The sequence below is a fragment of the Monodelphis domestica genome, chromosome 6, assembly GCF_027887165.1.
Source record: "Monodelphis domestica isolate mMonDom1 chromosome 6, mMonDom1.pri, whole genome shotgun sequence".
In the NCBI taxonomy this organism is placed as follows: domain Eukaryota; kingdom Metazoa; phylum Chordata; class Mammalia; order Didelphimorphia; family Didelphidae; genus Monodelphis; species Monodelphis domestica.
The window spans coordinates 266,804,453-267,048,245 of NC_077232.1; the positions used below are offsets into that span (position 1 = coordinate 266,804,453).

The window sequence follows — 243,793 nt, forward strand, 5'->3', positions numbered from 1 at the left end:
TCCTCCAAAGTCTGTTTTACAACTTAAGGACTTCTGGTCAAGATGGTGGCTTAGAGGCAGTGAAAGTTCAGATCTCTGAAAACCCTTCCTTACCAATCAGAAACTGAATGCTCCCAGGACACCGAAATGCAAACTGAACAACAGGATAGACCCAGGGAACCCTCCTCCTAGACCTGGACCAAAAGGTACGGCCCCCCAAAAGCCAGAACCCTAGATCACTTGGATCTAAGGGGTAGGCAAAAGAAAGGTCCCAGGACCCATCTCCCCCAACCCAGAGTGCTGAGCCCACATCAGCAGCAGGAACCTCAGGACCAGCAAAAGGGCCTCAGGGCCGGCTATTCTGAAGGATGCACCTTGAAAGCAACCTGAGCCAGTCTCCGGGGTGCTCAACACAGACAGCAGGGAAACATAGAGAGAAGGGAGAAGTCTGTAGCCCCCTAGCTGGGTCCTTCCATCTGAGTCTCAAGGGAGGTCCCAGCTTTAGGGCACCAGCTGAACACAATCCCATCAGGAGCCCTCAGAGATTCTGAAAGGACAGAAACCTCAGGGCTGGCAAAGAGGTTACTCCGAAGGGCTTACCTTGAAAGTAACCTGGGCCAGTCTCTGGGCATTCAACACAGATTGTGGAGGAGGAGGTTTTTTGGTTCGGGGATCATTCAGCCCACACCAGCTGAACTTAATCCCATCAGGAGCCCACAGAACCCAGGGAGGCCAGGACCCCTCCCCCCTTAGAGAGCAGGGTCTTTGGAAAGAACAGAAACTTCAGGGCCAGCAAGGGGGTTGTGCCAAAGGGCATTCCTTGAAAGTAACCTGGGCTAGTCTCAGGGCACTCAACACAGACTGTAGAGGAGGAGTTTTTTTTTGTTTTTTTTTTTTGCTTCAGGGCTCATTCAGCCCAAACCAACTGAACTTAATCCCATCAGGAGCCCTCAGAGCCCAGGGAGGCCATGATCCCTCCACCCTTTGAGAGCAGGGTCTTCTGAAAGAACAGAAACCTAGAGGCGGACTCAAGATAGCAGCCTAGAAGGAGCATAGACCTGGCAGCCTGGCCAGAGCTTTGGAAATGCTCCATATTTGCTCCAGCCATCCAGGAAGTTTAGAACTCAGAGCAAACCCAGCCTAACCAAGCTGAACTTAATCCCATCAAAAGTCTCCAGAACTCAGGGAAGCCCAGGCTCTGGACCCATCCTCATTGACTGCTGGACTTTAAGCCAATCAAAAGCCTCCAGAGGACAGGGAAGCTCAAACCCCCAACAACCCTCCCCCAGAGACTACACCAAGAGATCTTATGTTAAAGCTCCAAGACGGGAGACTGATAGAAGTCCCCCAAAAAAACAAAGAAAATGAGAGGAACAAGAGCACAGACAAATAAGGGGAGTAAAGAAGGGGTGAATATGAGCAAACAACAGAAAAAGAAGAAAGAAACTACAATAGATACCTACTACTCAGCAAATGGAACAGAGGAAGAGAGATCAGCAAATGATAAACCAGAAATCCCAGTGAATTGCATACAGGCTGTGGAAGAACTCAAAACACAACTAAGAGAGGCTGAAGACAATTGGGAAAAAAAACTTAAAAATTAAGATAAGTCATCCAGAAACAGAGGCACTTGAACTAAAACGAGAAAATAGTGTATTGAAAGCCAAAATCAACCAGCTGGAAAATGAGGCAAAAGAGATGAAAGACGAGGTAAAGAGGATGAAAGACAATCTTCAAAAAAAAATCAGACCAGAAGGAAGAAGATGACCAAAAAGCCAGAGATGAAATCCAATCTATAAGAACCAGAATACAACAACTAGAATTAAGTGACCTCATAAGGCAGCAGGACACTATAAAACAAAACAAAAAGAATGAAAAAATTGAAGAAAATGTGAAGCATCTCATTCACAAAACAGATGATTTAGAAAATCATTCAAGAAGAGACAATTTAAGAATAATTGGACTACCAGAAGACCACGACAAAAGAAAGAGCCTGGACATAATACTAGAGGAAATTATCCAGGAAAACTGTCCCGAGATCCTAGAACAAGAGGGGAAAGTGGAGATTGAAAGAATCCACAGATCACCCCCTGTATTTTATCCCCAACTGACAACACCCAAGAATGTTATAGCCAAATTCAAAAACAATCAGATGAAAGAAAAGATATTACAAGCTGCCAAGAAGAAGCCATTCAGATACCATGGAAACACAGTGAGGTTAACACAGGATCTGGCTGCATCCACACTAAAAGACCGAAAGGCATGGAATACGATATTCCGGAAACAAAGGAACTAGGTCTACAACCAAGAATAAAATACCCATCGAAACTGACTATATTCTTACAGGGGAAAGTATGGTCATTCAACACAACAGAAGAGTTCCAAGCATTCATAAATAAAAGACCAGACCTGAACAGAAAATTTGATGTCCAAGCACAGAACTCAAGAGAATCATCAAAAGGTAATTAAAAAAGAGAGGAAAAAACAAACAAAACAACAACAAAAAAATTTTAAGAGACTCAATAAGTTAAAATGATATGTATCCCTATAAGAAAAGAAGTCATTGGTAACCCCTAAAAACTGTTTCTATCACCTGAGCAGCTAGAAGAATTACACTCAGAGGGAACAGTGACAAACTGTATAGGATGAAAGGACAAGACATAAATAGGTATATAGATATATGCATGCATAAATACATATACATGTGTATGTGTGTATATATATATATGTGTATGTATATATATATATATATATATATATATATATATATATATATATATATATATACCTGACTAAAGCTAAAAAAAAGAAAAGAGGTTATGACTAAAAGAAATGGGAAAAGAAACAAATGGGGGTAAATTTATATGTCACAAAGAAGCTCATGGCTTGAGGAGGGAGAACATTGATACACTGGAAGGGTAAAGAGGTTGGAGATAGGAAATACTCAACTCTTATGTACTTTGAAACTGACCCAAAGAGGGAAGAACAATTCAATCCATTGGGGAAGAGAATAAGTCTGCTCCCTATAGGGGAGTAGAAGGGTAAAAAATGGACTGGTGGGGAGGGAAGAAGTACAAGGGAGGGAGGGGGGGATTTTAAAAAGACTACAGGGGAAACTAAGGGAGGGAATAAGAAGGAGGGGGGTAGAAAGGGAAGTAAAATAAGGGGGGGAACAGGAGGGGACTGACTATAAACAAACATTGGTATAGAAGGAAATAGTGAAAGAAGAAAAGGCAGGACCAGAAGTAGAAATCAAAATGCTGGGAAATACACAGCTAGTAATCATAACTCTGAATGTGAATGGAATGAACTCACCCATAAAATGCAAGCGAATAGCAGAGTGGATTAGAATCCAAAACCCTACCATATGCTGTCTGCAAGAAACACACATGAGGAAGGTAGATACACATAGGGTGAAAGTAAGAGGATGGAGCCAAATCTATTGGGCATCAACTGATAAAAAGAAGGCAGGAGTAGCAATCATGATATCTGACAAAGCCAAAGTAAAAATAAATCTAGTTAAAAGAGATAGGGAAGGTAACTACATCCTGATAAAGGGCAGTATAGACAATGAGGAAATACCTGTACTCAATATGTATGCACCAAATGGCAGAGCATCCAAATTTTTAAAGAAGAAACTAGAGGAGCTCAAGGATGCAATAGATAGGAAAATTGTACTAGTGGGAGATCTGAACCTTCCGTATCCGAACTAGATAAATCAAATAAAAAAATAAATAAGAAAGAGGTGAGAGAAGCAAATGAAATCTTAGAAAAATTAGAGTTAGTAGATATATGGAGAAAAATAAATAGGGACAAAAAGGAATACACCTTCTTTTCAGCAGCACATGGTACATTCACAAAAATTGACCATGTATTAGGGCACAGAATCATTGCAAACAAGTGCAAAAGGGCAAAAATAATGAATGCAACCTTCTCAGACCACAATGCAATGAAGATAATAATTAGTAAGGGTATGTGGAGAGATAAATAAAAAATTAATTAGAAATTCAACAATAAGATTCTCCAAAAGCAGCTAGTTAAAGAACAAATCGTAGAAACAATAACTTCATTGAAGAAAATGACAATGGTGAGACATTCTTTCAAAACCTATGGGATGCAGCCAAAGCAGTACTCAGGGGGAAATTTATATCCTTGAGTTCATATATAAACAAATTAAGAAGGGCAGAGGTCAATGAATTGGGCATGCAAATTAAAAAACTAGAAAGTGAACAAATTAAAAATCCTCAGATGAAGACTAAATTAGAAATCATAAAAATCAAAGGAGAAATTAATAAAATTGAAAGTCAAAGAACTGTTTATTTAATAAATAAGACTAGAAGCTGGTAGTTTGAAAAAACAAATAAAATTGATAAAATACTAGTCAGTCTAATTAAAAAAAGGAAAGAAAAAAACCAAATTGACAGTATCCAAGATGAAAAGGGAGACCTCACCTCTAATGAAGAGGAAATCAAGGCAATCATTAAAAACTACTATGCCCAATTATATGGCAAAAAATATGGCAATCTAAGTGATGTGGATGAATATTTACAAAAATATTAATTGCCTAGACTAAAAGAAGAAGAAATAAATTACCTAAACAACCCCATATCAGAAAAAGAAATTGAACAAGCCATCAAAGAACTCCCTAAGAAAAAATCCCCAGGTCCAGAAGGATTCACAACTGAATTCTATCAAACATTCAAAGAACAGCTAACCCCAATACTATACAAACTATTTGACAGAATTAGCCAAGAAGGGGTTCTATCAAATTCTTTTTACTACACAAACATGGTACTGATCCCAAAGCCAGGCAGGTTAAAAATAGAGAAAGAAAATTATAGACCAATCTCCCTAATGAATATAGATGCAAAAATCTTAAATAGGATACTAGCAAAAAGACTCCAGCAAGTCATTACAAGGGTTATCCACTACGATCAGGTAGGATTCATACCAGCAATGCAAGGATGGTTCAATATAAGGAAAACCATCCACATAATTGACCATATTAACAAGCAAGCCGACAAAAAATCCCATGATTATCTCAATAGATGCAGAAAAAGCCTTTGACAAAATACAACACCCATTCCTATTGAAAATACCAGAAAGTATAGGAATAGAAGGGCCTTTCCTAAAAATAATAAACAGTATATACCTAAAACCATCAGCAAACATCATCTGCAATGGGGAAAAACTCGAAGTCTTCCCCATAAATCAGGAGTCAAACAAGAATGCCCATTATCACCTTTATTATTTAATATTGTACTAGAAACACTAACAGTAGCAATTAGAGAAGAAAAAGAAATTGAAGGTATTAAAATTGGCAGTGAGGAGAGCAAGCTGTCACTCTTTGCAGATGATATGATGATTTACTTAAAGAATCCTAGGGAATCAACCAAAAAGCTAAATGAAATAATCAACAATTTTAGCAAAGTTGCAGGATACAAAATAAACCCACATAAGTCATAAGCATTTCTATATATCTCCAACCCAGTTCAGCAGCAAAATTAGAAAGAGAAATTCCATTTAAAGTCACCCTAGACAATATAAAATACTTAGGAATCTATCTGCCGAGACAAACACAGAAACTCTATGAACACAACTACAAAACACTCTCCACACAATTAAAACTAGATCTAAACAATTGAAAAAACATTGCTTGCTCATGGGTGGGAAGAGCTAACATAATAAAAATGACCATCCTACCCAAACTTATCTATCTATTTAGTGCCATACCCATTGAACTACCAAAAAACTATTTTACTGAATTAGAGAAAACCATAACAAAGTTCATTTGGAAGAAAAAAGGATCAAGGATATCCAGGGAAAAAATGAAAAAAAAATATAAAGGAAGGTGGCCTTGCAGTCCCAGATCTCAAACTATATTACAAAGCAGCGGTCATCAACACAATTTGGTACTGGCTAAGAGACAGAAAGGAGGATTAGTGGAGTAGACTTGGGGTAAATGACCTCAGCAAGATAGTCTATGACAAACCCAAACACCCCAGCTTTGGGGACAAAAATCCACTATTTGATAAAAACATCTGGAAAAATTGGAAGACAGTGTGGGAGAGATTAGGTTTGGATCAACACCTCACACCCTACACCAAGTTAAACTCAGAGTGGGTGAATGACTTGAATATAAAGAAGGAAACTATAAGTAAATTAGGTGAACACAGAATAGTATACATGTCAGACCTTTGGGAAGGGAAAGATTTTAAAACCAAGCAAGACTTAGAAAGAGTCACAAAATGCAAAATAAATAATTTTGACTACATCAAATTAAAAAGTTTTTGTACAAACAAAACCAATGTAACTAAAATTAGAAGGGAAGCAACAAATTGGGAAACAATCTTCATAACAAAAACTCTGACAAAGGTCTAATTACTCAAATCTATAAAGAGCTAAACCAGTTGTACAAAAAATCAAGCCATTCTCCAATTGAAAAATGGGCAAGGGACATGAATAGGCAATTTTTACTTAAAGAAATCAAAACTATTAATAAGCACATGAAAAAAGTGTTCTAAATCTCTTATAATCAGAGAGATGCAAATAAAAACAACTCTGAGGTATCACCTCACACCTAGCAGATTGGTCAACATGACAGCAAAGGAAAGCAATGAATGTTAGAGGGGATGTGGCAAAGTAGGGGCATTAATGCATTGCTGGTGGAGTTGTGAATTGTTCCAACCATTCTGGAGGGCAATTTGGAATTATGCCCAAAGGGAGATAAAAGATTGTCTGCCCTTTGATCCAGCCATAACACTGCTGGGTTTGTACCCCAAAGAGATAATAAGGAAAAAGACTTGTACAAGAATATTCATAGCTGCATTCTTTGTGGTGGCCAAAAATTAGAAAATGAGGCGATGCCCTTCAAATGGGGAATGGCTGAACAAATTGTGGTATATGTTGGTGATGGAATACTATTGTGCTCAAAGGAATAATAAAGTGGAGGAATTCCATGGAGACTGGAACAACCTCCAGGAAGTGATGCAGAGTGAGAGGAGCAGAACCAGGAGAACATTGTACACAGAGACTGATACACTGTGGTACAAGAGAACATAATGGACTTCTCAATTAGTGTCACTACAATGTCCCTGAACATTCTGCAGGGATCTACGAGAAAAAAAAAACGACCCTCAAGCAGAGGACAAACTGAGGGAGTAAAAACATTGAGGAAAAGCAACTGCTTGACTACAGAGGTTGAGGGGACATGATCGAGGAGAGATGTTAAATGAGCGCCCTAATGCAAATACCAACAACAAGGAAATGGGTTCAGAGCAAGGACACATGTCCTTGCTGGTCGGCTAGGGAAGGGATGGCGGTGGGAGGGTGGAGGAAAAGAAAATGATCTGTTTCCAATGAATAATGTATGAAAATGACCCTTATAAAATAATGTTTTTTTTTTTTAAAGTCTGTTTTACTTCTGACTACTACGTTCCTTAATCTTTCTTCTTATCCTTTAACTTTTCTCCTAATCTTTTTCTCTCCTTCTGTATTGTGTCAGATGAATTTTTGCACAACTCTGTGTGTACACATATTCTTCCCTATTTAAATGATTTCTGATGAGGTTCAAGTATTACCTACTCCCCATCTAATTCTCCTCCATTGTATAAACTCTTCTTTACATACTCTATTCATGAGATAATTTTCCTTGTTCTTCCAATCTCTTCCACTAACTTTCATTGCATCCTTCTTCCTCCTTCCATTCTTGAGATCATTCCCATTTCACATCACACCTATGTGCTCTCCAAGTAGATTCTGTTAACAGCCTTTGTAATGAGGGTTACATGAACTACTTCATAACATAAATTTAGGAACATAGTTTGATCCTAATTAGTCCCTTGTGATTTCTTACTCATGTTTACCTTAAAAAAAAATTGTTAAAGTTCCCAGGCCTTTTCCCCTCCCCTCCACATACTAGAGAAGACCTCATTTGATCTATATTTATCTATCTGTCTATATATGCTTTGCTTGTTTCTATTTATCAGTTCTTTCTCTGAAGGTGGATATATGCAAATCATTATTCAAACAATATTTCTGTTGCTGTATATGTTATATAGGTTCTACTTGTTTTGCTCTTCAAAATTTCATCTAGGTCTGTTAAAAAAAATTAACCTGCTTGTCATTTCTTATGGCACAGTAGTATTCCATTCTAATCATATGTCACAAATTGTTTTGCCATTCCCCAACTGATGGGCAGTCAAATTTCTAATTCTTCATCACCTCACAAGGTTCTTTCCCTTTTACCTTAGGAAATAAACCTAATAGTGGTATATTTTTTTGCTTCTCTTGAATTTTCTGTGTAACCGTAAACATTTTATCTAGCTCCAGTCTTATTTATCAGAAATGCTTTCACTTAATAGCCATTTTGCCCCCTGTAGGATTATAGCCAATTTCTTGGTTGTAATACTGGTTTCTTTGGTTATTATTGGTTGGGATATTAGTTCTTTTGCTTTGCAAAATATATTCCAAGCCTTCTTTTTCCTCACGGGGTAGTTGCTATATCTTCTGAGATCCTAACTGTGGCTCCTTGGAATTTGAATGATTTCTTTCTGGTTGCTTATAATATTTTCTCCTTAACCTGGGAATTCTCAGTTTTGGCTAACATTACTTGGAATTTTCATTTGGGGATATCTTTCAGGAAATGGTCAATGAATTCTTTCAATTTTTTTTTTTTTTGGCTTCTGCTTCTAAAATATCTGGGTAATATTCTTAGGCTATAGTTTGGTTCATGGCTTTCAGATTGCCCAGTGATTCTTATAGTTTTTTCAGTCATTCAGTTTTTCCACTGCTTTGTTAACCCTGGAGACCAACTGTCCATGGAGTTTTCTTCACAGATACTGGAGTGGGTTTGTCATTTCCTTCTCCATGGATTGAAGGAAACAAAAAGTAACTTGCTCAGGGTGGCAAAGCTGTTTGAAGCTGAATTTTAACTCAATTTTTCCTGATATCTAACTCATTATTCTCTACACTGAGTCACCTAGCTGGTTCTGATTCTTTAATACTCTCTACTCAATCATTTTTATAGGTGAATTCATTTTCCTATTGAGATATAAAGTTTTTTTTTCAGTCTTTTTGTTTTGTTTCTTGATGTCTCTTGGAATCATTAACTTCCACTTAGCAAAGTATAATTTTTAAGAAGCTGTTTTCTTCAGCAAAGGCTTATACCTGTATTTAAAAAAGATAAAAAAAGAGAAGTTTTGTACCCTGAGGGAAGCTTGGACTTTTGGTATGGAGAGGGTGAAAAAGAGGAGAACCCCCTTCTCAAAGCAGGGTTCAGGGGAGACAGCGGATGTAATGGTTTGGCTCAGAGAGAGAAAAGGGGGTTTGAAGATTTCCCCCCTTCTGCCTTGACTCCTTAGCTAAAGCTGCTCTCCCCAATTCGCTCTTGCCCTTCTTGACCCCCCTCCACTATTTGAGACCAAAAGTTCTCCCTTTGATCCATTCACTCACACGCAGCTTGGGGAACAGATAACTTTTAATGTTAACTCAATCAAGTAATACAAAAGGAATAACGCAGGGAAGAATGGAAAAAGGAAAGTGGGGAGAAGGGGTCCCTGTCTCTATCTAAACCCTTTTCCCTGCCTCTTTGAGATTGGGTAATTTCAGGCCTTGGCAGCCTGAGCCCCTTGAGAGAAAGTCAGGTTGACTCACCCCTGGGCAACAGGAGTTGAGGTAAAGTCTGCTCAGGTTTCTTTTCAGAAGGTCCCTTCAATTGGGAAGTGTTGGGGGGAAGGATTTCCATCACCAGCAGGGAAAATGGGTAACCCTTAGGAGAAAGTCTTTATCCACCTTCTCTCTTTGGTGTCTCAAGACCGAGAGACCCTCACTGCTCTCCTCACCAGGGCCTTCTCCTCCTTCCGATTCCACTCCTGGAGCTCCTACCCTATCAAGGTATTCAATTTCACATACTCTTCAGTCTGGCACTTTTTCTTTAATGCCAGCCTGTCACATACCTTTTATTCTTTTTTTTTTTTACTGTGGTCTTTTTTTATTGGCAAAGAATTGGAACTAGATGGGAATCTATTAATTGGGAAATGGTTAAACAAGATATAGTATATAAATACTTAATAATACTAATGTCTGGTAAAAATGGTGAAGGAGATGGTTTCAGAGAAATTGGTAGGACTTGCTATTAACTGATACAGACTAAAGTGAATAGAATAAGAACAATTTATATGACAACAATATGGTAAAGACAAAAAACTTAGCCTTTAAAGCTCTGAACAGTGTAATGATCAACCACTGTTCAAAAGGATTCATGACACACACACACGCATGCACACACGCATGCACACACACATTCTCTGTCTCTGTTTCTGTCTCTCTTCCCTTTCCCAATCCACCCCCATACACAACAGGATATTTATAGCAACATTTTTATAGTAACAAGTAATTCAAAAGCAAAATAGGTACCCATTACTCAGTGATTTGCTAAATAAATGTGTTGCATTATGTTGATTATGAAAATTACTGGGCTTTAAGAAATAAGTTCAACAAATACAAAGAAGCATAAGGAGATATTAACTGATGCAATGTAAACAGAAGCAAGAAATAATATGTATAGTGATGACAACAATTTCATAAAAAGAACAACAATAATAAGTAAATCACAACATTCAATTTTGAAACTATGATGACCAGGTTTAACCCTAAAGAAGAAATGTGAGAATTCTTTTCTCCCTTAGCATTGGAGACATACCTTTTATTCTTAATCAAGTTGTTAATTCGCTTTTTGTAATTTTATTTCACATCTCTCATTTCTTTTCCCAATTTTTCCTCTATTAATTTGAACTTTTTGTCCTTTATAACATCTTTCTCAGAATTCCTTTTTGGGGCTTCTATCCAATCTGCATTTTTCCTTGAGTCTTTGCTTGTAAATGTTTTCAAATCATTTGTATTTTGAGATTCCTTATGACCATATTAATTTTTTTTAACCCTTACCTTGTCTTGGAATTAATGAGGTATCCATTTCAAGGCAGAAAAGCAGTAAAGGATAGGCAATTGGGGTTGAGATTTGTCTAGGTTCTAACAGGTAGGAAGTGTCTGAAGCCAGATTTGATCTTAGGACCTTTTATATCCAAGCTTGGCTATCTACTGAGCCACCTAGATGCTTCCATATTAATTCTTTATAGGCAGGTTTTTGATTGCTCATTTTCCCAATCTACTTCTCTTTAGAAGTTGTAAGTGCTGGCCTCTGCTCACTTCTGGAGGTATCTGACTTGAGTTTCTGCCTTTTATGTGTTACTGCTGCTTGCATAGTGCAGTCTGTGGGCATGTTTTCTTTCATTTCTAAGTGATGTGATGTGGTGAGGGGGTCTGGTCACTGCACTCCTGATATGTGCTGTGCAAATTCCTAACCCTATTTGAGACTGTTGGCTTGTGTTTGAGTTTCAGTTGACTATTGCTGGGCTCAATCACTATTAGTCTTGTAAAGTTCTGTTGGTTCAAAATGAATGAACTGCTAGATCCACCTTGGTTTTGGTCTTGTATAATTGTCATGTAATTTTAGATTTATAATTTTTTTTTCTTGTTTGAGAGTAATTTTAGGATAAGAAACTTGCTACCTCCCCAAATCCAGAAAGTGAACTGTTTGGAGAAGGTACCACAAAGATGCCTGTAGAAACCTCTCACTGCACCAAAAGGTTCAGAATTAACTTTGAGATGTAGTGAAATTGAACTGTGGGGGTTGATCATTTATTTTGTATGTACACTCTTATGCCAAAGGGGATTGCCCGCTAATCAGGATTTTGTCAATGCACCTAGCAATCATTGGTTTAATTCTCTTTTATTTCCCCTCTATCCCCAAATTATTGTGATTTCCCCCTTAGAAAGTGCAACATTGTATGTACTATATACCTTTAGTTATAGATCTTTAGAGGTATAAACTGATTGTTAAATGATCCATTGGGGAGACTAGTCTCCCAAAGTATCACAGGGGGATTGTGAAGATGGAATTGACTCTCCCCTTGCCTATTTTAAAATTTAATCAACCAAAAATGACGACATCGCTACTTAACATTAAGTGGAGGAGGTTCACAAACCACTTAATAAAAGTGGTTTACACCTCCAGAAGCAACTGACTGTCCCCTGGGCAGTTAATCAGATTTAAAGACTAATTAGTCCTGGTAAAGTGTAGGAAGGGAAAGGAAGTGACATAAAAAGGTATTAGATTCTGTCAGGAGGTCTTTGACCTCTTGAAGGATCATGGACTTTGTAACATTGGGTGAGTGAAAAGCTGAATCCTTTCCTGGCTTCTGGAGAGGCCTCCCCTTCTTGGAGGAGGCTGCATGGGTGGAACCCTTGTTTTATTCACCACCAGCCCCTTGGGCTGAGGGTTAACTATCCCTGTTTGGGTTGAACCAGGGACCAGAGCAAATATTTAATGTGTTAGGTTAGATATCTTACTCTACCCTCTTACACATTTCTCCACTTTCACTTTCCTTTTTTTTTTTGTAAATAAAGCTGTCATTTTTGACTTGAGTTGTATTGTTTTTAAATCAGAAACTACATTATCTTATATCCATACCATCCATCCATAAATTTAATACCTACAATCTCCTACCCTGATGTATTTCGCTGCAGGTATAACATCTAGGGATAGAGGTTAGAACTAAGTCCCCACTTCTGTTCTTGGGCTCAGAGCCACACAGCTATTTCTGGAACTTGTTTTTTTCCTCATACAAATGGGGTCCTGGTTCTGACATAACTGTTCTCCTAACAGGAACTGTAATGGGCAATGGAGCTGCCAGTTCCTATGCCAAATGTTTTCTGCCAATGTTCAGTCTTCCTGTCATCCCTGGGCATTGGCTTGTTTCCTGTTGCTGCCCCAGCCTAACACATTGGCACTTCTCTCTCCTGCAGCTCCCACTCCAATATGCACAGAATGATCTTTCTAGGTTGCCCTCAGTTAGAAAAATGATTCACTGTGACTTGTTGCTGACTTTATCAGAATTAAGTCTGGTGTGCTTTCTGGGTCATTAGGAGGTTGGAGAGGCACTACTTGCCTTAGACAGCAAATTTTAAGAACCCATTTCAGTCTCCACACTAGGATGTGACATTGTAGTAGAGCTCTGATGAAGAGAGAATAAAATATGATACATAAAAGGGGCTTCAGATCAAGGACTAAAAAGAAATAAAATAACATAGTTAAGTGTTTTTCTAAACTTTTATTTTATAACAATCCTCTTGTAAAAAGAAAAAGAATTTAAAAATAACATGTAAATTCAAAATTTCTGAAAACTGCAATTATGAGCAAAAGATACATGGCATGCCATCTTTGGAATTCTCTTCCACAAACTTTTTCTTCCATAAAAGATAAACTAAAATTTCCTCACAGTTCTGGTGTCCCTTTGCAGGACAATATATGGCAGCTAAATCATAGGAACAGAAATTCTAGAAGGCAATCTTATCACTAAAGAAAATAAAGTACATTGATTTCTGTTAATTTTTCTTTGCACATCTCCCCCTTGAAATCACTACATAAATACATACTCTGCATACAAAATCATTACTGCTGAACAGATTGCTGACACTTTTTTTGACAATAAAGATTAAATGAAAATATGTATTATTTCAAGAGACCAGTGATTACCCATTCATCAAATGGAAATTAATTCATTTAAAAATAAACCTCTTCATAGGATAATACCAATATTTGATTTATTGCTATGGTAACCAAAGAAGATGTCAAAAAAGCATGATATATAATGACAATAAATAAAGACAAACTTGCTTCAAATATCAAAAACATGATCATGTTCAAAAAATTTTAAAAATAAAGATAAAAAATATTGGTAGTAGGTACTTAATTGAAGGGGACATGCATTAATTTTTTAAAAATTTAAATCAATACGTCTTAATGGCCTGGACAATTGGCAAAGTTAATACTGCCTGTGTTTATCACTTAAAAGCAAACTTTTAAGCAAAATAAATTTCATTTGTTTAGGTCAGCCACCACCAGGCCTCATCATAAAAGGCCTGCAATCTAACAAATGTGGCTTAAATAGCAGTTGTGTGAAGTCTTGCTCCCTCCCATCCCTCCACCCCCATGCTCAAAGAGAAGGGAACTAAAACCAATACTTTTCAGTTCCCTTGTATAGACATTTCTCAGTATGACTAATTAATTACCTGTTGACAGCTCACAATGGGGCAAAATTCCCTGTGGAGACCCAAGAGAAACCACCAGTATTGCAAGAATACATTTTTAGAAAAGTGATAGGCAGTGCCTGTCTTCTAGTTATAAAGAAACTAAAAATGTTGCCAGTGTAAAAAATTCATTGATAAATACAACAAAGAGAAAGTACTCTTACAATGGTTTGTGTGTTTGTGGCGTGGTGACCAAAAAGCCACTGGAAGCTTTCGGAGATCAACTACCAAATGTCCCATTCCCATTCTACTCACCCCACTCCTACAAAACTAATCAAAAACACAACTCGGGGTAGGGAAGGAACTTTCAACTTCCACCTACAATAAAGGGAAGAGCAAAAGGAAGTAACATGTTAGGGAGAATCAGAGGAAAATCACTTGGAGGAAGAAATACTTACACTGGGACAGAGCCTTATACCACAATCTAAATTGTTGTGTAATTCTTTTCCAGATGATTTTATTTCCCAATAAGAAAACTAATGATTAAACAAAAGAAATAGTTATTCTTGCAAGGCTCTAAATATTGCTAATATAAAGTGGAAGAGGCTTTTAATAGTATGATAGATAATAAGGCAAACTTTTCCAAGGAGGTCATGTAGTGTCTGGAATAAGGAACTTTCTGAGAAGAGGAGAAAGGGAGGAAAAGTGAAAACAGAACATCAAGATTTATATTTACTCTCATTAACCTAAGATTTCAACTTATATTTATTAATGCCTAGACTTACAGAAATATTGGATTTATGGAGAGAGGTCCCAAAGTACACAAACTTAAAATAAATAATATACTATTTTAAAATTGTTTGGTCAATAAAGGCTCAATAAATATATCCACTAAGTGGGGGAAATTCTCAGGAAAAAAAAAGACAAACACAAAAACAAAAACGAACTCTTAAGGAAAACCCTTCATTATAAAAATCAGGCCAATTTCATTGGACCCACTTTTCCCCTGACACATAGCCTTATCTGTCAGAGATATAACCTTTCTTCATTCTTTAGGGGGAAAATGATCTGATTTATTTTTTTAAATTAACATTTAATCATAATAATAAATGCATATTGGTGAATAGGAAACCTATATGAAATCACTAAATACCACAGAGCAGTGGCATGAAACTCAAAAAGAAACATCCCTGCTGGTCACTATTTCCCTAGAAAATCACAAATGAACATTATCATTCTCAAGAAAACATTTCCCAATTGTATTTTAATCAGTTTCAAGCTGTCAGTTTGACATCCATGCCCTAGAGGGGGCCTGGAATTATGTTCCTATGTATGAGAAAAACTGATTAAACATTACAAGATTTCAAAGATCAGCAAAATTAACATATTTCCACTCCTAATACCAACCATTGTCCAGGCTGAATATCATGGGGGCAAAAAAAAAAATCTAAACAAACCAATGATTGTAAAAATGTAATCAAATGCTTACTTATTCAGTCCCCATGGCTCCCTACTCTCTTGCTCATTTCGAGTCCTGGGGACACATGTGTGTATATATAAAAATTTCCACCCCAGATTATAATCTTTCCAGTAGAACTGGGTATATATTTTATAAAGTAGATTTTGTTGTTGAACAGGTTTCTTAAGTTAAAGTATCAAACTCATTCACATTTTAAATTATCTCTAGAAGGGCAGAAAAATAAAAAGTTCCTTTTCCAAGTAAAATATTCCTCCTTCTTCTGACAAAAAGAAAAACGAGTAACAAAGATATACCGGCAAAACTAAAGTACCAAAGGAAAAGATTTTTTACTGTGTTTTCTTTTTCTCTTGGAAAACTCTTAAAAATCTATCTCACTGTCAAGAGTCTACTGCTTGCTTCTTATGTGTATGAGAATTTCACATAATTGAAAGGTTTACTTTTATAAACTAGTCTTTTAATTGTCTGCTTAATAAATTTTGCCTTTGGGATTTAAAGCATGCAATGAAAAAAGTGCATCTGATTTTTAAATCATCCTTTAAATTCCTATATACAATGGTAACAGCAAAAGACTTCATGAATATTAATGAAGAGGATTCAGCAGCCACTCTATTTATATACTAAATAAAAAGGTATCCATGAGGAATCATATCATAGGTGCAGTGCATGTTGCAATAAGAACCTGACTCATACAATGCTCACAACTGTGCACATAGAACTATGCAAATTTATCATCCTTCCAAAGAACAACTGAATTTTCAACATAAAAAAACCCTCCCACCCCCCTAAAAGTGCAAGGCCACTGAAAAAAGAATCAAACCAGCTCCTTCACACCCTGTAAAGTAAATGACTTCTAAAAGGAGCTCCCTAAGAGCTCCCACCCCTTGACCCAATGTGCATAGATCAGAACCAGTTAGGAAGAACAAACCTCTAAAGCTCTATTTTTCTCCTTTGCCTCCTGGAGGCAGGGTAGATCCAGATGATCCCACAGGGCCAGCAAGATGTGCCGCTGCTCCTCATGACACGTGAAAAGAGGGAATACACTCGATGGGACAAACGTACTAACCTGACACGAGAATTATTGCTTATTTAGCAATGGATTGAGTTTTGATTTGGTTTTGCCCCAAAATATATAACTTATTCCTGAAGCTGGGATACTCTGACACGCTTTTTTCCCTTCTGGGAATTTTAACTCAAGAAAATAGGAGAAAGAATAGAATTGGGGCATTCTGAAAGGATATGGTCACATATGGAAATTTGCCTTTGGTTGTCTCTAACATTTGCAGCCTATGCAACCAATTATCCAGGATGCTTTTAGTATCTGTTGGTGATTTGGGGGCTCATTAACTTCAACGGAAATCAAGAAGAAAATTAAAAAATTCATGTAGGACATAGGAGATATGGTACGGGGTGAAATCAGAGAAGGCAAAAGAGGGAAATGTTGCTGGGCAATGATTAGCTTCTAAATACATTGTAGTTAAAAAAGTATTTCAGTTTGTTGATGTATGGTAGGAAACAGAAAAATCAATTTTGATACAAGCTATGCTTGTTCAACAATATGAGGACTTTGCCCAAGTCTGTGCATTCTAAGGTTTTAAAAATCAACAGATGTGTATCATTATGGCAAGGAATTGGGTGGGTGGGTAGGTGGGGATGAAACATTAAATTATATTAGTGTAATCAATTCTGATCAACTCAAGTGGCCACATAGCTAAGATATGGAGGAAAATTTGTTACAAAGTAAGAATTCCCCCCCTCTCAATGATTTTGTATCCTATCAGGAAGACAAGAAATAGGAAAGAAGTTGCCCCTGAGCTACTTGAAAGTAATTTTCCTCTAGAAAAAAAAAACTGTCTAATATGAAGGTATCTATATAATAAAATTATCTGTGACCAAAACAATGCTATTAAAAAATAAATTTCATTTTTCCTTGATAGTTTTGATTTTCTGGGCAGGTGTTATCTTTCTCTATAGTAAAATAGCCTTCTATTTGAAAGAATAACCCATAAGCTGCACTGGCAGAAAAAAATGCTGGTTCCCTTTTCACCAAGATGGGAAATGCAGAATAGAGTTACTGTGGACTAGTTACTCTTATAGGTAATGGAGATATCAAGATGTACCTTAAGAAACTCAGTCTCTATTCTTTTCTACAGCCCTTGACTCAGAGTAACTCCCTTTGGTTGTCTCTAAGGAATGGAGAAACCAAAGGAATAATATTTACGAAGTGAACTTGCAGTTCAGGAGATGATGACTAAATGTGTGTGAACTCCTAAAATGCTTGATTTTATCAAAGCCATAATTCATAGGGTAAACACTAATCCCCTAGAATCTTTCACAAGCTATTCCAATGTAAAGCAATTGGAACCAATATCTCCCCTCTGCTCTTCACAATTAAAAAAATAAATTAAATTTAAAAAGAAAGGGACATATGACATCCCAAACACTATACCAAAAACCATTAAAAAAAGAAAACATGGAAAAAATTCTTTGTGTTACAAGTAGCAGAATGGGTTATGGAAGCTTTTGAGATGATATGATTCTATTTTCAAAGCTAGAATTGCTTCTTCTGAGTCTTGTTTTCAAATTGTAATTTTTTTCTTGCTTGTTATAAAGTCAGAGAAATGTTTACAGACCACTGACACACAACCAGCTGAAGGCTACACATTGCACTTCTGTCCTTTGGTTAAGAAAATCACCAACGCTGTGGCTCCTTCTTTAATATACTCCGATGGCCCCGCGCAAAGGATATGGGCACAGTTTTGGGATTTGGAAGTGGGGCCACGTTCCCTCCCATTCTATTATATTTCTGTTTTTGAGTTGAGGAACCCAAAGCAGCTCCGGATCAGTCTCTCTCTGAGGCTTCCAAAGTGCAGCAAGATGGTCCACGACCGGGCACTGGTCAGAGCATTTTCGCCACCTGACGCAGCTGCTGTAAGGCTTGTCTGGTGTAGAGTACCAGCTCCATCAGACTGCTGTTCAAAGCCAGGGTGCACACACTGGTGCTGAGCTCCGTGAAGAACTCTGGAAAGAGGAAAGAAACCAAGTGTGAAGATTAAAATTAACTCTTGCCTGATTATAAATATTATAACCCTTGCCTATTTTTAGATTTTAATTACCAAAAGTGTAAACATCCTACTTAATCATGAAGTGGGAAGTCTGCAACCCATGCGATAGTGGGTGACGAATCAGAATCCACTGACTGCCTCCTGGGCAGTCGTAAAGCAGAACTTCAACTGTGATTGGTAGATATAGAATTAGAGAAAGGCACAGGAAGTGACACAAGATAAAGTGTCTTTAAAAGGGAGTTACAATTTTCTGAGTGCAGTTCTACTTGGAGTGGAGGCTGAGAATCTGTCAACTGTGATTGGTAGATATAGAATTAGAGAAAGGCACAGGAAGTGACACAAGATAAAGTGTCTTTAAAAGGGAGTTACAATTTTCTGAGTGCAGTTCTACTTGGAGTGGAGGCTGAAGAGAATCTATTTCCTGGTGAGTGAAAAGCTGACTCTTAACTGCTAGATTTTCTAAAAAACAAAACAAAACCAAAAAAACCCACTAACCTCAGGAGAGACTTAACTTATCCTCTTTCTGATTTTCTTATTTCACTCTTTATACATTTTGTAAATAAATCTCTTTTGGAAATAAATTAAATTCATGGCAACCACATTCTTAAATAATCTAGTCCAACCCTTTTAAAATTAATCCCTTCCCCCCCTTACACAAGAAAAAGGAGAAATGAAGTCAGGGTTCCATTTGAAATAGTATCCAAGACAATTTTTTAAAAGGAATCTAAAACCATCACCACCAAGTGACTCAAGAATGAACATGGATATTGCTATGGGGCAAGCTTTGCACAGATGCAAGAAGATAACACAGCCCCAGTTACCCTGCTGGCTCCCAAAAGGCTGTCCATTAGCCAACAAATTGGATTCACTTCCAGGGGGTGATAATGAAATATTTTCTAAGTTCCAAGTCAGTCTTTATTCATACTCTTAAAAAATATATATATAAATATAGTATACAAATTCATATACATAATTTACTAAATTTCCTTCTGTCATATATCTATTTATCTGTGTTTGTATATTTTATATTTTATTTATGCATATAAATAAAAACAAATATATAAACACAAATGTATGCATATAAAACTATATAGAATTATACATGAACACATGCATATTGTTATATATAATTATATACGAGACTTAAAAAAAAACAAAAAACCCTTACTGTCTGTCCTAGAATGGATACTATTGGTTCTAAGGCTGAAAAGGAGGCGAGGAAACTGGGGGTTAAATGACTTGACCAGGATTATACAGCAAGGAAATATGTGAGGTCAAATTAAAACCCAGATTCTCTTGGGTCTGGGTCTCAGAGATCCACTGTGCCACCTGGCCGTCCCCCGACTCATACATTACAAGCCCTGAACTTGGATCATCTTATTAAGCAGACATGACAAAAGTCAGTAACTTTTCTTGCTTCCATTCTGTCTATTTATTTAATCATGCCAAATTAGCCTAATAAAGAAAGTAAAAGTGAAGTAGTAGAAGGCTCGTGTTTTTTGCATTTTGCAAAGGGACAGCTATTCTAGTACGTCCTCATTTTGCTGTGTCAGGGCCAAGTCAGAGAAATGAAAATGTCCTTTAAGCAGTTTAAACAGGTCAGAAAGGAAAGAACAAAAGAAATTCAACAGTGATTTAATCTAAGGGGTAGATTTCTATATATCTATAACACCTATACAGCTATCCATATTTTAACATGCCTCTCCTCCTTTCATAAAGCAAAAAATGAATACACATGTACATGTGCAGAGTCTGTCTGCCCCCCCTCCTGTCTCTCTCCCCTTCCCTTTATCCCTCTCTCCCTCTTTTCTCTCTCTGCTTCCCCCTCTCTTCTCTCTTCCCTCCTCTCCTACTCTTCTCTCCTCTTCCCCCTCTCTTCTCTGCCCTCTTCCCTTCCCTCTCCCTCTCACCTGTGTTCTTCCTTGCCAGCATATCAGCCTGTTCCCAAAGATCATATGCATTAAGGATATGGGAAGTGATGGTGACATAGGAAGACGTCATGTTTTGGATGACGATGGGGGTGCTGACAGTTGAGCTGACGCCACCATTCCCTGTACTACTAGCACTGGATCCTGGTTGGACAAATCCAGAGCTTGCAGAAGTCATGGGAGACAGAGGCGATGGTGTGCTTGTATTTCTTATAGAAAAGAGAGAGGATCGTGTTAAACACCTAGGTGATTGGCATATAAAGCCTAAGCAAAACACATCTAGATTTCCTGTGACTTGAATGAATGATGGCCAGGTTAATGAATGGAAACAAATATAGCAAGTACTACTTTTTTAACCTCAGTATTAAAAAGTATAAAGCTGTCCTTGAACTTCTGCAGGGGGAAAAAAACAGAAACAAAGAAAAAAACCTCCTCCTTCCAAAACAACAAAAAAAAGATCATTTTCTTCACTACAGAGAAGTAAGTGTTAAGAGGAAACTGTATGCAATAGTGCACTGCATGCTGACAGACATTTATCTCGTGAGACAATGTTCTAAATGGATAAGGTCTCTGAGAGGTAACACAGTTCACTGGGTAGGAGTCAGAGCAGTTTTCAAGCTTCATTGTTGAAGCCACATCTTGGTTGTATGGCTGTGGACAAGTCACTAAACCTACCCAATGCCATAGGTACCTCTCCAAGACCACAGCACCAAGAAGCTGTAGATTTGCATTAGTGAGTTCATGGATAAAATTACAGGACTGAACCCTGCAATATCTTTGTCACCAGTGTCTTTAGACTCAGGGGCACCTTCTCTTAAGGATAAATATATATAATAAATGTTTGAATTTTTTTGAAAACTCAGTTTCACATATGTAAGGCAAAAAAGGCTACCTCGATAGGTGGCGAACTCCTTTAGACTGTAGGTCTTCCTTGTCAGGTATGGAGTAGATCCTTTCTTTTTTAACCCTTCACCTTCCATTTTGGAATCAATACCATGTACTGATTCCAAGGCAGAAGGGCAATAAGGGCTAGATAATGGAGGTTAAGTGACTTGCTGAGGATCAAAGAGCTAGGAAGTATCTGAATCTACATTTGAACCCAGGTCCTCCTGACTCCATGGCTGGTGCTCTCCATGGTGCTCCTTAGCTGCCACAAGTAATTCTTCAAACATTATTTCTGCTGCTATATATACATGTTCTCTCATTCTGTTTATTTCACTCTTCAGAACTTCATGTAGGTCTTTCCATGTTTTTAAAATTTTAGCTTATTTTTCATTTCTTATACAAAGTAGTATTGCATCACAATCATAAGCCACAACTTGTTTAGGCATTCCCCAACTGAAGGGCATCTTTTCAATTTTCAGTTCTTTGCCACCACTAAGAGAGCTACTATAAATATTTTAGAACACCCCCCCCCTTTCCCCTGATCACCTTGGGAAATAAACCTAATAGTGTTATTGGATCAAAAAGTATACTCAGTTTTATAATAACTCTTGGGGCACAATTCCAGATTGTTCTCCAAAATGGTTGGATCAGCCACAATATCTCAAGAATTGTTTCGATTTGCATTTCTCTAATCAACAATGATTTGGAGCATATAGTTAAATAGTTAAATATAGTTATTTATATATATATATAAAATATAGTTAAATAAAGCTTTGATTTCTTCATTGAACTGTTCACATTGAATCTGTTCACATTGTTTGGATTAATAAATAGCTCAGAGTGTTATAAGTTTGACAAAGTTCTCTAAATATTTTAAGCGAGATCTCTGAGAAATCATTTATAATCTCCATCCCAATTTTACTTCAAATTTTGGCTATTTTTATTTATTTATTCAAATAAATTGTTAGTGTACAAAATATATTTAATATAATTTATTGAAAATTATTATTTTACATCTTACAATGCTTTTGCAATGCTTCTCTAATCCATAATCTGACATGTTCTGTCTTCTTCTAAATTGTATATGATATGCCTCTGTGACTAGACCCTAACCATTTTATCTTAACTTGGTAAATAGTATAAAACATTGATCTATATCTAGTTTCTGTCAAACTGTTTTCTGGTTTTCCAAACAGTTTTTAACAAATAATTAATTCTTGGCCCTAAAATTTGGATCTTTACTTTTATCAAATACAATATTACCATAATCTTTTATAAGTGTTTATTGTAAATTAAAAATACTAAAATTAAATACCAAATTGGACATCAAAGGTGAGATTAGCAAAACTGAAAGAAAATAATTAAAGCTAAAAGCTGGGGTTTTTTGCTTTTGTTTTTTTGTGGGGGAAGCAATTAATCACTGGTAAGTTTTACTTAAAAACAAAACGAAGAAATCATATTACCAGTATCAAAAATGAAAAGGGTGAATTCATAACCAATGAAGACGAAATTAAAACAAGTATTAGGAGTTACTTTACCTAATTACATGCCAATAAAATTTATAATCTGAGTGAAATGGATGAATATTTTAAAAAAGTATAAACTTCCCAGACAAAGAGAAGAAATAAAATGCTTAAACAATCCCATCTTAGAAAAAAACCTGTCTACTAAGCACTTAAAAGAATAATTAATACCAATACAATATGAAGAACATATGGTAATTTAAAAATAGCAAAATTCTTAAAAGGTCAGAAAATGGTCACAAAACAAATGAAATTTTTAAAAAGGAAACTAATTTTAATCTTGAAATATTTATTAATATAGGAATTAAGCTATGTTAACACTGCTGGTGACATATAAATAAACTCAAATAGGGGCAAATTCACTTTCTTGAGCAGAAGTTTCATTTTTTGGGACAAATCATTGTAGAATCAGGAAGTTATTCTTAAAAAGACAGAAGCAGTGCTAGGAGTCAGAATGAGGTTGTCATCACACCTCAGCCCCCAACGAATAGTTATGGGGCAATGAGTAAAGACACTTAACCTTTGAGTTTCAATTTTTTTGCAAAAAAATAAAAAATGAAAGGTTTTAACAATATCATTATGAACACACATATATGGATGGATTAAATATCTAATATAGATATAAAAATTATATTTAGATATAGATTATGACATATAATCAAACATATCTTTATTTAATCTATAGATATCTGAAATATAATTCCTCTGATCTCTTCCAGCTTTAAAAATTCTATGTAATATATTCTTCCTGTTCACCTTATAAGAAAATATCAATTTACTACATACATTCCTACCCCCTCAAAAGCAAATGACTCCAGTTCAAGGGACAGACAAATATGAAAAGAAACTTATATTTTTAATTAAAAAAAATTTTAAAGTAAAGGCTAGATGCTTACATGCATAAAATATGAGAATAATTATAAAGTGTAAAGATCAATTTTAGAGATTTAAATGGTACTTGCAAATTACCTTGAGCCACCTGAAGAAGCTGCCTGAATTAATCTGGATGAACTCTGTAGTAAAGAAGGGAAAGTAAAATTTATGGTTACCAGGTCAGATCACCAAACTCTTAAATTTAGGTACATAAGTATTGGGGAAAACATCAAAATAGGAGGATAAAAATAGCAAGCCACAGTATACCTTAAAATGTTCATTAAGGGTCCGAGAATACTTTATTGCAGTGTCTTTCTTACAACGAAACATTGCCATGTAAAGAATGGATTGACAACGCAAACTACATATAAAAAGAGAATAGAGATGAGCTGAATATTGCCATTTAAAAATAGATCAAGCTTAACAAAGCCACAGAATACAAGCTAAAGATAAATGATCGTTAACAGAACAATAAAAATATTATGTAGAATTCTTTTTGAAAAGAAAATGCTACACAGATTTAGTAAATATTAGGGAAGAAAATTTATATGCATGTTTTCTGTCGGCTAGGGATATCAGAAAAAAGAAAATTTATTGAAGGAAATTGCAAATATTTATTTATTTATTCATTCATTTATTTTAAGAAACCCTTACCTTCCGTCTTGGAGTCAATACTGTGTATTGGCTCCAAGGCAGAAGAGTGGTAAGCGCTAGGCAATGGGGGTCAAATGACTTGCCCAGGGTCACACAACTGGGAAGTGTCTGAAGCCAGATTTGAACCTCGGACCTTCCATCTCTGGGTCTGGCTCTCAATCCACTGAACTACCCAGCTCCCCCCAAATATTTAAATATATGCCAAATGAGAGAAATGCATATTAAAGCCATTACATCATAAATATAAGCAAAGTTGAAACCATTTGGCTATCAGTAGTTTTACTGTGACCATGTATTAAAAAGCATTTTAAAGTTACCCTCCTTTGGGGTTAATTCATAAGCCTAATACTTTTCTTTATAATGCATATATAGAAATACTTCATATATATAATAGATATAATTTCCTTTATAGTTTACAAGGAAAAAAGCTTAAAACTTTAATTTAAAAATAAATTTCTTTGCCACTTCATATGTATATATGCATATGTGTATGTATGTATGTATGTATGTATGTATGTACCAAAAAAATCAGGCTTTTGAATGATGAAAAAACAAATCTTAAAACAACATGGGATGAGAAGACATATTACACATACACAATATAAGAGACATATCACACATATACAATATATATAATTTTCTTTATGGTTTATAAGGAAAAAATGTTAAGCTAATTTAAAATTTCTTTGCCACATCATATATAAAAATCAAATAACAGGCATTCAAATGATGAAGAAAAAAATAAGTCCTAAAAACAATATATGGAATGAAAAATGTACGCACCATAAAACAATGAAAATTTTTTCTTGTGTTGGGGAATCTGGAAAGTATTTTAATGTCAGTATGAATCTGAAATGAAGCAGAAAAATACATCCAGTGAGTTAGGAAAGCACAAACTCAAATCTCATCCTATTAGATTTTCCTGGAGGCAGCATTTAAAGGCAATTTGAGTGAAAGGCAACAAAAATGTAGCTCCATGGAGTCAAGTATCGACTCAGCTTTTAGTACAGTCAAGAACCAGAATTTCTCTACTTGTGACTTCGGCAGGGAGAGAGGGAAGGCAATAAGCATTTATAAAGTAGCTGCCATATGCTGGACATTGTGCTAAGCAACAAATGTTATCTCTAAGATAGGTGCCATTAGGAAGAAATTAAGGCAACCAGAAGTTATATGTTTTGTCAAGAGTGAAACAATTAGTAAGTGTAAATACGGTTCATTCTGCGTTTTTGAGGAAGTATCAATGACATTGTGAGAGATGTCTTGACTTGTATGTGATTGAATTTAAGAGAAGCAGAATTGTAAAAAGTCATCAAGCCACTCTCTCTTCCAAAGTCATCAAAGTCCAGTGTAGAGACTAAAGTCAAGACAAGTAAGTATTATGAGGCTGGGACCTGAATTCAAGTTTTCCCGATTGTAAATACAAAGATCTAGCCCCTGCACCATCTTGATGATGCCTATGAGTCCTCAGAGGTAAGGAGGTCAAATGAACCAGATATACCAAACGTTGTCATTTTGATATTTACATGGAAATATCAGCCTAATGCTTTTCTTACAGGACAACCCCTCTCAATATTTTGGGTTAAATGTTTTTCAAAGGAATCTAGAAGCGACTTTGATGAATAAAAAACTTACTTTAAAGTATTATGAAATTCATACGTTTTCTTGTTAGCATGTAAATAAATATATTTTAAATCATAATAATAGTAGAGCTGCAATACATGGAAGTCCATGGCATTTATTTATTATTTATAGTATATTAATATTAAAAAAGGTCTTTACACTTACTAAATATTAAGGAGCTTAAAAATGGTTGATTAAAATCAATAGCTTAAGCTGTTCAAAAAAATGCAATGAAGAGAATTTCACCTGGACTGAAACTGCCTGAGTTCATTCAGGCCAATGCTGAAGAGTTTGCCTGTACTGAAGAATTTCTGTTGTCAGAACTCTCCATTACCTTTTACATAGTGATGGTATTGAGTATCTATCGTATATGAGATTCTTGAAGTAAAATAACAAAAATAACATGGAAAGTCACTTTCCCATAGAAAGTTCAAGTGTGTTAACATAAGGAGAGGAGAGGAAGGATGTGACAGTCATTATACTTACTTAATGAAATCTACAGTCTCTGAAAACGTGGAGTAAACTGACTTGGGTGTTGGAGTTTCAGACTCTAAAGCAATTCCACATTCAATGTAGGATAAGACAGCATCCAAGTACTTAAATGCTTTCCCAACCTTGTCTGACTGTAGGAGGAAAACATGGGCATTGTTAGGCTGATAAGAGACTCTCCCTCTTAATGCTAGAATCAAGCAAATTATCAAGGTAGATAAAATAACAGAATTTATTGGGGTAAACAGAAGATCTAGAATTATCAAGGGACAGAGTGGGAAATGAATAACCAGACTTCCATGTTACAAGGGAGCAGTTGACAAAACCAGAGTGCAAAGTGGAGATACAAAGAATATACTGGTTACCTCCTAAAAGAAACTTTAAAATGAAAACTCGGGAAAATCATTAGCAAAATCCTGAGTTTCCTAGTCATAGGAAATATAGTGTAAGTTGTCCTAAAAAAAAAAATTCAAGTAGTGAGAAGGCACAGTCAGAGCCACACATAAGTCAGCAGCTGCCTCTATAAAGCAGGAGAGAACTGTGAATACTCTCTTTCAGAAGCAAAAAGATTAAAGCATTATAACCAAGAAAAATGTACCCAGCAAAACTGATTATGATGCTACAGAGGGGAAAATGGAGAACCTTAATGAATTCAAGGACTTCCAAGTATTTCTTATGAAAAAGACAGAGCTGTGCAGACATTCTGAAGCTCAAACACAGGGGTGAAGAAAGGCTCAAAGAAGTAAACATGAATGAATCATGATAAATTCCTACATTCAAATATGTAGAGATGTCCTCTCTGAACTCTATCATCATCAGGGGTCATAAAGGAGTCCAATTAGACAAGGACTAGTTCAGTTATATATTACTGATCTTAAGAAAGGAAAGAGAAAAAGAATATGCTGAGGAGGATGGAAAAGGACATTTGGGGGTGGGGGGATATCTCACATAATCCCAAGTAAACATCTCTACAAACAAGAAGGGGCTTGAGGGAGTAGATGATATTTGAACCTCACATCTGAACTGGTCAAAAGAACACACATAAGTAGAAACATCTTTAACTTATAAGAAAAAAGATAAAGGGAGAGGAGGATTTACAGGAAGGTAAGAGAGATTAGTTCTAAGAAATGAAACCACAAGGATATATAAAAATACTTACATGTCTTATTTAAAATGGTAAGAATGGGAATCTTTCCCATTCCTATGTATAAGGGTGCTCATATATTGGGAAATGATAAATTATGATATATAAATATAATGGAATACTAGTGTACTCTTATCTCAATTCTTATCACTGTAATGACCAACCACAATTCCAGGGGACTGATGCCATGCCACACACTTTAGAGTGAAGAATAAACCTTTTTTTCTTTTGGGCATGTCCAATGTGGAAATTTGTTATGCTCGACTACACATTTATGTAATAGGTTTTATTTTCATTCTCTCCTTCTCAAATGAGGATAATAGGAGTGGGTAGATGATTAAAGTAGATTTTAGATCATTAAAACAAATAAAATATATTTAAATAAAAAAGAAAAAATGAAAGATTTTTTAAATGAAAAAAAAAATCTAAATTGGATCAAAAACAGCTGATCTGGAAAACAAATATGGGAGAAATCCCTCATGTACCTCTGTTTTTCATATTTAAATGTTTCTCTGTTTTCACATTTAAATATTTCAAAGCCATAAGCTTAAAAAAAAGAAACAAGAGCTAAAATCCTACTGCAGAAATCTCCACAATCATAACTTTTTAGAAATTATTGTGGAATTTGGGAACAGGATGGAAACAGAACTTTCATTCCAAAAAGCCACCACAGCCATAAGAATTCCAAAGATTCTTTAATAGATGTATTCATATTAAATTATGATTATGCCAAGAGTTAAAAAAAAAAAGGAATTCCTACAAAGAGGATACTTTGAAGATCTGGTCACATCATGTACACAGTTAATGTTTATGTTTGGTTCTTAATGATTAAGTACCTTAATCATTGAAGTCTCTGAAAATTTTTAGATTGGATGCTTTCAAGGAATCCTAAAAATAATGCCCACATATAGTAGAATCAAAGAGCAAAGTAAAGACAGAAATTACTAACCACTTCTTGAAGGAAAAAAAAAGGAAAGATACTGGAAGAATCCAGAAGCAAGTATATCCAGAAGTTGAGTATAATCTATAGAAAAAATGTACTTTTTTAATAGGAGAGGGCTTTCAAACAATTCTAGTAAAAAGGTAGAATTAAGTAAGATCTGTGAAATGCAAAAACAAGAGTCCAGAGAAAAGTAGAAAGGGAAATATATCTAAGCAATCAGAAGGGGCTATAAGATAATATAGTGGTAACAGAAAATTCCAATGGGGAAGAAACAGGACTCCCTTTAGAACCTTAATATCTTCAATGGGAATTAAATGACAAAAACCTAGGACTTGGTTCCATCCTGTGAGTTTTAAGAGAAGATAAAGGAGAGGAAAAGGACAATTTAGTTTAGAAGGCATTAGTTAAAAAAAAAAATAGTTTAGAAAAGAGTTGGTAACATCACAAAAAGGTGGAACTTCAAAAGTGAGGTATGTGAGAGGAAGACTAGTATGCAAACATGGAAGAAGGTGGGAGCATCAAATAAACCTTAGAGCTATCAGAACTGAAGAAAGGAGGATCAAGCCCTGAAATGCAGACATGTTAACACAACTAACCAGGGAAATATGAAGAAAAATCCAAATAAATTTCTGAATTGGTCATGTCATGTATATAAAAAAATGTCTCATTCTATACTTGGAATCCTTAACCTATCAAGAGGCAGCAGATATCACATTTCATCATTAGTCCTCTGAAATCATGGCTGATCATTTTAACGATCAGAGTTCCTAATACTTTCAAAGTTCTTTGACTTAATAATATTATAGTTATTATGATAAACTGTTCTCTTGATTTTGTTCCTTTCACTTTCTCCAATCTGTTTGTGGAAGTCTTCCAGGTTTTTCTGAAATCATCCCTAAACCACTGTTTTTTACTGAGAAATCACACATCTTTCTTTCGATCTCAGTCTTTTATGTTGGTTTAATATTTTCTATTGTGGGGACAGTTGGGTAGCTCAGTGGATTGAGAACCAAGCCTAGAGACGGGAGGTCCTAGGTTCAAATCTGGCCTCCGATACTTCCCAACTGTGTGACCCTGGGCAAGTCACTTAACCCCATTGCCTAGCCCTTGCTGCTCTTCTGCCTTAGAACCAACACACAGTATTGATTCTAAGACAGAAGGTAAGGGTTTTAAATATATATATAAAGATATAGATATATGTTTTCTGTTGTATCATTATTGGCTTCTATTTGGTCCATTCTGATTTTGAAGGTGTTGCTTAGAAAAGGATTTGTATAGTTTCCATCAAACTATTAAATACTCTTCTCCAATTCTTTATTCCATAGTTTTCATTTCTTTCCAAATCTCTTCTATTGCTCTCATATGAAAAAATTTTCATCTCTTGAATTCTTCTTTCATCTCCTCCCAAGAATTCTAATTGATTTTTTGTTCAAGCTTTGTCTTTCTCTGAAACTTCATTTATAGATGTATTCAAGTTATTCTCTTCTTCAGAGATTGTGTCTTGAGCCTCACTGTCAGCAAAATAGTATTTTTTGGTTGTTTTAAAAAATATAACCCTTCTCTCCTATCTTAGAACTAAGAATGAGTTTCAAGGCAGAAGAGTGGTAAGGGCTAAGCTATTAGAGTTAAGTGACTTACTCAAGGTCACATAACTAGGAAGTGTCTGAGACCAGACAACTCTAGACATGGTGCTCTATGTAATGAGCCACCCAGTTACTCCTGTAATGGTTCTTTCCTCCCATCACCCAATAAAAGTTCTGTGTGTTGCCCAATCTCAACTGCATCATCACTGAAGCAAGGCAATTCCCATACCCCACAGTCATTAATTCACTTTCCTGCTCACCATAACCTTTTCAAAACTTTTCATGCCATCTTCTTCCCTCACTCTCCGAGAGCCTTGCCTCTTGTTTCAATGGAGAAATTGAGGCCATTCACCAAAAACTCCATTCATCCCACAACACTTCTGCTTTCTGCCTCTATCTCCATTTCCTATTGGGACTAAATGCCTCGAGAAATTCATCTACAATCATTGAATCTAGTTTTTCTTTCCCAATTCTCTGTGGTATGGCTTGTGGTCTCATCATTAAACTGAAACCACTCGCACTAAACCTGCCAATGTTATCTCTTCCTTGCCACATCTAATATTCCCCCTCCCCTCAATCCTCATTCTCTTTTCACTTGGTCCTCACCTCCTTCTTGGTTTTTGTGATATGTGACAAGGAAATCACTTTAAAAGACTGATATATATTAATTTAAGGTCGCCAAGGAATTCAGCTATGTAATTCCTAAATGAAAACTCAAGTCAACAGTCAACCTTTTATGGAGTTTAATTACAAACAGGAGGAAGAAAGGTATTTACAGATATCACTCTGTCTTCCTGAATGACCATCTCATCTTAGTCTCCTTTACTACATCTTAATAATAATAATAATAATAATTTCACATCTCCTATGCATGAGTTGCAAATCCAGTCCTAACATTTACTTCAGCATTTCTCTCCTCTATAGAGTGTACCAGAAGACTGTCCTGGGCTTGTTGCTCTAATCACGCTATGTATTTCATCTGGTAATCTCATTCTAGTTCCTCTCAATTCAGTGATTGTCTCTAGGCAGATGATTCTCAAAACTATTTGCCCAGCCTGAAGCACTCTCCTCACTCCTCACCTCCTGTTTCCAAGCTACAACTGACTAATAATTTTGAATTGGAATTTAAAAATAATTTTAAATTTTTTATTTTGATGAACTCAAATAAAAATGAATTAATTATTTAAAGTTAAACAAAAATAAAATTAATTAAAATAAATTTAATTAATTTTAATTTTTAATAATTTAGTCCCTTTAAACTTAAATTCAGCATTTTCAGAACTGAAGTCATCTTTCCCTCAAAGCCTCCACCACTGCCTAAATACATTATTTTTTTTAATTAATTTTTTTTATTTGAGCATTTCCAAACATTATTCACTGGAGACAAAGATCATTTTCTCTCCCCCCCACCAACTCTTCCATAGCTGACGCATGATTCCACTGGGTATCACATGTGTTCTTGATTCGCACCCATTTCCATGTTGTTGGTATTTACATTAGAGTGTTCATTTAGAGTCTCTCCTCAGTCATATCCCCTCCACTCCTGTAGTCAAGCAGTTGCTTTTCATCGGTGTTTTTACTCCCACAGTTTGTCCTCCGCTTGTGGATAGTGTCTTTTAGATCCCTGCAAATTGTTCAGGGACACTGCATTGACACCAATGGAGAAGTCCATCACCTTCGATTGTACCACAGTGTGTTTGTCTCTGTGTACAGTGTTCTCCTGGTTCTGCTCCTCTCACTCTGCATCACTTCCTGGAGGTCGTTCCAGTCTCCATGGAACTTCTCCACTTTATTATTCCTTTTTGCACAATAGTATTCCATCACCAACATATACCACAATTTGTTCAGCCATTCCCCAATTTATGGGCATCCCCTCGTTTTCCAATTTTTGGCCACCACAAAGCTAAATACCTCATTATTGTCCAGGGTACCACCCAGTCATCCAATCTTTGGAATCCTCTCAGTCCACACTGGTTCCCAACTTTCTTAGACTCTTCATTCTCATTCAACTACCCTCCCCTATCTCATCAAGTGGTCAAGGCTTGATATTTCCATGTTTGCCACAACTCTTGGAATTCCTTCCCCCAGGACCAACCACCCTGATGTAATCTCATACCTTAATTATTCCAACAGCCTGATGGTTCTTCTACCTAGCAAGTCTCTCCCCACTCCCGCCCATTCATCCTCTACTTAATTTTCAAACTGCGCTTCCTAAAGCAGAAGTCTGACCAAGTCACGCCCTTATTCAAGAAACTACAATAGTTTCCTATTTGCCTACAGACCCAAATATAAAATCAAATGTTTGATTTTTAAAGTCCTTTGTGATTGGGCTCACTCTTACCATTCTAGTTGCCTTGTTTTTATTTTACTCCCTTCCATGTATGTTACAATACAGTGACATTGGCCTTTTCTACTATTCTTTGCAAAAGATATGCCATCTCAACTCCGTACTGTTACACCGGCTACCTCCATGACTAAGGTATCTGCCCTACTAATCCTGGCCTCCTAAGATTCTACCTTTTAAAAGAAGTCTTTTTCTTGATGCTCCTTAAAGCTAGTGCTTTCCCACTGCCAATTATTTCCAATTTGTCCTGTGCGATTTGTACATAGTTGCTTGGATGTAGTCTTGCTCGTTATTAGATTATGAACTATTTGAAAAGTAGAATTTGGGGAGTCTTTTTCTTGGTGGGGATCTCCAGTGCTTATCACAGTGTTTGGTATAAAATATTGAACTCTTGAAATTCAAGCTTGATCAGAATCATTCCTAGATGAAAACTGCTTCTGGAAATGAAATTTACTTATTTTAGGGTGGGCATGAGCTGTGGGTCATTATGAAAAAATTCCTTGGACATTTTGGAAGTGTCACATAAGTAGTAAACAATAGATATTTAATTAAATTGGACCTATGTTTAGATTGAACACAGGTTGTTCAGATTAGAGTTAGTTTACAGCCAGTCTAGAATCTTAATGATTTCAAAATTGACTTGGATTTGTGTAAGCCTTCAAGACATTTTTGAATAATGGAATTTTGGAGTGGTAGATTTGAGATAGAGAAAATACTTATACATATAAAAGATGTCACCAGGGACATAAAATTTGTCAGTAACGTAGTTCTAAAAATGTGTACTTTCCTCAAATATCCATGTAAACTCAGATGAAATGGAAATTTATTCCACTATAACCTTCACTAGTCCTCAGGCTAAAAAATAATAGAGGCATTGAAACCTCAAGAAAAGGAGTAAAATTGACCAGAAGAAAAGAGCCAAGAAAAAAACTACTCACCATTGACTCTGCCTTTTGCTTCAATCTTTTGGCTTCTTTCATATGAAAATCAGCAGCTTGTCTGAAGATTAGGAGACAAAAAAACCAATGAGTCCACAGAAGTATATCGAATTGAGGTACACTTTCAGAATTAAATTAATAATAAAACTATTGTATATGTATAATATATAATATTGTAAATGATATTATAATATAATAAAATATATAAAATTAAATTACAAAGAATTGACTTTTAAAACCCCAAACAACTTGAATTCTTACTTTTCAAACTTGACTTGATGCTTCATCAGCTTGGAGTTACCATTTGGCAAAGAAGGCACAGGAAACAGATCACCTGGAGATGCCTAGGAAAAGGGTAATCAAGATTAGGAGACAATATTTCAGGTGGAAGAGTTCTAAAATCTATCTTAAGAAGTAAGAAATCAAAAGGCAAAAGTACTAGATGAAGTTGGCCAAATCAAAGCACTGATTTTTCTAATCACTAAAAACTCCCAAGCCTTTGGTTCTTGCTCCTGTAAGCCCAAAAGACATTATGTCTAGGAAAATAATTTATCAGCATAGCTATCATTAAAATTTTCCAGTCAGTTATAAGTATGATCACTTACACAATCTGTATCTTCTCTTCCTTTTATTATATTTTAAACCCTTACCCTTCTGTCTAACAATCAATACTGAATATTGGTTCCAAGGCAGAAAAGCAGTAAGGGCTAGGCAATGGGAGTGAAGTGACTTGGCCAGGGTCATGCGGCTAGGAAGTCCCTAAGGCCAGATTTCAACTACAGTGCTCAGGCTTGGTTCTCTATTGAGCCACCTAGCTGCCCCATTCCCTTTTACTTTTAATCCAATACTAAAAGAAGTTTAAATTTAAGACAAAAATGAAGTATAGAAAAGTATCTTGAATGTATCTCAAAATGAAATGAATAAGAAATCACCCTATGATTGTAAACCACTAAATCATCTGCTAAATCCAATATTGCTGTTTTAAAATATTTTTCCTCCTTTTTAAAAAAAATATGCATTAATAACAATTTTCCACATAATTTCTCCAAAGATAAGATGATCCAATTTTTTGCTCTCAACCCTCCCCCCGTATTGCCTGGTCTCAGAGCTGGCAAACAATTCAATTTGAGCTATACATATATTATCACGCAAAAACATATTTCCATAATGTTCATCTTTATAAGTGAGAAATCTTATGAAACAAAGCCCCCAATAAATAATAGATAATATTCATATAAATAAATAATAAAAAAATAAACGAGTGCTTTCATCTGCATTCCAACTCCAACATTAGGTGGAGAGCATTCTATGTCATAAGTTCCTCAGACATGTCCTAGATTGTCCTGCATTGCAGGGAGGAGCTAAGGCTGTCACAGTTGACCATTCCACAATATTGCTATTACTATGTACAATGTTCTTTTGGTTTTGCTTATTTCATTCTGCTTCAGTTCATGGAGGTCTTTCCTGCTCTTTCCAAAATCATCTTGTTCATCATTCATTACAGTACAATAGTATTCCATCACCATCATCTACCACAACTTGTACAATCATTCACTGCTACCACATAAAGAAGAACTCTAAAATACTTTTGGAGGTCCTTTCCCATTTATCAATGTTGCTCTTTTTTTTAAAAGGAAAAAAAGAATATTTTAATTATCTAAGGAATAAAAGTTCTTTGTAATATCATGCATGGAGGGAAAGGGAGGAATCTTGGGAAAGTATACAAGAATTAAAGGTAAAGATAGAGTAAAAGCCGTTCTGTCCTCCATCTCAAATACATGGTAAATACAATTCAATAATAAAAGGATTAGGAAAGATAAAAAAAATGGCAGAAAAAAGTGTTTTCTGAATACTCATGAAGTAAGAGTTTAAAAAAATTCCCTCATGAGTTGAAAGCAATAGAAAAAATTTTGAAAGATTCTCTGATATGAAAAAGGAAGCAACCCTAAAATTTACCATAATGGTACAGAAAATAATAAATGAAAAAATATAGCCAGAGACAACAGGCTTAAGAAAAAACTGCAGTGAAAATTTTCACAAAAGTAAATTCCATTTAAAAAGGAATTAGAATGCAAAAATTCAAAAGCTGAAAAAATGAAGCAGAACTTAAGAATACGAAAGTTCTTATGAAATAAAAACTAGGCATTAGAAGACTTTCAGGAAAATTCAAAGAAAGGAAAAACAAGCAACCATACAAAAAAAAGTGGACAGCAAAACTATAGATTTTTTCCCCTGTCCTTTTGGGGTAGTACAAAGGTAAAAATAGAACAGGATGGTACAGTTTACAGAAGGCAGAGGGTTTGGATATAGGTCTATGAAAGGGCTTAATCTGGACAACAAAATGAAAAACTAATAGATTTTATTTCAAAAAATTGTTGTAAGGATCAGATGAGATGAAACTGGATGATAAGGTCTTCACCACTAATGTTTTGGGGGTGTTTAGACTATAGGTGATCAACTACAATGAAAGGTAAAAAAACTCCCACTAGAGTTAGGGGTCTTTCACCTTTTTTGGGTGTGTGTTTTGGACCCCTTTGATGAAGCCTTTGGAACCTTTATATAAAATATGTAGGATTACAAAGACAATCCACTATGTTAAAACTTATTAGCATATTACTATATGCTTCTATAGCTGAGATAACTATATTCAGTTGTCATTTCTTTTTTTCAAGATTATGGATAAGAGGTTAAAAATTCCTGCAGTAGAAGTAAGAAAGTAATTGGCCATCTGGGAATGATTAGAAGGGACAAAGGATCAAAGATTCAAAAGGAGAATGATAAAGGATAACCAAAAAACCCAACAAAACCAAAAAGCACAAAAAAGGTTTTCTGATCTGTAGCACAAAATTCTGGCCCTTGCATCAAGCTGCCTCCACTGACAAAATTCCTGGGAAAAGATTCTAGCGCAGCTTTTAAAGTGGGGTCTCTTAACCTAGAGAATATACATTACTGTCAAAGGCATAGCTTGACACCAAAAAGCTGACTACACTAAGTGTATACATACCATTTAAAATGGATAACTTTATTTTGTCATTAAATTGTTTTATTAATATTTCATCAAATTTTAAAGCAATATAATCACTGTGTTGGGGTATTTCTTTAAACAATCTCCTTTGAAAATTCACATCAGTAATGGGCCTATTTCACAAAGATAATTGAAATTTCCTTTTATATAAATAGGATTTCTGAGATTTCATTTATGAATGAGAAGGCAAAGTATATCATATAAAGTAAAATTTGATGAAGCCCAATATTACATAGATGTTTTTAAATAGCACTATGGGGATATATTGAGCCATGCCACTCTATACTTTTTCTTAAATGACATTAAGATCCTATTGGTTTCTACTCACATCCCCATTTTCAAAGAAGAAACTCAGAAGTGTAAAATCACCAAATTAAAAAAAAACATTTCATGACACAGATAACAGTTTAAAAAATAATATGGAAAACAATTTATGAAAAAATTTAAAATATAAAATGACTATCATTAAGGAAAAAATATGCCTCAAAGCACATGATACTCTCATACATTCCACAAAAATAATTCTACCCAAAACAAAAACTCAGTTTCCCAAAATAAAAATGGGCTCTTTATTATTTTTTTCCACGGATAGAAATGGAAATCCTTACATATTTGCTCTTATTAAATGGGTTTGTAATTAAAATATTATCAACTACTCAGTATAGAAAATAAAAAATTTAAAATAAAATAAAACATTTTAAACCTCCAAACAATAAGAACCAAAGAGAAAGAGGTGTACCAAACTGTTCCATTAATGATGAGATTTAAGAAAGAAAAAGCAGTCCACATATTATTAACGTTTGACCTTTTTCTGTTTTATTCTAAATCTTAGTTTTTAACTGTGGAACAAAAGCCTAAAAGATAAATTAGGAACAGTTTAGAACTAAAGAATATCACTTGTGCATTTCAGATGCAATATAGTAGTTCTATTTTCAGAGAAGCTATCAAGAATTCAGATATAAATGTCAAATAATGGAATTTGGTCAAGTAACTCTAAATGCTACTTTTACTTAATATGCACTACATACACATGATGCAGGTAAAGGGAAAAGATCGTATGAATCGATGCATTCGAGGTGAGACAGGCTGTTACTATTGTCAAATGTATATTGTACTAGAAGATGTTAAAAGTCTGGACCAGCTATAGGATATTGTTAAAAGTTTCATATACTTGTTTATTCATGAAACTAATATTAGCATCATCTTCCTCTAAGCATCTTCTTTATTTGGTTTCCTGAGCTTTCTTTGCATTGTTTTTCTTTTGTCTTTTCGACTAATGGTATTAATTGCTGGTGTTCTGCTAAAGTCTTTAATAGTTCCATGATGAAAGGTAGATAATTATGCTTTCTTCTAATATTCTTAATATTGTATCTTTTTAATTTCTGAATTTCTTCTTCAATTAGTATCTGGTGTTTGGCAACTTCTGATTGAATCTGTATCCAGAGGTTCCTCCTCTGCAAACTGTCTTTGTAACTCAGCTATCTTCTGCTCGTATGGCATCTTTCTGTTGGACACAATGGCCATCAGGTTAAATTGTATTTCACCTTCACTGTATTTTTGTATTCTTTTCTCTATAACTGGTCTTACTGCACTAATCCAATCTAATTGATTACATACCTAAATGCTTAAATCATTTGGTCCTTCTCTTAATCCATCTAATTCATATAGCCTTCTATTGACAGGAACATAACAAAATGAAAAGCATCTTCTTTTGCTAATGTTTTTGCATCAAATTCAAACATCTGTTGACTGGCAAAACTGTTGTGAACTTGCCGGATCACTTCTGATTTACTTGCTGCCAAGCCTTTCATTGCAGCATCAAAACGATTGTGAAAATTCTTCATGTTCTGAAAGCATCTCCCCTAGATGGACATCTTGATGGGTACAATTCAATAGTACACTGACTATGGCCTGAGGTGCACAAGCATTATTTATTACCTGTTTTGCAAAAAAAATTGTGTCAAGTCTGGAATCCTGAACAACAGAACCTCCTGGTTCTTCAAGCTGCCACTTGAAAAGAAAAATTAACCCATGAACTGGCCTCACAGGGCTATTGTGAGGCTGCGTTAAGAGACACAGCTTCCAGGAATTAGGAAGAGTTGGTACTGCTGTACTCTGCCCTGGTCAGACCACATCTGGAGTATTGTGTTCAGTTTTCAATTTCTCAAAGTTCTCTGGCTCCAGACTCCATATTTCCTCTCTACTTGTGTTCCTCAACAACTCAAGTAGGTAACAGGTCAGCAATAAAGAGAGCTTCTAGGATGTGAATTCAATAACACCTCTAGGAAGAGGTATATCAGTGCAGAACAGCATTAAGTTCAGAGGCACTCAAAAGTGTCTTCCCTCCTCTGAATCTTTTAATGAGTTCAGTGAAGATCCCAGGATCACTCTCCATGAGGCACCAGTCCCTGGTGCTGCCCGCCATGGCCTCAGCCATTCCTCTCCTCCTCTCCTTTCTCACCACCTCTCAACTCTGGGAGGCTGCTTGCAAGCTGCCACCACCCAACACCAACCCCAAAATGGATAACTTTAAAATGACTCAGAAGTGACAGAAAAAATACAAGGGAATGATATCCTTTCTCAGCACTGAACAAATTGAAAAGAAAAATTAAAAAGGAAAAATATAGAGCTATAAAATTATTCTAAAAGTTAGATATGACTAATTAAAATATGACTAATTTAAAGTGATTTAAAAGTAAATATTCAAGAATAAATTTCTCACAGAATTCCATAGATCCCTTACTACCAAACTGCCCAATAAGGAAACATTTTCTAGACTATAAGGAAACATAAATCAAGGGACTAGGATCATATGATACAGACCTAACTGAAACTTAAGTAATGACATCCTGAAGAATGAGTGGGTGAAAAAACAAATCATGGAAACAATAAATGTAGAGAATAACAATGAAACTGTTACAAATCTATCAACTTGGTGATAAAAGGGCAAAATTTGATATAAATTGTCCTTTTAAAAAAATTAGAAATCACTTAAAATTTCATGTTTCCCTCATCGTTTGCTATTTAAACATTTAAACATTCAAAACACAGAATGAAGAAGTCATTCCAAACAAGACAATTTTAAAAAATTGCAACTACTCTTATTTATCTTAGTATCAATATATTGTTGTTGTTGTTCAGTCGTCTCAGTCATGACTGACTCATCATGACCCCATTTGATAGTTTCTTGGTAAAGATACTAGAATGGTTTGCATTTATTTCTCCACTTAATCAGACACACAAGAAAAACGAGACAAATAGGGTTAAGTGACTACCTCAAGGTGCCACAGCTAGCAAGTGTCTTGAGGCTGGATCTGAACTCAAGTCTTCTTGACTACAGGTCTGACAGTGCTACCCACTTGCCCATGAATTTATAAAACATAGCAATTGTCTAAATATTCATATATTTGGTTAGGAGTAACCAAAAGGAATTTGCTAAGTTCTCAGAACTACAGTTGAAAACAGATTCAAATCAAAGGGTCAAATAGTTTTAGTTTGGCTTTGAAAAATATATTTATTGATATGATTCACTACCAATGAAGATGAAATTAAAGCAATTATTGAATTATTCTACACCATTACATGCCAATAAATCTTACAATCTAAGTGAAATATAAACTTCCCAGAATAATAGAAGAAATAGAATACTAAAAAAAAATCCTTGGAAAAAAGAAATTGAATAAGCTATCAATGAAGTCTCCAAGACAAACATCCCCAGGACCAGATGGATTTATAAGCATAGGCTACAAATCACTTAAAGAACAATTGATCACAATACTATATAAACTATTTGGAAAATAGACAAAAGGAGTCCTTGAAATTCCTTTTATGACACAAATATGGCATGTGGTTGGGAAAAATGGGAAGTCATTAGTATTCAAGCATCAAATGACAGTAATGTGGGAAGACAGGTGAAAAATGTTCATAATAGAAATTTTAGCATAAGAGTGAATCTCCATAAAATGCATTTGTGGTCCAGGTTCTGGAGCCAAAGAACCTAGGGTCAATCTGCAATAAATCATCTAATTTCCTTGGCTGTGAGACATATGAGAAGGGTTTTTAAAAAAGTCTATGGAGAGTCAGATATTAAAAGAAATATATAATAGCTAAAACAATATGGATGATTGCTCCAAATCACTAATAATGAGGGAAAAACAACTGAGGTTTTATTTCACACTAAAGAAAAAGAACACATAGTTTAGGTAGATTAATTAATGCATCACTGGTCGAGTTGTAAATTCATCCATTACACTGGAAAACAATTTGGGACTGCATGAGAAAAGTTCCTCTAAAGTGTCATGGAAGAGGCATGAAGGAAGAGAGAATTTCATGCATAAAGGACCTCAGCTGTCAATCAAAAAAGAACATTCCAAATAGAATATTCCCAGGAAAGACAGTTGGAAAGTCAAGCCAGGCTGAAGGGGGAAGAAGCTCTGAACTGGACCCCTGTTAGCTTCTGTCCTAGGCTGAAGGACCCTTGGGGGTGGGGGTGAGGGGCTTCTAGAGCTAGGCTGAGAAGAAATTAACTTTTGTTGGTGGCTTAGAGTGTGAAGAACTGATTGTATATTTGAGATGAGTTTGAAGGAAGAAGAAAGAAGATTAAATAGTTATACTCCCGTCTCCTTGACAAACTTGTGTCACAGCTGTGACAGGACTGACATTTCCAAAAATCCTCCTAACCCTCCTTATAGATTAGGGGCAACCCTATCCCTCTCACCTCAATTTCCATTCCTGTCCTGTTTTTCCCAATAAACCTCCTTACCTGAGAAAGAAGGAAAAAAGTATCTTCTCTAAACCTCACAGATCACCTTTGCATTACAAAGAAAGGTGGATGACTATAAGGGGGGGAGGGGAAGGGTGGCAAGAGGTTTTGGGTGGAAAATTGGGAGGTGAAGGGTGGAGGGTAGGAAATAGCTTAATCTATTAGCCATCAGTAGTGATCAATAGGCAACCCCAGAGTATCCCCTCTAGTAGCATCTCTCTATTTCTCATAAGTATCTCTATCTCCATTACAACATGGCACCCTGAGGTTTCCCCTAGTATCTCTCTAGTCAAGTCAGAGTATCTCATTTATTACTACTAGAAATATCTCCACAGTATCCTTTTTCTAATACAATGTAGATATCCTTTCATTTGAGAATACTACTATTTCAATATCCCAAAGAGGTAAAAAATGGAGAGGTTTCCACAAATACAAATATCTTTACATTAGTACTTTGGGTAGTTATTAAAGAGCTAGAATGAAAGTAAGGAAAGGTTGAAAGATTTAAATATATTATTGCACAGCAATAAATGATGAATTAGATGAGTTCAGAGGAACCTGTCCAGATTTTTATAAAATTAAACAAGTTTAAAAAAGAACAAGGTCACTATAACAACATAAAGGAAAACAATACTGAATAATTTTAGAACACAGATAAATGCCAACTCTAACTCTGATAACAAAAGACTGAAGAGGTAACATTTCTCTACAGTTTTCGAGCAAAAAATGGTAGACAGAACCATGCAAAATGAAGCATGCATTTGCAGGCATGTATTCATTTGTATTGTTCACAATAATTTCAGGTTATAAAAGAGAAATGTGTAGGTATGAGGGTAGTCATTTAAAAGTGACATCAACACTTTTTTTTAAAGGACATCAACAAAACACCAAACAAGGAAAATATTTACAGATTCAAGATTTTCTTTCTTACTTTCCAAAAGTTATTTCATTTTCAAGGGTATGAGTTGAGTCTTCTAGGACAGTTTTAAAAATAACACTTTGAATTTATTATATACTTAAAAAAAGAAAAGCAAGCAGTACATTATAAATATTTGTATAATCCTGCACAACTCTGATCTACTACTTACTGGGAATGATGATTCTAGTTGATATTTGTTAAGTTTAAAATGTTTAAATTGAGAAAAAAAGTTGAATCTTAGAAGGAATTGATATGGGAAAAATATTTTTGACAGATAATAAAATTAATTCCCCAATAAATGTATCAAAAGATATGAACAAAAAATTCTCAAAGAAGAATTGCAAACTACTAACAACTATTTCAATATAATTTGACAAAAGGGTAATTTGAGGTACATCTCTAATCAAGGTAACATTTTTAGCAGGGGCATGCTACCTTGTCAATAAATGTGTCAGTGACTTGCTTTCAATTCATGCCAAAGACCCTGAGCAAGAGGACAGTTTCCCTTTGGGGGAGTACAGAACAAAGAACAAAACAGGATGGATAGCATCTGGTAATGAGGGATGGCAGCAACCTCCCCCATTCTTCTCCCATGAGACTAAAACAAGATTATTGTTGGAATCCAGGTGCAAAATAAGAGCCTAGACTTTACGATAGCAATCCAGAAATCCTTGAAGGATATCTTGGTTGCATAAAGATATCAGGCCCAAACACCTCCCTTTTTTCCCCTTACACAGTCCCCAAGGTTAGCAAAATTAAGTAAGAATAGACCAGTGAAGGAGAGCTGAATTTCTAAACCTAACCCATAGCTGAATTCTGAACTTAATTCAAAGATGAAGAACCATAACTTTAGTAGTTATAGGAAAAATGAAATCAATTACTTGCAAACAAGATTAGTAAGAAAATGATAGAGGATCAATTTTAATCTTTTCATAACTACATGAAAGAATGTTCAATATCACTAATAAGAGAAAATACAAGAGGGTTAATTTTATACCCAGTGAACTGACATGGATAATACAAAAAGAGACCAATTAGGAAAGAAAAATGGGCATGGTGAAGTATGATTGGTAAAGCTGTGAATTGGAATTTGAAATTGTGAAAAGAAAGTGACTAAAATATTTAAGCCCTTTGACCCAGAAAGTACATTGCTAAGTACCTACTGCATGGAGGTTAGTGATAAAAATAAAGGCCCTATAAACAGTAACACTTTTATAGTAACAAAGAATGGAAAACAAAAATAAATAATGATTGATTAGGGAACAGCTACAAAAATTGTAGTATTGGAATGCAATTGAGTATTACTGTGCCTTAAGAAAGAATGGCACTGATTCAAAGGGAAATAAACAGAATTTGGAAAATAATATGCAGTGACTACAAAATGTAAGCAGACAGAACAGCAACAAAACAGTTAAAACTAAATGTTTCAAAATTATACTGAGCCAACGTAGCACCAAAGAAAAGACAAGAGAAAGTATCTTACAATTGCTTGTCAAAGTGAAAGTCAATGGATGGGGAACAGTGCATATAAGACCTTTTCTGATTAGTCCATTACTTTTATAAAGTTTTGTCATTATATGAGGTGGCTTTCTGGGAAGACAAGGAATTGTCAAATGGGTGATAGAGAAACAAATTATATCAATTTTTAGAAATGAATCTTAAAAAATAAGTAAATCCCAAGAAACCTATTTTTCAAATGGATTTACCAGGCATTTCAATCAACTGAATAGCTTATGAGTGCTATTATTTGTGATATACACCTCTTAGATACTATACAGGAGAGCAAACCTACACTCTTCAACTAAAAAAATTAGACATACAATGTATAAACATGACAGATAACCTGAGTAAATGTAGTGCTAAATAGGTTATTGTTTTACTTAACTCTGAGAAATCTAAGAGTTAAATTCTTTTTTTTCACATTAAAATAGACTGATAATAACAATATACATTCACATACAGTTTTTTAAAAACAAAAATACTTTTTGAAGAAAATATAATATTGTCTAATTTCAGTAGTTCATCATTATATGTACTCACTTTATTACAGGTAGAATTTCCAGAAGACTTTCCTTCCATTTTCTTATGTTTGGAAGAAGAGGAATCTTTATGGCTATCTTTAGTGGTGCTAGTACTTTTGGAGTGCCCCTGAACAGAGGAGTAGCTTTCATTCCTTGGTCTTTTATGTACATTCTTGGCTGCCTTGTGGGAAGGAGATGCAGATGGTGGTGGTGGTGGTAGTTCCTTTTTCAGGAAGTCTGAGGAGGACTTCGACAATCTGGAGAATACCAAATGAAACTGAATCTACTGATAACATTTTTAAAAAGAGACAATAAAAAATTAACTAGATAAGTAGGTTTGTTTTCACATAAATGATTTTTGGAAACTATGACCAAGTGCTTTTGCAAATAGCAAACACATCTTATGTGTCTATGAAGACCCATTTTGTGGTGGATAGTACACATATGACTAACTTATCAGAACAGAATTAACTTGAATATCAATTTATACTTAAATGAAGAAAAATTTATTGCTATCATAATAATTTTGCTCGTTTAGTTAAACAAGATCAAGAGTTAGGAAAAATAAGTGTTATCTATATCATGCTTTCAATGAGTAAATAAAGACAAAAAGGATTCTTGGAGGAATAAAAGGAATTTCTGATGCCTTTGAAAACCCAATCCTATGATTTAGAATTATGGTTTTTAAAAAATGACCCTTTAACCCAGAGATTCAAAATCTAGGTAATATCCTGGCAGGTCCCATGTCCATCAAAATATCTATAGCAAGGCTTTTTGTTATAGCAAAGAACTTGGAACCAACGAGACACCCATTAAATGGGGAATAGCTAAATAAAATGTAGTGAGGGAATATAAGAGAAATATTACTAAACTATTAGAAATGATAAATAAAAAGAAATAAAAGAATATGAGAAGATACATGAACTGATACTGAATGAAATAAGTAGACCCAAGACAATAATGCACAGTTTCTGGAACAAGAGAAAAGAAAAGAAAAATAGCAAAACTCTTATCAAAACCACCAAGAAGTGAAGGGGCTGGAGGTGGAAGGAGAGAACAGAGAGAGGAAGTGGGGGATACTGCCTGGCTAAAGTAAATACTAAAGCAAAAAGTTAAAATACCATTTTATTATTAGAAAAGGCTAGGATGCTAATCGGCAGCAATTATTGAGTTTATTACCGAGAAGTAGCAAAGTTTGTTACACAGTGAACATACCCAGATTTCATCTCCACTATTGTGAGTGCCCTGTGTGACATCAGAAAGTTTGAAAAGTTATTTAAATGCATGTTCTTTTATTTATGAGTAAAGTTCTTAGCATGTGGAGAGTTTTGGATAATTAACAGAAAAGGGTCAAGGAAGTGAAATATAAACATTTTCTTTCAACTTTTACAGTAGTAAAATGGAACAATGCCACTAGAAGTAACCCAATATGGATGTTTTAAATAAGATGAGAGAATAATTGTGAAAGTATGGCAACATCTATGGCTTTCACCACATATAAATAAGTCAACCTTAGATTTAAGTGTTTTTGGCATTTTACCTGGAGAGCATCCAACCTGTACCTCAAAAACAATAAACTCTGATGTTTCTACCAAAGTGGCTCTTCTAACATTTATATTCATAATATTGGGACCCAAAACTTTCTAGTAATCTAGGCTAGAAACCTTGGTGTTATCAATGGCTACGCAAGTCCAATCAAATCCTTCTTTCAAGTCTCCCTAATCTGTCTCCTCCTCCACTATTGGCGTACTAATTCAGGCTCCTATTACTTCGAGCCTTAACCATAACAATCCAGTTACAATTGATTTCTATAATTTGCTTCCCATCAAAAATAACTTGAAACATTGGTGCACTTCCTCAAATCAAAGTACCTTTAAAAACATCTTTACATGTTCAAAACTGTTCAGTTTCCCCATTGGCTAAAAGAAGTCCCAGCTCCTTACACAGTCACTGAATATCCCTTACTAAAATTATCTTTCAAATTTTCCAAAAATCAAGGACTACTAAACTTCATACTAACCTTTAATTTATGCTGCTCAGAAAGAGCTCCAAAATCTTTCTTTCAAGACCTAAATTAAATGCTGCCTTGCCAATGAATCTAGCCCTGACTGTCCTATTCCCCCTGTTTTCTCCTTTATGCATCCTTTCTAGCTTTATTAGTTTCTCCTCTACAGTAATAAAACTCAGAGGCAAGATCTGAATACAGGTCTTTTAACACAAGAGTAGAGGGTCTTGAGATCTGTGAAACTTTAAAAAAATGTTGAGGGGGCAGCTGGGTAGCTCATAGGATTGAGAGCCAAGCCTAGAGATGGGAGGTCCTGGGTTCAAATCTGCTCTCAAGACACTTCCAAGCTGTGTGACCCTGGGCAAGTCACTTGACCCCCATTACATACATACCTTACCACTCTTCTGCCTTGAAACCAATACACAGTATTGACTCCAAGATGGAAGGTAAGGGTTTAAAAAAAGAGAAATAGTTTTAGGCTTCACAGAATGAAGAACATGGCAAATATTCTAGACAATGTGATCACTTTCACTTTTGAGCGTTCCTATCTTTATACTCACCTAGTTTTATTAGAGTCTTTGTGAGCAGAAGATGATGTCCAGAATTTGGCATCTTTCTCCAGTTTGATTTTCTTGCTATCAAGGTCTCTTTCTGCATCTCCCTGTGAAATGAATTAAGAGAAACTTTTACATCACATGATGGAGAGGAAGTGGCTAAATTGGAACACAGGGGTGAAGTGGTGAACTGATACAATCACTCTGGAGGGCAATGTGGAATTTTGCCCTAAAGGGTTATATAAAAATGCATACCCTTTAGTCTATATCCAAGAGATTAAAAAAAAGGGGGTGGTGGCTGACCCATTTGTACAAAAATATTTATAATAGCTCTTTTTTATGGTGGCAAAAGAACTAGGAATTAAAGAGGAGCCCATCACATTGGGGAATACTATTATGCAATAAGAAACAATGAACAGGATGATTTCAGAAAAATGTAGAAAGTCTGACATGAACGGATGTAGAATGAAATAGGCAGAAGCAGAAGAATATTGTACACAGTAACAGCGATACTGAATGATGATCAGCTGTGAAAGACTCAGCTATTCTCAGTAATACAACAATCCAGGACAATTATGAAAGACTTATGAGAAAGACTGATCCCCTTTCAGAGAAAGAAGTGAGGGGAGTATGTATACAAACTGAAGCATATTATTTTTCACTTTATTTTTGTGTTTTTATTTTAGAGTTTTGGCTTTATATAAGTATTCTCTCATAACTTGGAAATATTTTGCATGATCATACATATATAAACCAGACCAAATTGCTTACCATCTCCAGGATGGGGAAGATAAAGGAAGAAGGGAAGCAATTTGGATAATTTTAGAAATTTTATGTTAAAAATTTATGTTATGTTAAAAAGCTGGTGATGTAAGATTGGAGGCTCAGTAGAGATAATGGGTCTAGAAATCATTTGAATAGAGATAATTAAATGCATGGAAAATTAGGTAAACAAGTGAAATATTTTATAAAGGACAAAGGCTTAGTGTACCCCTACAGTTAGAGGGCATGATAAGAGTAATAATCCAGAAAGACTATAAAAATTATAGTCAGACAAACAGAAAAAACAAGACAGGCACACTATGAAAATCCAAGGACAATAGGGTGATGATATCTGTAGTTTTAGCGATGCCAGAAAGAATTAGGATGAAGAAAGTATTTTTAGACATGGAAACTGAGAATAAATTTGACAAATAAGTTTCAATTGGGTAAAGAGAGTAGAAATAAGATGGCAAAAGTCTGATTTCACTGAAGTGAGGAGAGGAAATAAAAGCAGCATTTATAAAAGACTGGCTGAGAAAGGAAAGATACAAAACAACAGCATGAGGAGGATTAGTGAGAATTTTTAAGGATGAAGGAGAATAGAATATATTTGTTAGTCACAGGGAAGGAACCTACAGAAAGAGAATAAAGATTAAAGCAGAAGCATGAATATGGGGATGATATGCTATATAAGTTAGGATGAATGAGATCAAGGATATAAGTAGAGGGGCCGGACATGGTGAGAAATGCTCTCACTTTATCAAAGACTGGAATAAGGGAGCAGAAAGTAAGAGAAGATGATGGTAACTAATTTTGCTGGTGAAAGAGAGGAGCTGAAAAAGGCAACGGGATTGTGAATAAGGGATTTATGGATATAGAGTCATATTGGGGCAGAAGGCAGGGTGGGGGTATCAAGGGGGTGAGAAGAAAAGAGGTTTGTAATATATCCACTAAGAGAAGTGAGAAAGAGAATCAAGCTTTGTGCATCAGGGGTCCAGGGAAGTTTAGCTAACAGAAATTTGCAGCGGACTCATTCAGAATGGTTGCAGATTACTCCAGTTCTGTTCAGCAGTTTTCATTTTAGGAATGGAAAATCCAGATGTTGAGAATAATTCAGGGGTAGAGCATGGAAAGATGTAGTAGAATCGGCAAGAACAAGTGGGAAATATTACTTAAGTATTTATACATCATGCTTACTCACTTCTTTAATGGTAAAATATAGGCAAAGTATTCTAGATAAACACATCTGAAGACCAGCTCAGAGCCATAATCATGATATTGCCATAAATATGTTTACAGCAATACTTTTGGTAATCATACTGGCTTATTCACACCATAAATGCAATGAAAGTTGTTCAGAACTTTAAAGATTTTTTAAAAAGTGTGTTGACAATTTAAAACTAGAAAAAAGAGGGATGGTAGGAACCATCTAAATAAATAGGGTTCAAAATACACACACACAAAAAAAACAATCACCAAAAGGGAATGCTATTAAGAAGCAGTTGTACTGAACTATCTGTTCATTATCAGAAAGGATGATGAAATGATAGTAAAAGAAGCAAAATCAACTAAGTAAAAGAATGAAGGAAAGATTTTGAAAGAAGAAAGAAATGTGAACAGAATGTACAAAATCTTTGGTATCCTGAAATAATTACTACTTTCCATCTCATTCCTCAAAAAGATCTGAGGAATACAAATACATAGATTATTATGGAAAAGAATGCTATCTTATTTTCTTGATATTTAAAAAGCTTTTTGGTAGAAGAAACTATGGCATTAGTCATCTTTGATCTCATAATATTCTAGAATTCAACTAACTCAGGAGATAAATCCAAAGCAGGAGGATACATTCTTATGACAAACCTTTGAGAAATTGTCAATGAGCCTCACTAAGATAAGACCACTATTTCTGGAAGAGTGAATTGAAGAAATATCATTCATGTTAGGAAAAGAACAACTGTAAAATACAGCATTAAATAGTTCTATTATATTTATTAATACCTTGCCTAAAGAGCCTGGGATCAAAAGGGGTGGGATATATAAATGGCTGCTCTAAGAAGAATGAGAACTCAAAGTTATTCACAGATCCCTAAGGTCAGAATTATTTTCACAGCAATACTAAGATTTTATTTGCCTTTTTCTATTCTCCTCTCACAAATGTACACTAGAATTTTCCAGAGAAGACATGGGCTGGGAAGTAAATATTTAGCCACACACATGAAGACTGATTTAATATGTTGACAGCAAAATTATACTTTTGCTTTTCAAATGGACAAAACTGCAGATGTCAGCTGGACTTGCACTTTTGCTGCTATTTGTGCATTTGTCTGTATAGAGGATATAAGTATTAATTATTCATCCAAGATAAAGATTTATGTGAATGCTTGGCAACAAACATCAGTAGTGCTGAAATAATCAATGAGTTAAACAACTTTTTTGAACCTTATGTATCAAAGGCAATGGCAGGTAAAACTGCTGGCCTGAAACCAAAGCAATGGCACCAAACCATACCACAAATCATTGAATTCTTCACCACTGCATACTTGTGGTAAAATAAGTCCTAGATAAAGCAATACAAATGATGAATTATTGTCCATCTCGGCCCTTGACAATACAACTTAATATTCCATGAGATGATGTAAGGGTGATGGAGTCTAGTATTTTCTCAGTTATCTTTGGCATCACCACATAGGCTGGTCTTTTGGGTGTTGGTGTCTTGGATTTTCACCTTTGATCTTCATGAGCTTGGGACCTGCTTAGGCCAGCCCTTTCTCAACATGCTCAAACTCTTTTCATCTGCATTTAAAAAAAATAAAGTCCCAAACATATTTGTTTCTCCTTCCTTCCCCCCATACAAAGAAGATACAACACTGAGCTGTGAGCTGAATATTTGGCTTTTTCATTGGGCACCATTTTGACTGGAAAGAAAGAAGGATAAACAATAGCTATTTGGAATAATGTATAATATGGACATTTTCTCAAAATTGAAGGTAGTGAATTTTTCACATCAAAGAAGATAATTGGTGATTATTGGTTGCCAGTGAAAGACTTAAGAGATTTCAAGGAAGATTAAGAAATTTGGTAAACTTGTATTCCCATCATGCTGAGCTTGACTTAACTTTTCGAATGAGACCAGTGATGCTATTAATGAACTTGTTTCTATTTAATTGAATAATAAAATGTATGAATTTGAAAGATCTGCATGAGTCAATAAATATTTTCCAAATGACTAATGCAAATTGCTACAAAATCATTCCTGAGTAAAAGATCTATTCAAAACACAAAATAGGGGGCAGTTGGGTGGCTCAATGGATTGAGAACTAGGCCTAAACACAGGAGGTCCTAGGTTTGAATCTGGCCTCAGACAGTTCCTGGCTGTGTGACCCTGGGCAAAACACTTAATCCCCGGTGCCTAGCTCTAACCTCTATTTTGCCTTGTAACCAATACACATATTGATTCTTAGATAGAAGGTGAGGTTTTAAAAAAATATAGACCAAAGATATAATAGATTATGGAAAGATCATTAATATGATTTCAGATTACACACTGTAACAAATCTTTAAAAAACAAACACATAACATTTTGGTAAAATATTAGAGAATAATAATAGCCTATTATCAAAAAAAAAGACTTTCAAATACTCCTCTCTCTCCCAATAACAAGGCTGGATTTTCTTCATGAACTTCAACCAAAAGAATATAAAGCAACAGATTGAGTGGAGAAGAAGATATAGGAATTCAGTTATATTCTAAATCTAGCCAAACTTTTTTTAACCTTTTCACGTTTCTTTTTTTTTTTTAATTTTTAATTTTATTTCATCATAGAACATTATTCTTTGGTTACAAGAATCATATTCTTTTCCTCCTCTCTCCCCCCTTCCTGTAACTGACTCACAATTCCATTGGGTATTACTTGTGTCCTCGAACAGAACCTATTTCCATGCTGTCAATGTTTGCACTAGAATGTTCACTTCCTGAGCAATATCCCCTTGACCCATGTAATCAAGCAGGTGCTTTTCCTCAGTGTTTCTACTCCCACTCTGTTTGTGGATAGTGTTTCTCTCCCAGATCCCTGCAGATTGTTCAGGGACATTACACCGCTACTAATGGAGAAGTCCATTACGTTCGATAATACCACAGTGTATCAGTCTCTGTGTACAATGTTCTCCTGGTTCTGCTCCTCTCATTCTGCATCACTTCCTGGAGGTTGTTCCAGTCCCCTTGGAATTCCTCCACTTTATTATTCCTTTGAGCACAATGGTATTCCATCACCAACATATACCACAATTTGTTCAGCCATTCCCCAATTGAAGGGCATCCCCTCATTTTCCAATTTTTTGCCACCACAAAGAGCGCAGCTATGAATATTCTTGAACATGTCTTTTTCCTTATGATCTCTTTGGGGTACAAACTCAACAGTGCTATTCTAGCCAAACATTTTAAAGAAATTTCCAAAAAAAAAAAATTAAAAATAGGGTTATTTTTTTTAAATCGGTTTTTATTTCTAAAATGGTAAATATTGATAGATATAACCCACAAAAGCAAAGGTTCTTTGGATTATTCATAATTTTTAATAAAGAAAAGGAATTTTGAGATAAAAATGTTTTAAGACCTGTTGCCTTAAAGAAGTTTACCCTTTCATTTTCAGAATTCTTGCAAACAGAGGAAAAGAGGAGGAATGCTGCAATGACTGATGATTATTTCTTGAGGTTCACTATATATCTAGGTGACTCTAATTATGCTTTATTCTCTAGTAATCTCATCACCAGTCACGTTGTCACGGATATATATATGTATCATCTGGACCTTCTGCCATCATAAAACTTGTATACCAACATCTCATGTATATGATACGACTGGAAAGAGCAAGCTGACTTATCTGATCTCTGGCTCTATTCAGCACTCCTGTCCAAACATCCCTCTCATCACAGATTCCCCGTATCCACGGGGGATCCGCTCCATGGCTGAAATGGTGTCTGTGAGCAAACGTCTGCTGCCCCCAATGCTGTATTTGATGCTTGTCCTTTATTTTTGAAGAGGATCAATAACATTGTGGGGTGATGGCCTGACATGCCCACGAACTGGATTTTAAGTGAGGAAGAGCTAAAAAAACTTCTGGCCTTACTCTCTCTTGCAGACTCATCCAAGTCCAGTGGTAAGACAAAAGTGAGGATGGAGTGGGTGACCTCAGCCACTTTGCTGTCTGCTCAAACTCAAAACACTCCAGAGTCCACTTCATCTGCCTTCATGGAGCTGGTAAAGCCAACTGTTTTCATGTGATCATTCCAATAGAGGAAGACTTGGCAAGCTTTGGGTAGATGCCTCTCTCCATCACGGATGGGGTGGGAGTTTGTTAAGTCCCCCCAATGGTGTTTCTGGGGTATGGTGGCCAATGGAGGTGCCATACCCTGACTCAACTATGCCCATGAAATGGCAAACAACTGCACTATCACTGTCAAGAAAAACCAAATGGGGTCACAAAGAGCAGGATGCAACTCGAGTGGCTAAATGACAATAAAAGAGGACACGTTTCCATCTGTTGATATGATTGTCCTGATTTGGTTGGTATTCTATGTTATTAATTCGTATGTGTATGAAGTACTTTGTAAACCATAAAGCTATGTAAAATAATGAAATGATCTTTATTATCACCATCTATTTTCTCTTACTCTCTGTAAGCTCCTGGAGGACAGGGATTGCTTGCACTTTTTTGATGTGTTCTATTACTTTGCTAAATGCCTAGCATGGAGTAAAATTTTTAATTAATGTGTTGAAGGAATGGTTTTTACCTCCTAAAGCCAAGTATTTGAACCTCTCATATAACATTCTTCATCGACTACAGATAGGATATTCAGTTTCCTCATCTGTAAAATGAGCTGGAGAAGGAATTGGCAAACAACTCCAGTATCTTTGCCAAGAAAATCCCAAGTGGGGTCACTGAAGAGTCTAAGTAACATGACTGTTTATAGATGCTGTATTCCCATTACCTACCGCCGTAGTTTATGTGGGCTTAATTTCTTAACTTAAACAACTTAATGTCCCTGACAAAACTCATTTCCCAGACAGTTTAAACTAGACATTCTCTAAAGATCCCTCTGGCCAATGTTTCTATGAATACCTCCCAAATCTCACAAACTGTTTGTCCTTGTATCTATGCTACTGTCTAGGACGGTGCTTCACTTGGATAATGAACATCTCACCTTTCTGTACCCAACGAGAATACTAAAGCCTTGAAGTATCTCAAGCAAAAGCTGGAAAATCCATGCATTGCTTGTAAGCCCTCCCAAGAGTAACTGGCATAACATGCAATGATAAAAAGCAAATAACAGGGAAATTCTCAGTATTTCTTGACATAATGTGAAGAGTAAAGCTGAGAGCAAACAATCGAAAGAAATATCAAAAATTATCCAGACAAATGATTGTTGAGTAAATTTTGCCCTTACCTTTCTTTTTGTAATCGATTTATTTGCTTTCTCTGTATTTCTACTCTCTGACTCCTGCTTATTCCCCATGAGTAGTTTGTGTTCCATTTTCTTTGGCTGGGACCCCTTCCCAGATGGCTTGGGGACTTGGGAGAGTAAGGCGAGGTCTATTTTCACCACGAGGCTTTGCAGGAGTGGGGTATCCCTGAGTGACTTTGTTTCTCTGGAAGGCAATAGGACTTTATTCCCAACAAGTTCCTCCTGAACCATCAGAGATGATTTGTAACCTCCACTCCTGCTGTTGTTGCTGCTGCTGCTGCTGTGGGGGACGCCCTGGTTCTGAATCAGAGAGCTGGCAGGGAAATGTTCCAGACTCTGCTCGTCCGTATTGTTCTTGGTGGATTCAGGGTCCAAGAGTGTTTTCGTAGGCACTGAGTGAGAATTTTTGTGCTTCTTTTCACAGGGCACTGAGAGAGACTTGCACTTTTCTTGCCTGTCTCCACAAGACCGAGGCCTCCCTTTCGTTTTGACTTTAGGTTTATCTTTGGAAGATTGGTCTTTTGACCCATGTGGAAGGATTGGCTCACTTTCCACCCTCAAGTCACCCTGAAAATTGTCCTGAATTGATGCTTTCATAGGCTTTTTGGGTTGTTTTGAACCAACTGTCTGCCAGTGTGGGGAACCATCAATGCCTTGCTGAATACCAGACTTTGGGTAGTTTCTCTTGCTAGGATGGGTAGCTTCAGAAGCAGTTCTGGATGGGTGACTAGAATTAGAGGGATGGGGATCACTACTGGAGACAGAATGCTCATGACCACTGGTGCTACTGCTGCCTTTTCCCTTGGCCTCCTGGTGGTGATGCTGGAGTCCTGTTTCACTGAGGCTCTCTGATGATACAGTGGGTTGAGTCACTTTGGTGAGCCAGTTGTCCAGTTGCCATTTATTTGCTATAGGTGGGTCAGGCTAGAAAAGGGAAAAAGAAGAGAGTCAATTCATGACTGTTGACAATCATTTACAAAATGTCAAACTTTCACTTATTTCAGTGTTTACAGAATTTCCAAAGCTCCACTTACTCCTCTATTTCACCCAAGATATCTGTAGATCCTTTTGTCATATCTAATACTAAATGGAATAAAGGGTACTTTCAAATATCATCTGGAAAAATTTGTAATACAAGTAGTTAAAATAACATAAAGAAAAATGTCAAAATAAAAATCCATGGGAAATCATGAAAAGAAATAGAAATGTAAGTACGAAAAGACCAGACTTCAAGTTAAGTGTGCAACTGTGATATCATTAGTATAGGGAACTCTAGGTCAGGAAACTCATTCCATCAAAGCAACAGTACCTTCTCTGAAATCTAAGTCTTAGAGAGTTGCCTACAACTCTGGTAAGTGAAATGACTTGGCAGGGGGCAGACAGCCAATTTGGGTTAGAATCAGGCCTTGAACTCATGGTATCACTAGCACCTAGAGCAGAAATTATCAAAGATCATTTAGTTCCGAACTAATAAATAAGGCTAGAAGCTAGTATTTTGAAAAAGCAAATAGGAAAAGTACTAGTTAATCTAATACAAAAAAAATCAAATAAACAGTATCAAAGATGAAAGGGGAAATTTTACCTCTAATGAAAAGGAAATTAAGGCAATTATTAAGAACTACTTTGCTCAATTATATGGCAATAAATACGGCAAATCTAGGTAAAACGGGTGAATATTTACAAATATATAAATTTCCCAGATTAACAAAAGAGGAAATAGAATTCTTAAATAATCCCATCTCAAATATGTCAATCAGTTCTGTTTAAGAATCAGAAAAGTAAGGGGTAGCTAGGTGTTTCAGTGGATTGAGAGCCAGACCTAGAGACAGGAGATCGAAAGTTCAAATCTGGCCTTAGACAATTCCTAGTTCTGTGACCCTGGGCCACTCCACTGCTTAGCCCTTACCACTCTTCTGCCTTGGAACCAAAACACAAGACCTATTCTAAGACAGAAAGTAAAGGTTTAAAAATAATAAAAGTAAGAAATTTCCAAAACAACTGGGAGGTTAGGAGAAATTGGCAAAGGTGGCATGGGGAGCAACACTTGAGGTGAACCTGAAAGGTAGCAAAAGATGTCAAAAAAAGAGTATTTCTTTCCAATAAGATGTGCCCAATACTGTAAAGGAGACACAGATGTAAGACCTTCCAAAGAGAATAAGGTTTTTGTGATTTTCAAGTAGAGAAAAGAAGTAAGAACAGAGGTCTAACAAGAAGAGTTAACAATAGAATGATTTTCAAAGGGCACAATGAAAGGAATGATTGTATGAATGACAGAAAGTAGCACTGTGGTAGACAGGTGTGGGAGGAGGATGAGCAGTAGTGTGAACTTTAGATCACTCCACCTTACTTAGTCTAAAACAGGAATGTCTACACCCATACTTAAGGATTAAGTATTTAGGAGGATGGCCTATGACAGACATGTGCTAGCAAATGACAAATCAGAAACAACTGACAGACCCCTGGGGCTGTCCTAAGGGTCCACCATTGGTCCATGTGAGATGCAGAAAGTGATGTAAAAACCCACATCACTTTCTCTCTCTGGGCTCTTTCTGAAGAGAGGTGGCTTTGGTGGCAGCTTGTGGAGCTTTTCGGCATCTTGGAGTGGTGGCAGCTATTGTCCGGGGTTAGTGGTGAGTTTTCCTTGATACTATACTGGAAGAAGCTTAGTAGCCTAGTTCAGGTGAGGCATCCTCACTGAGCTCTCTCAAGAGTTTAGGCTGATTCTTTTCTCCTTTAATTTCCAAACACTATCGTCTTAGAAAAGCCTCTAATCTTCAAAGACCTCATGGTGGAGGTCTTTGAAATCCCCCTGGCACAGACCAGGCAGGAGAAATACTATACCCTCTTTCTCTCATATTAATTAAAATCACCATAAATTTCCAAACTGACTTGGGTTTTTTATTTTGGATTTTCTCTGGCGACCAAGTTCATTTAGATTAGGTCAAAACCCTAAAATTATCCTTGCAGTCGCAAGGAAAGGAGCTGTTTGCTAAAGTGGGCTTCAACTATGATTTGAAGAAAAAATGTGCTAGCACACACAGTAAAATGAAGAGCTAAAGCAAAATCAATTCTACTTCAGCAGAACATAATATTAAAAAACTTGTATGACAAGTGAAAGAAACTTTAAGAAAACAGAAAATTTCATTAAAAAATGAGATTGAAATTTCTATAGTTCTCTCAAGACTCTGAAATCACAGGAAAGAACTATTCATCAGTTTAGAAAAGAACAAAGTAAAATAGCAAATATCACATATGATGGAGAAAAATTAAAAGCTTTTCAATAAGATTAGGAGTAAAACAAGGATGTCCATTGTCACTACTACTATTTAATAGTCCTAGAAATATTAGCTATAGGAATAAGACAAGAAACAAAACTGAAGAAAAAATCCTAGGTAAAAAAGAAACAAAATTATTACTTTTTGTCCACAGTACACTCAAAGAATGTTAACTTTTAACAAGAAGAGTTAGAAAGCAAAATTCTATTAAATTAAGCAAAGAAGTCTATAAAATACAAAGGAGTATACTGAACAAGTTCACATGGGCTCTATTTGAATCAAACTATGAAACACTCTGTGGAAATAAAGATGGAACTAAATAATGGGAAAAACACTAATTATTCATAGGTAGATTCAGTTAATATAATAAAAATGAAAACTAACCTAAGCTAATTTACTTATTAAATGGTATGCCAATTCAATTCCCAAAAGAATATTTTATGAAGCTAGAAAAAATAATAACAAAATTCATATGGAGGAAGAAACAGTCAAGAATCCCAAAGGTAATCAGGAAAAAAAGAAGGAAAGAGCAGGAGTAGCAGAAGAGAGAGAATTTCTTCTACATAGCACTTCCAGATTTCAAAGAAAAACAACTAAAACAGTATGTACTAGTTGCCCTGTATAAAATAGGCATAATTTAGCACATGCTAATCAGTTGTCTTTGGGATATGTTATTAATTCCAAATATTACATTTAATTAGCTTGGTATGATGGAGTATAGATTTAAGTTCATTTTATCAAGTCTTTTTTCCTCCATTTATGTTAATGTTTTTATTTGTAAAACTATATAGAGTGGTAGTAGCATTTTTAAAATTGAGAACATAGTTCAAATTCTGATTTGATGTAGAAAAGGGAAGAAAAAAAGATTACCACCCACCACTAATAAAATAGGGAAACTCCTTTTCTTTTCCTTTTGAAAAATTTACTTGGATACCTTCCTACTAGCCTCCTAGCTCGTAGCCCTGAGATCCCAGGAAGAAAGGGTGATTTTAGCAACCTCTGCATCTGTAATCATGGGCAAGTTCCTCATCTATCAGTGCATCCAGGAAGTTCTCTTAACCTCCCCTCAAAAAAAGGGGAGTAGCCCTTATATCATGATTTCAAGGAAGTTTTGATCTGAGAAATTACTGACATGGATAAGTCTACTCATTCCACCTAAAAACAATTAATAAAGGTTATCTGGGGAATTATTTTCCTGGGAAATGACTAGAAACTATCTTAGTTTCTAAATGCACTCAGACTTGTGGGAGATAATAGTTTAGTGATGATGGCATTCAAACAGCAGTTTAAGATCTTCATCTTACAAATGAGAAAATTAAGGCTGAGAGAGTTTAAGGGATTTGACCAGGGCCACTTAGCTAGCATTCCTGAAATTTAAAAAACATTTCTGCAGCATTAAAACAAAGACTGGTGCCTGTGCTAAAGTCTGATTGGGCACTCACTCTTGAAAGGATATTAAGGCTTTTCTTCTTAAAAAACAAACAAACAACAAAAAAATACTTTAAAAAAAATGAAAATTTTTATTCCTAATTAGTGTTAAGAGTTCAATAAACATTATTTTTTGTAATGTGTAGAGTCCTCCCCAAGAACGACAGAATCCAGGACAAATAAGCTAATGCATTCCTATCATGGAAAACTAAGGGGTGCCCCTGCAAGCCCTGCAGCACAGAAGCAGAAGGTTTCCCTGGGATGCCAAGTTTTCTGTACCCCGGGGACACCATACCTCAGCAGGCACGGGTTCTAGAGGCTCATTCTCCTCACTCCCACTGGAACTGCTCTCACTCTCAGAGTCTGAGGAGCTGTCAGAGTCACTGGTGCTCTCTGACTCTGTATTGCTGGAATGTGCCGAAACCACACTGTCTGCAAGGGATTGTGGAACGCTGCAAAGCAAAAGAGAAAAAATGAGATAGCAGCAGAGGAGGTGTCTTCCTTTGCTCTCCCAGCTTGTAACCATTTTAATTTTTTGCATAAGTAACAATGTAGTCTTTTCCCACAAATATACTGGAGCACTTTATTATCAAGAGATAAGAAGAATCATTGCCTCGGAGGTAATTCAGTACAATATCTTCCCTTTATAATAAATGAAACTGAGAACAAGGATGTTTATATCAGTAAATATGAGAAATGGGGACAGCTAAGTGGCTAAGTGGCTAAAGAGGCAGACCTAGAGATGGGAGGTCCTGGCTTCAAAACTTTAAAACAGTTCCTTGTTGTGTGTCTCTGGACAAGTCACTTAACCCTAATTGCCTAGCCCATATCATTCTTCTGTCTTGGGTGTTTTGATTCTAAGACAAGATAAGTGTTGAAAAAAAAAAAACTGACCTAGATACTTCTTAGCTATATGACACTAGGCAAAGACACCTAACCCCAACCACCTAGCCACTCTGCTATGGCACTGATATTTTCTATCAATTCTAAGATGGAAAGCAAGGGTTTTTTTAGGTTGTTTTTTTTTTAATGAGAAATGAAAAATATCAGATTTTCCTTTAAAAAAAATGTCAGGGGAAGGTCACAAACCCAGGTCCTATGTGATTTTTCACATTTGGATTTTAATTTCACAAATGAAATCTTCACTTCTAGGGCAGTCAGCTATAGTTTATCCCTAAAGAATCCATTAGAATATAATCCTAATTGCATATACATTTTTGAAAGCAACTGAAATAATAATTTTAAAACAGGGAAAAGTTATGGTTTTCAAAACATTTGATATTTTTCTCTTCAGACTACTGTATGATATCAAGGAATGTTTGTAAATATAACTGGAAGATGAGTTGAAAAACAAGTCATTTAACAGCCAAACATTGGCTAATTCTTGCACAATGGAAAAAGCAACGGCCGAGTCCAAATTATGTTCACACAGATGTAAGTATAACTATGCTAACAAGTGATTCAGAAATCAGATTATTTCTTAGTGCGGGTGACTCTAAATAGAGGGTGACAAAGTATATAGAATAAAGCCTCTCACCCAGGGGTATATATAAGTAACTAACTAGAACCTTGAAGGCTTCCAAATATTCTTCAAAGAATTTCAAAAGAGAAAAATTGCATTATTTTCCAAACATTTTCTCTGATAGAAAACAATTTATAACAGTCAACGTAAAAAGGTTGTAAAAGTTAATTAAATTAAAAGAAAGTTCTATTTCTCCATTGTCAACAATGCACTGTTGAGCTGATGAAGAGGGCTGCTTTCTGAATATGTTAAAAGAATCGTAATGTAAAATTAAGAACTTTTCTACAGAGACAGAAATTATTGGCATATTTAACTAGGCTGCTTGTGCTAAGCAAATTTGGCACACTAAGTCATGACTCTTATTTGAAGGATATCAACAAACTTCATTTCAATTTCTTTGAGTTTTCATTTCCAAAGGGTCATCTCTAATCCACACTTATTTATAACCAGCTGGTTGTTAAAGGAGAAGAGCACAATGCCTAGCTTCAAAAGAAATGGCAACAAGTCATCCTCACTTGCCTTTCTGAGAGACTATGAAACAGGTTTATCACAGTAAAATATTTAGGAACACTAAACCTGTTTAATTTTTGGTTACTAGACCGGATGATATTTATTTAAAAACCAAACCACATAGGGGGCAGTTGGGTAGCTCAGTGGATTGAGAGCCAGGCCTAGAGATGGAGGTCCTAGGTTCAAATCTGACCTCAGCTACTTGCTAGCTGTGTGACCCTGGGCAAGTCACTTGACTCCCATTGCCTAGCCTTTACCACTCTTCTGCCTTAGAGCCAATACACAGAATTGACTCCAAGACGGAAGGTATGGGTTTAAAAACAAAACAAAACAAAAAAACCACACCAGAAGTTTCTTTTATCTTTTACTATTTAGTGCAGGATTTCTATGAAGAAACATCCCCATGAATGAATTTGCCAATCTAACCCTAACCAATAAACCAGTTATAAGAAATTTAAACTTAACCAACATTTCATCTAAACCACTAAACAGTCGCAAAATTACTAAGTGTCTGAAACAGCTTAATTTCTTCAAAATTATGATTCTTTTCTACCAATGTCTACAGATCTGAGGGAAAATACAGTACCTTGCAGGAGCAGATGAAGGAGGGGGCTTTTCAGAGACCTAAGTATTGCACAGACAGGGAGAGAGGAAATTGAGGGGAGAAACAGAGAATTGGTTAGGGTAATTCAATTTAGAATATAGCAAATTATATGGGCTTAATTAAAGGAATTTGTTTCATTCTGAATGGAAAACTGACTTGCTCATCACCACTGTCGTCACTGTCACTGATCTGAAGGTCATCTTCTAACATCCTAGAAAGCATAGAGAAAGAGAAATGTTAGCACTTTAGAAACAATATCTAATATAGTTTTTGAATTTATTATGGCGTTTATGCAACATTTCCAAACTAAATATCAAAATCAAACACTAGGATGGTTGTAGCAAAGTTAATATTGGAACCAAGTAAGAAATAGAGAAGATTACAAGATGTTAAATGAATAATTTTGATTATTTTAAATTAAAAAGGGTGTGTACAAACAAAACCAATTCAATTGAGATTAGAAGGGAAAGAATTAGGGGAAAATGTTTATAACAAAAATCAACATTAATAATGATAAAATGCAAAAACCATAAGGTGCCAGGTTTCATTATCATATGACTACAGAAGGTGACTCAATATTTGAAGTACTACTTTGGCAATTTTTGATTTATTCTTGGACTCTCGTGTCTAATTTAACAAAGTTTAAAATCATACAAAGACATTTTAGAACACACTGTATAGCAAGCTGAATTCTCCCTACTAACATATTAAACTGTGTTTGATTTTATCATGAGCGACTGTGAAATTTAAGCAAGAGAAAACAGGGCAATAGATAAACAAGCTATTAAGATTGATGAAACATGTAAATGAAATTTATTCTTGAACTATATGAATTAAGACATCTAATTAATTCTAAGGAAAATGTTTAAAAAAATAAAACATCTTACTTTTTAAGAATAACTAAGTATCCGTTTCAAGGCAGAAGTGGGATATGGACTAGGAAAATGGAATTAAGTGATTTGCTCAGGGTCATAGGGCTAGAAAGTATGTGGGGCCAAATCTGAATCCAAGTCCTCCTGACTCTAGATCAAACTCTCTATCCGCTGTGTTACCAAGCTGCCTTGGCAACCTAAAACTTAAGGAAAAAATAACTTAAATTAACAGTAAAAGTGGCAGAAACAAAACCTTAAATTCAGAGTGCCTTTCCAATCACTGTTGTCTTTATGGGAAAAGAGATGAGCAGATGCCCCAACGTTCTTTCAAGACAATTTAGGAAACATGAGGAATTTCAGGCTTAAATTGAGTAAAAAATAATTTTGTTAAATTCCAACTTACATGTTTCAAACCTTTTCCCCTCCCTCAATACAGAGCTTCCAGTAAAAAGTGTACAGATGCATAAAATCTACATATTTTTATTTGCTGTTTTGGTTTCCACACAACTGCTCAATTTTGTTGGAACAAATTATGAACAATAGGCAGTATGGGGGTGGCTTTCTAAACAGAGGTCCAGTCTGAGAATCAGGAAGACTCAAGATTTTAGTACTTATATACTGACATAATAGTTGCTAGTTAATCACTCAGTGCACCAAGCAATTAAGTTGTAGATAAATTATTAGCATGGAAGAAGATAAAAATTTATCAATCAATAAGTAACTTTTTCCTAAGAACTCACAGTATACAACATATCCTGCTTGAGACCAAGTGTGCATAAGTCCCTGGCACATAAACTGCTGGCCCTCCCTTAGTCAGTTAGGGGCTCCCACTAGACTTCATGGGGTTGGACTCGGGGGAGAAACTATAAGATTCAGTCTTCCTCAGTCTGCTTTGCTTGATCTTCATACATACTACTCCCATTAAATGTATTTTCCCAAGGATGCATTTTTATAGTAGAATTAAAAACAACTACAATTTCCCTTAGTGTTCTCATTATATCAAATGTCTTCAAGTATCACTTCCATGAAAACGATTCTCATGTCTCTTTAACCAGTCCCAGAATCCTTTTTTAAGCTCCAACATATCATTTCCTATTGGCCATTGGCCATGTTGAACTAACATCCTATATCACACTCAACATGTCCAAAACAAAAATGATTATCTATTCACCAAATCTACCCTCTTCTTTCAAACTTCATTATTATTACTAAGGAAACAACCATTCTTCAACTCAACCAAGAGTATAACCTTATAAAAAAATTTTATTCAACTCCTCAATCTCATTTAGCCTACACATCCAACCAAGTATGAAATCTTGTTCTTTGTACCTTCACAACATCACTCCTACAAAAATTCAGGAATCCAATACATACCACTTTGGCATTGAAAACCCTCCATAATATAACCTCTTCCAATCTTTCTACTCTTAAGACATTATTTCCAAATATATACTACATGGCATGGTCCGATCTTACTGGCCCAACCCTCACTATGATGGGATGGCTGAGATTCTTCTTCCCCTATGTATCCCAAAGGGTTGCATTGGATCTTTTCCTCAAAGGCAAAGAAACTGTACTTAAGAATTGACTAGCATTGTGGTGGCAAAGAACTGTAAACTGAAGGGATGCCCATCAATGAGGAATGGCTTAACAAATTGTGACACATGACTGTAATGGAATATTACTGTACCATAAAAATAAGGAACAGAATAATTTGGAAAAACATAAAAACACTGACATGACATGATGAAGAACAAAATGAGCAGAAGCAAGAGAATGCCATATACACAATAGAAATATTGTTCGAACAATGATTTGTGTATGTCCACTTCCAGGAAAATAAATGATGAAAACAAATAAAATACACACATACACACACACACACACACCCCACACACACCTTTTTGTTATGTAAGAGAGGAATTGGTAAAAGAGAGAAATCAGATCCAGTGGAGCAAGAAGCAGCTCATATGTGTGTGTGTGTGTGTGTGTGTGTGTGTGTGTGTGTGTGTGTGGGTGTGGGTGTGTGTGGGTGCGGCACAAGAAGAAAAAAAACCAGGATTCCAGTGAGAGAGCAGAAGCTGAGGAACTCAAAAAACTGCTAGCTCACCTCACTCCTCCAGCTGAGAGTCAAAGAGGAAGATCTCTGAGGCTGGGGAGTCCCTCTGGATATCAACTGTTTCCCAGTGAACTCCTGAAATCTCTCACTCAGCTTGAATAATCATAGACTGGGACTTTGAAGGAAGCCATCTACTGAGAAACTCCTCTCCCTCGTCTCCAAAGATTATTCTCCACCTTTCTCCACAAATTTTCCTGAACTCCATTGCTCTAACCATATTAGCTCAGGAGTAGGGATCAAACCAGCAGCTGACCAGAAGAGGGGTCAAGGACAAGAGCCTGGACCCCCAAGATTTTGGGGGAGTGTCAGTCTGCCAATCAATAGGGATTACTGCTACCCACTTTCCTCACCTAATACCTTCATCTCTCCCTTCCCTGAGTGAACCCAAATAAAGTATTTACTACTTAGATCAGATTTGCCTAGTTCCTAACATTAAGGAAGGAGGCTGAAGATTTGGGGAGAACCATACCTCTGCCCAAAAAGGAGGTTTAGTTCAGGATCCTAGGGATCGAAATAACTAGATCCAAGGAACAATATCTCTCCTTTGTGGTGTTTGAAGAGAAGTGGCAGTTGGTGTACTTGAAGGACCAATAGACAGGAAGGTCCATCTTGTCTTTAAACAATAGCTGAGACCAAGAAGGGAAGCTGTGTGCCATTTCACCTAAGCTCTTTCCTCTAGTTTTTAACCTGCACCTCCCAGAAACACTCTCTGAGGAGACATACTCTGTCCCTCAGGGAGTCAAAGCTGGGTTACCTTCTCCAAGGAGAAGAGGGGGAAGATTAACCTCTTCCCCCTCTCCATTCTCTCAACTGTCTCTCTCTCTCTCCCCCTCCATTTCCTCTGTGTGTGTGTGTGTGAGAGAGAGAGAGAGAGAGACCCTCTTACTGGCCATATATTACAGTTAAATGGTACTTTCTCTAATGGGTAGATGGGAGGAAAAGAGGGAAGCAAATTGGCATTTTGATGTAACAAATTAAAAAAAAAAAGGAACTGATTAGTCCAGGGGGATAATTTAGTTCACTTTCCATCTCCCAGCTTCCTGAAAGTTTCTGGATACATTTATGTGACTTTCTGATCTCCTAAATCCATGAGAGTTGGGTCTTATGTGGCTTGATGGATGTAACAAAATTTACCAATCTATAGCATTATACTGTAAACTACTAAATTTATTATAAGATATTTCCAAAAATAGTCTAAATGCTGATTATTTTTATAGCATCAATTGCATTGGAAAGAGTTAATTAAAATATATATTGAAAGAATAGTAATCTACTTATTTAAAAAAGCGCAATTTTAAAGAACATTTCATTACTGTTGTGAAAGGAATTATAGCTTAACTCTTAACTCCTACTCAAATAACCTATCTCTTAAAATTTAAAATGAAGCATAATAATTTTACCTTGGAAGGTAATTTATTTTATTTTTATTAACAGATTTGTCCTTATCACCAAAATATTAGAGAAGCAACAATATGGTTTTTTGGGGGCATTGTTTAGCATACGTTAACAACTCAGTTATCTTATTTTTTTGTTGTATTATTGGTTGGTACACTTTTGATTTCTAAAAACTTATTCCTTAGGCTATTTGAACAAAAAGTTGTGAAGAACTGTCCACAGGGGCACGTTATAGCATGAAATTGTCTGTAAGTCAGAATGCATTAGAATCTGGTTCTGGATGTTCCATTTTTATACATAAGGAGAGTATAAGCAATATTTTTCTTACATAAAATTGAGTTAAAGAAGAACCTGAAGGCCTATAGGGATTATGGCACATTACAAATCATAGAATGTAAATAGGGATAAAAACTCTCTCTGGCACCAATGATTCATAGCCATGAGACCTGTTGCTAACTGATAATATAACCAGCTATTGTCAGATGACTTTAGGAACTTGCAGAAAGGATATCACCCCTCAGAGCATTAGGTGACCTTGGAAGACTCTCCCTTGCTGATCTAAATTGATGGAAAAACTTCCTTATAATAAGATAACCTTGGATCTGGAGCAAAAATGTGCCAAGATGAGTACTAAAAGATTTTTATTTTAATTAATACTGGCAAGTACTGGCAAACCTAGAATGGGTTACCATGAAACTATACTTTCTCATGAATTTAAAATCTAGTATTATTCAATATATTTCTAAAATGTATAAGTCCCAAATTCTTGACATTTGTCAAAACAAATTAATTCCATTTCCATTCAAAAAACAGTTTTCAAAAATCAAGTTAGACTTAAGTTGGCAAACCTATTGTTGTCCTGTGTCTGACACAAGTATATAAATCAAAAATAAATGTATCTTTTTGTGATTCTTCCCTCTCTTATGAGGTCTCAACACCTAAAATACCATATTTAGACTTTAAAAGATAGCAGAATGATAAAATTAAAGTATACATATATTAGTAATGATCAAGACAGAGTAAGATCTTAAGCATTTGAAAACTTAGCTGAGAAATAAAATCCTTTGAGAAGGAATATGAAATGGTGTCAGTTAATCTAATTATAAAGAATTCACCCCAAAGTATAGGCTCAACAAAATCCTGTGTTTTAATGTACTTATATCGGTAGTGATAACATCACAATACAACCGGAATCCCTTCCTCAATGAAAAACTTGGGTCACTTACGATGTTCCTTGCTGAGAATTAGAGCAGGGTTTTGAAGATGAACCATGCTGTTCTGTGGAGAGAGAGGAAAGTATACTGAGTATGAACTGACTCTGCTTTGCAGCTCATCTGATCCATCTATAAAATGGTGAGAAAAATGTATTTCATAGCTCTGTGATGTGCCCATTGGGAAAGGTTGCGGTTACCTATCTTTTCCTTAAACCAAGTTTTAGAAGTATATATACACTCGTGAAGCAAAGGCTAAAAATATGGAAAACCTATTGTAAAACACTGTGCCTGACACATGGTAGAAGATTAAGAAAATATTTACTGATTTGCCTTGGTAAAACTTGTCTATCTCTCATAAAATAAAACCCGGCAAAACGATTCTGTAATTGTAGCAGATGCCAATCATTGTGCTATTGGGAAGATTGAAGGGTGCAATGCATAAATTGGGGAGTTCTGAGATGCAAAAGGGCTAAATGTGACATTTAGGTACAGTACCAAGGAATGGATGACCAAAAGGTTCCCTATGAAAGGCTGTATACAATCCAAAATAGAATAGATCTCCCTTTTGGACTAATCACTAGTGGGGCCAAGTAACTGGGTGGTCATTATACTTCAAGCCTGGGCAATATGGGAAAGAGACACCATCTAAAATAGTCATGGAAATGGAATGTTACTATTGATCATTTTCCTCTTTTATCCTAAAGGCATCCTGAACATATCATGAAACCTTACTATTAAATTTTTATCATCTTAGAAATAATTATGCTCAATTTTCCTTTGTAAGAATGGGCTACAAATTTAGACTTACTGTGGTTCTGTAATACAGATTCAAGGTGCTGAAATTCCTGGAAAACAACAAAAGTTCATATTAATTTAAGCAAGATGCATAAATCTTACAAGTACAAAGTAATAATAATGCTATTGGCTGGCTTCAAAGTGGAAAAAACCGATTTCATTTTTTTTGAAGAACTGATTTTTTAGCTTATATTTTATAATAAAAGATCAATTGCTGATTTGACTGTCTATTAAATTTGAATCACTAACATTATTCACTTTAAAATGAAAATAATTCACAATTTCATGTGGTTTTCCTTGATATTTGAATGCAAATGTTCATGAGTTTTAATGATTAATAAGTTCATAGTAATTTTTTAAATACATATAAGATAAATGCAGATACATAGTAGCTCAAAAATGTGACTTGGGGTACAATTAAATATATTTGTGATACATTTTCTAACCCCACATCATGAGAAGCAACCTCCTGCCTTTGATGCTCCTTATTAAAGAAAATTCAAAGTATGATACATTTTTTATGCTTACCCAAAGAGAATCTCAAGGAAAGTAGTCAAATTAAAATTCAATAAATTTAAAACTAAACTAAAAACCTAAAGAAAATTATATAACATTTACATTAAGGTAATGATTTGCCGATTCTTAAAAGAGTCAAAAAATACAAATTTCCAGATAGAAATTACAACTATATTTCATTAATATCTTATTAGTTGGCCCAAGTTTCATTGGGCAAATTCCCTCTTCATAGATACTCTATTTGGAAAATGTAAATACCAGAATCTAAGAACAAGTACAAAATACTTGAAGTAACACCCAAGAGACTGCTTAGAAGGAAAGGCAGGCAATCTAGCCTCTTAAATCTATTCCAACCAAAACCAAAACAAGAGTAAGTCACTTAAATTAAATTGCAGTAAAAAAAATCTGTGAGGCAATAAGAAAAAGAGTTAAAAAAAGTCAATGTCATTTCACAAACAAGAAAACTCTTCTTAGCTTTTGACTAGAGATAGGATGGAGAGTGCTCTAACCCAACAAAATTCTAATTTTATGGAGGGAACAGAAGGAAAGAATCATTAGTGAGAAAACTCTGATGCTATTTACAATTAATTTATTTTGTTCCATAATTGCATTTGTTCTGTAATGGCTGAAGTCACAGTTGACTCTTTGTTTCTGAACTCTGTTCAGAATTCAGCTAGCCTGCAATGGATTAAGTTTAGATAGCCTACTCTCCTGCCTGAAGGAATTTAACTGGCTTTGAGAATGTGTGTGAATGCAAAGGAATTGAGCCTAATGTCTCTACTCCAGCTATTTATCCTTTAGGGAGGTCTGGTTTACTTTCCAAAAGTACGGGATACTATCCCCTACATCCAAAAGCAAGCTCTTCTTAGAAGGGAAGAATAGTGCTAACCCCTAGTAACAAACTTCCAACCAATAAACTATTCCCTGTGCCTTAGGCTTGTAATCAGTCATGACCCATTCAATCCCATGACATCTGCCCTGTCTTCTTTGTTTTCTATGCCCAAAAACCTATTTAAGGGAAATTGCCCTCTGGCTCACAGTCTTTGGAATAAATGGAGGCAACACACTGACTAATTTAATGACAGGGAGCACGACCCCGATAAAAAATGTTATCTTGTGCAAAGGTCTGACTCAGTTTATCATTTTGTTAAATTTCTCAAAAAAAAAAACACCAGAAAACCTGAGATTAACTGGAGAGGGCGGATCTTAGAAGCCACTGGGTACAATGCTCAGACTATGACAAATATGTTCATTGCTCTTTATCTCAGAGGTCAAAGGAAACCTAAAATATACCAGAATTATAAGCCCAGACACATTCCCAATGGTACACCTCAGGACAGAAAAACAAGGCTAAAATCTATCAGAGTTTTGACCTATGCAGAGCTTGAACCAAGCATAAAGCCTCAATTCAGGAAAATATAATAATAAGAAGAAAGGAACAGACTAGAAGAAACTAACCTGTATAAAGAATTTGTATAGAATTGGAGATATCAAGAACTCCAAATCAGAAAATGAGTCACTTTAGAGGAAAAAAAAAAGGAGATTCAAAAGGTAAAAAATAGGTTTTCCACAAATACTGCAAGAATACCTAGAAGAAACAAAGAGATTTTTTAAAAGGAAAATAAAATCTCTAGAAGGAAAATAAATAACAGAAAAGTAAAATCCTATCAAAGTAATAGACTCCATGAAAATTAATTTAAGGATTTTAAGGCACTACATTTTCATACCTAGTCATTTAGCTTTGAAAGGAGAAAAAATATTTTTGTATAAAGGAAAAGAAAGGAACTAGCAATGGATGCAAGAGGTCTCCTTCATAAATAATGTACCTTGAAGGAGTAAAAAAAATACCTTTAGGATGATAACAACAGGTAAAATCTCTGTATATAGAAAGTTTTTAGATAAGCTATGAGCTGTTGGGGACAAAAAGGAAATGAAAATACACTCTAGTATAAATGAAAATTGGAGATTCCTAACCTGTGGTCCATGGACTTGTTTCTAAAAAATATTTTGTTGAATGCATTTCCAAATATTTGGTTTCCTTTGTAATTCTATTTTAAAAACTTATTCTGAAAATGGGTCCATAGACTTCACTGGACAGCCAAAGTGACCCCTGACATTTAGGCTTTAAACATTTTGGAAAGGGGTTAGAGTGATGGCTATTTTGTATGTGAATAGTTATTTAATGGTTTAAAAGGGGAGACATTTTCATTCTATTGATTAAAAAGCTGATGAAATTTAAGTGCCATAATGAAACAGTCTGAAGAATGGTTGGAGTCAAAGAGGATTATGTTTTGTCAGCTAATTAATCCCTTTTGTTTGAACATTTCCTATCTCTATCCTTCATGCATATAATTCACTGTTAGGATGGTACCGTCTGTTGCATTTAACTACTTAAAATTTTAAAATATGAAAAATCAAATAAATGTTACATGAAGATGAAAAAATCAATTAAGGACTATTTGTTTCTTAGGAGAGATTTTACTGTATAGTACAAGATGAGTTAGTGAGTACTGGAAGTTACTGATTTGAGCTTTTTCACTTGTTTATTTCGAGCTTTATTGAGGGGTTTGGGTTTTATAAGATTATTCACATAGAAAAATTAACAATATGGAAATAAGATTTGTGTAATAATACATATAGAACTCAGATAAAATCTGAGAGGGGGAGGAATAAAAGGGAGACAATTTGGATTATAATTTTGGGAAATTTATTACTTGTAATTGGTAAGTAATTTCAAAAAATAAAGTAACACGTTTAGTTCATTACATTTAAAAAGAAAATTATACATGAGTCTGGCAATTTCATGTACAACATTGTTAGCAACTAGAGCTGATTTGCTTTGGAGGAAATGATACTATGTTTTAAGAGGAGCATGTAATGTCCCAGGGAATGAATATCTGACTGGGCTCCTTTGCATGGAGCCATGTAGATTTGCTTGGGAGTTGTCTGGTTTAGTGGGAACTGTTAGCTAAATTAAAGAGAGCAACACTCCCTCATAAACCTTTTAGAGGTGATTAAAAATAAAGAGTTCCTAATGCTGTCAACTTGAAAGAGGAAGAGAATTTGCCTCATTGGATAAGTTAACAAAAAAGCAGCTTCAAGGGTGCAAATATTCTTTAATGGTCTCATGACATCCAGATGCTTAAAAGTTGCGAATCACTTCAAGCATATGGGTTTCCCTGTAAGACTTGCCCACTTTCCACCACAGATAATGAGTGCATGCATTGATGATCCAAAGATTTAGGTATATAATGATAGTACATGTAAAAGTGATAGTAGCGAGGGAGGAGAAAAGAAAATATGTAAGAGGGAATAATTGGAAGCAAAAATCAAACTTAAACTTCAGAGCATAGAATCTAAAGGAGATTTTTTAAAAAGTGGAAACCATCCCTTCCTGATTAAGAGAAATGCAAATTAAAACAACTCTGAGGTACCACCTCACACCTAGCAGATTAGCCAATATGACAGCAAAGGAAAGTGATAAATGTTGGAGGGGATGTGACAAAATTGGGGCATTAATGCATTGCTGGTGGAGCTGTGAATTGATCCAATCATTCTGGGGGGCAATTTAGAACTATGCACAGAGGGCTTTAAATGAATGCCTGGTCTTTGATCTAGCAATAGCACTGCTCGGTTTGTACCCCCAAAAAAATAATGAGGAAAAAGACTGTGCAAAAAATATTTATAGCCACCACTCTTTGTGGTGGCAAAAAATTGGAAAATGGGTGGGGGTGGAGGGATGTCCATTGATTGGTTACTATTGTGCTGAAAGGAATAATGAACTGAAGGAATTCCATGTGAACTGGAACAAACTCAAGGAATTGATGCAGAGTGAAAGGAGAAGAACTAGGAGAAAATTATACAGAGACTGATACACTGTGGCACAATTGTATGTAATGGACTTCTCTACTATCAGCAATGCAGTGATCCAGGAAAATTCTGAGGGACTCATGAGAAAGAACACTATCCACATCCAGAGAAAGAACTGTGGGAGCAGAAACTAAGAAGAAAACATATGCTTGAACATGTAGTTTGATATGGATATGATTAGGGTTTTGATGTTAAAAGCTCACTCTATTGCAAATATGAATAACAGAAATAGGTTTTGAACAATGATACATGTATCACCCAGTAAAACTGCTTGTAGGCTTTGTGAGGAGGAGGAGGGAGCAGGAGGGGGGAATTATGAATCATGTAATCATGAAAAAATATTCTAAATAAAAATAAACAACTAAAAAGTGAAAATCAAGGGAGGAGGAGTGGTCATCAGTTGGAGAAAGGCTGAAGAAATTATGATATATGGATTTAAGGTAATATTACTGCACTCTTAGAAAGAACAAGGGATGATTTTCAGAGAAACATGAGAAAACATACGAATTTATTTTATAGGGTGAACGGCGCAGAGGTAAGGGAACAATTTAGAAAATCAATTTTGAAAGCCTTGAAAACTCTTGATTAAAGCAATACTTCACCAGGAAACTATGATGAAGCATGTTACTTTATAGTAAAAATGTAATGGATCCAAAGCAGTGGACGCTGCCATACATAGTCACAGAGTGGATTTACTTGCGATGGCTATACTTATCTATTACAATGGGTTTTTGTCTTCTTTTTATGGTTTGCAGGTGATGGGGAGGGAAGGGCTTAGCAATTGTGACCAAAAAGGGATCACTGAAAAACTTTTTCAATGCATAAAAAATACAGAAATTCACTATTAAATGCAATGAGGTCAGCTTTAAAGATATGCTGTGATTGTTAAGAATATATCATATACATTTAAAAAGTAAGCTATGGGGCACTGAGATTCAAAACTTCATAACTTACTTTAATATATTATGGAAAAATACTTGCTTTTACTTGAGTGTTTGATCAGTTCAGAAAATTGTTAAAAAAAAAACAAGTGCTTGTCTGAAAAGATTTGCAATAATTGTTATAATACTCAAAATTATTCTAAACTGTTCCACTGTCACACAGAACTTTAAAAGTCCGAATAACACTGCAGATGATCTAATCCAAAATCCTTAGGAGAAAATGATGACCAAAGATAATAAATGACTTGTCCAGGGTTACAGTTGGACCTAGAATTAAGATTAAATTCCAGGCAAAGAAAGGAAAAATATAGGAGAAAAGCAGGCAGGCAGGCAGGAGCATTTATTAAACATCTACTATGTGCCAATTAAGCATATACTATGTATGTGCCAGGACTCTGTGTTAAGTGCTTCAGAAATATTATTTCATTTAATCCTCACAACTTTGAAAGTTTAGGTGCTAATATCATTCCCATTTTACAACAGAAGAAACTGAGGCAGAGAAGACTTGTGATTTGAATTAATCATTAGTCAATAAATCAAGGTTTCTTATTTTGTTCTGGTGTGGAAGAGGCATGAAGAAAGAGAGGATTTACAAGATAAGACAAGAAAGAAACAAAGCTGGGGACTTGATCTGTCAATCAAGGTGTTCATTCCAAAATGGAATGTTCCCAGGAGAGGCAGTTGGAGCTGGTGAGGGGACTACTCTTCTCTGGCTTTCTGATGAAAAATACTGGCTTTTTCTGATCAAGGCAGATAGAGACCTTTGGGGTTTTGACAAGTTCTGGACTTGAATTACTCAAGCAGAAATTATCTGACTGAAGAAGGAAGAAGATTTAACAGTTGTCCTCCATCTCTCTGGCTGTCTCAGAATCACAGCTGTGACTGGAGTGACATTTCCCAAAACCCTCATAACCCTTCCTTGTAGATTAGGGACAAGCCTCATCCCTCTCACCTCAATTCCCATCCTGTCCTATCTTTCCCAATAAACCTCCTTACCTGAGAAAGAGATCAAGAGTATCTTCTCTAAATCTCACAGTTCACCTTTGAGTTACATAGAAAGGTGGCTGACCAACAGGGGGGAGAGGAAAGGGGGCAAGAAGGCATGGGTGGAAAACTGGAAGGTGAAGGGTGGCATTGAGGGAGGAAGAGGGTAGGGAATATCTTGATTTGTTAGCTATTAGTGATCAATAGGCAGTTCCAGAGTAATCCCCTCTAGCAGTATCTATCTCTCCAGCAGCATCTCTCATCTATCTCCATTATAACTAGGCAGCCTCAGGTGTCCCCTAGCAGCTCTCTAGGTCTGCCAGTATATCCATTTACCACAACCAGAAATAGTTCCACACAGATTGTCTCTTGTAACTAGAAATAATTACACAGACCATCATTTTTATTACACTGGTTAATGTACAATTCAAATACTCTACTAGTATATTTTTACATTTTACCTTTGTTGGGAAAGGGAATTTTGAAGATTCAGCTGTATTGGGTGTATGGATTGCTGTTAAGGGTGGAGGCCATGAATGGGTCATTTCCTACAAAAAAATTAGAAAAGAAAAATATTTATAAACAAAACATTTCCCAGTATTTTATTTAGTTCACTTAAAATTAATGTGCAAGGAAAGCAGTCCTACTGTTAGAAAAAATGTTAACTGACAGGTTATGATCCATTTCCTTTTTTTAAAAAAAAGGTTATCAACCATATATACAAAAGTTGGACATCTTCAGAATAAATGCCTAAAAGTTAGTTAAGTGGAGAAAAAATGAGAATGTTGTTAAAATCACATGTACCTTAAACTCACAAAAGTCTCTAAATCCTATGAAAAAAGATTTATGTTTTAAAATGCCCATATTCAAATAGCTGCACTGATAATCTACTGAACCACAAACCAAAGAATCAAGACATAATACTAACTGAAGCTTACTATATTATCAGGCAGGATACATTCTGTTTTGTTATTGTACTTCCAGGAAATCTTAAAGTTGAAATAGCAAAACTTTCCTGTTTAAACGCAAAAAAAAAAATCGGCTATCATTTTAACTTGCTTAGTTTTAACGTATCTGACATTTCCCTAATATACATTAGCACACAATCTAATTCTTTTGTATTACTTAACAACAAAAAATATTGATTTCAATTATATTCATACTCAGAAAAGATTTCTGTGATAATCCAAGTACATCTTTTCCCTAAATTATATTCTAACTATTTAGTACTTGAACTTAAAATTTAGGTGAGGTTAAAACTTTAACATTAAAATAAATAGGATAAACAATGATAAAAGCTTAGGTTTTTTTAAAGCATTTTGTAAATCTAGTTAGTATGACCCAATTTAGTCATCTGCTTGATTGAGAGCACCACACAGCATGAGAAATGATTTCTTTCAAAATGTTTATCACAGACAGGTGACTCAGTGGATTGAGAGTCAGACCTAGAGACAGGAAGTTCTGGATTCAAACCCTTCCTGGCAGTGTGACTCTGGCAAATTCACTTCACCCCCATTGTCTGATTCTTACTGCTCTTCTGCCTTGGAACCAATGCTTAGCATCAATATGAAGAAGGAAGGTGGTTTTTTGAAGTTACTACAAAGTAGAAACCTAGTTTTCAAAAGTATTTCAGAAGCACTTACTGATTTTTGATGGGATTATTTAAATATTCTATTTCCTCCTGTTAATCAAGGCAGTTTATATTTTTGTAAATATTCATCCATTTTACCTAGATTCTCAGATTCATTGTCATATAACTGGGCAAAACAGTTCCTAATAATTCAAAAGCACCTACTGAGCTAGGTTAGGTGCCCTGCTAGGCTAAGGATTACATATTCAAAGACAAAAAGAAAACAGGCGCTAGCCTCAGAGAATTTAAATTCTATTGGAAGAAAGCTAGTGTACTACAAGTCGATGTGGAGATACAAAGTAACCTGAAGCCTGAGTGTGCCAATAGTTGTGGAAATTGGGAAACGTTTCCTGTGGAAGGCAGCACCTAAGCTGTTCTGAGTGAAGAGAAGACCACTGCAGGCACAGAGGGCTTCTGCTAGGAAGTAAAAAGGTCCTGAACAGCAGAATGCATGAGGGGAAGTTATGTGGGATCAGTCATGGAAGAATGGGCAGAACCACACCGTGGAGGCCTTTAAAAGACAAGTAGAGAGACAGCTAGATGGCTCAGTGGATTGAGAGCCAGGTCTGGGGTTCAAATGTGGCCTCAGATATTTCCCAGCTAGATGACCCTAGAAAAGTCAGGAAATAAAAGGAAAAGGAAAGGGAAAAGGAAAAGGAAAGGGGAGGAAAGGGAAAGAGAAAGGATTGAGAACCAGGTCTGGGGTTCAAATGTGGCCTCAGGTATTTCCTAGCTGGGTGACCCTGGAAAAGTCAGGAAAGGGAAAGGGAAAAGGAGAAAATAAAATTTTAAAGTATTATAATAAAGAAGCAATTTGTGGGCAGCTGGGTGGCTCAGTGAATTGAGAGCCAGGCCTAGACGGCAGGTTCTAGTTTCAAATAAGTTCTCAGACACTTCCTAGTTATGTGGGCACTTTGGGCACATCACTTAATATCCATTATCTAGACCTTGAGGCTCTTCTGCTTTGGAACCCATATACAGTACTGATTACAAGAAGGAAGGTAACTTTTTAAAATTAAAAAAAAAATTTTTTTATTTTAAAGTAGAATTTGAAGTTTATCCTAGAGGGGAAAAGGAAGTGTTAATTGCATTTCTTGTGAAGGGGAAGTGAGCCTTAGGAATATCAATCAATTTAAGCACTGGAGTTAGATATAAAGAAAGGCAAAAGACAAATCTCCCAATCTAATGGGAAAGACAACACAGAAAATAGAGGTAGGGAAGTTATTTCAAAGGGAACAAGGCACACAGATTAAGGAAAACTAAGAAAGGCTTCATGTAGAAAGCAGATCCTTAGTTAAAATTTGAAGGAAGCCAGAGAAGGCAAGAAGGGTCAATTAAAGAAGTCCCAGAGTCCTAGAGATGAAGATTCAAAACTGGGAAACAACACGGAGTCTGGGGATGGGGTGCTTTCAGCAGGAATTGCCAGGAAGCCAGTCAGCTACAGCAATGGTCCAGGGAGGAGGTAATGAGGGTCTGCATCAATGCATTGTATCAAGAAAGAAGGACTAGAGGCAGCTAGGTATCTCAGTGGATTGAGAGTCAGGCCTAGAGATGGGAGGTCCTCATCTGGTCTCAGACACATCCCAACGGTGTAACCCTGGGCAAGTCACTTAACCCCCACTGCCCAGCCCTTACCATTCTTCTGCCTTGGAGCCAATACATAGTATTGACTCCAAGATGGAAGGTAAGGGAGAGAGGGAGGGATGGAAGAAGGGAGGGAGGGAGGGAAGAAAGGAGGGAGGGAGGGAGGGAGGGAGGGAAGAAGAGAGGGAGGGAGGGAGGGAGGAAGGGACGGAGGGAGGGAAGGAGAAAGGGAAGAAGGAAGGAAGGAAGGAAGGAAGGAAGGAAGGAAGGAAGGAAGGAAGGAAGGAAGGAAGGAAGGAAGGAAGGAAGGAAGGAAGGAAGGAAGGAAGGAAGGAAGGAAGAGAAAGAAAGAAAATAAGAAAGCAAGCAGGGAAAAACAGGATCTGCCCGATGATTGTATGGGGGAAGGGTAGGGTGGGGTAAGAGAGTAAGGGAACCAGGAAGATGCATAGATATTCCACCATACTGGAAAGAATGGCATAAAGACTAAAAACAGAGAAACTAAGGTATTATTATAATAGCCCAGGAAAGATCGGATGGCAGCAGCTGTGAGGAGAAAAAAAGGAATGGATAGAAGAGAACTCAAAGGATTTGACAATTGATTAGGTGAGTGGGAAGAGGCTCAAGAAGGTCTCTAAAGAGTAGAACCTGAGTAATTTTAAGAGAAGTGGTACCTAAAACAGAAAGGGAAAAGTTGGGGGGAAAGAGTGAGTCCAGGGAAGAAGATAAGGAGACTGTTTTGGACATCCTGATTTTAAGACCTTTATTGGACAACTAACAGTAATCACTTAGTAGGGAAGAAAAGCAAATCAGGATGTAAATTTATGAATCATTAGAACAGAGATGACTGAATCCATGAAAGTTGAGATCATGAAGAGACTATAGAGGAAAAGGAACCTAACAAAGAGCCCTAAGAAACTCCAAAAAGGTGATCTGGCAAAGTAAGACTTGGAGAGTAATACCAGACAGGAACAGAACAGCGTAATGAAAAGTAAGGGCAGGGAGTCTAATCAAAAGCCACAAAATTGCTGAGAAACATTGGGAATGAGAAAAGGCCATTTGATTAAGAAATCACTGGAAAGTTAGAGTTATGGAAAAGGAGCTGTAGTGGAGTGATGAGTGGGGAGAGTTTTTTTCCAAGAGTTTGGCAATAGTTGTGGGATGATGGGCTGAGGGGGTGGCAATTGATCAAGTGAAGGACTTTTTTAAGGATATGGGAGAAGTGGGTAATAGGGAAAAGCCAGAGGACAAAGAAATTTAAGATTATAAAGGTATTCTAAAGATGATAAATTATTCAACATTTTAAATATCAAAAGAGCTCAGAGGAGAGACAAAGTGTTGGTGTCAAGTTAGAGGTTATCTGTATCAAAGAGAGCTAATACTTCTGAGTCAAGGGACAGGAGAGTAGGGGAAAATGTTTCTGGAATTTGAAGTACAAGAGTAAGTAGGAAACTTCTTACCCTTGGGGTCAATTTTCTTTAGGTAAGTATGGAGAAAAGTACTCTACTGAGTCAAAAAGGTAACGCTGTAGACTTAAGGAGGGATGAAAAATTGGATTGATTTTTGTCTTTTGGGGCAAAAATTCAACTAGAATTCTTGGAAGATATGAAGTAACAGTTAAAAAAAATAAAGTGTTTTAATAAATGAAAAGGTTAGAGGGAAATTTTTTAAAAAGACATGATAAAAAAGAATTAGAAAAGGAAGTAACACTTAGTAAAAAGGAATACAAATCTATACCCAAATAAAAAATGAACTGAAAATTAGAATGAAACCAACAGAAGTCAGTAACTCTATAAATAAACTAAAAATAAAACAACATTAATGACTTTTAAAAGTAGAAGAAATGTAACATCCCATAGCAAAAACAACTGCCCTGGAAAAACAGTGAAGAAAAAAATTAACGAACCATAATATAATATTTATATATAATAGCTGAAAAAATCTTAAAAGGTTTCTTAAATTTCTTAAGAGTATGGGGATACATTTGGAATAGAAAGAAATCACTGGACACTTCCCAGGGGCCTCATAGATCTAGAGCTTCCAAGTCAAAGAAAAAATACTGCCAAGTCAGAAAGAAAGAATTCAAGTACCACATAGTCAGAGTCAGGATCACACATGATTTAGCAGCCACCATTATAAAGGAGCAGAAAACTTGGAATACTATATTTCAGGTGGCAAAGGCCACAGATTTACAGCTTTAAATAACTTTACCCAGCAAAAAATGAATATAATACTACAAGGAAAAACAGACCTTTAATAAAACAGGGGACTTACAAGCATTTCTGAAGTGAAGACTAGAGCTGCAGGGAAACTCTGAAGTCCAAAAAGAGAAGTTAAAAGAAACATAAAACAATAATAATGAGCAGATAAATGACTAAAGAAAGATAAACGGCTTATGTGCTAATAGAGAAGAATGATACATTCCATATCACAATCAGGGATCATAAAGTAAGTCTAATTAGGCAAGGCCTAGGAATGTTTCTGTTATGTTTTGTTGATCTTAAGAGAAGAATGGAAAAAGAAGTGAAGAGGAATAAAATGGTTAGGGAAAATGATCTCATATAATTATGGTTTACAAGAAGACATCTACCCAAACAACAAGGAGGGGGGCAGGGTAATAATAGATACTTGCACTTCACTCTCATCCAAACTGATCAAAGCACTCTCTGTCTATCTGTCTCTCACACACACACTCTCACTCTCATAGACACATGCACAATGTAATTTATAGGGGAAATCACAAAAGGCTCAGTAGAAATGTTTGAGCACAGTTTTGAAGAAACTAGGAATTCATTAAGTATATATGAAGGCAAGAGATGGAACACACACATGTGCACATGCATGTACCCAGCAAACACAATGGGTACAGAAATATATTTAATTCCACAGGGAAACAGGGGATAAAGAGGGAGGGAGAATTAAAGTGAGGGTAGATCAAGGGAGGAATTAGCCCAAAGGAAAACCAACTCTAAAGAAGTAAAAAAATATCTATAGCTCTTTCAAGGTGACAAAGAATGAGAAACCAATTGGGGATTGGATTAAGGATGTAAAGTATATAGCTGTAATGGATTGCCACTCTGTTGTAAGAAACAGTGACAGGAATGGTTTCGGAGAAATATGGGAAGACATTATCTGGTGCCAAATGAAGTCAACGGAAAAAGGAGAGTAATTTGTACAATGAGAACAATATGTTAAAGGCAAACAATTCTGAAAAAAATTATGAAATCTTTTCAGAATTTCAAAAATTCCTTTCCTTGCAGGATCCTGTCATGACTCAGCAGCTGAGGGGAGCAGTGGTGGCAGTTTCCATGCCAGTCGCTCCAAATGCAGAAGTTACGGGAATGGAGAGTTGGAAGAGAGAGGCTAGAGCAAAATTTCTTCTGAGTCAAGAAATGAATAGTTTCCCAAAATTGGGTTTCACCCTTATAGCACCATCCCTAGGAAGATGCACAAGTGTTGCACAGAAGGAATTTGAGAAGCAGAATAAGCACTTGGTAACAGGGCTCTAAAAATTTGGTCCTGGATTCAAATATGGCCTCACACACTTTCTAGCTGTGTGACCCTTGGCAAGTTGGTTAGCCCACATTGCCTAGAACTTAACCATTCTTCTGCCTTGGAACCCATACGCAGAAAAGATTCCAAGATGGAAGGTGAGGGTTTTAAAACAAGCTTTCTGACATGATGAGGCTCAGGAACAGATGGCCATCTCCATCCATGTACATTTCTCTGGGTTTGAGTGAACATCACTAGCACAGTCTGATTATATAAGCTACCTCTTTAGAACAGGAATAGAGGATACAAAGAAAATGTCAGGGATATAAAGACAAAGAATATCAATAGGAATTTATTACTATTTTTTTTAAAGAAGAAAAATACTAATACAGTAGCGAGAAGGTCAGAGGACCAGAATCAGGAGGGAGGATTTGAGGTAGAGTGGAGACTTCACTATATCTGTGTAGTTACATGATCATGGGCAGTCACTTGATAACCCCCTAAACATCAAATTTTCCTTACAAGAGAAGTGAGGACGATACTAGCTCATAGTATTGTTGGGAAGAAAAGACTACAAACAACAAAGTTCTATATAATATGAATTGTTATTGGTAGATGTAGTTTGATTTAAAAAGATGGCAGATTTAGAGCTGGAAGGAAATTTAGAGATCTAGATCATTTTTATTATTTCAAATAGGAGGGAAATAGTTCAAAACTGATAATGATATTAGAAAACAATGGGAAAAAAAGCAGATAGAGCAAAGGAAAAAAAGTTTAAAAAAACTCAAGCCCAGGTAATTGGAGCAAGACCCTCATCTTTCTGAGTTTCAGCTTCCTCATATATGTCATCTCTCTAGTCCTGTGAGTAAGGCTTTTCAGACAAAGAGTAGACCTGTGAAATGGATGATTTATTTTTCTGAGATATCTCTGCCAGGGGACTATTTATCACTTCCATGTGTCCTTTAAAAAAAAACAACCAACTATTTTCTTTCTTTGTTATATTGAAGCTTTCCCCACTATTTTTCAATATTATTATTAGTTTCTAAAGACTTTCCTCCTTGATCCTTCCATGACAAAGAGAGGCTCATCATATAATACATCAAGCCAAATGAATCAACACATTGGTCATATGTGAAAATAAATACTTCATTCTTACTTTACATGAGATATTTATCTCATGTAAAACTAGAGATTTGAAACCCAGACTTCAATCCCCAGAAGTCCTTGGTACTTCCCAGAATTCCCTATAATCTCACCCAGTCTCCACCTGGACGAGATCACAATTTAGTATTTACTGGGCTCTCTGCCTCCCAAGAGTCTCTTCCTCTACTCAGACATTGCAACATGTAGTAAGTAGGCTGTGAATGGACTAATCAGCCCTAGGCACGTGGTTTATTATTTTGTATTTTCTTTATTCTTTGATTTTTAATAATCTTTAATAAACCTCATAAAATATAATACTTTTATTACTAGAAACTAGTATTTAACTTTTACACTTACCCAAGTCTATACCCACACATGTGGGCATACATAAGCTATTTATTAGCACAACGGACTGGAGCTAGAAGACTGGATTCAAAACCCAACTAATACTACCTGGAAGATCAAGGTCATATCACCTGAAGCCAAGAGTGCTGTATTATCAGGCAGAAGAAAATCGGAGTACTCCAAAGAGGACTCTCAAAGGCAGCTGAAAAACCTATAGCCATCTTACTTCAAAAGTGAGCAAGAAAATTAGAAAAGCTTATAGAGAAGATAGTGCTCAAATGGGACTGAAAACTGTTGGCACTTTGGGCACAGACACCAGAGACAATGAAAACCAGCAACAGAATCCCCCAAAATAGAAATTAAGAGCAAAAAAGGCCCCCACCATTCCATTCAAGAATTGTATCCTCCTACATACATTGTACCGTATTGCTTATTTGTTTTGGGATTTGGTTTTGCTTTAAGTTTATAAATCAATCTAAGATATTCTGTTACTTTCAATCAATACACTCGCACTGTGGATCATAGCAAAGAGGAAACAGCTCTCACTTTTGAGTAATGAATCCTTTTGCTATAACTCTGTTTGGCTGGCCCACTTTTTAATGGGATGTGCAGTATGATTTTCTGTTTTTTTTTTCTTTCTAATTAGAATTTTTTAACTTGAGTATATGGGAATCAGTATTTTGAAAGATAAGTTGACAATACCTATTAGCCCTAATAACATTGCATACCCAAAAACATTAGACTATGGAAACCTGCTTGTGGTTAAATATTATGGGACTTTTAACTGATATTTGTGTCTAATTTCAGAAGGAACTGCTAACAAAACACTGCACAGTGCAAAGAAGCACAAGGTCAGGGAGAAGAATAATCCCTGTGGCATTAGTGAGGATCTATGCTATAGCAGTAGGGTTGCAAAGCATGATTGGCAATCTCTGTTTGGCTTTTACTTTGTTTCTTTTTTTTTTATGCATGTATCTCTGTTTGGCTTTCACTTTGGTTCCCTATCTGGGGACTGAAGAAGAAATCAGACGAGGGAATTATATTTCCCATTTACCTCAAGACTTTTGTCCCTTTTTTCTTTTTGTAGTATGTTCTTCTCCCCATTTTTTAAATCTTAGAGTCATGTCCTGACCTAACACAAAGTACCAAATCAGGAAGTAAGGGTGGAAACAAATAAAACAGATGGCAAATAAAGTTTATGGCTACAGGCATATCAAAGACATAAATCCAAAAGAAGAGGGTAATTGTTTGGGCACAAAGACCACAAAAGTCTCTATAAGAAATAATAATATAAAAAAGATTAAAATACTAGTATTTTAAATGAAATTTTAGAGGAAAAAAATTAGAAAGAGGATACATAAGTTCAGAATTGAAGATGCTAAACCTAAAAACAAAAAATAGCTACCCTGAAAATTAGCATTGACCACAAAGAAATCAATGATTCTATGAGCCAACAAGAAATTCTTGGATAAAATAAATTCTGGAAAATTGGCATGACATCTTGTTTTTTGGTGTTGAAACCAGACAGAGCAACAAATGCAAAAGAAGGGGGAACTGAAAATTGAATGCCTTCTATAAAGGAAGGAATTAAGGGGGCAGCTGGGTAGCTCAGTGGATTGAGAAGCAGACCTAGAGCTGAGAGGTCTTAGGTTCAAATCTGGCCTCAGACACTTCCTAACTGTGTGACCCTGAGCAAGTCACTTGATCCCCATTGCCTAGCCCTTACCAGTCTACTACCTTGGATCTAATATGCAGTATTGATTCTAAGGTGGAATGTAAGGGTTTAAATAATAATAATAATAAATAAATAAATAAAGGAAGGCATTAGAAGAATTTAGTGCTCCACCCTCCAGCCTTCCAATCAGAGAAAAGAGGTTGAAGAAGGTAGTGGCAATCAAGGCAGGATGGTGATGGGAATCCTTCTGAAAGAAACTGCAAAAGGAAAACTCCTAGGGACATTATAGCCAAAATCCAGAACTTCCAGGTTATAGAAAAAATACTAAAAATGGAATTGAGTTAAAAACAACCAAGCAAACAGAAACCACAGGAGGGTCAGATGGGAACTGGTAGCTACCACTATTATAGAGGAGAAGAGACTTTAGAATTATGATATTCAAAATGGCAAAAGTCTAAACATCAAGAAAAATATCTGCCAGAATTAAGTATAATCCTAAAGAGGGGGAAAATGATCTTTCATGAAAAAAATTAGTTTCAAGCAATCGTGATGAAAAAGACCAAATTGAAGTAGAAACTTTGAAATACAAACATAGGATTAAAGAAAAACCAAGGATGGTAAATACATTTGAGCAAGTGGAAAGAGCCTGTTGTGGGGGCTGGATTACAATCAGGCCAGCCCTTAGTAGTTTATGTTCAAAACTGAAATGAAATGAGACCATTCAAACAGTTAACAAAAGGAGATATACTTAGAGAGAAGGATAATTAACAAGGATAGGCACTGACACCCAAATTAATTCAGCTGAATAGTAAAGCTCCCTTTCCTAAGTGCTCACTGTTTTCCATCAGCCAGGCATCAGAGAGGTCTGGAGCTTTTTGTGGCTGCTTTGTACTTAAATGATCAGAAAATAATGGTAACAACCTGGGCCTATAGCCCCCCAGGTCAACCAAATCTTGAGGATTGTCTCAATGCCTTTTAACGAAAACCAACCTAAATTGCATTGGGGCATGGGTTAGGATATTGTTCCTACCATATGCTACTCCTTTGTGTTAAGGTACTTAAGGCCTTCTAGAACACTGGTGTCAAATTCAAATAGAAAGGATTTTTGCCCTGCAAGGATAATGACTTAAGCTATTAAAGCTTAAGACTTCACTTCAAACTTTTGGAACATCTTGTAAAAAATTCTGAATATAAACTCTATCAAATCCATACTCTTGAAGACAAAGATACAATCAACCTGTGTAAGGAAAAATAGCCATATTTTATAAGAAAGTAATTTATAATTAGCCACATCACACTGTTTTCAGAAGAAACAAATGAGTAATTGAGCTATAACATGTTGAGTAATTCTATTTGACAGTTAATCAATTTTTTAAGATAATCACATTTCCTAGGGTAATAATATGTTTCCTGAAAGACTTTTCTACTAAGGAAATCTTAATTAGATGGATGTAGTATCTTCTTTATTTTATTTGGCTTTTTATTATTTTGGGGGTTAGGAATATTTTAAAGTCTATTTGGGGGACTTTCAGGCATCTATTTGAACTGTATTATTCTTCAAATGACTTATGAATGAAAAGCTGGCTAGATTATATCAGTGGATATTTCCAAAGAACAAGCACTTTAAAATCCTCATATCTTTGGCTAAATATTATGAGTTACTTTGCTTCTCTAGTACATTTCCTACAGTCATGGACTGGGAAGGGACCTCTGAAGTAAGCTTGGCCAGCAAACAACAGACCAGGAATCTCCCCTCCATTAACCATGACAAATAGTCTGAACCACAGAAAGAAAAACTTTAGTTAAGTTTGTCCTCTTTGAAATATACAATGGATATTTCAGTTAAGTTAAATAGCATACCAATGAGCTTTTCAAAATCTTCCAAATTAATTCTTTCTTTTTAGAAATAATGAATCATTATTGCTTGCCTTCTATGTAGGTGGGAAGGGGCTAGAGAGAGAAAATCTGAAACTAAAGAAAATAAATTTTTCTTTAATTTTAAAAAGAAATGACAAATCAGGAAAAATTTCTTTGAATCAGTTCAGTGCTTGTGTCTTACCTTCAAAGCTCTCTTTTTTCCACCTCTGTGCTACATATATTGTAGAAAGGGGGCATTCTCAATCATGGTGAAAGAGAGAAAAACTGAGAAATTGTAATTGTCTAGGGAATTTTAATTTTAACTTGAATTGTATATAACTGTACAAAAACAGCTTTTAAATACTTTTTTAAAACCATTAACTTCTCTTTTCTTAATACTAGGTATTGGTTCCAAGGCAGAGGACTGATAAGAGCTAGGCAATAGGAGTTAATTGATTTGCCCAAAGTCACACACCTAGAATTCAGACCAGATTTGAACCCAGGTCCTCCTGACTCCAAACCTGGCACTGTTCTATCTACCTGACTCAAACAAGGCTTTAATAAGTAGGATAAAATTTACCTTTTAATTTGAAGGGCATGTATTCAATTCTGAGAAATAACCAGCCTTAGGAGTTGTGAAGCCCTAGATTCAAGTCCTGCCTCTGAAACACTATGTGACCATGAATAGTTTAAAGTCTCAATGTCCCAGGCAACTCTATAAAACTTTAAGTTAAAAAAATATATTGCTGGTATGCAGAGTTAAAATAAGTTGTGACACTTGGAATTTTCTACACAGATGAATCACAGATCTGAACCCAAAACCATCTACTCTGAGGGCAATGTCCATCTCCTCCTTTGCTCCCTTCCTCAAATCCTATCAGTTTTCCTGGAGTCTCAATAGCTAAAAGAGAAGGCAATGGAAATAAGTATGCAGAAATGCCAGAATTCCTTACCTGTGGGTCCTTCCTACCTGACTATGGGAATGTGAATCTGATCTTGGGATCTTATGACATTGATAAACAAAGAGGGATTCTTCATTTGGAAAATTAGGGGGTTGGACTACATGACCTTTCTGGTCCTTTCCAAGTCTAACTTTCTACAAATCTAAAATAACTCACTCATTCATTTTTTGTTTCAAACACTTACTTCCTGTCTTAGTAATAGCTGGGCAAGAGCTAGGTAAAAGGAGTTAAAATGACTTGTCCAGGGTCACAAAACTAGTGTCTAAGAGAAAATTTGATCCTAGAGGTCCTTTTAACTCCAGGTCTGTTGCTCTATAGCCACTATGCAACCTAGCTGCTCTCCAAATAGAAAATAATTTAAATATAGCCGTACAATGATTATCTAAAATCACAATTCATCCATTAAAGTATTAATGAGTCACTGATTTCAAGAGACCATTTAAATTAATATTTTTAAAAATCCATTTAATATTAATATTTTTTAATTGTAGGATTAGGGATACCTAATTTCCAATCCTAAAACATTTTAACTATCTGTGTAAATCCTGTGCAAATCATTCAACTTCCTGTGTCCCCCTTTTTCCTCATCTATAAAACAGGAACAATGCTACAACCTACCTTCTGAGATTGTTACAGCTGATAAAATGAGATAATATTCATGAATCTCTTGTAAAATCTCTTTCAAAACTAAAAATATTCATTTGAGATTGAATCAAGCATACCTTGGTATCTGTCCTGATGTACAAATGTAGCGAGTTTATTTCCTAGGAAGTAGTGTCTATAGTGTTACTCAAAGAAAACCTGGCCTCACTTGGGAGTAGAGTTGAACTCTAGTTACTCCAAATTTGCCACAGGCATTAACGTTCTAGTTCACTACCTCAAGCCAAGAAGCTGTTCTATTTCTAAACAAAACTTGAACTGGTTTTACTTGCTTACTGGAAGCTGAGGAGAATGATTCTAGAAAAAGTTAAGAAGTAATGCTATATCATAGGGCCATTATTGTAAAACTTCAGAACAATAACAATTAAATAAAATGAGATTAAAAGGAAAAACCCACTTAAATAGAAACAAAAATAATATAAAGCATTACCAAATGACTCACCTTCAAAATTTCTTCAACACAGTGTACTTCATTTGGGAAAGCCTGCTAAATGTAAGAAAAGAAAAAAGAAAAAGAAAGAAAAAAGGCATAAGAGCAACAATCACTGTAATATTGAGTCATCAGCAACAATTTTGATTTAGCTTGAAACTCCACACAACCACAATACCTGTTTCTATATCTTCATTTAGATAAAGAAAAATAAGATGCAAAAGGGTTAACACTAGGCATCATCTCTAATTCCCATTCTTTTTTGCTAATCTTTAAATCCAAGCCAAATAGCTTCAACATACACAACCTTAAGGAAGAAAACAGTTGAAATAAAATGTAGCCAGAAAATGTCGCATCAAGTCATGTATTGTAACCTTTCATTAGCATCAGCCAGCAAGCCCTGAACACAGCTCAGAGGAAAAGAACTTGACCCCCTTGTCCTGAGAATCCCATTGTGCTAATGAACCTTCAAGGGCATTCCAGCTGTGATCCAGGGCAGGGCTCTGAAACATTTCTAGTCCCAGATGGAATGCCAAAACTTCATTGTGAATAAATGAAGTTTATTCTCCATTCACTTTTAAGTTCAGGAGGCCAATAATTTGTATTATAATTTAACCCCTTAAGTATTGAAATTCCCTCTCCAGATGTAGCAACATAAAATGTTATTAACTAAATCTGATTAGAGGTTCTGAAGATATTCAAAAGATGTAGGTGAGCATAGCTAGGTGGCTCAGTGGATAGAGAACCAGGCTTGGGGACCAGATCTGACTTCAGATATATCCTAGCTGGGTAACCTTGAGCAAGTCACTTAATCCCAGTTGCCTAGCCCTTAAGGATCTTCTGATTTTTCATCTGCTATGATTCCAAGATAAATGGTAAGAACTTTTAAAAAGTGGGTAGAAAAGCCTTTTATAGAAAACAAATTTTATAAACTTTTTGATCCCCTAACCTGTGCATATTTACTTATTTGTATATTACATGCATGTCCCAATATACAACATTTACACAAAAACAGAAATTTAAAAAGGATGAGATAACACAAAATAGCCTCAGGATTTTTAGTGAGGGTGGGGGGTGGGGAGTGGAGGTGGCAAGGGCAGGCCTGAAAGTCAGAGGTGGAGAGACCTGCCTAAAGGGAGTAGCCCTGGAGGAGGCAAGATGGGAAAGCATGTCCTCAGCAAATCAATCGATTAATCAATCAATCTGTGTTCTTTCCATTTTCTTATATTGCCTAACTGACCAGTTTAGTGTGGCTCATACTTCATTTAATCCAAGGAACTGTCCCCAGGACTCAGCTTTTTAGTCACTATTTGAGGTGGCAGCATCTGATATCATGGGATGCTTTGGAAGGCTTGGGGAGGAGGCTTGGTTGGCTCTTTCATTGGAGAGACTTTTAATGAATGAAAATGCTCTCAACTTTCTTTTTTTCCATCTCAAAAGTTCTCTTATATTTTCTCAAGTTTTTTTTTTCTCCTGACTTTCTTCCAAATTTAATTTTCCTTCTACTTTTGTTTGAAATTACATCTTCCAGGACAGCTAGTTAGTTCAGTGGACAGAGCCTGGGCTGGTGAGAGGAGGTTCTGAGTTCAAATGTGTCCTCAAATACTTCTTATCTGTGTGACCCTAGGCAAGTCATTTAACCCCAAGTGCCTATAGCCCTTACTGATCTTCTGCTTTGGAATCAATACTTAGTATTGATTTTAAGATGGAAGGTAAGGGTTTTAAAAACTAAAAAAAAAAAAAAAGCTCTTCAACTTCTTGTAAGAGACAGACATGATGGACTATTCTTTGGGGATAGCTAGAGACTGTAGGTAGTAGAACAAATTTGATCTCAAAAATTTCCTAGCTGTGTGACTCTGGAGAGTCACTTGGTTTCCACCACCAAGCCCTTCCCCTCTTCTGCCTTAATCCAATACACAGTATTGATTCAAAGACAGAAGATAATAATAATAAATTACATCTTCCTACCTATTCACGCTTTTGTTCTATGAAATATTGCCCTACTTTGGCTCTCCTACCTCCCTTTAGAGTGGCTTATCTGTCTCTAATAAGGCCATGTATCCTCATTCTCTATAGTCACTGACAAAGGTTTAAAATGAGAAGTCTCAATCCCTTCCCTTCCCATCCTCAGCACCTATGCTCTTCACAATCCCAAATCACCTGAATTTTTCATTATCCTACAAAGTCCCCCTCCAAGCTGGCAAAGCCAATCTACAAGTCCAGTGAATCTTTCTCAATCTTAACCTTGGCTAAACCTCAGTTTCTTCAATCATGAAAGGGGACAGACTAGACGATTTTCTGAGGTTCATTCAACCTCCAAATCTATGGTACTTTGGTTCTAAATATTTCAATCACTCCTTGATGCTGCTTTTCATTTTACCTCTTTACTATAACTATTTCTCCGTCTTTTGCTGGCATCCAATTTTGGTATTTCTTAGTGTTTCCTTCTTCAATCTCTTATCTTTTCCAAACTCTTTCCTTTATCTATTTCATTCACTCTTAAGTATTTCTGAAGTAGAAGTAAGCTTAAGAAGAAATCTAGTCAAATTCTCTTACAGAAAAGACAACTAAGGTACAAGAAGGATGAGTGAAAGTTAATCAAGTATCAGAGATGAGGTCTTAAACAGCAGAGCATGTAGCTCCAGGTTTCCTTAGCCCTATTTAACTCCAAACCAAGTGTTCTTGGGTGAGTTGGACACAGTGCTGAGTCTATTCAAGAGACCCCGAGTTCAAATATGGCCTCAAACATGCACTAGGTGTGTGACCCTGGGTAAGTCATTTAACCCTATCTACCTCATTTTCATCATCTGTAAAATTAGCTGGAAAGGACAATGGCAAACTACTCCATTATCTTTGCCAAGAAAATCCCAAATGAGGCCATGAAAAATTGAACCAGACACATATGACTGAACAATAAAAGTTCTTAACCTTTTTTTTCTTTCATTGGACCCACTGAAAGATGGGTGAAGACAGACATCTTCTCCAAATATATATAGATATATAAAAGGAAATAAAAAGGAAACCAATTATACTGAAATCCAATTATTAATTTTTTTTAAAGTTTATGGTCCCCAGATTAAGAACTTCTAACTATATAGTATTTTAATTAGCTGAATATCACTTTCTCTCTAGAATTCTCCACCCCCACTCCCCCAAGAGATTCTCACTGAGGAAGAGGCCACCTGCCTTGTGGCCTTTTCAAATTAGAAGAAATTCAGCCTCTGTGTCACCCCTCCCCTCCTCTGGTTGGTGATTTCTTTCTGCAACTTCCAATTACTCAGAGGGTACTCAGGCCAGCAATGCTCACTCATTTACGCCTCTCCTCATTCATTTCCTAACTCTGGGCTTCTTCTTCCTGTCTGCTACCCTTAATTTTTAACTTCCCTTTTCTGTTTTCTCCCCCCATTAGAATGTAATTTCTTAGAAGACAGGGACCATCTTTGTAACAAGGAGGGGGTTACAAAGGAAGGACAGAGATCAGTGATAGGGGACAATCAGTGTTGTGGAAGAGGGGCCAAATACATCATTGGTGACACCAGCAAATAACTGGTACTGTTCTAGGAGTGAGGCAAAATGGAAAAGGGGAACTCATCCACAGGACAAACTCTCCAAGGTAAAAAAAGAAACTGCCCAGAGGGAAGAGCCTAAAATGGACACTTTGGAACCTTTGATTATATAAGGAATACAGAGAAAAGACAGACTGGAAATTTTGGGGGGTTACAAATCAGAAAAATAGAATCTAAAAGAGACAATAAAAAAGAATGAATAAATGAAGAGTGGTATAAATCCTTTTTAGAAATCAGTACAAAAAAATGAAATTAAAAAAACTGAACAGGAATAATTTAAAGGAGAAGGGATACCATATAAACCCTCACACAGAAGGGAAAAGAATTATAACCAGAAAAAAAGATGGAAGAAAAAAAAACTAAAGGTAAAGGGATTAAAAAAAAAAGAAAAGGATTAGTGATGAGGGAAAAGAGCCAGTGGGAACATGGCCACCTTTAAAAACGATTAAGGTAAAGTTAGAATATGGTACTGTGTTTATAGCAAAAAAGAAAAAAAAATCTAACATGGGGGTGGGGGCATCAACACCAGAGATAAGTAGAGAAAAATATAAACTTAACACTAATAACTTTAAATTTGAATGAATTGAGGGGAGCTAGGTGGCTCAGTGAATTGAGAATGAGAATCAAAGCCTGGAGATGGGAGGTCCTGGGTTCACATATGACCTCATATACTTCCTAGGCTCTATGACCCTGGACAAGTCATTTAACTCCTATTGTTTAGCCCTTATTGGTCTTCTGCCTTGCACTCAATATATAAATATATCAATTTTAATGAGTGAAGGTAAGGTTTGAGAAAAAAAAAAGATTTGTGTAGAAAAGCCTATTATAAAAAACAACAGTAATGTCTAAATTGTTATTCTGAACCTTTTAGTCTATTTTTTAAAAAAAGCTCCTATCCTGTGCTTACTTACTTATTTATAAATTATATGCATGTACTACTATACATATAATAATGTACATTACAGTATTTATACAAAAAGAGAAATTGGATGAGATAAACATAAAATAGCCTCTAGAGTGGGGGTGGGGGGGCAGGGAGTAGCCCTGGGAGAGGCAGGCTGGGAAGACTAATCCTCTGATCATAAATCAGTATTCTTTTCTGACTAGTTACTATGATTCATACTTCATTTAATCCAAGGAACCATAACCCCAGGATTCAGCTTTTTAGTCACTATCTGAGGGGCAGCATCTGATATCAAGAGAAATGGAAGGCTTAGGAAAGCTGGATGGCTTTTTGTTTTGTTTTTTAAGAGATTTTTTAATAAATGAATTCCCTCAGCTTTCTTTTTTTTTTTTACACCTCAGAAGTCTCTTATCTTTACTTACATTCTTTTCTCTCCTACCTTTCTTTCAAATTTGGTTTTCCTTCTATTTGTGTTTAAAATTACATTTTCTGGCACAGCTATGTGGTTCAGTGGATTGTCAGCCTGGAGATCTCAAGTTCAAATCTGGGCTCAGATCCTCCCTAGATGTGTGACCCTAGGCAAGTCACTTAACCCCAAATGCCCAGCCCTTACCAGTCCTCTGCCTTGAGACAGAAGGTAGGGTTAAAAAAAGTTAATAACTTTAACAATTCAGTAAAATGGAAAAAGTGACAGATTTGATAAAGAAACAAACTCCTACAATCTGTTGCTTAAAAGAAAAAAGATTTAAAAAATCAAAGCCAAATACAAAATTAAACTGGAGGGATAGAAAAAATTACTTTGCATCAAGTAAGAGTTGTAGTAGTGTGATTTAAGAAAGAAAAATAAGCATTCAATAATGAAAAAGCATAAACAAGGAAATTATATTATGCTAAAAGGAATCACAGCCAACAAACCAGTATCTATAATAATTATTTTTATCCTCCAAATACCTTAGCATCCAAGTTCATAAAGGAAGCATTTATCCTACAAGAATTCACTGAGAATACCAAAGCCAGGAAATTTTGATTTTCCTCTATTAAAGTTAAAAGAAAAACAAATAAAAGGAAAAATATGGAACTGAATAAAGTGCTGGAGAAACTAGAGTTAAAAGAGACAGCATCTTTTAAATTGGAAAGCCAGGAAAAAAAATTTCTCAGCAATACATGACATTTTTACAAAAGGTATGCTAAGGGAACAAAAATACTGCAAACAAATGTTAAAAGGCAGAAATAGTTAATATATGCTTGACAGACCATAAGGTAGTAAAAAGTAATAGGTTCAGAGACCAAAAACAAAGACACAGACCCACAAAATATATATACTATCAGAAAGGGATTTTAAATAATGCATCTCAAAAAAAAAAAAGAAATAGATCTAGATACAAAAAAGAAAACTATAAAAGAAAAAATAATCCTGGAACTTTGGGTTCACAGGAGTATTACTGTCAAAAATCAAAACAGAAAACAATCTATGAGAATCCTTTTGTGAAACAAGTAAGAGTTCCAATACTAAACCAGGGAAAGATAAAAGTGAAGGAAAGAAGTATAGGCAAATATCATTAATGAATACTGGCTCAAAAATTTTAAACACAATCTAATCAAACAGACTACAGCAATTTATGCAAGAAATCATTCCTGATGACCAACTAGGATTTGTATCAGGGATGAAAGTAAAAATACCATTAACATAATCAATCATATCAAAACCAAAAATCTTTTTGCTAAAACTACTATAAAATACAAGCAAAGAGGGACCTCTTAAAATATCAATAAACCATCTATCTAAAACCAAAAGTAAACATCATATGCAACAGGGACACACAGTAGAACTTTCCCCAGCAAATATAGGAGTGAAGCAAGGATGTTCACTCTTCACATTATAATTTTATGTAATTTTGAAAATGCTATCAACAGCAATAAGACAAGAAAAATATTAAAGGACTAATCATTATTATAATAATTTATAAATTTATAATTATAATATATCATTACAAAAATATAATATTATAAATAAACATCCATTAATATTCATTAGACAGGTCAATAGGAACAGACAAGAGATAATCAGAAGCAAAAGAACATAATAACTTAGTTTTATAAGGTGGACAATAAAAAACTCTTGAGGAAAATTCCTTATTTTTATTTATAAACACTGTTCATCAACACCTTACAATTATATTCTGCAATATATCCTAAATGGAGTACACAACCTTAATATTAAAGATCAAACTACCAAAAAAATTAGAAGGGAAAAATGTCTTAGGCCATACCCAAGAGAAAGGGTTAGGAGACATCTTCTTAGCCAAGCAAAAGTCAGAGGCAATGACAAAAGGTAAAATAAATACCTTTGATAACTTGAAACTAAAAAGTTTCTGCACAGACAAAATTAATGAACCTAGAACAAGAATGGTCAAATAGGGAAGAAAATCTTTGTACCAAATTTCTATGATAAGCAATCTTTATATCATAGTTCATTTTATTTTTTACTTTTAAACCTTTATCTTCCATTTTAGAATCCATTATATGTATTGGTTCTAAGTCAGAAGAGCAGTAAGGGCTTGGCAATGGGGGTAAGTGACTTGCCCAGGGTCACACAGCTAGGAAATGTCTGAGGCCATATTTGAACCCAGGAACTACTGTCTCTAGGCCTGACTCTCAATCTACTGAGCCACCCAGCTGTCCTCATCATATTTCATTTTCAACTATTCAAAGTTACTTATTTTATCTTATCTAACTGTCTCTATCTCTTGCTTGGTTAAGATATATAAATAATTATTTGAAATGTATAAAACGAATAGCCATTTCCCAATAAACACACAGTCAAAGAATATAAACAAATAGTTCTCAAAAGAACTGTAACATATTTACAACCACAGGAAAGAATGCTCCAACACACTAATAATAAGAAAAATACAAAGCAAAACAACTCTGAAATTTCCCTTTACATCTTTCAAAGTGGCAAAAAATGGAAAACAATCAATTCCAAGGGTTGTGGAAAGATAAGCATACATTGATGGTGGAATTGTGAAGTGGTAGAACCACTTGCAAAAGTAATTTGTAATTATGCAGATAGTTATTAAGATACTCATATCCTTTAAACCAGAGGCTCCATTAATATATCATATTATTATTAATATAGTATACTTTTTTTTCACTCAAGGAAGCTACTGATAAGTAAAAAGTTCTCATATACTCCAAATTACTCAGAGCAATATTTTTTGTGGTAATTAAGAAATGGAAACCAAACATGTGTTCCTTATCCAGGGAATGACTAAACAAATTGTGGTGGATGTGTGGAATATTATTGTGGTGTAAGAAATGACATATGTGATGAATCCAGAGAGGCATGGAAAGATCTATATGAACTAATAACAGAGTGAATTAAGTAGATGCAAGAAAACAGCACACATTACAACATAAACTACAGCCATGTAAGTGGAAAGAACTATGTGCTCCTCCCAAATCAAAAGTAAATGCAACTAAATTATAAAGATCAAACAGAACTAGAATGAAGAAATTTGAGAGAATGCTTAGTACTACTTAATGGAGGGGGAAAGTCCACAGGTGTTACATGCACAAAATTTCAGGCTTTTTCATGGTTCTGAACAGATGGGTTGACTTTCCCCCCCTCTTTAGAAAGTACTAAAACTGAATTTAAAAAATTCAGATAAATTTATTTATTGGTGCCTTCCATGAATATGTCATGCATTAATTTTAGTTATTAAATTTAGTTATTTAGCCTTCCAATTTTTTATGATTAATAATTGGGTTAAAGATTCTCAACACTTCATCTTAGTTGGAAAGTCAGTTGAGGTCAAATTGAATGTCACAGAAATGAGTGATTTTGTAAGCTTAGTAAGGAAATGCATTCTTCCTATACTTACTGTCAAAAAAAAAAAGCCCAGTTAATGATTTAGGTCCAATTATAGAAAATCAATAGCTTTCTTCAACAGACTCGACTCCCCCTCACTTTTCCCTACTATACCAGTCCTATTTATTGGGTAAAGAAAAAATGTTGATATTCCATCAAAAGAAGTCCAAATTTTTCTCCTTACATAGTGAATTAACAACACTGTAAAGAGAATTTCACAGGAACCTAAATTTTAAAGAAAACACTACTATAGGATGAGTTTTGTATTACTGTTTGATCTTATTTCTCTCCCCCCCTAAAAAACCTACACAAAAAAGAGTACTAAAAAGGACCAATTGTGAGTGTTCTTGCCCAAGTCCCATGAGCATTTCTTTTTCAGGCCCAACAGGATTTCAAAAGATACAACATATTAAATGTATTCTTCTTTCTTTGTGAGTATGTGTTATCTGTCCAACTTAACTGCCAAGCCCGGAATTCATAAGACACTCACTCTCTAATTCTGTCTTCCCTGTGGTGCCCAGCATATTTTTCTATAGCTAATATAAACTGAGAACAAAATGGGCCCCAAGCAGAAGTCATCAACCATTTTCTGCAGCAGGAAGCTAAAGACCTAAGTATATAGTAAACCATTTAATCCGCACTTTGTTTGAAAAGATAGAAAGATTTTGTTGTGACCTTATTCCAGTGGTAATCCCAGAGCAGTCTGCTCCTTTACTGTTGTCTCCTAACTTTGATTAAAAAAAAAAAAACAACAACCCACAAACTCAAAGTGGTAGGCTAGAAGTACAGAATACTCTGAGGAAATGATTTGGAAGGTAAATGCCCCAGGGATTACTGATGCTATAACAAACACAGATGATAAATGATAAATAAATGACTCCACCCTCTTCATTGTCTTTTAATACTTCTAAGCCTGCATTTTGCCAATATTAAAAATGACATCTAAATAGAAATCCTAAAACTCTTTTGATGAAAGAGAAATTTTTGAGTCCCTTTTTTTGTAGGGTTAATAGTTGCCTATTCTATTAAAGATACAATATACTCCAGAGGTCTATCACTGGGAGACGTTAATGGCTAACATTTTGCTACACTATCTTCAGGAGACTAGTATCTTACCTTCAAAAAGTAAAACATCTTTATGTAGATAGAAAGGTGCCCTGGGGTTGGAATCAATCAAATTTATTAGATTGCTATCTGGAACTAACCAATCACTTACAAACATGCAAAATCATTCAATACCTTTTCCTAAACAGGATTTATTTCCAGATGAATCATTTTCAGTCTAGAAAAATATTTTAAGCTTCTGTTATGATGACATTACCGCCATGCATCATTTAGTAATTTTCCTCTGAAAAGTTCTAAGTTTGTCTGACACTAATTTTATATTGCCTTTCAGAGGCAACATAAATAAAAGTATAAAATATAATATAATAACATATTTAAGAATCTTTAAGAGACAGGGGAAGGTATTATCACCACTTCAAGAGTGGAGTTTTAAAATGTTAAATAAAACCAATCTCTTCCCCTTCTCTCCCCAAAGGAAATTCAAATTGTACGTGAGATACAAATGCACCTGTGTCCCTCCTGCCTATTTTATACACCTGGATGTGACTCCTGGGAAAACCTTGTCAGAGACTGCTACAGTGCTAGTTGGAGATACTACTCTGACAAGGCAGGGATGGAAAAAATGTTTTAATCCTCGGAATGGCAAGGGTGCAAGATTCCTTGAAAAGGAAGCAGTGTTGTATTTTCATAATAAATTACTAGTTAGCATCAGGTAAAAATGACCTTTACCTGACCAATACTGTATTGTATTATCTTAATTAGACAAAATGTTTAAAGATTTTTCAATGCCCAACAAAGAGTCACTTTTCTTAATAAAAAATCTGTTCCACTTTATTTTCTCAGAGCTTAATTAGCTCTGACAGTAAAATCAATTCCATGGGTCTCTTAATTCACTAGAAAACTCCAATGTTTCTGAATCAAGGAAAAAGGCAACTTCCAAAATTCACTCAATTTGTGACACTTCTTACCTAAAAACCAAGAATGACTAAAATAAATTCACATCACACAGATAATTATGACACAGTAACTTCAAAACATTGTATTTTGGGTCTCAAACTGATCAGAAACATCTATGGTTACACTTTCAAAAAATCTTTCTCTCTTTCCCGTGTCCCTAGAATGTCACTCAGTACTTGGCACATATTAACTACTTTAAAAATACTTTTTTTATTGTAATTTTATTATTTTAGCTGCAGAAAGAAAGACAGACAACTTCTCATTGTTTTTTGGAGGAAGGATTTAGTATAATAATTTTTAAGAAATCATACACAACCTTAAACATATCCAACACACACTTCATAAAACAATTCAGATCCCTAAAAATGGCCAATGTTATCAAAATAAATTTTACCCTACATAATCATAAATCATATTGTACAACTTAGTACTATGAATCTCAAATGTTAATGCTAGATGACATCTTGGAGAGTCGAGAATGCAATTTTCAATTAGGACCACATGGAAATCGTCCAGAGACTTTAAATCTGCTCTTTTTAAAGACCTTTAGGAAAAAGAGACTTCAATCTCCATATACAACCTCCTTTGAAGTCAAGAGCCAGAGAAAAACAAAGACCAGGAAAAACCTGCCCATGCTGATAAATAAGGCCCCTACTATTTAACCTTTCCTGTCCTGGTCAAGACCAAGCAATCAAAGTTTTAAGAATCAAAGCCATCTCTCCAACTTGTAGTTTTATTTAAAGTCATATTTGCTAAGTATTATTAAAGCCCATGATTTTAATGAATTTAAAATGTGCTGGCCAAAAAAAAAAATTCATTTCCCACATAGTTAAAAAAAAAAAGAATTCTATCTATAGCCACTCCCCATGCCCAATAAAAACAACCACCTTGAAAATCTCAAGAGGTGAGACTCTTTGTCTTTTAAGTCTCTAATGGCAGCCCAAAAAAGGAGTAGCCACACTACCTGTCAATTATCTATCAAATATATGCAAGGGAGGGAATATGGGAGGAGCAGGTGATACTTTGGCATTAATTCTTACATCTTTAGAAGCTCTTTTGTTCTGTTCCTGGTACAGAAATGATTTGAAATCTCTTCTTCAGATGCCATCTCCAAACAGAAAAGACAAGTGGAGAGAAGAGAGGAAGGGTAGGAAAGGGAGAAGGAAGGAGGGTGGGAGAGGGAAAACATTGGCTCTTTTGAGGTATTTTCCCATTCTACCTTGTTTCATGCTCTTTCACTGCACTAAACTAAATACCAAGTGGCTCTTGAGGCCACAGCTGTGATCACACAGCTGTCCAACGTGGCGCACTTACCTCGGTGAACATGTCTTATTGCCTTCCTACATGGCAAAAGAGATTCCCTGTTTTCATACATTCCCTTGTCAGCCCTAATCAATGTCAGTGGGTGAGTGGCTTTTGTGCTGGCTGCTGGAGTGGAAGCCCTGATAGGAAAGAACTTTTCATCTCTTCTCTTGCACTGAGCCATGAGAAGCAGAAAGTGCTCCCAGGCATGACTGACTCCCTTGGCTCCACTCCTAAAAATGCTCTCTCAAGTACATGGTTGCTTAGCAATATTTGCCTTCCCTCTGTACATGGGAAATTGGCAACATCTGTCCCTTAGGCAGTTTTGACTTCTACAAGTAACATGTGGACAAAGTTTAAAAACATACAAAGCATGTGGCCTTTTGGAAGCGAGATCTACTGCCCCAAATGGCCATAAATGAATGACCTCTGCTATGTGTATGCTTCTTTCACAACAGACCATCAGATTCCCTGAGTAACCCAAAGGGAAACTAAACCAAACAAAAAAAAAATTATTCACATTACCACTGGGAGCTCCTATTAAACCTCACCTGGTTTCTGTTTTTATATATTTATACTTGTGGTGTTGGAAATTTAAATGACATTTTAATAATTTTATGAATTAAGTTTTGAAAATTCCTTATTTTCACAGGGAAGAGGAGCCTTCATTCATAAGGAAATGTGCATGGATATATGTATGATTGCTAACAGACAAGATAAAGGAATGTAAAGCAATTTGCTTGCTGGGTATCAAGTCTATTAATATACACCTCAAAATTGAAGGAGGCCACCTCTAATAAAGAACTACAGAGCAAGAGTTGTATGAAGAACAGTTAAAAAATCTTTGATTCCCCAAAAAAGGATTCTTAAATACAACATTAAAGATCTTTTAAAATAATCAGCAAAACTCAGTAGAGAATATCTTTTACAATAAAGGAAAGTTTAAACAAACAAGAAAGAATTAATCATTTATGGTTGGGTCATGGTAATGTAATAAAAAAAGACAATAATACCTAAATTGGAGACGTAGAACAACAGACTGAATAGGGGACTATGGGTCGGGAAGACCTGTGTTGAAATCACACCAGAGCCAGTGTGCTCTTAGTTTCTTTATCAACAAAATGAAAGCGTTAAACCTGATGGTGTGGAATCTAAATCTACGATCATATATAATTAATTTGTGTATTCAGTATCATAAGAATAAAAAAATTTAAAGACTTTTAAATAGAAGTAGAAAAAATTATTTTTAAAATTGATAGAGGCTGGAAAAGAGGTCTAGATTCTCCAGAGAATTAATGAGAAACACTGGTAAAGAAAAGGGTTTTTTTACAAGATCCCAAAATAAATAACAATGTAGTAATCCTGGGGTGTAGCTAGGTGGCTCTGTGCACAGAAAACCACACCAAGAGACTGGAGGTCCTAGGTTCAAATTTGCCCTCAAGATACTTCTTAGAATTATGACTCTGGGTAAGTCACTTAACCCCCAATGCCATTAACATAACCCCCTTACCATTCTTTTGCATTGAAACCAAAACACAGTATTGATTCTAAAACAGAAGGCAAGGCAAAATAGAATGGAGGCAAATTTTCTCACATAAAAGAGACATGAAAGAGCTTTTATAGTGGAGGGGAAGATTGGGAAGGTGTGGGGGGAACACCTCAACATTACTCTCACCAGAATTGGTTCAAAGAGGACAAATTGGGAGATGTGGTGATCAAAAGCTAAATACATTTAAGGCTGGACAGAAATGGAAGAAGAAAAGGAGAAGGGGGAGGAATAGGATGTCACAGTAATAATCAGTATAAAATTTTTTTAAGTGTCTCTATTAAAAGCCTCATTTCTCAAATACATAGAAAAATGAGTAATATATAAAGAATACAAGCCATTCCCCAAATGATAGTCAAAGGATATAAGCAGGCAGTTCTTAGACAAGGTAATTAAAGCTCTCTATAATAATGTGAAAAAATATTCTATTATCACTATTAATTAGAAAAATACAAATTAAAACAAAGAAATTCAAATTATCAACAACCTTATAAAAGTGCTCCAAATCCCTAATAATAAGAGAAATGCAAAATAACACAACTCTTGAGTTTTGGTCTGCACACATCAAATTGAAAAATATGGTGGCTAGATGGAGCAGCAGACAGTGCTGAACTTGTAATCAGTATAATTTTGGCTTCTCTGTTCCCCAACTCCTGTCTATATAATAGGAAGCTTCAACATACATATTCTCCTTCAAATACCCTAATTGCTCAGGTCCTTAACTTACTCACCTCCCAAGAACTATTCCTCCAACCCATTTTACCCACAAGGATGGTCCCACCCTGGATTCTGCCATCACTCACAAATATTCAACCCCATGTTGAAGAATTATCTGAAAATAATATATTGATTTTTCACCTCTTATTCTTCCTCCTCATCTCTAGACCCCTCAAATTATTTCCCAGGCTATATGCCCATCTCTGGTCACTCTCAAATCTACTCCCTATCTTGACTCTTTGGTGAATCATTTCAATTCTATATTGTCCTTCTTTCTTGAACCCCTACCCCTCTTATCTTATCACCAATTGCAATGAGACAAACCTCAATCCTATCACTGACACCATTCCTCATACCTATATATACCTCATACCATGCCTATTCCTATGCTGCTCAATGAAAATTAAGGAAAAATCATAGGACCATTCTGACTGGATCCACTACAAATTTATGTTACAAAACCTCAACTGGACCCTCGCTGCTGCAAGGCAAGCCTATTTCTACCTCCTGTATCAATAGAATCTTCTGTTACTTCCTCAAAACTCCTGTGGCTCCTCTTCTTCATGCTCTCAGTAGAGAACCTTGCTTCATATTTAGCAGAAAAAAATTAAAGCCATTCTCCATGAACTCCCTCTTCTCTTCTCTTCCCTTCTCTCTTTTTCCTCTTCTTACCACCCAGGTTCCTTCTGCCATTCTCACCTCCATCACTTGTTTCACATGATGAAGTAGCCTTACTCCTTGGCCAATCCCTCCCCTTGTTCATGTGATCCCATTCCATTCTGTCCCCTCCAACAGACTCCTACTTTTTCATTTATTTCCAATCTCTCCCTCTTTACTAGTTGATTTCTTACTGCCTTTATCTTCTCTTATCCTGAAATACTCAAACCTCATTCAATAACTTTGGCCCTGGGACTCAAGACCTTTGATCCAAGAACATGCACTTAAAGAAGGAGCCCAGATCAGTCTTAACTTAATTTCTCACCTGGTAATGGTAGCTTCTTTCCCCACCTTGCCCTGATTTTCTGCTTCCTTTTGTATTTTTTTTCTCCCTATTCAATTGTAAACTTCTTTGAGGGTAAGGACCCTCTTCTGCTTTTTTTTTTTTGGCACCCTCAGCAATTAGTAGAGCCTAGCACATAGTAGGTGTTTAAATAAGTCTTTTTTTCCCCCAGTTCTAATTCTTCTACGCCACCCACATTCTGTCCTATCCCTTTTCCTCTATCTTATTTGACTGACTTTCTGTCTCCAGCACTCAGCACAGTGACTGGCATATACCTTAAAAATGTGATTATAAATTTTATAATTATAAAAATCTCTCTAGGATAATGAAGAGAGTAATAAAGGAGAATGAAGAAACAGTCATCTTGTACTGAAGTTATAACTATACACATTCCTATGTGACATAACCTGTCTCAGCTTTATTTTCCTATTTGTGAAGTACTAGATTAAACGAAATTAATTTAAAATTTGTTCAGGTCTAAAACTGTATATTTATATTAAATTCAATCTATTTCATTGTTTCATGTAATAAAATGTCCTTATTCACTTAGAAAGGCAAGACTGCAAGGACATCTAGATCCTATGAACAACCTATCACAGAAATTATGCTCCAAAGATTAAGCAACTTTATCAATTTCCATGGTCCAGAATATCTAGAAACCGAGAGGGTATTAAAAAAAACAAAACAAACAAACAAACAAAAACAACCAGGAACTGTCTGTCATGGGTTATAATGTCACTCAGCACCCCTTTCCCTGCCTCCACACAGAGGTGCTTCATTAGCAGCCTTAATCACATACCACACAGGCTTACATCAAAACCCACCTCTGTACCCCATTCCTCCTTAAATTTCAAGGACTCTAGAGCCCACATCACCACTGATGGAAGTTCCCTCTAGCCCCAAGAGCCAGCTTGGCCACTGCCTTTAGGAACTAAAGTCTGCAAAGAGCTCAAAGTGAGATGCACCAAGGAAAACAGTCTTTGCCAGTGCCAGCACGAGGGCCAGTGATGGCAGGCTCTTAAATGTGCAGGGCCAGAGAACTAAGGAACAAAGTGAGCAGGACAGATCACCAGGACAGGACATTGTGCTTGGGAAGCCCTGTGTATTACTCCACCAAACCTGAGGGAAGAGTATCTAGCTAAGTCAGTTGGGCAAAGCCTTAGGCTGAAGAAGCATGAATTGTCCAGTGTGGAAAGAGGCTGAGACAATTCAAGATCCAATACCCATGAAACCACAGTAAAAGGGGAGGGAGTCACAAAGTGAAAGAAGACCCTAGAGAAAATGAGAACATGGAACTGTAACATGATGTTCCTGAGTGACTTAAAAGAGAAATGAGAATTATGAGAGAAGAATTTATATTCCGCACAGCATAAATAATGAGTAGAATAGAAAAACATAAATAGAAAAAAATTTTAACTAATAATAAATATAAAATTAAAAATTAAAATAAAAAACCTCACCAAAGAAATAAAAGAAAGAACACTAGATTGGGAATACAAATACAAGTGAAAGACAACTTATTCAATTCAATAAACATTTATTATGAGTCTGCTGTGTGCCAGGCACTGTGCTAAGCATTGGAAGTACAAAAGAGACAAAAGACAATCTCTGCCCTCAGAGGGCATACAATATGATGAGGGGACAACATGCAAACAAACATACACAACAAAGGAAGCAATGTATAGGATAAAGATGAAATAATTAACAGAAGGAAAGAACTAAAATTAAGAGGGGTTGGAGAAGACTTCCTGTAGGAAGGATTTTAGTGGTGACTTAAAGGAAATCAGGAAGATTGGGAGGAGGAGAAAAGGAGAGGAAGAAGAGTGTTCCTGGAATCAGGGACAGTCAGAGAATTCCTCGAGCTGATAATGGAGTTACCTGTTACAGAGAAAGATGTAAGAAGATTGGAAAAATGGGAGGGATTAGGCTACAAAGGGTTTGAATGACTATATTTTATATTTAATCCTGGAAGTAATAGGGAAACTAAAACTTACTGAGAATAGGGGGTGGTATGGTAAGACTTGCATTTAAGAAAAATCCCTTTAGTGGATGAATGGAAGATAAATTGGAATGGGGAGAAATTAAAAGCAAGAAGAATACAATAGCAGGCTGATACAATAATCAAAGCTTATACAGTGATATGGCCCTACACTAGAGAAATGAAGTAAGCAAAAACAAAAACAAAAAAAAACCTTCAAAATCAAAACAACTCTGAGATAAAATCTCACACCTATCAAATGGGCTAAAATAATAAGAGGGCAAAATGACAAACGTTGGAAGGGATATAGAGAAAGGGAGACACTAATAAACTGTTGGAACTGATCCAACTATTTTGGAGAGCAATGTGGAAATATGTCCCAAGAGTTATAAAATTGTATATTCTTTTCAACCTAGCAATACCACTATTAGGTTTATTTCCTAAGGTGTATTTCCTAAGGTGTAAGGGAAAAAGAAAATACCCCCCCCCCCCAAATATTGATAGCAGCTCTCTTTGTGTGGGCAAAGAACTGGAAACTAAAGGGATACCCATCAATTGGGGAATGACTAACCAACTTGTGGCTTATGATTGTGATGGAATACTACTGCAGATTAATGTGAGAAAAACATGGAAAGACCTACATGAAATTATGAAGAGCGAAAGGAGTAGAATCAAGAGGACATTCTATACATCAACAGAAATATTCTTTCAAGAATGATTTGTGTATGTCCACCTCTGGAGAAAGAACTGATAAAAATAAGCAAGACATAGTTTTATATATACACATAACTTCTTGTCAAATGATACCTTCTCTATCTTCTAGTGATGTTGCCATTTGTAAACCTGTGTAAAATTCAGTGGTTCATTAGTATAAAGGCATCTACTCCACTGGTACAAATCTATTTTCTCTTTCTTCTCTGTAGAGTATGTATAAACCTTTAAAGAGTTACCTGTTTAGAATGACTTGTTTAAAGCACTAAAGAAACATTACCGTCTAAATAAAAGATCAACTAAAATGGAGGTTAGTGTGAATTTGTTTATAATGTTAGATTAGTGTCTTAGAAAATATTGATTACATTTTCAGATATATTTATTACATTCAAATGAATAAGATATTAAAGTGCTAAAGCTGGGGAAAAATACAAAAGACAATGAAAACTATAAGCATTTACTATGTAACAAGTCCTGTGCTAAGCCTTAGCAAGAAAGGAGCAAAGAGTCTCTGCTATCAAGAGCTGACATTAACAGGAGAGACAGTAATAGAAAAAGGAAGCTGGAAGGAAGAGGGGCATTTCAAGCTGGATGTGTCATCAGTTATTTCAAAATTCAATGTCCAGAAAGTATTTTTATTTGGAGTTAGGGTACCGTAGAGAAAGTGTGTTGAGTATCTTAGCTCTGCCTTGCAACAACCACCCCAAAAAACTCTCACCTCTCTCCCCCTAACCTGTCTACTCCTACCAACTCTAGCAGCTCTACTTCAAACTATTTTCCTTTTTAGTCAATTTTCCATCCAGACCAGACAATTTTCTTCCTATTTCTTGTCATTTTCTACCTTTTCCTTCCTTTTCCATGCCTTTGCTCACCAAACTCTCCTATGCTGTGGATTATTTTCTTTCCTCCTCATATTCCTCAGTGTTAAGATCCAAATCAATTAAGAGTTCTTCAGGTTATCTCCCCTGGTCTCTGAGAAGTTTATCTTAATCTCTTCTTGGTGTTTGCTCTGCCTCATCTCTGACTAAATTTATAGCTTAAAAGTCAATCTATCATTTGTTTTTTGCATCCCCAGGACCTAAAACTAATTTTATACATCATTCAATATTTTAAATCAGCAAAGCTAGCTGGAGGAGGGCTCAAGGCAGGAAGGTTCATCCTATCCCTTAACCCCCATGTAAGAGAATTTAATGAAGAGTCATAGTTTAAAAAAAAAAAGAGTAACAAAATATTTCTCCCACAAATCGGGGATGTGCTCTCCAACAATTATAGTATGAGAAGAAACACAAAGTGAACACACATGGCCAAAGCCTATATGTTGAGGAACACGTGTGTAGGGAACATAGATAGCCAGGGCACATGAGTGAAGGGGCATAAAAAGGTAAAAGATCTTTGAAAGGGTAACTTACACCTCCAATGCTGTAAGGCTACTGCTGTCTTTTAGTGATAGCATAACATCCTTTTCCTTGCTGATGATATTTTTCTGGTACCTATTGGATGTTGATTTAGTATAATTTCTTTTTTTTTAAATTTTATTTAATTGATTAATTTAGAGTATTTTTCCGGGATTAAAAAATCATGTTCTTTTCCTCCCTTTCCCCCAACTCCCTCCCATAGCCGATGCACAATTCCACTGGGCTTGGTATTTTCACTAGAGTAATCACTTAGGGTTTATAACCCCAAATATATCCCCATAAACACATGTAATCAAGCAGTTGTTTTTCTTAAGTGTTTCTATTCCAACAGTTCTTTCTCTGAATGTGGATAGTATTCTTTCTCATAAGTCCTTCAGAATTGTCTTAAGTCATTGCATTGCTGCTAGTAGAGAAGTCCATTACATTCGTTTGTGTCACAGTGTATCAGGCTCTGTGTACAATGTTCTCCTTTCACTCTGCATCAATTCCTGGAGGTCATTCCAGTTCCCATGGAATTCCTCCACTTTATTATTCCTTTGAGCACAATAGTATTCCATCACCAACATATACCACAATTTGTTCAGCCATTCCCTAATCAAAGGGCATTCCCTCATTTTCCAATTTTTTTTGCCACCACAAAGAGCTCAGCTATGAATATTTTTGTACAAGACTTTTCCCCTATTATCTCTTTGGGGTACACACCCAGCAGTGCTATGGCTGGATCAAAGGATAAGCAGTCTTTTAGCACCCTTTGGGCAGAGTTCCAAATTGCCCTCCAGAATGGTTGGATCAATTCACAACTCCACCAGCAATGAATTAATGTCCCGATTTTGCCACATCCCCTCCAACATTTATTATTTTCCTTTGCTATCATGTTAGCCAATCTGCTAGGTGTGAGGTGGAACCTCAGAGTTGTTTTGATTTTCATTTCTCTGATTATAAGAGATTTAGAACATTTTTTTCATGCGTTAATTGATATTTTTGATTTCTTGATCTGAAAATTGCCTATTTATGTCCCCTGCCCTTTTGTCAATTTGGGAATGGTTTGATTTTTTTGTATAATTGATTTAGCTCTTTATAAATTTGAGTAATTAGACTTTTGTCAGAGGTTTTTGTTCTGAAGATTTTTTCCCAATTTTTTGCTTTCCTTAAAACCAATGTAATCAAAATGATTTATTTTACATTTTTAATTTTTTCTAACTCTTGCTTGGTTCTTAAAGTCTTTCTTTTCCCAAAAATCTGACAAGTATACTGTTCACCTAATTTACTTATAGCTTCCTTCTTTATATTCAAGTCATTCACCCATTCCAAGTTTATTTTGATATAGGGTATTAGATGTTAATCTAAACCTAATCTTTCCCATACTGTTTTCCAATTTCCCCAGCAGTTTTTTGACAAATAGTGGATTAGGAAGATTCATCTTGTCCAGTTCAAATCTGGCCTCAAAACCTCACTAGGTGTGTGACACTGGTCAAGTCACTTAACCTGTTTGCCTCAGTTTCCTCATCTTTAAAATAAACTGGAGAAGGAAATGGAAAACTGCTCCAATATCTTTGCCAAGAAAACCCCATATGGTGTTTCAAATAGTTGGACACAACTGAACAATACAAGATTTTAAAAGCTCTATATTGGGCACTTCTTGGTATATACAATGAGAAAAGCAAACATCCTGCCCTCAAATGAACAGTTTTTGTGAGTAGTCATGGTTATGGAAGCCAGCTTAGTTGCTCAAGTTTTAAAATTATACTATACCTTTTGCTAAGAACAGAGTATAGTTACTTTCTAGTTTTTTGTTGTTGTTCTTGTTTTCCCTCTTAGAATCAATACTAAGTACTGGTTCAAAGGTAGAAGAGTGGTCTGGGATAGGAAATTGGGATTAAGAGGATTAAGAGACTTGTCAAGGATCACACAGCTAGGAAGTATCTGAGAACAGATGTGAACCCAGGACCTCTTACCTGGCTTTTCATGCAATGAATGAGCCCCCAGTTGCAACGTTACCTTCTATTTTACCCATTTTCCCATACATTATATACTTTTTTCTGGAAGATTATGTATGATTCTTTGAACTAGCTTGATCTGAATGATCTTTAGGTAACTTAAATTTATGTGTTCCTTCTGCAGTTTGTATTTCATACCATATTTAAATTGAGACCTGATGGAAAAATCTGAATCTTATAGATGATTTTTTTTCTTTTTGCTGGTACATCAGCCCTTTAAGAGCTAGGGGCTCTTGCTCATACTAGAAGAAGCAGAATTTAAGACTATCTTAAAGGACCAAATTGCATCTGTGGAATTATTGTGCTTTTTTTTTTAACTAAGAAAATAGTAATAATAGGATAAAAATTGTTATTTCAAAATAAAAATCACATTTTCATATCAATTGTACTTGGTCCTTTGAGATAACAAAAGTGGTGTCTTCCAGCTTGACCAATTATTTTTTTTAAGCCATTACTCTCCACCCTGGATTCAATGCTGTGTATTGGTTCCAAGGCAGAAGAGCAATAAGGATTAGGAAATGGGGGTTAAGTGACTTGCCCAGGGTCACACAGCTGGGAAGTGTCTCTGGCCAGATTTGAACCTAAGACTTCCCATCTCTAGTTCACCTAGCCCTTCCCAATTGATCTTTATAATTTAGTTACATTTACTTTTAATTTTTTGGTGTTCTCAGTCTTTCCATTTCCAATGTTCTAGGTACTGTGTCTTTTGTGTTTTTGGCTCTCCATTTGTTTATAGAGACTTCAGTACTATCACACATATCTCTTACAGCAGAGTAAAATTCCATTATATTAAGGTACCAGTTTGTTTAATTATTCCCTATTTGATAGGTATTTACTTTGTTTCCTATTCTTAGCTATCACAAATAGTATATCCACATATATAGGAACTTTTTTGATACTGATGGGTTCCTTGGGATATAAAGCCATTAAGAGTCTCTATGGAAATTTTAATCACTTCATTTGCATAATTCCAAAGTTGAAGACTCTCATTAAATGTGCCTACACAGTTACATGGTAAAGTTTAGAATAATGGAGAATAGAACTCTAACCTATCTTCCAACTCCCAAGAAACCTTAATCCCAGGAAAACAAGGTTAGTCAGGATTTTTAAAATTTAATTGCTCTTTTACAGAGGCAGTAAAGAACTAAGGAAAAGGGAAATTACAAAACCAACTAACACAATTTAGAAAGACAGGAAAAGAGATTTCTCTCTGACTTGGTTTCTAACAAGTTAAGCAGATGAAAACAAATGGCTCCTTCCAGTTTCTTCTTTAGAGATTCTACTCTAAGTCAGCTTTTATCACTAGTACCCCCACTGGCTTTTCAAATAACAACTCAGCCCTACAAAAAGTGAAAATTTATCTCTTCAGGACAGGACCCAGGATGGGTGGTGGGGGGTGGGGCTAGGGGGGGAGGGGGAAGGTTGCTCTTTGTTTCTCACACAATTGTAATTTGTTTAGATCAAAATATTAAATTCTGACCCCACTTTGCCTTTTAAAAATTTACACACGACCACAGCCACTTTTACCAAGAGAGATGAATTAATTAGCTGTGTGTGTGTGTGTGTGTGTGTGTCTGCATAGGAAAGACTCTGGACTAAATAACTACTTCAACCAAATCACACACTCTTATCTAGAACCTGGCATAATCTTGCTATCAAGTTACAAAGATATTCCCCCCTCCCCCCCAGTTTTCCCAATAACTCTACCTCTACAAAAAACAGGGGAGAAGCAAGTCATATTTCCTACCTTCAAATTCTTTCACATAAATATTACCCTAGGTCACTCTCCATCTGGCTAATTCTTCTATTTAATTGCCAAATCAGTAAGAACAAGCACAAAGTTGGTAGACAGATGCTAGGAGAACTATGGATATACTTTAGATGTGGTTATGTTATTTAAAGGAATGCGGGGGTGGGGGTGGGGGGGGGGAGCAGCCAGCTGGCTCAGTGGATTGAAAGCCAAGCCTCAAGATGGGAGGGCCTGGGTTCAGATTTGACCTCAGATATAATTCCTAGCTCTGTGATTCTGGGCAAGTCATTTAACCCACTTTGCCTAGTCCTTATGGTTCTTCTACCTTTGAAAAAAATGAATAGTTTTGATTCTAAGATGGAAAGTAAAGGTTTAAAAATAGAAAAAAAGGAATGCTAATAGTAAACATTAAGCCGAAGGATATCAATTAAAAGGGTTCTATCTCCAGTAGTGAATATATTTGAGCCACTAAAGAATGAGGTATTTTAAACATGGCAGAAAGGAAAAGGAATGCTCTAATATGCAACTGTATTTGTGATCTCATTCATTTTCTAGGATGCTCCTTCCAAAATTACTAATCAGATTATCTTGTGACTTCTCTCATGGCATGAACAATATGGAAATTTGCATTATATAAAAATATGGATATAATCTATATCAGATTATTCACCAACTCAGGAAGAGGAGAGGGAGAAAACTTTAATTCTCAAAGTAAAAAATTGTTTTTCCATATAACTGGAAAAAAAAAGAAAAAACATGGGAAATAAAAAAAATTTAAACTACATTTTAAAAACATTTTTAAATTAAAAAATAAACAAACAGAGGTTATCCTGGGTCTAGCTATCCTGTGTAACTCTCATCCCTGTGTGATTAGGAGTTCACCACAGGGAACCTACCTAACATGCTGTGAAGCCATTCTGGCAGAGGAACGTTATCAGGGATGTTAAAAGTGATGTCTAGCAGTTACTATTTACTCTCCCCATCAACCCATTTTCTTTTCGAAGATACATTTCTTCCCAGTGAAATACTTAACCATTTTCTTCATACAAGTAACTTATTTATTCTATGTAGCAGTTAGCACAACAGCTATTTATCATTCTGTTTACAAAGAAATATGGAGATAAAGTGATGGTACTATCCTGGAATGATTAGCATTAACAATAAAATGTAAATGAAAATATCTGAATGACAAAATACTTTTCAAAAAACTGTTGTGTCTCCAGAGAACCATATCAAATTTTTAACTTTGATGGCTTGTTGAGTTCTACTTTGAATTCAGTAAATTTTAACTTTTTCTTTTCCTTTACAATGAACTGTATAAATAACTCCTATAAATAATGGGGAATATAATGAATACAGAAGGAGCATGGAAAAAGTTATGCTAACTAATTCAAAAAGACACAAGCAGAACCCCCCTCCCTAATATATATAAAGAAACCCCAACAATGTAAATAGGCAGTGCCACCGTAAAACAAATCAGTCTGAATCTTGTGAAATTACAAATATGTAATATGTTTAGTCCTAAATTACATAGAACATATTTAAAAGAGTGATGAGAAAACAGCCCCAAACTCAATGGCTAATTGCAGAGACAAAAATCATATAAAATCAGATTTTTTTCAACATTTGATTGATTTTGCCAAGTTTTTCTCTTAATCCTCTTATCAATGTAATAATTAAAATTCTACAGAGATTGTATCTCAATTTGCCTTTTCATAGAAATGCAGAGTGAGTTAAGTGTGCACTGACCCAGCTTTGGGAAGATTAGACAAAGTAGCTGGCTGATGCCTTCTTTTTTCTCTGGGCTACTTTCTATAGCCATAAAGTAAAGATACAGTCTACAGAGAATTATCATCATAGAGCCAAAAAGAAATTCCTTTTTATAAGGAATAGAGGATAAGATTCAGATAATGTAGAAGATATTAGTAAAAATATATTTTTTAAATATATTAAATATTGTGAAATTATAATGAGCAAGTTTGGGTTGGAAAATGAGAGGAGAAATCGCCTCCTCCTACCCTGATTAGAAATGTAGGAATTGTGGATGTGGATTATGGGATGGCAGACTTTCAAAATATGCTGAACTGTTCCTTTTTCTCTTCTCTCTTTTTTTATCTCTATCTTAAAGGATAACTTTCTGTGAAGAAGGGAAATGTAGGTGAATTAATCATAATTTTCATTCACAAAATTATTATTTCTTTGATTTGTAGGACTCCCTCATTTAGGATTTGTTATTTTTCCATTAGAGTCTTGGTCTTATTTGTGTTCCTTGAATTGATTATTATTTTGCTGTGCTTTGGTCTATAAGGAATATGATTTCTATTTTGCCATTTTTACATTTGTATGTTCTTTTCTATAATACAGTGGGAGGCAGAGATAGACAATCACCAGAACATCCTTGGACCCAGAGAGCCCACAATGAAATGATAGTTCCATAACAAAGTCACTTGGAAACTTACAGGAAGGTTGATACCAGTGCAGTCAATAACATCTGGTTGGGATTTGATGAGATCCCAGCAAGGGATAGATCCAACTCTATATTTAGGGCTATGTAAGGAGGAATCAAGGCAAGAATCTAAATCAAGCTACTAGGAGTAGCTCAAAGCCTAGGAATCTACAACTGCAAAGCCCAGAATTAGCTGCTCAGACCCTGGCCAGCATCACCTAAGCAGGTGATCTTTACACCCCAGAGCACATCCTCCATTCACTTGTCAAAGTAATCGTTAATGGTCAGGTCCAATATTCAAGAGAATATCTATACCCTCTGGGATCAAATTTTAAACCCTCAGTTTGGCATTCAAAGCCCTTCACAATCTAGTACCTTCCTACCTTTCCAGGCTTTTTACATCTAATTATTCCCATCTCCTGTTTATTCTTTGATCCAATAAAACTAGCCTCTTCTCATTGCTTCAGAACAAGAGACTCCTGGCTCTGGGGCTGGCTGTCTCCCACTTCTGGAACACTAAATATCCTTATTTTTTCTCTTGCCTTCCCTGGCTCCCTTCAAGTCCCAGCTAAAATCCTAATCTTCTCCAAGTTTTTCTGAATACAATTCATTCTCTCTGGTGATCATTTTCACTTTATCCTGTATGTAACTTGTTTGTATATAGTTGTTTGCACATTAGACTGTAAGCTTCTTGGAAAAGACTTTTACTTTCTTTGTATACTACAGTAATTAGTTTAGCTCCTGCCACACGGTCAAGTATTAATTCCATACTGACGGTCTACACTGCAAACATAGGAAGTCCAAAGAATACCAGCAACATCCACACATCTAGCCAATCAATGAAAGAGACCACAAAAGATGAGAAAGTGCTAACATCCAAGTTGAGAGATGAGAACAGAACAGACCTTAGGTGCCCTAATGTCTACAAAGAACAAGAAGAGGACTGTGCCCAGTCTTCTTTTTGTTCTGTTGTTATTAACAAAGAAAAAGGAGGGGGAAAATGGAATATACTATGCAAGAAAGGAAGAGGAAACACAAGGAACTTACTCGCTCACAAAAGATGAAATAAGGAGGAAAGAGTGGGTGGAGTGGGAGTGACAAAAATCTTAGTTCCATATGAATCATACAAAAGGATGGTAGAACATACACACAAATGGAAGTAATGAGAGTACATTGTAGAAATACATACTCAGAAGAGAAATAGAAGGAAAGGGAAGATGTTATTTAAAATAAGAGTTAAAATGATGAGAGATTACTAATTAAAAAAAAACAAAACACCCTCCAAATCTGGAGAGTGTAACATGAAGTGGGAATGAAAAGAAATGTTAAAATAGGGCAAGAGAATGTATTCTCTTCTTCAAAATTAATTATTTTGCAACATTCTTAAAAAACAAAAACAAAAAAACACCTTTACCTTCCACTTTACAATCAATATGTGCATTGGTCCAAAGACAGAAGATATTGATATTGAGTTAAGTGACTTACACAAGGTCAAACAGCTAGGAAGTATCTGGGGCAAGTTTGAACCCAGAACACCACAGTGGTCTCTATGTCTGGTTCTCAAGCCATTGAGCTACCTATCTGCCCCCTTTTGCAACATTTTCTTTAATTTTCTTTAGCTGTATAGGTAATCTTGATCCACAATCAACTCAATCTGTGCTTTAATTCCCATGATTTTGTATAACTTAATTTCCAAAGGAAACCAATTTCTAACCCACTGAGACTCAGTTTCTTCATCTGGAAAATTATGAAACTACCATGGATCACCTCTAAGTCATGATGCCATGATCCCAAATGAGTGGTTCCAAGTTCTGTCCCTCTCTTCCTCCTCTTTTATGTCTCAGACCTCATATTTACCACCCTTCTTCATCTCTCAAATTTGAACATATGGAAGTATTCCTAAGTTCAAAACCAATTCTATTATCAATGATTCAGTGCATCTGTGTCCCCTACTCTGACAACAGCCACCATCATAGCATCCCAGATACAACCCCATTGATCCATGTTTTGAACAGTCCCCAAAGCAGTTGGGGAATTCTACTTACCTCGGTGGACTGTGGAGGCATTTTCAACTTAGAAAGTTTGGCTTTGGCAGTCACTTTGAAATCTGGTATTTTCTCATAGGAATGTCCATGGTAGTCGTCAGGCAGTGGTTTCAGTTCAGGTGACTCACTGGGCGCCTGATCCTGACCATCCATGGGCCGAACATATGCCGTAGGCTTCTGCTGCATCGCTGTGGTTTTTGAGGGCAGGGAGGGAGGGGGAAACGATTGAGAAGAAGGCTGGGAGTTGACCATCCCTAAGCCGGTGACTGGAGCCAAACTGTATTGTGGTGTCTCTTCTTCTTTGGGCTCTAGTGCTAGGTGCGAGGGAGATTTAGCTTGGGCACAGCCCTTACTGCTCCCCTTGCTGCTTCCCAGCATCCTGGATCCAGTTGGTTGGTTGGAATGGTGGGATGCCAATGGTGCAACTGAAGAAGACAAAGTAGATGACAAGAGAGAATTATCCATCTCCAGGGCTGAGTCTGAAAGCTCAACACAAGATGTGCCATCAGGCCGGAGGAGCTCATCTTTTTTGTTCTGACTCCTATGATGACGATCCTGACCATTGTAATATTTCCCTTGGTGCTGGTTGCTAGATATGCTGTCACTTCTGGCATGTAAGCTCATGGCTGGTTCCATTCTTGCCTGTGTGGCTTTTGGACAGTGAGTAGGGATATAAATAGAAGGACCAGAAGCAGAATTAGTAACTTGGTGATGGACACTACTGAAGAATGGCGGATGTGTGATACTACCAGTCTTCTCGGGATAGAAAGAACACCTAGATTTTCCTTGAGAGGTTAAAGAGAGGCTACTTTCTTCGGGGATACCAAAGAGATTCTGGTTTTTGGTACTGATCAGCTCCTTGACTTCTTCATAATTACCCAATGTATTTTGAATTCTACTGGACAACTCATCTCCTTTGCTAGTCTGAAAAAAAATTAAATAGAAAAATGTCACAATTAAAAACTCTTTGACCCAGAAATCTTACTGAATAATCATAACAGTAATTTATTGTGATAGCAATTAACTAATAAAAAAAAGGAGGTATCTGTTGACAAGGGGGATGGCTACAATAACTATGGAGCATGAATGTAATGGAAATGTGCAGTTCTGTAAGAAATTATGGATTCAAAGAGTTCAGAGATGCAAGATGAAACTTCACTTACCATGGGAAGTAAGCAGAAGTAAACAATAAACATGACTATCACTACAAAACAACCAACCAGAATACCCTGCATATGGTATAATGATAATGACTGAGCTTGTCCCTGAAGAGATGAGGCAATGTATTTTGCAGAGGTGGGGGACCCTAGACATGGCATATACTGTAAACTTGAACAGTCTATTTCCTAATTTTGACATTTTGAATCCCCTCCCCATTTTTCTTATTCATTATTTCTTACAAGAAGAAGGGGAGTAAAAATTAAAGGGCAATAATAAAAAAGGGGGAAACTATGTTACCTTGCAGGCCAAAGCTATCTGGGAATGCTCATTCCCAGTTCCCCAACCTCTGGAATCTTAGTCATGTGGTATGCGTGTTTTTCTTAATTCTTTAAACTTAATATACATCCCATTAATTTTAGGGTTTTTCCCCCTAATTCACCAATTATGACCACTCTACAAATTGAACTGTACTAAATGACTTTCAGCACTTGGCTTGACAAGCATTTTATACCCTTGTACGTGGAAAGTACCTTGTAGGGCTCTCCAAAGAGAGGTGTATTCACAGGGAAGAACTTTTTCTCTTGGTGAACCTCCTGGTTGCGTCTCTCCTTCTCTCTAATTCGAAGTAAGTTTCTATCTTCATTAAACAAGCTGCTCAGGTGCCACAAAGGAACACAGAAGGGAAATTGCATCAGTGCCTAAGTGTTTAAAACCAGAGTAGTGATACATATCCCAAAAGCCTATGATCTAATACTGTCCTAAAGCTTACGCTTTTTGAAGGCCAAACCAAGTAGACGAATCACTGGATAAAATGCTGTCTCTCAAAGAAAATATATCAGAAAGAAACCCTTGGTTCACTTCTGAGTGAATTTAAAACTTAAAGAGTTTTAATCCAAAACTGAATTATCTTCTGAGGAGTAAATGGGAATGAACCAAATTAAGTGGCTTTTCTCTAGTGTTCTTTTATTAAATTAGGGGTATGGCACAAAGGCTTGAAGAAGACAAAAAGAAATTAATACTTTGTGACCAAATTCTTCTATTCTAAGTTTTACAACACTAAGAGACCATCTAGCTTGACTCATTTGAACAGTTGGGAAAATGTGGTCACAGAGATTAAATGACACAGACAGATGAGTATATTTTCCCAGCCCTATGTGAATTTTTTTCCTCAAAAACAAAAACAACAAAAGCAATTGTATCAAACGTTGGATTAGAATGGGATACAATGTACATTATCCTAGGAGCAATGTAGATGGCACTGTACCTGAAAAAGTCACCTAAGAAAACTGTTTTTCAGACTGTCAAGTTCACCACCATCCTTTTGTTATCCAGGTTTGCAACTCTGACAAGAGGATTCCTCTTCTCCCCTCACTCCAGGGACACAACAGTAGCCAAATCTTGTCATTTCTACCCCAATAACTCACAGAGACTATCCTAGTTCACGTCTTTTTAACCCCTGATCTGGCATATTGTAATAACCTTCTTGTTCTCCTTGTCTCGCATTTCTCCCCATCATTCATCCTGAGACTCCTATTAAAGTGATCTTCCTAAACTAAAAATACATCATTCTGGTCATGTTACTCCTCTAACACAAGAAACTCCAATGGCTACTAAGTAAAATCGTTATTGTCTTTACAGTTTACAATTACAAATTTATATTGTTGGTTTTTCTGAATTTAACCAAAGGGGTATATATATTTTTATAGGCATCTACACTTATTCCAAAAGAAACAAGTTAAAATTGCTTTAAATCCTGCTGAGGTACCTTAACCAGTAATAACATGAAGAAGAAAAACTGTTCTGAGATTTCTAGATGAACAGAACATGAGTAAAGATAAACAATGGAGACTGCTACACAATTGGTAATAATGGTTGATATCCATCTCCATTCTTCATCCTAGTTCAGAGGGGACCCCTAAAGGGGAGCCAGTGGAGTGCCAGCACTTTGGCAGATTGGACCATACTATAAAGGCTTGGGAGCAGTCCCGTTAACAAAATGAGTGTTTTCTGAGGTCCAACCAAGCTAATTATGGAGAAATATATCACTAGTAGTTGGGCTACCTAATAATGAATTTGAGCAGAACATGCAGATGGTAACCCACATTACAAAGAAACATTTTAAATGACACTTAGACCTACAACACATTTATACAGTAACTTAATAGTAGAAAATGGGCAAAGGGAAATGAAGGCTCTCAATTTTTTTTAGACCATCAAGAAATGTCTGTATGACTATTGGCATCCTAAATGGAATAATGTCTAGTAATCAATTAGCACACATTCTGCTAGAACAGCTTAAGCTATTAATCATATAATAATAATAATAATAATATCGAGGTTGATTTTCCAGCTATAAGAGAAACCAGTCCTTAACACAATGCCTGACATCTAACAGGTACTTTGACTAGCTGAATGCAAAATGATGAACCAGAGGAAAGTTGGAACTAAACAGCAAGGTACACGCTGGAAAGACAAAGAGAGGAACTGATGGAATTGGTTTCATTGTACGCCCAGAACTAACAAGAAACATCATTTCATGGGGCATCGAGTCAATGGTAAGTATTTGGAAAAAAGAGCACCATGAAAATTTACAGGTAATGTACCAACATAAGTTGCTAAGAAGAAAAAAAATGAATTTATTTAGTATTCCCTACATACAAGGCTATAGGGACACATATAAAAAGGTGAAACAGTCCCTGTTCTCATGGAACTTACATTCTAATGAGGAAGTCAATATGTGGAAGGTTTCAGCTCAAAGTCAGATATAAAGGTCCTCAGGCTGTAGCACCAAAGCAGATGGTGATGTCCATTCTTTAATGCCTTTACCAAGGAAAAAATGCTGAGCCACTTGGCAGTACTAAGAACTTTGATGGCAAGAACTTTTTGGGGTCTTCAAAAAATGTGGCTGTAGGAGCAGTTTCCAGAATGCATATCCATAAGGGTTGAGATTGATGGCAATGGGCAGTAAGATGGAAGTAATGCTACTGTTTGTCTCCATTAGTGCCTGAGGAGAAATGGTGGTCAAGGTAGTGAGGGTGGTTTGACTTGACTGGCACATGCTTGCCTACTTGGTGTCTTCCCCCGAATGTCTTGCTGCTTCCACAAGGCTAGCTAGCTTGCCTGCCCTAGGTATTGTAGGTGGTGGGAGCTAACCCATCTCCATAGGAGCTTTCTCCCCAGACGATGGCTGTGAGGGCTTCAGAGGATACTGGCATGTCCTGGATTCCCATCTCCCTGTACGAGGTGGTTGATCAGTAGCTGTTGTTGGTGATGATACAGAAAGTGATGCTGCTGCCTCTCCACAATGTTTCCCCCTCAGTGGAAGCAAACCTGGTGGTTTGGGGGGCACTGTCATTCCCAAGGTTCTTTGATTGTGACCATCATGAGTTGAGATGGTGATCAAAATGGTGGCGGTGGTATCATTCTCCCAAGGTGCTCTGCTGTTTCACCCAGGCTGGCTAACTACCTACACATTAGGTAGTTGTTGTTGGAGAAATTCTATAAAGAACTTATTAAAATTCTCAAAACCAAATCAGTATTTCTAATAATTGTTTACTTATAGTGAAAATATATATATAGGAAAGTATGGTCAGTCCAGGACAAAGTAATGAGAAAGGTCAAAGATTACATAAGAAGCCTCACACGTCATGAACATGAATATTTTCTTCCAAAAAAAAAAAATACATTGACAGGCAACATGTTAAGCCAAAACCACAATGTGAATGATGCTTTTTAAGCATTTACTCCATGCCATGTGTGCTGATACACTATATTAAATTTTGGAGATACAAGTGGAAAAGTAAATTAGTCCCATTCTCAAGGAACAAATGGAAGCCACTAATCTTTATACAGGGGGCCCTGTAGACATATACTGACAGTGTTAAAATATAATTTTATCCAAATCTCATTTTATTTTTACTTATTATATTAAAGATTTTCCAATTTCTACCTTTACATATATCATACTTCTAGAGTAGACAAACACAGAAGATGATTTTTTTTAAAAATCCAGTTGACAATGCACATGAAAGGTTTCAGCTGTAAGTCAGAGAGAAAGGTCCCATGGTCCTTATGTCTCCTCTTTAATGTCACTTCTACTGATAAATGGAATTTAGGCATTTTAATAGACAGGAAAAGACATTATTGGAATGAGAGCTATTTCTGAGTCAACTATTAGCATACCATCAACTTATCTGAAGAAAGATCAAAATCAGTTTAAAAAACAATAAGGGAGAAAAATTACTGATTCAATTTGTTGAAAACAAAAATTGAGAAAAAGGCAAGATAAATGATATTGATTATAATAATGTCATCAAGAAGTTAAAATATCCACATCCAGAGAAAGAACTATGGGAGGAGAAACATGGAAGAAAAACATTTGATTGATCACTTTGTTCGATGGGGATATGATTGGGGGGTGTAGACTCTAAGCGATCACCGTGCTGTAAATATTAATAATATGGAAATAGGTCTTGATCAATGATACATGTAAAACCCAGTAGAATTACACATCAGATACAGGAAGGGATGGGGGGAGGGAAAGAACATGAATCATATAACCATGGAAAAATAGCCCTAAATAAATAATTTTTTTGAAGAGAGGGAAGAAAAAAATTACCATAAAAAATAAAACCTGAAAAAAAAGTTTAAACAATGTAAATGAATTGCCATGAGACCCAAACAGTTCAGAAAACACCTAAGTCAGAAAGTATATAACTTCTAGCTAAATAGAGAAATGATTTCCAAAAGTATTATCACCATATTAGAAAATAAACTTGTCAGGAAATGCATTCAAAAAGAATGACAGGCAATTATGAGTAGTATTAATTCATAAAGAAAAGACAAAAATTGGAAAGTAAACCTGGTTTAAAAACAACATGGCAAGATATCAAACAAAGCAAAGTCATCCCATTCAATGGGCATTCAAAGACAAAAACTGGAAGTATTACAAAGAGAAGGATATAATCGTTGCACAAACCATCTAAACAAAATTTAGTGGAACTACCATACTTGAATTCAACTCATAGTCCACGGGTTGCTTGCAAAAGACATAGAAAAAAATGGTACTATAGAAATAACAAAGGCTAAAAGGGACGGAATACAAGATATCAGGAGAGGAATAAATGGTATGAGAAAAATACAATAAAAGGTAACCAATCAAACATCAATACCTATTAACATGATATTCCAATTCCCCCTACTATACAAAATCTTTAGAGGCATCTATATAAGATTGTCACAGTGGATACAGAAAGAACCCAAGTTCAAATCCAGTCTCAAGCACCTCCTAACAGTATAACCCAGGAAAAGACATTTAATCCTGTTTGCTTCAGTTCCTCATTTGTAAAAGGAACTTGTGAAGGAAATGGCATATCACTCCAGTATATTTGCAAAAAATATCCTCCAAATGAGGTATTAAAAACTCAAACTGAAACCAATAAACAACAATACAAGATTCAAAGGCATCCTCGGTGTGGGCATTATTAGGGAATAAGATAACTTTCAAAGTGATGTGAATCATGTGAAGTACATCTGCCCCACGTCACATTAACTAAAGGATACAGAGATCCCACTGGATTTATTGTTTACTAATTTTAAAAAATGATTGAGTAGAATTAGAATATTGCTTAGTCTTTTGTTACATGAAGATATATCCATATACTACAATTGTTCAAGATTCCTTGGAAGATGTAACAATAGAAATAATTGTATTAAATGATCTGATTAATAAATAATGCATTATGAATATCACAGAATAGAGCCACAAATTGGTTGCAATCTTTGATTTAATTGCATAATGATATTCTTAATAGGCTTAGAAAAGAAATCATTCAACTATGAGATATCTGTTGGACAAAATTTTAGATGGCTTTAGGTTTTTTGACCAACTCCAGAGAGGGGAGAAGAGATAGCAGTTTAATTCACTATTTTCCAATGAGAAGATTATAAAAATTCTATGAATTAATGTTATAGCTTCAAATGGGCTATCACTGCAGCAAGATATTTCTTTTACTTCTCTCAAAATGATTCTTTCTCTTCCTAAATTTGTTATATTGTACTAAACCATTAATGTTTCTTGAAACCTTCCAAATGATCTTCTTTCCTCATGCTCTCAGTAGATGTCACAATGTATATTAATAAGGGGGGGAGAAAGGCCATTTGCTAGTAGTTCTCTGTCTTCCTGTCTTCCCATCATTCCCTATCTCTCCTCCTTTACCCTAATATGTTAAAAAAAAATGGTCCTTCTTCCCAAGGCCAGCCCATTCAATCTCCAGCATTTCCCCCCAATCCCTATCATCCCCTCCTCCCTATCTTCAATCTTTCTCCTATCCTATGTCCTCAAAAATTCCTCATTTAACCTCTTAAAACTTTCTTCCATTTCTCAGCCAAACTCCTAGAAAATAGTCTACCTCAATGCTTACTTTTATTTTTATTAGCAATTTAAGTAAGCATTCCCATATACACAGTAAAACTCAAAGAGAATTGTCCACAATACCGTGAATTTCCTATAACTTGTTTCTCCATCATATATGAGAATTTCATCTTGTACCTTTTCAAAGTAGTACTTATTACCTGTTATCAATCAATCAATCAATATTTCATATGTGCCTACTGTGAAGAGGTGCCGTGCTCAGCCCTAAGAGACAAAAGGCAGACCTTGCTCTCAAAGAGCTTACAAGCTAATGAGGGAGATATTATGCAAACAAATATAGACAAAGCAAACTATAAATAGCATAAATAGGAAATAATAAACAGAAGAAGGAACTAGAATTAAAAGGGAAGGTTTTCAGTAAAAGCAGGACTTTAGATAAGACTTAAAGGAAGCCTGAGAAGTCAGAGAAAATGCCCAGAGCCAAGAGTTCGAATGTCTTGTTCAAAGGACAGTCAGAGCAGGACTCCAGAAGACTGGAAAGGTAGCAGAGAGCTTGATTATGCAAATAGACCATTCTGTATTTGATCCTGGAAGGAGTAACACTCTTTTCTGATTGGCTGATTAACAAATAAACAAAAAACAAAACAAAACCTTGATGATTGACTCATTAAAAAAAGTCAATAAAAGAAAATTAGTAATAAATATACACTTGTCAAGCAAAATAAATTCTCATATTGATCACAGCATTAGTTATTGTCTTTTTTTTTTAACCTTTACCTTCTGTCTTAGTAACAACTCTAAGACAGAAGGGCAAGGGCTAGATGTAGAGTTAAATGATTTACCCAGGGTCACATGGGTTGGAAGTGTCTAACGCCAAATTTGAACTCAGGTCTTACCAACTCCAGACATGCCACAGGGCCACAGAGCTGTCCCATTCTTAAGTCTTTCAAAGTGGAATTAAAAAAAAAACAAAAACATGCTAATGTATGTTTTGTTCTACTGGTTCTGCTCACTTCCCTCAGTCAGGTCATACAGGTCTTCCCAGGTGACTCTAAAACCTTTCTTAATTATTTATCCTACAAGAATGAAAATGAAAACAATTGTAAGACTCAACCCCATACCCATCAGACTGGCAAGTATGACACAAAGGAAAAATAACAATGATTGGGGGTGAGGGGTGGGGTTCTTAAAGAAAACAGAAACACAATTAAGACACTGTTTCAAACATTCTGTAAAACAACTTGTAACTACACCCAAAAAGACCTTTCTTTAAAATGTTAGTGTTATTCTTTGAGTTCTACTTACTTTGCAAGAAAACCAGAAGAAATAAAAGAATTATCTGAACCTCTATGGGCTAACAAAACTGAGAACAGAAAAGAAATTGTGTAAATTAATCTAAGAAAATAAAACTAACTGTAAATATACTATCGGGGGGAAAGTTCTTGCTCCTAAAGGATTCACAGAAAAATTCTATCAAACTAGAACTCATATATTGATACTAAAAAAATTATTCTCAAAAACTGAGAAAGTACCCCATCAGACTGACTGCTGAGAAAAAAAAAACAGTCCTATTAGCTAAATCTGGGAAGGATAAAGCAATAAGAAACAAATCAATATTGCTTCTATTGCATCAAAATTTGTCAAAATGACTATATAGTAATATATCTCAAAAATCTTTCATTGTGAGGAAACTGGATTTATATCAGGAATGCAAGGGAAGCATTAGAAAAACAACAAAATTGCAGTAAGATTACCACAATAGACTATGAAAAAGTCACAGTGCAATATTCATTTGTGCTAAGAACCCCAAAAAGGATAGGCATAAAGGAAATTTCTTTTAATGACCCCCTCCACATTGAAAAGGAACAAAGATGGTGGAGTCATAGGAAAACAGTACAGCTGAACTTCCTTCCAAACAGATGTAAAAAGTGCCCTAGATGGAATCCTGGTAGAGAAATCCAGAAAAAGTCACAGAAAGTCATCTGTGAGATAGAGAGGTCTGTTGATGACAGGATAATAACATCCCCAGCAAGCATTCCAGTGCCCAGGGAGAAGCTGTGTCCTAGACAAGAGGGGGTTCCAGACGCATACCATGGAACTCCCATACCTGTATGGGACCACCATGATAGGGAAAACTCCAAAACCAGCAGCTTTATCATCCTTACTCAATCTGGAGAGCCCAGACCCAAAAAGTGTCTTGTTTGTGTACAGGTTGTCTTTTAGCATCCAATCACAGTTATTTTTCATTTTTGTCATCTTTGACAATCCGATGGGGATGAGGTAGGAACAGAGCACCTAGCTCAATGCGCAGAGGAATGACCAAAGTGGAGTTTGGAATTCTGTCTCTGAACCAGCAAAACTCGCCAGCTGGCTGATGAACTAAGTCCAGCAGCAGATTACTCTTGCTCAGACCCAAAGCCAAGTCAGAAATTTGCAAATCTCAGCCCAGGAAGACAGCAGTCAGTTTTGCCCTGGAGTGGACCACTCTGGGACAGATGAAGGCTTGCAAGTCCCCAACCTGACCTGTCCTGGACATCCTGCAATATGATATTTGATATTCCCCCAAAAAGCAGCAACACAGGCTGCCCAGACTTTCTCTAAGAATTGTGCAGAACCCAGCCCTAATATGAAAGTCCAAGTCTGGAAGCAGGCTGGAAGAATGAACAATAATAAATAAAAGGATAAATAAATAAAATAAATAATAATAAATAAATAAATAATGATAATAACAAATATAAAAAATAATAAATAATAAATAAAAGGATAAATAAAAGAATAAAAGGAGTATCCAACCATAGAGAAATTCAATCCATGTCCTGAAGAAGAGAATGAAACATAACATCTACAAGCAAGAGCAGCCAATCGGAAGGTTCAGGACCCGTGAACAGGAACCACGGTGGTTGCCTCACGTGTAGTGCAGATGAGCCCCCATATGTTACGTAGGTAACGTGCTCGGGTCCGACTACACAAAGAGGCAGACACACGGATGCAAATGCAAGGTTCTTTATTGCAGCAACACTCGGGGGAGAATCGGGCGTCCAATTCTCCCCGATTATGTCCATAGCACATGTTTATATAGTAGGCTGAAGGGAGGTGGCTCGTTCTAGGGGGACATGTGTTTATCTATGGGGGGTTAGGTGTGGGGTGGGTTCACCTACTTATCTCTAAGGTAGCATATGCTCAAGGGAGCACATGATTATCTTTGACCAGTAGTAGGGAACACTTATCTTTGGTCACTAGTTAACACTAGTTACAATTCAAGAGGAAAAAACAAAACCAAAACTGAGGCAAAAATTCAACTGAAATTCCTAGAAGAGTATGAAGTAAGAATTAGAAAAGTGAAAATATTTTTATAAATGAAACTTCAGGAAAAAAATTGGAAAGGAAATGAGAGCTATGGAAGCAGGAATGGAAAAGATAATTAACAACTTGACACAAGGGGTATAAACTAACACTCTAAAGCAAAAACAGATTTGGGTGGGGTGAGGGCCATAGCACAACAAAGTGGCTCAGTGGATTAAGAGTCAGTCCTAGAGATGGGAGATGCCAGGTTCAAATGTGACCTCAGATACTTCCTAGCTGGGTGGCAAGTCACTTAACACCCATTTCCTAGCCCTTAGCACTCTTCTACTTTGGAACTAATAAACATGGATTCTAAGCCCAAAGGGAAGTGTTTTTAAAAAAAAAAGCAAATGAAGAACAGGTTTTGCTTTTTGGCTCATGGATTTTCCTTGTTAAGAATATTAAACCAAGAAATTGGAGATTTCTCCTTCTCCCTTCTCTTAAGAAAAGCTATATATAAATACATATGGTGCAAAGTCCCTGCTTTGGACTCCAACAGAGACAGGATTCCAGTCACTATCACTCAAGTATATGTGTCAGGTTGTAATGATGAATGCCTTTTAATGTTCACTAGCAACTAAAACTGCCCTCCTTGACTCCAAATACAACCCATTTAATATCAATTCATCAGTTGATTAGATATCCACTACACAGCTCTGTACAGTCTGTGAGCCTTGTTTTCTTACTCAAGAAGTTGGCTCAATTCACTCCAGAGAGCCTGATTTCTCAAATGTACTTTCCAGGTTATGTAAGGATTAGAGCTGGTAATGAAGCAACACTTAATATCAACTTTCAACAGCATTATTTATTTTGGATAAGCAATCAATTCTCCTGCCTATTTTAGGAGCACTGCACTACTCTGATGGGGGGGGAGGGGAAGCACACTCCAGTTTAGATCAAGCTCTCAGAAGTGGGGCAAATGTATCACATATACAAGGATAAATGAATGAGTCCAACAGCCAGAGAGACTTGGGCTCCAAATGACTTGTTTTTCATTCTAGCATTATGGTCATTAGAAGCTACTTTATATAATTTTATCACATACAATATATAGCATTGATTACATATAAAATATGTACTATATTAACATACTAAATATATGTAAATATATTTTTTTTTTGCTTTTTAGATCTCTCCTTAACTTCTGTTTCTATTTCTGATAGGCTGATGTTTGTTTTATTTGCATATATTTTGTTATACTCTATTGATACTATGGAGAAGCTGGATGGCACAGTGGATAGAGCAGTGGGTGTGGAGTCAGGAAGATGACTCTTCCTGAGTTCAAATTTGGCCTCACACAATTGCCATTCCAATATCTCTGCCAAGAAAGTCCCAAAGGAGGATCAAAAAGAGCCAGACGCAATTGAACAACAACAAAACAAGACACAACTAATCAACAAAAATTGATATATTTCATATAAATCAAAATTCCTATCCAATGAAAAATGACCAGAAAAAATTTTCTACAATAGCTTTATAATAAAACTCACCATAATTTGAACTCAATGTTTTGCATAGTTATTCAATTAAGCTATGTCAACTATTTTATCAAAGTAAGATTTAAACAGAGCTATTAGTGTTCAGTGTAGCTGAAGGCAAAGTAAATATTTAATGCATGTTTGTGGAAAAAAAGGAAAGCATTTTTTTCTAAAAATGCCATGTGAAAAGTCACATGAAGAATTTGTATACTAAAACCTTCTTAGAGAAAAGAAATCCTTGGATTTATAGTATCCAAATCACCCCCTTTAACAAAAGAAAAGTCATAGAAAATCTGAAAAGTAAAATTTTACAATCCAATTTATGTAGAAAGAATAAGCAAATAGGATAGTACCAAAGTAAAATTAAAAATTTCAGTTACTTTCTTGGAAAGACTTACTTCCTCAGATTCAGTTATAAGACTGGTTAAATGCCTGCTACCTGAAGTTGTCTAATTTAAAACTTTTAAGAATTAATAGAATGCCCCAATTTATAAACACTAGACTGATCCTCAAAACAAGGCAAAAATTTCCATTTACCATAGAAGCAGTCACTTTAGAAGCTATTGCTCTTCCTCTGAGAAAGGCAATAAAATTAAATTAGATTTTTACTAAAATAATCCCATGTTGACTGAAAATAGATAAGAAAACTCTTATTTTCACCATTAGGAATTTAAATGTCATAATAGATTGCTATAATCTCCTACTGAGAATATATAGTCCAAATGCTGAAAAATGAAGATAAATTCATAATAAGAATAAAAAAGTTCAAGGAACCACATCAGTTTCTATTAATTTAATAGGGTCCTGGGGAAAAAAAAAGTTCAGAATCCCAGGAATAGAGAAGTGATTTCTGGTAAATAGTACTAGAATATTTTTAAATAGCCACAATTAAGCACGGATTCCACAGTACCTATGATGAGTTAGAGTTTTAAGTTCAAAGGTTCAAACAGCAGATGTTGCTCTTTTTTGTTTCAAATGCATGGATCCCTTACTATCTGAAACACACAAGGGAGTGGGGATAATGGGAAGAGGCTTTACCTAAAAGATGACAGAGTCCCAGAAGCCTACTTCACTTCCTTCTTTCCCTGTCCTTGTCTCCCTCCATCTCCCTCTATCTCCCCCCTCTCCCCCACTACGAGGGGGAGATCCAGGACAAAGCAGTCCCAGGGATCTTACTGGCTTTCACTTCAGTGAGACAACTTCCTAGTCATTTGTGGCAAAAAAAAAAAGTCCCAGCTATCCAAGTGAAGTGAAAATAAGTTTTAGTACCATAATAAGATAACAAGAATAAGTTTGTCAACTTAGCAAAACCGATTCCATTTTGTCCTATGACTAGGTGGATATTCTGATAAGAAGACTGTCAATGAAAAAATATTTTTAAAGAATTTAATAGTGATTTTGACATAAACTACCAATCAGATTATCTAATAAACAACTTTGAGTATCAGTAATTGAAATATAAATGATAACATGGGGTAGCAAGGTAGCACAGTGAAGAGTACCAGGAGTGGAGTTCAAATGTAGCTGTGTGATCCTAGGCAAGTCACTTAACTCTTGCCACTCTTCTGTCTTAGAACTGACAGCAAGATAAATATTAAAGAGTTTTTTAAAAATGATGACTGAGTCTTCAGGCAGTAGTCTATTGTTGTAGTCTCCATGCATCCCTGTACTCCCTTGAGGGCGGTGCTGACTGGGAAACTTGACAGATGATCAATCACCTCCAAAAGACACACAGGGCTCCCTCCAGCTGGGAAGGGAGGGAACCTTATCCCAGTCCTGACTGAAAGAAGCTTACTGAATCTCAAAGAATCCCCTTTGGTGGTTTGTTCTTAAGAGAAGCACACAGTGATGGCATACCTTGCAAATAGAATCTATGCAATAAAGTATAAATCTAATTAGTGACTATCTACTACTTAGCATAAGAATGGCAAATAGCTCTCTAACCTTCTGTCTGTCATATCTGTCTATTTATCTGTCTATCTCTAGCTATCCCTCCATAGAGCTATCTTATTTCCCCATTCATCCACCCACTCACCACCTACCTACATAGATAGATGGTGGTGAACACTTGTATGTTACATTTGGCAGGGAAAGATGGGACACTGTTAAAGGCATCCTGGCCAGTCAATAAGCATTAAGTGCCCTCTCTGGGGAGTGCCAATCCCTATCTTCAAGGAGCTGACAATCTAAAGGGGGTACGGAACACAACTGAGAAGTAAGAAGGGGGAGCAGATGACCAGGAAGCCCAACTACATGAAGATCCCTTAGGAAAGTGTGGGGAAGAGCTCTTTGTTCCTGAGCTCCCATCAGACCAAGGTGGTTCAGTCATTTCAGTCATCACCTGTTTGTGATGCATTTGAGGTTTTCTTGGCAAGGAGAGTGGGGTGGTTGCCATTTCCTAATCCAGCTCATTTTTGCAGATGAGGAAACCGAGGCAAACAGAGTTAAGTGATTTCCCAGATTAGTGTCTGGGGTCTTCTTGACTCCAAGCCTGGATCTTTTTCCACTGCCATCTACTGTCCAGAGGACAGGAAGGATAGAAAGAGGATAAGATGATAAACTAGTTTCCAGCATTTTCCTTTAAATAATATATAAGCCAATGGTCAGGGCTGGAAACAAGTTTCTCACAAAGGAGATTAGCTGAACTCTATTTATCAGCAACAGGAAATTCCTTCTTCTTAGATACATAAGCCACTAAGCAGGGGCTTCTGCCAGTAAGAGAAAGGTGAACAGCTTCTGTTGAGACCTCCTGTCTTCTCTGAAGGGATCTAGAATCCCATTACCAACCTGGTGTCTCAGCAGAAGGGAATTTTTTTTCCCCTCTCTCTCTGGGAACAGACCAGAACTTGAGCTCAAGTTAATATAGTTAAAAATTAAGAGAAGAATTTTAAAGAGAAAGTGTCCCACTAAACCCAGCTCTTCTGGCACTTTAGAGATAATGTGGAAATTCATTACCAACTGCACTGGCACAAATGTGGGTTAGCAAGATAAGATTCTAAACCAACAGCCAGAGGACTTAACGACTTTTCTAAAGGCAAAATTACTCCAATTTAAGTTTTTAAAACATCCTTCGAAGAACTTGAAAATTTTCTTCTACTAAGAAAGACCCTGAAATCAGGGTCTCCCTTTTCCTAGGGAAACAGATTAAGACAGTAAACAAAAAACAATTAATTAGCAGATGATCTCAATCCTATTAGAGGCACTATGCCAAGCAGCCTTCAGAGATAGGGCAGTAAAAACAGGAAGGAGAAATAAAACATCTTTTGCCCTGGGAAAAGTTTTGCTTGTGGTTTTGTTTGTTGTTTTAAATATAGAGTATATGCTGTCAGGATATTGGCTATATTCTGTGTCCTGTAAACCCTGTTAAATTTTTTCCCTGATGTTTAATTAAACAAAGAAAAAAATGGTAAAAAGAGGGCAAACGATTCTGTCAAAAGGTTCAACACCTTCAAAATCTCTGTGCTCCTACTTCTGGCCAAGCTGGCAAGGTGGAAGAGACAAATAGGAGGCAATACATATCCTAATTTGTGGTACTGGAAAAGGAAGGAACTAAATTTGTGATTTAAGCATAATCTGCTTAATACGTATCTCCAAATTCTGTTGTAATGTGATTTGAATTATTTCTGCCTATACTGAAATATCCTCCTAGAATTTGGAGCAATGTAGCTGGTCTAGGGTGGTTAAAAGTAGAGAATGCACTAATTTGCATACAAATACAACCCAGATCCCCTCCCTCTCCCCATTCCCTCTCCAACTCTCCATCTCTCCTCTCCTCCCCACAAGAATAAAAAACAAAGACTGCTTTGCTGTATAGGGCAAAAAAATGAGTTTACTTAGTAGTGAAACTGGGCCTTAAGCAGAACTCAAGCCCAAGTTTTGTCTTCAGTGACTTTAAAAGGGAAAGGGGGAAGGAGTTAGCTGTTGGGCAGTTAGACGTTTCAAGGTCTTATCTGGTGCTTTAAAAACTGCCTAGGGTAGATATAAAAAAAAAAAAAGGGTCAGTTTAAATTAAAAAGGCAGATAATTTGGGGAAAAGGCACCATTTTATTCAAGGAGAGATTTACCTGACTGTGATCTTCTATAAATGACTTACTAGAATTTAATTGCCTAAATTAGAAGCAAAGTCACCTAAAAGAAATGAAAACAGACGCATTTGCTGGTTCTGAAGAAATCAAATTGGAACAATTTTGTTTGGAACAAAAGAAACAGACTGCAATCCCTGAAGTTTCAATTTTGGTCAAAGACACAAAGTTTTCTTATGAATTTGATATGCATGAGAAAATGTGCTATTTTGCAGAAGATTCAATGGAGTAAAAGAAAACTAGTACTGAAGATGGTCTGAGACAACCGTTAGGATAGACCTGTGTAGGACTAAGAAAGTAAGAGCATTGAAAATAAAGTGGAATACTGAATCAAGATGTAAGATGTATAGGGTAATTCTGTGATCTAGAGGAACAGTCAGAAAGGAAAGAGAAGTAAAAGAAATTAAGAATTTACTGACACACTATATAAACTCAGTTAAAAGGCAATGGAAATTATTTAACAGTCTTCTAAAACATAGAAAAAAGTGGAAAATGAAACTTAATTTTGATTTCCCAGCAGCAGCAATAAATAACTGGGAGATAATACAAATTATCTCAAAATATCTAAATCAAAGTCCAAAAGAAAAGATCTTTTTGGAAAATTTGTTAAGGTATTACAGAAAGTAAGGAAATTTTAGCCCTTTTACAACCTCAAATGCAAAAATTAATTAATTAGCCTCTAAGATTCTCTATATTGGGACCAAATTTCACTATAGGCTTTTGGAGGTCCCCTTGTTAAATTTCTACAACCTCCCCTTATCTGAAACTAGTAATTTAGCTCAACAAGGGTAGATAGAGACTGCTCCAAGTTGGCTTTATCGGACACTGGTTCACAAGTGACCACACTACCAGATGCAATAAGAGAGAATGAAAAAAAGGGAGAGAAGAACAAAGGAAAACCCCAAAATATGACTTGAATAAATGTATTTAGAGAATCTTAAACTGAAGATGTGAAAGGTAGGTACAAAGTTAAAAATCTATTGACCAAAAAGGAGACCTACAGAGAATAGTTGCTATTCCAACTCAGAAGAAGCAGTAATGAGAAAGGTTGTATATTTTGAGTAAAAATTTTGCTTCATGATAGAAACCAAAACTTAACATCCAGTTATTAGCAGGAAAAGCCTGATGGAATTCTGTAACCGGCCCAAGACAATTTAGTTAGGGCAGCTGTGTGGCTCAATATAGAGTGCCAGGGCTGGAGACCAGGGTCCTTTGGTTCAGATACTTCTTAGTTATATAGCCCTGGGCAAGTCACTTAACGTGCCTAGCCCCTACCACTCTTCTGTCTTAGAAATCAAAGAAGAAAGATGGACCTCATTTCCCTCCACTTACAAGCGGAAAAAAAAAAAAACGCTTACAGGACAGAAGATATTGGGAGAGAAAGAGAGGAAGAGAGGAAGAGAGAGAGGGGTGGGGAGAGGTCTTCCCATAGAAAGGAAGGGAGGAAGTAAGCAAGGAAGGAAGGGAATTTCACACCAATAAAAAAGATAAGCAGTGACTATGGAAAACTTGAAAGCTAAAAAAAATGTTAAAAATAAAATTTTAAAAATTCAAGGGGGCAGCTGGGTTGAGAACCAGGCCTAGAGATGGGAAGTCCTAGACTCAAATCTGACCTCAGACACTTTCCAGCTATGTGACCCTGGGCAAGTCATTAGTCCCTTACCCTCTTCTGCCTTAGAACCAATACATAGTATTGATTCCAAGATGTAAGGTACAGGTTTAAAAAAAAATTCAAATGATTGAACCTAATAAGGGAATCCCTTTAAATATTTTAGAAATAACTATTAAAATGACTTTAGGTTTTGGTCACTGATTTAAGAAATATGGTTCTGGGCAGCTACAGGGGCAGTGGATAGAGATGCCAGGCCTAGGGTCAGGAAGACATCTTCCCCAGTTCAAATCTGGCCTCGGATACTTAAGCCGTGTGACCTTTGGCAAGTGACTTAATGCTGTCTGCCTCAGTTTCCTAATCTCGAAAATGAGCTAGAGAAGGAAATGGCAGGCCACTGTAGAATCTTTGCCAAGAAAATCCCAAATGGGGTCACAAAGAGCTGGATACAACTGAAACAACTGAATGATAAATGTTTCTACACAAAACCTGTGACTGAAAAAAGGCATAACAATTTGCCTTGGCATGGCAGGGGACACAGTATACTTTCTGCAGATTGCCAAAGAGATGTTAAAAGCCCAGCACTGTGCCACGTTTAGAAAATTCTTAGTAAAAATGGACATAAGTGTCTGCCTTATGTAGATGATATATCACTCTGGGGACATGATATGCAGCAGGTGAAGGAATGACCTTCTGAGGGGACATTAGAGACCCAGGCTGCTGGACCAGAGTTTCTGTCTCAGTTACTGCTGGGCCAGGGTCCAAAATGTTAACTCCTTGCTTCATAGCACCCATTGCAGCACCGGCTCTGCTGGACCATCAGCTCAGAATGCCACCTAGACCTTTCAAAACTCATGAAATCAAAGAAGATGGAGCTCACTTGCCTCCACTTACAAGAGAAAAGAACACACACAGGAGGCCAAGGAACAAAGTCCTTTCCCAGAATTACAGGAGCTCAAGATTGGGACACCATGAATGAGGAAGGCAAGAAGAAAGTGTCTAAAATTCTAAAAAAGACATTTAAAAATGCTTCTACAGCCAATCAAAGACCTTCTCTTGGCCACATAGTTAACCAGGCAGAACCATTTACAGATTTATCTAGGCCCCACAGTCTGTCTAAGCCATCAATCATCTAATACATCATCATCCCAATTCTCCCAGAAGCAGGTCTCCCTGATTCTCCGTATGGGAACATTGGGAAGACAGATAAGCTGATGGGGTCTTGCATGCTCCAGACACTGATTCTATGTCTCTTCTGTCTACTCAACATTTGATTCTCCTTCCTGCACTCCAGCAATATGGCAGCCTAGTGTTCCTCAAACATGGTATTTCCATGCCTTTGCACTGGTTTTCTGCATGCCATGGAATGCTTTCCCTCCTCCCCTCCTGGCACCCCTGACAGCTTCCAATTCTCAGCTCAAATACCCCTTTGGCAGAGGTCATCTCCCCCCTTCAGAATGCCAGCTCTTAGCCTCTTCTTGGGTTTCTGCCTTTCTTTATATGGTGCATGGTACATGGGAAGGGCTTCATCGAGGCTGACTTGATTGATTAATTCCCAGAACAAAGATAATTTGATCAAACAGTGGCCCAAAAGGAGAGGTAGGAACAATATGAAAGGAAGGAAGAACAGCAACAGCAAAAATGAAACTAAATGCTGCAATTATACCAATCAAGTTTGGTCTTGAAGAAGAGATGAAAGGCTACTCCCTGTATCCCTCCTTTCTTTAAAGAGGTAGAAACAGTGGAAGGAGGGGAGCTCTGGGCATGCTATCATCGGATTTCCCCCCTGGGTTTGTTTTGCTAAAGATTTTTTCCTTTTTTTTTTTTAAACCCTTACCTTCCATCTTGGAGTCAATACTGTGTATTGACACAAGGCAGAAGAAGGGCTAGGCAATGGGGGTCAAGTGACTTGCCCAGGGCCACACAGCTAGTAAATGTCTGGGACCAGATTTGAACCTAGGACCTCCCGTCTCTAGGCCTGGCTCTCAATCCACTGAGCCACCCAGCTGCCCCCCAAAGATTTTTTTTCTAACGGATAGCTCTCTGGGAAGGGAGGAGAAAAGAGTCTCTTTGGAAGCGGTGATGTAAAATCAAGTGTGTGGTTGGTTTTTTTTTTTTCTTGAAAGAGAAACACTAGCAACTTTACTTCTCCAAAAAGAAGACTACTTCTGAACGGCTAATTTATCTTTTTACTTTACAGAGAAGCAGAAGCATCCAAGAATAAAATAGAGGTCAATTTCTGAAATCAGGCAAAGGAAAGAGACATTTCTTCAACAAGGGAAAGAGATTGCCCAGAGTGGAATGCATACATAGCAATAAAATCTCAATTGAGGGGCTGTTGGATAGCTCAGTGGATAGCGAGCCAGCCCTAGAGATGTGAGGTCCTGGGTTCAAATATGACCTCAGACACTTCTTAGCTGTGTGACCCTATGCAAGTCACTTAATTCCTCATTGCCTAGCCCTTCCCACTATTCTGCCTTGGAACCAATACATAGCAATCATTCTAAGACAGGAGACAAGGGTTTAAAAAAAAAACTTAATTGAGAGGTAGTTAGACAGCTCAGTGGTGAGAGAGCCAGGCCTAGAGACAGGAAGTCTTGGGTTCAAATCTGGCCTCAGATACTACCTAGCTGTCACTTAACTCCCATTGCCCTTACTGTTCTTCTGTCTTGGAGTTAGTATTGGTTCTAAGACAGAAAATATGGGTTAAAAAGAAGAGAAATATTTCACTTACCATACTAATTTTTGTTTTTGTTTTGTTTTGTTTTACACGTGACAATATACTAATATAACAAACATCTAATGGATGTTCCCTTAATGCATAATAGTAGGCCATTCTTTTCTATTCTCTTAACAGCCTGTTATTAATAAATCTTTTAGTCATTTTGGTAGTTGGAAACACTAAGAATTAAAGAGTGTTAAGTAAAGTTTCAGCAGAAGGGATACTTTAAATAGATACTGAAAATCAGCTTTACACACAAAAATATTTCTTACAAGAGCAAAGTATCCTAGCATAGTATTTAAAACTTATACAATATTTGAGGAAAACAGTAATTTAATGAGGCAAAGCAGAACTGTACTTGCTAAACAGTTATAATATAAACTGCTGAGTATCCCTTCCCTAGATCTGTGAATTGGAATAAAATTCTTTAATTGCTCAGACAAAACTGTTTTCAGAGCCCTTAAGAAGTGCTTTAAGTCTTATATTTCTTTAAAAAAAATATTTACCTCTGCCTTAGAATTGATACTAAAAGTATCTGTTCTAAGACAGAATAAGGGTTAGACAATTAAGGTTGAGTGACTTGCTCAGGGACACGCAGCTATAGTTTTGTGTCTGAGTCCAGATTTGAGCTTCTGTCTAGACACTTAGCTCCCCTTTAGCCTTCTTTCCAAATCAGAGGTATCAAACTTGAGGCTAGGCCCTAGGCAACTTGCAGAACTCCCAAGTGTCACCTGAACAGATTAAAATATAATTGGGAAATGTTTTGCAAAATAAAGAAAAATACAACATGGATAATGTGCATTTGCAGTTCTCTAAACTAGTGTGTGGTCCACAAATAATTTTATCTATTTGAATTTGGTTCCCCTGCTCTAAACGACTCCCTAAATCCCAAATCCTAAAATAGTCCTAGGAAATATGCCCACATACTTGTGTGTATGCACGTGCGCGTGCACACAAACACACACACACAACTTATAGGGGGTCTGATAAGGCCAATTAGGCAAGAAGGTACACCTACCTCGGAGTTACCATGGCCTCCAGAACAGTGCTTCTTGCCAAATTCTGCCAAGCAATTAGAAAGGAGACGATTTCCTAAAAATAGCTCTTCCTCCAGAGCTCTTCAAAGTTCAGACAATGACCCAAATCATAAAACTGACACTGATCTACAAATTTCTCATAGGGAGTCTACTGAATTTAGGAATTTCTGAAAGCAAACGGGCTTTACTTTTTGTTCAGAGGATGACTAATAGAGAGCTTTTAAAACAAACTCACACCCTCTTCAATAGAATTTTCTATTATTACAAAACAGGTTAAGCAGCCCAATAACTTGTTTGTCCCAGCAAATTGAGAACAAGAGCTACTTAACTGTCTTGTTCGAAGGGATGTCCTTGCCCAGCTTGTCCAAGTAAAAACTTTTTGAGAGCTGTGTTTGAAAACTTGCCCTCATACTGTCCCTTCTACTTTCTGCCTCCCTTAGAATCTTCAGCTGGAAAAGAGAGGTCATCCAGTATAAGCCCCCTCCTATTAAAACTGAAGGGAAGTCATTTGCCTAAAGGAAAAGGGGAATAAACTACAAAGAAGGAATTTAAATGGTAGTCTCCTAACCCTAGACCTAGACCAACCTTTTCATTAGGTGATCTGGCCAACAAACAAATCAAGGAGAAATTTTCCAGTGGTTGATTTAGCTTGAGTTTTATTAGTACTATCCATATACTTGGTTGAACTTGCCTATCTGTCCAGGGAATACTCTTCTTTCCATTCACAAGGCTAGCACTCTAGCCAGGTATTCTCTTGGACCTATTAATTTTCCCTCCTGCCTCATCATTTCTCCAATTCATCCTGCAAACAGCTTCCCAAGTGATATTCCTAAAGCCTACTTTTGGATGGGTCACTCCTCTGCTTAAAAAACTCTAGTGTGAAATAAACTCCTATTTCAAGTCCTTAACAACTGTTCCTTCTGTGGAAGAAACAAGGAAGATAAGGACCATCAGGTATACTTTAATAACCCAAACCATTAATTACATGGAGAATCAGAAAGTAAAAATTCAGAAATAAAAATGAGGTACCAAGCTGCAAAACTAGTACCCTGAAATGAGGAAACACAAATGGCCAAAGAAAATGAATAGCCTTTGAAGTTTTAAGATATAGTTTATAACATTTCAGAATAGATTATTATCAAGTATCCACTACAAGGCAAAGGGAGTATATGACACTTTATCCATTGTTATAGCCTCTAACCAAGGATATGGACTTGACTCAACCTTCTAACAACATTTTTCTTTAATAATTCCCCCCCAAATAATATCCTTTACTCCTTCCAGACTTAAGAGATAATGTCTCTAAGCCTTTCTATTTTAAATGTATAATTATGCTTCAACCAAACTGGCCATTTTTACCCCCAAATTACAGGTGATCTCCTCTTATAAAATCTCTTCAAAGACTAATGACTCCATGCCTGAAATCGACTCCCTCTTCTTCCCTATTTCTAAGAATCCTTCACTTCCTTTAGCTTATACTTGGTATTAATTTTTCTGTAGACATTGTTTTCCTCAACAGAAGGCAATATGCTCGAGGGAATATAAGCTCATTGCAGGCAAGGTCATGTTGGCTGGTTTTGGTTTTTCTTTTATACATAATAGATGCTTAATAAATGCTTGCTGAATAAATACTATCAAAATATTCATCACAGCATTTACTATAATACAAGAAAACCCCACAGAAACCTATCAATTGGAGAAATGGTTGAACAAATGGTGGGGTAGACGATGACGGCAAGTTATTGCAGTGTAAGAGATAATGAATAACGGATTCAGGAAAAGACTGATTCTAAATGAAGTGATACAATGACAAGAAGAATGTAAAAGCAGGGACAGGTGTGGTTAAGGAAGAGCTTGAAAGTGGTTTAATTTTCATTAACTAAATTTGGCCCTTGAGAAGCAAACGAGGAAAGAACCTTCCCCCTTCCTTCCTTGGAGATGTGGAATACTAGGTGAAATGTTGCATGACTATATGTCAAAGCTCACAATGTAGTTTTATTTTGCATCACTGTTTCTGTTACAAAACAGAGTTCACTGTGTGGAAACAAATACCTTAATGACTAATGTAAAAATTTTTTTAAATAATTAAAATTTAATATTTAAGATATGGTAGGCCATCATATAGAATCCCAACATTTTCAGAAACAAAAAAATTCAATTGATAGATGGGGCTTATTACTAGCAGGCTAGTCAGCACTGTTTTTATTTTATTTGTACTTTGATAATGATCTGGACTTATTTAAATCAAACTCAAAAATATACTTCACAAAAAGTTATAGAACAATAAATGGATTAAACCATAAATTTTTAAGAAAAAAGGAAATAAAATTTCCTAACTTAATTTGAGACAGACATTAAAACTTTATTCGGCATAGTTTGGTTTATCTCTAGCCTCCAGAGTACTTTTTAAATCATCTCTCTCAGAGGTATAATATCTTTTATGATAAAAAGACCAATAGTCTTTCTATGACACTTAAGTTCTATCTCATTAACTTCTGTGGGATTCTCAAAGTAGTGCTGAATAAAAAGTCCAGAGAAAGCCAAGAGGGGAGAGGAAGTAGATTAAGGCAATCTTTAAAGGAGGACAGGCAGATGAATTATGGTCTGAAGTGGGAAGAATTCAAAATAATGAGAAGGGGAGAAATGAAATTTTAGGTATTTAAAAAAAAAAAGATAAGAAGAGGTTTGGGCCATTAAGTGGCATAGACGATAGAGTACTTGGTCTGAAGTCAAGAAGACTAATCTTTCTGAGTTCAAATTCATCCTCACTTATTAGCTCTATGACCCTGGGCAAGTCGCTTACCCCTGTTAGTCACAGTTTCCTCATTGAGCTAGAAAAGGAAAAGGGAGAATATTCCTGGAATTTAGCCAAGAAAACCCCAAATGGAGACAGGAAGAATTATTATTAAGAATATTATAATTGTTTTTATAAATATGTTTTATTTATTATATTACATATTCTATTAATAATAATAATAAGTTTGTTTGGAAAGCAAGAGAATAGTTCATTTTGTCTGAGGCACACAGTATGTCTCAGACTATTCTCACCAAAATGTCTCATGGCTCTGCCCACAAGGAAATCAGTAGGATGTCCTGGAAAGAGCACTGGTGTGAAAGAAATTCCTGCATTATCTTATACACAAAATAGAGACAAAATTGAGCTGAGAAATGAGTCTTTGAACAGGCTTTTGTTGTTGTTAACATACTATCAAATGCAAATTGACAGCATATTAATTAAAGGAGTAATTAATTAATTACTGACTTCAAATTGTATGGATTACATTGTAAATGAATTAAAGAACTAGCAAAATAAAACTAATGGAGTGGGAAAGGTCAGGAAACATCCCAGAAACAAGGTAGTGAAAATAGCAATAAATTCATGCAGGAAAGGATCTCTTCAAGGAAAGAGAATGTTTTAACCTATGTTACTTCATTGAAGTACCAAAGTCATAATTCAAATGCAAGTCATCTGCCTTGGAATCCAGTAATCTTTCCACTATTTTAAGTCAGGAAATAGTAGAAATTCCATGAATAACACAATCAATGCATTATCTTTTTGGACTCAGTCCAGTCAATCTTCTGATCCAGACCTTGCTTTTTCTTCCTGACAATTTACAAGTTAGGTTTAAGGTAAGGGTTAGTCTCAACACATAACTAGTTACCTCATTGTAATATCTTCTGAAAATAGAAGAAATCTTCTTGCAAACAAATTCTCTCTTTACCACAAAGACAACAATGGTTTAATAAAACTAATACAGAATATGTCCAAAAAGAATTACTGCCATCTTAAAGAAAAAGCAGAATTTAGTCTGAATTTAAAATGAGGAGCAAATAAAAGATGTGGTGAATAATAAAGTGCACACTTAAGAACCACCTAAAAAAAAAATCACATCTTCCTGAGAAGCTTCTATACTTTTAATCCTCTTAAAATGGATTTGCTTTTCTAGGTTAATTTTAATATGCTATTATTAGATTTCGAGAAAATTTCTAGTTATACGTTCATTTCTGTACCAGATGGCAATGAATATCTCTTGCTTTCTCCTATAACAAAATATTTTTTAAATGCCACCCTACTTCTAAAAACAATTATGCCAAAATCTCTGGAAAACAAACACTCCCATCATTCAGTGCATTGCTGCAAAACCTGGCTACCAATCAATCCCAGCTCTACCATTTAATTTTCTAAGAGAAGGCTTGCCGGTAAATCACTCTTCCCTTTTCACAAATTATTCTGTTTCCTCATCTACAAAAGTAGGGAAATGGACTACAAAGTCCTCTACCTCTAAATGCTATGAAACATTTCATCTTTACTTTTTTTTAACTTTTATTTTTAACTTTATATTTTTCTATGAGGACGATGAGGTCCAGAGTCATCATTTATTTACCTAACCTGAACACCTACTAAAATTCTAAGAGTAGGTAAATCTCTAGCCAATTATTTTGTTCACTGAATGCTTAAGATTACTACAACTTTTATTCATCTTCTCTTCAGTCAATTCAAAGGGATACAAAAAGACCCATCTCAATTAGATCTCAAATTTTGATTACACCATCATATAATTTAAAACTTTCACTCCCTTCTAATCAGCTTTAGCCTCAACTACCCTCAACCATTTAGTTCCTTTACTTTGTGAGGGGGAAGGGATGCATGGGCACTGGGGAGAGGTCAGGGAAAGCAGGGTGGTATATACATACTTTTCTTGCTTCCAGGTTTGTGTGTAACATATATTGGGGGCAAAGACATGTCTCCCTTCCTTTGCTCAAAACCCAAACACTTCTTAGCCTGGTATTCAAGATTCTCCATTCTTGGACCCAAATCACATTCTTACTACCCCTCCACAAGAAACTGGCAATCAAATTAAACTGTTTTATTTACCCAAGGCTTTAGAATCAGAAGTGTCTGTTCCAATAACTTGCTAATGAGTGACTTTACCTCTTTAAGCCTGAATTTTTTAAAGGTAAAATAGTGATCGATAATACTCGAATTGCTTTAATAGTGATGGATGATATTGAATTGTTTAAGACACAAGGCTGTAGTAGCATCAACAGAGATGGAGGAAGGAGAAGAAGAAAAAAGGAAATTAATAGATGAGGAATATCCCAGGAGGATGAGGAGGCTAGAAAAGATGAAGCTTCCAGGCAATGTTTCAACAACTGACAGACCTGTGGCTTGAGCAGGATTGTTTCAGTAAGATCAGTGAAGGTCCTTAAAGAATTAGTTCGCACTTTCAAACATCTTTCTGAATCTTAAACAGGCTAGAACCAACTTAAAATCTTGTGGGGGAAAAAATGAGATAAGATAATTAAGAGGTAAGTGATTATCTGAGTAGAATGCTGAAATCAGCAGGTAGATCAATATATGTAGGAAATCTGAGTGGAAAGAATATTAGGGAAAAAACCAGCCAGTTTTTTAAAGAATTCACTTCCAGATATCAAGAGAAATGAGCTTTTTGCAATGGCAAAGCATTGGAAACAAAGTTAGAGCCATCAACTGTGAATTGTTCAACAAGTTGTGGTGCATGGATTTAAGGGAATCTCACTTTGCTCAAAGAAATGAATGAGATGGAAAGCTCTACATGAACTGATGCAAAATAAAAAGTTAGCTAACAACACAATTAATAATCACAACAATTTAAATGGAAAGAACATCCTCAATTTTGACTTTAAATGATCACTATTGCAAATATGAATAACATGGAAATATGTTTTGAACAATGATACACAGTGAAATTGCTTGTCAGCTCCAGGAGGGGGGAGGGAAGGGGGGTGGGAAAGAACATGAATCATGTAACCATGAAAAAATATTCTAAATAAGTAAATTTAGGAGAAAAAAAGAACATCCTCAAAACAAGCAAAAGTAAATGCTGCAAAATGATAAAGACAAGTTCTTTCTCTTCTAAAGTCTCTGGACTAGCTCCATGTCTTATCAAAAGAGCAGAGGTCCTCAGATGAGGCATGTGGCACATATTTTTAGAATTTTTCAATGCATTGATCAGTTTTGCTGACATTTCTCTTCTTTTATCATTTTTTTTCTTTTAAAAATGTCATTATCTGAGATGACTCTTTAGAAGGAGAGAGGGGAGTTGATACAGGGGGATTTGAGACGTAATAAAGAAAGATATCACTAAGAATAATTTTTTTAAAAGATAAATTTTTTTAAAGAAAATGACCATGACTGAGTTGACCTCCTTGGTGAATGTTTAGGTGAATAAGGACCAGAGTTATACAAAATGGGTAGCCACTGGCATTATTTGAAAGGATTCTCAAATAGATCACAGATCAAGAAGTGAGGGAAGTTCCAAGAAAGATCTATTACTTTCCACAATGACCTTCCAAGGTCCCTGTCCACATATATACTTGAATAGCATTTGCTACTTCATTACCCAGGATATTTCTGCTAAACTAAATTTTGCCTCAAATAGAAAGTTCTGGGAGCAAACCAGATATAAATGAAGACTAAAACCTCTGCCTAAATTTCCCTCTATAAAGACTCAAGAGTGACTGAACTCATAACTTATCCTCTAAAATAAAATCACTAAGGACAGAGGGAACCATGAAGACTTGAGGGGCCATTACAAAGCCCTAGGCTCAAAAAGATCTAGTTATTATAACAAGGTATGAAAAAAAAAGAATATAAAAATGTCCTGTAATTCAGTCCAGGGACCTCAGACCTTGTTCTGGGTTGGGCTGACTCTGCAGTCTCCCTAGAGTTTAGATTAAATATTTGAACCAGATTAAATACTACTAAATCAATCAACTATTAACAAAAGGAAATTTAATTAGTCATAGGAGGAGAAGGATATTCATCAAAGCTAAGGCAATGAGCTTTGAACTCATATCAGAAAATGTCTTTTGCAGCTTGAACCTCTACTCCATGGAACCAAATAGGTCTCATGGATGGCCTCAACACCATTTACGGTCAATCAGCCTAACTTACATGAAGGGTATTGTAGGAGTAGTTCTAACTCGGGCACCATCTTAATTCAGGTTCAGTATTGAGATAAAATGAGACACTGAACATTTAAGAAAGGTGGTTTACTCTCTCCTAGCAATCAAGGATATGCAATGTAACAGAGAGAGGATGGAGAATGAGATGCCCTCATCTCCATGGGGCAGATGTATGGTCCAGTGCACCTACAGGATCCAAGAGGGGTAGAGTCCACATGGCTTGAGCTTTTTATTGGCCACAAGCCAGGAAGGTGCATTGTAAAAACTGGAGCCCATCAGGTTTGGGGGAGGGAGGGGTTAGGGAGAATTTCACCAGCAAAGCAAGTAGGAAAACTAAGGCTTAAGATGTTATGTGGGAGGTTTAAGCAGGGAGGAATTCTATCAAGGAAAGGGGAAAATGCTGTAGTACCAGATTTTGCTCCTACTGTAGATTTCCAGAAAAACAATTTAGTGATCCTATTCAAGAGCCATCCTAAATCTAGTTCCTACTTTGTAACATAATGCTTCATTCATCATGACTGAACAAATTTACGAATTCCTCTTAAACCAATAATAAAGAACACTAAAAATACTATTCTGTGCATTCATCTCACTGTTCCTGTATACATCACATCCCTAGCTTTTAAAAACAATGGCATTATAAAATCATTGAGTTTAAAAGTACTACAATACTCATTTTGTAGTTAAAAAGAAAATGTCAGAAATAAATAAAAATTTAGAAAAACAAAAAATGGTATGCTTATGATTCAAATTCAGGTATTTTACTCCAAATCTAGGAAATTTTTAAATGAGACTGCAACCAACTTAAAAATTGGAATAATTATAAATTTGATATTTAATTATTTTCTTTGATATTTTTATTAGAAGGACAAACATCAATATATTTTTAACTTATACATCATATGAAATATAGGGATTCTAGGGAATAATGATTATTTTTCTTTTGATCTGCTGATTTTAATTTTTACAAGTTGAAACCATCAGTAACTATAAAAATACCCAAAGAGAAGAAAGGAATGATTTAATTTTGTTGTTGTTGTTGTCCATTCATTTGCAGTTATGTCCATCCCTTTGTGACCCCATTTGGGGTTTTCCTGGCAAAGATACTAGAAGAATTTCCCACTTTCTTCTCTGCTCATTTTATAGATGGGGGAACTGAGGCAAATAGCATTTAGTGATTTGCCCAGTCACATAGCCAATAAGTGTCTGAGGAGAGATTTGAACTCAGGTTTTCTGACTCCAGTCTAGGGATTCTATTCACTATGCCACCTAGTGCTTACCTAAATTACTTACATAGTAGAAATAGCTGATCCTAGGGGAAAACTAGTTGGCTGGCTCTCTAGATAGAGAGCCAGGGCTAGAGCGAGGGGTTCAAATCAGAACTCAAGACACTTCCTATCTGGGCAAAAGCCACTTAACCCCCATTTTATAGTCCTTACTCCTCTGTCTTTGAACCAATATATAACACTGATTTTTAGATGGAAGGTAAGGATTTTTTAAAAAAGTAAATTGACAAATAACTACTGTTCCTACCACCTACTCTCTGAATGGTGGTAGTATAAGTCTTATGATTCTTATTTTAAAGATAAAGCAAATGAAATTCAACACAAGAAATAAAATGAGAGACGGGAAAATACAGAGTAGAAGAAGTACTGAATTAGGATCCATCCTGGGCATCATACAACCATATTATGTAAAAGTTATTCTCAAAGTGAGGACTTTAAAAATCAACTGATTAGGAAGCATGGATAGGATGGATAGAACATTAGGCCTGGAATCTGGAGGTCCTGGGTTCAAATATGAACTCAAGACACTTCCTAGCTGTGTGACCCTGGAAAAGTTACTTAATTCCAAGTGCCTAGCCCTTGCTGCTCTTCTGTCTTAGAGTAGAACTGATACTAAGACAGAAGGTAAGTGGGGGGGTTTTTGTGATTAAATTCACTATAAACTCTATAAAAATCCCTAAGATTCCCTTTATCCTAAATTTGTATAGTTTTGTATATGTGGTTTAAAAGAACTCCCAAATAAAGCTTTTACCTACCTCTGGACAATTTCTACTTTCCACTTTATAGCCGGTCCAGACCACTTATAAATGTGTATCCTAAATTGTTTTCTTGTCAAGTGAAGAACCCAAAGGTGTAGAAGGATTTTTTAAAATTGTGTATGTAAGTATTTTTTTCTCTTTCCTCTTTTCTTATCTGAAATAAGGCTTACCATACTGCTAAGCTTGTAGTAGACATTTGTACTGATTGGTAAAAGTTATAATACAAAACAGGAAAATATGATTCATTTTACACATCGCCATCCAGAAACATACCCGATGAAAAATATCACACACACACACACACACACCCTCTCTATTCTGTTGGAGGAAATAAAGGAAACAAATCTGCTTGCGAAATGAGAAAACCAACAATGTTATATACAGCAGTCAAATTACCACAAAAATATATAACAAATCAAAATTTAACTATACTGTAGAGACAATTCCAAAATCTTGCCTCTTATTTGAATTTGCAGCTTTGCTTTTGAAAGGACAAATAATTTCCTGTAAACAAAGTTCCAAGAATTGAAAAGCTGTAACACCCACATTCCAGAGATCAGTTCCTTAATTTTATTATGGGGAAATAACAATTGTTTTAATCCAAATATTCGGTTCCCTATAACGTTTTCCTTTGGTTTTATGATTTAACATCTGATAGTAGCACAACTTTGTAACAAAAAAAAATACAATTATAAATTGTCATTTTACGAGAGCTGAAAACATTCCACTATATTACATACACAAATGTAGCCTATCACTTGAATAAAGACCAACTGTGGGAAAGTGGTAAAACTACAGGCAACATCATTAATCTTAACTGGGTTGGGGTTTTTTTTTTTCTGTCACCTTTTGGTAGACATTGTTCTAAGCCCAGGAAAATCTTAAATAAATTAGCCTTGTCTTAAAGAATTCTGGAATATTTGTTCGTTAAATTTAAAAAGGGCAAAGCTTCTTGAGGGCAATATACATCATTCTGAAGCATTAAAAATTCAAGTTAAAATTTAAAACGACTATATTTTCCATATTTTGTTACACAGGGAATCCAGAACCAAATTTTTCCCAAGGAACCTAAAATAGTCTCATATTAATCTCCTACATGGACAGCTCTGTAATTCACAAGTGCAAACTGAGATGGTTAATTACAAGTATTCTCTAGTTAGATTGCCCTCTTAAGATGTTCAGGTCTAACCTGGAAAAACATTTTCCCTCAAGTATATTACTAAGTCATGCCATGGTGTTTCTAATATAATAAAAGAACTCCATTGGGGAAAGAAAAGGCAAAATTCTAAAGATTATGAGAAGGCAGATACTGACCCGATTTCTTGACCAAGATTTTCATCTAGATTAAAAAAGAAGGAAAAAAAAGTATGTGTACTCTAATAAACTGTGAGTCAGTGTTTTGTTAGGGGAAGTTTCTAGGCATGAGTCACAACAATGGTTTCTATATAGTAAAATGAAAGGGAAAAAAAGGCCCTTGGTTAGTATTCTGTTCCTAAGAAAGATATTATCTTCCAGACAGTTTCTCTAATAGGAAAAACTGTACAGAGTCCAATATAATGGTCTTGAATAAACATTGGGAGGTCCTAAAAATATCTATCATAGATTTTTTTTTCTTTTATTGGGGAAAGTTTGTCTGGGCTGAAACAATATTGGGTATTCCTACCAAGGATGTAAGGGTCATTCCGATTGTATAAAAGTAAAAACAGAAAGACAAACATAACCAAGCCAGAAGTAGAAATAGAAATCTAATAACTTAAGGGGAGGGGGGAAATCTACATTAAAAAATTTCCCAGGAGCCAGTTTGGATCTACAAATGCAAGTGAAGGAATATTCAGTATTCTGAATACATTTTAACTATAAAGGCAAAATCAGAAACAAAATACCTAAAATCCTATCCTACCTGTAGGAGATGTCAGTTTTTGTTTCTAAAAAGTAACTAAAGTCTAACACCAAATGACTACTTTGTGAAAGATTTTTAAGGAGTCAGACAGAAAGTTAAACTGGGTTAAGGTAAAATGGAAAACAATCAAACAGAAATTTCCACAGAATACTTTTCTGGAGAAAAAATGATAAATTGCAATTATGGGGGAGGGGCAGGGGGGAGATAGGAAAACAACTCAAAATTTATAAGATTTAAAACCTAATTGTAACTGTCCTATTAGCATAATGATTAAGCATAAACCATAGTCCCTAAAACTGAAGTTCTACACAGTAAAAGCTGAAAGGGTTAAAAACTCTTGATGTTCAGCCTCTACCCCTAAAAAACGAAACTAAAACTAATCTGAATGTTTCAAAGCAATGATCAAATATTTGTTATTATTTTGCCTGAATTTACTGGTGATTATAGGATCACAGAGCAAGAAGGAGGAGCAGGCCCTAATCGGAGCTCAAGCAAACCGGAGGCAGGGGACTTTCAATCACAATGAAAGCAGGTTAAAATAAGTGACAAAATTACAATAAATACAATAGAACATTGCATCTTAAAACTAAGTCAATATAGGGTTCACAAAGACCCTTATATATGGATTTGTGGCACCCATTTCTAGTTTAATTTGACACCACAGGTATAGACAAAGCCTACCATTTTACAGATAAAGAAACTGAGGTTCAGAAGGGTTAAAGGTTTCAAAAGTTTACTAAGGGGGAAGCTATGGGACAAATCTGAATCAGTCTTTGCACTAAAAACCCAGTGGCTTTTTCAGTATACATTCTGCCTTCAATAAAATGAGCTAATCATCTTTGGCCATGTTAAAAATGTTACTAGCTAGGTGGCCCAATAAATAGTCAGGCTGGGAGACCAGAGGTCCTGGGTTCAATTCTGAACTTCTGCTATTGTCACATGTCTCTGTCAATCAAAATGCAGTCTTTTCTCTTCCTTAATACACTTCCCAGCTGTGTGATCCTGGACAAGTCACTTAATCCCCCATTGCCTACCCTTTACTGCTCTTCTGCCTTGGAACCAATTCTTAGTATCAGTTCTAAGACAGTTAACTGAATTGGCTGGAAAGATCATCTATGTAAAACTTTCAGAGTTCATCTCTAATTATTTAATTTTTAGATAGTAAAGTAATTACATATATAGATAGATAGATAGATAAAGATATAGATATAGATATAGATATAGATATAGATATAGATATAGATATAGATAAGAAGGGGAAGCCTCCTAGCTTTCAAAGGATTTTAGGCTCTTTGGGATAGCTAGGTTACCAATTCTAATGCAGGTTTGTATTTTTATTTTTTTTAACAGATGAAGAAATTCAAATCCGAGAGATTGAATAATTAATTCATTCATGCTTTCAGTTCATGAAACATTGATCTACTGAGAGAGACAGAAAGACAGGGAGAGGGAGAGAGAGAGAGAGAGAGAGAGAGAGAGAGAGAGAGAGAGAGAGAGAGAGAGAGAGAGAGACAGAGAGAGAGAGAGAGAGACAGAGACAGAGACAGAGACAGGGAGAGAGAGAGAGAGACAGAAAGACAGAATGATTGGGGTGGGAGGTGGAGTAGGGTGTTTCTGTGTCTCAGGCCAGGCATTTTGCTATTTATCATTGGGCATAAAAAGACAAAAATGAAAGGTCCTATCTTCTAGGAGCTTAAGTTCTTCAGTGAGGGGAAGTCAAGTTAAAAACAAATTTCATACAAGGTGAATAAAAGCAAGGAGAGCTGGAGATTGGAGGGGAAGAGAAACAAGTAAAGGTCTTAGGCTGCCTCCAAGGTTGAGAATGCTCTTTTACTATCCTACTGGAAATCTTTATCAAATTCTATTTTCCAAGACTATTTTCCCAACAATATCCCCTCAAATAGGTCATTCAATTCTTTCCCCTCAAATGACTTTGTAATTGGAATGTTTCTTTTTTTAAAAATTCTTTGTATATCCATCACCTTGCATGTGGAAGGAACTTAAAGAGATGTTTGCTGATTTTAACGTATACTTATTCCCTGTACTAATTGCTCCCTCCACCCTCCCCAAAACAAGCTACTTGAAGATAGGACTTTATTTTTGTCTTTTTATGCCCACTCGATGAGCAGCAAAATGCCTAGCACCCAAAAGCCATTAATCAAATTCTTATTAAATTGACCTGAATTCAGGTTTTGTAATTTATTCTTCCAAGAATTAAAGAAATAAATAAACCCAGCAACTAACATTAAAGTAGTTAAGAAATTTCATGATTATCTTCACTTCATTCCAATTTGAGTTCCATAGAATTCCAGAAATTCCAAATCAAATAAGTTCAAAGCAGAGTATTTCCTTCACCTCAAAAGTAAAGAGTTTTTACCTTTCAACACAAAGTAAATATAAAATAAAACCACCAGCCCACTAACTTCTGGCTGCCAATGGCTACTGAACAGGTAGGTAGGTGTCTCTGATGTCACCTGCATTACCTGTACTTAAGAGTATCCCCATATATTAGCTAATAAAAAATTACTCATAATTAACTGAAAGAAATCCAACCGTTAGGAAGAGATCAAGGTCTTAGTAGTCCTACCTCAAGTTACAATTAGCCACGAAATCTTTCTGCAAAGTGGGGATAAGTATAGACAAGTTGGGAATGATGCTCACCCACGTCTTCAAATTACGTCAAGGGGAAAAAGAAAGTAAATATGCTTGATGTCAAAATGTCACATAAATTATTGTGCCACAGAATCATGCTTGCTTATCACTTCCCCAGCATTCATAAATATTCATTTTGATTATTCTAGATCCCTTGGATGGCCTTATTTTCCTAGATTTCAAAGATAAAACAATGTATAACATAAAACAATGGTCCTGTTTTGGTCTTCAGTCTGTAAACAGCAACCTAATTCTGGGAAGCCATCACCAGAGGAAAACTATTAACCTCTACAAGAGTCACCTCCAGCTTAAAAGCTATAGTAAATCTGGGAATTCATTTTAAATACAAGAGAGAGAAGAAGAATAGAACCTATCCTCACCTGCATAGTCTCCTGATATAATTCTCCTAAATAAAAAAAAATTCTATTTAAGGGAGCAGCACAAAGAAGAAAAGGCTACCCCCCCCCAAAAAAAGGAGCCATCTAGGTAAGACTCCCATCAAAAGAAAAGCTTCTGGCTTTAAAAACTTCACAGGCACACACACAAACAATCTTACCTAAGTGTTTAATACAGTTAATTGGAGGTAAAGGCAAGGTATGCTTTTTCATGGATAGGTTTGACTCTCCAATAAGGAAAGAGGGGAGACAATGGAATAAAGCCTTCACATTTCTCAGTAATACTCACCAACAACTGAAGTGCCCAGTGAATCGATCCCAAGGATGAAATGATGACCAACAAGAGGGAGTTTATTAATCAAACTGCAGCTTGGGTTTAGCACTCTAAAATGGCTTGGGCCCTGACTCTGGGACTCAAAAGTCTTTTATGCACTGGAGTGAACAGGAACTTCTGGGGTTGGGGGAGTGAACAGGAAACTTCTGGAGTTGGGGGAGTGAACAGGAAACTTCTGGGGTTGGGGTCGTTGTTAGTTACTGGCATATGCCAGGGTGTGATAACTTGCCTACAGGGTTTCTATGGGTGAAGGGGACAGGAAAGGGGGAAAATTGGTTCAGGAGCTGGTTCTTCACAACATTCCCTACAGAGCTGACTCAGTCCAAAGCATGCTTATCACACACACACACAAAAACCCCACAAATCTATCATAGGCTAAGACTCCCTCATCTGATTTCTTTTCAACTCAATTTAAAAATGCACCAAAAAAAAGTTTCATTGGTTTCTACCAGAAAAAAACATGGCTATTATATTATTTCTAAAATAAAACATCAAATTTCAAAACCGAGGCCATTTGTAGCTATCATAAAGAAAATAAAAGTTTTTTAAACTGTTGTTATTCAGTTAGACAAGTCTTAAACGCCTCCCCCCCCCAAAAAGGTCTGTTTTCTAAAAGAGAGGCCAGAAAAGTTGACAAAAATTTCTGAAAGTTTCAAATAATGTATATTATGCCTTACTTGACTTAATTTTCAGTCATGCAGCTAGGGAACCAACCATTCAAGTAAATGAAAGGGAAATAAACCACATATGAAATATAAAAAAAAAACACTCATAATGAAAAACCATTTTAAAAAACAAGCTTTCTTTTCATCTTTCCATCTGTGTAAATAAAGCAAAACCACAACAAAATCTTGGAGGGTAGCTAGGTGATTCAGTGGATGAAGAGCCAAGTCTAGAGTCAGGAGGTCCTGGGTTCAAATGTGATGGCAGATACTCCCTAGATGCATGACCCTAGGCAAATCATTTAACCCCAATTGTCCAGCCCTTACTACTCTTCAGTTGATGTCTTGCCGCTGGACACAAGGCCACAACAGCACCTCCTGTAACAACTGGTGTTCCATGCCCCATGTGCCACAAACTTTGCGCCTCAGTCTTTGGACTCCAAAGCCATATGAGGGTACACCGTAGATGAAAATGCACAAAGACAATTGTCACTCTCAGACACCGAGAGACTAACTGCTCTTCTGTCTGGAAGCCAATAATTGGAATTGATTCCAAGACCAAAGGTAATGGTTTAAAATGAACAAACACCTCCATACTTTTAGTTCTGAGATTAAGTAGTGCAATTTAAATAAATATAAAGTAATATAATCTGAGATTTGATCTCTTCCCACATGCTGTAATCTAATCATTCAGCTGAGAGGTATATAACTAAAAATGTCCTCATTCTCCAAAACAGTCCTGAAAATAATCATTTAAGTTCTTTTCTAACAATTAATGCACTCCTACAATAAAATAACTCTCCAACATTTAACTCTGAATAAGATTAATTCTCTCTGCCATTATACCAAAATTCCTTCCATTGAGTACACGCTTAAAAAAGAGCATTACTTTAAAAAAAGCCAGTAGAAGGAGATGCTGTCTGGCAGATTTGTCGTGTGTTTCAATGTGCATGACCTCAATCCAACTATAAGACACTGATTTTGCCCCTTATAGCAATGCCCGGGGGCAGAGTGGCTCTGCCCCGATGTATAGAACTCCTCAGGTCTACAAGAATCCAATCGAATCCAGGCTACCTTTCAGGCTCTAACCACCGGAAAATGAAGTCAAGTTTTCTCATTGTTTCTCATGGTTTATCTGGCAAAATAGAAGGAATCTTCAAGAAGGATTCATGAACCTCTAGGAAACAGCTAGTGGTGCAGTGGATTAAGAGCTAGGTCTAGAGACAGGAGGGTCATCCTTCCTAGCTATGTGACCTTGGCCAAGTCACTTAATTGATACTGTACAGCTCTTCTACTTTAGAACCTTAGAACCCATACACAGTATTGATTCTAAAACAAATTAAGATTAAAAAAGGGGGGGGGGATTGAATGAGACATTGGAAATGATCTTGTCTAACCACTAATTCCTCCATTCTACAAATGAGTAAAGTGGCCATATTGCACCGTCTCACTTCTAAGGATGAAGGAGGCCAACATAATCAAAATGAAAGATGAATGACAAGTAGTGAAAAAATACTGTGTTTTGTACATAGCAAAGTTGCTCTCTGACTCCCCAAATCCCCTGGCTCTTAGAGCACACATCTTTTAAAACTAATACATTGCATTTGTTTGGAATTTTAAAATGATCTCAAATATTGCAGCACATTCCCTTTCTTGGTGCAAGCCCACGTCTTTCCCCCTGTACATTATAAAATATCTCCATTGGCAGAGATGATGTTATGTCTGTCTGCAAGGAAGATGAATTCATCACAGAAGAAATTTATTCACCAAAAGCAACCCTGAAGCCCTCTGGATCTCAATGGCACTGGGATTCCAGATTCAAGAATGCGTCAAGAAACCATCTAGCAGAGCTGGAGATTCTTCCCTAAACACTCTTAAATCACAGAGCAAAGGAATTCCAGCAGTAGTGGAAGAAGGAAAATATAGCTCTCTTCTGTAAGCCTTCACCTCTCAGCCTGTCTTACCACTAGGTAAAAAGTTAAAATCAGTGAGTCAAATTGGTGGACTAGGCCAAATACAAATTTCTAGTGTTTTGTAGTCATGAAAGATTGCAATGGATAAAATCTAGTCATGAAGCCAGGAAGATCTGAGTTCAAATCACACCTCTTAACACATACAGATTTCATAATCCTAAAGAGTTAGGAACTCAGCCCTCAGAGCAACTCTGGAAAACTAAAGGAACTGCAGAGAAGGTGTTAAATCTAAGGTAGAGATTCCTTATCTGGGAAGTACATTTGCCAATTAAATTATAGGACTAATCCCTACCACAGTTTTTATCAGCATATACTACAGTTTGTTTTTTCAATCCAGAAACAGGATTAGAACAGACCACAGCAAAATAGGTAGAAAATATTAAACTTCAATTTGAAAGTGTTTCTCTTTTTAATTTTCAGAAATGAAGATCAGGGATGAAAAGATACCCCAACTTTCTAATACCTCCAAGAAAATGTATACTTTGTTAATTTGAAGTTTCTTTGGAAGTAGTAGCACTTCTGCAAGAGAAAACAGCAGAGAGCAGTTTCTGAATTTCCAGGTAAACAAACTATTTTCCTGTAATCAACCAGACAACAACAAACCAGGTCCAGTGACAACCTTGGTTAATTATTCTCTCCTTCCCAATTCGAAGTCCATCTCCAGTCTGTGCCAGCTCAGGAGTTTCACCCAGAGTCATTTGATACAAAACTATTTATTTTATAAGCAAAATGCCTCTGGCAAGGTACTAAACACCTTTCCAAACACAAAGGTTATTTTACCTTAACCCTACTTAATTCACCTAAAAGTCAGATAATTATACAGGAAGTGAAGTACACAAACTAGTCAGCAGTTTAGAAAACAATAAATTAATCATAGAAATAATTTTGCTCCAAATGATTCCCATTTTCTTCCAAAACAAATTCCAATCTTCAATTTTCATTCGACTATTTCCTTCCTTATTAGATTACATGCATGCTAAGTAAAGAGTAACAGTAAAATATGGAAAGCTACTTGGAGTTTGGTGTTAAAAAATAAATATTACGTGAGAAATGAGAAAGCAAGGGGAAAGCTAACTACTACGTTTCTTTCCCCATCCTTCTAACATCGAGCTTACCATCCTCTAGGCTTTAGGTTTTTTTATTAAAGTTGTTTTTAAAGTTTCTCCCCGTGCTCTCCTTACCTTGACGGGGAAGCCATAATTAAGTTGATAAAGAAAAAAGTCTGCAGTCCATCAACCCTTTCATCTGGCTGCCCCTCCAGCCAAAATTTCCTTCAGCATTTGTTGAGGCTGAGTCAGTGGACGTTGGCTTTCTAGCTCCCTTATGCACGAAATTCACTTAAAAAAAAAAAAAGGCACTTTCCTACCTGTTCCCAGAGACTCCAGTTTCCTAAACTAAGCCTCTAGTTTAGTTTGGGATTACATGAATTCTGATAGACATCCGGGCACTCGCGGGGTTTTCTGCAAGCTTGCCCCACTTTCGTCTGCACAGGGAGTTCTTCTCTAAGCTCCGGAATTTAAAGTATTTAATATCAGGCAGAGCAAAAGCTAAGGAAAATCACTGGCCAGCAATTCAAAGGAAAGAACAAAACTTTGTAAAGGGAGGAAGAAAAGGAATCCTTCCCTGGGCGCTAGAAAGTTGCTGGATTGTGTAGACAAAAAACCCCTTCCAAGAAGGTTCTCTTGGTACAGTCCAACTCCTTAATTGGGCATGTTGGGCTATTAAGGCAAGAAAAAGAGGAGGATTGGATGGAAAAAGAATACCAGCCAGAGTGGCCAGCCTATCAAGGGGAAAGTGGCGAAGCGCAGGGGCCAGAGACCTGCCAGAGATCCGCCTGCAGACTGGTCCTTTGCCAGATTCCTAACAAAGTACAAACCTGCATCCCAGGGACACAGAGTTCCTGCTGCCGCTGACCAGTACTCCCGCGGCAGTCGGAACACGTAGCAAAACAGAGATTGAAAATAAGTAATGAAAGGGAATCTTCAGAGGGCAATGAGAACTTGCATAACAAGAAAAATATGGGAGTCTTGCATATCCTTTCCACTTCTGATTTATTTCATTACTTTCACATTTATTTTGTGCTTTTTCAAAACAACTACCACAGCAACCGGGCAGGTCCCCGAAAGTCCAAGTGCAGAAACAGAAAGGGAGATAACACCACATATCTTTCTTTGTGTTACATTGAAGTGCCACTTTATATTTGTATTTACTAGTAAGTGGACTAAAAGAGTTACTGTTGCAAAATGTTGCAATGCCATAGCAGCCATCATCCCTTCCATAGGGTGGTGTAGTGCTCCTTCCTTTCCAGGCTCACTTCTGCATAATACTGTCTCCCTCCAGATCTGGCTTTAATGCGATTAAACATTTATTCAGCAACAAGCAAGAGAGGCTAGGTCAACTCCAGTAGGTTCTAGTCAGTTTCTGATACATATCAAAGTGGAAACCTGGACAAATTATTCATGCTAAATCCCTCAAATCTGCATTGATTGAAGGAGAAGCAATTAACACACACATTCACAGTTCCTTTAAGCCAAGGAAAAATACAGGTCTGGATGTCCAGGGTCACACAGCTATTCAGTATCAGGGCGGCAAGATCCAATATCTGGGGAGTTTCTCTCTCCACAATATCCCTCAGATATTCTTCATTACCACCCAAGTTCAATCCTTCATCATCTCTCCTCTGAACAATTAAAATCATCTCCTAATTGAGCTCCGTGCCCCCAGACCTTGCCTTCTCCAGTTCATCCTCCACACAGCTGCAAAAATATTCCAAAACCACAGGAGAAGCAGGGCCATGACACTTTCCTAGTCAATTAAGCTGCCGTGTCCAGGATCAAATAGAAATTGTTTCACATTTCAATACCTTCATAGGCTGGCTTGAAACTGATTTACAAACTTGCTTCACATTATTCAACTCATGTGCTATTTTCCAGATAAAATAGCCCTACTCATGAATCTCTCATATAGGACATTCCACATGTGGTAAATGTTGGGGAAACAGATGCTAAGTGCTAGAAAAACAAAGACAAAAACAGTCTGCCCTCAAGGAGCTAAAATTCAAAGGGGAGAGAATGTACATAATAACCTACAAGATACATCCAAAGCAGATGGAAAGCAAATCAAACAGGAAGACACCAGGAGCTGAGGAAACCCAAAAAGGTGAGAATTGAGCTGAGTTTTGAAAGAAGTCAGTAAAATGCTGAAGTCTAGGTAAAAGAAGAAAAAATTCCAGGCATGAGGGACAGCCAAAGCAAAAGGTCAGAGATAAGAGATGGATTGTCCAGCAGGAGGAATACAAGAGTGTGGGATTAGTTTGATAAGAGCATTAAATGACAAAGGAGTTTATATTTCAGTCTGAAGATAGGAGGCTGGAGCCACTACAGGAGTTTGACACAAATGTAAAATCACTTTGGCAGCTAAATGAGAACTGGATTGTAGTGGGGAGACTTAAGGCAGTTATATAAATGGAAAGGAAAATTATCTTTATCGATATATACATATATAACATATATATATGAAACCTTGTGAATGGTAGAAATGTGAAGATTTGGCAATGTATTAGAGAAGTAGAGGGAGTGACGATGAAGAATCGGGATGTGTGGAGTGGAAATTGAGGGGACCCTTGAAATTTCAAAATTCACCCTCTTTACCACTTACTAAAAAACATATGACCTTGGAAATCAATCATTTAAAATATAAGGCTTTTAGCCTTTGATCCAGCCACAGCACTGCTAGGTTTGTACCCCAAAGAGATAATAAGGAAAAAGACATGTACAAGAATATTCTTAGCTGTGCTGTTTGTGGTGGCCAAAAATTGGAAAATGAGGGGATGCCCTTCAATTGGGGAATGGCTGAATAAATTGTGGTATATGTTGGTGATGGAATACTATTTTGCTAAAAGGAATAATAAACTGGATGGCTTCCATGTGAACTGGAACGACCTCCAGGAATTGATGCAGAGTGAAAGGAGCAGAACCAGGAGAACATTATACACAGAGACCAATACATTGTGGTACAATCAAAGGGTACAATCAAACGTAATGGACTTCTCTACTAGCAGCAATGCAATGATCCAGGACATTTCTGAAGGACTTATGAAAAAGAACACTATCCACATTCAGAGGAAGAACTGTGGAAGTAGAAATACTGAAAAAAAACAACTGCTTGATCACATGTGTCAATGGGGATATGATTGGGGTTATAAATCCTAAATGATCACCCTAGTTCAAATATCAATAATATGAAAATAGGTCTTGACCAAAGACACATATAAAACCCAATGGAATTGTGCCTCGGATATGGAAGGGGTTTGAGGGTAGGAGAGGGGAAGAATATGATTTTTTTGTCATCCTGGAAAAATGTTCTAAATTAATCAATTAAATGCAATTTTAAAAAATAATAAATAAAATATAAGGCTTTATTGAGAGAGAGAGGTGGGGGGAAGGGGCACAGTCTCAGCTCACCCACCAGAGACAGAAATGTAATCCCAAAGGGGTTACAAAGAAAATGTGGGGCACAGCCTCAACTTATTGACCCAAGACAAATCCAGCCCCCAAATCACAGAAAAACCCCAGAAGGGATTATAATGTTTTACAATAGTTAAAATAGTTGGAGACAGATAGTTGAATAGTTTTACTTTGAGTTTATAGTGAACACATTCAAGCTTATTAACATCTTTAAGAAATTGGAGAATAGTTTCAAAATGGATATATCCAAACCAAGCAATATTTTCAAGAAATGACTAGGAAGTTGGAGACAGACTACAAAGAGGGGAAGTAGCTCACAACTGGATTATCTAGGAGGGCTACAAAGATATAATAGGAGTCTTCTAGGACAAACGGGTACACAAGATTGGTACTTAAGATTTGGTCCTAGTACCTCAGGATCTTCCTGGGCCTCCTGCCTAGAGCAATTCCTAAACAGGCTCCCTTAAAAGCTGAAAAGCTTTGGTAAGAAGGGGAGGCACACACCAAACTTTAGATATTAACAACTTTTAATAACTTGTGAATAGTGCACTAATTTCTCACTCCACACAAGAATAAAAATCCTGTCTAGGAGACTAAAAGCAAATGATAGTACCCATAAGTTAATTTGGGAATAAAGAAAAATTAAAGGAAGATAAGGGAGGATGAATTGTTTTCCAACAAAATGAATTGCCTATAGAAATCCAATCTGAGATATCTCAAAGGCAGTTGGTAATGCAGAACTACTAAAAAGGAGACAGATTGTCCCCCTTTCCTCCAATGTACTCTCTACCTCACCTCTAGCTCTTAGCTACACTGAAGCTTCATCTTAAGTGACAAACCCTATGCAGAAATCCTTATAGATGGAGCCCTGATGTTAGTTAATACTTTCCTCTGACAACTTTGTTTTAGGAAACCCTCAAGCACCTCAGATCACCCAGATAGAATTAGTGAGTTTGACTAAACAATAAATCTTCAAGTATCCATTGATCATAACTCTAGATAGGATTAGCAGATATCAAATCTTAAAGCACCCTTTTGTCTTCTTGTCTCTTATGGTATGTGGCTAGAATACCTAGCCTCCCTGTAAGCTGTCCTTCCTTTCCTTACTCTCTAAAAGTCCTATAGTTGATGTTTTTTTCTGGAGACAGTGTTCCCAGAATCCCAGAGCTTGGCTCTGAGTGGTGTTCTTAAGAGCACTGTCTCCTCGCCTCCCATTAAAGAACATATTAAAGATGTGTTCTTTTCTAACTACTTTAGTGGTTATGTATTTTTTTTCACACTGACATCTCCCAGAAAAAAAAAAATTTATTCAGATTTACTATGTACATGTTATACATTTATGTTTCTTATCCCTCACTAAAACAGAAGTTCCTTAAATACTGGGGCTAGTTTCATATTTGTCTTCCTCTAGCAATACCCTGACCATAGTAGACACTAAATGTTTATTGAATTGGAGATCATCTACTCAAGCCCTTCCTCTAACAGAGGCCAGAATAAATGACTTCAACAAGGTTGTGGAGAGCTATGATCAGATCTGAGATTTTGATTCCAAATCTAACAAACTCTTAACTCATGTATTTAAAGTGATTTTAGTGATATCTTTTGTTTTTACATTATGTACACCATTTCCCAATATATGTAGTACCTCTGGTATGAAAGTGTGCTGAGTCCTTCTCAGGGCTTCTTTTCTCCTTTGGTGTCCACCTACCACCCAGCTCCCACCTGTGGCTCCAAGAAGCTGTATCAAGTGCAGTAGCCACATCCCAACAAACCACAGTATATGGGCTAAACCAGGTTGAGGGTGTCAAGATTCGAAAATTAACCCCTTGCTAATGGATCTCATTTTCCTGAGTTACCCCAGACTAACAACTAAATATATTTTGCCCAATATAAGTGTGCTGTGAACTTGGCATAACAATCCTTTGCATGCACACACTCAACAAACTCTGTGGCTATCAATTTGTTACTGTCAACCACAAACCAGAACCACAGGTCAAGTCAGACCATCTATATAAGCTTTGAGTAATGAAAAACACTGCTGGAACCACATCCCAGGCAATATGGTTCTTTCATTAATGGACTTTCATTAATGGAAGTAATGAGCTCCTCTCAAAGTCTCCTTTAAAAGAGGATACCTAGGTCGGTCATCATCTCTTCATGTCCTACCTAGCTACATTCTTTTGGATTTCTCCATCATTCCTCCTCCACACCAGGTACCTTCCCTAATTCTCAATCTCTTTTCAGCTTCTCCCAATTAAATTGTAAGTTCCTTCAGGGCAGAAATTGTCTCTCTTTTTTTTCCATTTGGATCCCTAGCTCTTTAATGCAGTGATTGGTAAATAGTAGATTCTTAATAAAAGTTTATTAACTGAAAGAAATTTCAAGTTCCATAAAACTAAAACTTTTTTTTAACCTGATATTGGATTCAGTCATAGGTTTCCTACTCCCACTTCCAAACACAAATGTACGCACACTTACACACACAGACATGCACCTCTTTGGAACCCAGCTTGATAATTATAATTACAACAGGCGCTTTTTATACATGCCAGTTCGTAAACATTTTCTTTATATTCATCATTGTCTTCATTTCTTATAGTATAAAAACACCCAATTACATTCATGTACCACAATTTCTCTAGCCATTTACCAACCATGAATCCCTACCTCATATTCTGTTCATTTCTACTTCAAAAAGTGCTGTTATAAATGTCCCTTTTTGGCACTGATCTTTGTGAGACATATCCAGAAAGGAAGTACCAATTCAAAGCTCCTTAAGGAGAGGAGTGTGTCCATCTTTCTCTACCCATTCTACATGAAATATTCCTACCTTTTATTTTCTTTGCAAATTTGCTGGATGTAACATGAAACCTAAGATTAATTTTGATCTTATTTGTTTATTTATAAATAAATTTATATAAGTAAAGTTATTATTATAGCTTGTTACATCATAATTGGATTATGTTATATATTATATAAGAAGTTAGGTATTGTACTAGAAACAACATTGGATGTGGAGTCAGAAAGACCTAAATCATTATTCTGCCTCACAAAATTTACTAGCTGTATGACTTTGGCCAAGTCATTCAGCATCTCTCAGTTTCCTTATCCAAAAAGGAAGGATGATAACAGCAACTACTTAATGGGATTGTTCTGAAGAAATATGAGATAACATATATAAAGTGTTTTCTGAACCATAAGACATTATTTTAAAAGTTATTAGGATTATTGTTAAAATCAGAATTATAGATTACAGTTAAAATCATAATTACAGATTATAGTTAAGCTCCTCTTATCAATGAAAAGTTAGCATCTTCTTTGTCACTTATAGCCTTTTGAGTTGCTTATAGTAAAAGTGTCATATATGCTGTCCTCAGGCTACAACATTCCTAAATGTGGACCAAATCAGATTAAAATGCAATTGGTATCCCAATTTTGCAATATCCCCTCCCAACATTTCTTTATCATTTTCCTTTACTGTCATACTAGACACTGCTACATGTGAGGTGGTACTTCAAGTTTTGATCTGCATTTCTCTAATCAGGAGGGATTTGGAGCATTTTTTTACATGATTATTGATAGTTTTGATTTCTTCATCTGAAAACTGCTTATTCATGTCCCTTTGACCATTAGTCAATTGGGGAATGATTTGATTTCTTATAATTTTGACTTAGTTCTTTTGTATATTTGATAAATTAGACCTTTGTCAGAGAAATTTGTTCTAAAAAAATGATCCCCAGTTTGTTGCTTCCTTCCTAATTTTGGTTACATTGGTTTTGTTTGTACAAAAACTCTTTAATTTATCAAATTTATTCATTTTACATCTTCTATTATTCGCTATCTCTTGCTTGGTTCTTCCTTTCTCCATAGATCTGACAGGTAGATAATTCCATTTTCTCCTAATTTACTCATAATATCATTATGTTTTAAGTCATATACCCATTTTGAAATTATCTTGTTTGGCATAGGGTGTGAGATATTGACCTAAACCTAATTTTTGCCATACTGTTTCCCAAATTTCCCAGTAATTTTTGTCAAATAGTGGGAACTCAATTATTTTTTATTTAAGACCAGCTTTCTAGCCACCACTATAACACACCACTTTTCATATTATTAGTAATTGTCATTATAACCAATTTAACTGATAATTATATGGTTAACAGACTACAACTGTTCTAATACGTGTTTCCTCATATACTTTGAGTGATATTAGCTGATTATATTGTATATATAAGACAAAGATATTTGACACGAAGATTTTTTCTTAGTTGGTTTCTTTTCTGTTAATCCTGGTTGCAATGACTTTTTTAAAATGTGAAAACCATTTGAATATAACAGGAATAAATTTATCTACTTTTATCTTTTTTAGTCACCTCTGTCCCTTGTTTTATTAAGGATCTGCCCTCTTTGTTATGATTACAGTACCTAACTCAATTCTCTTCTCATTTTTTGGAGTGCAATAATATTTATTCAGATGACATCCATTTTTAGTGTGCTATAAGGCCTACGGAAGCTCAATAATTACTTTGGGAACACTTTTTTGAGCATTCTTGTTTAAAACTAAAATAGCAAGAAAACATAACAAAACCAAAAAATATAAAAAGTATCAGAACCTTTGACACACAGTAAATACACTAACAAAACTGAGAATACAAAATAGAGGAATACATTCAAAACTACAAAATACCCAAACAAACAAAAAAAAAAGGGTAGACCTAATAATAATTACATTAAAGTAAATGAAAAGAACAACCACAAACCAAAAAAAAAAAGAGAAAAAAATGAACTAATAAAAATTTGAAATTATTGGACTGTGATTCCAATGAAGAGATATGAGAAGACAACCCCAACCTAGCCCTTTGTAGAGGTAGGAGGTTCACAGATGTTGGTTATGCATTGCACATTCTAATACATCAATCAGTTGTGCTGATTTTTTGCCTTTTTATTTGTGTGGGAGGCAGGTAGGTGGCTCAATGGATTGAGAGCCAGGCCAGAGCCAGGAAGTCCTGGGTTCAAATCTGACCTCCAACACTTCCTAGCTGTGTGTCCCTGGGCAAGTCACTTAACCCCCATTGCCTAGCCCTTGCCACTCTTCTGTCTTGGGACCAATTAACTAGATTGATTCTAATATGAAAGGTAAAGGTTAAAAAAAATACTGTTTGTTATATAACATGGCTCTCTGGAAGGTGGAGGGAGGATATTAATGATAACAATGCTGTTGTAAATAACATAAGATAGAAATAAAAACTCATTTTTCAAAAATACTAAAGGTAACAGAAGATAAAATCAAATTCTTAAATAGCTCTTCTCAGAAAAGGCAACAGAAGCAGTGGTAAAGCAACCACAAAAGGAAAATTTTTAAAAATCACTAGTACTAAAGTATTCACAGGAGAATTCAATGAAACTTTTAAAGGATAATAATTTTATCACTATACAAATTATTCTCAAAAATTGCAAAAGAATCCAGTAACCTTTTATGAGACAAATGTCCAAAAGAAAAAGAAAAATCATCATCACACATTATCCCACAAAATAATTATCAAAATCACCCCAAAATTATGAATGATTATCAAATTTTAAAATGCTAAGAAAAATTTGGCCAGACAATAAAAATACATAATCAAAATAGATACATGACCAAAGTATAAAGGGAAATAAACAAATTACAAGAACAAGAAACATATTACTGATGATCAAGTTGAATTTATATCAAAGATATAAAGATGGTTCAACACTGAGAAAATAATCAACATAATCAATCATCAATAATAAATACAGAAAAGATCTCTGACAAAGTACAACACTCGTTTATGCCAAAAAGGGAATTTTTAAAAAATATTATCAAAATTACCTAAAACAAGAAACAAACACATCACATCTGGGAAATGCTAGCAATATTAATAGGGCAAAAGTAAAGGTCATTAATATGGGTAAAGAGGAAATATAATTACCATTGTTTGCTGATGATATATAATGGTTAGTTGGAAAATCCAAGGGAATTAGCAAAGATTTTTTTAATAATATATTGGTGCAGGGGTGGTCTAATTCAATAGAAACAGGGGCTACTAATTGTAAAGGTTAAATTTAATGGTTAGACTTTAAAATTTTATTAAATAACATGGTCATTCATAGAGAAATGTGAAAGGGGTTAGAGAAAATACCTATACTAGTCCTCAGACAGGAGGGCCAGTAGGGAGTAATCACAAGACCTCCTCCAAGATGGAAGCTAGTCTCCTAGGAAACCCAACAAAGTAGTCCAGAGTCAAAGTCTAAGTTGAAGTCACAATCCATGCCACAGTCTTCAATGAAGTTCCCTTGAAGACCATCTCCAGGAAGCAATTCTCCAGGAGACTCAATTTCACTAGACTGCCCCAGCCAAAGGATTTCATAGCTTGTATGGTGATTTTTCTGTCCTTGCCCCTTTTCACAGAGGCCAATCACAGTTTCCAAATTGTCCAGCATTGCCCAGGGGCAGTGTCTGTAGGATTGCCTTCTTACCTCTAAAGCTGTTAACTCTCCTCCTAGGATGTTTCTGAGTTGTCACCTTTGGATTCCAACATTTCTGAATGTGTGAACTCTTAAAAGAATTCAAAAGTTTCTGGTTATTTGAGTTAGAAAAAAGGGTGGAGCTCTCCAAGTATCTTACTGGCTTTTCATCTAGCACAAAGTAGGGTGTGAATTCATTAAGTAGTTTGTGAGCTCCTCCACCTAGTTCAAGCACATGTTGATTCAATCAAAAGGTAGACAAAGGAGAGTTAAACCTGTTTTCACAAACTAGTGAGGTACTTAAGTTAGTGTTAATCAAAGTTTTAATTCCAATTAGGCAAAGAGAATAAAGGATTCCCTTTTCAGGAGTGCAAACTCAGAATAGAAAAAGAGAACCAAGAATTTCCTTTCACACAAGCCATACTTAAGGATCCCTTGGTGCCACATAGTGACTAATTATCTATGTTTTATTGTATTTTTATTTATTTTGTTAAAGCAAAGGTGCAGGCTATAAAATAAATCCTCCAGTCAACTGCATGTCTCTATAATAAAATCCAGAAGCTAATAATATAAAGGGAAACCTCATTCCAAATAACTACAAGCTACTTAAAGAGTATCCTGGGAATCAATCTACCAAAGTACACAAAAGGCTTGTATAAATTAAATTACAAAGTACTCCTTTCAAAAAAAAAAAAAGAACTCAAATAGCTAGAGAAATGTTAGTACTCATGGCTGGGGCCAATATAATTAAAAAATAACAATAGTATCAAAGTTAATTTACACTTTTAATGCTATACCACACAAATTATCAAAGGGATGTTTTATAAAACTTGATAAAATAACTAAATTCATTTGGAAAAAGATCTAGGATATCAAAGGAAATCATGAAAAGAGGAAGAAAAAGAGGAAAAAATATATTTCCAGTCTATATTATAAAGCAATATTCATCAAAATCAGTTTGGTATTAGTTAAAAATTAGAAAGGCAGATGTGGACTGAAGCTACAAGACAGTTTATACAGATTACAAGATACAAGGCTATTTCCTTTCCCAAATATGTTCTTATTTGTCAAACAAGCGAGCCTTATCACAAATACAGGTGTGTGTGGTCAGCAATAAGTGTACAACACTCAGTGTACTCAGGGTTATTTATTTTCACATACACTTAATGATTTATTCATTGTTAGCTATTTGTTACTTTGCATTGCCCTGACATTTGTTTATCCTGATGTTCTTTTGTTTCCTGAAACTTTTCTCAGTCATAGGTTAATTGGATTCTAGACTACCACCTGCATAAGTTTCCTGACCTCCTAGAGAGAGACTGGGTCAGTTTCCTAAAAAATGCAGAAATGGATTAATCTGCTTTATCAACTTCAAATCTATTTTATTCTCTAACCTACTTCATTATTCAGACTACTTCAAAATAAAAGGTATTTTATTTATTGTAAGGTGACCTTAATAGTAAAGGTCATACCATAAAAATTTTTTAAAAAGCAGATTATATTTTTCTCACAGCTATGAATAGATTATCCTTTATTATTTTCTTAGAGATGTAGTCTTAACTGAAGAAGGAATACAGACAATTATAAAGGGGAAAGCAGATATTATGATTACAAGACACTGAAAAGCTTCTGCACAAACAAAATTAAAGTGCCTAGGATAACAAATGAAGCAGCTGAATAGGAAAAAGTTTTTGTATCAAATTCCTCTAAAAAGAGTTTAGTATCTAAGATACATAAACCATGAACAGACCCGTATAACTAACAGTCCCCCAAAAGATAAATGGTCAAAGGATATGAGCAAACATCTCTCATAAGAAGAATCACAAACTATTAACAATCATAGGAAAGAACATTCCAAATCACTAAGGATAAGAAGAATGCAAATCAAAATAAGCCTGAGGATTCACCTCATATTCTGCAAACTGGAAAAGATGACATAAGATAATGCTCAATGATGGCAGGGTTTTTTGAAGACAGGTATGCTAATGGGATTTTTGATAGTGTTATGAATCTAGTATAACCATTTTGGAAAACAATTTGGAATTATGCATATAAAGTGACTAAAATGTCCATACCCCATATGATTTGACCCAGAAATTATATTTCTGAGTATATATCCCAAGATATCATTGATAAGAAAGTCTCCTCGACCAAGTTATCACTCTTTGCAGATGACATGATGGTCTACTTAAAGAATCCTAGAGATTCAACCAAAAAGCTAATTGAAATAATCAACAACTTTAGCAAAGTTGCAGGATACAAAATAAACCCACATAAGTCATCAGCTTTTCTATATATCTCCAACACAGCTCAGCAGCAAAAACTAGAAAGAGAAATCCCATTCAAAATCACCTTAGACAAAATAAAATACCTAGGAATCTATCTCCTGAGACAAACACGGGAACTATATGAACACAACTACAAAACACTCTCCACACAACTAAAACTAGACTTGAACAATTGGAAAAACATTAACTGCTCATGGATAGGATGAGCCAATATAATAAAAATGACCATCCTACCCAAACTTATTTATCTATTTAGTGCCATACCCATTGAACTCCCAAAATATTTCTTTACTGATTTAGAAAAAAACATAACAAAATTCATTTGGAATAACAAAAGATCAAGGATATCCAGGGAAATAATGAAAAAAACCACATATGATGGGGGCCTTGCAGTCCCAGACCTTAAACTATATTACAAAGCAGCAGTCATCAAAACAATTTGGTACTGGCTAAGAAACAGAAAGGAAGATCAGTGGAATAGACTGGGGGAAAGCGACCTCAGCAAGACAGTATACAATAAACCCAAAGCTTTTGGGACAAAAATCCACTATTATCCACTATATCCACTAAATCCACTATTATCCACTATAAACACTGCTGGGAAAATTGGAAGATAGTATGGGAGAGATTAGGAATAGATCAACACCTCACACCCTACACCAAGATAAATTCAAAATGGGTGAATGACTTAAACATAAAGAAGGAAACCATAAGTAAATTGGGTAAACACAGAATAGTATACATGTCAGACCTTTGGGAGGGCAAAGACTTTAAAACCAAGCAAGACATAGAAAGAATCACAAAATGTAAAATAAATAATTCTGACTACATCAAATTAAAAAGCTTTTGTACAAACAAAACCAATGTAACTAAAATCAGAAGGGAAACAACAAATTGGGAAAAAATCTTCATAGAAACCTCTGACAAAGGTTTAATTACTCATATTTATAAAGAGCTAAATCAATTGTACAAAAAATCAAGCCATTCTCCAATTGATAAATGGGCAAGGGACATAGATAGGCAGTTCTCAGCCAAAGAAATCAAAACTATTAATAAGCACATGAAGAAGTGTTCTAAATCTCTGATAATCAGAGAGATGCAAATCAAAACAACTCTGAGGTATCACCTCACACCAAGCAGACTGGCTAGCATGATAGCAAAGGAAAGTAATGAATACTGGAGGGGATGTGGCAAAGTAGGGACATTAATTCATTGCTGGTGGAGTTGTGAACTGATCCAACCATTCTGGAGGGCAATTTGGAACTATGCACAAAGGGCGACAAAAGAATATCTACCCTTTGATCCAGCCATAGCACTGCTGGGTCTGTACCCCAACGAGACAATGGACAAAAAGACTTGTACAAAAATATTCATAGCTGCGCTCTTTGTGGTGGCCAAAAACTGGAAAACGAGGGGATGCCCATCAATTGGGGAATGGCTGAGCAAATTATGGTATATGTTTGTGATGGAATACTATTGTGCTAAAAGGAATAATAAAGTGGAGGAATTCCATGGAGACTGAAACAACCTCCAGGAAGTGATGCAGAGCGAGAGGAGCAGAACCAGGAGAACATTGTACACAGAGACTAATACACTGTGGTATAATTGAACGTAATGGACTTCTCCATTAGTAGTGGTGTAATGTCCCCAAACAATCTGCAGGGACCTAGGAGAAAAAACACTATTCATAAGCAAAGGATAAACTATGGGAATAGAAACACCGAGGAAAAGCAACTGCCTGACTACAGCGGTTGAGGGGACATGACAGAGGAGAGACTAAACGAAACTCTAATGCAAATATTAACAACATGGAAATGGGTTCGAATCAAGAACACATGTGACACCCAGTGGAATCACGCGTCGGCTATGGGGGGTGGGGGGAGGAAAAGAAAATGATCTTTGTCTTTAATGAATAATGCTTGGAAATGATCACATAAAATATTATTAAAAAAAAACAACAAAAAAGAAAGTCTTCTCTATATTCACCAAAATATCAACAGGTGAACTTTTTGTGATAGCAAAAAATAAAGTAGATGCCTATCAATTGGGAAATGGCTAAGCAAATTGTGATACAGTAATATAATGTAATGGAATATTATTGTGCTCTAAGAAATTACAAATATCATGAATATAGAGGATAGAAAGATCTACATGAACTATAAAGTGCAGTAAACAGAATCAAGAAAACAATATATACAGTAATAAAAATCAAAATGGAAAGGCCAAACTCACTTGCTCAAAAATATGTGTATACATACACCCAAAAATTAAATGATGCAAAATTATATACAAGTGTGACTCAAAAGATATGAGAAGACACTCTTATCTCAACCCTTTGCAAAAGTGTAAAATTGATAAGGTTGTACATTACACAAATTTTCAGAATCTCAATGTATTCATCAATTATGCTGATTTTTCCTCCTTTTCTTTTTATATCTTTAAGGAAAAAGGGAAGGAAATAAGCCTCTATTAAGCACCTACTATGTGCCAAGCATTATGGTAAGCATTTAAAAATATTATCTCACTTTTTTAAAATGACATATCAAAATTGGACACTAATGCATTTGCTAGTGAAGTTATGAATTGATCCAACCATTCTGGAAGGCAATTTGGAATTATGCCCAAAGAACATGAAAATATCACATTTCCTTTGATCCAATAATACCACTATTAGGTTTGTACCCCAAGGAAATAAAAAAGAAATATTTGCACAAAAATATTATTTATTTATTTATTATAATTTAGCTGCACTTTTTGTGGTGGCAAAAAATTGGAAAATGGGGGGTGTCCCTAGATTGGGAAACAGCTGAACAAATTGTAGTATCTGATGGTGCTATGTACAATCATAAACTAAAACTTGTTCAGCCATTCTCTAATTGATATATATTCCTTCAGTTTGTGGTTCTTTGCCATCACAAAAATTATAACTATTTTTGCATGAATAGGTTATTTTCCTCTATCTTTAATTTGGTTGAGATACAGACCTAGTAGTAGTACTGCTTTTTTTTTTCTTTAATCCACAAGAGAAGCAAATAGCAAAACCACTCCAGTATCTTTGCCAAGAAAACCCTACCAAAAGTGTGATCCACATGGTCATGAAGAGCTCAACAGGACTGAACAACAACAACAATGACTAGATCATATGCTGAAAATGGATGAAACAATAATTTCCCAACAAATTTAACAGTTATTAATTGCTTAAAATGTCCAGGGCTCTATGCTAGGTGTTGGGTATATACAGACAAAAAAGCAGAAAGATTTGTGAAAATTGAGGAAGAGAAGAACTAAACTGGTAAGAGGAAGGACCTCTTGTAGATGGCAATATGTGATCTGTGCATTGAAAAGGAAGTTGGTATCTTGAAAACAAAAAACAAGATTGATATTCAAGGCTCTCTGTGAAATTTAGATTACTCCACCCTACTTAGATCTTACTTTATATGGAGAAGATGAAATTGTAATCTCCTGATTGAACAATGAAGGTACTTAGTTCTTACTTTATAGTGAAGCTAGACCTTTAAGCTAAGTCTATTTTAAGATCTTAATAAAAAAAAGGTGTTAAGTAACTATACCGGGTAAATTAATCACAAAAAGGTTAAGTAACTAACAAAAGATGAACTTACTCAAATGATATAATCTAATGAAAGAAGATGAGAACTAAAGAATGGGCAGTCCTGGAGAGAAGCCTCTGATGTGATTGGTAGATGTGAAAATTGAGAGGAAGGGACACAAGAGTAAAAGGTCTATATATTTCACATCACTTCCTCTCTCCAGGACCTTTGGCAGCGGAGAGGTGGCTGGTGGCAAAGTGCTGGGCTTTTTTGCACCTTGGCGGGGCTACAGCTATTGTCTGGTTTGGTAGAGAATTTCTGGCTGAGTTTTCCCTCCTTTACTTTCCAAACTTTATGCTCTTAGCAACCTCTAATTTCCTTCAGAGACCTAGCAGCAGAGATCTTGAACTACCCCCGGCACAATCCTTCCCTCTAAATTAATTAAAATTACCATAAATTTCCAGACTGACTTGGGTATTTTATTTGGGATTTTTCCCCTGGCAACCAATTAATTTAGATTTTAAGTCACAACCCTAAAATTATCTCCACACCTCTAACATTGGGCTCCATCTTAACTCCTAAAGGTAGCACTTTGGTGAAATGCTCACCTGAGCAGTGATGGGTGGCCAGGGCTTTTCAGGAGTTAGGATAGCCCTTCTTTCCTGGCAACACTCATCAGACACAGACTGAAAAAGCAAGTATTTCCCAAAGAGGAAGAAAATCATTTACAGCCCTCCCTCCCTTCTGTTTCAGGTATCTAAGCTCAAGCTTACAGGTGGAAGGAAGTTCTTGAATTCTATACTACTTACAGATAGTATTTGTTGTGCCAAGTGGTACTAACCTACAGGCAAAGAATGGCCAGTTATGTAACAGAGAACTGGGAAAAGAACAGGCTGGTAACATGCCATGTGAATGTCTGAGAGACTTGGAAGCACAGGGAGACATTTTGCAATTATTTCCAGCTTGCTGACCAGGTGCTGAATATGAGACACTTGATTGGTTGTGGCTACAAAGGCAGAACAGGGGCACATTCAACAAGGATCCAGATGGCTTCAGACTCCTCTCTTGGTTGGCCTCTGTCTTTCACTCACTTCCTATTAGCTGATGGTATCTGCCAAAGTACAATGATGCCCAAGGAGTCTTCTCCCCATGAACACTGGCCTATGTTCTTCGCCCATCCTGGCATTTATTTTTTTGTTTTAAATGGGGGAAGTTAGATGCTATAATCCTGTGAGTTTCTAAAGATCCACTGAGAGTTCAGGAATGGAGCACATTAGTGGATTTTGCAGTCAACCAGTATCAATGTCCTGAGGAAAGGGGAGCTATCTTTAAGACTCAGACCAGACTTTGGGACCTGGTCTACTTTTTTCAAAGATAAGAATTTATCCAGCAAGATGCCACATTTGGGTGGGTGGGGGCTAATGTGAAGCTATGTTAAAGCTAAGTGCACTCTCTGGGGAAGAAGTGAGAAATATGTGAACATCTGTCCTTGCTGTGTCTTTGAAATAAACATTATCATAATAACTATTAATACAACATATATAATTATATAATGTATAATATTATTATAATAAAACATCAATAGTATTCATAGTAATAGCATTTTATACCACTTTAAGGTTTGCAAAACACTTTACAAATTATTTCATTTGATCTTCACAACTACCCTAGTAGGTAGGTACCATTATTATCCCCATTTTATAAATGAGGAAACTGAGGCAACCAGAGGTTAATTGTTAATTGAGTTGCTCACACCAGATGTCACGAAGGCAGAAAGTATTAGAAGTAGGATTTGGACTTAGGTCATCTTGATTCCAGGTTCAGTGTTCTATCAACTGTGCCATATGGCTGCCTGTAAATATACTTTTTTGATACTAAACAGGGTACTATTCATTGTGGGTTATTCATGGAGGAAACACAGAAGGAGCAGGAGCTTAAGCTAAGGTCATCAGAAGGAGAACTCTCTAACCACTGAGTGATATTTCTAGAACCCTGGGAGGAGAGCTCCCTGAGGGGAAAGATTATATAGCTTGCTTCGTGAGTGTGAGGACAGAGAAATGCTTCTCTCTACATAGGGTGAACTGGAGAAGGAACCCAACTTACATAACATGGCCATGTAGAACATTGGAACATCTACCCCCCTTTTGGTGTTCTGGTGGGATATCCCTTTGTCCATATGAAAGCTGAACATCCCTGATCATTTTTCAGACCAAATTACTACTTAATCTAATGAAATGTTAATAGTAAATGGCTCTTGAGAAAATCAAGATTCTAAGTATAAAATGTCAGGGCTAAAAATATAAATTATTTTTATGTACATAACTTGAAAATGCATTTGACAGCATTACTATCACCTGATTGGCAATAAGTTTTAAATACATGACAGTTACTATTGTATTTCTCAAATCTTCCTTACATTGTGAAATTTGAGAAACCATTGTATCAGAAATGCTATTAGAAAGTTAACTTCCCCTTTTCTCTGGAAACAGTTACGAGTTGAACTCAAAAGAATGGGACAAACTATTTGAAAACAAATGACATCGATTTTGTTTTAAATTAGAAAATAATAATAATAATAATAATAATTACTTACTGTTGGGAGAGAACTTTTCAGAGATCCTTGTCTATGAGTCTCTGCAGGACTTCCTACTTGGGCTGGATCTGACCATCCCTACTGACAACGTTGTAACATTTGTTGTGCTGCTGTTTGAGGAACTAAGACCTCTACCAGAAAAAGTGTAAAACTACAATTTTACTTTAAATATGTAGAGTTTCATTTTAGATGATTTGGAAAATAGTGATATAACTAATTATTATGTAGGGAAGTTACATTTTGAACCAATCTAGTAACAATAGATTTTAAGATTCAGAGATTTCAATATGCCTTAGGAGTTAACAAGCAATAAAAATGTTATTTTGGAAACTTATAATTGCTAGGAATTTGGGGGGAGGAGGATGGGAGCATTAAACCACTTATTCACTGTAAGTATGAATTAGTATTCAGTCTCTATATATAAAATTCCAGAATATGATTTCTCTGAATTTATGCACTCATCATCAACCTTTATTGGAACATGAGAGATAATCTAGCTCTATTCTATGAATAGGGAATATCTACTATCACAAGACTGTATTTCCATATTATTCTCACATCAACATCCTACATTCCAATGCTTCTTGGAGCCAGAGGTGAGAGTTGTGTGAAAAATGAGCATGGGGGCAGGGAGGTGGCTCAGTAGACTGAGAGCCAGATCTAGAGATGGCAGGTCCTGGGTTCAAATCTGATCCCAGACATGTCTTAGCTGTGTGACTCAGGGCAAGTTACTCACCCTCCTTGCCTAGACTTTACTGCTCTCCTGCCTTGGAGCTAATACATAGTATTGATTCTAAGATAGAAGGTAATATTTTAAAAAATCAAGCTCTCGTATCAGGAGTGTGAATACCTCAAATTACCTGTTTCTATATTAATCAATTAGGAGAGATTATAATAAGGCTGCACAAAATTCAACAGATTGGAGCAGAAATACAACTGTCTAAGCAAAATGTAAATACCTCATGGTAAATACATGGTTTTACAATCATAATCAAATGGGCAAGAGCCATTGTTTTAGGTCTTCTGCACAATGCTTTATTAATTGTTGCACTAAAGCTTACTCAAACCTAATTCTTAAGAAACTTATGTCCAAGATCAAGAACATACTTATATAGATTTAGATTATAGAAAATAAATCTTTAGATAAGCGATCTCTTGGGAACAGATTCCCCAAGGATCAAAGGGGGAATGTAAAATTCAAATCAAACTCCATTCTCTGATTATCCTCCATTTTGTGGGCTAGGTTTTGCTTTACTATAAAATATGATTACGGGTTATTTAGATTTTATTATAAAATGTGATTATGTGAAAATTAAGAAGTTCGAGCAAATCTGAGAAACTGAACAGTAGTTGCTGGAATATTCGTACCACCTAGAGCAAGATGCTCTAGGATATATATCTTCCAGGTTTTCTGCTCATAATCACAAGATATTAAAAATTCTGACCAATCAGAAAAGTTTGTAAACATGTTTCTTGAGAATGTATGAGTTTATTTGCTCATTACTGACTATAAAAACTACTGTGGTGTAGGCTTTTAAATGGTATCCTGAGGTCCTGAGAAGCATTCGGTCACATTTACTGGCAATCATAGCTTTGCTAATACATTGATAATGCTCAGGAACTTTGTTGCCTCAGCTTATCTTTTTCATAGATTTTAATTGTGACACCTCTCAGTATCTTTGTTCAAAAAACTAGAAGATGCTCAAATTCATATCTTGTTCTGATTCAATTCAGTATTTCCCCTTCGCACCTTATCAGAGCTCATATGGTAATTTGTTTATTACTTCAATCCTATTTCCTCTACTGCATCTATAGCCAATAGTTTTTTTGTTATTTTTCTGGGTTTTCAGGCAGTTCAGTAATTCTTAAATTATTTCTCTGTGATCTATTTTCCAGGTAAGTTGTTTATCCAATAAGAAATTTCATATTATCTTCTTTTTTTTATTCTCTTGTTTTTGCTTGATTGTCTCTTGAAACTTCATAGTCATTATTCTTTACTTGTCTAATTCTAATTTTTAAGGAGTTATTATCCTCAGTAAGCTTATGTATCTCCTCTTCCATTTAGGCAGTTCTACTTTCTAAAGATTTATTTTCTTCAATAACTTTTGATACCTCCTTTTCTGATTGGTCAATTCTACTTTCCAAAGAGTTGTTTTCTTTGACAAATTTTTGGAAATCTTTGTCCATTTTGTTGTTTCCTTTACAAACAGTTGATTCTTTTTTCATGTTTTTCCTGCATTACCTTCATTTCCTCCCCAATTTTTCTTCCAACTCTCTTGTTTAATTTTTTTTAAAACCCTTACCTTCTGTCTTGGAATCAATACTGTGTATTGGTTCCAAAGCAGAAGAGTGGTAAGGGCTAGGCAATGGGGGTTAAGTGACTTGCCCAGGATCACACAGCTGGGAAGTGTCCGAGGCCATATTTGAACCTAGCACATCCCATCTCTCAGTCTGGCTCTCAGTCCATTGAGCTACCCAGATTCCCCTCACTTGTTTGATTTTTAAAGTCCTTTCTGAACTCTTCCATTAGCTCTTTTGGGGTCTGAAACTACTTTATTTATTTATTTTTGATGTAGCTATTTTGTCAACACTGTCCTCTTAAATATTTGTATCTTGAACCTCCCTATCACCACAGTAACTATCTAGAGTCAGATCCTTTTTTTCTTTTTTCATTTTTTTCTGGAGTTATTTTGAGAATTTTTTTACTCTATAGTAAAATTGACCCTGTTTGTGAATTGGAGAGGGTATTGTCTCACATTTCTTGTGCTGAGGTTGAGCATTTCCTTATGTTTTGTATCAGGCCCTCCACTTTAGCTTCTGGCTAACACTAGTAGAGGGTTTCCCTGATGGCATTCGGTGATGGGAAACCTCATTGCTGCCTTGCACTGGTGGAAGACTTCTCTATGGGTTTATAGTGAGGCAGAGGCTGGACAGCTCCCAGGGTGGAGTCTCACTGCTGACTGGTCCCAGGGGTGGAGCCTTCAGAGGCTTACATGAGTTTGGGGCTTCACTGCTGGGGGGGGGGGGGCAGGATCTTCTGGGGTGGGGTCTTTTTTCAGTGCTATTTGGAGGGAAATTTGGGAGGGCAAAGGAGGTTAGCTTCCTTACTTGGCCACCTTGGTGGCCAACAGTTCTTAATCTAGATAAAAAGGAATTTTTCCTGTGTTGAGAATTAGGCGAAAATCTTTTGAGTGATTATAAATCTCACTTGGGAGGCTAGGCAACTGACCAGGGATGGATGCAACGAAGAATGTAATCTAGGGGGCAGCTGGGTGGTTCAGTGGATGGAGAGCCAGGCCTAGGGATGGGAGGTCCTAGGTTCAAATCTGGCCTCTGCCACTTCCTAGCTATGTGACCCTGAGCAAGTCACTTGACCCCTATTGCCTAGCCCTTATCACTCTTCTGCCTTTATTGATTCCAAGACAGAAAGTAAGGGTTTAAAAAAAAATAATGTCATCTATAAATAAAAATATATGATCAAAATGGATACATGACCTAGGTATAAAGGGCAATATTATAAACAAATTACAAGAATAAGGAATGTATCACCTATCGATTTATGGATAGGTAAAGAATTTTAAAATAAACAAGAGATAGAAAGCAATGTAAAATGAAGAATTTTGAAAACATTAAACTGAAAATGTTATGTGCAAATAAAACTAACATATCCAAGATTAGAAGGAAAACAATAAGTTTGGGGGAAAGTTTTATAGATAGTTTCTTAGATAGAGGTCTCCATCTAAAATCATGGAGAATTTTGTCAAGCATATAAGAATATGAGCTATTTTGAACGAAGAAATCAGAGATTTTTATATTTATATGAAAAAATGCTCTAAATCACATTGATTAGTCAAATGTAAATCAAAACAAATGAGATATCATCTCACACCTATCAGTTTGGCTAAAATGATAAAAGGGTAAAAATAATAAATGTTAGAAAGGATGTGAAAAAGTAGGAGCACTAATACATTGTTTGTGGAACTATGATACAAACATTTTGGGGAGCAATCTGGTATATTACTCAAAGAGTTATAGAACTGTGTATACTTTTTAACCCAGTAATACCACAATTAGCTTTATTTCCTAAGGTGATTAAGGAAAAAGGAAAAGAAGCTATGTTCTAAAATATTAACAGCAACTATTTTTGTGGTGCAAAAAACTGGAAATTTAAGGGATTTCCATCAATTGGGGAATGGTTGAAAAATTGTAATGCATGATTGTAATAGAATACTATTACACCATAAGAAATGAGAAGATGTTCATAAAAGAAACAAAACTCTGGAGTTCTATGAAGTGATGTAAAACAAAGTGAGCAGAACCAGAAGAATGTTGTATAAAGTAATAACAGTAATGTATGATGATCAACTGTAAGTGACTTTATTATCAACAAGACAAAAATACAAGATAATTACAAGGGGCTCATGATAAAAAAAAAAGACTATCCATCATCATAGAAAGAACAGATGGAATCTGAATGTAGATTGAAGCCTAACATTCTTCCCTTTTGTCTTCCATGAATTTTTCTCTAGTGTAGGCAATATGTGTCTTATTTCACAAAATGATGAAGAGAAATATATGTCTTATATGATAACATATGTAAAACCTGTATCATATTACCTGCCGTCTTTGGGTGGGAAGGGAGAAAGAAAGGAAAGGGGAAAAAAAGAATGAGAAAGTTTTTTGGACGTAACTAATGTGAGAACTTGTTTCTCTTGGATAAACATATGTATCATAATTTGTTGCATATTTATAGCAAATCATACATATATTTTTGTCATGTATCATATTACATATTAAAATAATTAGTAAACAAAAAATAATATAAGGAAAAACTTTATTATTGTCTACCGGGTATCCCTCTTTTATTTGTATTCTCTAATATCTGCCATGACAAGGAGAAGTACCTTTAGCAAATATATGTCTCTTTCTTTTATAGGTTGCTTGATATTAATAGCTCAAGGTTTAAAAAAAATTATATTGCTACCCTTGTCAAAGAATCTTCTGTGATTTTGTCATATCTATGATACATTGTTGACAGAGGGTTCAACAGCAAGCAAGCATTTTGCCCTGTTGAATAACTGTTATTTGATAACTACCAAAATATAGTCACTATGTGTTCTTTCCTTGTTTCCTGTTCAGTTTGTCTGGTAAAGATGTTACAGTTCATGAGCCTCAGTATGAGATGGGAACAGAAGCCCAGGGCTCAATGATATGCTCACTGATGGAGTTGAAAGGCTTGAATAATTTTTAAAAGATTTTCATATTAAACATAATTATGTGGAAGACTCTTCTCTATCGCTAATAGTAAAAAAATGAAATTTAAAATAAGTGAAATCTCCCCTCATATCCTTTGTAAAGGGGCCATTGTTTCCCTGATATAGTCATCTCTCCCATTCACACATAGGAAGACTTTACCTAAAAGAAAAGCACACCACCACCAGGATCTTCCTGATACTGCTTCTTAGTCATCTAAGGGCGCAAAAAATCCCAGTTGGATGGGCTCTACACCCTTCAAATTTGATGTTTCCTAAAACCCACATGAGTTATATTAGTCTGGAAGACTACTTCCAGATAGGTGATGTGTCACCATATTCTTGTTGCCTACATATATCCCTGCTATTTTGGAAACAAAATAAATACCCTTTGGTTAAATGTCCAATGACTAGGGAGTAATGTTTCCATGCATAATCTTGTCCTGGAATTTGTTGAGAAATTCAGAGAAAAGTTAGTCAAGAAATTTTGAGGAAAAAAGCATGGTAGTTCTGTAAGAATTAAAGATTTATAATCAACATAGACTCAAAGGAATCTACTGGCGTCAAATCAAAAGGAAGAGAAGGAAATGTTGATAGAGAGTAAAAGGTTACAGTTGATATTTCCAGGAACCAGGACAAGGGCACATAGGAAGGAAGCTGTCATGATCTAATATGCTAGTCTTGCTTATAACTGCTGCCATGATACATGTGTATTTCTGAGGTCTTATCAGTTGCTAACAATGAATCATTACTGCAAACTAAATATTAATACATTTATGGAAATCTTATGAATGGTATTCTAAAAAATAAACACTTTGGGAAGCACCATAAGGCCTTAAATTGACAATTTCAGCATGTGATTCTATGTAGTACAGTTAACATTACTAGGAAATCTAAAGGTTAAGTTATTTGAATATTAACCAAAATAAAACTAACCAAAACAATACTATTATTAACTGTTTGCTGACATAATCTTGTTTGAATATCTGAACTATAGTTCTTTGAAAATACTTTAAAATTTAATGGTAAGCAAAATTTTAAAAATAAATTATAATAATAAATATTCATTTATAATGAATAAATATGAACAGCAATGAATAAAGAGTATGAAGAATACTGAAAGCATTTTAAGAAAGATAAATAAAGGAAGTCATCCAATGCCATATTTTTTAAATTGTCACAACATATTGGTTCATAATAATAAAAAATGATGTACTTGTATTTTTTATAGGAAAGCTGAAATTTTTATCATAATCTTATAATTGGAAAATTATTCACTGTTTATCATTATTATTTCACTCTAAATTAAGTCTCTATCCTTTCTCTCCTGCTGAAATTAACTGGCAAATTAGGCCCCAGAACCAAGAAACTCTCAAGTGAAAGAAATTACTGATAAGACTCTCCTACTTTCAGTGATCTATCCTTTGGCTACACAGCTTCTTGGGAAGTGATTTCCTTATGGGAGAATCAAGCAATTCAATACCATTTGAGACTACCAGCTCAGATAAACACAGCTTGGTTGGTTACAGTGGAGATTATAAGAGGCTAAGTCTCAGATAAAAGTAGCTTACAATTTAACCAGAAAGGTAGGTTTTAATGGAATAAATAGACCATGTAGGTGTAGAACAGGGAGAAAGTACTAAGAGGGGACCAGTGGGCAGTAGTTATTACAATGCAAGGCTGAATTTGAAACATCTAAATTTAGATGTTTATAAAAATCCAACAAATCTTAAATCCCATACAGTCCTGTATTTCTGAATGCCTTATTCTACAACCATGATTACAAACATTCATACATTCATAAAAAAAGACAAAGCCAAAAAAAACAACTGGAGTCTAAAATATAATGGTTTCAGTTTAGTTCTAAATCTGTGATCTTATGATGATCCAATGAATATTTATTTTTTAACCCTTACCTTCCTCGTAGAGTCAGTATGGCATGGTCATTGTACCCCCAAATTATAGAAGTATTTCATGCAAACTATAAGCAGGGAGATTCCTTGCTCCCTTCTACCCTTATGACTCCTAACACAAAACATTTGATAACTCCAGTAAGACTCTGAAAGGATTTTCCTCCTTGGATCATACTTTAGATTAGAGATAGACAGAGAGATGCACCTCCAGGCTATGCCTAGATACCATCAGGTTGTATCTAAGACATCTACCATGTTCCCTAAACTATGAAGGTAACACCCTCCCCTGCCCCCCCTCAGATGACCAACCCCACCCCACCCATGGCACAAAGTCACATCTCTACTGATGTAAAGAGTACAAAGACCCCAGAAATCCTGTTATCTGGGAGAGCATCTTTCTGTCCTCCTGGCCAAATTCAACATTATCTTCTAAATGAATAAACTTCTCTTTTTATTTTTAAGATAAGTTGAGGAACATCCTTGCAAAAGGTATCCTTCCTGAACCCCGGGGGTTCACCTCAAGCCCCCCATAACAAGTACAGTGTTTTGGTTCCAAGGCAGAAAAAGAGCAGTAAGATCTAGACAATAAGAGTTAAGTGATTTGCCAGGAGTCACAACAGCTAGGAAGCCTCAGAGGCCAGCTATAAATATCTTTTCACTAGGAAAAGCCTTAACATACCATACTATATATTTAAGATATTATGTTTAAATCATAATAATTATTAAATTATTAATTAACACAATTATATTTATTGTTATTTATTATAATATATGAATATTAAATTGTTAAAAATTAAAAATTTTAAACCAGTGACAGTTTTATACAGTAACATTTTTAGCACCTTCTTTTGCCTTAAGTGACCTTTGCTATTATTTCCAATGTATTCCATATATATTTTGTTGATACTATTGGTTGCAAGGTCTCTGCCATTAAACAGAGCTCTTGGAGGGCAAGAACTGTTTTTGTCTTCTTTATATCCTTGGAGGTTAGTACAATTGCTAGGGACACATCAGGCATGTGGGAAGGGTTTACTTCAGTAAAACTGAAGCTTCATGAGGGCAAAACATTTCCCATAGGTCCCTAGGGTCAAAATTATTTTCAATATATTACTCAAATGTTTTCAAAACATCAGTAGGTATAATGTATATTTTAAAAGGGGGGAAGGAGATACAAGAGTATTGCTCACTATTTTCCTGAAACCAAAAACTTGGAGAACCTCTGCTTTTCAGGAAGAAAGCAACAAATTCTAAATTAAGAATCCCAAAATCTTATTAGGAAATATTTAGTTTCGGTTTTTAAAAAATGTTGAAGATCATCCTCCTTTGTTTAACAAGCAGATTCTATTACACAGGAGAACCTTTTAAATTCAGATGAGAAAAGAGGTAGTGATAATTGTAATTCCAACTTCCTCCAACTAGTCTTTTCATTTGCAAAAGAAGCTATGGTTCAAGGCAAAGCAATACCAAAGGAAAAGGAAAAAAAAAAGAACCACACCTCCAATTAAGAGTGAATTGCACTAGGAACTAAGCAATTAAAAAGTACCCAACTAGAGAAGCTACCCAACAGCTCCAGCTCCCATCTTCCCCCACTTTCCTCCCTCTTTTAAAAATCCAAACAGTCAAAGATCAATCAATAAAATCATTACAATAATGTAAATGAAAAAAAAAATTAAAGCATTAGAATACAGATTATGGAGCATGACTATATAATTTCAGTTCCAAAAAAAAAGTCAAATGAAATACAATTCCCTCCCAGACAAGGTAGAGTGAGGCTAGATGATTGACATAGCATTAACAGTCTTTCTTTTTATTTTTTTAAACATTTACTTTCTTAGTAGCCACTCAACTCAGAAGGGCAAGGGCTGGGAAAATGGGCTTAAATGATCCACTCAGCTAGAAAGTATCTGAAGCCAAATTTGAACCCAGATTCTCCCTATTCTATGCTTGGAGATCTATCCACCAAGTCCCAGCATATGTAGTCTTAAGGATAGCAAGGTCTGTTTTTCTTTACATTACTTTATTATGGAACCATTCTAGAGAAGTGACAATGGTGTAAAAACCATAAATAATTAATAAAAATGGTTTAAATCTTATAGACACTTTATCCACTGAGATCATTGAACAAGCAATTATTAAGCTCCTATATATATACACTAGTGTATTAGATGCTAAGAATATACAAAGTAAAAATGAAACAACTTGTACTTAAAAAGAGTTTAAATTTTAGAACAAAGAGACTATGTGTGTGTATTCGTGTGCATGCATGTGTGCACAAAATTATGGCAAAGTAAGTTGGGGTAAGGGGGATTTGTGAAAAGCCTGTAAACAAGGAAGGACAGGAAAGTTGGAGATAAAGTGCCCTGTTTGAGGAACAGTGAAAGTAGACCAATTTGGTTGGACCAAACTATAGGAAGGGTATCAATAACAACCTTGTTTGATGAAACCCCAGACTGGCCCTAGTCCCTGATAACCTGCTTTCAAGAAACCCTCAGAGAGTCCCAAATAACTTTAAGTACCCATTGATCACCCTAGACAGGATTAGCAGATAAAATCAAATCTTAAGTACCCTTTTGGCTTCTTAGTTTCTCTTATTATATCTAGGCTGCTCCTAGGCACTGGCTACTTCCTCTTTCCCAAGCCTCCTTGTAAAGTCAGTGGTTCTTCTTTGCCTATACTCCCCAATGAGTGTGTGTGTATATATATATATATATATATATATATATATATATATATATATATATATATATATATATATAAAATGCCTCAAGTTTTTTTCTTCTGTGGAAATTCCCATTATTGGTATCTTTCCTGAGACAGTATACCCAGAGCATGGCTCTGTGAGGTGGCCTATGAGCAGTATTTCCCTTGTCCTGATTAAAGATGTGTTCTTTGTAATTACTTTGGTAGTTCTGTGTTTTCTCAAGTTGACATCAGTAAGGTTGGAAAGATAGGTTGGATCAGGCTGTAAAAGTCTATAAATGGCAATCAGAAAACTTTATAGTTGATCCTTGAAGTAGTCAGTAGTAGTCACAGGAGGAAGAAGAGAGTAACATGGTAGGCTTATGCATTTAGAAAATAATTTGGGCAGTTGCTTAGAGGATGGATTGGAGGGAAGAATAATAAGAAAGTTACGGCAATAGTCAAGGAAAATCAAGTGATGAGGGTGTGAACCAAAATAGTAGCATGTGAATACAGGAAACTGGATAGATATAAAGATAATAAAGAGATGTATTAAGTTGTTTTCAGTTGTATCTGACTCTGGGATACCACTTGGGTTTTCTTGACAAAGATACTGGAATGGTTTGCCATTTCCTTCTCCAGCTCATTTTATAGATGAGGAAACTGAGGCAAACAAGATTAAGTGACGTGTCCACAGTCACACAGCAGTAAGTGTCTGAGGTTAGATTTGAACTTGGGCATTCTTGACTCCAGGATGGATGATCTTTCTGTGTAAATTAAAATTTGTAAATTTTGTAGTGTAAATTAAAATTAACTTAATTTATGTAAATTAAATTAAATTGTGTAAATTAAAAACTGCTTTGTTCTATGGGGCAAAGTTAAGAATCCAAGATGAAGATGCTGTTGGGAATCTGCATGACTAGAAAAATAAAGTATCATGACAAAAACAGGGAAGTTTAGAAGAAGAGTAAGTTTTCTGGTGGAAGGGCAAGATAATCAAGTTGAAGAACCATCTTCTGAAGAAAGAGACCTTGGAAATCATCAATCCATCAGCCACTTTTCCCCCTTACAAATGAGGAAAATGAGGTCCAGGGAGGATTAGGGATTTGTCCACAGTCACACAGGCAACAGCAAGGCAGCAGAGTATATAACTTTGATCCTTTGATTCCAGACCCAGCACAATCTTTCCTATCTCTTTTGTGGCATGATACCTTATGTATTATTTCTCCTTCTATACCAGTAATGGAGAACCTCCCTGTGGGCACATTGCCTCCCTCATCCCCACCCCAGAGTTCATTATTAGAAATGCAGAGGGACTCGGGCAGAGCTGTTATCCTCCCCCTTTCTACTATTCCTGATGACATTTTTTTATATCCCCCATCCCTTCACCAAGCAGTCCAGTGGGAGCACTTCCTCCCTCTAACTGTGTGGGGTAAAAGGGGGGGGTTATGCCTGGCATACAGTAGAGGGGCAGGGCATGGCACAATAATCGATATTGAATAATAGAAATTGAGCCTAATCCATCTATCTTCCTCTATACAGCGTTGGTACTGAAATGTTATTTGTTGCTGAAAGTGAAAAGCAGGATGGTATAGTACAAAGAAAACAGGATTTGGAGACAGAAAACCTAGGTTCAATTCCACTTGGTCACTCCCTACCTTGTGAACCATGGGCAAGACATTTAACCTCTCTGGACCTTAGTTCTTTCTCTGTAAAATGAGAGGGCTGGATTAGTCTTTCAGATTAGCAGATAAATGAGGAATCCTAGGACACCAAGCTATTGAAAAAACTATCAATTTATTAATTTTTTTAAAACCTTGCCTTACAGCTTAGAATCAATATTATAGGTTGGTTCCAAGGCAGAAGAATGGTAAGGGCTAGGATATGGGGGTTAAATAACTTGCCCAGAGTCATAGAGCTAGAAAGTTTCTGAGGCCAGATCTGAACACAGGGATATCCCATCTCTAACTTGACTCTCAATCCACTGAGCCACCTAGCTATACCATCACATGGGTTTGTTACTGCTTTTGAATTTTAAAAGGACCCTCTTAACACTGACATTCTCTTTTGCTTTAAAGATCCAAAGAGAAGAAAATTTAAAATACAAGTCAGAAATCAAGGAAGAAAGAGGAAAAGGGAGGGAAAAAATGAGTTTGCTATAAAGCATGTAAAAATCCAGAGCACCAAGGACAATGCTCACTGAGTTAAATTATACCAGTTATTTCAGCTACTCCCCAGCTAGACATACTTTTACTATGCCCTTTCTCTTCCATCTTGTAAGTCAATCCACAAAGTGGTTTTAATCTCATTTTTCAATGAATGGCTCATCAGGAACTTCTGGGTTGGGGAGGACCATATATAGAGGGGAAAACAACCCAATTTGTCTTAGCATGACACTTATCCTAGGTGACTGTGAGCAAATCCTCTTTTTCTAGGGCTATTCTTTCATTTGAAAAAATGACAAGATTAGACAATAACTCTGAAAGTCTCCTCAAATTGCAAATTCTATAGCAACTGTGGTAGTTTTAAACATATCTATTTTCTATTGAGATTTTTTTTTAAATGAGGGAGGAACAAATAAAGAACACTCTACTCCCAATCAGTAAGTCCTCACAATACACTGGTAAAAGAAAGAAATAAGAATGTCAATGATACCCTTCCAGATATAATTTTTCAAAACAAAACTCAAAATATTTATTGCCTCAGTAACTTCCAAATAAATCATAACCCAGTTCTTTGGGAAAGCAGAAACTTCATGCCTCTTGCCTTGTAAATGTAACATAATTAAAACATAAGAGAAGTAACGTTAGTTATATACCCTAGGATCTTAGGATGAAGAGGGGAGGGGACATTTACATTTTTAAAAAATTCTTATTTCTACTTTTGACCTTTTCCTACTGCCCCCTAACCTCACTGACTAAATAAGGTGGTAAGAAGGGAGAGTAAGAGAAACTGATTATAAAAAGCTTAAATATTCAAATAAAATTAAAGCTCTCCAATAAAAAAAATGTAAATGCTATCCACTTCTAGGCCCTTTAAGATAAATACATTCAGAGAATATATATTAGCATTCCCCTAACAGCTTTTTGGTTATTCTCTTCATTTTTTCTTTTCATCACCACCACACCATTAAAACATTAATCCAAGGACAGCAGAGTAAAGGCAGGGACTGGCCTGACTCTCCTAAATTCCCCTCCAAGTAGCAAAATAATGCTTCAAAATAAATTCTGATATTGCAGAACCAAGAAAAAGACTTGGTAAAACTATTGTTTTCAGCCCAAGACAACTTGGAATGTTGGCAGGAAAGGTATGTCTCATGGGGGTATGAAGCAGTTCAGTGCAACAGGTAAAGCAGCAGGCCTTTTGAAGATGACTGAATCAGTGGGCTTTCAGAGGTCACAGTCCACATATAGTAAGAGGGTCAGACAACTGGTCAGAAGGAAATTACAGGTGACCCTTTGAAAACTCTGCTATTGCCTTGCCCATTAAAGCTAGAGTAAGGAAGAGCACTAGTAGGCACCAGATCTTGGTCACAGGCTGTGGTTTTTAAATCTCCATCTTGCTTGGTCTAGCACCCAAAATTGTGCACACCCACACTACCCAGGCATGTGCTAGTCAATGACAAATCAGAAATAGCTAACTGCCCACCTGGGCTGTCCTAAGCCAAGCTTGAGCCACCTTTGGCACTTGTGAGGCACAGGAAGTAAGGTAGGGAACAGCCTCTGGAATTCAATGACTTCCTGTGGACAGAGTGAGGCGGCAGTTCGTGCTAGGAGCTCGAGCAGGGAGGAGGCCCACAGACAGCTTTCCTTCAGATCGGTCACGTGAGTCAAGGACTGATTCCCTTCTCTACCTTGGCCTTCTAGGCCTGAACTTCCTCTGGTTATGCCAGAAGGTTGAGTTAACCTTTTTCCTTTTCCCCTTCTTTCCTTCTCTCCCTCTCCTTCTTTCTTACTCCCATTGTAATTAAACCACAATAAAATTCCATACCGACTTGAGTGTTCATTTAGGAATTTCATATGTGAATTCCTTGGCGACCTTAAATTAATATTATATCAATCTTTAAAAGTGATTTCACTATCACAAGGCCCAGGGTGGAAAAGAGTGCTTATAGTCATTCACAGATCAGTGGACAGGCCAAGAAAGCAATGAGTATACCTTAGACCATACCACTTTGAAAGAACTGAAGATTTATAGACTTCCCAGAGGTAGCTCCAAAAACAATTGCATAAGAAACCTGAAACTTGGGACAGTGCACCCTCTGCCTCTGAAACAGAACCCAACTTTAACATATTGTCAAATGTTAAGAAATAGGTTGGGAAAATGGCCAAACAAAACAACAACAACAACAACAACAAAAACCTGACTTCAGAAAGTTACTATGGTGACATAGAAGCTCAAAACACAAAGTCCAAAGAAGACAACACTATAAAAACAGCCTCAAAGAAAAATCAGGTCCAAAGAGAATTTCTGGAAGGGCTCAAAAAGGATTTTACAAATCAAATAAGTAAAGGAAAAATTTGGGAAAGAAATGGAAGTAATGCAAGAAAATCATGAAAAAAAAGTTGAGGGGTAAAAGGCACAAAAATCCACTAAAGAGATGAATTTCTTAAAAATAAGCAGAACTGAATAAATGGGAAAAGACATACAAAAATTCAATAATGAGAAAAACTTAAAAAGCAGAATGGACCACAAGGAAAAAGATGTATAAAAATTCACTGAAGAAAAGAACTTCTTAAAAAGTAGAACTGGACAAATGAAAAAGAGGTACAAAATCATACTGAAGAAAATAATTCCTAAGAAACAAAGGGCAGGCTAATTTTAATAAATCTAGGGAAGAATTACATAAGATAATGAATAGCAAAATGAGTAGAACCAAAAGAACATCACAAATGGCCACAAATTTTCTTAAAGAATTAAAGGGAATGTTAACTTCAGAGAATGAACTGAAAGGTGGAAACATGAAAGGCATAATTTGTGTGAACACGTCTGTCTCCCAAATGATGCCTACAGTGATGTGAGGAGAGCAGGAAAGGGGCTGGGACCCTTATGCACAAATTCTATTAATAACATTTAAAAAGAGAAAAAATACAGTGGTACCTTGATGCACAAACACCTTATGTCACAAGCAATTTGAGATACGAACAGTTACAATCTGGATTTTTTGCTTTAAGTCATGAGAGGATATTTGAATCATGAGCTTCTGCCACCCTCCACTAGATAGCCTGCCGAACATTCATTTTCACAAGTTACATGAGGCTGTCTGTTTTAAATTCAGTGTTTATATGGCCATGAGAGCATCTGTATTTAATTGTTTTTGCTTTCTTCTTTACTTTTGTCTTTATTATCAGATTTTTTTGGCAAATTCCTTAACTTTTAACCAGGGATCCTGATGACAGAAGAACTGAAGGAATTATAGCAGTAATAGCATACAGGTATTTTATAGGAAATTAGTGGGGAGGAGCCCAAGGTGGATGAGGTAATTAATTACTACAAGCAAGATTAAGGAAATGTTGAGGATTTGGAAAAAAATTAAACAGTTTATTGAAAAGACACCAAGAAAAAGTTGCAACAGGTCATGAGTTGAAGCTGTGTAATGATACTTGTTTCACACATTATTGAAATGTTCTGAAAGGGAGGAAGAAACAAACTTCCATGGAAAGGTTTTTGTTGAAACTACCTCTAAGTGAAATTGAGGAAAGTGTGGCAAAGCAACCAAAATTCAATGAAGAAAATGATGATAATTAAGTAAAATTTAAAAATAGCAATCAAATTTATCAATAAAGTTACACATCACAAATAATATATAAGGTCAATTTTACATTTATATGTAGCATTATGTGTGTAGAGAGTAAGTTATGTTAAGCAATAGCACCACAAAATGAAAACCTTCTCTTCCAGCATCTTTGCCTGACCTTGAAGGTAAATTATATTTCATAAGCAAGTTTATTTCTTTATAATCTTTCTTATTATCTGTAATTATATTTATTAGTTATAAAGTACACTTTCATATTTAAAAGCATATAAAACAAAAAAATTATGTTTTGGGGGGATAGAACAGATTAATTGCACATACATTAACTTAAATGAGGAAGTTTGATTTGACACACAAGGAAATTGAGTTATGAGGTTGGGCATGGAAAGAATTAAACTCGTTTGTCAAGATACCACTGTAATGCCTTAAAAAATTAGAATTGGGTAAGTAGAAGCTAATGACTCCATAAGATATCAAGAAACAGATAATAAAAAGAATGAAAAATAGAAGATAATGTGAAATATCTCATTGGAAAAATAACTGATCAAGAAATTATCAAAGAAAACTGCTCTGATATCATAGAACCAGAGGATAAAATAGAAATCTGAAATAATCCACCAATCGCCTCTTAAAAGATCCCAAAATAAAAACTCCCAAAGAATATTATAGCCAAATTCCAGAACTCTCAGGTCAAGGAGAAAATATTGCAAGCAGCTAGAAAGGTAAAATTAAAATACTGTGGAACCATATCAACATAACATGAGATTTAGCAGCTTCTACATTAATGGACTAAAAGGTTTGGACTATGATATTCTAAAGGGCAAAATAGTTAGGATTATAACCAGGAATTACTTACCCATCAAAACTGAGTATAATCCTTCAGGGGAAAATGGGTATTTAATGAAGTTAAAGTTTTTCAAGCATTCCTGGTAAAAAAGATCAGGACTGAATAGAAAATCAAAGAAATCCCAAGAGATTCAAAAAAGGATAAACTGTTTACATTCCTACATGGGAAGATGATACTTGTAACTCCAAAGAATTTTGTCATTATTAAAGCAGTTAGACATCTATATAAATAGAAGGCAGGGGTGTGAGTTGACTATAACGGGATGATATAAAAAAATGAATAAGGAGCCAGAAAGAGGAATACATTCGAAGAGGAGGGAAGACAGAGGTAGAATGGCATAAATTATCTCATATAATAGGTGTGGAAGAGCTTTTACAGTAGAGAAGATGGGAGTGGAGCTGGTGGGAAACACTTGAACTTTATTCTCATCAGAATTGGCTGAAAGAGGGAATAATAACATACACACTCAGTTGATTATAAAAATCTATATTACCCTATAAGGAAGTAGGAGATGTGAGGATTAATTGAAGGGGAAGGCTGATGAGAAGGGAGGGAAATTTGGGAGAGGCAATGATCAGAAACAAAACATTTTTGAAGAGGGAGAAGGTGAAAGGAGAGAGAAGGGGGGGAAAGTAAGATGGAGTGAAATAGTAACCATAATGCATATTAAAATGACTGTGAGGAACATCAAATTTGCTAATATGACAGAAAAAGAGTTGATAAATGTTGTTAGGGAAATAGGAAAATGGGGATGCTAATGCACTCTTGGTGGAATTATAAACTGAGCCAACCATTCTAAAAAGCAATTTGGAACTTTGTGTTGGGAATTAATTGGGAGGACAAAGGTAAAAGTTTATGGAATATCCCCAGCCACATTCTCCTTCACCTAGGACCCCCTGAATGTAACTATATCCCCAACAGAACTCTTGTGTATGTTTCATGTAACCTATGAACATCCCTGTACAAGATATATCCAATAGATGATGATTATGACAGGTTGCATTGTGTCTCTCAGAGTTCTCTGTTAACCATTACCTGTTGTTATACAAACATTGCCCGTTACCATGTATATGGAGAACTTTGTGTAGAGACACGAGTTTATTATAAAAATCCTCAGTCCCCTCAATAGTCACCATTGACTGCCAGTGCGTCACTGATCATCCTGGTCCCTCTAATTCTTCTCACCTACCCACCTCCAGAAAACCTCAGACTGTTGATATCGGCAGGATACTGGCTGGCCAGTCCCTGTTGCTATCAAGTGGCACCCAATGTGGGGCTTCCTGGAGGCTCATCAGGAAATTGCAGACTAAGCAAAACCTTCCAGGAGATAGGTGCACTGCCCAAAGAAGAAACCCAAGTGAGAAGAATCCTCATGGCCCCGTGGCAGGGGGATCCCTCTCATCCCTCAAAAAATTGGAGGGGTCTTCATCAGGAGTAATAAGTCAAAGTGTGTGTGAGTGTGTGTCTGTATTTGTTTTTGTCTGTGTATGTTGGAAAGAGTGAATGTTATAGAATTAGTTTACAGGTAGGAATGAAACATGGGACAAGCCAGTTTAAAAGAGAAAGAATTGGTGTTACAAGTTTTAAAATCTATGTTACCAGCAGAGACAAGTAGTTTAAAAGGACAAAACCTTTTCTTTACCCCATGAATAAAATTCTTTCTCCTCAGCATAGTATAGAAGTACTTTCCTTGGAGCACAGTATAGAATTGGGAAGAGAAGGGGCTGTTTGCTTTTCTCCTCCCCCTCCCATTGCCCAAACCACTCTCCCTTGCTCCATCCCCTTGTCATAAGAAGCCCATCTTACAACAGACCATATCAAAAAGGCAGAAGGCAGACAAAATTTTCCCTTTCTCAAAATTTAGAAACTGGAGGAATCAAGAGTTTATTCTTCTATAACAAATCCAGCTATGTTATTAAGAAAGTAAACTTAGATATCAAGCTCTCTACAAAACATCAAAGTACAGGGTTACGGGCACTTTCCAAGTGTCTGAGACCATTGGAATGTAAAAGGAAGCAAATTTAAAACTGACATTTGTCAAAATCAACCTCCTTGCAGAAGTTAACCCTTTTTCTTACTAATTAGATCCTGCAATATAAAAGTCCATCTAAGTTCATCTTTCCTGAAGATGCCCCAACCACTCTATCTCCTTAGAGGCCCCAGAAAAAGTGAGCTCCATTAGTGACAAAACTAATAATTCAGAAATAATACCTCTAATGATTGGCAAATAACAGTTTCAGGTTATCCTGGAAAATGTCAATTTTCTTATCTCCTAAAATAAGCTTATTCAATTTGCAACCAAAATCATTGCAGAATTACTCTCGGACTACAGACTCACTCTATTTCCCTAAGAACCTCTCAACTTGTAGTCCCTTCCCATGCATAGAAACAGAAAATTAGAGACCAGACTGGACTAAAAGACCCCATCAAGCTATGCTCTGGAAATATAAACCAGAAATTAATTCAAAATATACCGAACAAGACTTATGTTTTATGTTTGTCTTATAACTATGATGTCTGTGTCATGAGTATATGTTATATGTTTGTGCGCACTGGGAAGTAAAATTTTGAGGAAAATAAAAGAGGTCCTTTGCACTTTACTACCTCTCTCTCTCCTTCATTATCCTGGGTAAACTGAAGGAAACAGATCAGAGATAGTTTGGGAAATTCAAAAACAACATTGTAGAATTTTAGGTCTCTTAAACCTTGACAAAATTTAGTTGGTTAAAAAGAAATCTTACTCTCTGCTTCTATTAAAGCAAGAGTCAAACAAATCTGCCAAACATTTCTGCCTTTCAATCCTTGGTGGCCACAAGAAAAGAAATGTAGAAATGATCTAGACAAGAAAAGTGATAAACTGATCCCACAATTGAATAATATTAAAAGGTCAGTGTTGATGTATACAGTTTTGAAAATCACAAATGACTTTGGAATGTAATCTATGAAAACCAGCTGAATAGCTTTCAGCTAGCTCAGATCTGTGTAGGGAATATAGTGACTACTCAAGCATGAATATGCCTAGGAGAACTGTTCCAACTTAATTCCTATGAAGGTTCAGTAAAGTGTCTGTATGGATGAGAATTTAGTACCTACTTCTAGAAAAAGGGATAATATTAAAAAGATTCACTTTTAACTTAAACATTTTAACTCTATTTATGAAAATAAAGAAATAAGGGGAAAAGAGATAGTTAATGCCTATAAAATTATTCCAATTTTTCTGAAGTTTTCTCAACTTTCAAAAATTCTTCTAAACCAACATTTTATTAAACTTCAAAGTTAGAAAGTGCTGACACATCTAATACAAAATATGGTTTAATTTTAAATGATTATCTTCATTTCTAAAATATTACAAAGGGCCAAAATTGATATCTAATGGGGCAGCTTAAAACTATACTTCAAGACATTAAATCTTATTCAAATAATGCATACTGTGTTGATTATCTGAACATACCTAAAATGTTATTTTAATAAACTGGAGTTGAGATAAAAATATAAAAATTAAAGGTATTAGGAAAGAAGTTTAAAATTTATTAATCTGCAATTGTGATCTACCACAGGTATTAAAAATTTGAACTATTACAAAAATTGAAATCTGTCAGAAGCAAATTTCTCTCTCCGTTGTCACTTTTTTTTTTAACATCATCTCTTAGTGACCTGGAGGTCAAAGACAACTGAATAAATTTAGGTATAGGTAAGTCCTCAGAGAAAGGAAGTTAAAGAACCAAGGAACTAAGACAGGAAAATGATTCCCCTTGGGGGGGCCCAGGCAAATTAAGAAACAATGATTGGTTCCTAAGATGTGACATGTAAGAGTTAGTGGGTGGGGAAATGAGCTCACAAGTGAAGACCAGGATGTCTTTGGGGTTTTCTGGCTGGATCATGAAGAACTGAAGGAACCCTTGTCAGAGCTAACCACAGGCCCATCATGGCAGCCAAGAGATTAGAAAGCTAAGTATCTCTCTACTTCTTTCCTACCTTTCCCTCTCTTTACTAATCCTATTACCTTGATTTAATAAAGTTATTAAGCTACTATCACCCTCATAATTTTAATTATTACAAATCTCCAAACAGTGCGGCACTTGATTAGGATACATTAATTACCTTCAAAGAAAATTTCAGGGTATAAGAAAAAATTTCTTGGTCTAAAGATTAACGTGCATTAAAATACAATTTGTTAGAATGTAAGTATGTATAAAAACACAATATGTATCCTACATGTAAAAATGTGATGTGGAAAGAATCTAGCGACCCACCTCCTAGGTGTTAGAAGTAGCATCTTAAATTGTAATTGTGTAAAACTCAAGAAATCCCTGAATAGGACATCAGAATTCAGTATATACTATATGTATTATTACCACCTACCCAGCTCCTACTTGCAAACTATTACACTCTGAAATCCGTAGCAGCTCAAATTTCCATAGCTAGTTAAAGCCATAAATCTAGCTCTGTGATTACCCAAGAGTGAAAACACTTTTTAAAACAACTGTGAGTTGAATTCACCATTAATCAAACTGATGTTAGTGAAAATTTAACTCCCAGCAAAATCATTAACCCTTTTACTCACTCAATAAGAGATTGAAGAAAAAATAAAATCCTGGCATATTTGAAATGAACAGTCCTTACCTCTGCAGAACAAAAAGCTTATTCAAGTTAAACAATAAAATTGGATCACATTTCCAAATTAAGTCTTTTACACATCATCAAGACCAATCTGGATCCTGAGAGAACAATCTCTTTCCTAATCCGCTGGAAGTAGTTTTGAGAAGCCAAGAACATATTTAAAAAACAAAAAAGGGGAACTGGCCAATATTATAGTTGAAAGAAACAAATCTGATCCAACGAACCCAAACTTATCCAAAACATCAGTCTTTTACAAAAAATTATAACATGGGAGTCGAGATTTCACCTTTGGGTGGAGATTTCTGCATTTATTTACACAGGAAATGAACATTCACCGAAAAGGACTCTTGAGAACAAAGGATTATGGAGAACACAAATGACCATTCCAAAGACCCGAGCTATAGAACCTATGACTTAGGGACAAGCCAAAAGAACAGCTCATGTTAATACTAATCCCATTATTGCTATTGTTGATGTTCAGCTACAATGAAAAATGTAACCTATAATAGGTATAACTATTGATGTAGCAAATATAAAGTTTCAAAATGTATTTCCCCTTCTATTTAACTCTATAACTGATCAGAATTGTTCTTTTGAAACAGCCCGTTTTGCTCACCTTACCCTTACTTTACCAGAAGATGGCACAGCATAATCAACCCACACTTAATTCAAAATGTAAAAGACTTAGCACAAACATTTTACATTAAACACACTGCAGATTTGACTAGAAAGAAAAGATATAAAGCAGACCCCAGCATTACTCTATAACAGAAACAGAACAACAGAATGATTCTTAGCAGCATAGACACTTGAAAATTAGACAACTTTGATTGATAGTAAGGGAGAAGTTAATATTTGCTTAGCATATAAAGAACATATAAGGACATTTCAAATGCTGGATCTTTCTATAAAACAAAATTGGGATGTTAAGAGTAATTCTCTCTAAGCTGTGATAGATGATACTTGTCATGTAAAGGCAGAAGGACTTTTAAAATCTCAACTGAAGCTACTGCAGGCCTGAAAAATCCAGCTATGGCTATACAAAAGCTCAGAGGAAAACAAGATCCTCCTGATTTAAGGTTAAAAGCTACAAGCAATCTCAGCTCCTAAGCTGAAGCCACTGAGACACGCAGATCTCCAGAACTCCAGACCTCCTTTTTTCACCTGCCTATAACAGCCCTAATAAAACTGAAAATCCTAAGTCCCATTCCCAAGCAAATAAAGTTTACCAAACAAGCAGAGCTGTTTAATAACTAAGGGTAGAGTTTAGCTTTCTAGTCTTACGCAATTCACACAAATCATGCACCCACTTACCTTGTCTTTTAAAAATAATTTAAAAGGGGGAATTGTTGGGAATTAATTGGGACCCCAAAAGTTTCTGGAATATCCCCAGCCACATTCTCCTTCATCTAGGACATGTTTTGTATCCCATATCCCTGGAAACCCCTGAAAGTAACTGTATCCCCAACAGAACTCTTGTGTATGTTTCATGTAACCTATGAACATCCCTGATCATCCAATCCCTGTATGAGATGTATTCAATAGATCACGATTATGACAGGTTGCATTGTGTCTCTCAGAGTTCTCTGTTAACCATTACCTGTTACTATACAAATATTGCCTGTTACCATGTATATGGAGAAATTTGGGTAGAAACTTTTGTTATAAAAACAATTTGTTATAAAAATCCTCCTTCCTCTCAATAAAGTTGCCCTTGATTGCCACTGCATCACTGGTCTTCTGGTCCCTCTCATTCTTCTCACCTACCCACCTCCAGAAGACCCCAAACTGTTGATATCAGTGGGATACTGGCTGGCTGGTCTGTGTCGCTATAAACTACACCCAAAGGGGTAAAAAACTATATATATAATTTACCCAGCAAAACCACTATTAGGTCTGTATCCCAAAAAGATGAAAAACAAAAAGGAAAGCAATATAAATGTACAGAAATATTTATTTCAGTTCTTTTTTGTGGTGGCAAATAATTGGAAAGCAAAAGAATGTCCATCAATTGGGGAATGGTTGAATAAGTTGTGGTATGCGATTATGATGAAATACTATTATGCTGTAAGTAATGACAAGCAAGCTGTTCTCAGAAAAACCTGGAAGCACTTAAATGAATTGTTACAAAGTGAAGTGAGTAGAACCAGAAGGACACTGTACATATTAACAGCAATATTGTACCATAAATGACTTAGCTATTTTTAGTAATACCATGATCTAAGGCAATTCTAAAAGACTTAAGATGAAAAATGTCATCCAACTCCAGAGAAAGAACTGATGGAGTCTCAATTTCAATATTCAAGAATACTTTTTTGACTGTTTTTCTTGTTGGAGGGGAAGGTCATCTGGGTTTTCTTTCACAATATGATTAGTATGGAAATATCTTTTGGAAGTCACATAACTAACCAATATCAAAGTGCTGGCCGACTCAGTGACTGGATGGGGAGTAAAGAAAGAGAATTTGAAAAAAATTTTAAAACAAATGTTAAAAAATTCTTCTTTTATGTAATTAGAAAAAAGAAAATATTTGAAATAAAAAATACCGATCCAGGTCACAAGGGACCAGAAGTATGAAAAAGGACCTGAGAGCTGGTTTCCAAGGAACTCAAGAATTCTTTGTGATTCATACATTGTGCAATATTGTTAATTAAAGGCAAACTGTATACTGTTTATTTTGTTAAGAATATCCAATATTCATTGGTTTTCCAAGACTAAAAGCTTATTTTAGCCAACTGTCATATGCCAACAAATGAAATTTTTTTTCATCTTTACTTCTATAAGGAGGCTTCTGATCCCTCTCTAGGGTCATCAGGCTAAGCTAAAGAATATACAGTGAAAGTATATTAAATCTAACAAACAATTCAAAGGTTTGTTCATATTCCTCACGATGGAACAATTGCTTCTGCCTGAACTGGTCTGAGCAGTATTTCAAGGAAACGTGGAGGAGAAGGAGAAGGAAAAAAGACTAGGCAGGGGGACAACAAAAGTCAGTATCTTTTTCCCTTTCCCTGGGACCAGAAAAGCAAGAAGGAAGGCATCACAATCAGAAGTAAAACATCTGCCCCCTGTCTTTGGCAGCTTGAGTTTAAGATCAAGAAAAACTGAACTGTCTCTCTCTAGGGAACTGAGATACAGCCAGAAGGTTTCCTTCACTCCAAACCACTTTCCTTCTTTTGTTTCTGGTTATCATCTAATGGTTCTTTTTGTTACTCTGATTATCCTTAACATAAACATCTTAAGAGAGGCATGTAGAACTCTGAAATTAGAGAGTATGAAAATTACTCTGGTTTCAAAGGCTGTGAATAGCTATGAAGTTTCCTCATCCAAGCTGTCAGTTAATTTTGTATCTTCTTTTTAACTCCCCTAAAAGAGCAAAGTTTACATGTCAATCTGATCCACTGCTTCTGTTCAGAAGCAGCATATCCACAGTTATTTCAGTTAGTCAACCGTAAACATTTAGTAACATCTGTTATGTGTTAGGCACTGTGCTAAATACACTGGTGATACAAAAAGTAGCAAAAGACAGTCCCTACCCTCAAGGCAATCTAATAGGGAAGTCTAATACAGTCTAATAGGTGTAAGGAACTTAATTAGGAGTTTGACTAAAATATATGAGAATTTTAAGATAATACTGTGGTTACCCAAGTCAAAATGACTTTTAGCAGCTTTTAGTTACAAAAAAAAGTAGAGAGAGTGAAAGTAGAGAAATGTAAAAGAGGGTACAGTAAGAAGTCTAGCTTATCACCCTAAATGTTGCTGGTCCCCTTAGCCAGAGGGCTTGGTGTTGAATTTAGAAAGGGTTCAACCCACGAAGCCTCCTCCAAGAAGGGAAGACCTCTCCAAAACTAATTTCTCCAGAAGCCAGGAAAGGAAGGTCAGCTTTTCACTCACCCAGGCTAAGCGCCAAAGGAGAAGATCCAGGAGCAGTCGTACCAGAAGCAGTCTAAGAGCTAGCGTCCCAGGTCCACTCTCCTCCACAACCAAGATTCAGGATGAAGACCTCTTGCACAGGAAGTTCATCATCTTTTATAGTCCTTTTTTACATCACTTCCTGTCCCTTCCTCCACTTTACGAGGGCCAATTGCAGTCTTTTAATTTGCTTAGCACTGCCTAGGGGAGTATTTTTTGTAGGTTCCACCTCTCATCTTATGAGGGTATAAACTCTTATCAAAGGATTCACAAGTTTCTGATTGAGTTGAAAGGCTAGTGCCAAGTAGGGGTGCTCAAGCTTTGGTTGATTAATTCAAAAATAGGCAAAGGATCACTTCACACAGGGAAGACAATATGCAAACAATTATGTATAAACAAGCTATAGAACAACATATAAGATAAATAGGAAATAATTAACAGAGGAAAGACACTAGAATTAAGAGGTTGGGAGAGGTTTCCAACAAAAGAAGAGATTCTAGTTGAGACTTAAAGGAAATAAGGGACCTTGGTTGGCAGAGAAGAAGAGAGAAAACTTTCAAAGTCATAGGGAACATTCAGAGAAAATACCAGAAGCAGAGAAACAGTATCTTGTTTGTGGAAAAGCAAAGATCAAAGAGTACCTTTTGGGGAGAAAGAATGTAACAAGATTGAAAACAGGTTGGAAGGAGCTAGGTTGTAAAGACCTCTGATTATCAAACTGAGTATTTTATATTTGATCCTGAAGGCCAGAGAAGTAGGAGAGTGACAAAGTTGTACCTGTGCATTAGGAAAACCACTTTGTTAGTTAAATGAAGGATGGACTGGTGTGAGAAGACCCTTGAGATCAGGCAAAGCAAGTCCACCAGCAGATTATTGCCATAGTACAGAAATGAGACAACGAGAGGAAAGTGGTGGCAGTGTCAAAGAAAGTATATTCAAGAGATGTTGCAAAGGTAATCTCAATGAGTCTTAGCAACAGATTGGATATGGGGATAAGAGATAGTGAGGGGTCAAGGATGAAACTTATGTTGGAAGCCTGAGAGACTAGGAGAAGGGTATTATTTTCAACAGTAATAAGTAAGAAAGTTGGTGGGGAGGGTTTAGGAGGAAAGATGAGATCTATATTGAATATTTTCAAGATGTTTAATGGATATCAATCTAAATCAAGACATCATAAAGGCAACAGAAGATTGGAGGTCAGCAGAGAGATTAGAGCAGGATCGGTAGATCTGAGAATCATCAGCAGAGATGAAAATTAGATACAAGGGAGTTCATGAGATCACTAAGTGAAGCAATCTTGTGGGAAAAGAGAAGAAAATCTAGCACAGATCCCTATAAGACACAGAGATGTGATTAGAGGGAGTAATCTTAGTGAGGATCCAGAGGAGAAAATCGAGAAAGAGCAGTCAAAAGCACAAGCATAAGGAGAAAGTACTGTCACAAAACCCTAGAGAGAAGAGTATCAGGGAAAGGATGAACAGTGTCAAAAGCTGAAGGAAGGTTGAAGAGAAAATGACTCAGAAAAAAGTCACTGGGGGCATTTAAAAGATCATTAGTACTTTAGAAAGAGAAATTCCATGGAATTATGAGATCGAAAGCCAAACTGTAAGGGGTGAAGAATAAAAAGAAAAGAGAGGAAGTAAAGCCATGGTATTTTCAAGAATTTTGGCCATAAAGGGTAAAAGAAATAAAGGAAGATAGCAGAAATGGGAGGATTAGGTGAGGTTTTTTTCAGGCTGGGGAAAACATGAACATATTTATAAACCATTAAAAAGGACTCTGAAGACAGGGATAGCCTGAAAATAAGTGATACAGTAGGGATGACAGAGGGAACAATCCATTGCAGGAGACAGGATGGAATGAGATGACTTGAGGCACTTGGTCTTGATAAGAAGTAAGACCATCTCATTATGTGAGATCAGGGTGAAGGAGGAAAGAGTGACAGAAGACAAATAAGTGCTGTGAGATGAGAAAGAAAAAAGAGGAAACTCATGGCAAATGGCAATTTTTTTCTGTAAAATATGAGGCAAGTTCTCAACTGAGAGGGTAGAGGGAAGAGAAGCCAGCAGAGGTTTAAGAAGAAATGGGAAGGAAGCATCTAGGTGCTCAATGGATTGAGAGCCAGGCCTGGAGACAGGAGATTCTGGATTCAAATCTGGCCTCAGACACTTCCTAGGGCAAGTCACTGAACCCCAACTGCCTAGTCCTTGCCACTCTTATGCCTTAGTACTAAGTATCTATTCTAAGACAGAAGTTAAGGGTTTTAAAAAAAGATGAAAAAGGGGATAAACTAGAAGCCTTCTCAAAAAGATCAGGAGTGAAACAAGGATGCCCATTATCACCTCTATTATTTAACATTGTACTAGAAACACTAGCTGTAGCAATTAGAGAAGAATAAGAAATTGAAGGTATTAAAATAGGCAATGAGGAGAGCAAGCTATCACTCTTTGCAGATGATATGATGGTTTACTTAAAGAGTCCTAGAGAAACAACCAAAAAGCTAGTCGAAATAATCAACAACTTTAGCAAAGTTGCAGGATACAAAATAAACACACATAAGTCATCAGCATTTCTATATGTCTCCAACACATCTCAGCAGCAAGAATTAGAAAGAGAAATTCCATTTAAAAGTCACCCAAGACAATATAAAACACTTAGGAATCTATCTGCTGAGACAAACACAGGAACTATATGAACACAACTACAAAACATTCTCCACACAATTAAAACAAGATCTAAACAACTGGAAAAACATCGATTGCTCATGGGTAGGACGAGCTAACAGAATAAAAATGACAATCCTACCCAAATTAATTGTGCCGTACCCACTGAACTACCAAAAAACTTTTTTACTGAATTAGAAAAAGCCATAACAAAGTTCATTTGGAAGAACAAAAGATCAAGGATATCCAGGGAAATAATGAAAAAAAAAATGAGAAGGAAGGAGGATTTGTAGTCCCAGATCTCAAACTATATTACAAAGCAGTGGTCACCAAAACAACTTGGTACTGGCTAAGAGACAGAAAGGAGGATCAGTGGAACAGACTTGGGGTAAGTGACCTCAGCAAGACAGTCTATGAGAAGCCCAGAGATCCCAGCTTTTGGGACCAAAATCCACTATTCGATAAAAACTGCTGGGAAAATTGGAAGACAGTATGGAAGAGATTAGGTTTGGATCAATATCTCACACCCTACACCAAGATAAACTAAGAATGGGTGAATGACCTGAATATAAAGAAGGAAACTATAAGCAAATTAGGTGAACACAGAATAGTATACATGTCAGATCTTTGGGAAAGGAAAGACTTTAAAACCAAGCAAGAGCTAGAAAAAAATCACAAAATCTAAAATCAATAATTTTGACTACATCAAATTAAAAAGTTTCTGTACAAACAAAACCAATGCAACCAAAATTAGATGGGTAGCAACCAATTGGGAAACAATCTTCATAACAAAAACCTCTGACAAAGATCTAATTACTCAAATGTATAAAGAGCTAAACCAATTGAACAAAAAATCAAGCCATTCTCCAATTGATAAATAGGCAAGGGACATGAATAGGCAATTTTCAGTTAAAGAAATCAAAATTATTAATAAGCACATGAAAAGGTGTTCTAAATCTCTTATAATCAGAGAAATGCAGATCAAAACAACTGAGGTATCACCTCACACCTAGCAAATTGGCTAACATGACAGCAGGTGAAAGTAATGAATGCTGGAGGGGATGTGGCAAAATCGGGACATTAATGTATTGCTGGTAGAGTTGTGAATTGATCCAACCATTCTGGAGGCCAATTTGGAACTATGCACAAAGGGGCAGTGCCTGCTCTTTGATCCAGCTATAGCACTGCTGGGTTCGTACCCCAAAGACATAATAAGGAAAAATACATGTACAAGAATATTCATAGCTGCACTCTTTGTGGTGGCCAAAAATTGGAAAATGAGGGGATGCCCTTCAATTGGGGAATGGCTGAACAAATTGTGGTATATGTTGGTGATGGAATACTATTGTGCTCAAAGGAATAATAAAGTGGAAGAATTCCATGACCTCCAGGAATTGATGCAGAGTGAACGGAGCAGAACCAGGAAAACATTGTACACAGAGACTATACACTGTGGTGCAATCGAATGTAATGGACTTCTACATTAGTGGCAATGCAGTGATCCAAACAACTTGGAGGAATCTATGAGAAAAACCACTATCCACATTCTGAGGAAAAACTGTGGGAGGAGAAACACAGGAGAAAAAACAACTGCTTCAATACACGGGTCGAGGGGGTTATAGTTGGGGATGTAGACTCTATATGAACATCCTAATGCAAACACCAACAACATGGAAATGGGTTCTGATCAAGGACACTTGTAATACCCAGTGGAATTACTCATCGACTATGGGATGGGTGGGGGCAGGGAAGGGAGGGGAATAATATAATTCTTGTAACCAAGGAATAATGTTCTAAATTGACTAAATAAATTAACTTAAAAAAAAAAGATGAAAAGGTTTGAAAGAGTTGCTATGGAGAATGGGATAATGAATTAATGAAGAAGGTATAAAAGGACTGCCTATTGTGGTGAGAGTTTAGTTGAGGTTGTGTAATGCAAATTTGTAGTGAACCCAATCAGAATGATTGCATAATTTTCTCCACCTGGATTCAGTAGTATGTATACAGGAGCAAGTGATCTAAACCTGATGCTTGGCAGGGCTCCATCATGAAAATGATGAAGAGACTAGGGACTGGAGAAAAGAGAGTGGTATAGAACTGAATTGGTTCCCCAGGAAGAGTGGCTAGTTGCAGAAAAGATGGTCTTGGAGAGAACTGGGGAATCGAAGGATAAGATTAAGTAGGATTAAATAAGGGAAAGCAGAACAGAAGGTGAAGTGGAAAATGAACAGATGATGGTCATACAAGGAGATTTCAAAATTCTTGAACATCTGTGGGTGATGGAAAGATCGAGAGTCTGACCATGGGGTGTGAAGGGGTATGTCATGGGAAGTGATTAGGATGAGGGGTTAGGGAGTTTGAGGGAAAAGTCAATGTGTCTGCTAAGTCTACTAGTATGAGGGGAGCAGGAGTTAGTGGGAGAGAAAATGGGTGAGCCATGTAAGGAACTCAATGAGGATGAACAGGGAGTGACTTGGGAGATCTGTAGACAATAGCTAACAGGATTCTGATTAGGTGGCTGAAATGAATAGCATGGAATTGGAAGTGATGCCCTTTGAGTATCTAGATTTCCAGGCAAATGTTTCCAGTCTTACTCTAAGGAAGGGAGGGAAATATGAAGTGGCTAAAAGAGAAGGCCCTGACCAGAGGCAGTCCCAGTAGGGGGAAATAGGTGTGGTCTGGGAGCATTCCTGTCCAGCCTTTTTCTGATTGGGAGGTTAAGTGAGAAGCATCACCAGCAAGCCAACTTTGCTCTCTGCAGGGACATTTAGTGAGTTACACATGCATATCTACAGAACTCAAAATGTTTTCTAAGGTTCTAAATTCCTCATATAGTAAAAAAAACCATTAGATTTATAGTCAGAAACCCACCCTGCCCCCAGTCTCCAACTCAGTTCTGGCTTGGCTGCATGGCCTTGGGCCTCTGGGAGTAAGAAAAGCTGCCTTTTTCATAGGAAGGTTGTCTAGATAAGTAAAATCATTCCAGGAACATGTGCAAAATGAAGTTTAAATACTTCCTCTCTTCCTACTTTCTCACAGGTATATTTATCTTGAGGACACACATTAAGCTTCCTTGTCTCTTAAAGAGGTTCTCTGTAATAATGCTTGCCAGATTAAATAAGAAATGAGGAAGCTAGTGTCTCCCATACAAACTAGATATAACTACTGAGGAATGTTGACAAATTTTCACTTCTAGGTATTTAATAGATGGCCCCATATTTTGGTTGTATGGGAAAAAATCTTGACACATTATTAGTATAAGAGAAAAGAAATAGGGGGCAGCTGGGTAGCTCAGTGGAATGAGAGCTAGGTCTAGAGACAGGAGGTCCTAGGTTCAAATGTGACCTCAGACACTTCCCAACTGTGTGACCTTGGGCAAGTCACTTGACCCCCATTGCCTAGCCCTTACCACTCTTCTGCTTTGGAGCCAATACACAGTATTGACTCCAAGACAGAAGGTAAGGGTTTAAAAAAAAAAGAGAGAGAAAAGAAATAGAGGCAGAAAAAGAAATCCTATATATAATGTGAAAACAATCATTTGAAGAACCTGGAAAAAAAACCATCTTACAAACTAAATTCCAAGTCTTATGATCCTATGGCAATGAATTGTACTTGTTACTTGGTCATTTAGTGACATCTTATCCAATTCTTCATGACCCTATAAGCATATTGTCCTTGGAGTTTTCCTGGCAAAGATACTGGAGTGGTTTGCCATTTCCTTCTCCAGTGGATTAAGGCAAAAGGGGATTAAGTGACTTGTCTAAGGTCACCCAACTATTGAGTGTCTGAGGCTAGATTTAAATTTAGGACTACCTGATTTCAGACTCAGTGCTCAATCCACTGAACCACCAACTGCCTCATGAATTCTACTGCATGTCTAGAAAGGACACAAAAACTTCTGAGGCAACTCCATCCAACCCTATCACTTTACTGATAAGGAAAAGATAGGCCCACCAGATAGATTACCAGATAGGTAATCTAACCGGTGAGTTGGAATTTAGAATCCAGGGCTTTTATCTCCAAATCACACTTTCCACAAGAGGGCTGTTTTTGGCACTGTAAAGAATGAAGAATCTAAAATTCAACTGGGGTACTGGAATAAATCAGAACCCCCCCATACACATATACCACCTCCCACAAAAAGGAACAAAAGGACAGAGTTTATATAGGTTTCAATTTAGGCAGAGAGTGAATAATAGATATGATATCCCTCTGTTGGATTGTTGCTAGGACTAGTGGAAAGGTTCTTCTGGTTAGTTATCTTCTGTAACCCTGCCCTAATAGATAGGATTGTTCTAGCTTATTTAGCACTAAGGAAGGTTGAAGACACTACAAACTGGGTCAGGGACAAAGCAGAGGAAATGCAGATCAAATATTGTATAACTTTAGTTTTCTCAGCTACCCAGACAACCATCTATGAAATAGGAGAAACCCTCTTAAATTCCCATCCCAGGTGTATGATTGTGGATTTTGAATTTAAATGATTACTCTATTGCAAATATTAACAATATGGAAATAGGTTTTTTTTTTAATTTTGTGCAGCTTTTATTGTCCCCGTCTTTTTTTTTTAATTTGGGATATTTTATTTCATTAATTAATTTAGGATATTTTTCCATGGTTATAAGATTCATGTTCTTTCCCTCCCCTCCCTAAAGCCCCCTCCCATAGCTGATGCACAATTCCACTGGGTTTTACATGTGTAAAGATCAAGAACTATTTCCATATTCTTGATATTTGCACTAGGGTGATCCTTTAATTTTAACAATGATACATGCATACTCTGGGAAGGAGGAGGGGAGGGAAAGAACATGAATCATGTAACCATGGGGAAATATTCTAAATAAATTCATTTTTTTTAAATTTCCAACTCATAATTTAAAGTTCAGAATATTCCCAATGCCTATGGCTGGACCTCTATCTAGACCAATGCTAGGAGATAAATGATCAACAAGAATTTATTATACCATTAAGCTTAATTCCAGTCGCTAGAGCTAAGGAAACAAACAAAAAAATAATCAATCAGTCCCTACTAAAGGAATTAACATTTCAACTGAAACTATTCAACTTGAATCCTTCTTTTAATGGTTAATAACATATTATTTTAGCAGGTGATAAAACTCTTCCCAATACCCTATCCTTTGATCCACAACTGAATTCAATAAACCAATTTTGAATCAAAGAATTTGGAAATGAAGAGATTTCAGCAGCCCTAATCCCCCCTCCCAATAAAAATAATCTCTATTATAATATACCCCATTAGTGGTATCATTTAACCTCTACTTCAAGACCTCAAACCATATCTCTTTGAGAAATAACCCATTCCACACTTAGATAGCTCAAACTTAGGAAGTTTTTCCTGATATGGATATTAAAATGAAATCTTTAATATTTCTACCTTGTTCTACTCCCTGAAGCCAAACAGAATGAGTCCAATACCTCCCCAACAACATCCAAATACTTGAAAACAGTTATTGTCCCCAAACCCCTCTTCTCCAGACTAAATACTTCAAGCTCTTTCAATCCAACTACATACCATAGCTTCTGTCCCTGTCTCATCTTTGTCGCCCTCCTCTGGACAGTTTCCAGCTTATCAAAAATATTCTTCATGAAACTATGATTACCAAAACAGAACAAAATAGCCCAAATGAGTTAGGACAACGGTAAAATACAATGGGATTATCATTTCCCTATTCCTGGACAATCTTCCCCTCTTTAATCAACCCAAGAATGCATAAGCTATTCCATTCTGTTTTTCCTCAGGTACACACCACCACTCAAAATAGCTTTACCTCTTCTATTTGAACCTAAAATTCCCTTCACTAGTTAATCTACTTCCCCTTCCACTTCTTTTTTCCTAAATCTTATTTTTGTTCTCATCATTTAGTATCTCAATCTTGTCTTTTTTTCCAATTCTATCTTTCTAATTCTGACTTCACTTCCCAGTCTTGACAAGTTATTCCAAACTAGCTTTCCTCTTCTTCCCTTGCATCTCACCTCCTTTTCCTATTTTTTCATCCTGGTAATCCTTACCATTTAATTTCTCTGATCCAACATCTATTCCAGAAAGAGAGAAATTTGATAAAGAGCTGAGCAATTTCTAGCTCTTCTTTCAGTTCCCTTTGTAATTAGATCAATATATATTTTGATACCCAATGCTTAATTCAAAGGTGATGTAGATTATCATTTATTATTTTGTTCAGAAAATTTATTATACTGTTAAATCCAATTTTATGTGATTTAGAGATTGTTTGAACCCAGGATGTTGACATGATCTCAGTAACTCTCCAGGAATGTCCAAGATGGCTACAAGAATTGTGGATCCATCCAAAATATTCTTGTTTTGGGACCCTATACTCAGGTCTTATTTTATGTCCACCCTAGTACTCAAGTTCTGGGTTATCCTTGTGTTTTGGCTTCACTCAAATTTTATTATTTGTTTACATCTATTAATATCTATCTCATTCTTCCTTGCTTTCAATTTGCTCTCTCAACAAAATTGCTTAATTGTGTACATGTAAATGTGAATTCAGGTTTCTTTAACTAAATCCTATATAATGTAAACTCTGGACCCCTGACCAGAGGGAACCCCATCTTCTTTGAGATAATTCTCCTCTACCAAATGACCTAATGAATTTCTATTCATTCTTCTAAAACTATTTAAAATTTTGGTTTTTGTTCCTATGAATATATTGAGGAGGATGATAAGAAAAATGCTAGAAAATAAGGACAGGAATGAAGAGACAAAAATTATACAAAAGCAACAGGCTTGTACTTCATGAAAACTTTCACTGAGAAAATAAATGGAAGACACTGAACATTGGTAACACCAAATAAAATAATAAATACTTTATTTAATTTTTTATGAACAAAGAGTAAATAAAATGACTTACTCCCAATGATGTAAGGGCCTTACCCAAATTAGCTATCTGAATAAAGTCAGAACTCCTACTTCTTAAGGCAAAGATTATGGTTAGTACAAGGCTAGAAAAAAAAATACAACAAGAAAAATTATATAGTAATATTAAAACAGCTAACCTAACTTATTTAAGTAAATGAGATGCCAGTAGAATAACAGATTTAGACAACAAATAGGCCATTATGATTTCATACTGAAATTGGACTCGTGTAAATGAACTAGAAGTCTAAAAAGCAGCTTAGATACTAGTAAACTATTTGTCAAGTAATAGAAGACAAAGCAACACTGGTTTAAGATATAAACCCTTTTGGATAATCTCATGGAGAAATATACTGGAAAATTATGAGCTATATTTTCTCATTAAACAAGAGAAGCAGGGGAGAGTCAAATAATTTTTATAAAGCTTGGCAAGAGACTGAACTGAGCCAACTCATCTTAAAGGCATATGCAAAAAAAGAGCATATGTACAAAAATATTTATAGTATCTCTTTATGTAGAAGCAAAAAATTGAAAATTGAGGAGATGCCCACTAATTAGGGAATGGATGAACAAGTTATGGTATAGGAATATAGGTAATAGTATTGTTTTGTTGTAAAAAATGGTAGGTTTCAGAGAAAACTGGAAAGACTTGTATGAAGTGATGAATCAAGTTAGCAGAATCAAGAGAACAATGTATACAATAACAATAATACTATAAAGATACACAATTTTGAAAGATTTAGGAAATTTGATAGTGTAACGATCAACTATAATTCTTTTTTTTTTAATCCCTTACCTTCCGTCTTGGAGTCAATCCTGTGTATTGGCTCCAAGGCAGAAGAGTGGTAAGGGCTAGGCAATGGGGGTTAAGTGACTTGCCCAGGGTCACACAGCTGGGAAGTGTCTGAGGTCACATTTGAACCTAGGACCTCCCATCTCTAGGCCTGACTCTCAATCCACTGAGCCACACAGCTGCCCCCTCTACTATAATTCTAAAGAACTTGATGATGAGACATACAGCCTGCCTCCTGGTATAGAGATGATGGATTCAGAATAGTGAAATATGTTTTTTTGGATACAGATAATTCAGGAATTTATTTTACTTATACATGTTTGAAACAGTTTTGTCTTTTCTTTCTAAAGGGAGGCAGAGAGAGGTGGATGCAGAGAAAGAAGATTTTTGACTGATAACAAAATTAAATTCTTTAAATGGAATGAGGACAGCAAAAAAAGAAGAAACACTAAATGAGTCCACAAAGACCTTCATAAATTTTAAAAAATATTAAGGATATTACAGTCATCCCATTTGGAATCTAATATCATAGGCCCAGATATGCTTATAAAAAGGGCTGAAATGTCATGTCAGAGAAGAAATACAGAAAAAGTAGCTGGATTATTAGATCATACAACACAATTGCATTGGAGGTGATTTTGAGACCTCACCAGTCTCTGCACCTTCAAACTATAGCAACTAACATGCCAGCAACCTCTAACTTGGTTTTCAGAAGGAAGGCCAAGGTAGGGAGACTTTACAGTATAGTATCCAGTACAACACCCTCACACCACCATCTGACACAGAAGAAGGTAAGATTGGGTTAAAAAATGTTTTAGTCTTAAGAATTTTATTTGTGTTTAGTATTTATGATATTGTAGATTTTGTTATAAAAGTGAATATTATCTGAAATAAAACTTATTTTTAATTGAGATAGTAGCCCAAAAGATCACATAATTCTAAGGAATAGGAGAAAAATGTTTTTCATATTACCAATTTTATCTTGTGTAGTGTAATTTATGGGCTATTTCAAGGTTACTGTGTTAGAAAATGTGTTTATTTTCGGAATGTTTTATTATAAAAATTGTATACAGAAAAGTATATTTTCAGCAATTTATTCAAAATGAGTGAGCAAAGGCTCTCTAGTTTTTAATAGAAACAGGTGTTTGGATTTTGTCAAAAGCTTTTTCACATCTACTGATATAATTATGTGGCATATTCTTGTCTTTTAAATGAAAGGGTTCTGGGCTAAAGTTAAGTCATATATCTCTTATATAGCTTATGGGGATAATGAGAGAAGGGTGAAGACTATGATTAGCAGCTGTCTATACATGTTGCCTTCACTGATTCTTCTTTCGTTCTTCCTCATTTCCAATTACACAGTGCACTACATGTCAGTATTAGATCCAGACCACTTGCTTCCCTGACCTGTCTTGGCACCAAGGCATTCTCTGACTCTTTGAAGACTGGTCCTGTGCTATATCACTGCTATCCAATTTTCCTGTCTGCACTTCCCTATGCCTGTTATATGCCTGTTATACTTTTGCCTGTTCTTGGAGGTTTTCTGCGCCTTCCTAGACACAATATTGCCACCTACTTCCTCAGTGGATCTCTAGTCACTTCTTAGAGTCATACTTAATCCCTACCTATCTCTCTTTCCTATTCTCACCAACATAATGATTCTGAAGCCCAACATGTTGTTGTAGAAAAGGCATCCCTATCCCACTAAAGTCCCCTCCTTTCCCTTCTCAACAATACTCCCTCAGCATCTCATTCCAGATCTATCCAGCCTTGCCACCATGTTGTCTGGAACACTTTCTTCTATGATGAACAAACTAATCACACTCAAATTTTCTGAAGTGGTTATTATTTTTTGAAATTCCTTTTTTGGATCATATCTTTTATCATTATCTTTCCTGCTACCTTATGACCCTTAACCCTGTTCTCCATCTTCACCGGGACTTTTAATCCTTTGAGTTCTTTCTTTAATCTCTTGGTTCTTTCTCAAGCTATTCATACACCCTCCTGTATTTTGAACCCTTGGTGAATCAGTTAAAATAAATACTATTCTTTATATGAGTCTCTTGCAGCCTGTCTTTCCAAAGCTTCAACTTTGGATTACCTCATCTACTATTCATATGCTAGAGAGCTAGAGAAAAATCATGAAACTATGCTGAATAGAATACTATTTATCTATGTTACAACATCTCAAATTGGTCCTCTCTGTAGCATCACTTAAATGTTTGTTCCCACTGTGTTTGACTTTACCTCTGACATATATGAAAAGAGAGCTATTCTTGCTTCAAGTATGTGTTTGACAAGACAAACCCCAATTTGTGCATCTTTGATTCCAAGAAAGAAGAGCAGTAAGGGATAAGGAATTGGGCTTAAGTAACTTCCCCAGGATCATACAGCTAGAAAGTTTCTGAGATAGATTCGAACCCAGATCCTCCTGACTCTAGGCTTAGCATTCTATCCACCGTGCTATTTACCTAGCTGCTCTCTAGCTCCTTTTTTAACTCTTCTGGTAATTCTTACTGGACTTGTGTTCCAGCTACATTTTTTTTGAGAGCTTACTTGTGGAGATTTTAAAATCATTCCTTTCTTCTGTGTTTGAGTCTTCCCTATCACCATAATACCTCTCTATGGTTAGGTTCTTTTTTTATTTCCTCATTCTTAATGCCTAATTCTTAACTTTGGGCTTTATGTTAAGGCTGACATCATCATATTTCTGTGGTAGAATGTCTGGACTGAGCTTTTTTTTAAATTTTTTTTAACCCTTACCTTCCATCTTAGAATCAATTCTGCATATTAGTTCCAAGGCAGACGAGTGGTAAGAGCTAGACAATGCCAAGGGTCACATAGCAGGAAGTTTCTGAAGTCAAATTTGAACTCAGGACCTCCTATCTCTTTGCCTAGCTCTTAATTCATTGAGACACTGAGCTGCCCCCTACATTGAGGTTTGTCCTCTTCATCCTTCTGCTTTCACAGCTTCAGCTGAGCCTTGCAAGCTTTTCAGTGGTCCCAAAGATTCAGAGAGGGAGATCTGTTTCCTCCACTTCGTCCAACTTCTCCAAGTTCCTGACCCAGGTTTGAAACGATTTGTTTTTGGCTAGAAAACTACTGCTTGATTCCACTACTACTGGCCCCCTTGAAGTCTCTGAAGGTTCATAGGGACTAACTGCTGGCTTCCTTTTGGTCTAGGACACTGTGCTCTTCTCCAGGGATCAGCATCACACAGCTGCTTTATGCTTCTCAGAATTTGTTCACTCAGCAACCAACACTCAGAACTGCTGCACTAAGCCTTGGATCTGTGACCCAGGACTGAGTAGTAGGCAACAGAGCTGCTGGATGGCTCTCATTCCTGCAGCTAGCATTAGCTCAGGGATTCCTGGGAATCTTTCTGGTGCCTAGTCTTAGCTTTCTCTCAATCCCTGGATTCTGGAATGCTTGGCTGCTGCCACTGCTGTATCATGTTCCTGACCAGACCCCCTTCCCACTATATGCAAATCTGTGTGTATCCCTGATCTACCCTGGGGTGGAAAAATTATTCAATATGGCTCCATCTTGGCTTTTCCAAATCCGAATTTGATCTGGTACATTTTTTAGATCTGATCACATACAAAATCATTATTTTATTTTTATTTTTTTAAACCCTTACCTTCTGTCTTGGAGTCAATACTGTGTATTGGCTCCAAGGCAGAAGAGTGGTAAGGGCTAGGCAATGGGGGTCAAGTGACTTGCCCAGGGTCACACAGCTGGGAAGTGTCTGAGGCCAGATTTGAACCTAGGACCTCCCATCTCTAGACCTGGCTCTCAATCCACTGAGCTACCCAGCTGCCCCCCCATCTTTTTAATAAGATCAAATTCCCCCATTGATTCTCAATGTCATTCTTACCTGTTGCTGCAGCTTTTGTCTTTGTCCTTAGATTCCATAATGATAAGTCAGTGGAATGAGGCAAATTTGTTCATCTGAAAGAAAGAGAGACAAAACTATAATTTCAGAGTACTTGAACAAAGATATGAAATCTATAATTCATAATTCTTCAATCTACAGTCTATATAGAAATATTTCTTGCATAAAGTATATAAAATTGATCCACATTTCTACCATTGTGTGAGTAGATGATCAATAAATATTTGTGAAATAAAAGGGTGATATCGCATAACCATGGGCCCTTAGAAACTCCCATGATATGATTTAGGGAAGCCTTAACAAAAACTACATTTAAAACACTCTACCCCAGAGAGCTTACTCTGGGCATACTAAGAAAAAACACAATAATAAAATGGTCTTTCCTTTAAAGAGCTTCTGACCTACTGAGGGCATAAACCTGTCAGCAGAAAGATAAATTCATGATAATTAAAGTGCACTAATCATCAGGAGAATCCAAAAAGATTTCCTGTAAGATATTAGAGAGCAAACTCAGACTTAAAGGAAGGCAAGGAATCTAAAAAACAAATGTGTTGGGTGTGAGTGAAGGAGCAGCAACAGAGATGGGATGAAAAGGAAAGGAACCTTCATGAAAGTCTGGATTGGGCTAAGGTGGGTAGGTGGGTGGTAGACTATCTAGTCCTGGGAATAGTAAATAAGATGCTTTGACTTCACCAAGGTGAATAATGGGAAGTAAATCTAGAAAGACAGTCAATCCAAACTGTAAAGGGTTTTAAATGTTCTGGGCTGAAACAAAATGAGTCACTTGTAGGTCCACTAACATTTAACAAATGGATATTTACTTAGCTATAGCAAAAAGATACTCAACAATGATAGCTAATGAATTATTGCACCCTCATGAATATATGTATATATAAAAACTATAGTTGAATTCAGCAATTTTATAAAAGATAAAGAGGTAGAGATTAACATATTATAAGTGGTAATAAAAAAGATCCAGGTCTAAAACTAAAATAAACATGCTTCTTTTAAGAATTATTTTGTTTATAGATAGTTTAGCTACTCTCTGTGTTACACAATAAAAACTGTTTTTTTAAAAAACATGTCAAATGTTTGCATTTTTGTAAAAGTAAAATGACACCTCAAAACATTTTTCTTTGGATATATATTTTTTAAGAATGTAATCTCAAGTTAATTTAGCTGAGAATAGCTCCCATGACTGAATGTTATTATGACATACTGTTGACCACCCACTCAAATGGGACATGAGAATAACCCAAAGTACCCATCAGGTACTTTAAAGTTTTATTCTGTTGAATGGTAAGGATCAGTCATGGAATGATAGGGAAAGACTCCTGCCCAAGTCTAGCCCCAAATGCCCAGGTACAGCCTTGATACATAAACATTGTGAGAAACAAAAAAGGTAGATCTCTAATAATGGAAAAGTTTGCATAATAACAAAACAGAGTTTGTCTAGCATCAAAGAGTTTGTTTTCAGGGTTTGTTCAGCATCAAAGAGGGAAACACAATCAGTTTTGTTTGGTAACTGAAGTCTATTCATGAAAGAGCCATGTTAGCTAGGATGTGGATCCTGCAAGTTTTTTTTTTATTACTCAGCACTGACATGGTTGGTTCAAGTTGATCCATGGTTCTGGTCCTCAGTTTTGATTGATAGCAACAGATTGATGGTAACAGAGTTCACCCTGAGTATACACATGCAAAGGGCTGTTGTTATGCCAAGCTCAATAGGTTTGGGCTCTGGGAACAGGATAACTCAGAAAAATGAAAGGTAAATTGGAGGGGGCTTGACAATACAAATTAAGCATTAGAGTGTCTGCAGATCCTCATGACTATTTCATTCTCATGATACCAGAGATGTCAATGGCAGCCGGGACCTTTGAGGCAACAGAGATGGAGAAGAACAGTCATAGAATATCTTAAGAGAAAATTAGCCAACATTACATGAAGGGAAAAGTTAGTGTATTGCTCCTACTACAAATGTCAAGCTGAGAACTTTGGTTTTATCACAGAACAGATAGGAAACCATTGAAAACTCTTGACCACCAAAGAAGTGATATGCTTAGTTATGTGCTTTGGGATTATTTGGGCAACTGTATGAGCATGGATTGGAGGAAAGATTGGAAATGAAGAAACTAAAAACTCTTCACAATAATCCAGTGAAAGATGATTGGTGGAAGAGAACATGAAGGTAAGGATTTGTTGGGGTTTTTTACTTTGAATCTTCCAGCACCTAACATATTGGTAGAAGTTAATAAATGTATGCTGTCTGAACTATGACAATGGCCTTATAAATAGAAGAGACATGAGAAATGTTGAGAAGAAATGACAAGACCCAGAAAACTTTACAAACTGATAATCAGATTGGATCAATCAATAGGCAAGTGACAACAAAATATATTTCATTGGTTTTATATGCTACTGCTACCCAAAGCAATTGTAGAAACCCAGGTTTTTTAGAAGAAAGGTGCAAAGTGCAAGGGGCAACTGGATAGCTCAGTGGATTGGGAACCAGGCCTAGAGATGGGGTGTCCTAGGTTCAAATCTGGCCTCAGACACTTCCTAGCTGTGTGACCCTGAGCAAGTCACTTAACCCCAATTATCTAGCTTTTAGTGCTCTACTCTTCTGCCTTAGAACATTAATTAATGTCAATACATGGAATTAATTCTAAGGTGGAATGTAAGGGAAGAAAGAAAGAAAGAAAGAGAGAGACAGAGACAGAGAGAGAGAAAGAGAGAACAAAGGAAGGGAAAGAGGGAGGGAGGGAGGTGCAAAGAGAGATAAAAGAAAAATTGCTAAGTCATGTATTTCACTTTTAAATGGAGAATGGTGTGGACAATGACAACATATTAAATGTAGTATTGTTGCATTTAAAAAGTGAATCTTTGTAATAGCAAATATGCTGATTTTACTTTTTTTAAAGAAATTCTGTAGATAGTCAATAAACATTTATTTAGTGCCTACTAAGTGTCAGGCACTGTGCTAAGGACTAGAGATTAAAAAAAAAAAGGTAAAAGACAGTTCCTGATCTCAAGGAGCTTGAGATCCAATGAGGGACACAATGAACAAAAAACTAAGTACCATCAAGAAAACAACTTGGGGGGGGGGGCAGCTGGGTGGCTCAGTGGATTGAGAGTCAGGCCCAGAGATGGGAGGTCCTGGGTTCAAATATGATCTCAGACACTTCCTAGCTGTGTGACCCTGGGCAAGTCACTTAACCCCCATTGCCTAGCCCTTCCTGCACTTCTGCTTTGGAAGCAATACATAGTATTGATTCCAGAATGGAAGTAAGGGTTTAAAAAAATAATAACTTGGAAACAACAGAGGGAAGGCATCCTAAAGAAAACAGGAAGCAAGGAAAGCCAAAAGGTAGAGATCTAGAAAGAGAACATTCCAGGCATGAGGTAATCAGTGTCCAGTCTAAAGATGGAGTATCTGATTTAAGGAAAAGCAGAGCAGGCAGTGTCACTGGATTGAATAGTATATGGAGGGATGTAAAGTATAATAAGAGCAGAAGGGTAATAGGGAGAGAGGGAATGGGGAAAGGAAGACAGACTTTGAACACCAGTGGATTTTATATTTGATGCTGGAGGCATTCAAAGCCCTTTATAACCTAGATCTTTCCTACCTTTCCAATCTTCTTAGACCTTTCTCCTTGACACAGTACTCTTCAGTTCAGTAACTCTGGGCTCCCGATGGTTCCACAAACAACTTGTGCCATCTTTTAGGCCCAGGCGTTCTACCAGGTTGTCCCCCAAGCATGGAAAATCTCCCTCTCCTCCACTCAGACTACAGACCACTCTAGCATCCTTTTGGACCATACTAAACTCCCACCTTCTACAGAAAACTTTCCCTAATCCCTCTTAATTCCAGTGCTTTCCCTGAATTATTTCCTATTTATCCTGTCAATAGTGTAAACCTTAAAATTTCTTAAACTTATAAATGTTGGAAATTTCACCATTGGGAAATTTCATACTTGGAAAATTTCTTACTGATAGTGTATTGGAATGTGAACCCCATTGGCATGGGAGGTTCCTTCTCCTCCCTTCTTAAGATTACTTTAGGACAGAAACCTTTTGCTGAACAATGGAAAGGGCTTTGACCTATGCTTAAGCACAGAACAGGAATTTCTTTGAGTCATGATTGATTTTAGTATTGATACAATAGAGATACTTGGAATGACAGAATCAGGTCTTGGAAAATAAAATTTCCACCCCACTCAGTCCTAACAGGATTTAGGAAGGGCTGCAGCATAGATCAAAATTTAATTATTTGAGAATATGACCTCCAACAGACATGTGCAAAGCCACAGACCTCTGGGCGGTCCTGGGTGAAGCTAGAGCCACCATTGGCACAGGGAAAATGATGGACAGTGATTGGTAGATGTGAGAACTGAGGGTAGGGAACTTGGATGGTTTCCTGAAAAGAGAGAGGGGTCTGAGGACTGGAGGGGGTTGGAGAGTTTTGGCTCTGGGTGTTTGGAGAGGTGCTCTGAGAAGCTTGCTCTGAAGGAAGCTGAAGGTGGGGGCCTCTGAGACTGTTTCTCCATTTTGGTCACGTGAGTAATAGGGACTGATCTCCTTTCTTTGCCTCAGCTATCTAAGGGCTTGGGCCTTTTGGCCCAGCCTAAACAGAAGGGGTATTTAAGCCCTATTCCCTTCTCTCCCCTTTCTCTCTCTCTCTCTCTCTCTCTCTCTCTCTCTCTTCTCTCTCTCTCTCTCTCTCTCTCTCTCTCTCTCTCTCTCTCTCTCTCTCTCTCTCTCTCTCTCTCTCTTTAATACCTTTCTTCCTCCTGTTTGTAATTAAACTCTATAAAAGGTTGACGGCTGACTTGAGTTTTCATTTAGGAATTACATAGCTGAATTCCTTGGCAACCTTAAATTAATATATATCAGTCTTTTAAAGTGATTTCCTTGTCACAATAGCTTGTTTTATACATATTTGTTTGTATGTTGGCTCCCTCATTAAGAGGGTAAACTCTTTGAAGGCAAGACCTGTTTGGCTTCTTTTTGTATCCCAAAAGCATGCTTATTATCTCAGTTACTAGCACCTACTAGATGTTTGGTAAATTATTACCTACTGAAAAGGGGAGTAATCTGCATTTTAGGAAATCATTTAGAATTGAATAGAGAACGGACTAGAGAAGGGGAAGACTTGTAACAAGTAAACTAACCAAAAGCTATTGCAAGAGTCAAGAAGTAAGGTAAGGAGTGGGCAACTCTGTGGATTAAGAGCCAGGCCTAGAGATGGGAGGTTCTGGGTTCAAATCTTATCTCAGACACTTCCTAGCTGTGTGACCCTGGGTAAGTCTCTTAACTCCCATTGCCTAGCCCTTACCACTCTTCTGTCTTGGAACCAATACATAATATTGATTCTAAGGTGGAAGGTAAGAATTAAAAAAAAAAAGGTAAGGAATGCCTATACCAGCAGTGTCAGAAGAGAAAAATTCAAGCTATATTAAAATTCAATGGTCAAAAAAACCACATAGTAATGATTTAAAGATAGATAAATTAGTGGGAAAGAGTTAGATAAGAAAAGTTCAGAAACAACAGAACTCCATAACTCAAGGCTCAATAAAAAGGAAAATATGCTACCTAGGGGAAAACTCCTTATATGACAAAATAAAAAGCTGCTAGGAAAACTGGAAAGCAATCTGGAAGAAACTAGACTTAGACCAACACTTTATGCGACACTCCAAAAATACATCCTAAATATCACACTATAAAAAATTAGGAGATAAACAGATCATATACCTCCCAAGATATGGGTAAAAAATATACCCTTTATTTTCCCCCTAATTTACATATTTATATTTTTAATTATATATTCTCCGAGATTGATCATTTTGTGACATTTTGCTATCCATGTTCTTTCCTCTCCCCAAAATGGTAGGTAATATATCAATTATAGATGTTATGAATTTTAAAACTATTCCACCCTAATCAGACTATTCTTTAGAAGATGTGATTTAGCTATTTCCTGATCAGTAACAATGGAGATACTTGGAATGACAGAATTAGGTCTTGGAAACTCTACATCCTTTACCCTACTCAGTTTAACAAGATTTTGAAGGTCTGCATCAAACTCAAGATTTAATTATCTGAGGAGATGGCCTTCAACAAACATGTGCAAAAAAAAAAAAGGACAGACCTCTGGGCTGTCCTAAGTCAAGCTAAGTCCTCATTGGTACAGATGAGATACAAAAAAATGATGTAAAAACATCCATATAAGGCACGGCACTCCCTGGCCCCTCCTTTTTCCCTGGAGAGATGTCTCTGGCTGGCAGCATGTTCCAACATCTTGGAGTGTTGGGTGGCGAGTTTTGCCCTGGAGCTGATTTCAGGTTCGGGCATCTTAGCTGAGCCCCTTTGGAGGTCAGGCTGATTCCTTCCCCCTTTATACTCCAAACCCTTACTCCTTTATCTCCTGATCTCCTGCCCGATACTAATCAGGCAGGGGAAGAGGGAGAGAAAAAATCTACTCCTTCTTCTTCTTAATCTTCTCCACTATCAATTAAATCACCATAAAATTTGGCAGCTGATGAGTATTTTATTATTTGGGATTTCCCTTGGTGAACACATAAATTTAGATTTTTTTTCAGTCTCAACCATAATTTCACTCTTTACAATGTGCTATCATGCAATACATATGCCCATGTCTGTCATGTTGTAAAAGAAGACATATATCACTTGTATAAGAAAAAACCTCAAGAAGAAAATAAAGTGAAGAAACTCTACAAGTTCCCTCTATGGCAATGGATAGCCTTTTTCATCATGAGTCTCTTGGAGTTGTCTTGGATCTTTGCATTGTTAATAATAGGTAAGTCACTCACAGTGGAGCACTGTATATTACTGCTGTTACTGCATAAAATATTCTCCTGATTCTATTCACTTTATATCAGTTCATATAAGTCCCTCTGCTTTTTCTTGTGATGGTCCTGTTCCTAATTTTTTATGCTAAAATAATATTTCATTATAATCATATTCTACAACTTGTTTAGTTATTTCCCAATTGATGGACATCTTCATTTTTCAATTCTCTGTTACCACAAAAAGAGCTGTTATAAATATTTTTGTACAAGTAAGTCAATTATTCCTATATGGGATTTCTTTGAGATAAGTGATATATTCTTAATCAAAGAAGAGATAGAGATAATTACAAAAGACAAAATAGTTGACTGATTACTTTAAAGTGAAAAGCTTCTGCACAGACAAAATCAATATATCTAAGATAAGAATGGAAATATCAAATGGGGGAAAATATTGTATCAAATTTCTCTTATAGGGGTATAGTATCCAAGATATATAATATATACAAATATACAACTGATAGTTATTCCCCAATAGAACAAAAGATATGAATAGTTCTCAAAACAACTGCTAAGTATTTATAACCATATGAAAAAATGGTCCAAATCACTAATAATAGAAATGTAATTCAAAACAACCCTGAGGTTCCATCTCAACCTAAAAACTGGCCAAAATGACCCCAAAATGGCATCAATCAATGATTATGGGGCTATGGAAAGATATACTGTTAGTGAAGCTGTGAAATGGTATAATAATTTTGGAATGCAATGTGGAATTATGCAAATAACATGCCTAACATGTCCATATCCTTTTAGCCAAAGATTCCATTACTAGGCTTACACCCCAGGAAAGCCATTGATAAGAAAAAATCCCCATATACTCCAAAATACTTATGGCAACACTTTCTGTGTTAGCTAAGAACTGGGATCAAAGTAGACATCTATCAACTGGAGAATGGCTAAACACATTGTGGTATGTAATGAAATATTACTGTGCTATAAGAAATGATGTATGATAAATATAGAGATACATGGAAAGATCTATATAAATTGATGCCAAGTGAAGTAAGCAAGGCTAAGAAAACAATATGTACAGTATCTACAATAATGTAAATGAAAAGTACATCACACAGAAAAGTCAAAACCAAACATAACAAAATTTTAAAAATCAAATGGCACTTGAATGATGAGATATGAGAAGCTCTCCTCTGTAAAGACGCACAGGCCAAATGGGTTATAACTTTGCACTTTGAATTTGTTCCATTTATCAATCATTTATGCTGACTCTTCTAAAAAATATTATTTGCCATATGGGATGGCTGTCCAGGAGGAGAGATACATTGGATATTATGGAGATATTAAAAAAAAAAAGAAAAGAAACTTATTTTAAAAAATATAATAGGTAGATTGGGTTATATGAGAATTTTTCAAGAGTAGGGAGACATGGGCATGTTTGGGTCATTGGATAATAATCAACAGAAAAAGAGAGTTTATAGATAAATGAAAGAGTAGGGATGATAGGAGGGATCTGCTAGAAAAGATGAGATGAAATGGAATGCTTTTTGGCAAGGCAAAGGGCCACCTTATTATGTAAAAGAGGGATAGAAGAAAATAGTCACAGGAGGCATCTGAAAGATGAGAACAGGAAGAGAAAGTTCTCAGTAAACGTTCTTGATTTTTTGCAAGTACTATAAAAGGTAATCTTTGATTCAACTCAAACTGGAACTAAGCAACTAGGACTTTGTATCATTTTATTAATCTTTACAAACAATCTACCTGTGTAGGTCAATGCCATCAAGCATCAACTGTTCTCCTTTCCACTCTCTTTTAGGGACTTATATTTTACACAATTCATTCTTCAACTAGTTTCTACTTTCTCATATAATTTGAATTTAAAGAGATTATGGCAACCTTTTCTAATCCCTCACTAATGTTCCAGTAGGAAAAAATACAGTTTAAATCAAGGCAACAAGCATTGATTTATTAAACTCCTATTGTGTGACATACAGTCACTACCCTCAAAGAGCTCACAATCTAGTCAGGGAAGCTATGCACAAACAGGAAAATATATAGAAATTAGAAATAAACACAGTGGGTAGGCATCAAGATTAAAGAAGACTGAGAAAGGCATCTCTCAGAAGGTGGAACTTGGGAAGCCAGGAGGCAGACATGAAGGAGAGCTTTCTAGGCAGGGGGCAGCCAATAATAGCAAAATCAGTGTTTCTGTTTTCCTGAGAAGAGGTAGAAGGAAAAAAGAGGCTATGAAGAAACGGGCTGGGCTATACAGAGATTGAAATATCAAATAAAGGATTTTATATTTTATCTTAGGGCTAAGAGGGAGCTATTGGAGTTTATTGAGTAGGAGGTCCATTGCCATGACCATCTCCATTACCAACATCATCATCACCACAGCTAGTCTTTAAAGTTCACAAAACGCTTTACAAATATTATGTCATTTGAGCTTAACAACAAACCTGGAAAGGAAGATGTTATTATCATTAACATTTAAATATGAGAAAACCAAGGCACAGATCAAGTGATTTATCAAGGAACACACATAGTTTGTAAATGTCTGCGGTCAAATTTGAATTCAGATCTTCCCGACTCCAGGCCTAGAGCTCTATTCACTAAATCAGGAAGCTGCCTAATATCAATTCAGATAGCTTGTAATGAATGAAATTCCCTGGAGGCGGTATTTTTGGTTTTAATATATTAATTTATTCACCTGCTAATCAAGAAAATCTAACTAGTCAATAGAGTTCCTCATAGTCCAAAGAGATGCCACAGAACTTGACCTAGGCAGCCAGGCTGGGTTAAAGAGAGAGAGAGAGAGGGCAGAGGCTCAAGCATAAGCAAATTGAGCAGTTAGGCAGAAAAGCTGGGCTGGAGAGAGAAGAATCAAAGCAAGCAGCTAGGCAAAAAGGAATAACTTCTTGTTGAACAAATCAATATATATCCCTCTGCCTTTTTTAAAATTTAAAAACCTTTACTTTTCATCTTAAAATCAATACTATGCATTGGTTCCAAAATAACAGTAATTGGTAGGCAATTTGAGATTAAGTGACTTACCCAGGGTCACATAGCTAGGAAGTGTCTGGCTTGAACCTAGGACATTCCGTCAATAGGCCTGGCTCTCAATCCACTGAGCCACCTAGATGCCTCCAAGAAATTCCTTCTGATGTCATCACTCAACCCCTCCCAAGGACATCTCTGATTGGAGAAGTCACACAGGAAGTGCAATAAGAGACTAGAACTCTTTCATTATAGGAAGAGAAGTGGCCCAAGGATACCAAAAGACCCAACACAGGGTTGTGCTTGTACAGACCATGTTTCCCAACATGGCGGCCTGGCTGCCCACCTGATTTCAATGACCTAATCAAGTCCTTGTTTACAGATCTTATAAGAAGCCCTACCTGAAACAAAAACCAGCCCAGAGATAATGTTTTTAGCCCTGTGGCACCCAACCTAGTTTCACAGCCTAGGGGAAGAGACTATTTTCCTTAGCTTTAAAATCAATCTTTTCAAGGAGGCCAAATGGAGAACCATTTCTCAAAAAAAATCACAATTCAATATTAATTTTCCATAAACTCTTGTGTGCTGGAGTAAGTCTCAAGTATACAGAAGAGTATCATGGGGGAACTGATTAATACAACTTGGGCTTTCCACACCTCCATATCTAAGCAGATTGGAACCTTTAGGTGGGTCTCAGAACTGACTTCATTACCTGTGGGGCACCCAGAGAAAAGATTCCATTTTTTCCCTGTTTAATATTTTATTTTCTCCCAAATACATGCAAAAATAGTTTTTAACATCTGCTTCTAAAAACTTTGAGTTCCAACTTCTCTCCCTTCCTCCCTCTTCTCTCCCCTCATTGAGAAGGCACGCAATTTCATATAGGTTATACATCTTCAGTCATGCAAAACATATTTCCATGTTAATCATGTTGTGAAAGAAAACAGACACCAAAAACAAGAAAAATAAGGAATGTTTTTAAAGCTGCTTCAATCTGCATTCAGATTCCACCAGTCTGTCATCAGAGTATTTTTCATTATAAGTAGTCCTTCAGAATTATCTTGTATCATTGTATTAATGAGAATAGCTAAGTCATTCATAGTTAATCATTACAGAGATTACTATTACTGTGTACATTGTTCTCTTGGTCCTGCTCATTTTACTTTGCATCAGTCTAAGTCTTTTCAGATTTTTCTGAGAGCATTCTTCTCATCATTTCTTATATACCAAAAACATTCCATTACTATCTTATGTCAATATGGAAATCTAGCGATCCCCAGTTTATCTAGTTTGAGTGTAGAAACCCCAGGTTTTGACCTTGTCACAGGAGAGGTTTCCCCCTGAGGGAAGGTCCCACTTCACTAGTGGCACAGTAGGTCCTGAGTTTGATCCTCGGAAGGAGGGTGTGATATGGGGGGAGGAGGGGAAAGGCTTCTGGAGACAAAAGAGCTACTTGATGGGGTCTACCTCCCCACCTGAAGTGGCTGTCTATTGTCTGCTGAAGTGGGACCTTCCCTCAGGGGGAAACCTCTCCTGTGACAAGGTCAAAACCTGGGATTTCTACCCTCAAACTAAATAAACTGGGGATTTCTAGATTTCCATGTTGACACATATTATATAACATCTTCAGCCAATTCCCCAAATGATGGGCATCCCCTCAATTTCCAATTCTTTGTCTTCACAATATGAGCTGATATAAGTATTTTGGTATGTTTAAGTTCTTTCCTTTTTTTTGTCTCTTTGGAATAGGTATAGTTGAGACCAAGTAGTAGTATTGCTGGGTCAGAGATTAACTGCAATTATAAAGCCCTTGGGTATAGTTCCTAATTGCTCTCCTCAATGATTGAAGCAGTTTACAAGTCTACCAATAATGCATTAGTGTCTCAAATTTTCCATATCCACTCAACATTTGTGAATTTCCTTTTCTATCACATTAGCCATGATAGGGATGAAGAGCTATCTCAGAATTGTTTTCATTTGCATTTTCCTAATCAATGGTAATTTATAGCATTTTTTCATGTGACTTTAGAGCTTTGATTGCTTTTTCTGAGAACTACCTGTTCATATCTTTGACTATTTTATCAATTGGGAAATACCTTGTACTCTTATAAATTTTATTTACTTCCTTACATATTTGAGAAATGAGGCCTTTGTCAGAGAAACTTGCTACAAATTGTTTTAGTTATAATTACTGCATGTTTCCCTCCATCCAATTTTCCTCATTTATCCTACTCTCTCTCCTTTCACCATGTCCATCCTCAAAAAGGTTTTACTTCTGATTACCAACTCCCCCATTTCAGTCAACCCCTTCCACTCCTACTTTCCCACAAGGTAAGAGATTTCCAACTCTGAGTGTGTATGTTATTTCCTCATTCAGTCAATTACAATAAGAATAAGCTGTGGCCCCCACCCTAAAGCTGTACCACCGCTTTGAGTGGAATGTAATTTTCCATCCCCAACTGACTGACTTCTCTATAGACACTAACTTACATAAATAAAACTTAATTTTTATGATTTTTGAATCCTGGATAGCTCGCCAAACTATTTTAATAATTATAATATATTAATTGGGTGAAGGGAAGGATAGTAATACAGAGGGAAACATATAAAAATATTGATTTTATTAACAGGAAAAGGAATGAAGGGTTTGGGAATAGAAGGAAGGAAAAGGTAACTGCTAACACTTATCCCAGATATTAAACCTTCTAATACCTATCCTAAAATCTAAAAACTAAGCTTCTTAAAGTTAAGTCCAACAGGGTAACAGAATCTCACACACAAGAGTCTTTGATGAACCAGGAGTCCCAACTGATGTTCACAGATACTCCCAGCAGGGTAGAGGTCTTTCTCCAGTCAGGCTGTCCAGCAGGCTGACCAGATATACTCTCTCATCCCAGCTGAAATCCTCAAAGACCAGTTGTTGATGGATGATCAGGATCTTTTCAGCCACATCTTACTCCTATTCTTGCTCCTGCTCCTCCAGAGAGAATGGACATTGGAAAAACCCCACCCTCAACTGCTTGGAACCTTGACCCAGTAGATCCAAGAGATTCTAAATCCTGCCAATCATTTGCAATTTCTACCTTTCCTTGATACATAAGAGATTTCCTTCTCTAACTGAGGGTGTATGTTATTCCCTCATTCAGTCTATTACAATAAGAATAAGATTTAAGCACTACCTTTCCCACCTCCCACATCTTCTCCTCAATTTATAAGCTTTTATACCTATTTTATATAAGATAATTTAGTCCCTTTTATAATTCTCCTTTCCCTATTTCTTTACTCTTAATTTTACTTTTTTGGACATCATCCCATTGTATTCAACTCACACCATGCCCTCTGTCTAAATTTATTCTAATTGCCCTAATAATAATAAAGTGAGGAGTTACAAGTATTATATTCCCATGTAAAGAGTTTATCCTTATTGAACTCCTCAAGATTTCTCTTTCTTGTTAACTTCTTATGCTTCTCTGGGGTCTTTATTTGAAAGTCAAATTTTCTATTTCGCTCTGGTCTTTTCATCAAGAATGCTTTGAAAGTTCTCTATTTCAGTTTTTACCTTTGAAGGATTATACAGTTTTGCAGATAGATAATTCTTTGTGCATTCCTAGCTCCTTTGCTATCTGGAAGATCATATTCCATGCCCTCTAGTCCTTTAATGTAGAAGCTGCTAAATCTTATTGATCCAGACTGTGGCCCCATAATATTTTAATTGTTTCTTCTGGCTGCTTGTAATATTTTTTCCTTGACCTGGGAAGCTCTGGAATTTGGCTATAATTTTCTTGGAAGTTATCCTTTTGAAATCTCTTTCAGAAGGTTATTGGTGTAGTCTTTCAATTTTTATTTTAACTTCTTACTCAAGAACAGTAGAGATGTTTTCCTGGATCAGTTCTTCATCTTTTTTTTTTTAATAAAACCCTTACCTTCCATCATGGAATCAATGCTGTGTATTGGTTCCAAGGCAGAAGAATGGTAAGAGCTAGGCAAAGGGGGGGGTCAATGACTTGCCCAGGGTCACACAGTTGGTAAGTGTCTAAGGCCAGATCTGAACCTAGGACCTCCCATCTCTAGGCCTGGCTCTCAATCTACTGTCATTTCCTGAAAGATGATGTCTTTCTTTTTTTTTAATCATTGTCTTTCAGATAGTCCAATAATTCTTAAGTTATTATTCCTCAATCTATTTTTCAGGTGAGTTGTTTTTCCAGTGGGACAATTCACATTTTCTTCTATTTTTAAAATTTCATTTTATTTCTTAATGTCTCATGGAATCATTAGCTTCCACTTGCTGAATTCTAATTTTTAAAGAATTATTTTCTTCAGTGAGCTTTTATACCTACTTTCCTATGTGGACTATTCTATTTTTTAAGGAGTTCTTTGCAATGATTTTTTTTTGGGGGGGTACATCTTTTTTCCATGTAGCCAATTCTACTTTTTAAGGAGTTCATCTCTTCAGCAAGGTGTTTTATTTTGCCTTCTGACCTCCCTCTCCCCCCTCTCTCTATCCCATTCTGTCTGTTCCTCCCTCTCTCCCCCCTCCCTCTCCTATTTTTAAGGTGTTTCAGAGTTTTTGTACCTTTTTCATGATTTCATTGCCTCATTCTCATGTCTTTTCCCATTTTTTCCCCTCTACCTCGCTTATTTTATTTTTTAGATCCTTTTTGAACTCTTCTAAGAATTCTTTTGGGCTCATGAGACCAATTCTTTTTCTTTGAGACTTTGAATATAACTGTTCTTACTTTGTTATCTTTTGATCTTCCCTGTCACCATTCTAACTTTCTATGGTCAGGTTCTTTTTTTGCTCATTTTTTCCAGCCTTTTTTTAAACTTTTAAATGTATATTAAAATGAGCCCTTCTCCTGAAGTAGAGGGGGCACTGTCCCAAGTTTTTTTATATAGGGTTTTTTATATAGCTTTTTCAGAGCTAGTGGGGGGGGGGGGAAGAAGAGGTATCTATAAGTTCTCAGTTTTCCCAGTGTGGTGGGAAAACTCTCCTGGCCTGTGCCAGGTCTGTCTGGTCTGTGAGTAACTCCAAGCACTCTACTCATCCTTGAAAGCATGACTGCAAGCTCTAGTGCTCCTCCTTATTGAGGTAGCCAAAAACCTATATTCCCAGGCCTCTCCAGGAAGCTTGCAGACCTGCAACTTCCCCAGGGAACTGTAAAAGCTTACACCCATTTCAGCCTAAGGTTAAATTTATGGCAGTAGGAAATGCCTGCACTAATAACAATGAAATGTACCCCATCCTACACTAACACTAAGAGTATAAACATTTGCTTCTGTAAGATATTGCTTGCTTGCTTTTGCTAAACCCTATATAAGTAAATACACATGTATGAATTTGTTTAAATCTACTGATCCACATTCCAAAGGAAAATTTCCTGTCCATCTGTACTTCTATAAAATCTGCACCTACCCTTTGTTTGGGGCAATTCTCATTAGGAGATGCTCTGGTCAGTAATAATAATAAAGTTCCACTAATTCGAACTTCTGAGTGTTTGTACATTGTTGCAAGATGTGCTCCAGTTCACTTATCCTATGTCTACAAACCAGGATTATGTTCCAGATTTGCATACAGGCAATGCAACAGATTCCTGCACCCTGAGCCAACAAAAGGACCCCTATAATCTCCTTCTGACAGTTGTTTGACACCCTGCTTATCATCTGTGGACTAAGAGCTCCAGAAATCACTGTTGCCAATTCAGTTGCCACCAAAACCCTAGACCCATGAGTCTACTGCTGTTTTGTCAATTCTGGATTGTACTCCACTTTCACCCAGGTGCAAGACCTTTCTGGCTGACCTTCATACTTATTGTGGGAAAGAAAATTGTTTCACCCTTTCCCCTACTTCTGAATTCATTTTAAGGTGTTATTTTAAAGTTGCCTAAAGGAGAATTTGGAAGATATTAGACAAGTCATTTGTCTTTTCTCCACCATCTTGTCTCCTTCCTCTGTTTCCCCAAGCAAAGATTCTTCACTTTCTTTTGGGTCATGAACCCCTTTGATACTCAGATGAAACCTCTGGAATCCTTCTCAAAATAACATTTTAAATGCATGACATGAAATATATAACAAATAGAATGATTATTTGTATGGAAATAGTTTTTTTTTTTCCCCAATGTTACAGTATCTTAGCAATAGACGTTTCAATGAGATTCTTTAAATGTGTTCATTCAAAAAATGCCCTGTGAAAGGTGCTGGGCCCATGGAGCTTACACACTATTTTTTTTTTCTCCGACCTGCTTCTTCCCCTTTCCTTCTCCTCCAGGCCTAACCAAAGGGCTTAGTTACTAACCAAGATATAAGAGATGTGCCTTACACCTAATCTCGGTTCTGAGATAAACTATAACTGTGAGGTGCCTCTCTAACTAGCACTTGGTTAGAAATGCTGAATACATACCCAAAGATCCCCATAGGCTACCAAAGAATTATCAAACCATGAATATGTGGCAGCTTTATAAGGCTTGGAATAAATGTAGAAGCTCCTGGAAGAAAATGTTTGTCTATCTGTCTAGCTATCTATCATTTCTCTATTCATCCATCCATCTATCAATCTATCACTGAGAAGCTACGTAGCATATTGAACAGAGAAGATCTAAGTTCAAATGTGATCTGTGACTCTCACTAGCAGTAAGACCTTGGAAAAATCACTTAACCAATTCAGTGAGGGCCCCAGGCAACTGTCAAGGCTATTGTGGGTACTAAGCTTCATTGGTAAAGGGAGATTCTTTCCAGAGTTTCTTTAACCAAGGAAATTATGGGTGTCAAGTCAAATGCACACACATAGGAAAAAATACCCACATATACATACCTCACACACACTATACACCTTACATATATGTCCTCTCAGAGTATAAAAACCCTTGTAGGAGTTAATATAAAAAGAAAAGATAAGGTCTCAGCCTTCAGGGAGCTTAAAAACTAGTTAGGTTGTATTTAAATTTAAAGGAAAGAAAATTGATGTCCTCTGATTTACACAAATGAGGAGTAACAACTAGATTTCAAAAACTGCATTAAAAAATCTGAAGATAGGAAGAGGATCTAAGAAAGAGTCAGGTATTAAGCAAAAGAAGTCTTTTTGTAATAAATGCCTATTGATCAACTACTTGAATCTATTCACTAATTCTATAGATCTGATTTTCTTTCAAAATAACAGTTATTTAAAAGTTATACACGATGGTCCCTTTCTTCTTTTTTTAATTCTTATCTTCCATCTTAGAACAGACACTAAGTCTCGGTTCTAAGACAGAAAAACCATAAGGACTAGGCAACTAGGGTTAAGGAACTTGCCCAGGGTTACACAGCTAGGATGTGTTAAAGGAAAAAAAATACTTAAATTACTAAGGATCGCAGGAGGAAAAAACTCAATTAAAGACCTCAAATATAAGCAGATAAACCAAAAGACATTAAAAACAGAAGGGAATACAATGTGCAGATCAAGTAAAATAGCCTGGAAATCTATGAATAATGAAAATGAATCAACAGTGGATAAGGTAGAGGCCTCTTAATAGTTTTTAAAGAGACTGTAGAGTCACAGCATATTGTTCCTCAATGGTTTAAAAGAGTGAAAAATTGTTACAGCAGAATATATGACTTGCACAGCAAAAATAAATGACAAAATAGAAAAACTTGATTCTAAGGTGGCAAGTCTCACTAAAAAAGAAAGAGAAAGCAAGAAAGAGAGAGAAAGAATTTGTGAATTGAGTTGAATGCATATGTAGGGAAATGAATGCCAATTTGGAAGAAGAGAAATAAAAAGCTTTAACACTGAAAAAAAGTTCAATCTCTGCATAAGCTGACCTCTAAGATGGAATATGTAAAAACAACTTAAGGATAGGAAAGAGACAACTTAAAGGTCTTCAGGGAGAACACAAGTTAAAAAAATCTGAATACCATGATTCAAGAAATAATACATGAAAACTGCCCCCAAAAACAGTTCCAATCAAAAGAATCCATAGACTGACTCCAAGAAAAAAACTCTATGCTACTTTAATTTTAAAATTCTAATGAAGAACAATGAATTCTGAAAATGACCCAGGGAAAACCCTTCAAATACAAAGGAAAGGAATTTCAAATAACATGAGACTATTCTGCAGTTACCAGAAACCACAAGAAGAAATTAGGAATAATGTGCTCTGAAAAGCAATGGTGTATTCTCAAGATACAATCCAAGGGGACATATCCTGCAAATCTTAGCCTAACCTAAAAATGCATATTAGATAAAAGAATATTAAAGCATTCCCCCCAAAAGAAAACAAGACCTAAGCAAATTATTTCAATGTCCCAAACTATTACAAAATAATCAATAGCAACAAAATATGCCCATTAAGAAATTTCTTTTGAAAGTCAGTTCTGCTATAACACTTGTTTTGAAAATGTGACTTTATCCCAATACAAGTGATGCATTAATTCACATTTTTAGTTTACGCATACAATATTTCCACCTCAAGAAACAGCAAGAATAAATAAAACTGAATTATTTTACAATATCTCATGCTACAACTCTTCCAATGCCCACTTCCACAAGTAAACCAGATTTTTTTTTTTAGGTAGAGTGCCTTATTTATTGTATGTCTTCTGGTGCTGTAGGAGCTAAGATTAAAGGAGATCTGGTCCCTACCCAGGCATTTCCACTGCACCTTGGAGGGCTCTGCCTGCCTGCCAGTAGCTATCCACTTTGCCAGCCTTGGCCCAGTGGGATTCTTGAGTGGATAAAGGGAGAGGGAAGGAAGATAAACAGAAAGGGGAACACATCATGAACCCTAATCAAGCCAAAGTTTAAAGTGAAGAGAAAATCATTCTTAGCACTCAGAAAGAAAAATCTCTGAGAGATAAGGAGGCAAAGGGAAGGATTGAAATGATAGCTAGGAAAGGGGAGATTTTTGTTTTGATGGTGGAAGGAGGGCACCCACGAGAAAGGAGAAATATTTTGTACAGACAGATGGGAACTTTACAATGGGTATAATCTGCAGGAATTTTATTCTTAGGGAGACCATTTATCTGGCCTCAAGAGAAAGGAAATCAGAGTTCCTTGGGGAACCCCCCTTGAGAAGAAGAATCTCTCAAAGAGTAGGAAGACATGGATCTCTGGAGATCTGAAGGCAAATGATGTAAAAATGTCCCATAGGGAGGACAAATAACAATAATGAGCATAATAGGGGATATAGGAAAATTAACATCTTGATGCAATATCCTCTCCTTATCATCTGCAGGTATCAGTGTAAGAAAAAGGGGATATGCTCTTAACAGAGAAACTATTTATAGGGAAACTCCCAAATAGGTATCTCCTAAATATGTGTAAGGGCCATAAATCAAAGAATAAAAGCCTAGAATAGAAAGAAAAGGAATATACATAATGATGAGAATGGGAGAAATCTTTTTTTTTTTAAACAGGAGATCAAATCTGGCCTCAAACACTTCCAAGATGGAGAGCTTGTGAGTGTGTGTGGGGGGGGGGGGGGGGGGTGTAGGGGTGATGGTAGTTTTAAACCCTTACCTTCCCTCTTAGAATCAATACTATGGGGGGCAGCTGGGTAGCTCAGTGGATTGAGAGCCATGCCTAGAGATGGGAGATCCTAGGTTCAAATCTGACCTCAGACACTTCCCAGCTGTGTGACCCTGGGCAAGTCCCTTGACCCCCATTGCCTAGCCCTTAGCACCCTTCTGCCTTGGAGCCAATACACAGTATTAACTCCAAGACTGAAGGTAAGGGTTAAAAAAAAAAAGAATCAATACTATGTATTGTTCCAAGGCAACAGATAGAACAGTGATAAGGCCTGAAGTCTGGAGGACATGGGTTCAGATACAGCTTCAGACACTTCCTGGATGTGTGACCCTGGGCAAGTCACTTAACAGCAATTGCCTAGCACTTACATCTTGGATTCAATTCCAAAGATAAAGTGAAAACTTAAAAACAAAATGACAAGTTGTGAGGAGGAATTTAATAATTTTATGAGGAAGGCAGGGAGAAAAAAACAACTAATAAATTAAGCAAGATTCTGAAACTAGGGGGTGGATAGGGATTTGAGAGTGTGGGAAGAGCTAGTAGGAAAACAAATTATGAACAGAGAAAGAAATTTCAAAATTCATTTAAGTGGAAGTACAAATTTTTTGTGTAATGGTAAGGTGAAGGACATGACCAACTCTGGGTAGTTGAGGTGGGATAGAGGTCATGGCTAATAATGTAGAGGAACTTAGAAGATAGGAGTTTGAGGTATATGCTGAAGACTTCTAGTATGAAAGCTAAAAAGGATAGAAAAACATATATTTAAGCAGTTAAGCACATCCCCCCCCCCCCCTCACCTCCCTAACTGCATTTAATGTAGCACAGGGAGCAGAGGGCACGAACAGATTAAAAGAGTTAAATCTGAATCTAAAAGATCTCCTCCGATTTCACCGGACCCCAGGATATTTTCTAGAACAGTCCGTAGGTAACACAATTTTTTTTTAAGTTCCTCTCCTACCCCCAGGCCCTCCTCTGGCACTCCAAAAAGGCTATGCCTTCAACAGTACTTTTTTACTAGAAAGGTCTGGGGAAGCGGGGACGTGAAATGAGGCTCCGGGGTGGGGAAAAGTTGTCGAGGGAAGAAGGGCGAAAGCTAAACCTCTATCACAAACAAACTTCGGAGTCTATGCCTCGGCTCCGGGTCGGGTCCCAATCTCTCCCGCAAAAAACAGAGAAGACACCAGATTAAGGTTTGTACATTTCGGGGCGGAGTCGCCAGCTCGCCCTCCCCGCCACAGCTTATTTGGCTTTTTCCTCCCTAAATTTTGTTCTATCCCCCCACCTTGCCCGCAAAGGGCACCCAAGAGAAAGATGGCACAGTCAGCTACTTCAGTCCGAGGGGGAAGGCAGGGAGTGGGCTCACCTCGAAGGAAAGGACAGCGCGCTTACCTCCAAGACTTTAGGGGTGGTCGTGCTCCCTTTATTCCCTCCCCCCACTCTCTTGACTTGTTTAAGCCAGAAGAAGGAAAAGACAAGGGGAGAAATGAGCCAAAGTCATAGTTCAGCCGCCCATTTGGGAGCCTCTCGCTTCAGCTGATGGCGAGAATAAGTCCTGAAATCTAGAGGGCCGGCAAAGGCCGGAAAGAAAGCTCTCAGCTCAGCTCCCAAACTGAATGGAGGACGCCCTGGAGCAATTGCGATAGGCCACGCCCTTCTCTGGAAGAGGGTCCGCCCCCAAATTTGCCCCGCCTCCCCCGGACTCCCCATGTACTGGTCCTACCCTCTGTGACTGATGCTCCAGCTCCCTCCTTTGTCTCCTTCCTAATGGTCAGGAGCGCGCCTCCCCACCTCTTCCAAGTCCAACCAGAAAAAGCCAAAGTGTAAAGGAGATTGGTTTTTGGTCTTGGGGAAAGCTGTCTTTACAAGGTCAGGAGAGGAGGTCGATGGGTGAGGAGTATTACATACTTTATCAGATACAATTCATATGTATTAATTGTTTCTTCTTTCTTTAAAAAATAATATTTGTTACATAGGGAAGGGGATAATCTATTCAGAGAAGCTGTTAAAATAGATCAGAAGTGAGATTTTAAAAAATTTTAGCTTTATTTTATTTTAATATATTTCCACCTAAGTTTTCCAAAGTTATATGACTCATGTTGTCTCACTTCCTTCTTCCCTCCCTCTACCAGAGTTAACAAGCAATTCAATCTGGATTATACATATTATGCAAAATTTAGAAATAAGATGTTCTTAAAATCGTTAAGAGGTTACACCGGAGCATATTCCTTCTTGTGTCTGACTCATTGCATGGGCAGTTTGGGAATGACAGATCACTTCCCTGACTATTTCTGGCCATATGATGACTTGGGGCTGAAAAGCAATTGGAAAGTGGGCAAAAAGGAAAAACAAACAAACCCTGAATGATCTTTTGGTTTTACCCCCATCCCGTGACAATAATAATTCACCTTTTTCCCTACCCTACCTACCATTTAGCCATGAGCATGTGTCTGCTAAAGTACATGCTATGGCTAGGCAAGCCTGAGCCTGGGTTGCTTCTTGGGCTTGTTTTTTCTCCAGTCTTTGGACAATAGGTATCTATCCTGAGATGGATATGTCCAGGCTTATGATCCACAGGACCTGGGTCATTTTTAGTCAAAGTGAGGACAAAGAGAGGAGCCCTTTACAACTATTCCAGTAACTTTGCTGAGCCCAAGACTAGTCCATAGTACCAAAAATATGAACTAGTTGTTTGAACAATGCAGAATCAAGGTGAAATGCAAAATGCCTGATTAGCAATTCTGCAAGTTCCTTTATGTTTTAAAGGTTTTATATCAACCACCTGGGATGTTATAATAACACATAAATGTTAAATTTTGAGGAATTCTGTTTTAAGATTTTATGTCAATGCTTGCTCTGTGCCAGTCTGTATTGATTAGCATTTATTTTGTGCTTAGGAAATACTTACCTCATACTTAATTACTCTGCCCTTCTAGTACTTTCTTACTCCACCCCAACCCCTTTACAAGTATACTCCATAACCTGGGAGTGCAAAACTTTAAAACTTAAAGAGTATGAGAATAGGGAGCTTTGTATCGCCCTTCCTCATTAAAAGACTGCATCCCCAAGGTCTGAAACCAGTCCAGGCCATGTGTAAGAATCCATATCAAAGGAATCTGTTATAGAGGCAGTTAAGAGTACAATGTTCCAAACACTGTAGACCTACATGTGGTTTCAATTTCTAGAAAAGGAGAAAAAATAGGTTAGAAGGAGAAAAGAAAAAGATAAAATGGAGTGGTCACAACAGTAGCCATAACCATGTGGGGTGACCTTGCTTACTTTCAATGTGTAGAGCAAAGAATTGTTTTGTTTAAACTATGATTAAACCCAAAGTCAATTTTTTATTTTTTTATAGATCACTGTGAAACTTAATAGTCAATAAACATTTATTAATACAAAGAAAGGCAAAAGACAGTCCCTGCTTTCAAGAAGCTCACAGTCTAATAGAAGAGACCATATAAAAACAACTATGTACAAACAAATTATATATAGGATAAATTGGAAATAATCAATAGAGGGAAGACAGCAGAGTTAAAGGGATTAGGAAAAGTTTCCTGTAGAAAGTGAGATTTTAGTTGAGATTTAAGGAAAGCCAGGTAGGCCAGAGGATAGAAATCTGAAGGAAGAGCAGGCAAGGAATATAATCCATGAAAATTCCCAGAGTATGGAGATGGGGTGTCTTGTCCTCTTAATAACAAAGAGGGCAATGTCTGGGTTGAAGAATACTGGGGTGTTTATAGCCTGGTCAGATATCAAAGTTGCCAGACTCATCCCCTCAATCCTAGGCTATTACCAATTATCCTGACTTTTGTCTTACCACTGGACTTTGATGACACTGGAAGAGAGAGTGAGGCTGATGACTTTGTCCACTCTGCTTCACTGAAATCCAATTTACATGCAAAATAAGACATCAACTCGTGATATCATTGGTCTTCTTTGAAACAAAGGATGAACAATTGCAAAGGTAAAATAGACAGGTCTTAGCCACAGATTGGAAGAGGTATGAGACACAGAGAGGAGTCAGGATGACAAAGTTTAAGCCTGGGAACCTGGAAGGATGGGATACTCTTGACACTAATAAGGAAGTTTGAAAGTGACCAGGACTTAAGGAAAAGGTGAGTTCAGTTTGACTCATTTTGAGTGTCTACAAGACATCTAATTCAAGATATCTAATAGGTAGTTGGAGATGTGAGAGTAGTGGAGGTCAGTAGAGTGGTAAGAATTAGCTAAATAGACTTGAGAACAGCTAGGAGGCATGGTGGATAGAGTGCTGAGCCTGGAATCAGGAGGACTCAAATCTGCTCTCAGACACTTAGCTATGTGACCCTGGGCAAGTCACTTTACCCTGTTTACCTCAGTTTTCTCCTCTATAAAAGGAGCTGAAGGAAGAAATGGAAAACCATTTTAGTATGTTTGCCAAGAAAATTCCAAATGAAAATGAGGGGCTACCCTTCCACTGGGGAATGACTGAACAAATTGTGGTATATGATGGTGATGAAATACTATTGTGCTGTAAGAATAATGAACTGCTTGATTTCTATAAGAACTGGAAAGATCTACAAGAACTGATGCAGAGTGAAATAAACAGAACCAGAAGAACATTGTATACAGAGACTGAAACATTGTGGGATAATCAAAAGTGATTGACTTTGCTACTAAAAGCAATGCAAGTGCAAAGATCTAGGATAACTCTGAGGGACTGATGAGAAAGAATGCTATCTGCATCTGGAGAAAGAACTATGGGAGAAGAAATCCAGAAGTAAACATATGATTTATCACTTGTCTATTTGGGTATATGATTTGGAGTTTTGGTGTTAAAATATTATTCTAGGAGCCAGGCCTGGAGATGGGAGGTCCTAGGTTCAAATCTGACCTCAGATACTTCCTAGCTGTGTGACCCTGGGCAAGTCACTTGACCCCTATTGCCTAGCCCTTACCACTCTTCTGCCTTGGAACCAATACACAGTATTGATTCCAAGGGAAGGTAAGGATTTTTTTAAAAAAAAGATTATTCTATTTTAAAAATGAATAATATAGAAATAGGATTTAAGTGATAATATATGTATAGTCCAGTGAAATTGCTTGTAAACTCTTGGAGTGAGGAGGGAAAAGAGAGGGAGACAATAAGAATCATGTAACTATGGGAAAACATTTTTTAAAAGAAAAGAAAACTCCAAATGGGGTCTTAAAAAATCGAGATACAACTGAAAGATCTTAACAATAAATAGATTTGAGAATCTTAAGCATAGAGATGATCATTAAAACTATAGGAACTGATGAGATCAACAAATGAAATGCCATAGGGAAAGAACAGAATAGAAAGTATATGTAGTAAAGTCAAAATAAAGGTCACATAAAGGTCACAACAGCCAAACCACCCCAAAAATCTCACTTGGAAAATGACAGAAAACACCAAACAGAACAGAATTCTGAGTGAGAAAGACAAGGGAAACAAAATCAATGAGTCATTTTTCTAAACAAAGGCAGCTTAAGGAAATAATAAGAGAAGTCTGGAAACTGAGATTGGGGCTGACCAGGAGGGCAACATGTCAGAAGTGGAACCTAGTGGAAGTAGCACCAAAGGTTAGCAGCAGCATTGCCCAGAAATGTTAAGGGGAACAGAACACAAGGTCAGAAAAAGAATTCAGGGGACTCCGAATACCAGAATTGCTATTTGGCAACTCTGTTGTTGTGGGAGAAACACACCCAAGTTTGTAGAGAGGTCTCACCCCAAGAATGGGAGACCCAAACTCTGTTCAGTCCTGAAGTAAGAAAAGGATTTTATTTGAAGAAGGGATTTAAGGTGGTATAATAGCCAAATAGCTAATGGAATAGTGTGGGAGCTAATCAGGTAGCCTTAGGGCTGATAGATAAACCCTGGGGCTGGGAGAGTAGCTAGCATTGCTGGAGCTAATGGAATAGCAACTCTCCAGGTGTGGAGTAGCACCTCCAGGTGCACATTAGTGGCTCCAAGTGTGGAGTGGCAGATTTTGCCAGATCCATTTTGTGGATCAGGGTTGGCATATTAAGGTCTTGAGGCTAGTCATCTCCCATTTCAGAGAAATCTTCGTCTCTACCAAAAAATCCTGGAAAATGGGCAAATTCAGGTGTAGGTGTGTTTTGGGATTTGACATATACATCATAGGAAATAAGGAGCATGCTCAGGTTTGGGGGATTCTTCTGGAATACACAGGTCCCTTGTTCCCCATTGTCCACCTAGTCATCATTTGTAGAGGTAATTAATTATGTCTTATAGTTCTGAACCAGAATAAATATAAAATAATATGAGTAATTAATAAAACAACTTAGGCACAGACCTGATACCCAGTATAGAATATTACAGGTCTAGTACACAGAAGGGATCAATCTGCTTGACTAATGCTGAAACTATGGGTTTTGCAGTTGATGTTTAATCAGGGCTAACAGTGAGGAATACAAGATTTTCGAGTATGAGGTTCTTGTTCCTGTTACTACCCTTCACTGCCTGTGTCTGCCTCCATCAATTACCCACTTCTAGATTGCCATTCCAGAGCAGAGAGGAGTGGTCACAGTCACCAGGTAACAGGGGCTCTATATATATGCAAGGACCAAACCCTTCCTTGGATCTCCACATGTAGTGGCTAGAATTTTAACCAATAAATAATATGAAGCCATTTCCCTGGGTATGTCATCACTTATTAATAAGGACATATAATCTATTGATAAGGAAATGGTCAATCATGAGTAGCCTCTTCAAAGAAAGACAAAGAAAAGGAAATGGCAGAGCATTTTGACAGTTGTATCTTCCTTCTGATTGGTTTGGCTTAGACTTCCCTGAGGCCCCATTGGTGGCTATTTTAAAAGAGAAGGTGAACTTAGAGATTTTGAATCCTTCCCCATTACTTCATCACAGGGTGGGGATAGGATACTCTTTAGGTGAGTGCATCCCTGTAGTTTCACTAAGCAGACCTGCCCTTCTCTGGTATAATAAAAAATGGAATGTCAGTTAGCTTCTAAAGCCTAGCTTCTTCTAGCATGCTTTGGCTAGAATAATATAAATTCTTTTAATAATGGTTTCAGCAACTCTTTCCCTTATTATAGATAAGGAAGTATTATCTATTATAAATATATATGCACCAAATGGCATAATATCCAAAATTTGAGACATTAAGTTTTGTGAGTTGTGAATAAGGAAATTTTAATTTTAATAAGATTGGGCACCTTGTCAAAAAAGTTAAATCCAAAATCTTAATGGAAAAGTTAAATGGGTTACAGGAGGAAAAAGACTTTAAAACTGTATTAGTTAGTGACCTCAACTTTACCCTCTCAGAAATAGATAAATTTAGCCATAAAATAAATAAGAAAGAAGTTAAGAAGATGAATAGAATTTGAGAAAAGTCGGACCTCTAAAGAGTATTGAATGTGAATAGAAGAGTAAACATTTTTCTTAGCTTTACATTTTTCACAAAAAATTATCAAATGACCATAGGCATAAAAACATCCCAAAAAATATAGAAAAGCCATTCCATTTGGAAAACTTATGTGTAAATTTGTCATTGGAATAAAACAAAGATAAAATTTAAAAAACAAAAATAAAATGGTGTAAAAAAAAAGAAAGTGCCATCCAAACTTTTTTCATGCACAATGAATAATGACAAGGTGCCCACTCACAAAACGCAATGTCTCAAATAAATCAAAATAATTAAACTTTCACATTCCTTCTATGACACAAATATATGGCACAAAAGATTATCTACCTAAGTCATGGAAAAAACAAAAGCAGAGAAAGAAAACTATAGACCAATGACCTTAATGAATATTATTGCAGAAATTTTAAATGAAATACTAGCAAGTAGACTATAACAATACATCCCAAGGATCATACACAATGACTAGGTGGGATTTATACCAGAAATGCAGGGCTGATTCAATATTAGGAAGACTATAAGCATAATTGACCACATCAATAGCAAAAACAACAAAAATCTTATTATCTCAATAGATGCAGAAAAAGCTTTTGACAATATAATATCCATTCCTATTAAAAATACAATAAACACAGGAATAAATGAAACATTTCTCAAAATAAGTAATATCTATCTAACTCTGAGAGTAAGCATTATCTGTAATAGAAACAAACTTGTAGCATTTCCAGTAATACAAGGATGAAGTAAGGCTGCCCATTATCACCATTATTCAATTTTTTTTTTAGAAATGCTAGTTATAGCATAAGGCAAGAAAAAAAAATTGAAGGAATCAGAATAGACAACATGGAAACAAAACTCTCACCTTTTTGTGGACAATATAGTGATATTGTTAGAGAACTTTAAAGAATCAATTTAAAAATTAGTTGAAGCAATGAACAACTTTAGTAAAGTTGCACTTTGCTAAAGTTGTTCATGGCTTTATTATGAAATTGTTCATTATAAAAACTTCACAAAAATGCAACATGACAGTGCAATACTATGTGCAACAACCAGACTTTTATGTGAAACAGACAAGGAGAGATGCTGAACATATGGACAGAGTGTGGGAGAGCAAACAGACCTATCACTGAGATAATCAGCACCCAGGATACAAAACATACCAATGTGGTTGGTCGTCTTTCATTGCATCAGTCAATAGTGTACATGTACAATCTCATGTTGGCAAATTTGCACAAGTGGTAGTGGCATACTGTATTTCCATTGTGTGCAGTATAGTATTTATCCACAAAATTCTGTGATATAGTGAAAACTCCATGATACAGAGTTAGATTTTTTTTAAAATATGGGATATAGTGAAGCTACAATAAATGAACTGTGATATAGGGAGGGATGATTATATTACTAACAAAGCCAGTAGAGAATGCTAGAAAGAGAAATTTCATTTAAAATAACTGTAGACAATATGAAATACTTGGTAGTCTACCTACCAAATGTAGTGAAAGTTTATTAGCAGAAACACCAATAAGGGAAACAAGGTCAAAATTAATTATAAACATTAATAAAAAGTCTCAAAGCTGATAATAAATGTTTATTGAGAGGTGACCAGTCTCACAATAAAGCCAGAATCTGGTCAATGCCAAAACCAAAGACCTCAAGCCTCAAAAGATAGCCTTTTTATGCACAGAAATCTGATGCCATATTGTTTTAAAGACAGAAATTTCAATCAAAATTTAAACTAGAATGAATACAAAATTTTTCACATGGACAGCTCATACAAGTGCTGAATAAGCTGAAAAGTGCAAAAAGAATCACTATGGGCAATAACTTTATATTTATTATTATTGATGACCTTTCCAAGACTTTTGCAGTAAAGGGTCAAGTTCTTAATTGTTTTCTGCTGACAGTTATAATTTCATACTGTAAGTCAGTGGTTAGATGGATGACATTTGCACCTAAGCCCTCTACCTCCTGACTGTCTTATGTTTGGGCAATGGGGTGTGGTGGGCTTTGTTGACACTTTTGGGTTACAGGATTAAGGTCAAAATGCTTGTCAGAAAGATTATTTTTTTTAACCCTTAACTTCTGTCTTGGAGTCAATACTGTGTATTGGCTCCAAGGCAGAAGAGTGGTAAGGGCTAGGCAATGGGGGTCAAGGGACTTGCCCAGGGTCACACAGCTGGGAAGTGTCTGAGGCCAGATTTGAACCGAGGACCTCCCATCTCTAGGCCTGGCTCTCAATCCACTGAGCCACCCAGCTGACCCCTGTCAGCAAGATTTAATACCATCCTTAAGCTGTATTTTTCTTAGCTAAAGTTTATAATTCATATAAAGCAAACTATATTATTTGTGTTATAATCATAAAGGCTAATAATATTATAATCATAAAATGGGATAGGAGATTTCACAGTCACTTAAGACAAACCCAGGAACTACATGAATACAATTATAAAACATTTTTCACCTAAATATAGATCTAAAAAATAGAAAAACTATTTCTTGCTCATGGTAGTTTGAGCCAATATAATAAAAATGGCAATTCTATTGAAATTACTTTTCAGCATCAAGGCAAACTACCAAAGATTTATTTTAGAGTTAGAATAAAAATTAATCTGGAAAATGTCAAGAATATCAAGGAAAGCAATGAAAAAAATTAAGGAAGGCAGTCTAGCAGTATCAAATTTTAAAATATATTCCAAAGTGTTAATTATTAAAACAATCTGGTACAAGTTAAGCTAAATTGTGATTGAAAAATAGAATAGATTAAGTACACAATGCACAGTAGTAAATGACCAAAGTAATCTAATAGTGGATAAATCCAAAGATCCAATGGTTGTAAAAATGAAAAATACTGGGAAACAATTATCTGAGCCAAACTGACATTTATCATAGGAAGTTATAAATTACAAAATGTCAGGGTCCAGGCTTGTCCTGTCTAGGTCAAAGATCCAGAGCTTATGTGTCAACAAGTATATATAGAGAATCAGATTACCCAGATCCCCCACTTTAAAAGAGAAGTAATTTTCTGAATACTTCTTCTCAGAAGGGGTAACCAGCAGAGGTCTCTTTTTTTTCAAGAAGGTCTATTCTATGAAGTAATGATCCATTCCATATGTAGTAAAAGTCAAAGTCACTTTTGTAGCTTCAAAGTCAACTGAAATATCATAATATCTGAACACATCACAGGATGCTGGACACACTAAGAAAAAATATCTTGCCCAGGCATTTCAGAGGATTTTACTTACAATGTGATTATTGCTTAATGATTCTTGGACATTGTTATAATTAAAACTAATACATCTACCATTTATTATTTTTCATAAAGTTTATTAATAGAAAAGGTAGACAAGCATAAAGTTAAATCTTGCTGCTTTACCCTAAGTTCTCAGGCCACATGTCCCCTATTCTCCATGAATTTTTCTCCCTCCCTCACCTATCTCTCCCAGCCAGAGTCCATCCAAAAAGCCCTAGTGTATGACTCACCTACTTTCTTTTATTAACGTTCAGACTTTCACTGACACAAACTCTGATATGTGGGGAATGTTGGCGAACTGGGTTGGCCCTCCAGGAGGGGGAAGAGATAAGATCCCCTTGACACAACCCCCCTGTGATCCTTTGGGAGACCAGTCTCCCCAGTGGATCTTTTAAACATAACCATCTTATATCTCTAAGTATCTTCTAGCTAAAGGCACATACAATATTGCATTTTCTAAGAGGAAGTTACAATAGTTAAAGATGAGAGGAAAATTTGAGAGGAAAAACACAAAAACCAATTGATAGATGCACTGACAAAATGCCCATTAGGGGGAAGTCCCCTTTGACATAAGAGTTTACATTCAAAATAAGTATGTTCAACTCCCTTCAGTTCAGTTCATTATATCCCAAAGTTCATTCTGGATCTTTTGATGTGGTGTGTGACTTCTTCAGGCATCTTGACAGCACCTCCAAAAGGATCTGCTTTCTTGATTTGGGGTGTTGGCAAGTTTTTTTTCCTGAAATTTCTCCAAAAAATTTTTAAATATTGGATTTTAGGATAATTGCACAATCTCCCCTGAGGATGGTGTTGACAAACATCAGAATCACCCTGGGATACATGGCTGAGTTATGAGATATATGAGACAATTGTCAAAAGAAAACACACACACACAAAATCACCCAAAAAAAATTCCAAAGAAAAAAACAAAAATTAAATTCTGTGTAAAAATAATAAGGACAAAATTAACAAAAAATAAAAATCTTACATGTAGAAAAGTCTGAGTAAGAAAAAATCCGTAACATGTTCCTGAATCACAGCAAGGCCCAATTAAAGTGTCTTATGTCCCACAAGCCTGTAGGACAATAGCAGCAATACAGCACTTTACCCATTTGCAGCCAGGACCACAGAAAATTGCCAAACTATAAGAGAGAAGGTTTTAGAAGCAAATGGGCAAAATTCCCTGGTCTGATTTTCTTCACTATCAGGGATAGGGGGAGCCAGGATGACAGCCAAATTGAGGTACTTGACAGAATATTACACAAGGAGTATGGCACAAGGAGTCCTGCATCTTAACATATGTCAGGCACCTCAACCTTGATTCTCACACTAGGTTCAAGTCCTTTCATATTGGCATAGAAGTTCAAC

The 243,793-nt window shown here is 36.2% G+C and overlaps 1 protein-coding gene and 1 pseudogene across 9 annotated transcripts; both read right to left on the reverse strand.

The window, feature by feature from the left end:
• Window positions 1–13,128: 13,128 nt before the first annotated feature.
• Window positions 13,129–233,411, reverse strand: AFF1 (ALF transcription elongation factor 1). 9 transcript variants are annotated; one of them, XM_007495928.3, is made up of 22 exons: window positions 233,162–233,411; window positions 212,435–212,508; window positions 116,827–116,947; window positions 115,136–116,059; window positions 87,878–87,919; window positions 74,549–74,635; window positions 67,790–67,826; window positions 66,994–67,045; window positions 61,538–61,592; window positions 61,364–61,401; window positions 59,041–59,197; window positions 54,025–54,966; window positions 46,826–46,926; window positions 44,280–44,517; window positions 33,795–33,877; window positions 33,534–33,594; window positions 26,579–26,715; window positions 25,256–25,321; window positions 24,086–24,179; window positions 23,915–23,958; window positions 20,520–20,746; window positions 13,129–18,565 (listed from the first exon to the last, which is right to left on the reverse strand). In XM_007495928.3, the coding sequence occupies exons 2-22, from the start codon at window positions 212,470–212,472 to the stop codon at window positions 18,444–18,446; spliced, it is 3,666 nt and encodes a 1,221-aa protein (XP_007495990.1). In that variant the 5' UTR covers window positions 212,473–212,508; window positions 233,162–233,411; the 3' UTR covers window positions 13,129–18,443. The 9 variants fall into 9 exon arrangements, with proteins under 9 accessions (XP_007495990.1, XP_007495989.1, XP_007495992.1 ...); XM_007495927.3 differs by having other exon boundaries at window positions 87,878–87,922; XM_007495930.3 differs by lacking the exon at window positions 87,878–87,919.
• Window positions 33,884–44,269, reverse strand: LOC130455108 (ubiquitin carboxyl-terminal hydrolase isozyme L5-like; annotated as a pseudogene).
• Window positions 233,412–243,793: the final 10,382 nt, after the last annotated feature.

Excerpts from the sequence above, each read along its gene's own strand:
- AFF1 (XM_007495927.3), bottom strand. The coding sequence starts at position 212,472 with ATGGAATCTAAGGACAAAGACAAAAGCTGCAGCAACAG. Across the intron at positions 20,747-23,914 it reads GCTTCTTCAGGTGGCTCAAG|AAATACAAGCACACCATCGC; the intron begins GTAATTTGCAAG and ends CTTTTCTATAAG. Across the intron at positions 18,566-20,519 it reads GCTGGCAAGGAAGAACACAG|AGTTCTTCACGGAGCTCAGC; the intron begins GTGAGAGGGAGA and ends TCCTCTTTCCAG.